The sequence below is a fragment of the Colletes latitarsis genome, chromosome 12, assembly GCF_051014445.1.
Source record: "Colletes latitarsis isolate SP2378_abdomen chromosome 12, iyColLati1, whole genome shotgun sequence".
Classification (NCBI taxonomy): domain Eukaryota; kingdom Metazoa; phylum Arthropoda; class Insecta; order Hymenoptera; family Colletidae; genus Colletes; species Colletes latitarsis.
In genome coordinates, this window is record NC_135145.1 from 26,491,153 (window position 1) to 26,701,733 (window position 210,581).

General features: G+C 35.9%; 2 protein-coding genes across 2 annotated transcripts; one reads left to right on the forward strand and one right to left on the reverse strand.

Annotated features, from left to right (window-relative positions):
- Window positions 1-1,961: 1,961 nt before the first annotated feature.
- On the forward strand, window positions 1,962-181,050 carry LOC143349076 (uncharacterized). The gene is made up of 48 exons (XM_076779997.1): window positions 1,962-2,115; window positions 8,206-8,347; window positions 28,003-28,303; window positions 36,998-37,178; window positions 41,224-41,474; window positions 41,599-41,743; window positions 42,215-42,427; window positions 46,144-46,326; window positions 46,613-46,810; window positions 48,128-48,264; window positions 48,619-48,955; window positions 53,873-54,157; window positions 59,022-78,064; window positions 78,104-82,198; window positions 82,263-82,614; window positions 91,259-91,507; window positions 91,576-91,722; window positions 91,783-92,112; window positions 95,685-95,857; window positions 95,971-96,091; window positions 99,657-99,820; window positions 104,239-104,460; window positions 108,508-108,761; window positions 113,032-113,195; window positions 116,822-117,092; window positions 123,464-123,715; window positions 127,371-127,503; window positions 149,441-149,609; window positions 149,671-149,716; window positions 149,803-149,935; window positions 151,302-151,458; window positions 152,194-152,322; window positions 152,385-152,732; window positions 153,500-153,671; window positions 155,496-155,649; window positions 156,131-156,257; window positions 156,318-156,518; window positions 157,027-157,196; window positions 157,266-158,114; window positions 158,249-158,411; window positions 158,469-158,810; window positions 174,707-175,001; window positions 175,086-175,227; window positions 175,519-175,718; window positions 175,791-175,943; window positions 176,031-176,154; window positions 176,486-177,638; window positions 180,746-181,050. The coding sequence occupies exons 1-48, from the start codon at window positions 2,103-2,105 to the stop codon at window positions 180,919-180,921; spliced, it is 33,759 nt and encodes an 11,252-aa protein (XP_076636112.1). The 5' UTR covers window positions 1,962-2,102; the 3' UTR covers window positions 180,922-181,050.
- LOC143349069 (esterase FE4-like) lies at window positions 181,016-205,874 on the reverse strand. Its single transcript, XM_076779991.1, has 9 exons — window positions 205,807-205,874; window positions 200,396-200,599; window positions 192,221-192,515; window positions 191,424-191,609; window positions 187,384-187,583; window positions 185,152-185,308; window positions 184,753-185,079; window positions 181,367-181,511; window positions 181,016-181,295 (listed from the first exon to the last, which is right to left on the reverse strand). Exons 2-9 carry the CDS (start codon window positions 200,528-200,530, stop codon window positions 181,160-181,162), a joined length of 1,581 nt encoding a protein of 526 aa, XP_076636106.1. The 5' UTR covers window positions 200,531-200,599; window positions 205,807-205,874; the 3' UTR covers window positions 181,016-181,159.
- Between the last annotated feature and the right edge of the window lie 4,707 nt (window positions 205,875-210,581).

Sequence of the window (210,581 nt, forward strand, 5' to 3'; positions counted from 1 at the left end):
TCAACTATTACAGCTGAGAAATTGTGGTTTTCTTTCTTTATTTATGAATTTCATACATAATTTTTGATACAAAGCATTCAGATGAGCAAAACAGACTGTCACCAAGGGTTTGGATACTAAATGTTCACATACTAACTAACTAAGTACATTAAACAGTGTATCAAGTAGTAAGAAATGAGTTATAGAGCATTAGAATGGTTAATTTCTGTAATTTTGATAATTAGAAATGGTTTCAAGGTTTATTGTGAAGGAATATCAACTCTGGGAATTGCACACCACTTGTAAGAGTGTTAGGAAACATAGATCTTGCTTTCTACTATTAGTTATCAACTATTACAGCTGAGAAATTGTGGTTTTCTTTCTTTATTTATGAATTTCATAGATAATTTTTGATACAAAGCATTCAGAAGAGCAAAACAGACTGTCACCAAGAGTTAGAGCAGCTTGTAAATGGAAAATTTAATAATAGATGAGTCAATATCGATATTGGTACCAAGATTTTGGCAACAATACAAGGCATGACCCATTTCTATCTCTGCACCTAACCTCGAAGATCATTCACTGCATCGTGGAGCCATTAGAAAGACATTTGCACCTTAAATATTGCAAGAATCTCTTACATGATGATTCTAAATTAATAAATACAGTTTTAGTCATTGAAATTAGTCAATATTAAATGATAATTGACGTATTGACCATCTTTTAAAAAGAATTTATCAGATATTATTCTAAACAAACAAGATAACTTCTTGAAAAATACAATTTGTCATTATTTATAGTGAGAACCTTCTAGCTCCTCAAAGCAGCCATTAACCTCTTCATTATTGGAATATATTTTACCAATCAGCCTTTTTTTCAAGTTTGAAAGAGAAAATAATCAGGGAATCCCAAAAAACTGCCATTAGCAAGAATTCTTGAAAATTGCCTTTATTTTCAGCAGTCACAGTGGTTCCCATCCTTAAGGGGGCATTCTCATGTTGGTAAACATGCACACCATTTTTTATTTAACGTCAAATGCGTCTCAATTACAAGGATCGTTCAACGAGTCCTTGGAAAAGGATAAACAAATTATTTTAGGTTAATTCTTCTGTTATTTTTCGACATAACCTCCTTGCTGGGAATGTTTCCCATGTTGACAAACGTGCACACCACTTTTTGAGTGTAACAGTTGAATAGTATGCAACGATTCGTGCAATGTTCAAATATAACCTAAAAATTACATGTGTCTTAGCCTCTATTAGGCTCCTTTTAGCTCTACACACATTTCCAAGCCTTTCTCCAGCTTTGTTAATCCACCCAAATAGTAAGATCCTCAAAATAGGCATTTGCTTGGGTGATGATCTCATTTGACCAGCCAGTTTTTCAAGTTTGGGAGTAAAAAACAGCCATAATCCAGTGAATATGGTGGATTTTGTAATAATTCGAATTGTAATTCCCTGATTTTCGAAACCTTCTTGCTTCCATCGACAATAAAAACGAAACCATGTAGGGGGTGTAACTGAGACTTTGACAGTTGTCTAGGTAGCCATAATGCCTGCTAAAAACAAACCATTTTCGATGCTACAAACGCCAAATATTGGACTCATTGACCCTCGTATCATCACTATAATATGTACCCTCAACGACTAATTGTGATTAGGATTGTAGGATCACAGAACTCCCCTTTTATTAAAAGCGTTCACCATGAGACCTGTGTCCAAACTGTGCAGTTCACCTAACCCACTAAACCACCCAATAAACACCCTAAGTACGAAGCTGTGGACCCACGCAGAGAGATTTTTGCATCGTCGTGAGACGAGTGGAAAGCGATCGTTCGGAGATAAAAAGACGCCGCCGCGTCGCCAGAGGGGAGAGGGGGTGGAGGAGCTCGCGGCGCATGCGCGCGTTTCGTTAAAACGACGACGCGGAGAGCACCGTGTCGAGACGATTTTAGACCGGAGCAGGGCCTCCTGCCGTCAGATCTCGCGGCGCAGGGTGTGCCACGGGTCAGTGGAGGAAGCAGTCGGCGGTCGAGGCTCCGTTGGACGCCTCTGCGACCGGAAGAACGTGGTCGAACACGCGAGTGATGTCCATTCGAGGAGGGCTGCGTCTACCTATCAGAGATGACCTTAACAGGTATGAAATAACCTCCCCCAATCACGTTAACCAAGCTCTTTTACCCCCCCCTGGCCTCGAGTCTCCCCAGTTGCAGACACTCGAAGTTACTTGTTTGGGGGGCCAAGCGATCTGAGCGTTGTTTTGGGGGATTGTCGATGCAGTTTGTGTTTAGTTTTTAAGCGCGCGCGTGCGCGAAACATTCCAAACGCGTCGATTGGCACGCATTCTGTACAACCGTTTGGAGAATGTCTCGTTTTATTTGCTTAAGCGGTTTCCCTCCGCCCGTGTTTTCCACGCACAGGTATCTATATTTATGCTACGGCCTTTGCATCCACGTACTACCGCCTCTCCGGCCGTTTCGGAGACCACGTGAGCAGGTACAAGTGTTCAGCGCGCACAATCGGTGTTTATAATCTTTAATTTTTTAATTGAAAGCGTTAAATTAATATTGCTTGAGTATTTGAGGCAATAATGTTTGAAGTAAGTTTTATGTTAAACTTTAACGATCTGTTTTAATGCTTGCACAGCATATTTTGTAAAATTTTGATTTTAGATGGTTGTAAAATGAGATAACCTAAAAATTGTTGCCTTATTTTTGTAACATTGTTAAAATTCGCAAATTTATTTCCCTCAATGTGTTAATTTGAGAATTACTTTTTGTAATATTCTGTAAAATTTTGATTATAGATCGTTGTAAAGTAGATAACCTAAAATTTGTTTCAGTATTTGTTTTTGTAACGTTATTAAAATTCATAAATTTATTTCCATCAATGAATTAATTTGAGAATTCATTTTTCTAATATTTTGTAAAAGTTTGATTTTAGATCGTTGTAAACTGAGATAACCTCAAAATTGATACATTATTTTTCTAACTTTGTTAAAATTTGCAAATTTATTTCTCTCAATGTGTTAATTTGAGAATTAATTTTTGTAATATTCTGTAAAAGTTTGATTTTAGATCGTTGCAGAGTAGATAACCTAAAATTTGATGCATTATTTTTGTAACCTTGTTAAAATTTGCAAATTTGTTACCTTCAATGTGTTAATTTGAGAATTACTTTTTGTAATATTTTGTAAAATTTTGATTTTAGATGGTTGTAAACTGAGATAACCTCAAAATTTGTTTCGGGACTTATTTTTGTAACGTTAAAATTCACAAATTGTAAAGTAGATAACCTAAAAATTGTTGCCTTATTTTTGTAACTTTGTTAAAGTTTGCAAATTTATTACCTTCAATGTGTTAATTTGACAAATTCATTTTTGTAATATTTTGTAAAATTTTGATTTTAGATGGTTGTAAACTGAGATAACCTCAAAATTTGTTTCGGGACTTATTTTTGTAACGTTAAAATTCATAAATTTATTTTCATCAATGTGTTAATTTGAGAATTCATTTTTCTAATATTCTGTAAAATTTTGATTTTAGATCGTTGTAAACTAAGATAACCTAACTTTTAGATAACCTAAAATTTTTCCCAGTACTTATTTTCGTAACTTTCGGAGACCACGTGAGCAGGTACAAGTGTTCAGCGCGCACAATCGGTGTTTATAATCTTTAATTTTTAAATTGAAAGCGTTAAATTAATATTGCTTGAGTATTTGAGGCAATAATGTGAAAAATAAGTATTATGTTAAACTTTAACGATCTGTTTTAATGCTTGCACAGTGTGCTTTTACACTTGTGGTTTATCTTTCAGCTCTGTTGGTCAGAAATTCTGCCCTTAAATATAATTTCTTCGAGTGTTCTGGCGGATTGGTTGTTGTGTATATGGTTTCTGTCAGGGAAGGCGGTCGTTTTGTAAAATTTTGATTTTAGATCGTTGTAGACTAGATAACCTAAAAATTGTTGCATTATTTTTCTAACATTGTTAAAATTTGCAAAATTAGTTTTTCTAATATTTTGTAAAATTTTGATTTTAGACCGTTGTAAACTAAGATAACCTAACTTTTAGATAACCTAAAATTTGTTTCGATACTTATTTTCGTAACTTTGTTAAAATTCATAAATTTATTTCCCTCAATGTGTTAATTTGAGAATTCATTTTCCTAATATTCTGTAAAATTTTGATTATAGATCGTTGTAAAGTAGATAACCTAAAATTTGTTTCAGTATTTGTTTTTGTAACGTTATTAAAATTCATAAATTTATTTCCCTCAATGTGTTAATTTGAGAATTAATTATTGTAATATTCTGTAAAATTTTGATTTTAGATGGTTGTAAACTGAGATAACCTAAAATTTGTTTCGAGATTTATTTTTGTAACGTTTAAATTCAAAAATTTATTTCCCTCAATGTGTTAATTTGAGAATTAATTATTGTAATATTCTGTAAAAGTTTGAGTTTGGATCGTTGTAAAGTAGATAACCTCAAAATTGTTGCCTTATTTTTGTAACCTTGTTAAAATTTGCAAATTTATTACCTTCAATGCTTTAATTTGAGAATTAATTTTTGTAATATTTTGTAAAATTTTAATTTTAGATCGTTGTAAAGTAGATAACCTCAAAATTTGTTTCGAGATTTATTTTTGTAACATTAAAATTCTCAAATTTATTTCCCTCTATGAATTAATTTGTGAATTAATTTTTGTAATATTCTGTAAACTTTTGATTTTAGATCGTTGTAAAGTAGATAACCTAAAAATTGTTGCCTTATTTTTGTAACTTTGTTAAAATTTGCAAATTTATTACCTTCAATGTGTTAATTTGAGAATTCATTTTTCTAATATTCTGTAAAATTTTGATTTTAGATCGTTGTAAAGTAGATAACCTAAAAATTGTTGCATTATTTTTGTAACTTTGTTAAAATTTACAAATTTATTACCTTCAATATGTTAATTTGAGAATTCATTTTTCTAATATTTTGTAAAAGTTTGATTTTAGATCGTTGTAAAGTAGATAACCTAAAATTTGTTACCTTATTTTTGTAACTTTGTTAAAATTCACAAATTTATTTCCCTCAATGTGTTAATTTGAGAATTCATTTTTGTAATATTTTGTAAAATTTTGATTTTAGATCGTTGTAAACTAAGATAACCTAAAATTTGTTTCAGTATTTGTTTTTGTAACGTTATTAAAATTCATAAATTTATTTTCATCAATGAATTAATTTGAGAATTAATTATTATAATATTCTGTAAAATTTTGAGTTTAGATCGTTGTAAAGTAGATAACCTCAAAATTTGTTTCGGGACTTATTTTTGTAACATTAAAATTCTCAAATTTATTTCCCTCTATGAATTAATTTGTGAATTAATTTTTGTAATATTCTGTAAAATTTTAATTTTAGATCGTTGTAAAGTAGATAACCTAAAATTTGTTGCCTTATTTTTGTAACTTTGTTAAAATTTGCAAATTTATTTTCCTCAATGTGTTAATTTATGAATTAGTTTTTCTAATATTTTGTAAAATTTTGATTTTAGACCATTGTAAACTAGATAACCTAAAATTTGTTGCCTTATTTTTGTAACTTTGTTAAAATTCGCAAATTTATTTCCCTCAATGTGTTAATTTGAGAATTCATTTTTGTAATATTTTGAAAAATTTTTGATTTTAGATGGTTGTAAACTGAGATAACCTAAAATTTGTTTCAGTATTTGTTTTTGTAACGTTATTAAAATTCATAAATTTATTTTCCTCAGCGTCTTAATTTGAGAATTCATTTCTCTAATATTCTCTAAAAGTTTGATTTTAGATCGTTATAGAGTAGATAACCTAAAATTTGTTTCGAGATTTGTTTTTGTAACGTTAAAATTCATAAATTTATTTTCATCAATGTTTTAATTTGAGAATTAGTTTTTCTAACATTCTGTAAAATTTTGATTTTAGATCGTTGTAAAGTAGATAACCTAAAATTTGTTGCCTTATTTTTGTAACCTTGTTAAAATTTGCAAATTTATTACCTTCAATGCTTTAATTTGAGAATTAATTTTTGTAATATTTTGTAAAATTTTGATTTTAGATCGTTGTAAAGTAGATAACCTCAAAATTTGTTTCGAGATTTATTTTTGTAACGTTAAAATTCTCAAATTTATTTCCCTCAATGAATTAATTTGAGAATTCATTTTTCTAATATTCTGTAAAATTTTGATTTTAGATCGTTGTAAAGTAGATAACCTAAAAATTGTTGCCTTATTTTTGTAACCTGGTTAAAATTCATAAATTTATTTTCATCAATGTTTTAATTTGAGAATTCATTTTTCTAATATTCTGTAAAAGTTTGATTTTAGATCGTTATAGAGTAGATAACCTCAAAATTTGTTTCGAGATTTATTTTTGTAACGTTAAAATTCATAAATTTATTTTCATCAATGTTTTAATTTGAGAATTAGTTTTTCTAATATTTTGTAAAATTTTAATTTTAGATCGTTGTAGACTAGATAACCTAAAATTTGTTGCATTATTTTTGTAACTTTGTTAAAATTTGCAAATTTATTACCTTCAATGTTTTAATTTGAGAATTAATTTTTGTAATATTTTGTAAAATTTTGATTTTAGACCATTGTAAACTAAGATAACCTAACTTTTAGATAACCTAAAATTTGTTTCGATACTTATTTTCGTAACTTTGTTAAAATTCATAAATTTATTTCCCCCAATGAATTAATTTGAGAATTAATTGTTCTAGTATTCTGTAAAATTTTAATTTTAGACCATTGTAAACTAGATAACCTAAAATTTGTTGCCTTATTTCTGTAACTTTGTTAAAATTCACAAATTTATTTCTCTCAACGTCTTAATTAGAGGATTAATTTTTCTAATATTCTGTAAAATTTTGATTTTAGATGGTTGTAAACTGAGATAACCTAAAATTTGTTGCATTATTTATTTTTGTAACGTTAAAATTCATAAATTTATTTCCCTCAATATCTTAATTTAAGAATTAATTTTTCTAATATTCTGTAAAATTTTAATTTTAGACCATTGTAAACTAGATAACCTAAAATTTGTTGCCTTATTTTTGTAACTTTGTTAAAATTCACAAATTTATTTCTCTCAACGTCTTAATTAGAGGATTAATTTTTCTAATATTCTGTAAAATTTTGATTTTAGATGGTTGTAAACTGAGATAACCTAAAATTTGTTGCATTATTTATTTTTGTAACGTTATCAAAATTCATAAATTTATTTTCCTCAATGTGTTAATTTGAGAATTAATTTTTCTAATATTTTGTAAAATTTTGATTTTAGATCGTTGAAACTAGATAACCTAAAAATTGTTGCCTTATTTTTGTAACTTTGTTAAAATTTACAAATCTATTTCCCTCAATGTGTTAATTTGAGAATTCATTTTTATAATATTCTGCAAAATTTTCATTTTTGACCATTGTAAACTAAGATAACCTAACTTTTAGATAACCTAAAATTTGTTTCGCTACTTATTTTCGTAACATTGTTAAAATTTACAAATTTATTTCCTTCTATGTCCTAACTTCAGACTTGATTTTTCTAATATTCTGCAAAATTTTGATTTTAGACCATTGTAAACTAAAATAACCTAACCCAGACCTAACCTAAACTTTGTTTCGCTACTTATATTCGTAACTTTGTTAAAATTCATAAATTTATTCCACTCAACGTATTATCCTGAGAATTAATTTTTCTAATATTCTGTAAAATTTTGATTTTAGATCATTGTAACCTAGATAACCTAAAATTTGTTCCAGTATTTATTTTCATAACCTTATTAAAATTCATAAATTTATTTCCCTCAGTATCTTAACTTGAAAATTAATATTTCTAATATTCTGTATTTTTTTTTTTTTTTAATTTTCGTACATTGAAAAACATTTTACCAGGCAGTAAACTATATTTCTTTATTGGTCACGTCAACACATAAAAATTGTCATTATAAACTTGCAATATAAAATAAATATGAATGAAACAATTGTAAATAAATAAAGTAAAAATATTATATACCGAATTTGAGGTTACTTTTAAGCACACAAGTAACATGAATCTACCTGTGTTTGATAGTATTTGAACATAAACAATGGTGGGTTGTGCAAATTCGACGTGTTTGGACTTCGAATTTTTGGCCAGGGGTTCTCAATTTCAGCAAAATTGCATTAATAATGACCCAAATTGATTGTGCAATGTCGGTGCTTGCAGATCACACAACGAAAGCCAAGGGACCGCCGCAATGGCTGGAACCGGACCAGGTCCTTTCGGTTCAAGGACGTCCTGGTGAAGACGTCGTCGTCGAACCAAAGCTACGATGGTCCGACGTCTTCGACGAGCTACGATTCGAACTGTGAGTTTCACTATCTCATCTATTTCCCACTATGACAACAGCCCCTTGCTGTGTTCCCCTAACCACAAGCTCACCACCCAAACTGACGTTTGGGGGAACACCGATAACCGAAGCCTGTTGCTCTGTTTGGTACACGAGAGGAGCAACCGTCTTGCGGAGGGTCTCGTCGAGTTCGTAAGGCTCGATCAGAAACGAATCAAATCCGAGAACTTAGCGCTGTCCTTAATCTAAGCTGGGCTTCCCCCAACGAGGTGACGAAAACGCGTGGCGTCAACCGGTGGGAGGATTGGTCGAGCCAATCCTCAGAGTCGTCGCCTTGGCAAGGCGTTTCCTACCCTTTGCAACATCCCCGCCCACCCTGCTGTCCAGTGTCCAGGTGCACCGTGCAAGAGTGGGCGGGAACGTTGCCCTTTTCATAAACATTTGGGGAACGCTAGAGCCCCCAAGACCCCGGGGGTCCGCAGATGAGCGCCCCCGCGGGTTTACGATACGTCGATCGCCGTTGAGGCGAGGAAGAGCTCCGAGGATTCCAAGTCCCGTGTGGAGTTTGGAGGTTCCTCGATGACCGCGTGGCGTCGCCCCACGCGCCCGCCGCCAGAGGGCTCGCGCTCTCACAAGCGCCCGACCGACCCCTCGGTTGCTATATATACTCCTCGAGCAACTGCCCAATATCCCCAGTCGCCTAAGGCGGGGCCTGCTAGGAAGCCTTCCTCTCCTTTTGCGCCCTCTAATCCTCAAAAATGGCGGAGAAGTCGCGTCCGTGTCATAAACCCCGCGATGTGAAGCTTAACATAGCAACAACGTCGTTAATAAGTGTTTTGTCCTTTGGATCAGGCATTGTATCAGTTTTTAGATGTAACAAATGATGAATGAGTATTATTAATGTTTAACAAGATATTTTTTTGTTTATTATTGACGTTTCCATTGAGATTTTTTTAACCTTCTTCGGAATAAATGTAATTTAACTTATAAATTTGTGATGAAGAAATGAGAGAAATAGTGAAAAGTATTAAATTTTTTTATTTATTGTTTTCGAACGATTGATTCGGAAAATTCAGTCTGGATCGAGTGTTTTTTCAGATGAGTAAATACTATGATTTCGATAATGATAATGTGCCTTTAAAAGGCTATAAAAAGTAATAAAATACATTATGTTTTTAAAAGAAAAATTCTAGAGGCCAAAATAAGACGAAAATCAAGAATACTAATTTATTGATGAAGGCTTCATTAAAAAGTTATTAACAATTGAATTCAAAAATTTCAAATCGTTCTGGAAAAATTATTTTTGGTTGCAGGGGTTAATTGTAAACATTTTTGGTGAATAGACATACCCCTGAAATATTACACATTTTCGAGAAAAAAATTCAAAAAGAAGGTCAAATTTTTCGGTAAAATTAAAAAATTAAGAACCGTTTTAAAAAAATTATTTTCGGTTGCAAGGGTTAATTGCAAGCATTTTTGGTCAATAGACATACCCCCGAAATCTTACGCATTTTCGAGAAAAAAATTCCTTAACAAAAATCTAATTTCAGGTCAGAAATCGTTCCCCGAAATTTCATGCGAATCTTTAAGACACCATAACTCCTGAACGGATGGAACGATTTTCATTTTCAAAAACGCAAACGACGCGTATTTAAATGAAGAATCTGTAGAAATTGCAAAAATATTGAAAAAGTTGATCTTTGACCCCGTAAACTGAGAAAAACACCATAAAAATGGTCCAATATTCAAACAGCCATAACTCCCAAAATAATGAATATATTTCAATGAAACTTTTTTTTGAAGTAGAGCTCAGGAGTACCTACAAAAAAGTATTACACAACTTTTCTGTAGCACGTCAAATAAAATTACTAAAAATCAAAAACGAATTTTCAAGAAAAATCGACAGGGGGTAGCTACTGAAATTTTTCCACGAAAAAAAAAATTTTAAATCGTTCTATAAAAAATATTTTTGGCTACAGGAGTCAGTTACAATCATTTTTGGTGAAGAGTCATATCCCCGAAATCCTAATCATTTCCTAAAAAAAAATTCAAGAAAGTATGAAATTCGACAAAAAATTTCAAATCGTTCCTGAAAAAATTATTTTCGATTGCAAGGGTTAATTGCAAGCATTTTTGGTCATTACACATACCCTCGAAATTCTACGCATTTTCGAGAAAAAAATTCTTTACTGAAAATCTAATTTCAGGCTAAAAATCGTTCCCCGAAATTTCATGCGAATCTTTAAGACACCATAACTCCTGAACGGATTGGACGATTTTCATTTTCAAAAACGCAAACGACGCGTATTGAGATGAAGAATATGTAGAAATTGCAAAAATATTGAAAAAGTTGATCCTTGACCCCGCAAAATGAAAAAAACACAAAAAAAATGGTCCAATTTTCAAACGACCATAACTCTTACAATAGTAAATATATTTCAATGAAATTTAGTATGGAAGTAGAGCTCATGGATACCTATAAAAAAGTACTAAACAAAATTTCCGTAGGACGTAAGACAAATTTATTAAAAATGAAAAACGTATTTTTAAGAACAATCGACAGGGGGTAGATGCTGAAATTTTTCGACAAAATTAAAAAATTTCAAATCGTTTTAAAAAAATTATTTTCGATTGCAGGGGTCAATTACATTCATTTTTGATCATTACACATACCCTCGAAATCCCACCCAATTTAGAGAAAAAAATTCAAGTACATACTGAAATTTTCAGTCGAAATTAAAAAATTTCAAATCATATTAAAAAAATTATAGATAGTTACAGGGATCAAATACAATCAATTTCGGTTATTATACATAGCCCCGAAATCCTACGCATTTTCGAGAAAAAAATTCAAGAAAGAATGAAATTCGACAAAAAATTTCAAATCGTTCCTGAAAAAATTATTGTCGGTTGCAAGGGTTAATTGCAAGCATTTTTGGTCATTATACATACCCCTGAAATCCTATCCACTTTCGAGAAAAAAATTCGAGAAATTCTGAAATTTTTCACCAAAAAAAAAAGAAAATTCAAATCGTTCTAAAAAAAATATTTTCGTCTGCAGGGGTCAATTACAATAATTTCTGGTGAATCCCCCAGTATCTGTGAACCCCCAGTATCTGTGAACAAGAATATATTTATTAACAAAAACAACCACACTACACAGAAGATACAGACAATCAAGAACCACTGATGTAAGAATACGATTTTTTTCTTTTTCCTTTTTCCTTTTCACTCGTCTTTGACTCACCTATGTTTGCATCCTGTCTCTGTCACTCCTCAATTCGACCTAACGTTTGGTCACTCATGCTCTTTTACAAATACAAACACTCGACCACAACTTACAAACGAAATTCACATGCTTATTGCTATAAAATCGACTCATTCTTCTCGTAGTACAATTCATGGCGCGCTGTCGTTCACAGATTATCGTTCATTCTAGACTGCTGGCCCTAATTTCGGGGAAAACCTTGAAACGTGCCAAGGATCATATGCAGTTTATTTCGAGCTGTCGCGCGCTTAATTTTCGCGGAGGACCAATTTACACTCGCGTCGCTTGTAATCTCGTTTAGGGTTTGGGTTTTTGCGGGTAATACGCGAGAATTGTCCAATGCCACGGCCAGTGGACGATACTCGAAGAAATACGGTCGATATTAGTACGATTGCACTATAGAAATTACTCTTTTTAGATGGTATGATGTCTTAGAAAAAAATGTCATGTGATTTTGGGCACTTTTGGTTTGGGTGAAAGTTTTAGGTTTTGGTAAATTGTGGGAATTCCCCGCTTTTTGAGAATGTTATTATTTAAATGTACTGGACAGATATTTAAGAATATTGTGAATTTTGTTGGAAAGAATTATCATTTTGAAATGAGTTTAAAAAATTGTTAAACTTTGGGAGACAATTGTCTCTTACAATTTCTACATGTTATTCATTTAAGTATTCTTAAGATTCAACTAGTTCCAAGTAATTCCACTGCTTAATTGATAAAAGAATAAAAATACTCATTGGAAGTCGTGAGTCATCCATAACTATTCCTAAGATTCAACTAGTACCAAGTAATTCCACCGATTAACTGATAAAACAATACAAATACTGATCCAAAGTCTTGAATCATCCATAACTATTCTTAAGATTCAACTAGTACCAGGTGGTTCCCCAGTTTAATTGACAAAACAATAAAAATACTGATCTAAAGTCCTGAATCATCCACAACTATTCTAAAGATTCAACTAATATTAGGTGGTTGCACAGGTTAACTGACAAAACAATAAAAATACTGATTCAAAGTGGTAGAACATTCATAACTATTCTTAATATTCAACTAGTACCAGGTGGTTCACAGGTTAATTAATAAAATAATAAAAATACTGATTGGAAGTCGTGAATCATCCATAACCATTCACAAAATTCAACTAGAACAAGGTAGTTCCACAGATTAATTGATAAAACAATACAAATACTGATTCAAAGTCATGAATCATCCCTAACTATTCTTAAAATTCAACTAGTACCAGGTGGTTTCAGAGGTTAACTGATAAAACAATAAAAATACTGTTCCAAAGTCGTGAATCATCCACAACTATTTTTAAAATTCAACTAATACCAGGTGGTTCCACTGTTTAATTGATAAAACAATAAAAATACTGATCCAAAGTCTTGAATCACCCATAACTATTCTTAAGATTCAATTAGTACCAAGTGAATCCACTAATTAATAGATAAAACAATAAAAATACTGGTCCAAAGTCGTGAATCACCCATAACTATTCTTAAGATTCAACTAGTACCAAGTGAATCCTCTAATTAATAGATAAAACAATAAAAATACTGATCCAAAGTCATGAATCATCCCTAACTATTCTTAAAATTCAACTAGTACCAGGTGGTTTCAGAGGTTAACTGATAAAACAATAAAAATACTGTTCCAAAGTCGTGAATCATCCATAACTATTCTTAAAATTCAACTACTACCAGGTGATTTCAGAGGTTAACTGATAAAACAATAAAAATACTGTTCCAAAGTCGTGAATCATCCATAACTATTCTTAAAATTCAACTAATACCAGGTGGTTGCACAGGTTAATTGACAAAACAATAAAAATACCCATCCAAAGGCTTGAATCATCCATAACTATTCTTAAGATTCAACTAGTACCAAGTGAATCCACTAATTAATAGATAAAACAATAAAAATACTGGTCCAAAGTCGTGAATCACTCATAACTATTCTTGAGATTCTAGTAGTATTAGGTAATTCCCCAGGTTAATTGAGAAAACAATAAGAATACTGGTCCAAAGTCATGAATCATCCCTAACTATTCTTAATATTCAACTAATACCAAGTAGTTCCACAGGTTAACTGACAAAACAATAAAAATACTGATCCAAAGTCTTGAATCACCCATAACTATTCTTAAGATTCAACTAGTACCAAGTGAATCCTCTAATTAATAGATAAAACAATAAAAATACTGATCCAAAGTCATGAATCATCCCTAACTATTCTTAAAATTCAACTAGTACCAGGTGGTTTCAGAGGTTAACTGATAAAACAATAAAAATACTGTTCCAAAGTCGTGAATCATCCATAACTATTCTTAAAATTCAACTAATACCAGGTGGTTCCACTGTTTAATTGATAAAACAATAAAAATACTGATCCAAAGTCTTGAATCACCCATAACTATTCTTAAGATTCAACTAGTACCAAGTGAATCCACTAATTAATAGATAAAACAATAAAAATACTGTTCCAAAGTCGTGAATCACCCATAACTATTCTTAAGATTCAACTAGTACCAAGTGAATCCACTAATTAATAGATAAAACAATAAAAATACTGGTCCAAAGTCGTGAATCACTCATAACTATTCTTAAGATTCAACTAGTACCAAGTGAATCCTCTAATTAATAGATAAAACAATAAAAATACTGATCCAAAGTCATGAATCATCCCTAACTATTCTTAAAATTCAACTAGTACCAGGTGGTTTCAGAGGTTAGCTGATAAAACAATAAAAATACTGTTCCAAAGTTGTGAATCATCCATAACTATTCTTAAAATTCAACTAATACCAGGTGGTTGCACAGGTTAATTGACAAAACAATAAAAATACTCATCCAAAGTCTTGAATCATCCATAACTATTCTTAAGATTCAACTAGTACCAAGTGCTTCCACTAATTAATTGATAAAACAATAAAAATACTGATCCAAAGTCTTGAATCATCCATAACTATTCTTAAGATTCAACTAGTACCAAGTGAATCCTCTAATTAATAGATAAAACAATAAAAATACTGATCCAAAGTCATGAATCATCCCTAACTATTCTTAAAATTCAACTAGTACCAGGTGGTTTCAGAGGTTAACTGATAAAACAATAAAAATACTGTTCCAAAGTCGTGAATCATCCATAACTATTCTTAAAATTCAACTAGTACCAAGTGATTCCACTGACTTAATTGATAAAACAATAAAAATACTGATCCAAAGTCTTGAATCACCCATAACTATTCTTAAGATTCAACTAGTACCAAGTGAATCCACTAATTAATAGATAAAACAATAAAAATACTGGTCCAAAGTCGTGAATCACCCATAACTATTCTTAAGATTCAACTAGTACCAAGTGAATCCTCTAATTAATAGATAAAACAATAAAAATACTGATCCAAAGTCGTGAATCATCCCTAATTATTCTTAAAATTCAACTAGTACCAAGTGATTCCACTGACTTAATTGACAAAACAATGAAAATACTGTTCCAAAGTCGTAGATCATCCATAACTATTCTCAATATTCAACTAGTACCAGGTGGTTTCACAGATTAACTGATAAAACAATAAAAATACTGTTCCAAAGTCGTGAGTCATTCATAACTATTCTTAAAATTCAACTAGTACCAAGTAATTCCCCTAGTTAACTGATAAAACAATAAAAATGCTGATTAAAAGTCGAGAATCACCCATAACTATTCTTAAGATTCAACTAGTTCCAAGTGGTTTTACAGGTTAACTGATAAAACAATACAAATACTGATCCAAAGTCGTGAATCATCCATAACCATCTTCAAAATTCAACTAGTACCAGGTGGTTCCACAGGTTAACTGACAAAACAATAAAAATATTGATTTGAAGTGGTGAATCACCCATAACTACTCCTAAGATTCAACTAGTACCAGGTGGTTCCACTGCTTAATTGACAAAACAATAAAAATACTGGTCCAAAGCCATGAATCATCCACAACAATTCCCTCCAACCCCGAAACCATTCACACTCAGCATCACACATCCACGACGGAAGCGTTTCTCTCGCGCGTTACGAAAATTCCGCCGTGCTTCGACGTCCCCCCCCCCCCCCCCCACTCAGCAAGCTAAATCCGACCGAGCTCGAAATTTTCGCGAAAAGACGAAAGAGGCGCTGCTCCTTGGGGCATTTGGCTCTAGGATGCTGGTTGCTTATAGTTTTCTTCGAACTATAGCCGCGGCGGTGGAGGTGGAAAATTAGGCGCGGACGATCCGCCGCCGACATTCCGCTGTCAGTCCACCGAGGGAGCGTCGAGGCGATCGTCGGAGCTGGCAAAAACTCGACTGGGGCCTCTCGAGCCGCTTCGAACCAGTCAACCAGGTCCGGAGTGGTCCGACAAACGCTGCTTCGAGTCCTGCTTCATCCACGAGCCTGGGTGGATCCTCGAAGTTGAGTTCGCGATGAAACCAGGGTGCCCAGAGTCCTCCGCGACCTCGTTCGAAGCCAAGTAAGAGGGTCAAATGCATCGGTTTGGATTCCATCCGCCCCTTCGACCGTCGTTCAACGCTACTGGAACATGCGTCGGGATGTTTGGTTCGACGAACTGGCCAGTGAGAGGCAGTGACTGATCTGGACATGGGGAGCGACTGCTGCAAGTGCGCCAATGGCAACAAACCCGCCATGGTATAATGTCTTAGAAAAAAATGTCATGTGATTTTGGGCACCTTTGGTTTGGGTGAAAGTTTTAGCATTTGGTAAATTGTGGGAATTCCCCGCTTTTTGGGAGTGTTATTAATCAAATGTAATGGACACAATTTTTAAGAATATTGTGAATTTTGTTGGAAAGAATTATCATTTTAGAATGAGTTTAAAAAATTGTTAAACTTTGGGAGACAATTGTCTCTTACAATTTCTACGTGTTATTCATTTAAGTATTCTTAAGATTCAACTAGTTCCAAGTAATTCCACTGCTTAATTGATAAAAGAATAAAAATACTGATTGGAAGTCGTGAGTCATCCATAACTATTCCTAAGATTCAACTAGTACCAAGTAATTCCACCGATTAACTGATAAAACAATACAAATACTGATCCAAAGTCTTGAATCATCCATAACTATTCTTAAGATTCAGTTAAGATTATGTTTTGCCAATTAAACTGGTTCCCCTAATAAAGATTCAACTAATATTAGGTGGTTGCACAGGTTAACTGACAAAACAATAAAAATACTGATTCAAAGTGATAGAACATTCATAACTATTCTTAATATTCAACTAGTACCAGGTGGTTCACAGGTTAATTAATAAAATAATAAAAATACTGATTGGAAGTCGTGAATCATCCATAACCATTCTCAAAATTGAACTAGTACCAGGTGGTTCCACAGGTTAACTGACAAAACAATAAAAATATTGATTTGTAGTGATGAATCATCCCTAACTATTCTTAAAATTCAACTAGTACCAGGTGGTTTCAGAGGTTAACTGATAAAACAATAAAAATACTGTTCCAAAGTTGTGAATCATCCATAACTATTCTTAAAATTCAACTAATACCAGGTGGTTGCACAGGTTAATTGACAAAACAATAAAAATACTCATCCAAAGTCTTGAATCATCCATAACTATTTTTAAAATTCAACTAATACCAGGTGGTTCCACTGTTTAATTGATAAAACAATAAAAATACTGATCCAAAGTCTTGAATCACCCATAACTATTCTTAAGATTCAACTAGTACCAAGTGAATCCACTAATTAATAGATAAAACAATAAAAATACTGGTCCAAAGTCGTGAATCACCCATAACTATTCTTAAGATTCAACTAGTACCAAGTGAATCCTCTAATTAATAGGTAAAACAATAAAAATACTGATCCAAAGTCATGAATCATCCCTAACTATTCTTAAAATTCAACTAGTACCAGGTGGTTTCAGAGGTTAACTGATAAAACAATAAAAATACTGTTCCAAAGTCGTGAATCACCCATAACTATTCTTGAGATTCTAGTAGTATTAGGTGATTTCCCAGGTCAATTGAGAAAACAATAAGAATACTAATCCAAAGTCATGAATCATCCCTAACTATTCTTAAAATTCAACTAATACCAAGTAGTTCCACAGGTTAACTGACAAAACAATAAAAATACTGATCCAAAGTCTTGAATCACCCATAACTATTCTTAAAATTCAACTATTACCAAATAGTTCCACAGGTTAACTGACAAAACAATAAAAATACTGATCCAAAGTGATAAATCATCCATAAATATTCTTAATATTCAACTAGTACCAGGTGGTTTCACAGGTTAACTGATAAAACAATGAAAAAACTGATCCAAAGTCTTAAATCATCCATAACTATTTTTAATATTCAACTAATACCAAGTAGTTCCACAGGTTAACAGACAAAACAATAAAAATACTGATCCAAAGTCTTGAATCATCCATAACTATTCTTAAGATTCAACTAATATTAGGTGATTCCACAGGTTAATAGATAAAACAATAAAAATACTGGTCCAAAGTCGTGAATCACCCATAACTATTCTTGAGATTCTAGTAGTATTAGGTGATTCTCCAGGTTAATTGAGAAAACAATAAGAATACTGATCCAAAGTCATGAATCATCCCTAACTATTCTTAAAATTCAACTAATACCAAGTAGTTCCACAGGTTAACTGACAAAACAATAAAAATACTGATCCAAAGTCGTGAATCATCCATAACTATTTTTAAAATTCAACTAATACCAGGTGGTTCCACTGTTTAATTGATAAAACAATAAAAATACTGATCCAAAGTCTTGAATCACCCATAACTATTCTTAAGATTCAACTAGTACCAAGTGAATCCACTAATTAATAGATAAAACAATAAAAATACTGGTCCAAAGTCGTGAATCACCCATAACTATTCTTAAGATTCAACTAGTACCAAGTGAATCCTCTAATTAATAGATAAAACAATAAAAATACTGATCCAAAGTCATGAATCATCCCTAACTATTCTTAAAATTCAACTAGTACCAGGTGGTTTCAGAGGTTAACTGATAAAACAATAAAAATACTGTTCCAAAGTCGTGAATCACCCATAACTATTCATAAGATTCTAGTAGTATTAGGTGATTCCCCAGGTTAATTGACAAAACAATAAAAATACTGATTAAAAGTCGTGAATCATTCATAACTATTCTCAATATCCAATTAGTACCAAGTGCTTCCACAGCTTAATTGACAAAACAATAAAAATTCTGGTCCAAAGCCATGAATCATCCACAACAATTCCCTCCAACCCCGAAACCATTCACACTCAGCATCACACATCCACGACGGAAGCGTTTCTCTCGCGCGTTACGAAAATTCCGCCGTGCTTCGTCGTCCCTCCCCCTCCCTCTCAGCAAGCTAAATCCGACCGAGCTCGAAATTTTCGCGAAAAGACGAAAGAGGCGCTGCTCCTTGGGGCATTTGGCTCTAGGATGCTGGTTGCTTATAGTTTTCTTCGAACTATAGCCACGGCGGTGGAGGTGGAAAATTAGGCGCGGACGATCCGCCGCCGACATTCCGCTGTCAGTCCACCGAGGGAGCGTCGAGGCGATCGTCGGAGCTGGCAAAAACTCGACTGGGGCCTCTCGAGCCGCTTCGAACCAGTCGACCAGGTCCGGAGTGGTCCGACAAACGCTGCTTCGAGTCCTGCTTCATCCACGAGCCTAGGTGGATCCTCGAAGTTGAGTTCGCGATGAAACCAGGGTGCCCAGAGTCCTCCGCGACCTCGTTCGAAGCCAAGTAAGAGGGTCAAATGCATCGGTTTGGATTCCATCCGCCCCTTCGACCGTCGTTCAACGCTACTGGAACATGCGTCGGGATGTTTGGTTCGACGAACTGGCCAGTGAGAGGCAGTGACTGATCTCGACATGGGGAGCGACTGCTGCAAGTGCGCCAATGGCAACAAACCCGCCATTGCCGGATCGCGACGGTAGGCTCATCGACCACCAATTACTGTCCCCAAACGAAAGAATCTAGCCGATAGAGTAGGCACACCCGGTGGCTCCCAAATAAGAATCGATTGCATAGTTCGTATTTCGGGCAAACGAACGATCTAGGGCGCCCTCGAGCACTTGGCATTGCTCTACTGCCCTACTTTCGTCGGTGAAGGAATCGCAGGATCGCGAGGATGAGCGGATTTCTCGAAGGCCGTCGATCGTTCGGATCATTCGGATATCTCGGGACGATCTAGAAATACCGTGGCCAGAGATCAGTTCGCGTAAGTTCGTCGGGAACGCTACGGTCACGAGACTCGCCACCCCCTCCTGGGCGCTTTTCTTCCTGCTTTCTACTTCCCTACGCGCCTCTTTCTATTTTATTCAGCTCGACACGTAACGCTGGGGGCTGTCAATCTTAAAATAACGAGACTTGTCGCCTGTGAGACCGTGTCGAATACCCATTTGCCTTCTCCAGATCGAACGATCGCATAGCAAACGTCCAACGTCGCCTTGACATACATTTTCGCAGAGTGGAACTACCAGAGGGGCCCAGTGCCAAATAATAGTTTTCTAACTATGAAAAGAAAATATCTGAAGTTCCTATTGCGAAACGGAATGTATCGTTACGAAAAGAAAGAGTTTCGTTTGAAGGAACGAGAAATTCTCAAGTGTTACATTCTACGGTCTCTCAGTTTGGGGTTTTAGGATTTTAATTGGAGGTTAGAGATTCTTGGGATTAGTTTTCTGTAATTGTAGCATGAAAGCTTCCTTTTATTTGTATTTATTTTGCTTTAAGATCGCAATTTTAATAATGAAGCATCTGCTGTGTTGATATACAACGTCTAGTGGCGCTATCTAGCGTTAAGAATGGGGACTATATCGATAGAAATTTGGCACTCCGCCATCAAGAGCGATGACCAAGATTATTAAAGAGCGACTGAATAAAATTTTATCTACTTTGGAGGGGAATAATAGACGCTGCAAAGAAATCACAAACACACAGAGTTTGAATTTTATATTAATAATTTGTTGTAATTTAAGATTACTTTTAAATGTTGTGGATGCAATACCTTGTGAGTGGTTAGGCGAATTAGTTATTTTGATTCATTAAATAATTGATTTGTTTTAATTTTTCTTTCAGTTGTATATTAAAAATTTGTAAACTAGAAAATTAGAGGTTAGTATTTACTTCCGTTGAGTGGAACGTTTACGATAAATAGCCTATCTTGATCTTTGATATATTTACAAAAATTAAGAATATTAATTTGTTGATGGAGGCTTCGTTAAAAAGTTATTAACATTTTAAATTTTGACAGGACTGAATTTTTTTCTCGAAAATGGGTAGGATTTCGGGGGTAGGTCTATTGACCAAAAATGATTGTAATTGACCCCCAAAACCGAAAGTATTTTTTTTTAGAACGATTTGAAATTTTTTGTCGAATTTCATATCTTCTCGAATTTTTTTCTCGAAAATGGGTAGGAATTTAGGGATATGAACCTTCACCAAAAATGATTGTAATTGACCTCCACGACCGAAAATATTTTTTCCAGGACGATTTGAAATTTTGTCGAAAAATTTCATACCTTCTCGAATTTTTTTCTCGAAAGTGTGTAGGATTTCGAGGATATGTCTATTGACCAAAAATGATTGTAATTGAGCTCTGCAGACGACAGTATTTTTTTCAAAATAATTTGAAATTTTTTTTTTCGTCGAAAAATTTCAGCACCTACCCTTTGGCGATTCTTCTTAAAAATTCGTTTCTGATTTTTAGTAATTTTATTTGACGCCCTACGGAAAAGTTGTGTAATACTTTTTTCTAGGTACTAATGAGCTCTACTTCAGAAAAAAGTTTCATTGAAATATATTCACTATCGTAGGAGTTATGGTCATTTGAAAATTGGACCATATTTATGGTGTTTTTCTCATTTTGCGGGGTCAAGGATCAACTTTTCGAATATTTTTACAATTTCTACATATTCTTCATCTAAATACGCGTCGTTTGCGTTTTTGAAAATTAAAATCGTCCAATCCGTTCAGGAGTTATGATGTCTTAAAGATTCGAATGAATACATTTCTGACCTGGAATTATATTTTCATTTAGGAATTTTTTTCTCGAAAATGCGTAGAATTTCAGGGTTATCTATAATGACCAAAAATGATTGTAATCGACCCCTGCAACTAAAAATAATTTTTTCAGAGCGATTTGAAACACGTGAAATTTGAGGGGAATCATTCATTCATGATCAGACATTATATTTTCAGTAAAGAATTTTTTACTAATAAATGATTAGGATTTCGGGGATATGACCCTTCACCAAAAATTATTGTAATTGACCCCTTAAGGCAAAAATATTTTTTCCAGAACGATTTGAAATTTTGTCGAAAAATTTCATACCTTCTCGAATTTTTTTCTAAGAAATGATTAGGATTTCGGGGATATGACCCTTCACCAAAAATGATTGTAATTGACCCCCACAACCGAAAATATTTTTTCCAGAACGATTTGAAATTTTTTCGAAAAATTTCATACCTTCTCGAATTTTTTTCTAAGAAATGATTAGGATTTCAGGGATATGACTCTTCACCAAAAATAATTGTAATTGAGCTCTGCAGACGACAGTATTTTTTTCAAAATAATTTGAAATTTTTTTTTCGTCGAAAAATTTCAGCATCTACCCTCTGTCGATTCTTCTCAAAAATTCGTTTTTGATTTTTAGTAATTTTATTTGACGCCCTACAGAAAAGTTGTGTAATACTTTTTTATAGGTACTAATGAGCTCTACTTTAGAAAAAAGTTTCATTGAAATATATTCACTATCGTAGGAGTTATGGTCGCTTGAAAATTGGACCATTTTTATTGGGTTTTTCTCATTTTGCAGACTCAAGTCATAACTTTTTGAATATTTTTGTAATTTCTACATATTCTTCATCTAAATACGCGTCGTTTGCGTTTTTGAAAATTAAAATCGCCCAATCCGTTCAGGAGATATGGCGTCTTAAAGATTCGAATGAATACATTTCTGGCATGGAATTATATTTTCATTTAGGAATTTTTTTCTCGAAAATGGGTAGAATTTCAGGGATATATATAATGACCAAAAATAATTGTAATTAACCCCTGTAACTAAATATAATTTTTTTAATATGATTTGAAATTTTTTAATTTTGTCGAAAAATTTCAGTACATTCTCGAATTTTTTTCTCGAAAGTGGGTAGGATTTCGAGGTTATGTCTAATGATCCAAAATAATTGTAATCGACCCCTGCAACTAAAAATAATTTTTTCAAAGCGATTTGAAACACGTGAAATTTCAGGGGAATCATTCATTCATGATCAGACATTATATTTTCGGTAACGAATTTTTTTCTCAAAATTGGGTAGGATTTCGGGGGTATGTGTAATGACAAAAAATGATTGTAATTGACCTCTGCAGACGAAGATATTTTTTTCAGAATGATTTGAAATTTTTTAATTTAATTTTTTAATAACTTTTTAACGAAGCCTCAGTCAAGAAATTGATATTCTTGATTTTCTTCTTGTTTTTTATATATTGTCCAAATTATATTCATTAAGAAATTGCAAAAAGAGAAAAAAAGTCGATTTTTGCAAAAGTTCACACTAAAACACCCCCTTTAGGGTGGATTCTAATGTAATATCTCTAAAAACAACTGATATTTATGAATTTTTCGAAAAAAAACTGCTCTTAATTTGGATTGAACTCCTTTAAAAAATAAGGAAACATCTATAAATTACAGAAAACAATTTTTTATATACTGTTCAAATTATATTTTTTAAAAAATGTCCAAAAAAAAAGAAAAGAAAATAATTTTTTCAATGATTCATACTAAAACACCCCCTTAAGGGTGGATTCTAATGTAATAGGTCTAAAAATAAGTAACAAAAATGAATTTCTTTGAACAAAGCTATTATTAATTTACATTGAACTCTTTTGACAATTAAGAAAACATCTATAAATTAAAGAAAACAATTTTTTATATATTATTCAAATTATATTCTTTAAAAAATTACAAAAAAAAAGAAAAGAAATTGATTTTTCCAATGATTCATACTAAAACACCCCTTTAAGGGTGGATTCTAATGTAATATCTCTAAAAGTAACTAACAAAAATGAATTTCTTTGAACAAAGCTATTATTAATTTACATTGAACTCTTTTGACAATTAAGAAAACATCTTCAAATTACAGAAAACAATTTTTTATATACTGTTCAAATTATATTCTCTAAAAAATTACAAAAAAAAAGAAAAGAAATTGATTTTTCCAATAATTCACACTAAAACACCTCCTTAAGGGTGGATTCTGATGTAATATCTCTAAAAGTAACTAAAGAAAATGAATTTCTTTGAACAAAGCTATTATTAATTTGGATTGAACTTTTTTGAAAAGTAAGAAAACATCTTCAAATTACAGAAAACTATTTTTTATATATTATTCAAATTATATTCTTTAAAAAATTACAAAAAAAAAGAAAAGAAATTGATTTTTCCAATGATTTACACTAAAACACCCCCTTAAGGGTGGATTCTAATGTAATATCTCTAAAAACAACTGATATTTATGAATTTTTCGAAAAAAAACTGCTCTTAATTTGGATTGAACTCTTTTAAAAAATAAGGAAACATCTTTAAATTACAGAAAACAATTTTTTATATACTGTTCAAATTATATTCTTTAAAAAATTACAAAAAAAAAGAAAAGAAATTGATTTTTCCAATGATTCACACTAAAACACCCCCTTAAGGGTGGATTCTAATGTAATATCTCTAAAAGTAACTAACAAAAATGAATTTCTTTGAACAAAGCTATTATTAATTTACATTGAACTCTTTTGACAATTAAGAAAACATCTATAAATTAAAGAAAACAATTTTTTATATACTGTTAAAATTATATTTTCTAAAAAATTACAAAAAAAGAAAAAAGAAATTAATTTTTCCAATGATTTACACTAAAACACCCCCTTAAGGGTGGATTCTGATGTAATATCTCTAAAAGTAACTAACAAAAATGAATTTCTTAGAACAAAGCTATTATTAATTTAGATTGAACTCCTTTTAAAAATAAGGAAACATCTTTAAATTACAGAAAACAATATTTTATATATTATTCAAATTATATTCTTTAAAAAATTACAAAAAAAAAGAAAAGAAATTGATTTTTCCAATGATTCACACTAAAACACCCCCTTAAGGGTGGATTCTAATGTAATATCTCTAAAAATAACTAAAAAAATGAATTTCTTTGAACAAAGCTATTATTAATTTGGATTGAACTTTTTTGAAAAGTAAGAAAACATCTTCAAATTACAGAAAACAATTTTTTATATACTGTTCAAATTATATTCTCTAAGAAATTACAAAAAAAGATAAAAGAAATTAATTTTTCCAATGATTCACACTAAAACACCCCCTTAAGGGTGGATTCTAATGTAATATCTCTAAAAATAACTAACAAAAATGAATTTCTTTGAACAAAGCTATTATTAATTTACATTGAACTCTTTTGACAATTAAGAAAACATCTATAAATTAAAGAAAACAATTTTTTATATATTATTCAAATTATATTCTTTAAAAAATTACAAAAAAAAAGAAAAGAAATTGATTTTTCCAATGATTCACCCCCTTAAGGGTGGATTCTAATGTAATATCTCTAAAAACAACTGATATTTATGAATTTTTCGAAAAAAAACTGCTCTTAATTTGGATTGAAACCCTTAGAAAAATAAGGAAACATCTTTGAATTACAGAAAACAATTTTTTATATACTGTTCAAATTATATTTTTTAAAAAATTTCCAAAAAAAAAAGAAATTAATTTTTTCAATGATTCACACTAAAACACCCCCTTAAGGGTGGATTCTAATGTAATACCTCTAAAACTCTGATATTTATGAATTTTTCGAAAAAAAACTGCTCTTAATTTGGATTGAAACCCTTAGAAAAATAAGAAAACATCTTCAAATTACAGAAAACAATTTTTTATATACTGTTGAAATTATATTTTTTAAAAAATTTCCCAAAAAAAAAGAAATTAATTTTTTCAATGATTCACACTAGAATACTTCATTGTAACTTCCTTGGAGGATACAGAAAATATGAAAAGCGAACGGGAAGAGAATTGGTCGCGGCTACGCAACGTCGAATTTATTTCTCTCGCCAGACAAAATAGACATTGCGTCACCGCGTACCGATCCGTTTGCTATGCCGGCGTTGCGTTGAGGAGGCGCCCATATGGCCACGTCGCGACGGTCGCGATCATCAAGGGTGCATTGCGCGGGCAGACGCGGCTATTGCGCAAACGCGATTTCGCGGACGACTGAATGAGTCCGCAATAATAGCAAATAGACGACTCGAAGAGAACCAAAAACTGAAATTTTGCGAATTGCAAAACATTTCGCGAAAAAAAAAAAATATCATCGTCTGCAGAGGTCAATTGCAATCATTTTTAGTCATTACACATACCCTCGAAATCCTAACCATTTTCGAGAAAAAAAATAGAGTACTGAAATTTTTAGATGAAATTAAAAAATTTCAAATCGTTCTGGAAAAATTATTTTCGGTTGTGAGGGACAATTGCAATCATTTTTGGTGAAGAGACATACCTTCGAAATCCTACCCATTTTGGAGAAAAAAAATCGAGAATGTACTGAAATTTTTCGTCAAAATTAAAAAATTTCAAATCATTCTGAAAAAAATATCTTCCTCTGCAGAGGTTAATTGCAATCATTTTTGGTCATTACACATACCCTCGAAATCCTACCCATTTTCGAGAAAAAAATTCGAGTACTGAAATTTTTAGACGAAATTAAAAAATTTCAAATCGTTCTGGAAAAATTATTTTCGGTTGTGAGGGACAATTGCAATCATTTTTGGTGAAGAGACATACCTTCGAAATCCTACCCAATTTCGAGAAAAAAATTCGAGAAGGTATGAAATTTTTTGACAAAATTTCAAATCGTCCTGGAAAAAATATTTTTGGCTATGAGGGTCAATTACAATCATTTTTGGTGAAGGGTCATATCCCCGAAATCCTAATCATTTATTAGAAAAAAATTCTTTACTGAAAATATGTCTGATCATGAATGAATGATTCCCCTGAAATTTCACGTGTTTCAAATCGCTTTGAAAAAATTATTTTTAGTTGCAGGGGTCGATTACAATTATTTTTGGTCATTATAGATAACCCTGAAGTTCTACGCATTTTCGAGAAAAAAATTCCTAAATGAAAATATAATTCCAGGCCAGAAATGTATTCATTCGAATCTTTAAGACGCCATATCTCCTGAACGGATTGGACGATTTTAATGTTTAAAAACGCAAACGACGCGTATTTTGGTGGAGAATATGTAGAAATTGCAAAAATATTAGAAAAGTTGATCCTTGACCCCAAAAAGTGAGAAAAACATCATAAATATGGTCCAATTTTCAAATGACCATAACTCCTACGATAGTAAATATATTTCAATGAAACTTTTTTCTAAAGTAGAGCTCATGAGTACCTACAAAAACGTATAAGACAACTTTTTTGTAGGGCGTCAAATAAAATTATTAAAAATTAAAAACGAATTTTTAAGGAAAATCGACAGGGGGTAGGTGCTGAAATTTTTCCACGAAAAAAAAAATTTCAAATTATTTTGAAAAAAATACTGTCGTCTGCAGAGCTCAATTACAATTATTTTCGGTCAATAGACATACCCTCGAAATCCTAATCATTTCTTAGAAAAAAATTCAAGAAGGTATGAAATTTTTCGACAAAACTTCAAATCATTCTGAAAAAAATATCTTCCTCTGCAGAGGTCAATTGCAATCATTTTTGGTCGTTACACATACCCTCGAAATCCTACCCAATTTCGAGAAAAAAATTCAAGTAGATACTGAAATTTTTAGACGAAATTAAAAAATTTCGAATCATATTAAAAAAATTATATTTGGTTGCAGGGGTCAATTGCAATAATTTTTGGTGAAGAGACATACCTTCGAAATCCTACCCAGTTTCGAGAAAAAAATTCGAGAATATGTGAAATTTCTCAAAGGAAAAAGAATCTTCAAATCGTTTTGGAAAAATTAGTTTATTTTTTTATTAAAAGAATGTATAAACACAACCGTCTCGTTTGACAGCTTATTTGTGCCTCTTCGGTTTCTAGAATCATGAATTTGTTAATGCAAAAGCTAAGAAACGCGATGTGATTCGAAGAATAAAAATCTCTATGTCTCCCAATTTAGGGAATTCCCCTTACAGCCTAGTGAGTTTGCGAAACTCCGCCGCCAGATGTCGCCACATGGCATTTGAAACCATAATTTATCAACTTTAAAGGAATTCTTTGCCCCTACTGTGATCAAATATCGCCCTAATCGAGGCCTAGCTGCATTTAAATAGCAATAATCACAAAAATTAATGAAAATGGTTTGTTTGATTGCAGAACACGCGGGGATGTACCGATCCAATCCGACCGATATCGGATTCAGATGAAAGGTAACGTCGTCCAGGTGACCCTGACGCAATCGCAGAAAGACGACAGTGGACATTATGCTTTGGTGGCGACGAGGGTGGGCCAAGGGTTCGACAAGGGATCCTCGAAGAGGATTCAGCTCAGCATCGACGAACCCATCTCCGAGGAAGGTGATCCCCCGGTTTTCCTGCGAAGATTAACCGATCTCGCGGTCAAGGTCGGCACCAGGACCAGGTTCCTCGTGGAAATCCGGAGTTCAACGACACCAAAGGTAGTCACACACTCGTTAAAAATAGTTACAATTTGAGAGGGTATTTTGGTATATTAAGGGGGGTTTCCAATCCTTCTTGAGGAATTTTTTGCAAATGAACTATACCTTTTAGAGACCCACCGCCATATTTAACTGGCTCTCTGAGATTTTTAATATCCAATTACATTTTTCCAATAACTAAATAACTAATTTACTGTCTGCTACTATAGTTTGTTGCATTTTAAGTCTCTTTTATTGACTTTGTTGGCAAACCAACGCATATAACAGTCAGAATGCTGCTAAATGAGCTAGATTCAATCATTAGTGAGCATTGTTACACAAACAGTTGGGGATTCACCGGATTTCCAATGTTACCAACTGTATAATTTTTAGTGGCAGCTAAGTTTCATACGTAACCGCAAATTTTATTTAATTTACTGAGTACTACTAGAGGTTTTTTTGTGTTGTTGTTATGTATCAAATGAAGAAACATTACACTATATACCTCTATACGAATTGCAATAATTTAGTGCAATTTTCAGGTTTATCATTGATACTTTTTGAATTATACCTTTTAAAATTGAATGTCTTCAATTTTCATTCCATTTATGACTGCAATGAGCTACTTGATTCGTTTTGGTCGCATTTTGAAGTTTGATATATGCATGAATTATTTGTTTCAAATGCCAGTGTCATTCTTTGAAAAGACCACCAAATTTTTTTGTAATACTATATTGTCACCTGCAATATTCATATGCAAAAAATCTTGAAAACTAAGTGAATTAGGAGCGTCTAAGAAAAATAATTGTAATATATGATATTTGCAACACGCAACGTTGAATGAACACACAACAAATACATCACTCTAACTGATTCAAAAGCACCCTGCTCGCTCTAGAAAATTTGGAAACAAATAACACAGAAATCCAAAACATTATTGAATTGAATGAAACCCTTAAGCGAGACAAAAGAGAAGTATTCCTGGATTCCCACCCATATTGGTATTGAAGGCAACGAGAAGGCCGATACAGCAGTGAAACTGGCTAGCTCCAGTATAACTATAATGAAATATGAGCAAGTAACTCATGAGGACCTCCAAAAGCATTGCACCGAGGCACTAATGGAAGTGTGGAATGAAGAATGGAGAAATAGCAGACCAATTAAGCTACGCAAAGTTTGGAACAATATATGTGACTTCAATCCAGCGTTACTACTGAATAGAAAAGATCAAATGAAAACAACCTGATTAAGAATAGGGCACTCGAGCTGGACACACTAACACCTTATCACAAAAACCGAACCAAATTCCTGCGACACCTGTAACGTACAGAATACTATTGAACACATCTTTGCCCTAAATACAATGTGAAGAGGATTCAACATAAGCTACAAGATTCACTAACAATCTTAAGAGAAATGCACTCCTGCAAGAAGGTTTTAAACTTCTTAAAAGACATCAAAGTATAGCAACTACTCTAAATATGAGGAGTTCCACTAGGTAACCCAATTGTGGTCACTGATAACCTACAAGGTGCATGTAAAAGGCTCAAAAAAACAGGGGAAAAAAGTTGAATGACACCTGCAATATGCATATGTGTAAAATCTTGAAGAACTAAGTGAATTAAGAGTGTCTAAGAAACGAATTGTAATATTTGATATCTGCAACAAGCAAAGTTGAACGAACACACAACAAATACATTAGTCTGACTGATTCAAAAGCACCCTGCTCGCTCCACAAAATTTGGAAACAAGTAACACAGTAACCCAAAACATTATTGAATTGAATGAAACCCTTAAGCAAGACAAAAGAGAAGTATTCCTGGATTCCCACTCATATTGGTATTGAAGGCAACGAGAAGGCCGATACAGCAGTGAAACTGGCTAGCTCCAGTATAACTATAATGAAATATGAGCAAGTAACTCATGAGGACCTCCAAAAGCATTGCACCGAGGCACTAATGGAAGTGTGGAATGAAGAATGGAGAAATAGCAGACCAACTAAGCTACGCAAAGTTTGGAACAATATATGTGACTTCAATCCAGCGTTACTACTGAATAGAAAAGATCAAATGAAAACAACCTGATTAAGAATAGGGCACTCAAGCTGGACACACTCACACCTTATCACAAAAACCGAACCAAATTCCTGCGACACCTGTAACGTACAGAATACTATTGAACACATCTTTGCCCTAAATACAATGTGAAGAGGATTCAACATAAGCTACAAGATTCACTAACAATCTTAAGAGAAATGCACTCCTGCAAGAAGGTTTTAAACTTCTTAAAAGACATCAAAGTATAGCAACTACTCTAAATATGAGGAGTTCCACTAGGTAACCCAATTGTGGTCACTGATAACCTACAAGGTGCATGTAAAAGGCTCAAAAAAACAGGGGAAAAAAGTTGAATGACACTTGCAATATGCATATGTGTAAAATCTTGAAAACTAAGTGAATTAGTAGTGTCTAAGAAACGAATTGTAATATTTGATATTTACAACAAGCAAAGTTGAATGAACACAAAACAAATACATCATTCTAACTGATTCAAAAGCACCCTGCTCGCTCTACAAAACTTGGAAACAAATAACACAGTAACCCAAAACATTATTGAATTGAATGAAACCCTTAAGCGAGACAAAAGAGAAGTATTCCTGGATTCCCACCCATATTGGTATTGAAGGCAATGAGAAGGCCGATACAGCAGGAAAACTGGCTAGCACCAGTATAACTATAATGAAATATGAGCAAGCAACTCATGAGGACCTCCAAAAGCATTGCACCGAGGCACTAATGGAAGTGTGGAATGAAGAATGGAGAAATAGCAGACCAACTAAACTACGCAAAGTTTGGAACAATATATGTGACTTCAATCCAGCGTTACTACTAAATAGAAAAGATCAAATGAAAACAACCTGATTAAGAATGGGGCACTCGAGCTGGACACACTAACACCTTATCACAAAAACCGAACCAAATTCCTGCGACACCTGTAACTTACAAACTACTATTGAACACATCTTTGCCCTAAATACAATATGAAGAGAATTCAACATAAGCTACAAGATTCACTAACAATCTTAGGAGATATGCACTCCTGCAAGAAGGTTTTAAACTTCTTAAAAGACATCAAAGTATAGCAACTACTCTAAATATGAGCAGGTCCACTAGGTAACCCAACTGTGGTCACTGATAACCTACAAGGTGCATGTAAAAGGCTCAAAAATACAGGGGAAAAAAGTTGAATGACACCTGCAATATGCATATGTGTAAAATCTTGAAAACTAAGTGAATTAGGAGTGTCTAAGAACCGAATTGTAATATTTGATATTTGCAACAAGCAAAGTTGAATGAACACACAACAAATACATTAGTCTGACTGATACAAAAGCACCCTGCTCGCTCTAGACAATTTGGAAACAAATAACACAGTAATTCAAAACATTATTGAATTGAATGAAACCCTTAAGCGAGACAAAAGAGAAGTATTCCTGGATTCCCACCCATATTGGTATTGAAGGCAACGAGAAGGCCGATACAGCAGCAAAACTGGCTAGCTCCTGTATAACTATAATGAAATATGAGCAAGCAACTCATGAGGACCTCCAAAAGCATTGCACCGAGGCACTAATGGAAGTGTGGAATGAAGAATGGAGAAATAGCAGACCAACTAAGCTACGCAAAGTTTGGAACAATATATGTGACTTCAATCCAGCGTTACTACTGAATAGAAAAGATCAAATGAAAACAACCTGATTAAGAATAGGGCACTCAAGCTGGACACACTCATACCTTATCACAAAAACTGAACCAAATTCCTGCGACACCTGTAACGTACAAACTACTATTGAACACATCTTTGCCCTAAATATAATATGAAGAGGATTCAACATAAGCTACAAGATTCACTAACAATCTTAGGAGAAATGCACTCCTGCAAAAAGGTTTTAAACTTCTTAAAAGACATCTAAGTATAGCAACTACTCTAAATATGAGCAGGTCCACTAGGTAACCCAACTGTGGTCACTGATAACCTACAAGGTGCATGTAAAAGGCTCAAAAAAACTGGGGAAAAAAGTTAAATGACACCTGCAATATGCATATGTGTAAAATCTTGAAAACTAAGTGAATTAGTAGTGTCTAAGAACCGAATTGTAATATTTGATATTTGCAACAAGCAAAGTTGAACGAACACACAATAAATACATTAGTCTGACTGATTCAAAAGCACCCTGCTCGCTCTAGACAATTTGGAAACAAATAACACAGTAATCGAAAACATTATTGAATTGAATGAAACCCTTAAGCGAGACAAAAGAGAAGTATTCCTGGATTCCCACCCATATTGGTATTGAAGGCAACAAGAAGGCCGATACAGCAGCAAAACTGGCTAGCTCCAGTATAACTATAATGAAATATGAGCAAGCAACTCATGGGGACCACCAAAAGCATTGCACCGAGGCACTAATGGAAGTGTGAAATGAAGAATGGAGAAATAGCAGACCAACTAAGCTACGCAAAGTTTGGAACAATATATGTGACTTCAATCCAGCGTTACTACTGAATAGAAAAGATCAAATGAAAACAACCTGATTAAGAATAGAGCACTCGAGCTGGACACACTCACACCTTATCACAAAAACCGAACCAAATTCCTGCGACACCTGTAACTTACAAACTACTATTGAACACATCTTTGCCTTAAATATAATATGAAGAGGATTCAACATAAGCTACAAGATTCACTAACAATCTTAGGAGAAATGCACTCCTGCAAGAAGGTTTTAAACTTCTTAAAAGACATCAAAGTATAGCAACTACTCTAAATATGAGCAGTTCCAGTAGGTAACCCAATTGTGGTCACTGATAACTTACAAGGTGCATGTAAAAGGCTCAAAAAAATTGTTGGATGACACTTGCAATATGCATATGCATAAAATCTTGAAAACTAAGTTAATTGGAAGTGACATTTACTCTATTTAGACCCTAAATAGCGTAATGTCGAGGAACGTGGAAGAACGTTGCGGTGTTGATATGTCGAGGAAGGCGAGGAATGGTTGCCAATTTCGGTGAATAACCCGGAAGGGTGAAACGAAATCAGTCCGTTGAGTTATAGCCAGGGATTTCTGTTGGTTCTTCTGTCCCTGTTGCGGACGAACGCGCTAAAGGGGACTCCCCGAGGTCCATGACCCGAGCTCGCGGCGGGAGATGAAAAGGAGCAAACGAAGATCGTTATGCGTCGTTTTACGACTATTATTACGCGCGCGCATGTACACTATGCCTGAAACTATGCCCTCCGATCGGCTAAATCCGCGGCTCGTAAGCCTCGAAATGGTCGTTTTCCACAGTAATCGGCCCCGACCAGCGTTGCGTAACGCTCGAGAGGGTAAAACCTGCAGCAAAAGGACGATGGAAACCCCCTAATTGCGCAGAAATTATACCACGGACAGGAGACTAGTCTTCCAATTGAATTCGGTCCAAATTAGGGGAAATAAGTTTTACTACTCTTTCATTTCAAGGCAATTATTAACTGAGAATTCGGGATTGTAAATGTATTAATTGAAATATGTGTTATTTTTCTAAATTGACGGACCTCAAATAAAAAAATTAAAAGATAGAATCGAAATCACGAATTTTACAGGTTTAAAATGTATTTATTTTTGTACTCTTTTTTAGAGAATATTTAAGACATTATTATTTATTTTTTTTATGAGGAATTTAATAATATATACACGGTGTTCAGCCACCTCTGGGAAAAATTTTAATGTGGGATTTTAGAGGCCAAAATAAGTTGCAATAAGTAAAAAGTTATTAACGTTTAAAGTTCAGACAGTACTGAATTTTTTTCTCGAAAATGGTTAGGATTTCGGGGGTAGGTCTATTCACCAAAAATGATTGTAATTGACTTCCAAAACCGAAAGTATTTTTTTTTAGAACGATTTGAAATTTTTTGTCGAATTTCATACTTTCTTGAATTTTTTTCTAAGAAATGGTTAGGATTTTGGGAGTATGACTCTTCACCAAAAATGATTGTAATTGACCCCTGCAGCCGAAAATATTTTTTCCAGAAGGATTTGAAATTTTGTCGAAAAATTTCATACCTTCTCGAATTTTTTTCTCGAAAGTGTGCAGGATTTCGAGGGTATGTCTATTGACCAAAAATGATTGTAATTGACCCCTTAAAGCAAAAATATTTTTTCCAGAACGATTCGAAATTTTGTCGAAAAATTTCATATCTTCTCGAATTTTTTTCTCGAAAGTGTGTAGGATTTCGAGGGTATGTCTATTGACCAAAAATGATTGTAATTGACCCCTGCAGACGATAGTATTTTTTTCAGAATGATTTGAAATTTTTTTTTTCGGTGAAAAATTTCATACCTTCTTGAATTTTTTTCTCGAAACTGGGCAGGATTTCGAGGATGTGTCTAATAACGAAAAATAATTATAATTGACCCCTGTAACTAAATATATTTTTTTTAGAATGATTTGAAATTTTTTTTTTCGGTGAAAAATTTCATACCTTCTTGAATTTTTTTCTCGAAACTGGGCAGGATTTCGAGGATGTGTCTAATAACGAAAAATTATTATAATTGACCCCTGTAACTAAATATATTTTTTTTAGAATGATTTGAAATTTTTTAATTTCGTCTAAAAATTTCAGTACCTACCCTCTGTCGATTCTTCTTAAAAATTCGTTTTTGATTTTTAGTAATTTTATTTGACGTCCTACGGAAAAGTTGTCTAATACTTTTTTGTGGGTACTCATGCGCTCTACTTCAGAAAAAAGTTTTATTGAAATATATGTACTATTGTAGGAGTTATGGTCGTTTGAAAATTGGACCATTTTTATAGGGTTTTTCTCATTTTAGGGGGTCAAGGGCCACCTTTTCGAAAATTTTTGTAATTTCTACATATTCTCCACCAAAATACGCGTAGTTTGCTTTTTTAAACATTAAAATCGTCCAATCCGGTCAGGAGTTATGATTTTTTAAAGATTCGAATGAAATTTCTGGGGTACATTTCTGGTCCGGAATTATATTTTCACTTAGGAATTTTTTTCTCGAAAGTGCGTAGGATTTCGGGGGTATATGTAATGACAAAAAATAATTGTGATCAACTCTTGCAAACGAAAAAATTTTTTCCAAAAAGTTTTGAAATTTTTTTTTGCGTCGAAAAAATTTCACACTTTCTCGAATTTTTTTCTCGAAAATGGTTAGGATTTCGAGAGTATGTCTATTGACCAAAAATGATTGTAATTGACCTCTTCAGACGAAAATATTTTTTTCAGAATGATTTGAAATTTTTTTTTTCGGTGAAAAATTTCAGCAGCTACCCCCTGTCGATTTTTCTTAAAAATTCGTTTTTGATTTTTAGTAATTTTATTTGACGTCCTACGGAAAAGTTGTGTAATACTTTTTTGTAGGTACTCATGAGCTCTACTTCAGAAAAAAGTTTCATTGAAATATATTCACTATCGTAGGAGTTATGGTCGTTTGAATATTGGACCATTTTTATGGTGTTTTTCTCGTTTTGCAGGGTCAAAGATCAACTTTTCGAGTATTTTTGCAATTCCTACATATTCTTCATCAAAATACGCGTCGTTTGCGTTTTTGAAAATTAAAATCGTCCACTCCGTTCAGGAGTTATGATGTCTTAAAGATTCGAATGAATACATTTCTGGCCTGGAATTATATTTTCATTTAGGAATTTTTTTCTCGAAAATGCGTAGAATTTCAGGGTTATCTATAATGACCAAAAATAATTGTAATCGACCCCTGCAACTAAAAATAATTTTTTCAGAACGATTTGAAAAATTTTTTTTTCTACCAAAAAATTTCAACCCCTTTCCGATTTTTTTTCTCGAAAGTGGGTAGGAATTCAGGGATATGTCTATTCACCAAAAATGATTGTAATTGACCCCTGCAGCCAAAAATATTTTTTTTAGAACGATTTGAAACTTTTTGAAATTTCAGTGGAATCGGAATTTCAGAGTCAGACATTGTAATTTCAATAAAGAATTTTTTTCTCGAAAATGGTTAGGATTTCAGGGATATGTCTATTCACCTAATGTACTTATAATTGACTCCTGCAACCAAAAATATTTTTTCCTGAACGATTTGAAATTTTTGAATTTAATTGTTAATAACTTTTTAACGAAATCTCTATTAACAAATTGGTATTTTTGATTTTCGTCATATTTTGGCCTCTAGAACCTCCCATTAAAATGTTTCCCAGGGATAGTCGAACACCCTGTATATAAGGACTAAATTTACTGTAAATCTAATCAAATTTACCAATTTAGGGTTGTTAAAAACCCTGTTTTTTGATCAAATAATTTCACTAAAATCTGTCTTAATTACAGATACATAATACTTTCCTTCCATTTGAATATAAAAACAGTAAATATTAATACTTGTTTCATTTAGTAATTTTACTTGGGTACATCCCCTCCTGCTAAAAAACAAAAGTCCCTATTACCTCTTCAATAAAGCGAGTGTATAAATACCTAAAATAGTAACTCACGTAAATTAATTATAGATTCGAATAACTTAGTCTCTTCTTTTTGAAAACTGAAGAGTGTAAAAAATGGGGAAGTCCCTAAATCTCTCTAGAATTGATTTTGTATTTTAACGCGTGATGTTTGACAAACTGGTGACATCAACGCCCAGCGTCGCTGCTTAAATCATTCGACAATGGCGTTGTTTGGTTCCAGATTACTTGGCAAAGAAATGCCGAAGCAGTCCTCGCCGGTTCGAGATTCTCCTTCGTCCACGAGGGGAATTTCTACTGTATCGACGTGGCCCCTGTCACGATCGAGGACGAAGGATACTGGACCTGCATGGCGGAGAACCGCGGCGGCAGATCCTCTTGCGCGTCCCGTCTGACGGTGATCGGTAAGGAAGAATCCTACATTATCATCCGAGCATTATCACTAGACTGCAGACGCAAATATTCCTAGGAAATAGATGAAAGAGTGAAACCTAAATAGAAGTTTCTTTCATCAATTTATTTTGCATACTTTGCATGTGACATATGCATAACGAACTGCTACCATTAATGATGCACTATGGGTAAACACTAGGTGTATAAATAGTTATGTTGTATATTTCTGCCACGATTATTGTATAGTTGAATTAGTAGATTGAAATAGATGTTTGGAAGCTCATATGAGATGTTGAATCATTCATAATCTTGTGGCCAAGTGGCGACATCTATGAGGTTGGAGATTGTGCAGGGATTCCCGGGACTTTTGAGTCGAGTCTGTTCGAGCCGCATGGTTGGTGCTAATGCAATTTATTTATGTTAATTCATGTAATATGTAAAGAATAATTAAAGTGGTTGCGTTGGATATTTAAATATTGTTCATGTATATTTATTTAATCAGTTCCTATGCAAGGGGACCTGATATTTTTCAGGGTAAGAATGTTGGATAAATATTTTTTTCGAGTATTTTACGGTAGTCATTGTGCAAATAGTGTTGGAATAAATGCATTCGCTACTTTCTGTCTTTATTATAATAGTATATTTACTATGACAATGATAAGAGTAACATATGAAGGTTTTACACGTGTTTCCTCGCAGGGGAATCTCTCTTAGGGGAGTCCCTGTCACGGGGAATCCCTCTCAGGGGGGATCCCTGTTAGGGGAATCCCTCTTAGGGAGACCTCTGTCAAGGGGAATCCCTCTCAGGGAGATCCCTGTCACGGGGAATCCCTCTCAGGAGGGATCCCTGTCACGGGGAATCCCTCTCAGGGGGGATCCCTGTTAGGGGAATCCCTCTTAGGGAGATCTCTGTCAAGGGGAATCCCTCTCAGGGAGATCCCTGTCACGGGGAATCCCTCTCAGGGGAATTCTTCTCAGGAGGGATCCCTGTCAGGGGGAATCACTCTCAGGGGAATCCCTCTCAGGGAGATCTCTGTCAGGGGAATTCCTCTTAGGGAGATCTCTGTCAAGGGGAATCCCTCTCAGGGGAATTCTTCTCAGGAGGGATCCCTGTCAGGGGGAATCCCTCTCAGGGAGATCTCTGTCAGGGGAATCCCTCTTAGGGAGATCTCTGTCAAGAGGAATCTCTCTCAGGGGAATCCCTCTCAGGGAGATCCGTGTCACGGGGAATCCCTCTCAGGGGAATCCCTCTCAGGGGGATTCTTCTCAGGAGGGATCCCTGTCACGGGGAATCCCTCTCAGGGGAGATCCCTGTCAGGGGAATCCCTTTTAGGGAGATCTCTGTCAGGGGAATCCCTCTTAGGGAGATCTCTGTCAAGGGGAATCCCTCTCAGGGAGATCCCTGTCACGGGGAATCCCTCTCAGGGGAATTCTTCTCAGTAGGGATCCTGTCAGGGGGAATCCCTCTCAGGGGAGTCCCTCGTAGGGGAATCTCTCGCAGGGGAATCCCTCTTAGGGGAATTCCTATTAGAAGAATCCCTCTCAAAGGAATCTCTCTCAGGGGAATCCCTATCAAGAGAATCCTTCTCAGGGGAATCTCTCTCAGGGGAATCTCTCTTAGGATCCCTATCTAAAGAATCCCTCTCAGGGGAATCCCTCGCTGGGAAATTCCTCTTAGAAGAATTCCTCTCAGGGGAATCCCTCTCAGGGGAATCTCTCTTAGGGGGATCCCTATCAGAAGAATCCTTCTCAGGGGACTCCCTCTCAGGAGAATCCCTCTCAGGGGACTCCCTCTCACGAGAATCCCTCTCAGTGGAGTCCCTCGTAGGGGAATCTCTTGCAGGGGAATCCCTCTCAGGGGAATTCCTATTAGAAGAATCCCTCTCAAAGGAATCTCTCTTAGGGGAATACCTATCAAGAGAAACCCTCTCAGGGGAATCTCTCTTAGGGGGATCCCTATCAGAAGAATCCCTCTCAGGGGAATCCCTCGCTGGGAAATTCCTCTTAGAAGAATCCCTCTCAGGAGGATCTCTCTCAGGGGAATCTCTCTTAGGGGGATCCCTATAAGAAGAATCCTTCTCAGGGGAATCTCTCTCAGGGGACTCCCTCTCAGGAGAATCCCTCTCAGTGGAGTCCCTCGTAGGGGAATCTCTCGCAGGGGAATCCTTCTCAGGGGAATTCCTATTAGAAGAATCCCTCTCAAAAGAATCTCTCTCAGGGGAATTCCTATCAAGAGAATCCCTCTCAGGGAAATCTCTCTTAGGGGGATCCCTATCAGATGAATCCTTCTCAGGGGAATCCTTCTCAGGGGAATCCCTCGCTGGGGAATCCCTATCAGGAGAATCCCTCTCAGGGGACTCCCTCTCAGGAGAATCCCTCTCAGTGGAGTCTCTCGTAGGGGAATCGCTCGCAGGGGAATCGCTCGCAGGGGAATACCTCGCTGGGAAATCCCTCTTAGAAGAATTCCTTTCAGCGGAATCCCTCTCGGGGGGATCTCTCTCAGGGGAATGTCTCTTAGGGGGATCCCTATAAGAAGAATCCTTCTCAGGAGAATCCCTCTCAGGGGAATCTCTCTCAGGGGAATCCCTTTCAGGCGGAATCTCTGTCAGAAGAATCCCTATCAAAAGAATCCCTCTCAGGGGAATCCCTCTCAGGGAAATCCCTCGCTGGGAAATCCTTCTTAGAAGAATTCCTTTCAGTGGAATCTCTCTTAGGGGGATTCCTATAAGAAGAATCCTTCTCAGGGGAATCTCTATCAGGAGAATCCCTCTCAGGGGGAATCTCTATCAGAAGAATCCCTTTCAAAAGTATCCCTCTCAGGGGAATCCTTCTCAGGGAAATCCCTCGCTGGGGAATCCCTCTTGGAAGAATTCCTCTCAGGGGAATCCCTTTCAAGGGGATCTCTCTCAGGGGAATCTCTCTTAGGAGGATCCCTATGAGGAAAATCCCTCTCAGGAGTATCCCTCTCCGGGGAATCCCTCTCATGGGGATCTCTCTCAGGGGAATCCCTATTAGAAGAATCCCTCTCAGAGGAATCTCTGTCAGGGGAATCCCTCTCAGGAGAATCCCTCTAAGGGAAATCCCTGTTAGAAGAATCCCTCTCAGGGGAATCTCTCTCAGGGGAATCCCTCTTAGAAGAATTCCTCTTAGGGGAATCCCTCTCAAGGGGATCTCTCTCAGGGGAATCTCTCTTAGGGGAATCCCTATCAGAAGAATCCTTCTCAGGGGAATCCCTATCAGGAGAATCACTCTCAGGGAACTCTCTCTCAGGAGAATCCCTCTCAGGGGAGTTCCTCGTAGGGGAATTGCTCGCAGGGAAATCCCTCTTAGAAGAATTCCTCTCAGGGGAATCCGTCTCAGGGGGATGTCTCTCAGGAGAATCTCTCTCAGAGAAAACCCTATCAGAAGAATCCTTCTCAGGGGATTCCCTATCCGGAGAATCCCTCTCAGGGGACTTCCTCTTAGGAGAATCCCTCTCAGGAGAATCCCTCTCAGGGGAATTCCTATTAGAAGAATCCCTCTCAGAGAAATCTCTCTCAGGGGAATCCCTATCAAGAGAATTCCTCTCAGGGGAATCCCTATTAGATGAATCCCTCTCAGAAGAATCCCTCTCAGGGGAATCCCTATCACAAGAATCCCTCTCAGGGGAGTCCCTCTCATACGAATCTCTTAGGAAATCGAACTAAGCGAGTGGCTAAGACGTTCCACGTGCGTTTTGTCAACGCATGGCCCCTCTCAAGGGACTTTTCCTTCACAGCAGGGGCGTCATAAAGAAACAAACGGTCCCCCTGGCGAAGTCATTCGCCTCAAACTAAAAAGATTCTTGTAGCGTCCATCGCCCTGGAACGGACGCAATAAAGGCCTAAGTTTTATTTTGAAATCGCCCACGTTACTCTTCCTGGCTCTTACAAATCCCTCTCAGGGGAATCCCCTATTTACCACGCCAAACATTCAATCGTTTATCGATCTTCCCACGAAACAATGCCAACCTCTTGAAGTCACTCGCCAATACTTAGTACCAACCATCATTCTCTAACTTTTCTCGTCGTCCCACAGTCCCGAAGGCCTACAAGCGGCCAGAGTTCGTCGAGGAGCTTCGTGCTCTGCTGACAGAGACCGGTACAGTGTCTCTGGAGTGCAAAGTGGTCGGTGTACCTACCCCAGTGTTGCGATGGTTCAAAGACGACAAGGAGATCAAGGCTGGCGACGTCTTCGCCCTCACTGCCAACCCTGACGACCCAACCTCCCTTGGCATTTATACGTGTGAGGCGGTTAATTGTATGGGTGTCGCCTATTCCTCTTCCAAAGTGAGTTAATACCTCCTTTTTAACATTTTTAATAAGTGTCTAACAAAAGTGGACTTACTCTTTACACCCTGCATTTTGAGAACACGAACTTAGGGTAACTATAATGAAATGTTTGACTTCGTAGGTGCATGTGGTTGGAAAGGGCAGTAGGGAAGGGTCTCTGAAGCCGGCGGATTCTTTGAAACCCTCTGGTCCTCTTCCTGTTTTCAAACGAATCCTGCAAGACGAATGCTGCAGAATCGGGGAAACCCTTCGACTTTCTTGCCAAGGTACTCCATTTTGAACCTTCACGTAAATTTAATGCCACCAAAATTGATTAGAATTATTGTAAAAATTCTTTGAGTTTCGAAATGTTGCTTAAGACTGATTTTTTCATTTCAATAATTGACAATATGCAATACATACAAATTGTGATAGTATTTAAATAAAATGGGGTGGGACAGAATTTTCAACCATAATTCACACAATTTAAAAACTATATTTTTTGGTTAATGTTTTGGAAGGCTGGGGGAGTGAAAGTATATTTATTCCTCATTTTTTAATTGTATTTTGTCATGCATCCCTTTGTTTCATTTTTTAAAATTTTTGAACCAAAAATTTGATATGTTTGAACAATTTAAAAGGGTGATATTGTAATATTTTTGTAATAATTCCTGAGAATGGGGTGGTCGAAATGACTTGGATGGAACGAAATTTTTGGATAAAAATTTGTTTATAATTTGAGAAATTTGTGGTAACAGTTCACGTGCCACCATGGCCGAAGGCGATCACGTGGTACAACAAAGAAGGACTCATCGAGCTCAGCGACAAGTACCACGTGATGGAAGATGGCCTCGGTAGATACTCCATTGAAGTACATCCGGTGGAAGCCATGGACGAGGGCGAATGGAAGTGCGTCGCGACCAGTGCAGAAGATATGAAGCAATTTAGTACTTGCTATGTTGCAATGTCCAGTGAGTTAAAAAACAAATTTATTTACGCATTAAAATGACGTGGACAACCCTTGAAAGATTAAAAAAATGAACTGAAACATCTGAAATTATACAGGGTGATCGACAATCATGGGAGAAATTTTAATGGGGGATTCTGGGGGACAAAATAAGACGAAAATGAAGAATACTAATTTGTTGATGGAGGCTTCGTTGAAAAGTTATTAACGTTCAAAGTTCATACGTAGCTGGTCGGAGCGCGCCGTTCCACAGGCGGAACTTTAAACGTTAATAACTTTTTAACGAAGCCTCAATCAACAAATTGCTATTCTTGATTTTCGTCTTATTTTGGTCCCTAGAATCCCCCATTAAAATTTCTCCCAAGGGTGAACTGGTTCCGCCAGTTTTGAATTTTTTTCTAGGAAATGGGTAGGATTTTGGGGGTAGGTCTATTCACCGAAAATGATTGTAATTGACCCCCAGAACCGAAAGTATTTTTTTTTAGAACGATTTGAAATTTTTTGTTGATTTTCATACTTTCTTGAATTTTTTTCTAGAAAATGGGTAGGATTTTGGGGGTATGACTTATCACCGAAAATGATTGTAATTGACCCCCAAAATCGAAAGTATTTTTTTTTAGAACGATTCGAAATTTTTTGTCGAATTTCATACCTTCTTGAATTTTTTTCTAGGAAATGAGTAGGATTTCGGGGGTATGACTCTTCACCGAAAATGATTGTAATTGACCCCCAAAACCGAAAGTATTTTTTTTTAGAACGATTTGAAATTTTTTGTTGATTTTCATACTTTCTTGAATTTTTTTCTAGAAAATGGGTAGGATTTTGGGGGTAGGTCTATTCACCAAAAATGATTGTAATTGACCCCCTAAACCGAAAGTATTTTTTTTTAGAACGATTTGTAATTTTTTGTCGAATTTCATACTTTCTTGAATTTTTTTCTAGGAAATTGAGTAGGATTTCGGGGGTATGACTCTTCACCAAAAATGATTGTAATTGACCTCCAAAACCGAAAGTATTTTTTTTTAGAACGATTTGAAATTTTTTGTCGAATTTCATACTTTCTTGAATTTTTTTCTAGAAAATGGGTAGAATTTTGGGGGTAGGTCTATTCACCGAAAATGATTGTAATTGACACCCAAAACCGAAAGTATTTTTTTTTAGATCGATTTGAAATTTTTTGTCGAATTTCATACCTTCTTGAATTTTTTTCTAGGAAATGAGTAGGATTTCGGGGTTATGACTTATCACCGAAAATGATTGTAATTGATCCCCAAAACCGAACGAATTTTTTTTTAGAACGATTTGAAATTTTTTGTCGAATTTCATATCTTCTTGAATTTTTTTCTAGAAATTGGGTAGGATTTTGGGGGTAGGTCTATTCACCGAAAATGACTGTAATTGACCCCCAAAACCGAAAGTATTTTTTTTTAGAACGATTTGAAATTTTTTGTCGAATTTCATATCTTCTTGAATTTTTTTCTAGAAATTGGGTAGGATTTTGGGGGTAGGTCGATTCACCGAAAATGATTGTAATTGACCCCCAAAACCGAAAGTAGTTTTTTTTAGAACGATTTGAAATTTTTTGTCGAATTTCATACTTTCTTGAATTTTTTTCTAGGAAATGAGTAGGATTTCTGGGGTATGATTCTTCACCGAAAATGATTGTAATTGACCCCCAAAACCGAAAGTATTTTTTTTTAGAACGATTCGAAATTTTTTGTCGAATTTCATACGTTTTTGAATTTTTTTCTAGAAAATGGGTAGGATTTTAAGGGTAGGTCTATTCACCGAAAATGATTGTAATTGACCCCCAAGACCGAAAGTATTTTTTTTTAGAGCGATTTGAAATTTTTTAATTTTGTCGAAAAATTTCAGCACCTTCTCGAATTTTTTTCTCGAAAGTGTGTAGGATTTCGGGGGTATGTCTATTGACCAAAAATAATTGTAATTGTGCTCTGCAGACGACAGTATTTTTTTCAAAATAATTTGAAATTTTTCTTTTCGTGGAAAAATTTCAGTAGCTATCCCCTGTCGATTTTTCTTAAAAATTCGTTTTTAATTTTTAATAATTTTATTTGACGCCCTACAAAAAAGTTGTCTAATACTGTTTTGTAGGTACTCATGAGCTCTACTTCAGAAAAAAGTTTCATTGAAAAATATTCACTATTGTAGGAGTTATAGTCGTTTCAAAATTGGACCATTTTTATGGGGTTTTTCTCATTTTGCGGGGTCAAGGACCAACTTTTCGAATATTTTTGCAATTCCTACATATTCTTCATCTAAATACGCGTCGTTTGCGTTTTTGAAAATTAAAATCGTCCAATCCGTTTAGAAGTTATGGCGTCTTAAAGATTCACATGAAATTTCAAGGTACCATTTTTGGCCAGAAATTAGATTTTTGGGAAGGAATTTTTTTCTCGAAAATGCGTAGGAATTCGGGGGTATTTGTAATGACCAAAAATGATTGTAATCGACTCTTGCAACCGAAAGTAATTTTTTTAGAATGATTTGAAAAATTTTTATTTTTGTCAAAAAATTTCAGCACCTTCTCGATTTTTTTTCTCAAAAATGGATTGGATTTCGAAGGTATTTGTAATGACCAAAAATAATTGTAATCGACTCTTTCAACCGAAAGTAATTTTTTTAGAATGATTTGAAAAATTTTTATTTTTGCCAAAAAATTTCAGCACCTTCTCGATTTTTTTTCTCAAAAATGGATAGGATTTCGAAGGTATTTGTAATAACCAAAAATGATTGTAATCGACTATTGCAACCGAAAGTAATTTTTTTAGAATGATTTGAAAAATTTTTATTTTTGCCAAAAAATTTCAGCACCTTCTCGATTTTTTTTCTCAAAAATGGATAGGATTTCGAAGGTATTTGTAATCACCAAAAATAATTGTAATCGACTCTTGCAACCGAAAGTAATTTTTTTAGAATGATTTGAAAAATTTTTATTTTTCTCAAAAAATTTCAGCACCTTCTCGATTTTTTTTCTCAAAAATGGATAGGATTTCGAAGGTATTTGTAATAACCAAAAATGATTATAATTAACCCCCGCAACCGAAAATAATTTTTTAAGAATGATTTGAAAATTTTTTTTTTCTCAAAAAATTCAGCATCTTTTCGATTTTTTTTCTCGAAAGTGAATAGAATTTCGAAGGTATATCTATTCACAAAAAATGCTTATAATTGACCCCTGCAACGAAAAATAATTTTTCCAGAAAGATTCGAAATTTTTGAATTCAATTGTTAATAACTTTTAACGAAGCCTCCATCAACAAATTGTTATTCATGATTGATTTAGTAATTTAAAAAGTAAAGTCGTACATAGGATACATTGAAATTGGAATAAAAAAAAAATTCGGATAAAAAAAATCAAAAATTCAAAGATATTAATATTTGAAAATTCCTGTCGAGCAAAAATAACGTTTTATTAATCAACAAATTTACTTACAAATTCACAGTCCCATACAAATTTCACAATAACTCAGTAAAATTAAAAAAATAAATATAAACAAAATAAATCAAAATTAATAAAAAACAGAAATCCAAAATTTTACATTAAAATCGTCCATAAATTTCTAACAAATGAAATTATTTCACGTTATTAAATTATAAGAAATTGTCACAATATTTAGATAAATTGAAAACCTAAAAATTCTCAAAAATTGAAATCGTACAATTTAACGTAAGTTGAATTCTGATTAATTGTTTCAGTTCCAAAGAATTACAGAAAACCACGTTTCATGGAGAGCTTGAAAGCTGTCCTGACGGAGGAAGGATTAGTGTCCTTCGAATGCAAGGTCGTGGGGTTCCCAACGCCATTGTTGAGGTGGTTCAAAGACGGCCAGGAATTGAAGCCAGGAGACGTTTATCAGTTAACCGGGACCAACTCCCTGGGTACCGTATCTCTCACAATTTTTAATTTTCTTTAGCGGTACCATTTTCCAAAAATGTGCAAATGCGTCATTTTTTAAAAAGTACAACAAAAAATTTATTCAGAGCCACATGGGTCATGATTTGGCATAATTTCTTCTACGATTTGTCGATTTTGAAGTGGTCAGTCTCGAAATCGTCTGAAACTCGAATTGCACCAAATTAGATTTTTATGATGGTTTTTGAGTTATGTTGACTTGAATATTTTGAATTTTTATGAATGTTCGATTATGTAAGTTTCTGTTGCTAGGTTCCTATTGCTGTATCGCGAGAAACTGCATGGGAGAAGCGAAAAGCACAGCCGAATTAACGATCGAAGATATTCAAAATCAACTGAACGAAGAAGAACGCCTGCAACTGTTGAGCACGAATCAGCCTCCTGTATTCGTCAAGGGCCTCAGGAGCTGCGAGGCGAGAATCAACGAAGATTTTCAATTTACTGTACAAGGTACGCCCCCATAAATATTTCATAAATTTCTACTCTTCCTCTGACCGTACTGCGATCGAAGAAAGAAAGTTTTGGAAGTTTCTCGACACTTTAGGGCCAACAAATATAAAAATACAACTTGCAATAAGAAGAAGCGCTGGAAAACAGAGAAATTAATATTTTCGTAGGGGGATATAAAACAATTCGATGAACTTCTTAAATGTGTATCTTATTTTATTGTTCGAATTAAGAATATTCTATTGTGTAGGAATTCTGAAACGTCTGAATGTTTGATGACACTTTTGTAATAGAAAGAAGTGGTTTGGAACCTGAAAACAGCAGAGAAATTAATATTTTTGCAAGGGATACAAAAATAAATTTCTTAAATGTGTACTTTATTTTGGAGTTTAAATTGAGAGAGGTCTATTGCGTGGGAATTTTGAAACGTTTGGAAGTTTCGTGACACTTTGGGACCGACAAATGTAGTACAGTCGACTGTCTAGGGTTCGATGCGGTGTTTGGCTTGCGTACTAACGGCGGACGATCACAAATCTCAACGCTTATAGGTTCGGTGGTGAGTGGTTGGTCGCTCGGCGGTAATGGCGCGGTGAGTGGTCAGTCACTCGGTGGTCGCGGCGCGCTGAGTGGTCAGTCACTCAGTGGTCACGGCGCAGCGAGTGGTCAGTCGCCTGGCGGTCGGCCACTCGGTGGCTCGCGGCGCAGCGAGTGGTCAGTCACTCAGTGGCTCGCGGCGCAGCGAGTGGTCAGTCACTCAGTGGCTCGCGGCGCAGCGAGTGGTCAGCCACTCAGTGGCTCGCGGCGCAGTGAGCAGAACAAAATGACCTACCAACGCTGCTACTAGGCTGCAATGGCGGTAGCGCCCGGGTAGGAAGTGTGGGAAAGCTTCCAATCCAGTATCTAGGATCACGGGAAGTTTTGTAGGTTTGTAGGATCCTGTCGAGGGAAGAGGGAGGGGGGTCAAGCAGGAGTCAAGAGCAGTAATGCAATGCCCTACCAACGCTGCTACTAGGCCACAATGGCGGTAAGGCTAGGATAGGAAATACAGAAAAGGGGTTTCGAGCCACTAATGAGAGCCAGAGTAGGAAATACATAATTTGATGAACATCAAGTGTATATTTTATCGTTTAAATTAAGAAAATTCTAATTCTAGAAAACTCATTGAGGCGATAGATTTATTTGAAAAACAGTATCTATGAATGAATTGTTTCAGAGACGTGTAATTGATAGTTGGATTCTTTCTTCTATTCGAAGACAAACAGCTAATTTTTAGAGGCAAGCTTGTACCTCCATAATTAATAAATAAATTAATTTTTGCAGTTAGTATTGCCCCAGAGCCAAGTCTCTCTTGGTACAGGGACGACGTACAGATGGAGGAGAATGAGAAATATCAAATTGCCAAGGAAAATCTTGGCACCTGTCATCTTGACGTGCGGAGACTCGAATTCGTCGATCAAGTAAGTACAAAAATCGTCTTTTTTAAGAAGATTTGACACTAGTCTCGATCAGAACCCCTGTTATAATCAAACTACAATGTTTTTAATAGGAACTGTACCTAAAATAAAGGCGGTTACACAATTATTTTCCCAAAATTTATACACCTTTCCCAGTCAATTAATTGGAGAACAAAAATACTAGTCAAAATGTCGATCTATTCTTTTTTTTATTTGATCGACAATTTTTGGAATATTTTTTTTTACAAATAGTGCAAAAGAAAGTGCTGATACTGTGACCCTCTTAGATGCTATAAGGAAACTATATGTATACTATTTTTATAAAATGCTAATTCGTCCAACATTCTGGTTATTTAGGCAGAATGGAAGTGCGTGGCTTCCAACGATTATGGCCACAGCGTCACCTCCTGTTTCCTTAAATTAATCATTCCCAAGCACTTCAAGAAACCGAAGTTCCTCGAAAGTCTGCGAGCTATACTGTCGGAGGAGGGGGCGGTGAACTTGGAGTGCAAAGTGATCGGTGTCCCGCAGCCGATCCTCAAGTGGTACAAGGACGGTGTTGAGCTGAAGCCCGGAGACATACACAGAATCATTTCAGGACAAGATGGCACTTGTTGCCTTGGGACGTACACCTGCGAGGCTACCAACTGCATGGGAACTGTCAGTAGTTCTGCGTCTCTTCTGGGCTTCGAAGGTAACCGAAAAAACTCTTAACGAACCTCGATTTGAAATTTTTTGGCGAATTTCATACTTTCTTGAATTTTTTTCTCGAAAATGCGTAGAATTTCAGGGGTATGTGTATTGACCAAAAATGATTGTAATTGACCCCTGCAACCGAGAATAATTTTTTCAGGAACGATTTGAAATTTTTTGGCGAATTTCATACTTTCTCGAATTTTTTTCTTGGAAATGAGTAGGATTTCGGGGATATGACTCCTCACCAGAAATTATTGTAATTGACCCCTGCAGGCAAACATATTTTTTTTAGAACGATTTGAATTTTTTTTTTTTTTTGGTGAAAAATTGCAGAATTTCTCGAATTTTTTTCTCTAAATTGGGTAGGATTTCAGGGGTATGTGTATTGACCAAAAATGATTGTAATTGACCCCTGCAACCGAGAATAATTTTTTCAGGAACGATTTGAAATTTTTTGGCGAATTTCATACTTTCTTGAATTTTTTTCTCGAAAATGAGTAGGATTTCGGGGATATGCCTCCTCACCAGAAATTATTGTAATTGACCCCTGCAGGCAAACATATTTTTTTTAGAACGATTTGAATTTTTTTTTTTTTTTGGTGAAAAATTGCAGAATTTCTCGAATTTTTTTCTCGAAAGTGGATAGGATTTCAGGGGTATGTGTATTGACCAAAAATGATTGTAATTAACCCTTACAACCGAGAATAATTTTTTCAGGAACGATTTGAAATTTTTTGGTGAATTTCATACTTTCTTGAATTTTTTTCTCGAAAATGCGTAGAATTTCGGGGGTATGTATAATGACCAAAAATGCTTGCAATTAACCCTTGCAACCGAGAATAATTTTTTCAGGAACGATTTGAAATTTTTTGGCGAATTTCATAATTTCTTGAATTTTTTTCTCGAAAATGCGTAGGATTTCGGGGGTATGTATAATGACCAAAAATGCTTGCAATTAACCCTTGCATCTGAAAATAATTTTTTCAGGAACGATTTCAAATTTTTTGGCGAATTTCATACTTTCTTGAATTTTTTTCTCGAAAATGAGTAGGATTTTGGGGATATGACTCCTCACCAGAAATTATTGTAATTGACCCCTGCAGGCAAACATATTTTTTTTAGAACGATTTGAATTTTTTTTTTTTTTGGGTGAAAAATTGCATAATTTCTCGAATTTTTTTCTCGAAAGTGGATAGGATTTCAGTGGTATATCTATTGACCAAAAATGATTGTAATTGACCCCTGCAACCGAGAATAATTTTTTCAGGAACGATTTGAAATTTTTTGGCGAATTTCATACTTTCTTGAATTTTTTTCTCGAAAATGCGTAGGATTTCGGGGGTATGTATAATGACCAAAAATGTTTGCAATTAACCCTTGCATCTGAAAATAATTTTTTCAGGAACGATTTGAAATTTTTTGGCGAATTTCATACTTTCTTGAATTTTTTTCTTGGAAATGAGTAGGATTTCGGGGATATGACTCTTCACCAGAAATTATTGTAATTGACCCCTGCAGGCAAACATATTTTTTTTAGAACGATTTGAATTTTTTTTTTTTTTGGGGAAAAATTGCAGAATTTCTCGAATTTTTTTCTCGAAAATGCGTAGGATTTCGGGGGTATGTATAATGACCAAAAATGCTTGCAATTGACCCCTGCAACCGAGAATAATTTTTTCAGGAACGATTTGAAATTTTTTGGCGAATTTCATACTTTCTTGAATTTTTTTCTCGAAAATGCGTAGAATTTCAGGGATATGACTCCTCACCAGAAATTATTGTAATTGACCCCTGCAGGCAAACATATTTTTTTTAGAACGATTTGAATTTTTTTTTTTTTTGGGTGAAAAATTGCAGAATTTCTTGAATTTTTTTCTCGAAAATGCGTAGAATTTCGGGGGTATGTATAATGACCAAAAATGCTTGCAATTAACCCTTACAACCGAAAATATTTTTCTCAGAAACGATCTGAAATTTTTTGGCGAATTTCATACTTTCTTGAATTTTTTTCTCGAAAATGAGTAGGATTTTGGGGATATGACTCCTCACCAGAAATTATTGTAATTGACCCCTGCTGGCAAACATATTTTTTTTAGAACGATTTGAATTTTTTTTTTTTTTTTGTGAAAAATTGCAGAATTTCTCGAATTTTTTTCTCGAAAGTGGATAGGATTTCAGGGGTATGTGTATTGACCAAAAATGATTGTAATTGACCCCTGCAACCGAGAATAATTTTTTCAGGAACGATTTGAAATTTTTTGGCGAATTTCATACTTTCTTGAATTTTTTTCTCGAAAATGCGTAGAATTTCAGGGGCTATGTATAATAACCAAAATTGATTGTATTTGATCCCTGTAACTATCTATAATTTTTTTAATATGATTTGAAATTTTTTAATTTCGTCTTAAAATTTCAGTATGTACTTGAATTTTTTTCTCTAAATTGGGTAGGATTTCGAGGGTATGTGTAATGATCAAAAATGAATGTAATTGACCCCTGCAATCGAAAATAATTTTTTTAAAACGATTTGAAATTTTTTATTTTGTCGAAAAATTTCAGCATCTACCCCCTGTCGATTTTTCTTAAAAATTCGTTTTTCATTTTTAATAAAATTGTCTTACGTCCTACGGAAATTTTGTTTAGTACTTTTTTATAAGTATCCATGAGCTCTACTTCCATACTAAATTTCATTGAAATATATTCACTATTGTAAGAGTTATGGTCGTTTGAAAATTGGACCGTTTTTTTGTGTTTTTTTCATTTTGCGGGGTCAAGGATCAACTTTTTCAATATTTTTGCAATTTCTACATATTCTTCATTTAAATACGCGTCGTTTGCGTTTTTGAAAATTAAAATCGTCCAATCCGTTCACGAGTTATGATGTCTTAAAGATTCGCATGAAATTACGGGAAACGATTTCTGGCCTGAAATTATATTTTCATTTAGGAATTTTTTTCTCGAAAATGCGTAGGATTTCGGGGGTATGTATAATGACCAAAAATACTTGCAATTAACCCTTGCAACCGAAAATAATTTTTTTGAAACGGTTTTTAATTTTTTAATTTTACCGAAAAATTTGACCTTCTTTTTGAATTTTTTTCTCGAAAATGTGTAATATTTCAGGGGTATGTCTATTCACCAAAAATGTTTATAATTAACCCCTGCAACCAAAAATAATTTTTCCAGAACGATTTGAAATTTTTGAATTTAATTGTTAATAACTTTTTAACGAAGCCTCCATCAATAAATTAGTATTCTTGATTTTCGTCTTATTTTGGCCTCTAGAATTTTTCTTTTAAAAACATAATGTATTTTATTACTTTTTATAGCCTTTTAAAAGCACATTATCATTATCGAAATCATAGTATTTACTCATCTGAAAAAACACTCGATCCAGACTGAATTTTCCGAATCAATCGTTCGAAAACAATAAATAAAAAAATTTAATACTTTTCACTATTTCTCTCATTTCTTCATCACAAATTTATAAGTTAAATTACATTTATTCCGAAGAAGGTCAAAAAAATCTCAATGGAAACGTCAATAATAACCAAAAAAATATCTTGTTAAACATTAATAATACTCATTCATCATTTGTTGTATCTAAAAACTGATACAATGCCTGATCCAAAGGACAGAACACTTATTAACGACGTTGTTGCTATGTTAAGCTTCACATCGCGGGGTTTATGACACGGACGCGACTCATCCGCCATTTTTGAGGATTAGAGGGCGCAAAAGGGGAGGAAGGCTTCCTAGCAGGCCCCGCCTTAGGCGACTGGGGATATTGGGCAGTTGCTCGAGGAGTATATATAGCAACCGAGGGGTCGGTCGGGCGCTTGTGAGAGCGCGAGCCCTCTGGCGGCGGGCGCGTGGGGCGACGCCACACGGTCATCGAGGAACCTCCAAACTCCACACGGGACTTGGAATCCTCGGAGCTCTTCCTCGCCTCAACGGCGATCGACGTATCGTAAACCCGCGGGGGGCGCTCATCTGCGGACCCCCGGGGTCTTGGGGGCTCTGGCGTTCCCCAAATGTTTATGAAAAGGGCAACGTTCTCGCTCACTCTTGCACGGTGCACCTGGACACTGGACAGCAGGGTGGGCGGGGATGTTGCAAAGGGTAGGAAACGCCCTGCCAAGGCGACGACTCTGAGGATTGGCTCGACCAATCCTCCCACCGGTTGACGCCACGCGTTTTCGTCACCTCGTTGGGGGAAGCCCAGCTTAGATTAAGGACAGCGCTAAGTTCTCGGATTTGATTCGTTTCTGATCGAGCCTTACGAACTCGACGAGACCCTCCGCAAGACGGTTGCTCCTCTCGCGTACCAAACAGAGCAACAGGCTTCGGTTATCGGTGTTCCCCCAAACGTCAGGTTGGGTGGTGAGCTTGTGGTTAGGGGAACACATCAAGGGGCTGTTGTCATAGTGTGAAACAGATGAGATAGTGAAACTCACAGTTCGAATCGTAGCTCGTCGAAGACGTCGGACCATCGTAGCTTTGGTTCGACGACGACGTCTTCACCAGGACGTCCTTGAACCGAAAGGACCTGGTCCGGTTCCAGCCATTGCGGCGGTCCCTTGGCTTTCGTCGTGTGATCTGCAAGCACCGACATTGCATAATCAATTAGGGTCATTATTAATGCAATTTTGCTGAAATTGAGAACCCCCGGCCAAAAATTCGAAGTCCAAACACGTCGAATTTGCACAACCCATCATTGTTTATGTTCAAATACTATCAAACAGAGGTAGATTCATGTTACTTGTGCGCTTAAAAGTAACCTCAAATTCAGTATGTAATATTTTTACTTTATTTATTTAGAATTGTTTCGTTCATATTTATGAAACAAGTGGTGAGCTTGTGGTTAGGGGAACACAGCAAGCTTGCGTGAAACTTGTTTGCGTTATCGTTTCAGACAAAATCCCCGTCCGCAAAGAAACGAAGGAAGTCCAGTCGCCAAACGGCCACGAGCTCGCGAGGAACTTGTCGCTTTCGACGATACACGAAGAAAGAACGTCCCAATTGTACGATACACCACAAACGGACCATTCCGTCACGTTGGACGATCGGGGAGAAGTGTCTTTCAGCTTTGATGGTAAAGAAGTTTCCGTCAGCCTCTACGAAACGCCCGATCTTACCGAGGAAGAAGCTCTTCAGATCGTCGAAATGTACGCCGATCAATTATCAGAACACGTGACAGGTACGTAGTAACCGTCCTCGAATTAATTATTGTCATCACTAACTGTGCAATCTCTTTTTACACGATTTTTGAACACCAATTTGTCCAGAAGATAGGATTTTTTAAACATAAGCTTGGTAGAGCAATTTTTTTCTCGAAAGTGCGTAGGATTTCGGGGGTGTGTCTATTCACCAAAAATGATTGTAAATGACCCCTGGAACTGAAAATAATTTTTCCAGAATGATTTGGAAATTTTTAATTTTTTCGAAAAATTTATGCACCTTCTCGAATTTTTTTCTAGGAAGAGGGCAGGATTTCGGGGGTGTGTCTATCCACCAAAAATTATTGCAATTGACCCCTGCAACCGAAAATAATTTTTTCAGAACGATTTGAATTTTTTTAATTTTTTCGAAAAATTTCATACCTTCTCGAATTTTTTTCTCGAAAATACGTAGGATTTCTGAGGTATGTCTAGTGACCAAAAATGATTGCAATTGACCCCCGTAAGAGAAAATAATTTTTCCAGGAAGATTTGAAATATTTTTTTCAATCGAAAAATTCAGGCCTGTTGATTTTGGTTAAAAACTAGTTTTCCATTTTTAATAAATTTGTTTGACGCTCTAGGGAAATTTTGTTTAATACTTTTTTGTAGGTACCCATGAGCTTTAGTTCAGAAAAAAATTTCAATGAAATCCATTCACTATGATAGGAGTTATGGTCATTTGAAAATTGGACCACTTTTAGGGGATTTTTCTCAATTTATGGGGGTTAAAAACGAACTTTTCTAAATTTTTTAGAATTTCTATATATTCTTCATTAAATTACGCGTCGATTGCTTTTTTTAACTTTAAAATCCCCCAATCCGTTCCAAAGTTATGTCGTTTTGAAAATTCGCATTTTTTCGAGCAACATTTCTGAGGCCATAAATTACATTTTCGATTAGGAATTTTTTTCTCGAAAGTGCGTAGGATTTCGGGGGTGTGTCTATTCACCAAAAATTATTGTAATTGACCCCTGCAACCGAAAATAATTTTTCCAGAATGATTTGGAAATTTTTTAATTTTTTTGAAATATTTATGCACCTTCTCGAATTTTTTTCTAGAAAGAGGGTAGGATTTCGGGGGTGTGTCTATTTACCAAAAATTATTGCAATTGACCCCTGCAAACGAAAATAATTTTTTCAGAACGATTTGAATTTTTTTAATTTTTTCGAAAAATTTCATACCTTCTCGAATTTTTTTCTCGAAAATACGTAGGATTTCTGAGGTATGTCTAGTGACCAAAAATGATTGCAATTGACCCCCGCAAGAGAAAATAATTTTTCCAGGAAGATTTGAAATTTTTTTTTCTATCGAAAAATTCAGGCCTGTTGATTTTGGTTAAAAACTAGTTTTCCATTTTTAATAAATTTGTTTGACGCTCTAGGGAAATTTTGTTTAATACTTTTTTGTAGGTACCCATGAGCTTTAGTTCAGAAAAAAATTTCAATGAAATCCATTCACTATGATAGGAGTTATGGTCATTTGAAAATTGGACCACTTTTAGGGGATTTTTCTCAATTTATGGGGGTTAAAAACGAACTTTTCTAAATTTTTTAGAAATTCTATATATTCTTCATTAAAATACGCGTCGATTGCTTTTTTAAACTTTAAAATCCCCCAATCCGTTCCAAAGTTATGATATTTTGAAAATTCGCAATTTTTCGAGCAACATTTCTGGGGCCATAAATTACATTTTCGATTAGGAATTTTTTTCTCGAAAGTGCGTAGGATTTCGGGGGTGTGTCTATTCACCAAAAATTATTGTAATTGACCCCTGCAACCGAAAATAATTTTTCCAGAATGATTTGGAAATTTTTTAATTTTTTTGAAAAATTTATGCACCTTCTCGAATTTTTTTCTAGAAAGTGGGCAGGATTTCGGGGGTGTGTCTATCCACCAAAAATTATTGCAATTGACCCCTGCAACCGAAAATAATTTTTTCAGAACGATTTGAATTTTTTCGAAAAATTTCATACCTTCTCGAATTTTTTTCTAGAAAATACGTAGGATTTCTGAGGTATGTCTAATGACCAAAAATGATTGCAATTGACCCCCGTAAGAGAAAATAATTTTTCCAGGAAGATTTGAAATTTTTTTTTCAATCGAAAAATTCAGGCCTGTTGATTTTGGTTAAAAACTAGTTTTCCATTTTTAATAAATTTGTTTGACGCTCTAGGGAAATTTTGTTTAACACTTTTTTGTAGGTACCCATGAGCTTTAGTTCAGAAAAAAATTTCAATGAAATCCATTCACTATGATAGGAGTTATGGTCATTTGAAAATTGGACCACTTTTAGGGGATTTTTCTCAATTTATGGGGGTTAAAAACGAACTTTTCTAAATTTTTTTGAATTTCTACATATTCTTCATTAAAATACGCATCGATTGCTTTTTTAAACTTTAAAATCCCCCAATCCGTTCCAAAGTTATGACATTTTGAAAATTCGCATTTTTTTCGAGCAACATTTCTGGGGCCATAAATTATATTTTCGATTAGGAATTTTTTTCTCGAAACTGGGTAGGATTTCGGGGGTGTGTCTATTCACCAAAAATGATTGCAATTGACCCTTGCAACCAAAAATAATTTTTCCAGAACGATTTGAAATTTTTTAATTTTTTTGAAAAATTTCGCCACCTTCTCGAATTTTTTTCTTGAATATGCGTAATATTTCGTAGATATGTCTATTCACCAAAAATGATTGTAAATGACCCCTTCAACCAAAAATAATTTTTCCAAAACGATTTGAAATTTTTTAATTTTTTCGAAAAATTTCTCCACCTACTCGAATTTTTTTCTCAAAAGTTCGAAGGAATTCGGGGTGTGTCTATTTACCAAAAATGATTGTAAATGACCCCTGCAACTGAAAATAATTTTTCCAAAACAATTTAAAATTTTTTTTTTTTCGACACAAAATTTCACATCTTTTCGAATTTTTTTCCAGAAAGAGGGCAAGATTTCGGGGGTGTGTCTATTCACAAAAAATGATTATAATTGACCCCTGCAACCAAAAATAATTTTTCCAGAACGACTTGAAATTTTTTAATTTTTTTGAAAAATTTCGCCACCTTCACGAATTTTTTTCTCGAAAGTGCGTAGGATTTCGTAGATATGTCTATTCACCAAAAATGATTGTAAATAACCCTTTTAACCAAAAATAATTTTTCCAAAACGATTTGAAATTTTTGTTTTCCAACCCAAAATTTTACACCTTCTCGAATTTTTTTCTCGAAAGTGCGTAGGATTTCGTAGATATGTCTATTCATCAAAACTGATTGTAAATGCCCCCTGCAACCAAAAATAATTTTTCCAGAACGATTGGAAATTTTTTAATTTTTTTGAAAAAATCCACCTACTCAAATTTTTTTTTTCTCGAATGTGCGTAAGATTTCGGGTGTGTGTCTATTCACCAAAAATAATTGTAATTAACCTTCACAACCAAAAATAATTTTTCCAGGATAATTTGGAATTTTTTAATTTTTTCGAAAAATTTATCCACCTACTCGAATTTTTTTCTCGAAAATGCGTAGGATTTCGTAGATATGTCTATTCACCAAAACCGATTGCAATTGACCCTTGCAACTGAAAATAATTTTTCCAAAATGATTTGAAATTTTTTTGAAAATTTCACACCTTCTCGAATTTTTTTCTCGAAAGTGCGTAAAATTTCGTATATATATCTATTCACCAAAAATGATTGCAAATGCCCCCTTCAACCAAAAATAATTTTTCCAAAACGATTTGAAATTTTTTTTTTTCGACACAAAATTTCACATCTTTTCGAATTTTTTTTTAGAAAGAGGGTAGGATTTCGGGGGTGTGTCTATTCACCAAAAATGATTATAATTGATCCGTGTAACCAAAAATAATTTTTCCAGGACGATTTGAAATTTTTTAATTTTTTCGAAAAATTTCTTCACCTACTCGAATTTTTTTCTCGAAAGTGCGTAGGATTTCGTATATATATCTATTCACCAAAACCGATTGCAAATGACCCCTTTAACCAAAAATAATTTTTCCAAAACGATTTGAAATTTTTTTTTTTTCGACACAAAATTTCACATCTTTTCGAATTTTTTTTTAGAAAGAGGGTAGGATTTCGGGGGTGTGTCTATTCACCAAAAATAATTGTAATTAACCTTCACAACCAAAAATAATTTTTCCAGGATAATTTGAAATTTTTTAATTTTTTTGAAAATTTCACACCTACTCGAATTTTTTTCTCGAAAATGCGTAGGATTTCGTAGATATGTCTATTCACCAAAAATGATTGCAAATGCCCCCTTCAACCAAAAATAATTTTTCCAAAACGATTTGAAATTTTTTTTCCCCGTCGCAAAATTTCACACCTTCTCGAATTTTTTTCTCGAAAATGCGTAGGATTTCGTAGATATGTCTATTCACCAAAAATGATTGCAATTGCCCCCTTCAACCAAAAATAATTTTTCCAGAACAATTTGAAATTTTTTAATTTTTTCGAAAAATTTCTCCACCTACTCGAATTTTTTTCTCAAAAGTTCGAAGGAATTCGGGGTGTGTCTATTCACCAAAAATGATTGCAATTGACCCTTGCAACTTTAAATAATTTTTCCAAAACGATTTGAAAATTTTTTGAAAATTTCACACCTTCTCGAATTTTTTTCTCAAAAATGCATAGGATTTCATATACATATCTATTCACCAAAACCGATTGCAAATGCCCCCTTCAACCAAAAATAATTTTTCCAGAACAATTAGAAATTTTTTAATTTTGTCAACAAATTATATTTTTCCAATTTTTAAATTTCGGTCTATAATTACTCGACCACCCGGTAGAAGCAAATATTAAAACTGAAACGTTTCCATAGAGCACAACGTGATCGAGCTGCCGCCAATGAGATTCGTCAAGGAGACGTCCACCTCTGGTAACCTGCTGATGGAAGCAGTGGTGATAGACGTGTCCCCGGATTACTTCGTCAGCGCGGAGGACGGCGACGATCTGCGCACCGAGGCCGACTTCGAGGACGTCTCGATAATGGACGACATCACTCGGGTATTCTCCTCGCCCGAACAAGACTCTCGTAGTTCCCTGAAGAGGTCAGCCATGTACAGTCTGGACGATGACGAGAAGCCACCGGTCAGACCCCCCAGGAAGAAGTCTAGCTCCTCGTCGAAGAGCGAGGAGAAGAGTCTGAAGATGGAGTCTGAGAGCTTCCACAGCGCTCAGAAGGACGAGAGATCCTCCCCAATGTCGCCGATGTCTCCAGTCTCGTCGCTGAAGCAGGACGACAGCGACACGTTCGCAGACGCGTTGTCCTCCGCGAGGCTGTCCATGTCGGAGAACCAAGTGCACAAGCTGTACGAGGACGTTCAAGAGAGGAAACGCAGCCTGAGCGGTGAGAAGACGACCGGTTCGAGCATCGACGACGGGATTGGCGGGGACTCCTCGTTCGATTCCGTGACGGGAGCCCCGAAGAGGAAGAGGCATCGAAGGAAGAAGCACAAGAAAGAGAAGGGTAGCTCGGAGGAGTCGTCCATTGGCAGCGCCAAAACTGAGATGCACCAACGCATAGAGTCGATAAACAAAACTGAGGAACCATACATCGAGGATGTGGCGGAGAAATCGTCGGAGAAGTCGATATCTAAAAGCACCAAGGAAAGGCTCTTGGACAACACGAGGAACCTGAAGAGCCCCGTGCTGACTGTTCGAGACACTTTGGTGGACCTGGACAGCCTGAGCTCCAAGCTGACCGCTCAGAGCGAAGAGGAGTGCAAGACTATGATCACTGAGAACATTATTAAACCGATCCAAGCTCTCTGTGAAGAGGTGTCCTCCATAGAGTCGAGGGCTCTGAGGAGCGCTGGCGACCGATCGCTGCTTCAGACGGTTCGAGTCAGCTTGCTGGAGACCATCGGAGGCCCTACGGAGGAGCTCCTGCGCGGGATGGAACTGATAGAGCGCCAGGAAAGCGTCAAAGCGAGCAAGACGGACCTAATCGCCATCTTGGAGAGCCTCACGGACCCGGTCGACGAGATACTCGTGGGGGTCGCCAAAGTAGAGCACGAACTTACCGGCCGAGCGAAGGGGGAGAAACCGATCGTCCTGATCAGGATGATGTCCGCGGTCTCGAGGCTCGAGGAGCTGGTCAGGGACGTGTTCGCGACTGATGAGACAGCCTCGCGACTGGTTTCGAGCTTCGAGGAGATCCTCGCCACGCTGGACTTCTTCTTGAACGACATCTCGGTGGATCCAGCCAAGGGAACCATAGAGACTGTGGACACCGTGGTGGTCGAGTCCCTCTCGAAGTCTGTCGAGGACATGGCGAGGGCAGAGACCGTAGAGAACATGCTGCCCCCCACGCGCGAGCTGAAGGCGAAGTTGGACACCCTGAAGACCGCTCTGGAGACGTACAAGTCGAAAGGCATCCTGTCTGAGCATCGTACCAAGTTGATCGAGTCTCTGCAAGAGTCGGTGGGGCGAGCCGTGGAAGAGATTCGAGGGATGAAAGAGTCCAAACCGGACATTTTGCGGGAGGCGAGGCTGACTCTGGAGGAGACGCTGAAATCGTACGAGAATATCTCTGGGACTCTCGACCCTCGACTGTCCAGCATCTTCGATCGAGTCGACGAGATGTACCGCCGGCTGAGAACCTCCCAGAAGAAGGAAGTCTGCGTCGAGTCGTTGGCAAGCCTGGAAGGTCCCCTCTACTCCCTCCAGTGCGCTCTGAGCTCAGTTTCTATAGCGGAGACTTCGAAGACGGCGTTGCAGCTCTTGGAACCGTCCATCTCTCAGCTGAAATCGACCATCCTGAGCCTGGACGAGAGCTCCTTGCGACCTGTGCTGGAGACTTTGCGCAGCATCGAGAAGACTGTTAGGGGAACTGTGGATGAGTATGAGCAAGAGGAGCCTCAGAGCTTGATAGACAGGATCCTGGACCCTCTGATAGACGTCCAGTCGGCTCTGAGCTCCGCGCTGGAGGACGCAGAGGACGCTGACTCTGTCCCTCGAAAGCTGCTCGCGACCTCGGAGGTGACTGGTTGCCTCGTGGAGCTGAGACAGTGCGTGTCTGACGTCGCTCGAATAGCGATGACGCTCAGAGAGGACGAAACGTTGAACAGTTTGGTAGACTTGAAGGAGCCGTTGGTGGATTTGCAGCTGGCTCTGGCGTCCGAGGGACGAGTGGTCGTCGAGCTGCCAGTGATACGGAAAATATACCTCCCGGTGGAGAAAATGAAGGCGCTGGTGTCCAAAGTGCTCCGCCAGTGTCCATCGGAGGAAACGGAGGCGGTGAAGGACGTGTGGAGGACCTTGGAAGACATCGAGGACCAACTGCCGAAGACTGTGGTTCGTCTGGTGGCGATCGACGAGGCGCAGAAGCACTTCTTGGAGAGCCTGAACGTCGACCAGGACCTCAGCAACGTCCATTTTGCTCTGTCCTCGGCGCTCGAGCGGCACGAGAAGAGCTTCCCCTCGTACGCGTCGGACTTGACGAGCTGCGTCGAGGAGCTGAGGCAGAGCATCGGTTCCTCCGCAGTGGCCATCGCAAACTTGCGGAATCCAGAGGACCAGGAGATCGTGGACCAGGTCTGTCGGCTGAAGGAGACCCTGCTGAGCCTGCAGAGGATCCTGCTGACCCAGGAACACGAGCCTGAAGAGGAGCAGATCCTGAAGGACTTGATCAGCCCCATCGAGAGTCTCAAGTCTCTGGTGCAGAGCATCGTCGACAGCGGCGCTGCGGCGAACGCGACGCTTCCGGTGCTCGAGTTGCTGGAGGAAATAGAGAAGGACACGCCGCTGATCGCCAAGGAGGCCTCCAAGATGAAGGTCAGACGGGACACGAAGACAAAGAAGGAAACGAGGAGGCAAAGGCTGGCCTCGTTCGCTCTGGCGGATCGAATCAGTCGATCTCTAGACCCCATGAAGCACTGGCTCTCGACCACGTCCGAAGACAGCCTCAAAGACGAGGAGGAGTCCGGGCTGAGCTCCACCGTCGACGACTTGAAGAGAGACGTGAACAAACTCGCCATCGAGACCTCGTATTCCGAGCCCCCCAGCGACGAGAACCTGATAGAAGCCTTGGTGGACCTTCGAGAGCCGCTGACCAGGCTCAGGAACGCCATGTCGCTCTACCATGAACCGTCTGACCTCTCCACCTTGGAAGGTCTCGGTAGACCCATGAAGTATCTTCTGAAGACCATCATGGACGTTCTGAGAGATCACGCTGAGGAGGAGGAGCTGAGACCGATCATAGACATCGTCGAGGAGATCGAGAATCAAATACCCATCTCTATCAAAGAAGCTCTCTACAGGAAGGAGCTCAAGGAAGTGGTGAAATCGCTGTCCCTCGAGGAGAAGGAGCTCCTGGCCTCTCAGGAGACTGTCCAGGACGAGAGTATTCCTCGAGATGGGAAAGAGGAGACCACCGAGCAAACGACCGTCGAAGAGAGCTCGCAGAGGACCGACCAGATCACGCAAATAGAGGAACTGCAGAGGAAGAAAGGAAGAGCTAAGACCAAGGAAGACGCTATTGAGGTGGTCGTTTCTCTGGCAAGGACCCTAGAAACCGTAGAGATCGATGTCACTGGGATTCTGGAGGACTTCGAAGAGCCCACAGCTGGGAACACAATGCTGCCAACCTCGATACTAGCCAATTCACTCGAACAACTTGGAAGAACAGTCTCCTCTTTGCGTGTGACGATCACAGGTTATGGGAAGTCGGTGGACACTTACGAAGAGATGGTTTCTCGAGTCTCTTCTCAGCTGGGGAGCCTCCTGGAGCCCCTAACCAACCTGCAAGAAGCTCTTCTGGAGACGCACCAACACGGTGCTCGAGAGCTCTTGATCCTGAATCACCTAACGCAGCCGCTGAACGCGATCGAGAAGGAACTCAGCTCCGAGGCTGTTCTTCGCGTCATTGCCAACATCAAAGACAGGATTCCAGCGGTCGTGAAGGACATACATGCGAGGCAAGAGGTTCTGGGGTGTCTTCGTGAGATCTTCAAGCCTTTGGAGCAGATCCAAGAGCGCATGAGGATCATCCAAGCCCAGCCCGAGGACACTCTCGAAGCTGACGTGGCTAGGATCCTGGTGGACCCTCTGGACACTCTGTCCAACACGATCAACCTCGCTTCCCACGATCTCCAACTCCTGGATCGACGAAGAGCTACCATCGTGGAGGTTCGAACTCTCGTGGAACCGTTGGTGGAGTTCCTCAGCTGCCTGTCGGTGGTGCAGAGCAGTCGACGGAGCCTGGTTCCCGAGGCAGCGTTGCTGGACGAGAGGAGAAGCGTCATCTTGAGGGCGGTCGAAGGCCTCCAGAGACAAACTGGCGCCATTCTCGAGAGAATTTCGAACCTAGAGGGGGCGTCCATGTTCGAAGAACCGCTGGGTTCGCTGAGGAACGCGATCGTCTCTGTTCAGAAGCAGATTGGCAAAACGGACTACTCGCGTAGACCCAGCACAGGGGACCTAGCTTTTCACTATGAACTCTCGTCGTCGTTGGAGCACCTGAAGAGCAGCATCAAGCGTTTGGAAGAGAACTTGGACGGGACGGTGCACGAAACGATTTCGAAGTCGCTGGGCGCGTTGCAGAAGCAAATATCGCTCTCGCGAACGCACTTCATCGAAACGAACGACCAATCCGTGGACGAAGAGGCCATCGTCGAAGGTTTCCTCTATCCGACCAATCAGCTTCGGTCAGCGCTGAATTCGATCAAAGAGAAACTGGATCGAAAAGTAATAAGTAAGGTGTCGATTGAAACGGTGGCGCTTCTTCGGTCTCTGGCTGGATCCACCGCCCAATTGGCTTCCTCCTTCTCCGCGCGAAGGATGCACCTGATTCGCGAAGGCGCCTCGGAGGGCTCGTCGTTCGTGGAGACGCTATCCGCCGTTGTGGACGTTCTCCAGAGCGTCAAGGATTCCATTACGGAGATAGAGGAGATCGTAGGAGAGAAATCGGAAGGAATGATGAAGGATCTACCGATCACCATCACGCAGATCGAAACTATCGTTGATGAGGTCGTCGAAGTGTCCAAGGAAGAGATGGAGAGTCTGCTTATTATTGAAGAAATTCAGGGTAAAAGAGGGGATGGAAAGTCTATGGAGAAGGTGGAGGATGGTGTTGAAGAAATTGAGACAGGAATGTTTAAGGTAGAAGAGAATGGAAAAGTTTCGGAGACTCTGAAAGAAGAAATAGGAGAAACTGTAGAACGAGGAGAAAGTGTAATTTTGTCTGAAAGGTTGGAAGATTCAGGAAAGAAGAAAGTAGAAGGTCAATCTGAAAAAACGGATGAAGTGGAGCAAGAAGAGACAATTCAGACTCTGAAAGAAGAAATAAACGAAACTGTAGAACGAGGAGAAAGTGTAATTTTGTCTGAAAGGTTGGAAGATTCAGGATCGAAGAAAGTAGAAGGTCAATCTGAAAAAACGGACGAAGTGGAGCAAGAAGAGACAATTCAGACTCTGAAAGAAGAAATAAACAAAACTGTAGAACGAGGAGAAAGTGTAGTTTTGTCTGAAAGGTTGCAAGATTCAGGAAGGAAGAAAGAAGTAGAAGGTCAGTTTGGAAAGGCAGACGAAGTAATGAAGCAAGAAGAGACAATTCAGACTCTGAAAGAAGAAATAAACAAAACTGTAGAACGAGACGAAAGTGTAGTTTTGTCGGAAGATTCAGGAACGAAGAAAGAAGTAGAAGGTCAGTTTGGAAAGTCAGAAGAAGTAATGAAAAAAGAAGAAAAAATTGGGACTCTGAAAGAAGAAATAGGAAAAACAGTAGAACGAGAAGAAAGTGTAATTTCGTCTGAAATGTTGGAAGATTCAGAAAGAAAGAAAGAAGTAGAAGGTCAATTTGCAGAGGCAAAAGAAGTAATGAAGCAAGAAGAGAAAATTCAGACTCTGAAAGAAGAAATAGACAAAACAGTAGGACGAGAAGAAAGTGTAGTTTTGTCTGAAGATTCAGGAACAAAAACAGAAGTAGAAGGTCAGTCTGGAAAGTCAGACGAAGTAATGAAGAAAGAAGAGAAAATTCAGACTCTGAAAGAAGAAATAGACAAAACAGTAGGACGAGAAGAAAGTGTAGTTTTGTCTGAAGATTCAGAAACAAAGAAAGAAGTAGGAGCTCAATCTGAAAAGTCAGAAGAAGTAATGAAGCAAGAAGAGACAATTCAGACTCTGAAAGAAGAAATAAACCAAACTGTAGAACGAGAAAAAAGTGTAATTTTGTCTGAAAAGTCAGAAGATTCAGGAAGAAAGAAAGAAGTAACAACTCAATCTGAAAAAACAGACGAAGTAATGAAGCAAGAAGAAAAAATCGACACTCTGAAAGAAGAAACCGGAAAAATAGTAGAACGAGAAGAAAGTGTAATTTTGTCTGAAAAGTCAGAAGATTCAGGAAGAAAGAAAGAAGTAACAACTCAATCTGAAAAAACAGACGAAGTAATGAAGCAAGAAGAAAAAATCGACACTCTGAAAGAAGAAATAGAAAAAACAGAAGAACGAGAAGAAAGTGTAGTTTTGTCTGAAAGATCGAAAGATTCAGGAACAAAGGAAGAAGTAACAACTCAATCTGAAAAAACAGACGAAGTAATGAAGCAAGAAGTGAAAATCGACACTCTGAAAGAAGAAATACAAGAAACAGTTGAACGAAAAGAAAGTGTAATTTTGTCAGAAGATTCAGGAAGAAAGGAAGAAGTAGAAGCTCAATCTGGAAAGTCAGAAGAAGTAATGAAGAAAGAAGAGAAAATTCAGACTCTGAAAGAAGAAATAGAAGAAACAGTAAAACGAGAAGAAAGTGTAGCTTTGTCTGAAGATTCAGGAACAAAGAAAGAAGTAGAAGCTCAATCTGGAAAGTCAGAAGAAGTAATGAAGAAAGAAGAGAAAATTCAGACTCTGAAAGAAGAAATAGAAGAAACAGTTGAACGAAAAAACAGTGTACCTTTGTCTGAAGAATCAGGAACAAAGAAAGAAGTAAAAGCTCAGTCTGAAACAGACGAAGCAATGAAGCAAGAAGAGAAAATCGACACTCTGAAAGAAGAAACAATAAAACGAGAAGAAAGTGTAGCTTTGTCTGAAGATTCAGGAACAAAGAAAGAAGTAAAAGCTCAGTCAGAAACAGACGAAGTAATGAAGCAAGAAGAGAAAATCGACACTCTGAAAGAAGAAACAATAAAACGAGAAGAAAGTGTAGCTTTGTCTGAAGATTCAGGAACAAAGAAAGAAGTAAAAGCTCAGTCTGAAACAGACGAAGTAATGAAGCAAGAAGAGAAAATCGACACTCTGAAAGAAGAAACAGTAAAACGAGAAGAAAGTGTAGCTTTGTCTGAAGATTCAGGAACAAAGAAAGAAGTAAAAGCTCAGTCTGAAACACACGAAGTAATGAAGCAACAAGAAAAAATCGACACTCTGAAAGAAGAAATAGAACGAGAAGAAACAGTAAAAGTTTCATCAGAAAGAGAAGAAGAAACTATAGAAAAAGAGCCATCCAAAGGAACGAGTCAAACTGAAATCTCTAAGAAGACAGAATCGTTAAAAGAAGAAGAAAGTGACAATCTTGAAGAACTATTAACACAACAAAAGAAAGTGTTGGAGCAAGAATCAAAGAGAAGAGAAGAAGAAGAGTCAGCAAAACGCAGAAAAATGGAAGAAGAAAGAAGTAAAGAGCTCAAAATTAGGAAAATAGTCTCCTCCGTTGATACGATACAACAGCCCCTCAAAGAGTTAACCAATCTGATGTATCTGGCCCTGGAGCAGCCTCTGGCCTCCAAATCCGAAGAAGAGAAACGAAAACTTCGCGAAGTGACTGCCCTGATACAAATACTTAACGACTTGAGAGCCACCAGTGCGTCGATTCGGAACGCTGTGCAGCCTTCGTCGATCCCAGAACTTGAAGAGCAATTCCTCCGCGTGATAGACACCTTGATAAACATCGAACAGGCTACGGAAATGCTTCTGTCTTTGACTCAAAAGGAACTGACTCCATCGCAGAAGGAAAACGTAATGGTTTCTGTGCAAATTCTGTTAGCGCCTTTGGAAATGCTGCAACATGATTTCTTCGTCGTTCAAAGGTCCGCTGAGGCCACCACTGAGTTCTATTTGCTCTCAGAGAACATGCTTCACTTCACTCAAACGATATCCGAGCTCATAAGCGTGATACGCAGAACAGCGGAGCTGAAGCAAATGAGGATGGCTGAAGAGATGAAGGTCAAGACGAAGGAAGAAAGTCAGGACATCGAAGAAACCACAGCGAAGCCTCTGGAGGAACTCATAGAAGCTATAATGGTGTCTCAAGAGCACGTGAAGAGGGATGACGCGTCTCCTTTCGGCTCGATCTCGCCTGCTGAGCTGACAGAGCAACAGAAATTGATCAACGAAGAGGAGATCAAGCTGCAAACGAACCTGGTGGAGAAGATGGTGAGCCCCATTCAGAATCTGCGGGAGCTGGTCGCGAAGATCGAGCTGCAGGAAGTGGAGGAGACCGAGGCGGTGGATCTGCCAACGAGGAAGACAGCTGCTGTCATCCTGAACACCATCATCCACCCTCTGGAGGAACTGGAGCAGTCGTTGAACATCTCAGCCGAGCAGCAAGTTGACGAAACTCGAGAAATACTTGAGGAGACCAGCAGGAACATTTCGCCATTGCAGTCGCTGCCAGTGAGAACTATTCTGGAGGAATTGAGGAGGTCCATTGCCACTATTCAGGAAGAGGTGATACTCGAAGCGATAGAGAAGACGCCACAGTCGCAGGCTAGAGCGTTGATCGCGAAAGAGGTACAAAAGTCGCTGGAAGACCTCAAGTTCTCGGTCGGAGCCATGCAGAAGATCGCTGCCCTGGAGACTGAGCGTGCAGAGGAGCTTTCTGACGCGGAGAGGACCTCGGTGATTGAGACGTTTGTCAAATCGGTGAACGAACTGGGAGCTAAATGCTTCGCCATTGCCAGCCCCCCGCCAGAGATTGAAATGGGACCAGCCTCGATTCATAAACAACAATTCGAAGAGGTGATTCAAATACTGCATGCTACAACGTCAGAAATTGCAATGCAGGAGGCTGAGGATAGTCAAGCATCTGACCAAACAGCTAAAGACCTGGTTGAGACTTTGAAGCCTCTAGTCCATCCTCTGGAAGAGCTTCAACAATTGTTGTCCTCAACGGTTCAAGCAGCCAGCGAAGCAAGTGAAGAGACGAAAGTATCCAGCCCATCGGAAGAAAAATTGACTCTCACTCCTGTTTTAGAGAAATTGCAGAAGTCAATTGCAGTAATCGAAGAGCAGGTAGCTTTGCAACCAAGGAAGGCTGAGGTCTCCAGTGTGAAAGCTGAAGCTTCTGTAGCTCAAGCAATTGACCACCCATTAGAGGAATTGAAATCTTCGATAGCAACTTTGCAAAGATTAGAAACAGAGGAAGTAGCTAGCACAGAGAAGACCATAGCCTTGAAAGCTGTTGCTAAGTCTGTGGAAGAAATAGGAAAAGTGTGCTCAGCAATAACAACTCAACAGAAGGTTGAAGTGAGTGTTGCTCCTCGAGCTCAAGTTGCTGAGCTCAAGGAAGTGCTTGAAATAATTTCCAGTCCAATTCAAGTCTTACGTGAGACAGTATCAGAGATTGAACAACAGGGTACTGAAGAAGCTAGAGTTTTAGACTCTACAGCTCAAAATGTGGTTGAAACTTTGAAGCCTCTTGTCCATCCTCTGGAAGAACTTCAACAATTATTGTACACAACAGTTGAGCAAATCAGTGAAGCCAAGATAGAAACAACTGATGAAATGAAAGCTTCTGTTCTGTCCAAAGAAAAATTGACTCTCACACCAATCCTAGAAAAACTGCAAACATCAATTGCAGTAATGGAGGGACAGGTGTCTTTGCAACTGAAGAAAGCAGAAACGTCAAGTGCAGAAGCTGAACCAGTCTTTGCTGACGCTATTGAAGGTCCACTAGCTGAGTTAAAATCTTCAATAGCAACTTTGCAAAGATTAGAAACAGAGGAAGTAGCTAGCTCAGAGAAGACTATAGCCTTGAAAGCTGTTGCTAAGTCTGTGGAAGAAATAGGAAAAGTGTGCTCAGCAATAGCAACTCAACAGAAGGTTGAAGTGAGTGTTGCTCCTCGAGCTCAAGTTGCTGAGCTCAGGGAAGTGCTTGAAACAATTTCCAGTCCAATTCAAGTCTTACGTGAGACAGTATCAGAGATTGAACAACAGGGAACTGAAGAAGCTAGAGTTTTAGACTCTACAGCTCAAAATGTGGTTGAAACTTTGAAGCCTCTAGTCCATCCTCTGGAAGAGCTTCAACAATTATTGTCCTCAACGGTTCAAGCAGCCAGCGAAGCAAGTGAAGAGATGAAAGTATCCAGCCCATCGGAAGAAAAATTGACTCTTACTCCTGTTTTAGAGAAATTGCAGAAGTCAATTGCAGTGATCGAAGAGCAGGTAGCTTTGCAACCAAGGAAGGCTGAGGTCTCCAGTGTGAAAGCTGAAGCTTCTGTAGCTCAAGCAATTGACCACCCATTAGAGGAATTGAAATCTTCGATAGCAACTTTGCAAAGATTAGAAACAGAGGAAGTAGCTAGCTCAGAGAAGACCATAGCCTTGAAAGCTGTTGCTAAGTCTGTGGAAGAAATAGGAAAAGTGTGCTCAGCAATAGCAACTCAACAGAAGGTTGAAGTGAGTGTTGCTCCTCGAGCTCAAGTTGCTGAGCTCAAGGAAGTGCTTGAAACAATTTCCAGTCCAATTCAAGTCTTACGTGAGACAGTATCAGAGATTGAACAACAGGGTACTCAAGAAGCTAGAGTTTTAGACTCTACAGCTCAAAATGTGGTTGAAACTTTGAAGCCTCTTGTCCATCCTCTGGAAGAGCTTCAACAATTATTGTACACAACAGTTGAGCAAATCAGTGAAGCCAAGATAGAAACAACTGAAGAAATGAAAGCTTCTGTTCTGTCCAAAGAAAAATTGACTCTCACACCAATCCTAGAAAAACTGCAAACATCAATTGCAGTAATCGAGGGACAGGTGACTTTGCAACTGAAGAAAGCAGAAACGTCAAGTGCAGAAGCTGAACCAGTCTTTGCTGACGCTATTGAAGGTCCACTAGCTGAGTTAAAATCTTCAATAGCAACTTTGCAAAGATTAGAAACAGAGGAAGTAGCTAGCACAGAGAAGACCATAGCCTTGAAAGCTGTTGCTAAGTCTGTGGAAGAAATAGGAAAAGTGTGCTCAGCAATAGCAACTCAACAGAAGGTTGAAGTGAGTGTTGCTCCTCGAGCTCAAGTTGCTGAGCTCAAGGAAGTGCTTGAAACAATTTCCAGTCCAATTCAAGTCTTACGTGAGACAGTATCAGAGATTGAACAACAGGGAACTGAAGAAGCTAAAGTTTTAGACTCTACAGCTCAAAATGTGGTTGAAACTTTGAAGCCTCTAGTCCATCCTCTGGAAGAGCTTCAACAATTATTGTCCTCAACGGTTCAAGCAGCCAGCGAAGCAAGTGAAGAGATGAAAGTATCCAGCCCATCGGAAGAAAAATTGACTCTAACTCCTGTTTTAGAGAAATTGCAGAAGTCAATTGCAGTGATCGAAGAGCAGGTAGCTTTGCAACCAAGGAAGGCTGAGGTCTCCAGTGTGAAAGCTGAAGCTTCTGTAGCTCAAGCAATTGACCACCCATTAGAGGAATTGAAATCTTCGATAGCAACTTTGCAAAGATTAGAAACAGAGGAAGTAGCTAGCAAAGAGAAGACCATAGCCTTGAAAGCTGTTGCTAAGTCTGTGGAAGAAATAGGAAAAGTGTGCTCAGCAATAGCAACTCAACAGAAGGTTGAAGTGAGTGTTGCTCCTCAAGCTCAAGTTGCTGAGCTCAAGGAAGTGCTTGAAACAATTTCCAGTCCAATTCAAGTCTTACGTGAGACAATATCAGAGATTGAACAACAGGGAACTGAAGAAGCTGGAGTTTTAGACTCTACAGCTCAAAATGTGGTTGAAACTTTGAAGCCTCTTGTCCATCCTCTGGAAGAGCTTCAACAATTATTGTACACAACAGTTGAGCAAATCAGTGAAGCCAAGATAGAAACAACTGAAGAAATGAAAGCTTCTGTTCTGTCCAAAGAAAAATTGACTCTCACACCAATCCTAGAAAAACTGCAAACATCAATTGCAGTAATGGAGGGACAGGTGTCGTTGCAACTGAAGAAAGCAGAAACGTCAAGTGCAGAAGCTGAACCAGTCTTTGCTGACGCTATTGAAGGTCCACTAGCTGAGTTAAAATCTTCAATAGCAACTTTGCAAAGATTAGAAACAGAGGAAGTAGCTAGCACAGAGAAGACCATAGCCTTGAAAGCTGTTGCTAAGTCTGTGGAAGAAATAGGAAAAGTGTGCTCAGCAATAGCAACTCAACAGAAGGTTGAAGTGAGTGTTGCTCCTCAAGCTCAAGTTGCTGAGCTCAAGGAAGTTCTTGAAACAATTTCCAGTCCAATTCAAGTCTTACGTGAGACAGTATCAGAGATTGAACAACAGGGAACTGAAGAAGCTAAAGTTTTAGACTCTACAGCTCAAAATGTGGTTGAAACTTTGAAGCCTCTAGTCCATCCTCTGGAAGAGCTTCAACAATTATTGTCCTCAACGGTTCAAGCAGCCAGCGAAGCAAGTGAAGAGATGAAAGTATCCAGCCCATCGGAAGAACAATTGACTCTCACTCCTGTTTTAGAAAAATTGCAGAAGTCAATTGCAGTGATCGAAGAGCAGGTAGCTTTGCAACCAAGGAAGGCTGAGGTCTCCAGTGTGAAAGCTGAAGCTTCTGTAGCTCAAGCAATTGACCACCCATTAGAAGAATTGAAATCTTCGATAGCAACTTTGCAAAGATTAGAAACAGAGGAAGTAGCTAGCTCAGAGAAGACCATAGCCTTGAAAGCTGTTGCTAAGTCTGTGGAAGAAATAGGAAAAGTGTGCTCAGCAATAGCAACTCAACAGAAGGTTGAAGTGAGTGTTGCTCCTCGAGCTCAAGTTGCTGAGCTCAAGGAAGTGCTTGAAACAATTTCCAGTCCAATTCAAGTCTTACGTGAGACAGTATCAGAGATTGAACAACAGGGAACTGAAGAAGCTAGAGTTTTAGACTCTACAGCTCAAAATGTGGTTGAAACTTTGAAGCCTCTAGTCCATCCTCTGGAAGAGCTTCAACAATTATTGTCCTCAACGGTTCAAGCAGCCAGCGAAGCAAGTGAAGAGATGAAAGTATCCAGCCCATCGGAAGAACAATTGACTCTTACTCCTGTTTTAGAGAAATTGCAGAAGTCAATTGCAGTGATCGAAGAGCAGGTAGCTTTGCAACCAAGGAAGGCTGAGGTCTCCAGTGTGAAAGCTGAAGCTTCTGTAGCTCAAGCAATTGACCACCCATTAGAGGAATTGAAATCTTCGATAGCAACTTTGCAAAGATTAGAAACAGAGGAAGTAGCTAGCACAGAGAAGACCATAGCCTTGAAAGCTGTTGCTAAGTCTGTGGAAGAAATAGGAAAAGTGTGCTCAGCAATAGCAACTCAACAGAAGGTTGAAGTGAGTGTTGCTCCTCGAGCTCAAGTTGCTGAGCTCAGGGAAGTGCTTGAAACAATTTCCAGTCCAATTCAAGTCTTACGTGAGACAGTATCAGAGATTGAACAACAGGGAACTGAAGAAGCTAGAGTTTTAGACTCTACAGCTCAAAATGTGGTTGAAACTTTGAAGCCTCTAGTCCATCCTCTGGAAGAGCTTCAACAATTATTGTACACAACAGTTGAGCAAATCAGTGAAGCCAAGATAGAAACCACTGAAGAAATGAAAGCTTCTGTTCTGTCCAAAGAAAAATTGACTCTCACACCAATCCTAGAAAAACTGCAAACATCAATTGCAGTAATGGAGGGACAGGTGTCTTTGCAACTGAAGAAAGCAGAAACGTCAAGTGCAGAAGCTGAACCAGTCTTTGCTGACGCTATTGAAGGTCCACTAGCTGAGTTAAAATCTTCAGTAGCAACTTTGCAAAGATTAGAAACAGAGGAAGTAGCTAGCTCAGAGAAGACCATAGCCTTGAAAGCTGTTGCTAAGTCTGTGGAAGAAATAGGAAAAGTGTGCTCAGCAATAGCGACTCAACAGAAGGTTGAAGTGAGTGTTGCTCCTCAAGCTCAAGTTGCTGAGCTCAAGGAAGTGCTTGAAACAATTTCCAGTCCAATTCAAGTCTTACGCGAGACAGTATCAGAGATTGAACAACAGGGAACTGAAGAAGCTAAAGTTTTAGACTCTACAGCTCAAAATGTGGTTGAAACTTTGAAGCCTCTAGTCCATCCTCTGGAAGAGCTTCAACAATTATTGTCCTCAACTGTTCAAGCAGCCAGCGAAGCAAGTGAAGAGATGAAAGTATCCAGCCCATCGGAAGAAAAATTGACTCTTACTCCTGTTTTAGAGAAATTGCAGAAGTCAATTGCAGTGATCGAAGAGCAGGTAGCTTTGCAACCAAGGAAGGCTGAGGTCTCCAGTGTGAAAGCTGAAGCTTCTGTAGCTGAAGCAATTGACCACCCATTAGAAGAATTGAAATCTTCGATAGCAACTTTGCAAAGATTAGAAACAGAGGAAGTAGCTAGCTCAGAGAAGACCATAGCCTTGAAAGCTGTTGCTAAGTCTGTGGAAGAAATAGGAAAAGTGTGCTCAGCAATAGCAACTCAACAGAAGGTTGAAGTGAGTGTTGCTCCTCGAGCTCAAGTTGCTGAGCTCAAGGAAGTGCTTGAAATAATTTCCAGTCCAGTTCAAATATTACGCGAGACTGTGTCTAAAATCGAAGACCAAACAATGCAAGAAGCTGAAAGTTTAGGTTCCCCTGAAGCAATGGAAATTACAACTATACTAAACACCTTGGTTCAGCCTCTGGAACAATTAGAAAGATCTTTATCTGTGGCTGTTGAGCAAACCAGCACTGATAAAGAAGAATCCTTCGCTGACATGAAAGACGTTCAAGCTTTTGCGAAACTGAACGTCGAGCCTATTCTTCAGGAATTGCAAAAATCGGTGGCAGTGATTCGAGAACAAGTGTCCCTGGAACCAACGAGTGAAAAATCAAGCTCCAAAGTGGAAGGTTCTGTAGCAAACGCCTTGGAGGAGCCATTAGAGCAGCTGAAGTCCTCGATAGCAGCTGTCCAGGAAGTAATGTGTGTCGAATCCGCTGAAATCAGGGACAAACCTGATTCAGAAAAGGTCTCCATCCTAAAAGCGTTTGCAAAGTCCGTGGAAGAAGTTGGTGAACGATGTTTGATGGTAGCTACTCAACAGAAGGCTGAGACGAAGGTTCAAGAGGATGAACTTGACGCTGAGGTTCTGAAGACTATAGTTGCACCTGTTCAGGCGTTGTGCAAAACTATTATGAAAACTCAAGAAGAACTAAAACTGACTCAGCTGATACATCCTCTAGAAGAATTGGAGAGATCTTTGGCAACTGCTGGGGAAGTAAAAGTCCTGCAGCCAGTTTTGGAAGAACTTAAAGAAACCATCATCACTGTCCAGGAGCAATTAGCCTCAGGGAACGTCAAATCGGAAGCTATTCAGATGATTCTGGAAGCATTCGAGCAGTCAAAGTCAGCAGTCAAAGCAGTTACACCTGTCTACCAAACTGAAGAAACGAAGGCTGAGAAGATCTCAGCGTTGAAGGCTTTTGCAAGATCGATGGAGCTGTTGGAAGAACGTTGTTCAGCCTTGGAAGAAGCTGGAAGAGACCTGTTTGATCAGAAGAAACCAACCGAAGACTTTGCAAGATCGATAAATGAGCTGCAAGCAACCATTCTAGAAATGCCAGTTTTCTCCAGTATGGTGCAACCGTTGCACCAGTTGGAGGAGACGTTCCTGTCAGCTGAGCAGGCTTCCTCGACCTGTCCAACGTTGCAGAAGCTACCGATCAAGTCCGCGTTGCAAGAACTCAACGACCAAGTGACAAGGATTCAGGAGCACCTAGGTTTGGCTAAACAAACAGTGAGTTTGACGGGGAGCACTGAGGATCTGAATGCTGTGAAGAACGTTGAAAGGTCCCTAGGTGATCTGCGGACGTCTCTAGCAGTGGTGCAGCAACTGACAGCGATAGAAGCGCCTGGACAGCAAGTGGTGGACATCGAGAACGCGTCCGCGTTGCAAGCCTTTGGCAAAGCCATAGACGAGTTCAAGAAGCACTGCTCCGTCATCGTCTCCAACCCCAAAGCGGTTGCAGCGATCGCTGGCGAGTCAGACGCCATCGTCATCCCCAGAGAACTCTTGCAGGGAGCGATCTCCACGATAGAGGAGTTCAAGCTTCAGGAAACAGAGGTTCTCGAGACAGCTGGGAGGCGGAGTCCCGTGAGTCCCATACTGACAGTGCTGATGCCGCCTCTGGAGCAGCTGGAGCGATCTCTGGTCGCAGCGGTGCAGGGCGGTGAGCACGTGATCGAGGAGCACCTGGACCAGAACCTGGTGTCTTTCGAGAGGAACAATCTGAGACCCATCCTAGAGGAGTTCCAGAGATCGATCGCCACGATCCACGAGCACACGATGCTCGATGAAGGTGTGCAGAGCCTGTCAGAGGCAACGGACGCCTCTCAGCTGAGGACAGTGGCGCAGACGCTGGCGGACCTGAGGACCTCCGTGGCGGCTGTCCAGCAGATCGTCGAGAGCCCAGCCCAGGTCGCCAAGCTCCAACCTGACGTGTCCGCGTTCGAGACGTTCGCGAAGTCGCTTCAGGACTTGGTGGAGCGCCTGGCGACCATCGATCATCAGCAAGTAGCGATGGAGCCAGCGGCTGACACCATCTCCGAGGACGCCTCGTCGCTGAGAACCTGGGCAGACGTCCTGGACGAGCCAAACGTGAGGATTACTGAGCCTTTGATAGTCGACCAGGGCACCATAGAGTCGCCCACTGAACTCGCTGTGTCCATTTCTGAGGAAGAAGCTCAGATGTTGAGGGGATTGGCCAAGCCTCTCAGCGAGCTGCGCGAGTGCTTGGCTCTGGTCGTCGAGGAGCGAAGAACCATGGACGCAAATGAGGTGGCGGTCGCGTTGTCCGAGAGGGAGGACCTCTCCATGCTGAGAGCAATGGCTGAACCGCTGCTGGAGCTGAAGAACGCAGCTGCGTCCGTCATTCTCGAGCAAACCGCCTTCGAGTCCGCCAAGGAGAGGACGTTTGGCGCCGAGGAGAAGGTCGAGACCTCCTTGAACCCGTTAATCGAGTCTCTGGAGGAACTCTGCAGGTCCATCGCGCTGATCCAGGACCACATGGTCGTCGAATCCGCGGAGGACCGACCGACTGACCAGGTCTCCTTGCTGACAGCTCTCGCGGAACCCTTGGTGACGCTTCAGAGGAGCATCTCTGTTCTCGAGGAGCGAGTCATGTCTCCAGATGTTGAACCACTGCCTGAAGAGTCGACCAATTGGATCACGGAATGCTTGGCGATCCCGTTGCAGGAAATTGAGACGTCCATCGCGGAGATTCGCGAATGCGTCGTGATGGAGGCTGCAGCTGAGGAGCTGAGGATCGACACGCCGGACTGGTCGGTGATCGAGAAACTGGTGGAGCCAGTGCAGCTCATAAAGTCGACCATCGCTCGCATGGAGCAAGCAACAGTCAGAACTTTGCTGCAGCCTCTTGCAGACGTGCACGAGAGCTTCCTGGCGCTCAAAGACAAGACAGACTTGAGCATAGACGAGGAGGAAGCTAGCATCGACGCCATTGTGGACTCCTTGTCGAATCTCGAGAAGTGTATAACCGGTATCGCTGACGGGGCAAGTTCCAGCTCGGATGCAGCTATCGACGCGTTAGCCGAGCCTCTGATGCAGCTGAAAGAGTCCATTATGACCGTGGAAGAATCCTCCACCGTGTATTTGGAGAACCTGGAGCTGCCTCTGAGGAATCTGCAGTCTACTTTGGAGAGTATCGCTGGTCAACGTGGACAGGAATCTACTGTACCGACGGAGGAAGTTCTCAGACTCTCGACAAGGGTTCTGGGCTCTATCAGAGAAATAAATGATTCCATCGAGTCTGTTGACCGCAAGATAGGCAGCTACAGAGACCTGTTGGGTGTCGAGATTCAAATTGAAAACGAAGCTTTGAAAACACTGACGTCACCGCTGAGGGGACTCGAGCGAGAAATTGGGTTTTTAGTGGAAAATGGCATGTTCGAGGGATCGATGAATTCTCTAGGGAGACTACGACGGGCTATCGCTACCATTTGTCACCAATCGGATGACAAACCGTCCGCGGAGCCAGCGTATTCAAACACTGTTGACATGGTGTGTGTACTGAGAAGATTGCTGCCTAGTTTGCACGAATTGGAAGCGTCTGTTGAGACAGTCGAGGCACTGTGGAGCAAGAATCTTAGTGGAGAAGGATTGCAGCGGTTGGAAAAGCCTGTGTTGAATTTGATGAATGTGATCAACGTGTTACGTGATGAGATATCGAGGATGGATGTGGTGTGGATAATGGACGAAGATAGGAGGATGAAGGATGAGAAAGTTAGGAAGGAAGAAGAGGAAAGGTCGAAGAAGGAAGAAGAAGAAGCTGAGAAGCTGAAAGAAGAAGAAGAAGAAGAGAAACGCAAAAAAGAGGCTAAGAAGCTGAAGCTGGAAGAGGATGAGCGTAAGAAAAGGGAGGAAGAAGAAGAAGCTAAAAAACTGAAAGAAGAAGAAGACCGAAAGGAGAAGGAGGAGCAAGAGCGCAAGAAGAAGGAGGAAACGCTTAAACAGGAGGAGGAGTTACGTAGAAAGGAGGATGAGGCTAGGAAACTGAAAGAAGAAGAGGATCGAAGACAGAAAGAGGAAGCTGAGAAGCTGAAAGCAGAGGAGGAGCGCAAGAAGAAAGAAGAAGAGGCTAGGAAACTGAAAGAAGAAGAAGAACAAAGGCAAAAAGAGGAGTCTGAGAAGCTAAAAGCAGAGGAGGAGCGCAAGAAGAAGGAAGAAGAAGTCAAACTGGAAGAAGAAAAACGCAAGAAAGAAGAAGAGGCTAGGAAACTGAGAGAAGAAGAAGAACAGAGGCAAAAAGAGGAGTCTGAGAAGCTGAAAGCAGAGGAGGAGCGCAAGAAGATAGAAGAAGAGGCTAGGAAACTGAAAGAAGAAGAAGATCGAAAGCAAAAAGAGGAGTCTGAGAAGCTAAAAGCAGAGGAGGAGCGCAAGAAGAAGGAAGAAGAGGCTAGAAAGCTGAAAGAACAAAGGCAAAAAGAGGAGTTAGAAGCAGAAGAGTCGCGTAAGAAAGAAGATGAGGCTAGAAAGCTGAAGCAAGAACAAGAAACACGCAAGAAAGAAGAAGACAAGAAAGAAAAGGACCGAAAGCAAAAAGAGGAAGCTCAGAAATTGATAGAAGAAGAAGCTCGTTTGAAGAAAGAGGAAGAGGAGAAGCTGAAGCTGGAAGAAGAAGCACGAAGAAAGGAGGAAGAGGCTAGGAAACAAAAAGAAGAAGAAGAAGAACTGAAACGTAAAAAGGAAGAGGCTGAAATGCTGAAGCAGGAAGAAGAAGCACGCAAGAAGGAGGAAGAAGCTAGGAAATTGAAGGAAGAAGAAGATCGAAAGCAGAAGGAACAGGCTGAGAAGTTGAAAGAAGATCGCAAGAAGAAGAAAGAAGAAGAAGAAATACACAGAAAAGAAGAAGAGGCTAGAAAACAAAAAGAAGAAGAAGATCGAATGCAAAAGGAGGAAGCTGAGAAGTTGAAACGGGAAGAAGAAGTACGCAAGAAGGAGGAAGAAGCTAGGAAACTGAAGGAAGAAGAAGATCGAAAGCAGAAGGAACAGGCTGAGAAGTTGAAAGAAGATCGCAAGAAGAAGGAAGAAGAAGAAGAAATACACAGAAAAGAAGAAGAGGCTAGAAAACAAAAAGAAGAAGAAGATCGAAAGCAAAAGGAGGAAGCTGAGAAGTTGAAACGGGAAGAAGAAGCACGTAAGAAGGACGAAGAGGCGAAGAAACAACGGGAAGAGCAAGAACGCAAGAAGAAAGAGGAAGACAAGAGGAAACAAGAAGAAGAAACACGTAAAAAGGAAGAAGAGACTAAAAAACTAAAAGAAGAAGAGGATCGAAAGCGAAGAGAAGAAGAGGAACGCAAGAAGAGAGAGGAAGACAAGAAGAAACAAGAAGAAGAAGCACGCAAACAGGAGGAAGTAGCTAAAAAGCAGAGAGAAGAAGAAGATCGAAAGCAGAAAGAAGAAGAAGAACGCAAGAAGAAGGAGGAAGCTGATAAACTGAGACTGGAAGAAGAAGCGGCTAAAAAGCAAAAAGAAGAAGAAGAACGAAAGAAGAAACAAGAAGAAGAAATTAAGAAGAAAGAAGAAGCTGAGAAGAAGCTTGAAGAAGCTCGTAAAAAGGAAGAAGAGATTAAAAAACAGAAAGAAGAAGAGGAACGCAAGAAGAAAGAGGAGGCTGAGAAACTGAAACTGGAGGAAGAAGCACGCAAAAAGGAAGAAGAGGCTAAAAAACAGAAAGAAGAAGAAGAAATCAAGAAAAAAGAAGAAGATCGAAAGCAGAAAGAAGAAGAAATCAAGAAAAAAGAAGAAGATGATCGAAAGCAGAAAGAAGAAGAAAAAATCAAGAAAAAAGAAGAAGAAATCAAGAAAAAAGAAGAAGAAGATCAAAAGCAGAAAGAAGAAGAAATCAAGAAAAAAGAAGAAGAAGATCGAAAGCAGAAAGAAGAAGTAATCAAGAAAAAAGAAGAAGATGATCGAAAGCAGAAAGAAGAAGAAGAAATCAAGAAAAAAGACGAAGAAATCAAGAAAAAAGAAGAAGAAGATCGAAAGCAAAAAGAAGAAGAAGATCGAAAGCAGAAAGAAGAAGATCGAAAGCAGAAAAAAGAAGATCGAAAGCAGAAAAAAGAAGAAGAAATCAAGAAAAAAGAAGAAGAAATCAAGAAAAAGGAAGAAGAAGAAATCAAGAAAAAAGAAGAAGAAGATCGAAAGCACAAAGAAGAAGAAGAAATCAAGAAAAAAGAAGAAGAAGAAGATCGAAAGCAGAAAGAAGAAGAAGAAATCAAGAAAAAAGAAGAAGAAGATCGAAAGCAGAAAAAAGAAGAAGAAATCAAGAAAAAAGAAGACGAAATCAAGAAAAAAGAAGAAGAAGAAATCAAGAAAAAAGAGGAAGAAATCAAGAAAAAGGAAGAAGCTGAGAAAGTAAAACAAGAAGAAGCACACAAAAAAGAAGAAGAGACCAAAAAACAAAAAGAAGAAGAAGAAATCAAGAAAAAAGAAGAAGCTGAGAAACATAAGCTTGAAGAAGCACGCAAAAAGGAAGAAGAGACCAAGAAACAAAAAGAAGAAGAAGAACGTAAGAAGAAAGAAGAAGAAATCAAGAAAAAAGAAGAAGAAATCAAGAAAAAAGAAGAAGAAATCAAGAAAAAAGAAGAATCTGAAAAACATAAGCTTGAAGAAGCTCACAAAAAGGAAGAAGAGACCAAAAAACAAAAAGAAGAAGAACGCAAGAAGAAAGAAGAAGAACTCAAGAAAAAAGAAGAAGCAGAGAAAGTAAAACAAGAAGAAGAACGCAAGAAGAAAGAAGAAGCTGAAAAACTGAAACTGAAAGAAGAAGAACTCAAGAAGAAAGAAGAAGAAGCACGCAAGAAAGAGGAGGAGGCCAAAAAACTAAAAGAAGAACAAGATCGAAAGAAGAAGCAAGAGCTTACTAAAAAGGAGGCTGATGCAAAGCAAAAGCAAGAAGAAGAAACGCGTAAGAAGGAAGAAGAGTCCAGAAAATCAAGAGAAGAAGAACGCAAGAAAGCAGAAGAAGAAAAGCTGAGAGAGAAATTGCAGAAAGCTGAGTCGGACACCTTGAAGCAGAAGGCAGAGGAATTGCAGAAGAGGAAAGACAAACGAAAGTTGCAACAAGAGGAAGAGGAGCGCAAGGAGAGGGAGGAGAATGAGAAACGGAAGCAAGACCAAGAGCAAAGGAAGAAAGAAAGAGAGGAGCGCGCGAAGAAAGAGGAAGAAGAGCGAACAAAACGAGAGGAAGAGGAACGAAAACGGAGGGAAGAGAGAGCAAGGTTGAGGAAGGAAGAAGAGGACCGCAGGAGGGCTGAGAACGAAGAGAGGCTGAGGAAGGAGCAGGAGAAAGAGGAGCAAAGACGAGAGGAGAGCAAGCGTCGCAGAGTGGAGCAGGAGAGGCAGATCAGACAGGAAGCTGAGAAGATCAGAAGAGCTGAAGAGGAGCGATTGAAGAACGAGGAGGAAGCTCGGGAACTCAGAAGGAAAGAACGAGAGTTGAGGAGGCGAGAGGAGGAAGAGAAAATGCTGAGGGAGGAAGCGGAGAGGACAAAGTGGGAGGAGGAGCGCAGGAGGAGGAGGAACGAAGCTGAACGACAGTGGAGGGAAGACGAAGAGGCCATCAGAAGAAAGGAGACTGAACGTCTGGAGAGGAGGCGGGCCAAGGATCGTCGGAACAAGGAGGAGACGGAACGTTTGAGGAGAGAGGATGAAGAGAGGAGGCACCAGAGAGACGTGGACAGGCAAACGAGGAGGGAGGAGGCGGCCAGAGCGTTGAAAGAGGAAGAGGAACGCTTGAGGAGGCGTCAGGAGGATGAGACCTTCAGACTCCGCAAGCGCAGGCAGGAGCAACTCAGGGACGACAGTTGGTCTCGAATGCGGCAGACAGAGTCTGATCAACTGCTGAGGAAGATGGCGGACGACACGCTCAGGGTTGGACGACCCACCTCCTCAGGCCTCTCTTCCGACGTGGAGTTTTGGAGGGACAGGCGCGACAAGTCTCACCGATACGACTCCGGTTTCGAGTCTGCTCTGTCGAGCACTTCCAGGTCGTACAGTTGGAGAGACTCATTGACCTCTTTGACCAAAAGGAGGGTCGACGACTTCCTCGATTACAAACTGAAGGACACTTCGATCGACAGATACTACTTCGACACTGGCTCGTACTACCGAAGAAGAAGGAAGAGGGACGACCGAATCACTCGAGCTAGGTCGATCAGTTTGCTGAAGTATGACGATTACTCGACTGGCGACAGCGACACGACTATTACAGCTGCCAGTTCTTCGAGGCCATCGCGGTTCAGTAGACCGCAAACGTCTCGAACCGACCTCGATTTCTATTTACCCCCCATCAAAACCGAGGTAACGTCTCATGTAGCAGTTACCCTCTTCAGGAACACGTCAAAATGGCGTATTGTGTTTGCAGGTGCCGCGCGAGAAGGGCAAGAAACCGTCGTTCTGCACCAGGCTGACCAACAGAACCGTAGGGGTCGGGATGAGGACCAGGTTGACCTGCACGGTACTTGGACACCCGGAGCCGCGAGTTTGCTGGACCAAAGATGGCGAGAGGCTCGACATAACCTCGAACCGATATCGAACTCGGTTCGACAACGGTATGGCTTACTTCGAACTGCATGAAGCCCTCCCTGAAGACTCCGGACTGTACACCTGTGTGGCCGAGAATGTTCACGGGATTGCAACCACCGAATCCGCGTTAAAAATTTACCCCGATTTCCAACCGACACTCTCACCCCCCACCTTTACGAGATCTATTAAAGGTAAGTACTCGAAGACTCCAACAACCAGAAAACAAATTAACAAATTATTTAACACACTTTGGTTCTATGAGTTTTGGTCAAGTTGGTAGAGCGGTTGGCTAGGAATCCGGAGGTAGCACGTTCGAATCCCCGGTTTTTATTTTTTTTTTTTTTTAATGCAACTGCTTTTTATGTTATTTTTATGCGACATAAATGTCAATTGTAAAACGACAAACATAAATTTTTGATATACAGTATGGGATCGCCATTAATAACGATGACTTATGAGTCTTATCGAGTGTTTATATAGCAACTGAGGGGCCGTCGAGCGCTTGTGAGAGCGCGTGGCCCTCTGGTGGCGAGTGCTGGGAAGTGTCACTAGGAACCCCACGCGCAAACGAGGCGAAAAAATTCAGCACCTACCCCCTGTCGACTTTTCTTGAAAATTAGTTTTTGATTTTTAGTAATTTTGTTTGACGTCTTACAAAAAAGTTGTTTAATACTTTTTTGTGGGTACCTATGGGCTCTACTTCAGAAAAAAGTTTCATTGAAATATATTCACTATTATAGGAGTTATGGCCGTTTGAAAATTGGACCATTTTTATGGGGTTTTTCTCATTTTGCGGAGTCAAAGAATAATTTTTCGAATATTTTTGTAATTTCTATGTATTATTCATCTAAATACGCGTCGTTTGCGTTTTTGAAAATTAAAATCGTCCAAACCGTTCAGAAGTTATGGTCTTTTAAAGATTCGCATGAAATTTCTGGCCTGAAATTATATTTTCGGTAAGGAATTTTTTTCTCGAAAATGGTTAGGATTTCGAGAGTATGTCTATTCACCAAAAATGATTGTAATTGACCTCTTCAGACGAAAATATTTTTTTCAGAATGATTTGAAATTTTTTTTTTCGGCGAAAAATTTCAGCACCTACCTACTGTCGATTTTTCTTGAAAATTAGTTTTTGATTTTTAGTAATTTTGTTTGACGTCTTACAAAAAAGTTGTTTAATACTTTTTTGTAGGTACCTATGGGCTCTACTTCAGAAAAAAGTTTCATTGAAATATATTCACTATTATAGAAGTTATGGTCGTTTGAAAATTGGACCATTTTTATGGGGTTTTTCTCATTTTGCGGAGTCAAAGAATAATTCTTCGAATATTTTTGCAATTTCTACTTATTCTTGATCTAAATACGCGTCGTTTGCGTTTTTGAAAATTAAAATCGACCAATCCGTTCAGGAGTTATGGCGTCTTAAAGATTCGCATGAATGGTTTCTGGCCTGAAATTATATTTTCGGTGAGGAATTTTTTTCTCGAAAGTGGATAGGAATTTGGTATTATGTCTGCTGACCAAAAATGATTATAATTGGTCTCTGCAACAGAAAATAATTTTTTCAGAACGATTTGACAAATTTTTTTTCGCCGAAAAAGGGGACTTCCCCCTGTCGATTTTTCTTGAAAATTAGTTTTTGATTTTTAGTAATTTTGTTTGACGTCTTACAAAAAAGTTGTCTAATACTTTTGTGTAGGTACCCATGAGCTCTACTTCAGAAAAAAGTTTCATTTAAATATATTCACTATTATAGGAGTTATGGTCGTTTGAAAATTGCACCATTTTTGTAGAGTTTTTCTCATTTTGCGGAGTCAAAGAATAATTTTTCGAATATTTTTGCAATTTCTATGTATTCTTCATCTAAATATGCGGCGTTTGGCTTTTTGAACATTAATATCGTCCAATCCGTTCAGAAGTTATGGCGTCTTAAAGATTCGCATGAAATTTCTGGCCTGAAATTATATTTTCGGTAAGGAATTTTTTTCTCGCAAATGCATAGGATTTCGGGGGTATATGTAATGACCAAAAATAATTGCGATCGACTCCTGCAAACGAAAAAAATTTTTCCAAAAAGATTTGAAATTTTTTTTTTGCGTCGAAAAATTTCACACATTCTCGAATTTTTTTCTCGAAAATGGTTAGGATTTCGAGGGTATATCAATTGACCAAAAATAATTATAATCGACCCCCGCAACCGAAAATAATTTTTCCAGAACGATTTGAAATTTTTTAATTTAATTGTTAATAACTTTTCAACGAAGCCTCCCTCAACAACTTAGTATTCTTAATTTTCCTCTTATTTTGGCCTCTAGAATCCCCCATTAAAATCTCCCCCAGGGTTGGCCAAACACCCTGTATAATAAACTTGAAAATCATGCGGGGATTCCCCTAGCTCTTGTCCAAGCTACAAAATTAGCATCACTGCAATTTATTTTACATTAAACTCTCTAATATCTAAAGAATAATCAAAGTAGATGAATTTAATACTTAAATACTGTCTATATACACATTTATTCAATCATTTCCCATGCAAAAGGACCTATGCAAAAGGGAAATCATTTATACCCAATCATTTTTATTTAACAACCCCTCAGAAAAAGACTAAACCTGACTGTCTGGTCCTCCTAAACACCTACAGCTACTATTTTCCAAAGAACCACTCTACTAGCATTCATCAAAAGCACATTAAAATCTGAAGATGATTCCGCCACACAGCGTCATCTCTCGGTGAACGTCCCTAAACACATCTAGGGTTTTTAGTACAGTGTTGACCATCTTGTAAACTATATTACATAATTTTAACTTCGTTACTAATAATAAAGGGTCGTGTGAAATGAAACACTGGCGTACAATACCAAACATTTATTAACAAAATGGAAGTCTATTCCTCAGACACCTATCGCCATTCGGACAACGAACTGATCTTGGAGTGTCGAGTTCGTGGCCACCCTACACCGATTATCTCTTGGCTGAAGGATGGTCTGGTCCTCCAAGGCGATCGTTACAAAATGATTAGAATCGACCCCTGCAACAGAAAATAATTTTTTCAGAACGATTTGACAAATTTTTTTTTCGCCGAAAAAGGGGACTACCCCCCATCGATTTTTCTTAAAAATTCGTTTTCGATTTTTAGTAATTCCGTTTGACGTCCTACAGAAAAGTTGTTTAATACTTTTCTGTAGGTGTCCATGAGCTCTACTTCAGAAAAAAGTTTCATTTAAATATATTCACTATTATAGGAGTTATGGCTGCTTGAAAATTGGACCATTTTTATGGGGTTTTTCTCAGTTTACGGTGTCAAGGATCAACTTTTCAAATATTTTTGCAATTTCTACATATTCTACACTAAAATACGCGGCGTTTGGCTTTTTGAAAATTAAAATCGTCCAATCCGTTCAGGAGTTATGGCGTCTTAAAGATTCGCATGAATGTTTTCTGGCCTGAAATTATATTTTCGGTAAGGAATTTTTTTCTCGAAAATGGTTAGGATTTCGAGGACATGTGTAATGACCAAAAATGATTTGAATCGACCCCTGCAACAGAAAATAATTTTTCCAAAAAGATTTGAAATTTTTTTTTTGCGTCGCACAATTTCACACTTTCTGGAATTTTTTTCTCGAAAATGGTTAGGATTTCGAGGGTATGTCAATTGACCAAAAATGATCATAATTGACCCCTGCAACAGAAAATAATTTTTTTAGAACGATTTGAAAATTTTTTTTTCGCCGAAAAAGGGGACTACCCCCCATCGATTTTCCTTAAAAATTCGTTTTCGATTTTTAGTAATTTCGTTTGACGTTCTACAGAAAAGTTGTTTAATACTTTTTTGTAGGTACCTATGGACTCCACTTCAGAAAAAAGTTTCATTAAAATATATTCACTATTATTGGAGTTATGGTCGTTTGAAAATTGGACCATTTTTATGGGGTTTTTCTCAGTTTACGGTGTCAAGGATCAACTTTTCAAATATTTTTGCAATTTCTACATATTCTACACTAAAATACGCGTCATTTGGCTTTTTGAAAATTAAAATCGTCCAATCCGTTCAGGAGTTATGGCGTCTTAAAGATTCGCATGAAATTTCTGGCCTGAAATTATATTTTCGGTAAGGAATTTTTTTCTCGAAAGTGCGTAAGATTTCGGGGGTATGTGTAATGACCAAAAATAATTGCGATCGACTCCTGCAAACGAAAAAAATTTTTCCAAAAAAATTTGAAATTTTTTTTTTTGCGTCGCAAAATTTCACACTTTCTCGAATTTTTTTCTCGAAAATGGTTAGGATTTCGAGAGTATGTCTATTCACCAAAAATGATTGTAATTGATCTCTTCAGACGAAAATATTTTTTTCAGAATGATTTGAAATTTTTTTTTTCGGCGAAAAATTTCAGCACCTACCTACTGTCGATTTTTCTTAAAAATTCGTTTTCGATTTTTAGTAATTTCGTTTGACGTCTTACAGAAAAGTTGTTTAATACTTTTTTGTAGGTACCTATGGGCTCTACTTCAAAAAAAAGTTTCATTGAAATATATTCACTAGTATAGGCGTTATGGTCGTTTGAAAATTGGACCCTTTTTATGGGGTTTTTCTCATTTTGCTGAGTCAAAGAATAATTTTTCGAATATTTTTGCAATTTCCATGTATTCTTCATCTAAATACGCGGCGTTTGGCTTTTTGAAAATTAAAATCGTCCAATCCGTTCAGGAGTTATGGCGTCTTAAAGATTCGCATGAATGTTTTCTGGCCTGAAATTATATTTTCGGTAAGGAATTTTTTTCTCGAAAATGCGTAGGATTTCGAAGACATGTGTAATGGCCAAAAATGATTAAAATCGACCCCTGCAACAGAAAATAATTTTTTCAGAACGATTTGACAAATTTTTTTTTCGCCGAGAAAGGGGACTTCCCCCGTCGATTTTTCCTAAAAATTAGTTTTTGATTTTTAGTAATTTTGTTTGATATCCTACAGAAAAGTTGTTTAATACTTTTTTGTAGGTACCTATGGGCTCCACTTCAGAAAAAAGTTTCATTGAAATATATTCACTATTATAGGAGTTATGGCCGTTTGAAAATTGGACCATTTTTATGGGGTTTTTCTCATTTTGCGGAGTCAAAGAATAATTTTTCGAATATTTTTGCAATTTCTACATATTCTACACTAAAATACGCGTCGTTTGGCTTTTTGAAAATTAGAATCGTCCAATCCGTTCAAGAGTTATGGTCTTTTAAAGATTCGCATGAAATTTCTGGCCTGAAATTATATTTTCGGTAAGGAATTTTTTTCTCGAAAGTGCGTAGGATTTCGGGGGTATGTGTAATGACCAAAAATAATTGCGATCGACTCCTACAAACGAAAAAAATTTTTCCAAAAAGATTTGAAATTTTTTTTTTTGCGTCGAAAAATTTCACACATTCTCGAATTTTTTTCTCGAAAATGGTTAGGATTTCGAGGATATGTCTATTCACCAAAAATGATTATAATCAACCCCCGCAACCGAAAATAATTTTTCCAGAACGATTTGAAATTTTTTAATTTAATTGTTAATAACTTTTCAACGAAGCCTCCATCAACAAATTGGTATTCTTAATTTTCGTCTTATTTTGGCTTCTAGAATCCCCCATTACAATTTCCGTGAGAGTTGGCCAAACACCCTGTATAATAAACTTGAAAATCATGCGGGGATTCCCCTAGCTCTTGTCCAAGCTACAAAATTGGCATCACTGCAATTTATTTTACAGTAAACTCTCTAATATCTAAAGAATAATCAAAGTAGATGAATTTAATACTTAAATACTGTCAATATACACATTTATTCAATCATTTCCCATGCAAAAGGACCTATGCAAAAGGGAAATCATACCTAATCATTTTTATTTAACAACCCCTCAGAAAAAGACTAAACCTGACTGTCTGGTCCTCCTAAACACCTACAGCTACTATTTCCCAAAGAACCACTCTACTACCATTCATCAGAAGCACATTAAAATCTGAAGATGATTCCGCCACACAGCGTCATCTCTCGGTGAACGTCCCTAAACACATCTAGGGTTTTTAGTACGGGGTTGGCCATCTTGTAAACTATATTACATAATTTTAACTCTATTACTAATAATAAAGGGTCGTGTGAAATGAAACACTGGCCTACAATACCAAACATTTATTAACAAAATGGAAGTCTATTCCTCAGACACCTATCGCCATTCGGACAACGAACTGATCTTGGAGTGTCGAGTTCGTGGCCACCCTACACCGATTATCTCTTGGCTGAAGGATGGTCTGGTCCTCCAAGGCGATCGTTACAAAATGATTAGAATCGACCCCTGCAACAGAAAATAATTTTTTCAGAACGATTTGACAAATTTTTTTTTCGCCGAAAAAGGGGACTACCCCCCATCGATTTTTCTTAAAAATTCGTTTTCGATTTTTAGTAATTCCGTTTGACGTCCTACAGAAAAGTTGTTTAATACTTTTCTGTAGGTGTCCATGAGCTCTACTTCAGAAAAAAGTTTCATAGAAATATTTTCACTATTATAGGAGTTATGGCTGCTTGAAAATTGGACCATTTTTATGGGGTTTTTCTCATTTTGCGGAGTCAAGGATCAACTTTTCAAATATTTTTGCAATTTCTACATATTCTACACTAAAATACGCGTCGTTTGGCTTTTCGAAAATTAAAATCGTCCAATCCGTTCAGGAGTTATGGCGTCTTACAGATTCGCATGAATGGTTTCTGGCCTGAAATTATATTTTCGGTGAGGAATTTATTTCTCGAAAGTGGATAGGAATTTGGTATTATGTCTGCTGACCAAAAATGATTATAATTGGCCTCTGCAACAGAAAATAATTTTTTCAGAACGATTTGACAAATTTTTTTTCGCCGAAAAAGGGGACTTCCCCCTGTCGATTTTTCTTGAAAATTCGTTTTCGATTTTTAGTAATTTCGTTTGACGTTCTACGGAAAAGTTGTTTAATACTTTTTTGTAGGTACCTATGGACTCCACTTCAGAAAAAAGTTTCATTAAAATATATTCACTATTATTGGAGTTATGGTCGTTTGAAAATTGGACCATTTTTATGGGGTTTTTCTCAGTTTACGGTGTCAAGTATCAACTTTTCAAATATTTTTGCAATTTCTACATATTCTACACTAAAATACGCGTCATTTGGCTTTTTGAAAATTAAAATCGTCCAATCCGTTCAGGAGTTATGGCGTCTTAAAGATTCGCATGAAATTTCTGGCCTGAAATTATATTTTCGGTAAGGAATTTTTTTCTCGAAAGTGCGTAAGATTTCGGGGGTATGTGTAATGACCAAAAATAATTACGATCGACTCCTGCAAACGAAAAAAATTTTTCCAAAAAAATTTGAAATTTTTTTTTTTGCGTCGCAAAATTTCACACTTTCTCGAATTTTTTTCTCGAAAATGGTTAGGATTTCGAGAGTATGTCTATTCACCAAAAATGATTGTAATTGACCTCTTCAGACGAAAATATTTTTTTCAGAATGATTTGAAATTTTTTTTTTCGGCGAAAAATTTCAGCACCTACCTACTGTCGATTTTTCTTGAAAATTCGTTTTCGATTTTTAGTAATTTCGTTTGACGTCTTACAAAAAAGTTGTTTAATACTTTTTTGTAGGTACCTATGGGCTCTACTTCAAAAAAAAGTTTCATTGAAATATATTCACTAGTATAGGCGTTATGGTCGTTTGAAAATTGGACCATTTTTATAGGGTTTTTCTCATTTTGCGGAGTCAAAGAATAATTTTTCGAATATTTTTGCAATTTCTATGTATTCTTCATCTAAATACGCGTCGTTTGCGTTTTTGAAAATAAAAATCGTCCAATCCGTTCAGGAGTTATGGCGTCTTAAAGATTCGCATGAAATTTCTGGCCTGAAATTATATTTTCGGTGAGGAATTTTTTTCTCGAAAATGCGTAGGATTTCGGGAGTATGTGTAATGACCAAAAATAATTGTGATCGACTCCTGCAAACGAAAAAAATTTTTCCAAAAAGATTTGAAATTTTTTTTTTTGCGTCGAAAAATTTCACACTTTCTCGAATTTTTTTCTCGAAAATGGTTAGGATTTCGAGGGTATATCAATTGACCAAAAATAATTATAATCAACCCCCGCAACCGAAAATAATTTTTCCAGAACGATTTGAAATTTTTGCATTTAATTGTTAATAACTTTTCAACGAAGCCTCCATCAACAAATTAGTATTCTTAATTTTCCTCTTATTTTGGCCTCTAGAATCCCCCATTAAAATTTCCCCCAGGGTTGGCCAAACACCCTGTATAATAAACTTGAAAATCATGCGGGGATTCCCCTAGCTCTTGTCCAAGCTACAAAATTAGCATTACTGCAATTTATTTTACATTAAACTCTCTAATATCTAAAGAATAGTCAAAGTAGATGAATTTAATACTTAAATACTGTCTTTATACACATTTATTCAATCATTTCCCATGCAAGAGGACCTCTGCAAAGGGGAAATCATTTATACCCAATCATTTTTATTTAACAACCCCTTAAAAAAAGACTAAACCTGACTGTCTGGTCCTCCTAAACACCTACAGCTACTATTTCCCAAAGAACCACTCTACTACCATTCATCAAAAGCACATAAAAATCTGAAGATGATTCCGCCACACAGCGTCATCTCTCGGTGAACGTCCCTAAACACATCTAGGGTTTTTAGTACGGGGTTGGCCATCTTGTAAACTATATTACATAATTTTAACTTCGTTACTAACAATAAAGGGTCGTGTGAAATGAAACACTGGCCTACAATACCAAACATTTATTAACAAAATGGAAGTCTATTCCTCAGACACCTATCGCCATTCGGACAACGAACTGATCTTGGAGTGTCGAGTTCGTGGCCACCCTACACCGATTATCTCTTGGCTGAAGGATGGTCTGGTCCTCCAAGGCGATCGTTACAAGCACAGCTACCTGGACGATGGGATCCACCGCTTGGAAATCGCTGCACCCAACTCCTCAGACAGCGGTCGCTACGCGTGCAGAGCCATGAACGACATGCGCACTGAGGAGATCGCCCACGTCGTTCAATTTGACGGTAACAATTTCGACCAGTCGTAAAACATTCCTAAAATACTCGAGTTCCCATCAAATCACACTCCACAGAACGGACTCGACGGATGGCTGGGAAACGCGACAAAATATTCGACTACATCAGCCCCGAGGCTTCCGGGAGGCCCCGTTTCTCCAGTTTCCTGAACGACTACAGAGTGCCGACAGGTGGCACTGTCGCTCTCCAAGTCGAAGTAAAAGGTACTAAACAACTTGTACGACTGATTTGCAAGTTAAAATCGGGATTTGAAATGGCCGCAGGCATGCCAGCGCCGGAAGTGAGGTGGTTCCGCGGCGAAAGGAGGGAGCCAGTCGCCATCCCCAAGGCGAAGACCTTCGCGGAGTCCGGCGTCCACACGCTGGTCGTGCCAGAAGTCACGGAATCCGAGAGGGGCACTTACATTTGCAGGGCGATCAACGCTTATGGCCACGTGGACAGCATGGCCACGATCGACGTCATACCGCCGAGCGCCATCGACGATGGCAGGCCAGCCATGTTCGCCTCGAGACCCGCCGAAAAATCGATGACCGTCGTCGCTGGCGAGGACGTCAGCGTGTCGTTTAGGTTCTCGGGGCTTCCCAAACCTCGAGGTGAGACACTTACGGGTCTTCAAAGATGGTTAACAGCGAATTTTTAAGGATACGGCTCTTTCACGACTCACTGGGCTCCAAGAAGAATCCCTCCGAACTGGAAATCACGTTTTATGCTCATTTTCAGGAAGCAGTAGCGCCATCTATCGTGTGTAATGGGAATACTGTGGGGGGGATACCCAGCAACAGCGCCATCTGTCGTCACATGATGTGTGTAGCGCGTGGGGAGGGGTTAACCTAACCGTTACATCTGTGCAAACGACAAGCACTATTCTTAACTTACTATTTACACCTCCATAGATATGGGAATCCCCAACAAGTAATAACTAGAATATTTTTGAGAATATCTGTCTAGGGATTTCGCTAACTTTCCCACATTTTCCACTGGGATTCCCCTAAATTGAAAGGGACAGATTCCATCTACGAATGGCGTCTGGTGCTCGTTTTGAGAATCAAGTAAAGTAGTATTGGGGATCCCAGCACCAGCGCCATCTGTCGATCATAATGTGTATACCTCGTGGAGGGGTTCCCCACTCATTGCGTTGGGCTAACCTAACCGTTACATTTGTGCAAACGACAAGAGCAGCATTTATTATACACTATTCTTAACTTACTATTTACACCTCCATAAATATGGGAATCCCCAACAAGTAGTAACTAGAATATTTTTGAGAATATCTGTCTAGGGATTTCGCTAACTTTCCCCACATTTCCCACTGGGATTCCCCCAAATTTGAAGAGATAAAAACGTTCCATCTACGAATGGCGTCTCGTGCTCGTTTTGAGAATCAAGTAAAGTAGTATTGGGGATCCCCAGCACCAGCGCCATCTATCGACACATGTCTATACCTCGTGGGGGGTTCCCAGTCATGGCGTTGAGCTAATCTACCATACAGTGTGTCCTAAACTCACCATTTACACCTCCACAAATATGGGAATCCCCAACAATTAGTAACTAGAATATTTTTAAGAATATCTGTCTAGGGATTTCGCTAATTTCCCCACATTTTCCACTGGGATTCCCCCAAATTTGAAGAGATAAAAACGTTCCATCTATGAATGGCGTCTGGTGCTCGTTTTGAGAATCAAATAAAGTAGTATTGGGGATCCCCAGCAACAGCGCCATCTATCGTCAGATGTCTATACCTCGTGGGGGGTTCCCAGTCATGGCGTTGAGCTAATCTACCATACACTGTGTCCTAAACTCACCATTTACACCTCCACAAATATGGGAATCCCCAACAATTAGTAACTAGAATATTCTTAAGACTATCTGTCTAGGGATTTCGCTAACTTTCCCCACATTTTCCACTGGGATTCCCCCAAATTTGAAGAGATAAAAACGTTCCATCTACGAATGGCGTCTGGTGCTCGTTTTGAGAATCAAGTAAAGTAGTATTGGGGATCCCCAGCACCAGCGCCATCTATCGTCACATGTCTATACCTCGTGGGGGGTTCCCAGTCATGGCGTTGGGCTAATCTACCATACACTGTGTCCTAAACTCACCATTTACACCTCCACAAATATGGGAATCCCCAAGAAATAGTAACTAGAATATTTTTAAGAATATCTGTCTAGGGATTTCGCTAACTTTCCCACATTTTCCACTGGGATTCCCCTAAATTGAAAGGGACAGATTCCGTCTACGAATGGCGTCTCGTGCTCGTTTTGAGAATCAAGTAAAGTAGTATTGGGGATCCCCAGCACCAGCGCCATCTATCGATCATAATGTGTATACCTCGTGGAGGGGTTCCCCACTCATTGCGTTGGGCTAACCTAACCGTTACATCTGTGCAAACGACAAGAACAGCATTTATTATACACTATTCTTAACTTACTATTTACACCTCCATAAATATGGGAATCCCCAACAATTAGTAACTAGAATATTTTTGGGAATATCTGTCTAGGGATTTCGCTAACTTTCCCACATTTTCCACTGGGATTCCCCCAAATTTGAAGAGATAAAAACGTTCCATCTACGAATGGCGTCTGGTGCTCGTTTTGAGAACCAAGTAAAGTAGTATTGGGGGTTCCCCAGCACCAGCGCCATCTATCGTCACATGTCTATACCTCGTGGGGGGTTCCCAGTCATGGCGTTGGGCTAGTCTACCATACACTGTGTCCTAAACTCACCATTTACACCTCCACAAATATGGGAATCCCCAACAATTAGTAACTAGAATATTCTTAAGAATATCTGTCTAGGGATTTCGCTAATTTTCCCACATTTTCCACTGGGATTCCCCCAAATTTGAAGAGATAAAAACGTTCCATCTACGAATGGCGTCTGGTGCTCGTTTTGAGAATCAAGTAAAGTAGTATTGGGGATCCCCAGCACCAGCGCCATCTATCGTCACATGTCTATACCTCGTGGGGGGTTCCCAGTCATGGCGTTGAGCTAATCTACCACACACTGTGTCCTAAACTCACCATTTAAACCTCCACAAATATGGGAATCCCCAACAATTAGTAACTAGAATATTCTTAAGAATATCTGTCTAGGGATTTCGCTAATTTCCCCACATTTTCCACTGGGATTCCCCCAAATTTGAAGAGATAAAAACGTTCCATCTACGAATGGCGTCTGGTGCTCGTTTTGAGAACCAAGTAAAGTAGTATTGGGGGTTCCCCAGCACCAGCGCCATCTATCGTCACATGTCTATACCTCGTGGGGGGTTCCCAGTCATGGCGTTGGGCTAGTCTACCATACACTGTGTCCTAAACTCACCATTTACACCTCCACAAATATGGGAATCCCCAACAATTAGTAACTAGAATATTCTTAAGAATATCTGTCTAGGGATTTCGCTAATTTTCCCACATTTTCCACTGGGATTCCCCCAAATTGAAAGGGACAGATTCCATCTACGAATGGCGTCTCGTGCTCGTTTTGAGAACCAAGTAAAGTAGTATTGGGGGTTCCCAACACCAGCGCCATCTATCGTCACATGTCTATACCTCGTGGGGGGTTCCCAGTCATGGCGTTGAGCTAATCTACCACACACTGTGTCCTAAACTCACCATTTAAACCTCCACAAATATGGGAATCCCCAACAATTAGTAACTAGAATATTCTTAAGAATATCTGTCTAGGGATTTCGCTAATTTCCCCACATTTTCCACTGGGATTCCCCCAAATTTGAAGAGATAAAAACGTTCCATCTACGAATGGCGTCTGGTGCTCGTTTTGAGAATCAAGTAAAGTAGTATTGGGGATCCCCAGCACCAGCGCCATCTATCGTCACATGTCTATACCTCGTGGGGGGTTCCCAGTCATGGCGTTGAGCTAATCTACCATACACTGTGTCCTAAACTCACCATTTACACCTCCACAAATATGGGAATCCCCAACAATTAGTAACTAGAATATTCTTAAGAATATCTGTCTAGGGATTTCGCTAATTTCCCCACATTTTCCACTGGGATTCCCCCAAATTTGAAGAGATAAAAACGTTCCATCTACGAATGGCGTCTGGTGCTCGTTTTAGGAACCTATTTCTCTGCAAAGTAACTTAATTCTTTGCCTTTCCTTGTCTCATCCTCATCCAAATTCTAACCTCTTTTCCAGTGACCTGGATGAAGGGTTTGAGAGACATCACCAACGGACCCAGATCCCACAAAGAAGTCATCGACGATTACGTTCGCCTGACTTTGAAAAGAGTCGTACCTGATGATGAGGGCACCTATTGCATACTTGTCAAAAACAGACATGGCTGCGACAGAAGTTTCTTCTCTATCAAGGTGAATCTCTTGACTCTTTTGAGGGGATTCCCTGAATAATTGAATTTCCAGGTTGTTGTCAACTGGATTCTGTTCTGTTTACTCTGTTTGCAAACGATTGTTTGGGTTTCCAGGTGAAACAACGCGCCAGGTCACTGACCCCTGACTGGAGTACCTTGAGCAACCGCACTGAAACAGGAAGTCTTCTGGGTCTGTCCAGTGAAAGTCGCGACGACGAACTGTCCTACGTGAAGAGTAAGTACACATTTAATTTAGAAACACTTGTGACAAAATTGCGTGATTGATGTGTCCGTTGAAGTGGACAATGGAGCTTCGCGAATGGACCTTTTCACCTTTTTGGTCAGAGAAGGTGAGGAGGCTAATTGAGTGAACTATCAAACGATTATAATTAGACATCAGAGTTTGGCGACATCGTACACTTGGCCCAGCTTTTAATGGCAGAAATCCAAATAAACCCTGGACTCAAACGACGCTTGAAGTGACGTCAATATTTCGACTGATCAGCATACCTAACATTTCTCGAGTATCCCCAAACAAAAGTCATTATTTTTCAAATTATTTTTCACGATATATTAGATTTTATCTTCGTGGAGTGTCCAACCATGTTGGTTTTCTGATTAAGTACTCCTGTTGAGGAAATATAATATTCTTTTTGGGAAATTCTTTTTTTTTCGGTGAAAAATTTAGACACTCGAATTTTTTTCTGGAAAGTGGGGAGGATTTTGGGGGTAGGTCTATTGACCAAAAATGATTGTAATTGACCCCCGCAACAGAGAATAATTTTTTCAAAAAGATTTGAAATTTTTTTTTTCCGTCGAAAAATTTCACGAATTTTTTTCTAGAAAGTGCGTGGGATTTCGGGGGTATGTGTAATGACCAAGAATGATTGTAATTGACCCCCGCAACAGAGAATAATTTTTTCAAAAAGATTTGAAATTTTTTTTTTCCGTCGAAATATTTCACGAATTTTTTTCTAGAAAGTGCGTAGGATTTCGGGGGTATGTATAATGACCAAGAATGATTGTAATTGACCCCTGCGACCGGAAATAATTTTTCCAAAAAGATTTGAAATTTTTTAATTTTGTCGAAAAATTTCATACCTTCTCGAATTTTTTTCTAAGAAATGATTAGGATTTCGGGGATATGACTCTTCACCAAAAATGATTGTAATTTACCCCTGCAGCCAAAAATATTTTTTTTAGAACGATTTGAAATTTTTTTTTTCGTCGAAAAATGTAGGCACCTACCCCCTGTCGATTTTTCTTAAAAATTCGTTTTCGATTTTTAGTAATTTCGTTCGACGTCCTACAGAAAAGTTGTTTAATACTTTTTTGTAGGTACCTATGGGCTCTACTTCAGAAAAAAGTTTCATTGAAATATATTCACTATTATAGGAGTTATGGCCGTTTGAAAATTGGACCATTTTTATGGGGTTTTTCTCATTTTGCGGGGTCAAGGATCAACTTTTCGAATATTTTTATAATTTCTACATATTCTACGCTAAAATACGCGTCGTTTGGCTTTTTGAACATTAAAATCGTCCAATCCGTTCAAGAGTTATGATTTTTTAAAAATTCATATGAAATTTTGGGGGAACCATTTCAGGCCTCAGATTATATTTTCGGTAAAGAATTTTTTTCTCGAAAATGGTTAGGATTTCGAGGGTATGTCTATTCACCAAAAATGATTGTAATTGATCCTCACAACCGAATTAATTTTTCCAAAAAGATTGGATAATTTTTTTTTTCCGTCAAAAAATTTCATACCTTCTCGAATTTTTTTCTCGAAAATGGTTAAGATTTCGAGGGTATGTCAAATCACCAAAAATGATTGTAATTGACCCCAGCAACCGAAAATAATTTTTCCAAAAAGATTTGAAATTTCTTTTTTTGGTCAAAAAATTTCACAACTTCCCGAATTTTTTTCTCGAAAATGGTTAGGATTTCGGGGGTATGTCAAATCACCAAAAATAATTATAATTGACCTTCTCAACCAAAAATAATTTTTCCAGAACGATTTGAAATTTTTGAATTTAATTATTAATTAATGTCAGTATTTAACAATTCATTCAATATTCAAAAAATTAAAAAAATTCATATAAAATCTCGAATAAACATACCTCAAACTATAGTAATGAGGTCAAATAAATATGATTAATAAATTTACAAAATTTCCATAAAAAGCAACAAATTTAAATTCTCATCACAAAACTCAATATTCAATAAAATTCTAAAAAAAATTCATAAAAAATCTCGAATAAACATACCTCAAACTACAGCAATGAGGTCAAATAAATATGATAATTTTCATAAAAATCGACAAATTGAAATTCTGATCACAATTCATTCGATATTCAATAAAATTCTAAAAAAAATTCACACAAAATCTCGAATAAAAGCAACTCAAATGATAGCAATGAAGTCAAATAAATATAATTAATATATTTACAAAATTTTCATAAAAATCAACAAATTGAAATTCCGATCACAATTCATTCAATATTCAATAAAATTCTAAAAAAAATTCATATAAAATCTCGAATAAAAGCAACTCAAATGATAGTAATGATGTCAAAGAAATATAATTAATAAATTTACAAAATTTCCATAAAAATCAACAAATTGAAATTCTCATCACAATTCACTCAATATCCAAAAAATTAAAAAAAAATTCACATAAAATCTCGAATAAACATACCTCAAACGACAGCAATAAAGTCAAATAAATATGATTAATAAATTTACAAAATTTTCATAAAAATCGACAAATTGAAATTCTCATCACAATTAACTCAATATCCAAAAAATTCCAAAAAAAATTCGCACAAAATCTCGAATAAACTCGAACGATAGTACCGCCATTCCGTCAACTAAAATGGCGGACTTGTGCGTGTCCAGTTTACTGAATTCGAACCTGAATCAGTGCCAAATGTGACAGTTCCTTGACCAGGCGCTTTAAAATATCAAAATATAACAGCTTCGAGCGAAACAAACACAATCTATCACACATACACGGAAAGAAGGGAGCACCGTGACACGATTAGCCGTCCACAGCGAGCAAGATGGCGGGCGTTGGAAGGGCATCGAGGCTCTAAAATTAGCACCAAAGGTCCCTCGACCTGTTGCGAATTAATCACGCGCTGTCGCTTGAACTTGAGCATTGCGCAAATCTCTACAATAGAAATAAACAGAAACTGTGAAACACGTGGCGCCATCTAAGTAGGCCAAACGATGAATAGCCTCGCTCGTGGCACGGAATTCGTAATTTTAGAGCCCCCTAAGCTTCGAAACGCTCAGTATCAAACAGAATGGTGGCTAGTAATGCCAAGAGGTGCCCATAGATGGCGACAGCGGCGTGACAAATGCGGAATTGTGCCCCATTGACCAGCGCAAGTAGGTGACACGATTAAACAAGGTGGTTCCCCGCGGATGAGCCTGAAACAGCGCCACCTACGTGCGCCACACGGTTCGTGGAACACCTCTTAGGTTATTTTCGTTCGCCTCGTCCCATCCGTTCAGCAAATTCGAAATTCAGTCGGCGTCCGGACGCCAGTCATTTCGCGTGCCCTACTTTTCTCGAGCGAAAGAAACACTCGAGGAACGAGAAGATGGCGCTGGAATCACGGGATTCCCCCGGGAAATGACTGGAAATGAAGCAACTCTGTCGTCTGACGCGCTCGTGGTCCGACGAGGACCGTTTGATCATCGGCTTTCTAGAGTATCTCTACGGGCACAGAGGTTGGAATGGTGGAATTTGATGGTTGATGGAAATGAGGAACCAGCGTTCTTTTTCCCCCCAGATGTGCCAGGACCAATCAGCAGCGAACCGGTTGTGGTCGATGGGGGGAGGAATTGGCTGTCCCTGAGTTGGGGCAAGGCGGAACGAAGAGGACCTGCGCCTGTCATCGCCTACAGAGTCGACGCCTGGCTGATGGGCAGCGACGGTGGTGCACGATGGGTCGAGGTAACAGTTTAATTATTTACCCTGTGAGTAGTTTATATCCATTCTATGCTCGATCTTGTTTTCTTCAAACTTCTGTTTACGTAACAAGTGTATATACCGAGCATAGTTTTTGATGGAAGTAGAAAATACTAATGTAGTTTGAAGAGTGTGTAAAAACAAGTCGAAAATGTCTGATGAAACTTTTTTGAACGATCTTTCGTTGTCGAAGAAAATGAATTTGAAAATCTGTAGAATGCGGGGCACGTGACTGATGATAGTTTTTAAAGAAAACACAAATATAGTTTGAAGAGTGTGTAAAAACAAGTCGAAATTGTCTGATGAAACTTTTTTATACGATCCTTCGTTATCGAAGAAAATGAATTTGAAAATCTGTAGAATGCGGGGCACGTGACTGATCATTTTTAAAGAAAACTCAAATATAGTTTGAAGAGTGTGTAAAAACAAGTCGAAAATGTCTGATGAAACTTTTTTGAACGATCTTTCGTTATCGAAGAAAATTGAATTTGAAAATTTGTAGATTTCGGGGCACGTGACTGATCATTTTTAAAGAAAACTCAAATATAGTTTGAAGAGTGTGTAAAAACAAGTCGAAAATGTCTGATGAAACTTTTTCCTACGATCCTCCGTTATCGAAGAAAATGAATTTGAAAATCTGTAGAATGCGGTGCACGTGACTGATGATAGTTTTTAAAGAAAACACAAATATAGTTTGAAGAGTGTGTAAAAACAAGTCGAAAATGTCTGATGAAACTTTTTTGAACGATCTTTCGTTATCGAAGAAAATGAATTTGAAAATCTGTAGAATGCGGGGCACGTGACTGATGATAGTTTTTAAAGAAAACACAAATATAGTTTGAAGAGTGTGTAAACACAAGTCGAAAATGTCTGATGAAACTTTTTCGTACGAGCCTCCGTTGTCGAAGAAAATGAATTTGAAAATCTGTAGAATGCGGGGCACGTGACTGATGATAGTTTTTAAAGAAAACACAAATATAGTTTGAAGAGTGTGTAAAAACAAGTCGAAAATGTCTGATGAAACTTTTTTGAACGATCCCCCGTTATCGAAGAAAATGAATTTGAAAATCTGTAGAATACGGGGCACGTGACTGATGATAGTTTTTAAAGAAAACACAAATATAGTTTGAAGAGTGTGTAAAAACAAGAAGAAAATGTCTGATGAAACTTTTTTGAACGATCTTTCGTTATCGAAGAAAATGAATTTGAAAATCTGTAGAATGCGGGGCACGTGACTGATGATAGTTTTTAAAGAAAACACAAATATAGTTTGAAGAGTGTGTAAAAACAAGTCGAAAATGTCTGATGAAATTTTTTTGAACGATCTTTCGTTATCGAAGAAAATGAATTTGAAAATCTGTAGAATGCGGGGCACGTGACTGATCATTTTTAAAGAAAACTCAAATATAGTTTGAAGAGTGTGTAAAAACAAGTCGAAATTGTCTGATGAAACTTTTTGCTACGATCTTCTGTTATCGAAGAAAATGAATTTGAAAATCTGTAGAATACGGGGCACGTGACTGATCATTTTTAAAGAAAACTCAAATATAGTTTGAAGAGTGTTTAAAAACAAGTCGAAAATGTCTGATGAAACTTTTTTGAACGATCTTTCGTTATCGAAGAAAATGAATTTGAAAATCTGTAGAATGCGGGGCACGTGACTGATCATTTTTAAAGAAAACTCAAATATAGTTTGAAGAGTGTGTAAAAACAAGTCGAAAATGTCTGATGAAACTTTTTTGAACGATCCTTCGTTATCGAAGAAAATGAATTTGAAAATCTGAGGAATGCGGGGCACGTGACTGATGATAGTTTTCAAAGAAAACACAAATATAGTTTGAAGAGTGTGTAAAAACAAGTCGAAAATGTCTGATGAAACTTTTTTGAACGATCCTTCGTTATCGAAGAAAATGAATTTGAAAATCTGTAGAATGCGGGGCACGTGACTGATCATTTTTAAAGAAAACTCAAATATAGTTTGAAGAGTGTGTAAAAACAAGTCGAAATTGTCTGATGAAACTTTTTTGAACGAGCCTCCGTTATCGAAGAAAATGAATTTGAAAATCTGTAGAATGCGGGGCACGTGACTGATCATTTTTAAAGAAAACTCAAATATAGTTTGAAGAGTGTGTAAAAACAAGTCGAAAATGTCTGATGAAACTTTTTTATACAACCCTCCGTTGTCGAAGAAAATGAATTTGAAAATCTGTAGAATGCGGGGCACGTGACTGGTCGTAATTTAAAAAAAAACACACAAATATAGTTTGAAGAGTGTGTAAAAACAAGTCGAAATTGTCTGATGAAACTTTTTCGTACGATCTTTCGTTATCGAAGAAAATGAATTTGAAAATCTGTAGAGTGCGGGGCACGTGACTGGTGATAGTTTTTAAAGAAAACACAAATATAGTTTGAAGAGTGTGTAAAAACAAGTCGAAATTGTCTGATGAAACTTTTTGCTACGATCTTCTGTTATCGAAGAAAATGAATTTGAAAATCTGTAGAATGCGGGGCACGTGACTGATCATTTTTAAAGAAAACTCAAATATAGTTTGAAGAGTGTGTAAAAACAAGTCGAAAATGTCTGATGAAACTTTTTTGAACGATCTTTCGTTATCGAAGAAAATGAATTTGAAAATCTGTAGAATGCGGGGCACGTGACTAATCATTTTTAAAGAAAACTCAAATATAGTTTGAAGAGTGTTTAAAAACAAGTCAAAAATGTCTGATGAAACTTTTTTGAACGATCCTCCGTTATCGAAGAAAATTGAATTTGAAAATTTGTAGATTTCGGGGCACGTGACTGATCATTTTTAAAGAAAACTCAAATATAGTTTGAAGAGTGTGTAAAAACAAGTCGAAAATGTCTGATGAAACTTTTTTGAACGAGCCTCCGTTGTCGAAGAAAATGAATTTGAAAATCTGTAAAATGCGGTGCACGTGATTATTTTTGAAGTTGGTCATCTTGATGGCGGGATTTCATGTGACTTTTGAATGGAAAATCATCTACTATTCCGATTGTAATAAAATTACTAGGATTTCCCATTAAAATGAATTAAAATAAATCGAACACATGCCCCAAACAACTTGAAAATCAATTTCTTCCGAAATGGAGCATCGTACGAAAAATTTTTATTCCACATTTTCGATTCATTTTTAAACGTAAAATCGCCCTGTATGAAAATTAAACTTCTATCATACTATATATTTTATAGTTATTTTAATATAATTATTAATATATAATAATTATAGGTTTATCATACTATATAAAATACGCTACTAACATTAATTTTCTCATAATCTGCCAATTTTTTGAGGAACCAAGTAAGGAATATTAAATTTTTTAATCTACTAATAGAAATTTCGTCCAATTCTAAGCTTTTTCTAATTCCTACTTTTTTGTTTTTTAGTCTTCAAATTTCTGTATTATTAGCTGTGATATAGTTTGTTAAATATTATAGTTTTTTAGGCCTTTTTAATTTCAATTCATCCTAAAATTGCAATTTCGTTCCAACAATGCCATTATTTTCAATTTTTTTCTAATGTTGATATGTAAATTTTGTAATAGAGGATATATAAATATGCACAAAAGATCAAGAGGCAAATAATAGTATTCATTCTCGAATAAAATTGCTTAATAATTAGGTTAGGTATAGGTTAGGTATAGGTTAGGTATAGGTTAGGTATATTCTAGTTTGTTGAGTAGTTCCAAGTCTCTCAAATTTAATTTTCTTTCCAATCCTGACTTAGTTTCCTTCAATCTCGAATGAAATTGCTTAAAAATTAGGTTAAGTATAGGTTAGGTATAGGTTAGGTATATTCTAGTTTGTTGAGTAGTTCCAAGCCCCTCAAATTTAATTTTATTTCCAATCCTGACTTCTTTTCCTTCAATCTCGAATGAAATTGCTTAAAAATTAGGTTAAGTATAGGTTAGGTATAGGTTAGGTATAGGTTAGGTATATCCTAGTTCGTTAAATAGTTCCAAGCCCCTCTAATTTAATTTTCTTTCTAATCCTGACTTAGTTTCCTTCAACCTCGAATAAAATTGCTTAAAAATTAGGTTAAGTATAGGTTAGGTATAGGTTAGGTATAGGTTAGGTATATCCTAGTTCGTTAAATAGTTCCAAGCCCCTCTAATTTAATTTTCTTTCCAATCCTGACTTCTTTTCCTTCAATCTCGAATAAAATTGCTTAAAAATTAGGTTAGGTATAGGTTAGGTACATCCTAGTTTGTTAAATAGTTCCAAGCCCCTCTAATTTCATTTTCTTTCTATTCCTAACTCCATTGTCTTCATCCTCGAATAGAATTTCTTAATAATTTACGTTATTCAATCATCTGTGTATGGCATAGTTAGGTAGGTTCTTCCCCCAAACACATAATTTCTAAATTTCCCTTTCTTGTTCAGCTGGGTATGACACCTATCAACGCCTACGACGCATTCAACCTGAAACCAGGTGGCGAGTACAAGTTCCAAGTGACTCCGCGAAATCGCTATGGATGGGGGGAATCCACGACAATGACAAACACTGTAAAAGTCAGCGAGACTGGTGACCTGCCGGAGTTCGTAAAAATCTTGCCAGGTCAACTCAAAGTCCTCGAGGGGAGTACGGTGAAACTGGAATGCCAGGCGAGTGCACTATTATCAAGTTGTTATTGTCTGTTTTGCCATTTGACATGCTGTAATTCCAAGTTCGTTGAGTGAAAGCATTCCCCCATCATTTGGATGGGGAAACCCCCAATGGAAACTTGTACGCCAACAATGTAGTTGTAATGGGTAGTTAGTCGTGCTTCTAACTCTTGTGCAGAGAAAACAAGGTTATTAGGATGCTTCTAATTCAATGGGAGTGGGAGTTTTTGATGTTTAGTTGAGTTTTGGTGCGTTTTTCTCTATGGGAACTGTGCTTTCGCTTCTTTGCAAGCATCTACGTGTTATTACTGGCCTATTTGTACTTGTAAGACAATAATACAGTTATATTGGGGATTCACTCGTTCTTGTAACTCTGATGCAATGAAAATAAATGCATTACGATGCTTCCAATACAATAGAGGTGACAGTATTTGGTGTTCATTTGAGTTTTATTACATTTCTGTGTGAAACAACTGTGTTTTTGCTCCACTGCTCCATTAGAATGCTTCCAATACAATAGAGGTGACAGTTTTTGATGTTTATCTGAGTTTTATTATATTTCTCTGTAATACAACTGTGTTTTTGCTAGTTTGCAAGCATCTTAACCTTATTATTGGCTTGTTGGATTCACCATTGCACTTTTAAGACAATAATACAGTTATATTGGGGATTCACTCGTTCTTGTAACTCTAATGCAATGAAAATAAATGCATTACGATGCTTCCAATACAATAGAGGTGACAGTATTTGGTGTTCATTTGAGTTTTATTACATTTCTGTGTGAAACAACTGTGTTTTTGCTCCTTTGCTCCATTAGAATGCTTCCAATACAATAGAGGTGACAGTTTTTGATGTTTATCTGAGTTTTATTACATTTCTCTGTAAAACAACTGTGTTTTTGCTAGTTTGCAAGCATCTTAACCTTATTATTGACTTGTTGGATTCGACATTGCACTTGTAAGACAATAATACAGTTACATTGAGGATCCACAGGTCTTTTAACTGTAATGCAATGAAAATAAATGCATTACGATGCTTCCAATACAATAGAGGTGACAGTATTTGGTGTTCATCTGAGTTTTATTACATTTCTGTGTGAAACAACTGTGTTTTTGCTCCTTTGCTCCATTAGGATGCTTCCAATACAATAGAAGTGACAGTATTTGGTGTTTATCTGAGTTTTATTACATTTCTCTGTAAAACAACTGTGTTTTTGCTAGTTTGCAAGCATCTTAACCTTATTATGGACTTGTTGGATTCGCCATTGCACTTGTAAGACAATAATACAGTTATATTGGGGATTCACTCGTTCTTGTAACTCTGATGCAATGAAAATAAATGCATTACGATGCTTCCAATACAATAGAGGTGACAGTATTTGGTGTTCATTTGAGTTTTATTACATTTCTGTGTGAAACAACTGTGTTTTTGCTCCTTTGCTCCATTAGAATGCTTCCAATACAATAGAGGTGACAGTTTTTGATGTTTATCTGAGTTTTATTACATTTCTCTGTAAAACAACTGTGTTTTTGCTAGTTTGCAAGCATCTTAACCTTATTATTGACTTGTTGGATTCGACATTGCACTTGTAAGACAATAATACAGTTACATTGAGGATCCACAGGTCTTTTAACTGTAATGCAATGAAAATAAATGCATTACGATGCTTCCAATACAATAGAGGTGACAGTATTTGGTGTTCATCTGAGTTTTATTACATTTCTGTGTGAAACAACTGTGTTTTTGCTCCTTTGCTCCATTAGGATGCTTCCAATACAATAGAAGTGACAGTATTTGGTGTTTATCTGAGTTTTATTACATTTCTCTGTAAAACAACTGTGTTTTTGCTAGTTTGCAAGCATCTTAACCTTATTATGGACTTGTTGGATTCGCCATTGCACTTGTAAGACAATAATACAGTTATATTGGGGATTCACTCGTTCTTGTAACTCTGATGCAATGAAAATAAATGCATTACGATGCTTCCAATATAATAGAGGTGACAGTATTTGGTGTTCATCTGAGTTTTATTACATTTCTGTGTGAAACAACTGTGTTTTTGCTCCTTTGCACCATTAGAATGCTTCCAATACAATAGAGGTGACAGTTTTTGATGCTTATCTGAGTTTTATTAGATTTCTCTGTAAAACAACTGTGTTTTTGCAAGTTTGCAAGCATCTAAACCTTATTATTGGCTTGTTGGATTCACCATTGCACTTTTAAGACAATAATACAGTTATATTGGAGATTCACTCGTTCTTGTAACTCTGATGCAATGAAAATAAATGCATTACGATGCTTCCAATACAATAGAGGTGACAGTATTTGGTGTTCATCTGAGTTTTATTACATTTCTCTGTAAAACAACTGTGTTTTTGCTAGTTTGCAAGCATCTGAACCTTATTATTGACTTGTTTCTTCATACTTTTACCAAATGATGGATTCACCATTGCATTTGTACAACAATAATACAGTTACATTGAGGATCCACTTGTTCTTCTAACCCTAATGCAATGAATACAAATGCATTCCGTTGCTTCTAATTCAATAAGAGTGGGACTCTTTGAAGGTTAGCTGAGTTTTATTACATTTCTCTGTAAAACAACTGTGTTTTTTGGTTAGTTTGCAAGCATCTTAACCTTATTATTGACTTGTTGGATTCGACATTGCACTTGTAAGACAATAATACACTTACATTGGGGATCCACTGGTCTTTTAACTCTAATACAATGAAAATAAATGCATTAGTATGCTCCCAATACAATAGAGATGACAGGATTTGAAGTTTATCTGACTTTTATTACATTTCTCTGTAAAACAACTGTGTTTTTGCTCCTTTGCTCCATTAGAATGCTTCCAATACAATAGAGGTGACAGTATTTGATGTTTATCTGACTTTTATTACATTTCTCTGTAAAACAATTGTGTTTTTGGCTAGTTTGCAAGCATCTTAACCTTATTATTGACTTGTTGGATTCGCCATTGCACTTGTAAAACAATAATACACTTACATTGGGGATCCACTGGTCTTTTAACTCTAATACAATGAAAATAAATACATTAGACTGCTCCTAATGTAGTAGAAGTGACAGTGTTTGATTTTCAGCTGAGTTTTATTAAGTTTCCCTCTACGACAACTGTGTTTTTGCTCTTTTACATTCTCTGAACATTATTATTGGCTTATTTCTACGTTCTTTAACCAAATAATGGGTCTGTTATTGCACTTGTACGCCAACAATACAGATATAAAGTGTATTTAATCATGCTTCTAACTCTTACACAGTGAAAACAAATGTTTCTAATTCCTATTTGACTACCTGGCGTACGAGTGCCATTTTCTCTCTTTCTTGAACTTCAACAAGTGCATTGAATATTTATTGGCCAAACAAATACAACAAACTTTCAACCTAAGTATATATATAATAGCTTTTCTTTTAATACAATACGTTGTGGGTAAACAAACTGAACTGGGTTTCACCATAAATAGAGATGATACTTATTAAACTATAATTAAACTATCTTTACATTATTTACAGATTTCTATAAATAGAGAAACGTCATTTGCAGCTTATTCTTCCCTATCTTTCCTTCTCATACTAATTAATAACTTTTCTGTCTCGAATTCTCACTTATCTCGTAACTAATCAAACTTCAAATGAGTCAAGTAGTATCTCTACTACTTTATATGCACATAATTAATATAATTTCACAAAACTCAAATACTATTCTTAACTTCTCACTTTCTGCTATCTAAGCTTCCCAAAAAGCAAAAACTAAATGAGAATTCAATAAACAACTATTCCCCTCAGTCAGTATTAACCTTTCCAAACAAAACAACTGCACCAATGGATACAAATTATCATTAAAAATACTTGCATGCAATGCTCATTCTCACCAAAGTGAAAGCTACTCTTCTAGACTTTGAATCACATACAAAATTCAATGCTTCCTAACTTGAAAAACCAAAATATATCTACTATTAGATGTATTGAGCATCAATGAAGACTCTGAACGAATCCTGAAGTTTACAAATTGATACATTTGCAGGTTCGTGGTGACTCGAAAGTGGACGTAAAATGGTACCGCGAGTCCACCGACATAGATCCAAACAACGATCCCAGATGCTTGATCTCTTTTAATGGGAACAAGTGCTCTCTGACGATTGAAAAGGTCCAGGACATCGACTCTGGAAGATACATTTGCGAGGCAAGCAACATGGTTGGGAAGGTTTCATCGTTTGCCAGAGTGCTCGTCGTCAATGATCCCAAAATCATTGAAGCTGATGCTAAACTTAGGTCAAGGTACGGATAATTGATAAAAATCAACAATTCATTGATCATGTGTGTATAAAAACTTAATTTAAACACAATTTAAAGGTGCATTCTAGAGTTTAATTTCCTTAATCTTTTTAAGAATCTTTTCTTTTTAAATTTTTGATTTTGAAATTTTGCATACTTATTTATTTATGTTTTTTGAATGAACGAGGTTCCTTTGAAACAGAGTGATCTTATCTGAAATGAAAGAATCAAAAGGATTCTTGATTAGTTTGTGATTATGTTGTGAAATTAAGAAACTGTTTTTTATAAAAAAAAATGAAATTCTAGGTTGAAATACTCCTTTGAATTAAAATAACTGCCTATAGTTTCTTCCATTCAAAGCTCTTTCATGTGCAACAGGAAAATTCAACATAGAAAACAGATGAGAATGTTATTTTGTTAAAAATTCAACAGGTGTAATTATTTGTAATCAATAATAGCAGATTCTAGGTTAGAATACCCCTTTGAATTAAAATAACTGCCTACAGTTTCTTCCATTCAAAGCTCTTTCATGTGCAACAGGAAAATTCAACATAGAAAACAGATAAGAATGTTATTTTGATAAAAATTCAACAGGTGTAATTATTTGTAATCAATAATAGCAGATTCTAGGTTAGAATACTCCTTTGAATTAAAATAACTGCCTATAGTTTCTTCCATTCAAAGTTCTTTCATATGCAACAGGAAAATTCAACATAGAAAACAGATAAGAATGTTATTTTGATAAAAATTCAACAGGTGTAATTATTTGTAATCAATAATAGCAGATTCTAGGTTAGAATACCCCTTTGAATTAAAATAACTGCCTATAGTTTCTTCCATTCAAAGTTCTTTCATGTGCAACAGGAAAATTCAACATAGAAAACAGATAAGAATGTTATTTTGTTAAATATTCAACAGGTGTAATTATTTGTAATCAATAATAGCAGATTCTAGGTTAGAATACCTCTTTGAATTAAAATAACTGCCTATAGTTTCTTCCATTCAAAGTTCTTTCATATGCAACAGGAAAATTCAACATAGAAAACAGATAAGAATGTTATTTTGTTAAAAATTCAACAAGTGTAATTATTTGTAATCAATAATAGCAGATTCTAGGTTAGAATACCCCTTTGAATTAAAATAACTGCCTATAGTTTCTTCCATTCAAAGTTCTTTCATGTGCAACAGGAAAATTCAACATAGAAAACAGATAAGAATGTTATTTTGTTAAATATTCAACAGGTGTAATTATTTGTAATCAATAATAGCAGATTCTAGGTTAGAATACCCCTTTGAATTAAAATAACTGCCTATAGTTTCTTCCATTCAAAGCTCTTTCATGTGCAACAGGAAAATTCAACATAGAAAACAGATAAGAATGTTATTTTGATAAAAATTCAACAGGTGTAATTATTTGTAATCAATAATAGCAGATTCTAGGTTAGAATACTCCTTTGAATTAAAATAACTGCCTATAGTTTCTTCCATTCAAAGTTCTTTCATGTGCAACAGGAAAATTCAACATAGAAAACAAATAAGAATGTTATTTTGTTAAAAATTCAACAGGTGTAATTATTTGTAATCAATAATAGCAGATTCTAGGTTAGAATACTCCTTTGAATTAAAATAACTGCCTATAGTTTCTTCCATTCAAAGTTCTTTCATGTGCAACAGGAAAATTCAACATAGAAAACAGATAAGAATGTTATTTTGATAAAAATTCAACAGGTGTAATTATTTGTAATCAATAATAGCAGATTCTAGGTTAGAATACTCCTTTGAATTAAAATAACTGCCTATAGTTTCTTCCATTCAAAGTTCTTTCATGTGCAACAAGAAAATTCAACATAGAAAACAGATAAGAATGTTATTTTGTTAAAAATTCAACAGGTGTAATTATTTGTAATCAATAATAGCAGATTCTAGGTTAGAATACCCCTTTGAATTAAAATAACTGCCTATAGTTTCTTTCATTCAAAGTTCTTTCATGTGCAACAGGAAAATTCAACATAGAAAACAGATAAGAATGTTATTTTGATAAAAATTCAACAAGTGTAATTATTTGTAATCAATAATAGCAGATTCTAGGTTAGAATACCCCTTTGAATTAAAATAACTGCCTATAGTTTCTTCCATTCAAAGTTCTTTCATGTGCAACAGGAAAATTCAACATAGAAAACAGATAAGAATGTTATTTTGTTAAAAATTCAACAGGTGTAATTATTTGTAATCAATAATAGCAGATTCTAGGTTAGAATACTCCTTTGAATTAAAATAACTGCCTATAGTTTCTTCCATTCAAAGTTCTTTCATGTGCAACAGGAAAATTCAACATAGAAAACAGATAAGAATGTTATTTTGATAAAAATTCAACAGGTGTAATTATTTGTAATCAATAATAGCAGATTCTAGGTTAGAATACCCCTTTGAATTAAAATAACTGCCTATAGTTTCTTCCATTCAAAGTTCTTTCATGTGCAACAGGAAAATTCAACATAGAAAACAGATAAGAATGTTATTTTGATAAAAATTCAACAGGTGTAATTATTTGTAATCAATAATAGCAGATTCTAGGTTAGAATACTCCTTTGAATTAAAATAACTGCCTATAGTTTCTTCCATTCAAAGTTCTTTCATGTGCAACAGGAAAATTCAACATAGAAAACAGATAAGAATGTTATTTTGATAAAAATTCAACAGGTGTAATTATTTGTAATCAATAATAGCAGATTCTAGGTTAGAATACTCCTTTGAATTAAAATAACTGCCTATAGTTTCTTCCATTCAAAGTTCTTTCATGTGCAACAGGAAAATTCAACATAGAAAACAGATAAGAATGTTATTTTGTTAAAAATTCAACAGGTGTAATTATTTGTAATCAATAATAGCAGATTCTAGGTTAGAATACCCCTTTGAATTAAAATAACTGCCTATAGTTTCTTCCATTCAAAGTTCTTTCATGTGCAACAGGAAAATTCAACATAGAAAACAGATAAGAATGTTATTTTGATAAAAATTCAACAAGTGTAATTATTTGTAATCAATAATAGCAGATAGTCGTTCAATTATTTAATTAATCGACATTTTGGCGCCCAAAATACCCTGTACCACTCATTTCAGGTGTTTACATATAAATAAAACAGATTCAAAGTGAATATAAACTTTGAAACATTCACAATAATTGTTTAAAAGTAAAATTTCTTGAGTTCATACATCCAACGCACATCTTAGTTGTCGAAAAGTCGATTAAAAATACAGGGTGTTCAGTCAACCCTGGAAAAAATTTGGACAAAAGATTCTGGAGACCAAAATAAGACGAAAATGAAGAATACTAATTTGTTAATTGAGGCTTCGTTAAGAAGTTATTAACAGTTGCGTCTGTGGAGCGCCAATTTGCAAACAGTCTCACAATTTGAACTTTGAACGTTAATAACTTTTTAACGAAGCCTCAATCAACAAATTGTCACTCTTTATTTTCGACTTATTTTAGCCTCTAGAATCACCCTGTAACTCGAGTTAATTAGGTTATGATGTAACAGACACCTAATTTATTTTTTTAAAATCATGTATTTGTAATTATTTTTTCAGTGATCAACTGTTTTGGCGTCGTACTAGGGATTAGGTGTATTAATAGCAGCATATCGCTGAATCTGGCCTTTTGCACTGCAAATAAACGTGTTATTCTTTAATAAAAGTTGTTATTCGAACAGAATAGAAACCTTGTATCTGCATATGATAATAAAGACATGTTATTTTTATTATTGTATTTCTAATATTTGAATATTCTGGTGAAGAAGAGATGGACGTTGCAATATCCCCAGGTATTTCTGAAAAATTGTGACGTGTTGTGTTCGTACATATCATACTATATAAATAATGTGTACACTAACTCTAATTATTTATTTCTGTCGAATGTTTCATAGAAAAATCCCAATTTTTCAGTCTACCATTCATTTTTTATAACAACCAGTTAACTTGAGTGAGGAATTAGAAGTAGACACACTGAAAAGCTACTAAATCCATCTTTAGTTATGAAGATCTATTGTTTAACAGGATCTTTAGACAAATTTTAAACGATTAATCAAATGGTCGAACGATAATCTGCTGTTTCATACATTTAATACCACCTTTCACTAGAAAAAGTAATTTGTAGTTTTGCATTGCATTGGTGAAAAGAATCAGACAACGCAATAAGGAAAATTATGAAAGAATTAACATTGTCAGTTTCTTTGAGTGAAATGAGTTATATTTGAGAATGTATTTTGATTCTCAGAGCTTTGGAAGACGACTTGGAAGACAGACCACCACAATTCACTATGAGGATTCGAGACAGAAGGGTCCAGGCCACGTATCCTGTGAGATTGACTTGCCAGGTGATAGGAAACCCTACTCCAGAGGTCACGTGGTTCAAAAATGGCGCTGAGATTCACCAAGATGGTAAAGAATCTTCAATACGTTGACACTAACTGGAAAATTCCCCCAAATTCGCATAACTATTCCATTTCAGTGTTTGGTAAAACGCAATTGCAATTAATTTATTATGAATTGATGCTGTGAATTGCAGTTAATCAATTGTAGTTTTGTACCATTGTAGTTGCAGAATTAGACTTGGAAATTACATTTTACTAAAAGAGCCTATTTTCTTGGGATTATTATGAATTGTTCCTGTGAAATGCAGTTAATCAATTGTAGTTTTGTACCATTGTAGTTGTAGAATTAAACTTGGAAATTACATTTGCCTGAAAGAGACCATTATACTGGGATTTTGATGAATTGTTCCTGTGAATTGCAGTTAATCAATTGTAGTTTTGTACCATTGTAGTTGCAAAATTAGACTTGGAAATTACATTTGCCTAAAAGAGACTATTTTCTTGGGATTATTATGAATTGCTCCTGTGAATTGCAGTTAATCAATTGTAGTTTTGTACCATTGTAGTTGTAGAATTAAACTTGGAAATTACATTTGCCTGAAAGAGACCATTATACTGGGATTTTGATGAATTGTTCCTGTGAATTGCAGTTAATCAATTGTAGTTTTGTACCATTGTAGTTGCAAAATTAGACTTGGAAATTACATTTTACTAAAAGAGACTATTTTCTTGGGATTTTTATGAATTGCTCCTGTGAATTGCAGTTAATCAATTGTAGTTTTGTACCATTGTAGTTGCAGAATTAGACTTGGAAATTACACTTTACTAAAAGAGCCTATTATCCTGGGATTATTATGAATTGCTGTCGTGAATTGCAGTTAGTCAATTGTAGTTTTGTACCATTGTAGTTGCAGAATTAAACTTGGAAATTACATTTTACTAAAAGAGACTATTTTCTTGGGATTATTATGAATTGCTCTCATGAATTGCAGTTAATCAATTGTAGTTTTGAACCATTGTAGTTGCAGAATTAAACTTGGAAATTACACTTTCCTAAAAGAGCCTATTTTCTTGGGATTTTTATGAATTGTTCCTGTGAATTGCAGTTAATCAATTGTAGTTTTGTACCATTGTAGTTACAGAATTAAACTTAGAAATTACACTTTCCTAAAAGAGCCTATTTTCTTGGGATTATTATGAATTGTTCCTGTGAAATGCAGTTAATCAATTGTAGTTTTGGACCATTGTAGTTGCAGAATTAGACTTGGAAATTAAATTTTCCTAAAAGAGCCATTTATTCTAGGATTTTTAACACGTAAAACATTAACTACAGTTTTTGTTTGGGAGACGTTGGTCCCTGGGGATCAACAGTATTTAAAAAATACTACTTTAGAGTTTGTGTAATGCTAAAAAATATGTTTACACTTTTTTAATGGACTAAAATTGTTTTTGAGGGAATTATTGAGTAGTTTAACGAGACTTTTACAGCTCATGTTGAGAAATTTCTGTCCTTTATTGGCATAGGAGGTTTGTTACCTTGATTTACAAAATGGTGGAATTGGATTATGGTTTCAAGTAACGTCAAATGAATATATTATGATCTATAGAATTATTTATAATCTTGTGTATAATTCACGTGATATTTTAATTTTGAAATATATTATATTGAATTTTTTCAGTAAAAAAGACGTTATTCTTCTTTAAAAAGTCGCCATTTTCTTATTTTCTCTTTTTATATGAAATAATGTGTGCAAACAAGAATATTTTCTGCCAGCCAATAGGGTAGTACCAAACATTGCACCAGAAACCATATAATTCTACCATTTTGTAAGTTAAGTTGAGATAATTAACTTTGTATTACCTTATAATTCTACCATTTTGTAAATTAAGCTAATTAACTTTGTATTACTTTATAATTCCACCATTTTGTAAGTCAAGATAATACAAATTACCTTAAAATGGTAGAATTTTACAGGGTGTTCAGCCACCCCTGGAAAAAATTTTAATGGGGGATTCTAGAGACCAAAATAAGACGAAAATCAAGAATACCATTCCTTAAAAAGTTATTAAAAATTAAATTCAAAAATTTCAAATCGTTCTGGAAAAATTATTGTCGGTTGCAGGGGTCAATTACAATCATTTTTCGTCATTACACATATCTCCGAAATCCTATCCACTTTCTAGAAAAAAATTCGAGAAGATGCTGAAATTTTTTGGCGAAAATCAAATTTTTCAAATCGTTTTCAAGAAATTATTTTCCGTTGGGAGGGGCAATTCCAATCATTTTTGGTCATTACAAATACCCCCGAAATCCTACGCACTTTCGAGAAAAAAATTCCTTACCAAAAATATAATCTGAGGCCTGAAATGGTACCCTCAAAATTTCATGCGAGTCTTTAACACACCATAACTTCTGAACGGATTGGACAATTTTAATGTTCAAAAAGCCAAACGCCGCGTATTTTAGTGTAGAATATGTAGAAAGTGCAAAAATATTCGAAAAGTTGATCCTTGACCCCGTAAACTGAGAAAAACCCCATAAAAGTGGTTCAATTTTCAAACGACCATAACTCCTATAATATTGAATATATTTCAATGAAATTTTTTTCTGAAGTAGAGCTCATGGGTACCTACAAAAAAGTATTAGACAACTTTTCTGTAGGGCGTCAAACAAAATTACTAAAAATCGAAAACGAATTTTTAAGGAAAATCGACAAGGGGGTAGTCCCCTTTTTCGGCGAAAAAAAAATTTCTCAAATCGTTCTGAAAAAATTATTTTCCGTTGCGGGGGCCAATTACAATCATTTTTGGTGAACTGACATAACCCCAAAATCTTGCGTATTTTCGAGAAAAAAATTCAATTCTGGCGGAACTTTAAATGTTAATAACTTTTTAACGAAGCCTCAATCAACAAATTAGTATTCTTAATTTTCGTCTTATTTTGGACTCTAGAATCTCCCATTAAATTTTTCCCCAAGAAAAATAAGAAAATGGCGACTTTTTGAGGAAGAATAACATTTTTTCTACTGAAAAAATTCAACTTTAAATCGTTATAATATTTTTTAAAATTAAAATATCACAAAAATTGTATGCTACATTATAGATTATTCTATAGATTATAAATTATTCATTTGACGTTGGTATGAATACTTTCTGAGATCTATATACTACCAAATAAGTGAGTTAAAACCATAATACAATTCCACCATTTTGTAAATTAAGATAATAAAGTTTACACAAGAAGAAAAACGATAAACTGAACAAATCTCGTATACTACTCAATAATTACCTCAGAAAACAGCCTCAGAAATTTAAAAATTCCCTGTTTTTACATGCATGACACGATTTTCCACTAAAAAAATAAAAAAAAAAATTCTCAAGAGTACATATTAAAAAGAATAAATCTAAATTGAACTCTTGAGTTTTAAAGAACCTGTAAAAATAAATTCTTTGACAAATTGTGAATAGTTTTCAATTGTCTGAAAGCAAAGTTTCGTTTTCGTGGACAATTTGAGGCGTGTGATTGACACTGAAAATGTTAAAAATCTGACTATTTCTCAAGTTCCAGTTTGATATCGTCCAGAATAGAGTAATTTAAAGTACAATTACGTTCAAAAAACTTAAAAAAATAAATTTATTTGTAAGATTTTCGTAGTCCACTTGACACTTACGGGGATTCCCGTCTTTTTGAAGATCGCCACGTGTTCTGGAACAACGATTCCAGCTTCTATACCTTGGAAATCACTCACTCCAGCCTGGAGGATTCTGGATGTTACATGGTGACAGCGAGGAACGTGAATGGTTCGGTGTCCTGTCGATGCATCCTCGTCGTAGACAAAGGAATTCGTGCTTACATAGCTCCAGAGTTCCTGTGTGGCCTCGACGCTGCATACACGGTTAAATTGGGTGGCGATCTACGAATGGCAGCTCAGATAGAGGCTTACCCCAGCGTCGGTGTCGTATGGTAATGTTATCTACTTAATAATTGAATATTGTGAATCTCTAAATCATCTTTTGGGAAGTTTGACGACCCCAGGTTGCAGGATTGAGAGCAACACTGTACCAAAGAGACCTGTAGGTTCATTAGATCGTTATGGCAGGTTCCTCACGTTGGTACAAACTTTAGAGATCTGGGGGGGCCGAAAAAGGGGATTACCCACTGTCGATTTTTCTTAAAAATTCGTTTTTGATTTTTAGTAATTTTGTTTGAGGCTGTACAGAAAAGTTGTTTAATACTTTTTTGTAGGTATCTATGAGCTCCACTTCAGAAAAAAGTTTCATTGAAATATAGTCACTATTGTAGGAGTTATGGTCGTTTGAAAATTGGACCATTTTTATGGTGTTTTTCTCATTTTACGGGGTCAAGGATCAACTTTTCGAATATTTTTGCAATTTCTACATATTCTACACTAAAATACGCGGCGTTTGGCTTTTTGAACGTTAAAATCGTCCAATCCGTTCAGGAGTTATGATTTTTTAAAGTTTCAGGGAAGCATTTCTGACCTCACATTAGATTTTCGATAAAGAATTTTTTTCTTGAAAGTACGTAGGATTTATGGGGTATCTGTAATAACCAAAAATGATTGTAATTGACCTCTGTAGAGGATAATATTTTTTTCAGAATGATTTGAAATTTTTTTTTCGCCGAAAAAGGGGACTACCCACTGTCGATTTTTCTTAAAAATTCGTTTTTGATTTTTAGTAATTTCGTTTGACGTCCTACAGAAAAGTTGTCTAATACTTTTTTGTAAGTATCTATAAGCTCTACCTCAGAAAAAAGTTTCATTGAAATACATTCACTATTGTTGGAGTTATGGTCGTTTGAAAATTAAGCCATTTTTATGAGGTTTTTCTCATTTTCTAGGGTTAAGGAACAAGTTTTCGAATATTTTTGCAATTTCTACATATTCTTCATCTAAATACACGTCGTTTGCATTTTTGAAAATTAAAATCATCCAATCCGTTCAGAAGTTATGATTTTTTAAAGATTCTCATGAAATTTCAGGGAAGCATTTCTTGGCCACACAGTATATTTTTGATAAAGAATTTTTTTCTCGAAAATGGTTAGAATTTCGAGGGTATGTCTATTGACCAAAAATGCTTGCAATTAACCCTTGCAACTAAATATAATTTTTTTAATATGATTCGAATTTTTTTAATTTCGTCTAAAAATTTCATACCTTCTCGAATTTTTTTCTAAGTAATGATTAGGATTTCGAGGATATGACTCTTCACCAAAAATGATTGTAATTGACCCCTGCAACCGAAAATAATTTTTTTAGAATTAATTAAAAATTTTTTTTCGTTGAAAAATTTAGGCACCTACCCCCTGTCGATTTTTCCTAAAAATTCGTTTTTGATTTTTAGTAATTTTGTTTGACATCCTACAGAAAAGTTGTCTAATACTTTTTTGTAAGTATCTATAAGCTCCACTTCAGAAAAAAGTTTCATTGAAATATAGTCACTATTGTAGGAGTTATGATCGTTTGAAAATTGGACCAGTTTTATGGTGTTTTTCTCATTTTCTAGGGTTAAGGAACAAGTTTTCGAATATTTTTGCAATTTCTACATATTCTACACTAAAATACGCGGCGTTTGGCTTTTTGAACGTTAAAATCGTCCAATCCGTTCAGGAGTTATGATTTTTTAAAGTTTCAGGGAAGCATTTCTGACCTCACATTAGATTTTCGATAAAGAATTTTTTTCTCGAAAATGGTTAGGATTTCGAGGGTATGTCTATTGAGCAAAAATGATTGTAATTAACCTTTGCAACCGTAAATAATTTTTTGCTTGGGGGACAGGATGAGTGAGGTACAGGAGGCTAGAGAGGCTGGAAGTTTGAGGTTATTGTTGGACCCCAGGTTGCAGGATTGAGAGCAACACTGTACCAAAGGGGCCTGTAGGTTCATTAGATCGTTATGGCAGGTTCCTCACGTTGGTACAAACTTTAGAGATCTGGGGGGGCCGAAAAAGGGGATTACCCACTGTCGATTTTTCTTAAAAATTCGTTTTTGATTTTTAGTAGTTTTGTTTGAGGCTGTACAGAAAAGTTGTTTAATACTTTTTTGTAGGTATCTATGAGCTCCACTTCAGAAAAAAGTTTCATTGAAATATAGTCACTATTGTAGGAGTTATGGTCGTTTGAAAATTGGACCATTTTTATGGTGTTTTTCTCATTTTACGGGGTCAAGGATCAACTTTTCGAATATTTTTGCAATTTCTACATATTCTACACTAAAATACGCGGCGTTTGGCTTTTTGAACGTTAAAATCGTCCAATCCGTTCAGGAGTTATGATTTTTTAAAGTTTCAGGGAAGCATTTCTGACCTCACATTAGATTTTCGATAAAGAATTTTTTTCTTGAAAGTACGTAGGATTTATGGGGTATCTGTAATAACCAAAAATGATTGTAATTGACCTCTGTAGAGGATAATATTTTTTTCAGAATGATTTGAAATTTTTTTTTCGCCGAAAAAGGGGACTACCCACTGTCGATTTTTCTTAAAAATTTGTTTTTGATTTTTAGTAATTTCGTTTGACGTCCTACAGAAAAGTTGTCTAATACTTTTTTGTAAGTATCTATAAGCTCTACCTCAGAAAAAAGTTTCATTGAAATACATTCACTATTGTTGGAGTTATGGTCGTTTGAAAATTAAGCCATTTTTATGAGGTTTTTCTCATTTTCTAGGGTTAAGGAACAAGTTTTCGAATATTTTTGCAATTTCTACATATTCTTCATCTAAATACACGTCGTTTGCATTTTTGAGAATTAAAATCATCCAATCCGTTCAGAAGTTATGATTTTTTAAAGATTCTCATGAAATTTCAGGGAAGCACTTCTTGGCCACACAGTATATTTTCGATAAAGAATTTTTTTCTCGAAAATGGTTAGAATTTCGAGGGTATGTCTATTGACCAAAAATGCTTGCAATTAACCCTTGCAACTAAATATAATTTTTTTAATATGATTCGAATTTTTTTAATTTCGTCTAAAAATTTCATACCTTCTCGAATTTTTTTCTAAGTAATGATTAGGATTTCGAGGATATGACTCTTCACCAAAAATGATTGTAATTGACCCCTGCAACCGAAAATAATTTTTTTAGAATTAATTAAAAATTTTTTTTCGTTGAAAAATTTAGGCACCTACCCCCTGTCGATTTTTCCTAAAAATTCGTTTTTGATTTTTAGTAATTTTGTTTGACATCCTACAGAAAAGTTGTCTAATACTTTTTTGTAAGTATCTATAAGCCCCACTTCAGAAAAAAGTTTCATTGAAATATAGTCACTATTGTAGGAGTTATGGTCGTTTGAAAATTGGACCAGTTTTATGGTGTTTTTCTCATTTTCTAGGGTTAAGGAACAAGTTTTCGAATATTTTTGCAATTTCTACATATTCTACACTAAAATACGCGGCGTTTGGCTTTTTGAACGTTAAAATCGTCCAATCCGTTCAAGAGTTATGATTTTTTAAAGTTTCAGGGAAGCATTTCTGACCTCACATTAGATTTTCGATAAAGAATTTTTTTCTCGAAAATGGTTAGGATTTCGAGGGTATGTCTATTGAGCAAAAATGATTGTAATTAACCTTTGCAACCGTAAATAATTTTTTGCTTGGGGGACAGGATGAGTGAGGTACAGGAGGCTAGAGAGGCTGGAAGTTTGAGGTTATTGTTGGACCCCAGGTTGCAGGATTGAGAGCAACACTGTACCAAAGAGACCTGTAGGTTCATTAGATCGTTATGGCAGGTTCCTCACGTTGGTACAAACTTTAGAGATCTGATCTGAGTCCAACAATGCGAGTTGTGTATATGTCTGAGGGGTGAGAGGTAGTGCTATGCTTGGGGGACAGGGTGAGTGAGGTACAGGAGGCTAGAGAGGCTGGAAGTTTGAGGTTATCGTTGGACCCCAGGTTGCAGGATTGAGAACAACACTGTACCAAAGAGGCCTGTAGGTTCATTAGATCGTTATGGCAGGTTCCTCACGTTGGTACAAACTTTAGAGATCTGGGGGGGGTCGAAAAAGGGGATTACCCACTGTCGATTTTTCTTAAAAATTCGTTTTTGATTTTTAGTAATTTTGTTTGAGGCTGTACAGAAAAGTTGTTTAATACTTTTTTGTAGGTATCTATGAGCTCCACTTCAGAAAAAAGTTTCATTGAAATATAGTCACTATTGTAGGAGTTATGGTCGTTTGAAAATTGGACCATTTTTATGGTGTTTTTCTCATTTTACGGGGTCAAGGATCAACTTTTCGAATATTTTTGCAATTTCTACATATTCTACACTAAAATACGCGACGTTTGGCTTTTTGAACGTTAAAATCGTCCAATCCGTTCAGGAGTTATGATTTTTTAAAGTTTCAGGGAAGCATTTCTGACCTCACATTAGATTTTCGATAAAGAATTTTTTTCTCGAAAGTACGTAGGATTTATGGGGTATCTGTAATAACCAAAAATGATTGTAATTGACCTCTGTAGAGGATAATATTTTTTTCAGAATGATTTGAAATTTTTTTTTCGCCGAAAAAGGGGACTACCCACTGTCGATTTTTCTTAAAAATTTGTTTTTGATTTTTAGTAATTTCGTTTGACGTCCTACAGAAAAGTTGTCTAATACTTTTTTGTAAGTATCTATAAGCTCTACCTCAGAAAAAAGTTTCATTGAAATACATTCACTATTGTTGGAGTTATGGTCGTTTGAAAATTAAGCCATTTTTATGAGGTTTTTCTCATTTTCTAGGGTTAAGGAACAAGTTTTCGAATATTTTTGCAATTTCTACATATTCTTCATCTAAATGCACGTCGTTTGCATTTTTGAAAATTAAAATCATCCAATCCGTTCAGAAGTTATGATTTTTTAAAGATTCTCATGAAATTTCAGGGAAGCACTTCTTGGCCACACAGTATATTTTCGATAAAGAATTTTTTTCTCGAAAATGGTTAGAATTTCGAGGGTATGTCTATTGACCAAAAATGCTTGCAATTAACCCTTGCAACTAAATATAATTTTTTTAATATGATTCGAATTTTTTTAATTTCAGCTAAAAAATTCATACCTTCTCGAATTTTTTTCTAAGTAATGATTAGGATTTCGAGGATATGACTCTTCACCAAAAATGATTGTAATTGACCCCTGCAACCGAAAATAATTTTTTTAGAATTAATTAAAAATTTTTTTTCGTTGAAAAATTTAGGCACCTACCCCCTGTCGATTTTTCCTACAAATTCGTTTTTGATTTTTAGTAATTTTGTTTGACATCCTACAGAAAAGTTGTCTAATACTTTTTTGTAAGTATCTATAAGCTCCACTTCAGAAAAAAGTTTCATTGAAATATAGTCACTATTGTAGGAGTTATGATCGTTTGAAAATTGGACCAGTTTTATGGTGTTTTTCTCATTTTCTAGGGTTAAGGAACAAGTTTTCGAATATTTTTGCAATTTTTACTTATTCTACACTAAAATACGCGGCGTTTGGCTTTTTGAACATTAAAATCGTCCAATCCGTTCAAGAGTTATGATTTTTTAAAGTTTCAGGGAAGCATTTCTGACCTCACATTAGATTTTCGATAAAGAATTTTTTTCTCGAAAATGGTTAGGATTTCGAGGGTATGTCTATTGGGCAAAAATGATTGTAATTAACCTTTGCAACCGTAAATAATTTTTTGCTTGGGGGACAGGATGAATGAGGTACAGGGGGCTAGAGAGGCTGGAAGTTTGAGGTTATTGTTGGACCCCAGGTTGCAGGATTGAGAACAACACTGTACCAAAGAGGCCTGTAGGTTCATTAGGTCGTTATGGCAGGTTCCTCACGTTGGTACAAACTTTAGAGATCTGATCTGAGTCCAAAAATGCGAGTTGTGTATATGTCTGAGGGGTGAGAGGTAGTGCAATGCTTGGGGGACAGGATGAGTGAGGTACAAGAGGCTAGAGAGGCTGGAATTTGGAAGCTGTGACCAGGATGTTTGTGTAAGGATGATTCTAATGCAGTGTGTATGAGTTAGTCATACAACATTATCAGAGAAAGCAACAATAGGCAAAGACAAACTACAAAATAGCTCATATTTGATCAATTTAAGGTGCTCAATAGCCACAAGATGACTTTCAAATAAACCTATTGCAACTCTTTTCTCTGAACTGAGCACCTCAAAATGGGTTGATCTGCTCATCGAGACTAGTTTGCTCCTGAATTAGTGAAAGTTAAGCAATAAATTTCATCCTACGAGCCTCGTTCCTAATAGTAAATCAGAGTAATTATGTGTACAACTTTACCATGACTTTAGGCTAAGTTGTAGGTGGGGAATGAGCCTAGAATACCTGTGTGTTGATTGTTCAGGCATCGAGATGGCATCCGCCTTCGTCCAAGCAGGAGAACAGTGATGACCTTGAACCACGATGGCGCCGTTGAACTGTCCCTAGCCAAGGTCACTGAAAGGGATAGTGGCCTTTATACTTGCACAGCTACGAACGAGGTTGGCCATGCTGAAACGTCCACGAGGGTAGCAGTGGTTGGTACCTCGATCCAGGACGACCAAGTGCCATCTGTTGAAGGAGTACCAACTGTAACAGTCGCAACGTCAGACATACCGTAAGTTAAATAACCAGCAATCAAATTCGTCGACTAAAATTAGATGAACTCTATTTGTTCGTCTTGTGGACCTAATGGTCAGGATGAGTGGCTAAAACACTTTGGTAGTCGATTTGAAGGATTAAATAAGTACTGAATTTGTTGTAATTTTTGGAAATTTTTGAAATGCTTATGACAAACCTCAGAGACCTACATTTATTTTTTTATTGAGCCTCTTATTCATCAATTTTTGGCAAACTCTGCTTTAGACACAGTGATATTCGATTGTTGAAGAGGGTGTTCAGTCAGATCTGGGAGAAATTTTAATGGGGGATTCTAGAGACCAAAATAAGACGAAAATGAAGAATACTAATTTGTTGATTGAGGCTTCGTTAAAAAGTTATTAACAGTTGCGTCTGCGGAGCGACGATCGGCGAGCAGCTGCGCGCGCGCGAGAGTCGCGTCTCAGAATCTGAACTTTGAACGTTAATAACTTTTTAACGAAGCCTCAATCAACAAATTGGTATTCTTGATTTTCGACTTATTTTGGCCTCTAGAATCGCCCTGTATATGTAACTCGAGTTAATTGGGTTTTTATGTGATATAGAAGAATATCTGAAAATATTAGAGACCTAATTTATTTAGGAGAAACTCTTCGACGAATCGACAGCCTGACTGAGAACCATAGATGAGATATAAAAGTAGAAATTCTCATCCAAAGTATTTTATCTGTCCATTTTTCTGTGGCTCTAGAGCCTCATTAATATCCATTGATTGCATTTTGGAACGTTCGATCAGTTCAGAAGTTATGGTTGTTTAAACGTACGCATGAAATTTCGGGGAAACTTTTCTAGCCAGATATTATATTTTCAGTAAAGAATTTTTTTCTCGAAAGTGCGTAGGATTTCAGAGGTATCTGTAATAACCAAAAATGATTGTAGTTGACTTCTGTAGAGGATAATATTTTTTTCAGAACGATTTGAAAAATTTTTTTTCGCCGAAAAAGGGGATTACCCACTTTCGATTTTTCTTAACAATTCGTTTTTGATTTTTAGTAATTTTATTTGACGCCCTACAGAAGAGTTGTTTAATACTTTTTTGTAGGTATCTATGAGCTCCACTTCAGAAAAAAGTTTCATTGAAATAGAGTTCCTATTGTAAGAGTTATGGTCGTTTGAATATTGGACCATTTTTATGGGGTTTTTCTCATTTTCTAGGGTCAAGGATCAACTTTTCGAATATTTTTGCAATTTCTACATATTCTACACTAAAATACGCGGCGTTTGGCTTTTTGAAAATTAAAATCGTCCAATGCGTTCAGGAGTTATGATTTTTTAAAGTTTCAGGGAAGCATTTCTGACCTCACATTAGATTTTCGATAAAGAATTTTTTTTCTCGAAAGTGCGTAGGATTTCAGAGGTATCTGTAATAACCAAAAATGATTGTAATTGACCTCTGTAAAGGATAATATTTTTTTCAGAATGATTTGAAATTTTTTTTTTCGCCGAAAAAGGGGATTACCCACTTTCGATTTTTCTTAAAAATTAGTTTTCGATTTTTAGTAATTTTATTTGACGCTGTACAGAAAAGTTGTTTAATACTTTTTTATAGGTACCCATGAGCTCTACTTCAGAAAAAAGTTTCATTGAAATATATTCACTATTGTAGGAGTTATGATCGTTTGAAAATTGGACCATTTTTATGGTGTTTTTCTCATTTTGCGGGGTCAAGGATCAACTTTTCGAATATTTTTGCAATTTCTACATATTCTACACTAAAATACGCGGCGTTTGGCTTTTTGAACATTAAAATCGTCCAATCCGTTCAGGAGTTATGATTTTTTAAAGTTTCAGGGAAGCATTTCTGACCTCACATTAGATTTTCGATAAAGAATTTTTTTTCTCGAAAGTGCGTAGGATTTCAGAGGTATCTGTAATAACCAAAAATGATTGTAATTGACCTCTGTAAAGGATAATATTTTTTTCAGAACGATTTGAAATTTTTTAATTTTGTCGAAAAATTTGTCCACCTACTCGAATTTTTTTCTCGAAATTGGGTAGGATTTTGGAGGTATATATAATGACCAAAAATGATTGTAATTGACCCCCTCAACCGAAAATAATTTTTCCAACGCAATTTGAAATTTTTTTTTTTTCATCGAACAATTTTAGCACCTTTCTGAATTTTTTTCTCAAAACTGCACAGGATTTCGAGGGTATGTCTATTCATGAAAAATGATTGCAATTGGCCCCTGCAACTAAAATTAATTTTTCCGGAATGATTCGAAAATTTTTTTTTTGTTGAAAAATATAGGCACCTACCCCCTGTCAATTTTTCTTAAAAATTCGTTTTTGATTTTTAGTAATTTTGTTTGACGTCCTACAGAAGAGTTTTGTAATACTTTTTTGTAAGTATCTATAAGCTCTACCTCAGAAAAAAGTTTCATTGAAATATATTCACTATTGTAGGAGTTATGGTCGTTTGAAAATTGGACCATTTTTATGGTGTTTTTTCAATTTTGCGGGGTCAAGGATCAACTTTTCTTAAATTTTTGCAATTTCTACATATTTTACACTAAAATACGCGGCGTTTGGCTTTTTGAACATTAAAATCGTCCAATCCGTTCAAGAGTTATGATTTTTTAAAATTTCAGGGAAGCATTTTTGACCTCACATTAGATTGTCGGTAAAGAATTTTTTTCTCGAAAATGGTTAGGATTTCGAGGGTATGTCTATTGACCAAATATGATTGTAATTAACCTCTGCAACCGTAAATAATTTTTTCAAAACGATTCCAAATTTTTTTTTTCCATCGAAAAATTTCACACCTTCTCGAATTTTTTTCTCGAAAATGCGTAAAATTTCGAGGGTATGCTTATTCACCAAAAATAATCGTAATTAACCCCCGCAACCAAAAATATTTTTTCCAGAATGATTTAAAATTTTTTAATTTAATTTTTTAATAACTTTTTAACAAAGCCTCAATCTACAAATTAATATTCTTATTGTAGCCTTTAAAATCTCTCATTGAAATTTTTCCCAGGAATGACCGAACACCCTGTATGTATAGAAACAGAAAATCAGCCAAGCACTTGCGAGAAAGCCCTCTGGTGGCCAGTGCAAGAAGTATCACCACATAATAAACAAAAACGTGGTTACCACAGTTGCATATTTAAAACTGTAATTTCGAGACAGATGGCCATGAATAAAAATAACGATCTTGAAAAGAAAAATAAATTCCATGTTTAAACAATATTAAGAAATAATAAGCCTACAAATAAATTGTTTTAAAAAATCAAAGAATATAAAAAATCCATAGAATTAAACAAAAAATTAGCAGGAAATTTCATGTTTCAGAAACAAAATGAATACACAGTTACCTAGAACGAACCTCGTTTATTTATTAACCTATAATCAGATTAACCAACAATTTAAAACAAAAAATTCATTCCAAATCGTTATGCAAATTCCCATTATTTAAACTCTAATACACTTTGAAATAGTAAAGAAAGGAACCCTTTTAAACAAATTTTCAACGTTGCTGATAACCTCAAATTTTGTAAACTTTTGTAAAATTTTGCAAAATGAACTTGTTCTATGTGCAAATGAATAAATTTCACTCTTAACTAAGTTCAAAGAATGTAAGATAAGTGTCTATTTTGTGTAAAAATTTTCAGGTATTCGAAAGAGCCGCTCTTCGTAACGAAACCTTTATCCACCGAGGCGCTAGAGGGCGACACTGTCATCATCTCCTGCGAGGTGGTCGGGGATCCCAAACCGGAAGTAATGTGGCTGCGCGACTTCCTCAAGGTAACTATCCATCACTGATAATTAAAATAACTTATTAGAATCTATTAGAAACAATTTATTAATATATTTATTACTCCAACGATTCGTACAGTTTTAAGATTAACTCAGAATCGAAAAGTAGTGTCTAAGGACCAAGTTGCAGTTATTTACTTTAATTAAGAAGCATAATGGAAACTATATTTCAGTAAAGATTTTGCAAATATTTTTGAGAAATTGTTTAGAGTTATTTATAATACATGTATCAGTGAGGAGGCCATTATTCCGAATAATTACCAATTTTTAACTGATTATTGACTGATGAGTACTTGTGAGAGCGCGTGGCCCTCTGGTGGCGAGTGCTGTAAGTAAACACTTCGATCTGTTTACCGACTGTCGATAATTCACTGTCGGTAATTCACTGTCGGTAATTGACTGTCGGTAACTAACTGTCGGTAACTAACTGTCGGTAACTAACTGTCGGTAATTCACTGTCGGTAACTAACTGTCGGTAATTTACCGACGTTGGACTCGCGAAACGAAATGGGGACGATCGTGTGAGCCAGAAACGAAGTCTCTTCGATCGTGTGGTGGTTGATCGCGGGAGGAGCAAGAAAAAGAAAGGAAATGCTGCGCAATCGGTGAAATGACGTGTCCCTAATGCCGTTCTGATCCATGATGCGGGTCAAGGTGACCGCGAGAAAGAAATGACAACGTAACATGCCGGATTATGCCCGTAAATGGGCCACGCGTTATATGCGTCGGGGAAACGGCATTGATATTGGACGGCTCTTTAAAAGGTAGCAGTAAGTTACGTGAGGTTAGACACCCGGAGCAAGGAGAAAGAGAAATTTATTGCTCGAGCGGGAGGCAGCTCCGCCAATGGGGCCAAACGGATACGATTACTAGACTTCCAATTCATTCGTTTCGTTCATTCGTGTCATTTGGGCTCCGTCGCGATAATAACAGGCCTCATGCAAGTTTAGTGTTGGAAAAAGGAAGCACCAGCGCCATCTATCGGGCATAATGTGTATACCAGCGCCATCTATCGTCATGTAATGAATATACCAGCGCCATCTATCGTCACAATGTGTATATCGCGTGGGGGTTTCCAGCATCAGCGCCATCTATCGTCACATAATGAATGTACCAGCGCCATCTATCGTCACATAACGAATATACCAGCGCCATCTATCGTCACATAATGAATGTACATATAGATAATTGTTATTTAATGTTCTGTAAGGGAAATAATATGAATAACAAAGCCATTAATATAATTTCTTCCAATTATTATTTCAATTTCGTAAGAACCATTTTCAATGAAATTTTAAAAATAGAATTTATACAGTTTCTAAACCAAATTGCACGTGTTTGGAATTTTTGTCTGTTCAATCAGGATATAGGGTGTCCAATTAATTTTTTTTTCGTCTCTCAACACGAACGAAGCTACAATTGTTTTTTGAAGCGTTTAAAAATTTTTATTTGATCGAAATAGTTATATGTTTTGTAACATACATTTTTAATAATTGTTACGGGAGATGTACAGTATTTGTTTTGAGAATATTTTTGCGAGATTCTATTCCATTCACGTTTGCATTGATACTCATACCTATTCGAGTTTATTCCGACGGTGCCACACGCAAAACAGTGTGCCCTGAATACTAATCAGTGGCAATTTTAAGCATGTTGACGTCATGGATGGATCTCAATGTGTCCATTCGACGTTAAAAAAAACCGTAGAGCTTTTAAAAAATTGTTTAACTATATAAAGTTTTTTTTAAATTGTATCTCAGGATAATAGAGATCATTTAAAAACATAACATTTTCTTTTACAATTATTTTCTATCCCCATTTGGAACAGAACTATTATTTATTATTATTGTTTATTAAATTGTTGTTATTATATTACTATTACTATTCAGTTTATAAGACGAGAATCAAGGATACTAATTTGTTCATTGAAGTTTCGTTAAAAAGTTAAAAAAAAAAGTTAAAAGTTAAAAGTTAATTTTCTCGAATTTCATACTTTCTTGAATTTTTTTCTCGAAAATGGTTAGGATTTCAAGGTTATGTGTAATGACCAAAAATGATTGTTATTGACCCCTGCAACCGAGAATAATTTTTTCAGAATGATTTGAAACTCTCAATTTTCAGGGGAATCATTCATTCATCATCAGCCAGTATATTTTAAGTAACGAATTTTTTTCTCGAAAATGGTCAAGATTTCGAGGATATGTGTAATGAGCAAAAATGATTGTAATGATCCCTTGCAACCGACAGTAATTTTTTCAGAACGATTTGAAATTTTTTTTTAGGGTAATCAGACAATTATGTGTCAGACATTATATTTTTAGTAAAGAATTTTTTTCTCGATAGTGTGTAGGATTTTGAGGGTATGTCTAATGACCAAAAATGATTGTAATGATCCCCTGCAACCGAGAATATTTTTTTCAGAATGATTTGAAACTCTCAATTTTCAGGGGAATCATTCATTCATGATCAGCCAGTATATTTTAAGTAACGAATTTTTTTCTCGAAAATGGTCAGGATTTCGAGGGTATGTGTAATGAGCAAAAATGATTGTAATGATCCCTTGCAACCGACAGTAATTTTTTCAGAACGATTTGAAATTTTTTTTTAGGGTAATCAGACAATTATGTGTCAGACATTATATTTTTAGTAAAGAATTTTTTTCTCGATAGTGTGTAGGATTTTGAGGGTATGTCTAATGACCAAAAATGATTGTAATGATCCCCTGCAACCGAGAATAATTTTTTCAGAATGATTTGAAACTCTCAATTTTCAGGGGAATCATTCATTCATCATCAGCCAGTATATTTTAAGTAACGAATTTTTTTCTCGAAAATGGTCAAGATTTCGAGGATATGTGTAATGAGCAAAAATGATTGTAATGATCCCTTGCAACCGACAGTAATTTTTTCAGAACGATTTGAAATTTTTTTTTAGGGTAATCAGACAATTATGTGTCAGACATTATATTTTTAGTAAAGAATTTTTTTCTCGATAGTGTGTAGGATTTTGGGGGTATGTCTAATGACCAAAAATGATTGTAATGATCCCCTGCAACCGAGAATAATTTTTTCAGAATGATTTGAAACTCTCAATTTTCAGGGGAATCATTCATTCATCATCAGCCAGTATATTTTAAGTAACGAATTTTTTTCTCGAAAATGGTCAGGATTTCGAGGGTATGTGTAATGAGCAAAAATGATTGTAATGATCCCTTGCAACCGACAGTAATTTTTTCAGAACGATTTGAAATTTTTTTTTAGGGTAATCAGACAATTATGTGTCAGACATTATATTTTTAGTAAAGAATTTTTTTCTCGATAGTGTGTAGGATTTTGGTGGTATGTCTAATGACCAAAAATGATTGTAATGATCCCCTGCAACCGAGAATAATTTTTTCAGAATGATTTGAAACTCTCAATTTTCAGGGGAATCATTCATTCATCATCAGCCAGTATATTTTAAGTAACGAATTTTTTTCTCGAAAATGGTCAGGATTTCGAGGGTATTTGTAATGACCAAAAATGATCGTTATTAACCCCCACAACCGAAAATAATTTTTCCAAAACGATCTAAATTTTTTTAATTCAATTTTTTAATAACTCTTTAACGAAGCCTCCAAAAACAAATTGGGATTCTTCATTTTCGTCTTATTTTAGCCTCTAAAACCGATCACCCTTTACAGAATGACCCTTTAACCCTTCAAATTTATCTCTAGAGACGTATTTGAAACACATGAAACTTCAGGGGAATCATTCATTCATGATCAGCCAGTATATTTTAAGTAACGAATTTTTTTCTCGAAAATGGTCAAGATTTCGAGGGTATGTCTAATGAGCAAAAATGATTGTTATTAACCCCTGCAACCGAGAATAATTTTTTCAGAATGATTTGAAACTCTCAATTTTCAGGGGAATCATTCATTCATATCAGCCAGTATATTTTAAGTAACGAATTTTTTTCTCGAAAATGGTCAGGATTTCGAGGGTATGTGTAATGACCAAAAATGATTGTTATTAACCCCTGCAACCGAGAATAATTTTTTCAGAATGATTTGAAACTCTCAATTTTCAGGGGAATCATTCATTCATGATCAGCCAGTATATTTTAAGTAATGAATTTTTTTCTCGAAAATGGTCAGGATTTCGAGGGTATGTCTAATGAGCAAAAATGATTGTTATTAACCCCTGCAACCGAGAATAATTTTTTCAGAATGATTTGAAACTCTCAATTTTCAGGGGAATCATTCATTCATGATCAGCCAGTATATTTTAAGTAATGAATTTTTTTCTCGAAAATGGTCAGGATTTCGAGGGTATATGTAATGACCAAAAATGATTGCTATTGCCCTCTATAACCGAAAATAATTTTTCCAGAATGATTTGAAACTCTCAATTTTCAGGATAATAGACAGTCATGGTCAGACATTATATTTTCAGTAATGAATTTTCTTCTCGAAAATGGTCAAGATTTCGAGGGTATGTCTAATGAGCAAAAATGATTGTTATTAACCCCTGCAACCGAGAATAATTTTTTCAGAATGATTTGAAACTCTCAATTTTCAGGGGAATCATTCATTCATGATCAGCCAGTATATTTTAAGTAACGAATTTTTTTCTCGAAAATGGTCAGGATTTCGAGGCTATATATAATAACCAAAAATGATTGCTATTGCCCCCTATAACCGAAAATAATTTTTCCAGAATAATTAGAAACTTTTTAATTCAATTTTTTAATAACTCTTTAACGAAGCCTCCAAAAACAAATTGGTATTCTTCATTTTCGTCTTATTTTAGCCTCCAGAACCGATCACCCTTTACAGAATGACCCTTTAACCCTCCAAATTTATCTCTAGAGACGTATTTGAAACACATGAAACTTCAGGGGAATCATTCATTCATGATCAGCCAGTATATTTTAAGTAACGAATTTTTTTCTCGAAAATGGTCAGGATTTCGAGGGTACGTCTATCGACCAAAAATGATTGTTATTAACCCCTGCAACCGAGAATAATTTTTTCAGAATGATTTGAAACTCTCAATTTTCAGGGGAATCATTCATTCATCATCAGCCAGTATATTTTAAGTAATGAATTTTTTTCTCGAAAATGGTCAGGATTTCGAGGGTATGTCTATCGACCAAAAATGATTGTTATTAACCCCTGCAACTGAAAATAATTTTTTCAGAACGATTTGAAACACATGAAACCTCAGGGGAATCATTCATTCACGATCAGCCAGTATATTTTAAGTAACGAATTTTTTTCTCGTAAATGGTCAGGATTTCGAGGGTATGTCTAATGAGCAAAAATGATCGTTATTAGCCCCCACAACCGAAAATAATTTTTCCAGAATTATTAGAAACTTTTTAATTCAATTTTTTAATAACTCTTTAACGAAGCCTCCAACAACAACTTGGTATTCTTCATTTTCGTTTTATTTTAGCCTCTAAAACCGATCACCCTGTATAGAATGACCTTTTAACCCTTCTAATTTATCTCTAGAGACGTATTTGAAACACATGAAACTTCAGGGGAATCATTCATTCATGATCAGCCAGTATATTTTAAGTAACGAATTTTTTTCTCGAAAATGGTCAGGATTTCGAGGGTATTTGTAATGACCAAAAATGATCGTTATTAACCTCCACAAAGGAAAATAATTTTTTCTGAACGATTTGAAACACATGAAACTTCAGGGGAATCATTCATTCATGATCAGCCAGTATATTTTAAGTAAGGAATTTTTTTCTCGAAAATGGTCAAGATTTCGAGGGTATGTCTAATGAGCAAAAATGATTGTTATTAACCCCTGCAACCGGGAATAATTTTTTCAGAATGATTTGAAACTCTCAATTTTCAGGGGAATCATTCATTCATGATCAGCCAGTATATTTTAAGTAACGAATTTTTTTCTCGAAAATGGTCAGGATTTCGAGGATATGTGTAATGACCAAAAATGATTGTTATTAACCCCTGCAACCGAGAATAATTTTTTCAGAATGATTTGAAACTCTCAATTTTCAGGGGAATTATTCATTCATCATCAGCCAGTATATTTTAAGTAACGAATTTTTTTCTCGAAAATGGTCAAGATTTCGAGGGTATGTCTAATGAGCAAAAATGATCGTTATTAACCCCCACAACCGAAAATAATTTTTCCAAAACGATCTAAATTTTTTTAATTCAATTTTTTAATAACTCTTTAACGAAGCCTCCAAAAACAAATTGGGATTCTTCATTTTCGTCTTATTTTAGCCTCTAAAACCGATCACCCTTTACAGAATGACCCTTTAACCCTTCAAATTTATCTCTAGAGACGTATTTGAAACACATGAAACTTCAGGGGAATCATTCATTCATGATCAGCCAGTATATTTTAAGTAAGGAATTTTTTTCTCGAAAATGGTCAAGATTTCGAGGGTATGTCTAATGAGCAAAAATGATCGTTATTAACCCCCACAAAGGAAACTAATTTTTTCTGAACGATTTGAAACACATGAAACCTCAGGGGAATCATTCATTCATGATCAGCCAGTATATTTTAAGTAACGAATTTTTTTCTCGAAAATGGTCAAGATTTCGAGGGTATGTCTAATGAGCAAAAATGATTGTTATTAACCCCTGCAACCGAGACTAATTTTTTCAGAATGATTTGAAACTCTCAATTTTCAGGGGAATCATTCATTCATGATCAGCCAGTATATTTTAAGTAACGAATTTTTTTCTCGAAAATGGTCAGGATTTCGAGGCTATATATAATGACCAAAAATGATTGCTATTGCCCTCTATAACCGAAAATAATTTTTCCAGAATAATTAGAAACTTTTTACTTCAATTTTTTAATAACTCTTTAACGAAGCCTCCAAAAACAAATTGGTATTCTTCATTTTCGTCTTATTTTAGCCTCTAAAACCGATCACCCTTTACAGAATGACCTTTTAACCCTTCTAATTTATCTCTAGAGACGTATTTGAAACACATGAAACTTCAGGGGAATCATTCATTCATGATCAGCCAGTATATTTTAAGTAACGAATTTTTTTCTCGAAAATGGTCAGGATTTCGAGGGTATATGTAATGACCAAAAATGATCGTTATTAACCCCCACAAAGGAAAATAATTTTTTCTGAACGATTCGAAACACATGAAACTTCAGGGGAATCATTCATTCATGATCAGCCAGTATATTTTAAGTAACGAATTTTTTTCTCGAAAATGGTCAGGATTTCGAGGGTATGTCTAATGAGCAAAAATGATTGTTATTAACCCCTGCAACCGAGAATAATTTTTTCAGAATGATTTGAAACTCTCAATTTTCAGGGGAATCATTCATTCATGATCAGCCAGTATATTTTAAGTAACGAATTTTTTTCTCGAAAATGGTCAAGATTTCCAGGGTACGTCTAATGAGCAAAAATGATTGTTATTAACCCCTGCAACCGACAGTAATTTTTTCAGAACGATTTGAAATTTTTTTTTAGGGTAATCAGACAATTATGTGTCAGACATTATATTTTAAGTAAAGAATTTTTTTCTCGAAAATGGTCAAGATTTCGAGGGTATGTCTAATGAGCAAAAATGATTGCAATGATCCCTTGCAACCGACAGTAATTTTTTCAGAACGATTTAAAATTTTTTAATTCAATTTTTCAATAACTCTTTAACGAAGCCTCCAAAAACAAATTGGTATTCTTCATTTTCGTTTTATTTTAGCCTCTAAAACCGATCACCCTTTACAGAATGACCCTTTAACCCTCCAAATTTATCTCTAGAGACGTATTAATGTCGTAAAGAGAACCGGAAGTAATCGGTGACCGGAAAAACGCGCGTATTTGGTATCCGCGTCACTCGCGAGGATATCTGCATTATCGAAAAGAGTAGACAGTTCAAGCTACTCCCCACTTCTCTCGAACAAGTCGCCTTTCTTCGATGCAAAAGGACGGCTAAACAGTCGTCGCGTGCCTTTGGCGAACGAACTGCCTCTCCGTCCTCCGAGCGACCTCCTTCACGTCAGTTTTCACAGTCGGACAGTAACATGGATATTTCCTATTCCGGGCAATACGAATATTCATTGGAAACCTCTTGATTAAACCAGTGATTTATTTTTGTTATCGAATCGCTAACTTTTCTATTCGCCAAGTGGATTTATATTCGATGTTGGATCTCGAAATGTAAGCAAAACAATTTTTACGTTTCCCCCTGGAATTCTATTAAATTGTTTCTATCAAACTTTTCTCAATATTTTTACTAAGTATCGTTATTTTTGCAGTGAACCGTAACAGTAAGGCTTTAAAATTTTAATTGAATGGAAATATTTAAAAATAAAATTACTCGGTATTTGTAGCTCGAAAAATAAATCTTATCGAATCTAATTAATAATAAATTGTTAACGCTTAAATACCTCGTAAGAGCTCGATAAGATAATCCATTCGTATCCCACATATAATGAACAACACTAATGCTAGTAAATTATTACAAAATTATTTTCATCGTGAAAACCCTGAAATTTTATTTTTTTATTAATGCAATTTGAATTTCAAGAAGGAACCTCGAAACTTGCTCGTCCATTTGCACTAATTATTTTTAAATGTCTCTTGCACATTTAAAAATAATTATTTAGATCAGATTGTTAAAATAATAATTTGTTTTCATACTTCCCTGGAATTTAATAATAGTTTACTATTGTTGAGCCTCTATAATTATTTTTTATTTCTGAATAAAGTTTTACAATGTTCATGAATAATAATATGAAAAATAATTAGTAATTTTGTTTGACGCCCTACAGAAAAGTTGTCTAATACTTTTTTGTAGGTATCCCTGTTCTCTACTTTAGAAAAAAGTTTCATTCAAGTATATTCACTATTGTAGGAGTTATGGCTGTTTGAAAATTGGACCATTTTTATGGGGTTTTTCTAATTTTGTGGGGTCAAACACCAACTTTTTGAATATTTTTGCAATTTCTACTTATTCTTCATCTAAATACGCGTCGTTTGTGTTTTTGAAAATTAAAATCGTCCAATCCGTTCAGAAGTTATGACGTTTTAAAGATTCGAATGCCAGGATACATTTCTGGCCTGGAATTATATTTTCATTTAGGAATTTTTTTCTCAAAAGTGCCTAGGAATTCGAAGGTATGTGTAATGACCAAAAATGATTGTAATCAACCCCTATAGCCATAAGTATTTTTTTTAGAACTATTTGAAATTTTTTTTTTCGCCGAAAAATTTAGATACTCTATCCCCTGTCGATTTTTCTTAAAACTTCGTTTTTTATTTTTAGTAATTTCGTTTGACGCTGTACAGAAAAGTTGTCTAATACTTTTTTGTAGGTATCCAAGAGCTCTACTTCGGAAAAAAGTTTCATTGAAATATATTCACTATTCTAGGAGTTATGGCTGTTTGAAAATTGGACCATTTTTATGGGGTTTTTCTAATTTTGTGGGGTCAAAGATCAACTTTTTGAATATTTTTGCAATTTCTACTTATTCTTCATCTAAATACGTGTCTTTTGCGTTTTTGAAAATTAAAATCGTCCAATCCGTTCAGGAGTTATGGCGTCTTAAAGATTCGCATGAATGTTTTCTGACCTGAAATTATATTTTCGGTAAGGAATTTTTTTCTCGAAAGTGGGTAGGAATTCGGTGTTATGTCTGCTGACCAAAAATGATTGTAATTGACCCCTGCAACCGACAATAATTTTTCCAAAACCATTTGAAATTTTTTTTTTTCCATCGAAAAATTTCACACCTTCTCGAATTTTTTTCGAAGAAATGATTAGGATTTCGGCGATATGACTCTTCACCAAAAATGATTGTAATTGCCCCCTGCAGCCAAAATTATTTTTTTTAGAACGATTTGAAATTTCTTTTTTCGTCGAAAAATTTCAGCACCTACCCCCTGTCGATTTTTCTTGAAAATTCGTTTTCGATTTTTAGTAATTTTATTTGACGCCCTACAGAAAAGTTGTTTAATACTTTTTTGTAGGTATCCATGAGCTCTACTTCAGAAAAAAGTTTCATTGAAATATATTCATTATTCTAGGAGTTATGGCTGTTTGAAAATTTGACCATTTTTATGGGGTTTTTCTCATTTTACGGGGTCAAGGATCAACTTTTCGAATATTTTTATAATTTCTACATATTCTACACTAAAATACGCGTCGTTTGCATTTTTGAAAATTAAAATCGACCAATCCGTTCAGGAGTTATGACTTTTTAAACATACCCATGAAAAAGGGGATTAGGCCTGAAATTTCATTCATGATCAGACATTCCATTTTCAGTAAAGAATTTTTTTCTCGAAAGTGCGTAGGAATTCGGGGGTATGTCTATTCACCAAAAATGATTGCAATTAACCCTCGCAACTAAATATAATTTTTTTAATACAATTCGAAATTTGTTAATTTCGTCTAGAAATTTCAATACCTTCTCGAATTTTTTTCTCGAAAATGGGTAGGAATTCGGGGGTATGTCTATTCACCAAAAATACTTGCAATTAACCCTCGCAACTAACTATAATTTTTTTAATATGATTCGAAATTTTTTAATTTCATCTAAAAATTTCAATACCTTCTCGAATTTTTTTCTCGAAAATGGGTAGGATTTCGGGGATATGTCTATCGACCAAAAATGATTGTTATTAACCCCTGCAACTGAAAATAATTTTTTCTGAACGATTTGAAACACATGAAACTTAAGGGGAATCATTCATTCATGATCAGCCAGTATATTTTAAGTAATGAATTTTTTTCTCGAAAATGGTCAGGATTTCAAGGGTATGTGTAATGACCAAAAATGATTGCAATTGACCCCCGCAACCGAAAATAATTTTTCCAGAACGATTTGAAATTAAAAAATTTAATTGTTAATAACTTTTTAACGAAGCCTCCACCAACAAATTGGTATTCTTCATTTTCGTCTTATTTTGGCCTCTAGAATCCCCCATTAAAATTTTCCCAGGGTTGGCCCAACACCCTGTATGCACGTAGAGTACGAAAAAAGGCAGGAGAGTTTAGTTTTTACACCATGCTATATCGTGGCCCGAACTATACACGAAAATCACACAGATGGCGCCACCGACATCTCTGATATCTAATATAGCGAATGTCTTACAAATTTAAGCGTGGCAAGGGTTCCATGATCCATAATAAATTTTTTAAGGATACATTCATGATCAGCCAGTATATTTTAAGTAACGAATTTTTTTCTCGAAAATGGGTAGGAATTCGGGTGTATGTCTATTCACCAAAAATACTTGCAATTAACCCTCGCAACTAACTATAATTTTTTTAATATGATTCGAAATTTTTTAATTTCATCTAAAAATTTCAATACCTTCTCGAATTTTTTTCTCGAAAATGGGTAGGATTTCGGGGATATGTCTATCGACCAAAAATGATTGTTATTAACCCCTGCAACTGAAAATAATTTTTTCTGAACGATTTGAAACACATGAAACTTCAGGGGAATCATGCATTCATGATCAGCCAGTATATTTTAAGTAATGAATTTTTTTCTCGAAAATGGTCAGGATTTCAAGGGTATGTGTAATGACCAAAAATGATTGCAATTGACCCCCGCAACCGAAAATAATTTTTCCAGAACGATTTGAAATTAAAAAATTTAATTGTTAATAACTTTTTAACGAAGCCTCCACCAACAAATTGGTATTCTTCATTTTCGACTTATTTTGGCCTCTAGAATCCCCCATTAAAATTTTCCCAGGGTTGGCCCAACACCCTGTATGCACGTAGAGTACGAAAAAAGGCAGGAGAGTTTAGTTTTTACACCATGCTATATCGTGGCCCGAACTATACACGAAAATCACACAGATGGCGCCACCGTCATCTCTGATATCTAATATAGCGAATGTCTTACAAATTTAAGCGTGGCAAGGGTTCCATGATCCATAATAAATTTTTTAAGGATTCATTCATGATCAGCCAGTATATTTTAAGTAACGAATTTTTTTCTCGAAAATGGGTAGGAATTCGGGGGTATGTCTATTCACCAAAAATACTTGCAATTAACCCTCGCAACTAACTATAATTTTTTTAATATGATTCGAAATTTTTTAATTTCATCTAAAAATTTCAATACCTTCTCGAATTTTTTTCTCGAAAATGGGTAGGATTTCGGGGATATGTCTATCGACCAAAAATGATTGTTATTAACCCCTGCAACTGAAAATAATTTTTTCTGAACGATTTGAAACACATGAAACTTCAGGGGAATCATGCATTCATGATCAGCCAGTATATTTTAAGTAATGAATTTTTTTCTCGAAAATGGTCATAATTTCGAGGGTATGTGTAATGACCAAAAATGATTGCAATTGACCCCCGCAACCGAAAATAATTTTTCCAGAACGATTTGAAATTTAAAAATTTAATTGTTAATAACTTTTTAACGAAGCCTCCACCAACAAATTGGTATTCTTCATTTTCGTCTTATTTTGGCCTCTAGAATCCCCGATTAAAATTTTCCCAGGGTTGGCCCAACACCCTGTATGCACGCAGAGTACGAAAAAAGGCAGGAGAGTTTAGTTTTTACACCATGCTATATCGTGGCCCGAACTATACACAAAAATCACACAGATGGCGCCACCGACATCTCTGATATCTAATATAGCGAATGTCTTACAAATTTAAGCGTGGCAAGGGTTCCATGATCCATAATAAATTTTTTAAGGATTCCAAAAGGGTAAAAGCTTGATGAACCCTGATCCAAACGATAAAGATTTTTCGATCGGCGATTTCGAACGTATCCAGCGTGAAATCAGTGCGCATTTTCCCTGATTTAGCGGTCGCAGCTGCGCTGGAAACGAACTTGTACGTATTTGGCAGGCTGTCGCGACTCGTCGTGTCTGTTTCGAAGGGGAAGAAGGGGAAAGGCGACTCTGACTCGGCCAACATTACGACGAACTGGTGTTGACATTAACGCGTAACTATCGACCGGTTCGAGCTGCGTCAGATCGTCGATCATGCTATCTCAAATGTCGACTCGTGTCGATGATTTAGTAGACCCAATTTATAATAGCAGAAACACATTTAATATTTGAAATGATAATAATAGGGTTGAAAAATTAGATTATATAAAAATTAAATTAAATTGTTATTATTTGTGAAATAGTACTGTTTTAAATAAACAAACATTTATTCAAACGTAATTATACGCATAAATAATATTGAAAATAATAATAATAGAGTTGAAAAATTAGATTATATAAAAATTAAATTAAATTGTTATTATTTGTGAAATAGTACTGTTTTAAATAAACAAACATTTATTTAAACGTAATTATACGCATAAATAATATTGAAAATAATAATAATAGAGTTGAAAAATTAGATTATATAAAAATTAAATTAAATTGTTATTATTTGTGAAATAGTACTGTTTTAAATAAATAAACATTTATTTAAACGTAATTATATGCATAAATAATATTGAAAATAATAATAATAGAGTTGAAAAATTAGATTATATAAAAATTAAATTAAATTGTTATTATTTGTGAAATAGTACTGTTATAAATAAATAAACATTTATTTAAACGCAATTATATGCATAAATAATATTGAAAATAATAATAATAGAGTTGAAAAATTAGATTATATAAAAATTAAATTAAATTGTTATTATTTGTGAAATAGTACTGTTTTAAATAAATAAACATTTATTTAAACGTAATTATATGCATAAATAATATTGAAAATAATAATAATAGAGTTGAAAAATTAGATTATATAAAAATTAAATTAAATTATTATTATTTGTGAAATAGTACTGTTTTAAATAAATAAACATTTATTCAAACGTAATTATACGCATGAATAATATTGAAAATATAGTAACCAATTTATAAAGAATAATTATTGAATATAGTAACCAATCTACAAAGAATAATTATAAAAAATAGTAACCAATTGATCAGTAATAATTATAGAATACAGTTACCAATTGATCAATAATAATTATAAAATGTAGTAACCAATTTTTAAAGAATAATTACAAAATATAGTAACCAATTTATAAAGAATAATTATCGAATATAGTAACCAATATACAAAGAATAATTATAAAATATAGTAACCAATTGATCAATAATAATTATAGAATATAGTTACCAATTGATCAATAATAATTATAAAATGTAGTAACCAATTTTGAAAGAATAATTACGAAATATAGTAACCAATTTGCAAAGAATAACTATAAAATATAGTAACCAATTTCTAAAGAATAATTACAAAATATAGTAACCAATTTATAAAGAATAATTGTTCAATATAGTAACCAATTTATAAAGAATAATTACAAAATATAGTTACCAATTTATAAAGAATATTTATAGAATATAGTAACCAATATATAAAGAATATTTATAAAATATAGCAACCAATTTACAAAGAATAACTATAAAATATAGTAACCAATTTCTATAGAATAATTACAAAATATAGTAACCAATTTATAAAGAATAATTGTTCAATATAGTAACCAATTTATAAAGAATAATTACAAAATATAGTAACCAATTTATAAAGAATAACTACAAAACATAGTAACCAATTTATAAAGAATAATTATCGAATATAGTAACCAATCTACAAAGAATAATTATAAAATATAGTAACCAATTGATCAATAATAATTATAGAATATAGTTACCAATTGATCAATAATAATTATAATATGTAGTAACCAATTTTTAAAGAATAATTACGAAATATAGTAACCAATTTATAAAGAATAATTGTCGAATATAGAAACCAATTTACAAAGAATAATTACAAAATATAGTAACCAATTGATCAATAATAATTATAAAATGTAGTAACCAATTTTTAAAGAATAATTACGAAATATAGTAACCAATTGATCAATAAGAATTATAGCATATAGTTACCAATTGATCAATAATAATTATAAAATGTAGTAACCAATTTTTATAGAATAATTACGAAATATAGTAACCAATTTATAAAGAATAATTGTAGAATATAGTAACCACTTTACAAAGAATAATTATAAAATATAGTAACCAATTGATCAATAATAATTATAAAATGTAGTAACCAATTTTTAAAGAATAATTATAAAATATAGTAACCAATTGATCAATAATAATTATAAACTGTAGTAACCAATTTTTAAAGAATAATTACGAAATATAGTAACCAATTTATACAGAATAATTGTAGAATATAGTAACCAATTTACAAAGAATAACTATAAAATATAGTAACCAATTCACAAAGAAAAATTACAAACTATAGTAACCAATTTACAAAGAAAAATTACAAACTATAGTAACCAATTTACAAAGAATAATTACAAAATATAGTAGCCAATTTATAAACAATAACTACAAAATATAGCAACCAATATATTTATTATCTAAATTGATCACATACAATACTAATATTTATCACTTTTCCACAATTCTTATCGATCAATGAACCACCCAATTGATCCAAATTTTCCTGTAATCATCTAATAACAGTCAATTATCAATTGTCAAATCCGTTCCAAAAGCGTATAAAAATATAAAAATACTCCGCGAAACGCGTAGTTGCTCGACTGGTTGCGTTGGAAGGAGTCTTTTCTCGTGTTCGACGCGGGTAAATATAGATCGATATACGATGACATTGCGAAAAGTCCTTGCCTGAGCCAGGTTTGCTTCGGTTTGTCGCGCCTCTCTTCCGTAACGGGAAGTGTCGTCCGCATAAATTTCATCGTAGGCGAACAGTTCTGCGACAGGTGAAAGATGGATGGGTCTCGGAAGGTCCATTATGTCACGATTCGACTTTGAGCGTTGGAGATCGTGAAAACTTCATTCACTGCGACAAATTGAATCTTTATCAGAGTTTGCACAAACTACCAGTGTTGGATTATTTTTTTTAGGTATCCACGAGCTCTACTTCAGAAAAAAGTTTCATTGAAAAATATTCACTATTGCAGGAGTTATGATCGTTTGAAAATTGGACCATTTTTATGGGGTTTTTCTAATTTTGCGGTGTCAAGCACCAACTTTTTGAATATTTTTACAATTTCTACGTATTCTTCATCTAAATACGCGTCATTTGCGTGTTTGAAAATTAAAATCGTCCGATCCGTTCAGGAGTTATGAATTTTTAAACATACGCTTGAAAAAGGGGATTAGGCCTGAAATTTCATTCATGGTCAGACATTGTATTTTCGGTTAAGAATTTTTTTCTCGAAAATGGTTAGGATTTAGAGGGTATGTCTATTGACCAGAAATGATTACAATTGACCTCTGCAACCGAAAATAATTTTTACAAAACGATTTGAAATTTTGTCGAAAAATTTTACACCTTCTCGAATTTTTTTCTCGAAAGTGAGTAAGATTTCAGAGATATGACTCTTTATCAAAAATGATTGTAATTGACCCTTACAGACAAAAATATTTTTTTTAGAACGATTTGAAATTTTTTTTTTTCGGCGAAATATTTCAACACCTATACCCCAGTCGATTTTTATTGAAAATTCATTTTTTATTTTTAGTAATTTTGTTTGACGCCCTACAGAAAAGTTGTCTAATACTTTTTTGTAGGTATCCACGAGCTCTATATTAGAAAAAAGTTCCATTGAAAAATATTCACTACTGTAGGAGTTATGATCATTTGAAAATTGGACCATTTTTATGGAGTTTTTCTAATTTTGCGGTGTCAAGCATCAACTTTTTGAATATTTTTACAATTTCTACGTATTCTTCGTCTAAATACGCGTCGTTTGCGTGTTTGCAAATTAAAATCGTCCAATCCGTTCAGGAGTTATGAATTTTTAAACATGCGCATGAAAAAGGGGATTAGGCCTGAAATTTCATTCATGGTCAGACATTGTATTTTCGGTAAAGAATTTTTTTCTCGAAAATGGTTAGGATTTAGAGGGTATGTGTAATGACCAAAAATGATTACAATTGACCTCTGCAACCGAAAATAATTTTTTCAAAACGATTTGAAATTTTGTCGAAAAATTTTACACCTTCTCGAATTTTTTTCTCGAAATTGAGTAAGATTTCAGAGATATGACTCTTTATCAAAAGTGATTGTAATTGACCCCTACAGACAAAAATATTTTTTTTAGAACGATTTGAAATTTTTTTTTTCGGCGAAATATTTCAGCACCTATACCCCAGTCGATTTTTATTGAAATTACATTTTTGATTTTTAGTAATTTTATTTGACGCCCTACAGAAAAGTTGTCTAATACTTTTTTGTAGGTATCCACGAGCTCTATATTAGAAAAAAGTTCCATTGAAAAATATTCACTACTGTAGGAGTTATGATCATTTGAAAATTGGACCATTTTTATGGAGTTTTTCTAATTTTGCGGTGTCAAGCATCAACTTTTTGAATATTTTTACAATTTCTACGTATTCTTCATCTAAATACACGTCGTTTGCGTGTTTGAAAATTAAAATCGTCCAATCCGTTCAGGAGTTATGAATTTTTAAACATACGCATGAAATAGGGGATTAGGCCTGAAATTTCATTCATGGTCAGACATTGTATTTTCGGTAAAGAATTTTTTTCTCGAAAATGGTTAGGATTTAGAGGTTATGTGTAATGACCAAAAATGATTATAATTGACCTCTGCAACCGAAAATAATTTTTTCAAAACGATTTGAAATTTTGTCGAAAAATTTTACACCTTCTCGAATTTTTTTCTCGAAAGTGAGTAAGATTTCAGAGATACGACTCTTTATCAAAAATGATTGTAATTGACCCCTACAGACAAAAATACTTTTTTTAGAACGATTTGAAATTTTTTTTTTTCGGCGAAATATTTCAGCACCTATACCCCAGTCGATTTTTCTTGGAAATTCATTTTTGATTTTTAGTAATTTTGTTTGACGCTATACAGAAAAGTTGTCTAATACATTTTTGTAGGTATCCACGAGCTCTATATTAGAAAAAAGTTCCATTGAAAAATATTCACTATTGCAGGAGTTATAATCGTTTGAAAATTGTACCATTTTTTTGGGGTTTTTCTAATTTTGCGGTGTCAAGCACCAACTTTTTGAATATTTTTACAATTTCTACATATTCTTCATCTAAATACGCGACGTTTGCGTGTTTGAAAATTAAAATCGTCCAATCCGTTCAGGAGTTATGACTTTTTAAACATACGCATGAAAAAGGGGATTAGGCCTGAAATTTCATTTATGGTCAGACATTGTATTTTCGGTTAAGAATTTTTTTCTCGAAAGTGCGTAGGATTTCTGGGGTATGTCTATTCACCAAAAATGCTTGCAATTAACCCTTGCAACTAAATGTAATTTTTTTAATATGATTCGAAATTTTTTAATTTCGTCTAAAAATTTCAGTAAATTCTCGAATTTTTTTCTCGAAAGTGCGTAGGATTTCGGAGGTATGTTTATTCACCAAAAATGCTTGCAATTAACCCTTGCAACTAAATATAATTTTTTTAATATGATTCGAAATTTTTTAATTTCGTCTAAAAATTTCAGTACATTCTCGAATTTTTTTCTCGAAAATGGTTAGGATTTAGAGGGTATGTGTAATGACCAAAAATGATTATAATTGACCCCCACAACCGAAAATAATTTTTCCAGAACGATTTGAAATTTTTGAATTTAATTGTAATCAATTTCCATATTTCTTGAAGCTGACTAAGTGATAATTATATAATTATGATACTGAATTATTATTTTCGAATCCACAAAAAACCATTGTTTTCGTTGTTTTGAAAGAGAACACCCAAAGTAAAGCATAAGAATGTCAATTGAAATAAATTTCACTCATTTAAATAAAAAAAGTGCAACAAAAACAATATTTTTGTCAGCTGTTTCCAAAATTTTGTCTCATCAACAGTAATTATCAAAAAAGAAACAATTCCTTCGAGCATTGAAAATCATTACATCCAATTAAACACATTTTAATCGAACAAATAATTATTTTCTTACGATAAATTCTCGACAAAACTATAGAATACACTTATTCTGCAAAAATGTAAAAGATACTCAAAGTAAAATTGTTATATTTAAGTTCTGATTTAATTAATTCTATTCTAAAAATACGAGGTGCATAGAGATCAGCTGTTATCAAAGCGCGTCAGCCATCTTTTATCCCAGTAATACGTAACCCAAACGCGTTAAAAGCGAATGGAGATCTGTTTGCACGCGGAAGAAAAGAGAAACGCTGCAAAAATACCAAATCGTTCACTCTGTTAACCGGAGGTGTTCTCCAAGCTCGACCTCGACCTGAATACCATCACTTCCGCGACTCTCACGCCCACATTGAGGTTATGGCGCGCAGTTCGACAGTCCTCGCAAATATACTTCGCAATTACAATCGAAAAACCGATATTTCGCGATTAAAATCATTTTTTATAACCCCCTTTTGAGAGCTTTTCTCTTTTTATTTAACGACCATGATAAAATGTATAGTATTTGGTGAAATAAGTAATGTCTCGAGATTTTTATTTGAGATATTATTTTACGAACTTGAAAGTGACCTTGAATATTTCAAATGAGAATACTTTTTTATTTTCTGTGAAAAAATATATGGCATTCCATTTGAAAAATTGAAAATTTACGAAATTAATCGTAAAAATTATAAAATATATTCTTCTCTCATTTCTGTTAATAGTTTTCGAAAAATTTGCCAGTTAGTAATAATGTGGACACCCTGTATGAGGTTCAAGGTTTTTATTTATTTAAAAATTGTAATATTTTTCTGTACAATTTGTTCCAGCAAATTTAATCGATGATCGGTGTTTTTGAAGTGGTCATAGGCGTTCTAGAGAGAGAGAGAGAGAGAGAGAGAGTGATAAAAGTGAGATGAGAAACGTCTTCGTCCGGACTGTAGTCCATATAGGGAGCGAAAGTTGAACAGATCGCCTGAGACTGATCTCGTTGTTCGTATGACACGAGTGCCAACGCATATTACCGTTTTTCATTACTTAATTGCACGTCCCTCCGCCAGACATGACTTCGTTATATTCTTGAGAATTAAGGTCGCTGGGAAGAAAGGCAAGTTTGTGCAAACTCGATCAAACAGGATGGCTCATGACGATATTAATTGAATACTAAACAATTAGTCACCTGTTTCGAATGTTATTTTTGATTTTTTAAAATTCATCTTTGAAGTTTGTGCAAACTTGATCAAACAGGACAGTTCGAGAGGATCTTAATTGAATAGTAAACAATTAGTCACCTGTTTCGAATGTTATTTTTGATTTTTTAAAATTCATCTTTGTAGTTTGTGCAAACTTGATCAAACAGGATGGTTCATGACGATTCTAATTGAATAGTAAACAATTCCTTAGTCACCCGTTTCGAATGTTATTATCGATTTTTAAAATTAATCCTTGTAGTTTGTGCAAACTTGATCAAACAGGACAGTTCAAGAGGATCTTAATTGCACATTAGAACTCTCTAGTCAGTCGTTTCGAACGTTGTTAATTTTGGAAAATAATTCTTATAGTTTGTGCAAACTTGATCAAACAGAACAGTTCACGACGATACTAATTGAATAGTAAACGATTCCTTAGTCACCCGTTTCGAATGTTATTATCGATTTTTAAAATTAATCCTCCTAGTTTGTGCAAACTTGATCAAACAGGACAGTTCAAGAGGATCTTAATTGCACAGTAGAACTCTAGTCAGTTGTTTCGAACGTTGTTAATTTTGGAAAATAATTCTTATAGTTTGTGCAAACTTGATCCAACAGGACAGTTCATGACGATTCTAATTGCATAGTTTGAACAATAAAAATATAATTTGAGGCCAGAGATGTTACCCCCAAATTTCGTGCGAATCTTTAAAAAGTCATAACTCCTGAACGAATTGGTCGATTTTAATTTTCAAAAACGCAAACGACGCGTATTTAGATGAAGAATAAGTAGAAATTGCAAAAATATTCAAAAACTTATTCCTTAACCCCGTAAAATGAGAAAGACCCCATAAAGATGGTCCAATTTTCAGACGACCATAACTCCTACAATAGTGAATATATTTCAATGAAACTTTTTCCCGAAGTAGACCTCATGGGTACCTACAAAAAAGTATTACGCAACTTTTCTGTAGGGCGTCAAATAAAATTACTAAAAATAAAAAACGAATTTTTAAGAAAAATCGACGGAGGGTAGTCCCCTTTTTCGCCGAAAAAAAAAGTTTCAAATCATTCTGAAAAAAATATTTTCCTCTGCAGAGGTCAACTGCAATCATTTTTGGTCAATAGACATACCCTCGAAATCCTAACCATTTTCGAGAAAAAAATTCGAGTAAATATTAAAATTTTTAAACGAAATTAAGAAATTTCGAATCATACTAAAAAAATTATATTTAGTTGCAAGGGTTAATTGCAAGCATTTTTGGTGAACAGACCTACCCCTGAAATCCTAACCATTTTCGAGAAAAAAATTCGAGTAGATATTAAAATTTTTAAACGAAATTAAAAAATTTCGAATCATACTAAAAAAATTATATTTAGTTGCAAGGGTTAATTGCAAGCATTTTTGGTGAACAGACATACCCCCGAAATCTTACCCACTTTCTAGAAAAAAATTAAAACATTTGAACTTGAAACATTAATAATAATAAAACAAATTGGTTTTCCTGATTTTCGTCTCATTTTGGCCTCTAGAATCCCCTAGAATCCCCTAGAATCCCCTAGAATCCCCTAACGATAGATGGGCAGGTATTACAATAGCCACATGTTCAGAAACAAAACAAAATTCCCATGTTTAATAAACAGAAATAGTTTATTAGAACACTACAAATAATGAAGTACCAAGATATTGGTATTAGATTGAAATAAGTATTAAAATATGACAAATACTTTGGGTTGCTTCAGCCAGGTTTGTGTTATCATCAACAATGCATACTTTATCACAGGATTAATCACTGTTTGATGTTAAATATTTGTGGTGTGCAGCCTGATTACTACCGGGACGCAGCCCACTTCAGGCTGGTCGGCCAAGGACCTCAGTATCGGCTGGAAATCCCCTACGCAAAACTCGATTTTACGGGAACGTACTCCGTGATAGCGCGCAACTGCCATGGGGAGGCTAAGGCCGTGATTTCTTTACAGATCTACGCTAAAGGTAATGCTTGTCGTCGAAAAGAAACGAGTTTGATTGAACGAAGGAACGATTATGCTTCCAGGTCAAGGCAAAGAGGAGAAGATGAAGAAATCAGGGTTCACGCAAGGGTAAGTGGTATCTGGATTACTGAGCTCGATAAAGCATCTCTGTTTGACAAGTTTGAACGGTTGTTATTTGGAATTTTTATTTACAGGAAGGTGCTCACTTTACCGGAGATTGTTAGAGAGCTGCGAGACCTGAGATGCTGCGACGGAGATGCTGTCACCCTTGAGTGCAAAGTCCGTGCCACGGAGGCGCCTTTGGTGCGCTGGGAACGTGGAGGAAAGGTAGAAACTAGACCAAAACGCTAGATGTGCGTTGATTGGTGACATGGGGCGTCACCTCCCAAGTGTTCGACCAACTTTCCACTGTCCAAATCATCCTCAACCAACTCAAAAGTCACCCTACAGAGAGCAACACTCCAATTTCGGAACAATTGGGCTTTTGGGCCAACCACTCCACTGTCCGCCAAGCCCTCAGACTGCGGGAAGACATTGCACTAGAAGTGAACAAGCACAGATCGGTGGCTCTGGTCCTGCTGGACCTGCAAAAGGCCTTCGACACTCCTGCTCAAACTACATCGTATCAACCTACCTAAACACCTGATCAAAATAACACACAGCTTCCTGTCAATCCACTCCCTGAACACTTCACATCGGAGTCCCCCATACTCTTCGACATCTACATTCCCAAAAATCCCAATACCAAGCTAGATGACACTGCAATCTACTCCTCAAGGGCTCCACAACCTAGCAATCAAGTATGCACAAGCTCACTTAAACCACATCCTCCAATTCACACAGACCCGGAAACTGACCATAAACCCAACAAAAACTGAGGCAATCTTCATCCACAAACGTCACGATAGACCACCACTCCATCCCCTGGTCCAAAAAGGTGAAACACTTGGGAATCTGGTTCGACACAAAATTGAAATGGCAGCATAACATCCAAGACGGAGCCTGCGAAAGTGTTGGTGTCCTGCGTACACTGTATCCCCTCATCTTCACAAACAATTCACTCTTCACCTCTCTCAAACTCCGCCTATGCAAATCTGTGTCCACCCAATTATCACATACGGAGCAGAAATCTGGTGCACAGTAGCAAAAATACACATTTCCAGAATCTAGGTTATCCAAAATAAGTACCTCCACATAATAACAAACTAAACAAACCCAGATATCACATAATCACTGTATGGGGAAGCAAAACTAGAATACATTCACGAGCATGTTATGAATTAGCTGTCATAGCTCAACTTTCCAACGCCCAACACTGAAATCCTCTGGTAATGCTGGGGAACTTCGATCTTGACAACATTCTGCGAAGGATACAGATTAAAACTCTCAGATTAATCATGAACTAACCAACCCCAACACCATACTGCATGATGTATGTAAACGAGGCATTTGAACATTTTCCTTCGAGCTCTAACGCAAGGAAACCCACAATTACTAACATAAACATTACGAGATACTAACTTCCACTTTGAATGCAGGTCACAGAGCTCCTGCCCAGGGTACTGTAACAACTCAGGAGAATAATAATAAAAAATAGTCTCAATATCCAGTCGTCTAAGGCAGGACTCGCTAGAAAGCCTTACGTAGTAAGAATTACTGGAAACAAATATTTTCTACTTGCTTTTGATTGCAGATTCTTTCAATGGGCGAGGATTTTTCTGCAGAATTTGATGGAGAAACTGCTCGCTTGATCATCCAGCACGTGTATCCAGAAGATGAGGGCGAATATACCTGTGTGGCTTACAACGACCTTGGAAAAGCATTCACGTCAGCCTGTTTAATAGTGGATGGTAAGCTCCCATGTAAATTATAGCTGCCTCAATGAGTCTTATACAAAAAAAACAACTTTCTAAGTACTTAAAATCTTCGTTTCGATTCTTTCTTTCAATACAATTGTATTTTTGGCAAAAAGGTATTGTTAATTGTGGCACACCAAATAATATTACACTTTATTAATTTGAACATAAAACTTATTTTACATTTAAATACGTGCAACTCTAGTCCAACATAACCTCACAAACGTTTCGTAGCAGAACACTCGAGAAAAAGGGGGATCCCCACCAGGGGTACCAACTGCTGAACTTGCAACTAGGAGTCTATTCACCAAAAATGATTTCTGTCGAAAAATTTCATTTTCTCGAATTTTTTTCTCGAAAGTGGGTAGGATTTCAAGGTTATGTCTAATGACAAAAAATGATTACAATTGACCTCTGCAACAGAAAATATTTTTTTCAAAACGATTGGAGACTTTTCAATTTCGCTGGAAAAGGGGATTACCCCCTGTCGATTTTTCTTGAAATTCGTTTTTGATTTTTAGTAATTTTATTTGACGTTCTACAGAAAAGTTGTGTAATACTTTTTTGTAGGTACCCATGAGCTCTACTTCAGAAAAAAATTTTATTGAGATACACTCACTAGTGTAGGAGTTATGGTCGTTTGAAAATAGCCAACTCACCCCATGAGAAGGGGACGCTAAAATGAGCTCCCAATTTCTCATGTACCAACAGTTATCTGTCTACTTTCAGTACCTGAAGGGAAAGAGAACCTTTTGAGCCAAAGATTGTCGAGGCCTCTGGGTCTACTGTCAGCAGGATCGACGCCAAGATCGACGCCTCGCTCGACGCCGATTAGGAGCTTATCTCCGGCAGTTTCGCGTAAGTAAAACAGTCATTTGAGTGGATTAAGTGTTAATAAACTAACAACAAACGTTTCACAGATGGTCGAGAACTGCGGTCTCCGCAGCTTCTGCCGCGAAGTAGGTCGATGTTGAGACGACCAAAGATTAGTCCGCCAAAGTTTTACGCGGTTCCACACAATCGAGTGGTCGAGGAGGGCGAAACCGTGCGTTTCCAATGCGCTGTGGTTGGCCACCCTGCACCGTGGGTGAAGTGGGACAAAAATGGCGCTGCCGCCACGCCAACCGCGAGGATCTCCATCAAGGAAAGGGACGACGTGAAGATATTGGAAATCGTCGAAGTCACTCAAGAAGATGCAGGGTTGTACAGGGTGACCGTGGAGAACGACTATGGTCGCATCGAGGCCAGTGCTCGTCTGGAAATAATAAGTACGGCAATATTTCATAAAATCTAATGGTACTTTATATATTGTTAGCAATAAAAACACCATCAGAAGCTGTTCTCAATTTTTAATTGCATTTGGTGTTATTGAAACTGTCTCAACAGCTGATAACATGTGAATTGATGGAAGAAATACTTGTGATAGTTACAATGCTGTGGATTAGTGCAAATAATGAGCCTCTAAAGTTTGGTACCAATTTGAACGAACACCTTGTACGCAGTTGTTCCAAAATATGCTTTAAGTGTAATTTATTACTGTGTTTCGAGGGAGTCGTCTTACGAATTGAAAGATAACTGTGCTCGTAGCTTCAAATGGACCAGTCTGTATATGCAAAGCTAGTGAAAGTAGCATTAAGTACTATTGGGGGTCCAAATGTTGACACGCTACATGACGCAAGGGGCAAAGGGGATTCCCTCCACTGTTTAGGCTCGTGATGGACTAATCCAATAGTAATCAAGAACCCAACAAATGGAGGGATTTGCATGAATCTTTCAATTCGAATCGACTCACCTCTTGTGTCGTTTAATTTATAGCTAGTGTGCCATCGTCTTGCCTCCCCATAGCGTAGACCAAGTTAATAGATCAATTTATTACTGTGTTTCAAGGGAGTCATCTTACGAATTGAAAGATAACTGTGCTCACACATTCTCAGAAAGATAACTCAAACATTCTGTGTGATATCAATTTAATTTAAAAACTGACAACTACTAAAGCTGAGTTATCATAATTCTTGATATGATTTCACGTCAAAAGATCACCAACTGCTTGGACCAGTGTCTCGAACCATCAGAACCCGAAGTGCATCGCCTAGAACCTACCCATCTTTCGGTCGAAGTCTTCTGGATACAACCACCAGAGTAAATGGACGATTGCAACTTGCTTGCGGCATTAGGGGAACGCCCAGCCCAACGCCAACTTGGTTCAGGTAAAATACAAACAAAAATCCACGAGTGTTTCAACATTTCAATATCTAATTCGACTTCTTATCTTCTCAGAATGTTTTTTATTTTTTTCTAGAAAGTGGGTAGGATTTCGGGGATACGACTCTCCACCAAAAATGTTGCAATTGACCCCTCCAGCCACGAATAATTTTTTTGGAACGGTTTGAAAAATTTTTTTCCCGCCGAAAAAGGGGATCCCCCTGTCGATTTTTCTTAAAACTTCGTTTTTGATTTTTAGTAATTTTATTTGACGTCCTACAGAAAAGTTGTGTAATACTTTTTTGTAGGTACTCATGAGCTCTACTTCAGAAAAAAGTTTCATTCAAATATATTCACTATTGCAGGAGTTATGGCTGTTTCAAAATTGGACCATTTTTATTGGGTTTTTCTCAGTTTACGGGGTCAAGAACCAACTTTTCGAAGATTTTTACGATTTGTACATATTGTATACTAAAATGCACGTATTTTGGTTTTTTAAACATTAAAATCGCCCAATCCGTTCAGGAGTTATGGCGTCTTAAAGATTCGCATGAATATTTTCTGGCCTGAAATTAGAATTTCGGAAAGGAATTTTTTTCTCGAAAATGCGTAGGATTTCGGGGGTATGTGTAACGACCAAAAATGATTGCGATCGACTCTTGCAAACGAAAGAAATTTTTTTAAAACGATTTGAAAAATTTTTTTTTCGCCGAAAAAGGGGACTACCCTCTATCGATTTTTCTTAAAACTTCGTTTTTGATTTTTAGTAATTTTATTTGACGCCCTACAAAAAAGTTGTGTAATACTTTTTTGTAGGTACTCATGAGCTCTACATCAAAAAAAAGTTTCATTGAAATATATTCACTATTGTAGGAGTTATGACTGTTTGAAAATTGAACCATTTTTATTGGGTTTTTCTCAGTTTACGGGGTCAAGAACCAACTTTTCGAAGATTTTTACGATTTGTACATATTGTATACTAAAATGCACGTATTTTGGTTTTTTAAACATTAAAATCCTCCAATCCGTTCAGGAGTTATGGCGTCTTAAAGATTCGCATGAATATTTTCTGGCCTGAAATTAGATTTTCGGAAAGGAATTTTTTTCTCGAAAATGCGTAGGATTTCGGGGGTATGCGTAACGACCAAAAATGACTGCAGTCGACTCTCGCAAACGAAAGAAATTTTTTTAGAATGATTTGAAAAATTTTTTTTTCGCCGAAAAAGGGGACTACCCTGTCGATTTTTCTTAAAAATTCGTTTTTGATTTTTAGTAATTTTATTTGACGCCCTACAGAAAAGTTGTGTAATACTTTTTTGTAGGCACTCATGAGCTCTACTTCAGAAAAAAGTTTCATTAAAATATATTCACTATTGTAGGAGTTATGGCTGTTTCAAAATTGGACCATTTTTATGAGGGTTTTCTCGTTGGGCTGAGTCGAGGAGAAACTTTTCGAATATTTTTATAATTTCTACATATTCTACACTAAAATACGCGTCGTTTGCTTTTTTAAACATCAAAATCGTCCAATCCGTTCAGGAGTTATGGCGTCTTAAAGATTCGCATGAATGTTTTCTGGCCTGAAATTAGATTTTCGGTCAAAAATTTTTTTCTCAAAAATGCGTAGGAATTCAGGGGTATGTGTAATGACCAAAAATGATTGCAATCGACTCTCGCAAACGATAAAATTTTTTTTAAAACGATTTGAAAAATTCTTTTTTCTGCCAAAAAATTTCACCTTTTTTTTCTCGAAAGTGTACAGAAAATACAAAAAAGAAACGAATCAATGTTTTCAATGGTTCACTAGAATGCCCCCTGCAATTTTTCAGAAATGGCCGCCCGTTGGAACGATCGAGCCGGATAAAAAGGTACTTCGATGGCAAAATAGCGAAAATAGAAATTTCAAAAGTGAAAACGAGCGACTCTGGCGAATACAGCTGCGTGGCGACGAACGTGCTTGGCGCTACAAAGAATACATGTCGGGTAAACACCCTATAAACCTGGTTAACGAGACCTGGCAGCAAACATAAACATTCAAACCCCTACATTGGTAAAAAAGAAGCTAATTCTGTATACAAAAGAACATTCTTGTAGTCCAATAGCATATAAAATGCAATTTAATCAGCTCTAATACACCATAAAGCAAAATTACAGACATAGTGAAGAGGAAATGCTTTGTAACACCGTTTCGAATAGTAAAAATCACGGGAATTCCCCGCGAGCGCCTGGAGAGCTTCACTTGGGATTCCCCTAGGGTCGATCAGCGCCAATATTAATACTATTACATAATAACGTAAATAAAAAGGGAAATGAGGGTACAAATTAAGATATGGAAGACTACATTTCAATATTTACTGTCGTAGCGTCGATCACGTGAACTTTTCGTTTGTATTTCCCGCCAATTCTCGTTGAACTGGGTCACCTGTTTGTCCCTTTTTTTCGTTTAATTACTTCTTTATCGCAGGTGACCGTTCTCGACTCTCGTGACCCGTCTACGAGCGACAGGGATCCCCCTAGGTTCCTGCAGCCACTTCCTGGAGAGTCGATTGTCATGGAAGGGCACTGTTACGAGCTCCAAACGAGACTGACAGGTACCCTGGAGGCAAAAATCACTTTTGGAAATGAAATCTAATGCAAATTATATCTTTTAGGCGCTCCGCCCTTCGCGATCATTTGGTTGAAAGACGGTCGTGAAGTGACTGACAACCACTGCTACAACTATGTCATATATGGCGATGGTGGAGTCGCTCTCAGGCTGTCCAACGTTTCCCCGCAAGATGCTGGGGAGTACACTTGTTTTATTCGAAATAATTTCGGAGAAGCGTCCTGCAGTGGTCTCTTTGCTGTGCAAGGTACTCATTTCCCCAAAGAAATGATTCTTAAAATGAAAATAGCTTTGAGGTTAGGTTGTTCATTTCGTTGGAATTGTAGTTAGTTCAGGTTGGTAATTCTGAACACATTTATTTGTAATTTTAACGATGAACGTTCCCTCAGAACGCCATTGCACATTGGGTGCTCTATTCCTAGGGAATTCCCCTCATATCTCCGTTCCAGCGCTACCAACTGCGACCAGTAAAAGTAACTAGACATTCCACGTTTGGTGGAAGTGAAATTCGACGCCTTGGCGGTGTCACTGAACCTCAAAGTCTTTCAGGCTTCCCTGGACTGTGAGGGGAATCCCCAAAGTTGGAATTTTTAATTCTACGAATCACATTCTCGTTTTAAGAATCTGAAACTGAACATTGCAAGAAAATACCTTATATTAGAAGTGTAAACTATGATTTTTATGAACCTTAACACAATTAAAAATACTAAAAGTATTCCACGCGTATCGAATTGATAATTTTACTCTGAAAACAGATTACAAAGGCGTTCCAAAGCTGGCGCCGCAGTTCACCAAGACTCCTCTGTCCGTTGTCACGTCGAAAGGTGAAACTGCGTGCTTCTGCGCCCGAGTGCAGTGCGGGAGACCCGTGGAAATCGCGTGGACCATCAATGGAAAGGACGTCAGAGAAAATCCTAGGTGTAAGGTACGTTAAACGGTTTAAATAAAGCTCCTTTTACCAACTCATGAAACGATAATCTGTATCTCACGACAGGTCGAAAAGGATGACAACGTCAGCATCCTGAAGGTGCAAAACGTGTCATCGCGGGACGTTGGTGAAGTTCGATGCACAGCGTCTGTGGTCGGTAAGGGTCTGTCGATCAGCTGTACGGCGGAGTTGCGATTGAGTCGATCGTTACGCGATGAGGATACCGAAATTCGAAACGAAATGAACGCCAATTCGGTGAGGAGGTCAGGGAGAGACGTTCCCTCGCCACGTGACGAACGATACGAGTCGCCTGTGCGCATCAGAGCGTCCTCGTTGCCCCTGAAGAGCACACGAAGTGCTAAACAATCGTCCCCCATGACGTCAAGAAGACTGGTCCCACAGAGTCCCTTGCTCAACGCGAGAAAACCAGTCGAAAGTAAAACGAGTAGAAGGAGAGACCTGGGTGGCAAAATGGCGAACCGTAGCGTGGCTTCTGGCGAGGAAGGGACTAACCGTACTCCTGGACGAGTGTCTGCTAAGGTGTCGAACGAAACGAGCCCGAAATTAACGATAAATAGAGAGGGATCTGCGGAGAGTCCTGCATCGGTGAATCCTGATCTCCGCGAGGCTAAAAACGATACGAAACGAACTCAGGCTAGCTCTAACGAGCACGATGACGTGCCTATAATGAGCGCAGAGTATGACCCCGTCACGGAACAGCTAGATGAGTCCACTTTGAAGAGGAGCGGCCAAGCTGAAACGAAAGAGGAGAATGTTAAAGATGCGTCGGAGGAATTTGTGCCAGCCGCCATTTTGAAGGTCCCGGATGACGTCACAGTGTTCAGAGGAAACAGAGTGGTGCTCAGGGCGACGTATCGAGGTGATCCTGAGCCACGTGTCAAATGGCTTCGCGCGGTATGTATTCTTCATGCAAGACCAGACAATAATACCTTGCTTGGGTCACTAGTCTTTTTCTGAGCGGTGGTGTTAAGGAGATGATTTAATCAATAAAATGTACCCAACAAAACTAACTGAAGATTCTACCAAAGGGTCGGGAGCTCGCTGCAAACAAGAAGACTGCGATCACCTATGGCGGTGGTATGTCCTGTTTGATATCGGACGATGTCACTGCTGATAACGCTGGAAAGTACGAAGTTTCGGTGGACAACGAATTCGGGAAAGACCGACGGTGCTTCAGCGTTGCTGTCGAAGGTACGTCAGAAAATACTACTGAGTAATCATAGGAATTTAATTGACCTCGTTGACCAGGTCCACCTGACCCGCCAGCGGGGGTCCCCAGCGTGTGCTGCTCGACTGAAGCGATCACCATCAATTGGAGATCGTCGCCCTACGACGGAGGCTGTGCAGTCACTGGCTACACCGTTGAAATGAACCGTCTGGGCGAAAGTTCCTGGACAACGGTCGCGGAGTCCTGTCACTCGCTGAGTCACACGGTACCAGCTTCTGGAGCGCACACCGTGCTACCCGATCAGAGATACCGATTTCGCGTTCGAGCGGAGAACATCCACGGGGTCAGCGAACCGGGAAACGAGTCGGAGCACGTCAGAATACCCGAGGCAGGCGCGACGCTACTCGACGATGCCGACGAAGGTGAGTGGCGAGAGCCAATGGGTGACCCACGCGCTCAAAACCAACACGATACCATTTTTAACGTTATTTGGATAGATTTCGAGCCACCTTTCGAAGCCAGAGTGGTGGAGATGGAGGACAGACGACTGTTCGACGATCGGTACGACGTCCTCGAGGATCTTGGGAAGGGTCAATACGGTACGGTGAGGAGGGTCCTCGAGAAGTCCTCGGGAATCAGCTTCGCCGCCAAGTTTGTCAGGACTATCAAGGCAAAGGACCGCGAGCAAGTGCGGGAAGAGATCCGTATTATGAACATGCTGCGACACCCAAAGCTTCTTCTCCTGGCTGCTGCTTTCGAGAGTCCTCGGGAGATCGTCATGGTCACGGAATAGTGAGCAATCATATGAGCTACATGTTTCGGTACCAATGTTCCAACAGTCCGTTGTTTACAGTTTGTTGCGGTTCGCTGTTTCAGTATCTCCGGCGACGAGCTGTTCGAGAGGGTCGTTGCTGATGATTTTACGCTCACCGAGAGGGACAGCATACTCTTCATGAGGCAGATTTGCGAAGGTGTCGAGTACATGCACCAAAACAACGTGGTCCACCTGGATTTGAAGGTGAAAATTAAAACACGCTTCGAGATTCGATTCAACTCCTGCATCATGATGGGCCAGCTACTCATGAGGAAGCTTAATCCTGACGTCTGAGTCAAAGCCTCCCAAGATGCATTACTGACGAGTCCACTAGCAGGACCAGGACTAAACGCCCCTCTCTCTTCCCATTCCTCAATCTAGCAAGCTCACCACAATCTTTTATTATCCACATTTGCCTCTCTAAGCTTCTAAACGTTACATCAACTGTGTCGGCATAGTGTAGCTCTGTTAATTGGCGCCTCGTTGGTCTTTCAGCCGGAAAATATAATGTGCAGGACACGAACTTCCCACCAGATCAAGCTAATCGACTTTGGCCTGGCTCAGGTCCTGAAACCGGGCACTCCAGTTAGGGTCCTGTTAGGTACACCAGAGTTCATCCCGCCTGAGATCATAAGCTACGAACCGATCGGCACCGAATCAGACATGTGGAGCGTCGGTGTGATTTGCTACGTCCTGTAGGTATATCAAACGCTCGATTTCGTTCGAGGAAGACTTACTTATCGGTTAATGTGGTCTCAAATGTCCAGGTTGACCGGTTTGTCACCATTTATGGGCGACAGCAACGTCGAAACTTACGCAAACATCATTCGAGTCGATTACGACTTGGAAGACGAGGCTTTCGACGCGATATCGAACGACGCTAAGGATTTCATTAGCGGTTTACTCATCAAACGAAAGGAGTACGTGTACGAACCACTGATATAAAGATAACTTAGATTACTTGCGCTAGTGTACCTTAGTCAATTAGGGCGTTTACTGTTTCATAGATTGCGAATGTCCGCGAGGCAGTGTTTGGAACATCCCTGGATGGCTCAACACGCTGAAGCTATGAGTAGGGTAGCTTTACCTACAGAGAAATTAAAGAAATTCATCGTACGAAGAAAATGGCAGGTAAGAATCCGTCAAATTTCGTTTTTGCGTTGGGCTGACTTTATTTGTGAGTGTTCCTTTGTTATATTCATTCAGATATGTTACATTATACCTATAGTGTTCAACAAAATTGAAACTATAAATATTTACTCACAATTTACAAAAGCTAAGGGTACTCAAATGTAGCAATTTTTGAAAGATGCTCTCATAAAAAGAAAGAAGACAAGAGTTAACACGAATGTCTCACTTTCATCGCAAGTAGAAAGCCTGATAGTTCTCAATTACACTATAATGTTAAAAGCATGGTTTTTGATCGTGTTGCGTGTGCATGTGCTTTCGTTTGTCGTAACAGAAAACAGGAAACGCCATTCGTGCAGTGGGTAGGATGGCCATCCTTTCAGCGAACAGCAGACGAAGTAGTCCAACAGCATCGATTGAATCATCCACCTCAGAACCCTCGTCGAATCTCCAAACACCATTGATTCTAGAATCTAGATGAAAGTACCATTGTGATAATCATCGCCATCGCTAGGAGGGGTGTATTAGTAGATTCCGTTGCTTGGGATCATGGTGGAATTAAGCAAACCAACCTCCAGATACACCAAAGCGTCAAGAGACTATTGTCAATAGTGTACAAACTAAGGAAAAATAGAACATGGACACTGAAGAGTCTCGAATCCTCCAACGAACGAGATCTTTGAATTAATAGCCATTTGTCATACTCGCTAAGCCAACGTTGCACCATTACTTTCCCATTCAATAATAGTTATTGCTAGCTACAGATAGTTCATCGACATTAAACTATCGATTACTATTGATAGGTCAAAATACACGTTACAGCAGAAGAACTCCACAATTTGGTGCATAATTATCGACTATTTCTGTTAGTTCAAATCCTGAGACTTGTTCATGTAAACAGAAGTGACTGGAATTAATTATTGCAAATAATTTATTTTAAGTGTTATAGCTTTGAGATGTAAAAAGGTAACATATGTATTTGCAGGGAAAAATATAGTTTCAGTTGGTAGTTTTCATCTATGAACTGCCAGGTTAAAGTCACATTATGATCAAACTGTCTGTGATGTCCATCTGTTGTTAGTTCCACACACTAGGCAGAGTAGACTCTAGGCACACTAGAATCTGAAGGTCGAAGAAGAACGTGTCAATGAAGAAAAAGTGACGTTTCGAGTAAAAGAAAAGGAATCGAAAGACAGATTGAACCAAGAAACGAGTGCAAATTCGCAGAAGTCTCGACGTGTCTTCAGAGGCCACTCGGAGGACTCTGGAGTCGACCATTGCATCACGAACTTATCAATCTCTTCGCAGCAAGTGAACGAACTCGGTATATCGACGATCATAGATGAAGAAGACAGTCAGAACAATAACGGAAATGTTAGGGAAATGCTTCGAAGGACGAAAGGATTCGAATACCGCGAAACTTCGGAGAAAATGGCCGACGAGCCGGGGAACGCACAGAAGTCGGCGAACGAAGCTACTTTCAGTGGTGCGACTAAACATTCGCGTGCAAGTAATCGGCACGAAGGTGTGTTCATTGCACAATTTGCTTCAATAATATTTCAAGTTGATCTCCATAGATAATATGCATGAAAAGCTTTTATTGTTAGGGGGGTTCTGACAAGGAAACTTGCCAGGTAAATTGCAAAGCATTAATGGGGTTTGTTGCAGTGATAGAGCATGGGATACTAAAACCAACGATTACGGTTTGGTAGGTGTTGGAAATTTACGTTTATCTTCTTAAATACAAACAGATGTTCCAAGTAAGCATTTACTAACGTTCAATTGGGGCAAATCTTAATTTTCTGGATATTTAATGTTAATTCTTTGACGACCAGTATCTCCTAATTAATCACTAAGAAGTCAGAGGAATTGGTAAAAAGATTTACCTATATTATTTTGGTTTAAAAATGATATCATTTGTATTCAAGTGAAAAGATTTGTTATTAATTCTGTTTTTGGTTATTTTTTCATGGTCAAATAATTGAATTTATATAGTATTGCTAGGTTAAAATGTTGATATTCGAGCAAGTGAAATAGGTTGAACGATTTGGCTGATTAGGTTCGTCAGAAGCTTCACAAATATTAAAATGGCGATGTATTTCGCATTCCCGCCGACAGAGGGACTGCTCTCTCGCAAGCACTCGACCGACATCCTATTCTTATATACAGGGTGTTCGAACAGTCTTGGGAAAAATTTTAATGGGAGATTATAGAGGCCAAAATAAAACGAAAATCGAGAATATCAATTTTTTGAATGGGGGTTCGTTAAAAAGTTATTAAAATATTTGAAATCATTCTGAAAAAATTATTTTTGGTTAGGGAGGTCAATTAAAATCATTTTTGGTGAATACATATACCCTCGAAATCCTATTCCTATTCGAGAAAAAAATTCGAAAAGGTATGAAATTTTTCTACGAAAAAAAAAATTTCGAATCGTTCTATAAAAATTATTTTTTATTGCAATGGTTAATTACAATCATTTTTGGTCATTAGACATACCCTCGAAATCCTACCCACTTTCGAGAAAAAAATTCGAGAAGGTGTAAAATTTTTAGAGAAAATTAAAAAAATTTCAAATCGTTTTGAAAAAATTATTTTCAATTGCAGAGGTCAATTGCAATCATTTTTGGTCAATAGATATACCCTCGAAATCCTACGCAATTTCGAGAAAAAAATTCCTTATCGAAAATCTAATTTCAGGCCTGAAATGGTACCCCAAAATTTCATGCGAATCTTTAAGACGCCATAACTCCTGAACGGATTGGACGATTTTAATTTTCAAAAACGCAAACGACGCGTATTTAGATGAGGAATATGTAGGAATTGCAAAAATATTCGAAAAGTTATGACTTGAGTCCGCAAAATGAGAAAAACCCAATAAAAATTGTCCAATTTTCAAACGGCCATAACTCCTGCAATAGTGAATATATTTCAATGAAACAATTTTCTAGAGTAGAGCCCATTGGCATTTACAAAAAAGTATTACACAACTTTTCCATAGAACGTCAAACAAAATTACTAAAAATCAAAAACGAATTTCCAAGAAAAATCGACAGGGGGCAGGTGCCTTTGGCCAAAATTAAAAAATTTCGAATCATTCTAAAAAAATTATTTTTGATTGCAGAGGTCAATTGCAATCATTTTTGGTCAATAGAGATACCCTCGAAATCCTACGCAATATCGAGAAAAAAATTCCTTATCGAAAATCTAATTTCAGGCCTGAAATAGTACCCCAAAATTTCATGCGAATCTTTAAGACGCCATAACTCCTGAACGGATTGGACGATTTTAATTTTCAAAAACACAAACGACGCGTATTTAGATGAGGAATATGTAGGAATTGCAAAAATATTCGAAAAGTTGGTCCTTAACACCGTAAAATGAGAAAAACCCCATAAAAATGGCCCAATTTTCAAACAGCCATAACTCCTGCAATAGTGAATATATTTCAATGAAACTTTTTTCTAGAGTAGAGCCCATTGGCATTTACAAAAAAGTATTACACAACTTTTCCATAGAACGTCAAACAAAATTACTAAAAATCAAAAACGAATTTCCAAGAAAAATCGACAGGGGGCAGGTGGCTTTGGCCAAAATTAAAAAATTTCGAATCATTCTAAAAAAATTATTTTTGATTGCAGTGATCGATTATAATCATTTTTGGTCAATAGAGATACCCTCGAAATCCTACGCAATTTCGAGAAAAAAATTCCTTATCGAAAATTTAATTTCAGGCCTGAGAAATGGTGCCCCAAAATTTCATGCGAATCTTTAAGAAGCCATAACTCTTAAACGGATTGGACGATTTTAATTTTCAAAAACGCAAACGACGCGTATTTAGATGAGGAATATGTAGGAATTGCAAAAATATTCGAAAAGTTGGTCCTTAACCCCGCAAAATGAGAAAAACCCAATAAAAATGGTCCAATTTTGAAACAGCCATAACTCCTGCAATAGTGAATATATTTCAATGAAACTTTTTTGTGAAGTAGAGCTCATGGGTACCTACAAAAAAGTATTAAACAACTCTTCTGTAGAGCGTCAAACAAAATTATTAAAAATAAAAAACAAATTTTTAAGGAAAATCGACAGGGAGTAGGTGCCCAAATTGTTTGACAAAAAAAAATTTCCGAATAATTCTGGAAAAATTATTTTTAGTTGTAGGGGCCAATTGCAATTATTTTTGGTGAATAGACGTACCCCCGAAATCCTACCCAGTTTTGAGAAAAAAATTCAGAAAGGTGCCCAAATTGTTTGACAAAAAACAAAATTTTCGAATCATTCTGGAAAAATTATTTTTAGTTGCAGGGGCCAATTGCAATTATTTTTGGTCAATAGACATACCCCCGAAATTCTGCGCACTTTCGAGAAAAAAATTCAAAAAGGTGCCTAAATTGTTCAATGAAAAAAAAAAATTTCGAATCATTCTGGAAAAATTAATTTTAGTTGCAGGGGCCAATTGCAATTATTTTTGGTCAATATACATAACCCCGAAATTCTGCGTAGTTTTGAGAAAAAAATTCAAAAAGGTGCCTAAATTGTTCGATGAAAAAAAAAATTTTCGAATAATTCTGGAAAAATTATTTTTAGTTACGGGGGCCAATTGCAATTATTTTTGGTCAATAGACATACCCCCGAAATCCTGCGCAGTTTTGAGAAAAAAATTCAGAAAGATGCCCAAATTGTTTGACAAAAAAAAAAATTTTCGAGTCATTCTTGAAAAATTATTTTTAGTTGCAGGGGCCAATTGCAATTATTTTTGGTCAATAGACATACCCCCGAAATCCTAACCACTTTCGAGAAAAAAATTCATTAGTGGCGGAACTGTATACATTAATAACTTTTTAACGAAGCTTCCATCAACAAATTGGTATTCTTAATTTTCGACTTATTTTGGCCTCTAGAATCTTCGAATCTTCATTTTAGATGCTTCGATTCTCCAGATAATCAATTTTAAGAATTAATTGAGTACCCATATTACAATAAAGTGCAACTTTGAATACCAATATAAGTAAAAGCAGTGAATAACGAACAGCCATGCCAAATAAAAATCGTATTCAATCCCACGCGTATCCCACAACTTTTCAAATTCAATTATCTCGGAAACGAAGCATTACATAAATATATAATTCCCAGTTTCGCTAGGTCGAACCGACATTCGGAGTTTTAAGTTCCCAAAAGCACCGCTAGGTGAAGTGCAATGACCTCAAACCGGGCCCAAGCTTGCATTATTTACTTTCAGTAAATTCGAGGTAACTTAATAACACATAAGCGCGTCATAGAATTAACGAGGTTGAAAGAGTGGACACATACGAACCCGTAAGTATTAATTCAATCGAGTCAATGGTTCACTAACGAAATAACGAAACTAGGATGGTTCAAACCCACGTATCGTTATCGTTAGTCTCCATGTCCGAGATCCCATCGCAGTGGAAAATATCCTATCATACAATCAGCATAATTCTTAGGAACCTTTCCCCACTGATCGTACGACGTCGTCCAGCATAATACTTATTCTAATATTTTTCTTTGCAGTTGCCAGCGAAGTTGAGGACCCAAGGTTATTAATCGGTCTCGTTCGAAGTAAATTCGTCCCAACCGGAAACGTGAGTCGTACAGCGAAATTATTTCAGAAGGAGGCGACCACCACAGTGGCGACAAAGCCGAAGAACGAGAGGATACAAAAAGCTTTTGCAATCTGGAACAAGTAATCCGTACCAAGAATTCAACGAAGTTTCAAAGTCAATCACCGTCTCCACGAAATACCAGAATACTCAACCATTCGAATTTGCCGCGGGAATCTAAAAATACACTTGTTACCAAGTGGCCATCGCGACTGTGAGATGTTGAGCGATAGAATAAGCAATCATGGTTATTAAAAACACGTATTTATGTAATCTAAATCGCATGTAGTCCAAAACGAACGTTTATGGCGACGAGTCTACTGTAAAATATCGTACCTTCGCGTTGGGATAACTTTTTCTATATTTTAATCGAAATTCAGCACCGAGCTTTGCCACGCGAAGCAGTCGAAGGCGGACAGAGCTCGATTTTTAACGTTTACTTTCTGTATAGATGCCATTTGTCTTTTCGATGCGTGTAAATAGCTGTCAGTAACATTTATAAGGGTAGCGAAATAATAAACAGTTAATTTAATTTCTTTTGCACCTTTTATTCTTTCTGGGGGCGTAAAAGATCGATTATATGTATTATTATAATTGTAAGTAATACGTGAGCAATAACGAAAGAAAATAAAGAAATGTGTAACCTCGAAGGTTGTCATATTGCATATTTCGTTCCTGCGAGAAATTTTAATGGGGGATTCTGGAGGCCAAAATAAGACGAAAATCAAGAATACTAATTTGTTGATGGAGGCTTCGTTAAAAAGTTATTAACGTTTAAAGTTCAGATTGTGAGACGGCGACTCTCGCGCGTGCGCAGCTGTTCGCAGATTGTCGCTCTACAGACGCAATTGTTAATAACTTTTTAACGAAGCCTCCATCGACAAATTGGTATTCTTCATTTTCGACTTATTTTGGTCTCTAGAATCTACCATTAAAATTTTTCCCAGGGGTGGCTGAACACCCTGTATATTTGAATTCAATTTTCTGGAAAACGAACCCTTCTATGTGAATTCGTTATTCTTAAATATTATCTTGTTTCGATAGAATCTACCTAACCTACTTTTTACCGTGGATTATATAATTCTATGGATATATTAGTATGAATTTTTTCTTTTAAATGTTACGTTGGAAGGTAAGTAAAAAAAAAACATTTTAATTTTGAAAAACGATGGTGATCTTCGTATTTTTTTCAGCCTTATTTAACGATTTGAAATTTCTTATAGCTTCTCGAATTTTTTTCTCGAAAGTGGGTAGGATTTCGAGGGTATGTCTAATGACCAAAAATGATTACAATTGACCTCTGCAACCGGAAATATTTTTTTCAAATCGATTTGAAATTTTGTTGAAAAATTTTACACCTTCTCGAATTTTTTTCTCGAAAGTGGGTAAGAATTCAGGGATATGACTCTTCATCAAAAATGATTGTAATTGACCCCTACAGACAAAAATATTTTTTTTAGAACGATTTGAAATTTTTTTTTTCGCTGAAAAATTTGGACACCTCCCTAACGATTTTTCTTAAAAATTAGTTTTTGATTTTTAGTAATTTTGTTTGACACCCTATAGAAAAGTTGTCTAATACTTTTTTGTAGGTACTCATGAGCTCTACTTCGAAAAAAAGTTTCATTGAAATATATTCACAATTGTAGGAGTTATGGTTATTTGAAATTTTTTAATTTCATCTAAAAATGTCATTACCTTCTCGAATTTTTTTCTCGAAAGTGCTTTGGATTTTGGGGGTATGTCTATTCATGAAAAATGATTGTAATTGACCCCTACAGACAAAAATATTTTTTTTAGACCGATTTGAAATTTTTTTTCGCTGAAAAATTTGAACACCCTATCCCCTATCGATTTTTCTTAAAAATTTGTTTTTGATTTTTAGTAATTTTGTTTGACACCCTATAGAAAAGTTGTCTAATACTTTTTTATAGCTACAGATGAGCTCTACTTTCAAACTAAATTTCAATGAAATCCATTGACTATTGTAAGAATTATGGCTGTTTCAAGATTGGACCATTTTTATGGGGTTTTTCGCATTTTACGGGGTCAAGGAGCAACTTTTCCAATATTTTTAGAATTTCTACATATTCTTCACTAAAATACGCGTAGTTTGCTTTTTTAAACATTAAAATCCTCCAATCTATTCAGGAGTTATGATATTTTAAAAATTCGCATGAAATTTGGGGGAACCATTTTTGGCCTCACATTAGATTTTCAGTAAAGAATTTTTTTCTCGAAAGTGGTTAGGATTTCGAGGGTCTATCTAATGACCAAAAACAATTATAATTATCCCCTGTAACTAAATATAATTTTTTTAGTATGATTTGAAATTTTTTAGTTTCATCTAAAAATTTCAGCACCTTCACGAATTTTTTTCTCAAAATTGGGTAGGATTTCAAGTGTCTATCTTATGACCAAAAATAATTGTAATTGCCCCCTGCAACTAAAAATAATTTTTTCAGAACTATTTGAAACACATGAAACTTCAGGGGAATCATTCATTCATGATCAGACATTATATTTTCAGTAAAGAATTTTTTTCTCGAAAGTGGTTAGGATTTCGAGGGTATGTCTATTGACCAAAAACGATTGTAATTGCCCCCTGTAACTAAATATAATTTTTTTAGTATGATTTGAAATTTTTTAATTTCGTCTAAAAATTTCAGCACCTTCTCGAATTTTTTTCTCAAAATTGGGTAGTATTTCGAGTGTATATCTAATGACCAAAAATAATTGTAATTGCCCCCTGTAGCTAAAAATAATTTTTCCAGAACGATTTGAAATTTTCGAATTTAATTGTTAATAACTTTTTAACAAAGCCTCCATCAACAAATTAATACACTTGATTATCGTCGTATTTTGGCCTCTAGAATCCCCCATTAAAATTTTTCCCTCCATTAGCCTAACACCCAGTATATAAATTCTAATAATTTAATACCAATTCCATATTTTACAAAAAAATAGTCAGTCAATCTGCTTCAATGTCGCTTACAATTCTCAGTTACAGTCGCCATACATCGAAATCAGCTCGTCATAGTTTGTTTTGACTAACGTTATACCTATCTTCTCATAATATTGTAATGTGATGCAAACATGTGATAACTGTTTCATCAGTATTCGAAATACAATATGATTAAACAGAAAACAAGCAAAAGAAAGCTTGTGATGCACAGAAGACAGTATTTCAAAAGACACTACACTCTAATTATAAATTACAAATATTACAAAACATATTTTTGCAAATTATTGCTTCAATTATACTTCATCTCCAACTATAAATTAAACTTCAATTTTCAAATATCTCAAAAAATACCATATATTAATTATAAATATATAAATAATGCAAAACATATTTTTCTTAAATTATTGCTTCAATTATACTTCATCTCCAACTATAAATTAAACTTCAATTTTCAATATTTCAAAGAATACCATATATTAATAATAAATACATAAATAATGCAAAACATATTTTTCTTAAATTATTGCTTCAATTATACTTCATCTCCAACTATAAATTAAACTTCAATTTACAATATCTCAAAAAATACCATATGCTAATTATAAATACATAAATAATGCAAAACATATTTTTCTTAAATTATTGCTCCAATTATACTTCATCTCCAACTATAAATTAAACTTCAATTTACAATATTTCCAAAAATACCATATGCTAATTATGAATATATAAATAATGCAAAACATATTTTTCTTAAATTATTGCTTCAATTATACTTCATCTCCAACTATAAATTAAACTTCAATTTTCAATATCTCAAAAAATACCATATGCTAATTATGAATATATAAATAATGCAAAACATATTTTTCTTAAATTATTGCTTCAATTATACTTCATCTCTAACTATAAATTAAACTTCAATTTTCAATATTTCAAAAAATACCATATGCTAATTATGAATATATAAATAATGCAAAACATATTTCTCAAAATTATTGCTTCAAATATACTTCATCTCCAACTATAAACTAAACTTCAATTCACAATATCTCAAAAAATACCATATATTAATTATAAATATATAAATAATGCAAAGCATATTTTTCTTAAATGATTGCTCCAATTATACTTCATCTCCAACTATAAATTAAACTTCAATTTTCAATATCTCAAAAAATACCATATGCTAATTATGAATATATAAATAATGCAAAACATATTTTTCTTAAATGATTGCTTAAATTATACTTCATCTCTAACTATAAATTAAACTTCAATTTACAATATCTCAAAAAATACCATATATTAATTATAAATACATAAATAATGCAAAACATATTTTTCTTAAATTATTGCTTCAATTATACTTCATCTCCAACTATAAATTAAACTTCAATTTTCAATATCTCAGAAAATACCATATGCTAATTATGAATACATAAATAATGCAAAACATATTTTTCTTAAATTATTGCTTAAATTATACTTCATCTCTAACTATAAATTAAACTTCAATTTACAATATTTCCAAAAATACCATATGCTAATTATGAATATATAAATAATGCAAAACATATTTTTCTTAAATTATTGCTGCAATTATACTTCATCTCCAACTATAAATTAAACTTCAATTTTCAATATCTCAAAAAATACCATATGCTAATTATGAATATATAAATAATGCAAAACATATTTTTCTAAATTATTGCTTCAATTATACTTCATCTCTAACTATAAATTAAACTTCAATTTTCAATATCTCAAAAAATACCATATGCTAATTATGAATATATAAATAATGCAAAACATATTTTTCCTAAATTATTGCTTCAATTATACTTCATCTCCAACTATAAATTAAACTTCAATTTTCAATATCTCAAAAAATACCATATATTAATTATAAATACATAAATAATGCAAAACATATTTTTCTTAAATTATTGCTTCAATTATACTTCATCTCCAACTATAAATTAAACTTCAATTTACAATATTTCCAAAAATACCATATATTAATTATAAATACATAAATAATGCAAAACATATTTCCCTAAATGATTGCTCAAATTATATTTAATATTTCAAGAAATACCACATGTTAATATATAAATAATGCAAAACACATTTTTGCAAATTATTCCTGCAATTTTACATTTCATTTATAAAATCAGGTTTTGTTAATTAGGTTTTAATTATCAAAATACACAAGTATGCAGCAGTGCCATCTGTTGGAACGAAGTTTAAACAACGTTTTAGACCATAAAAGGTTATTCATGTTTCAAAATAAGCGTCTATATATAGGTATAGATGATGTAAGAAGTAGAAACGAGGCGTTTGTTTAAACAATCTGCATAGATATAGGCCACTGGGAAACGATTAATGTTTACAGAGCTCCGAAACAAGCGGTCTTACATCACTCGTTTAGACTCTTATGTACACGTGGCTTAACATGGAACATTTATGCTTCTTTGAGCAAAATGTATGAAAGTGAAGATTCACTGTAATATTATAAACACTCTTCATCCATTTTCTCGTGAATTTACTGGGATACAGAAGCATTTGTTTAAACCAATACTTGGTAAAAAGTTTGTGTGTCCAACCTTTTCAACAAGTACAGACAAACTCTGCTCAATAAAGAATTGCACATATTCGAATTTTTTTCTCAAAACTGAGTAGGAATTTGGGGGTATGTCTAATGACCAAATATTATTGCAATTGGTCCCTGCAACCAAAAATAATTTTTTTAGAATGATTTGAAATTTTTTTTTCGACGAAAATTTAGGTACCCTGTCGATTTTTCTTGGAAATTCGTTTTTGATTTTTAGTAATTTTGTTTGACGTTCTATGGAAAAGTTGAGTAATACTTTTTTGTAAATGCCAATGGGCTCTACTCTAGAAAAAAGTTTCATTGAAATATATTCACTATTGTAGGAGTTATGGCCGTTTGAAAATTGGACAATTTTTATTGTGTTTTTCTCATTTTGCGGACTCAAGTCATAACTTTTCGAATATTTTTGCAATTCCTACATATTCCTCATCTAAATACGCGTCGTTTGCGTTTTTGAAAATTAAAATCGTCCCATCCGTTCAGGAGTTATGGCGTCTTAAAGATTCGCATGAAATTTTGGGGCACCATTTCTCAGGCCTGAAATTAGATTTTCGATTAGGAATTTTTTTCTCGAAATTGCGTGGGATTTCAGGGGTATGTGTAATGACCAAAAATGATTGCAATCGACTTTTGCAAAAGAAAAAATTTTTTTTTAAACGATTTGAAAAATTTTTATTTCTGCCAAAAAATTTCAACACCTTTTCGAATTTTTTTCTCAAAAATGCGTAGGAATTCGGGGGTATGTCTAATGACCAAAAATGATTGCAATTGATCCCTGCAACCAAAAATAATTTTTTCAGAAAGATTTGAAATTCTTTAATTTCGCCGAATAATTTAGGCACCTGAACCCTGTCGATTTTTGTTTAAATTTCTTTCTTGATTTTTAGTAATTTTGTTTGACGCTCTACAGAAAAGTTTTCTAATACTTTTTTATAGCTATCGATGAGCTCTACTTCCAAACTAAATTTCAATGGAATTCATCGACTATTGTAGGAGTTATGGCTGTTTCAAAATTGGATCATTTTTATGGGGTTTTTTGCATTTTACGGGGTCAAGGACCAACTTTTTCAATATTTTTAGAATTTTTACATATTCTTCACTAAAATACGCGTTGATTGCTTTTTTAAACATAAAAATCCTTCAACCCGTTCAAAAGTTATGATACTTTAAACATACGCAAGCAGGGCAACGTTTCTAACCTCAAATTATATTTTCGGAAAAGATTTTTTTTCCCGAAAGTGAGTAAGATATCGAGGGTATGTGTAATGACCAAAAATGATTGTAATCGACCCCTGCAACCAAAATAATTTTTTCAGAAAGATTTGAAACTTTTTAATTTTTTCTCGAAATTTCATACCTTCTCGAATTTTTTTCTCGAAATTTCGTAAAATTTCGGGGGTATGTCTAATGACCAAAAATGATTGCAATTGGTCCCTGCAACCAAAGTAATTTTTTCAGAAAGATTTGAAACTTTTTAATTTTTTCTCGAAATTTCATACCTTCTCGAATTTTTTTCTCGAAATTTCGTAAAATTTCGGGGATAGCTCTATTCACCAAAAATGATGATAATCGACCCCCACAACTAAAAATAATTTTTTCAGAACGATTTGAAAACTTAAATAATATAATTCGTGCATCAGCTTTGATTTGCCTCTTATTTGCTGTACTCTAAACAAAAGACGAGGTTTATTTGAAACTTTTCCTTCATATCATGAATTCACATGTGAATTACTACTAAATTTTACCCTAATTTAAACACTGAAAAATAAACAATACAAGATAACATAATATAGAGGGTGACTCAACGTTGCAAAAATAAGTCAAAGAAAAGAATCAACATTTTTGAGGCTCCATTCACGAGAAAATCGAGTTAAATTATTCCAAGCTTACACGTAGCATGATCATTCTCAATTACACTCTCATACTCGTCCCCTCTGTTTACATTCCGTCTTCAGTAACAGAACTACCAGCTACATTTATCGTTTGTTTGTATCAGTCGAACCATGTGAATGTATTTCAAACATACACATTATAGCTTGAATTTCGCTGAGATAACGATCGTTAATCTCCCGTTTAAATCATCAAGCAATTAGCAAAGCATTAAGAGGCTCAATTAGTATCGAATTTACAAGAAATGCAGACACAGGTCGACAGTAATATTTTTCGACCGCATCAAATCAACAATTAATTCCTCTCACGCGTCTTCTCATGCCCGCGAACGAGATTCGGAACGAGACACCCATTGTTCCACGCGCGTGAGCGTCCGTCTCACGGTCCAGTTCCTCTTCTTATGCGCAAGGCGGACGAGAGTCTCGCGTGACGCGCGTCGCAATAGTCCCTGCGCCCCGCGCGCCCTCTACGCTGGCCCCCACCGCTCGCGACAGTTCCCCGAGCGAACCAGTGCCGCAGGAGCGCGCGTGGGGACCGGTGGCTCCTGCTCATCTAGAATGAGGATCAGTGCTGTCGAAACTCCCGTGTTTTCACATTCCGCGCTCGTTTGACTTCCACGAGTTTCCAGTGCTTCGTCCAGCGACTGCAAAGAGGACACGATCGAAACACAGAAAAATGGGTGATTCATTATCTATTCTCGCTAATTGCTGTTGACAAAACTGATTCGTCGAAAGGACGAGACACTTTGTTGACACGACGTAAATCACGTGCGACGATCTTTTAAAAGACAACATTGCTTATTGATGTTTTTTATATTACGTCCTGAGAGTAATCGTAGGAGTTTAATTGACCTTGTTGACCAGGTCCACCTGACCCGCCAGCGGGGGTCCCCAGCGTGTGCTGCTCGACTGAAGCGATCACCATCAATTGGAGATCGTCGCCCTACGATGGAGGCTGTGCAGTCACTGGCTACACCGTTGAAATGAACCGTCTGGGCGAAAGTTCCTGGACAACGGTCGCGGAGTCCTGTCACTCGCTGAGTCACACGGTACCAGCTTCTGGAGCGCACACCGTGCTACCCGATCAGAGATACCGATTTCGCGTTCGAGCGGAGAACATCCACGGGGTCAGCGAACCGGGAAACGAGTCGGAGCACGTCAGAATACCCGAGGCAGGCGCGACGCTACTCGACGATGCCGACGAAGGTGAGTGGCGAGAGCCAATGGGTGACCCACGCGCTCAAAACCAACACGATACCATTTTTAACGTTACTTGGATAGATTTCGAGCCACCTTTCGAAGCCAGAGTGGTGGAGATGGAGGACAGACGACTGTTCGACGATCGGTACGACGTCCTCGAGGATCTTGGGAAGGGTCAATACGGTACGGTGAGGAGGGTCGTCGAGAAGTCCTCGGGAATCAGCTTCGCCGCCAAGTTTGTCAGGACTATCAAGGCAAAGGACCGCGAGCAAGTGCGGGAAGAGATCCGTATTATGAACATGCTGCGACACCCAAAGCTTCTTCTCCTAGCTGCTGCTTTCGAGAGTCCTCGGGAGATCGTCATGGTCACGGAATAGTGAGCAATCATATGAGCTACATGTTTCGGTACCAATGTTCAAACAGTCCGTTGTTTACAGTTTGTTGCGGTTCGCTGTTTCAGCATCTCCGGCGACGAGCTGTTCGAGAGGGTCGTTGCTGATGATTTTACGCTCACCGAGAGGGACAGCATACTCTTCATGAGGCAGATTTGCGAAGGTGTCGAGTACATGCACCAAAACAACGTGGTCCACCTGGATTTGAAGGTGAAAATTAAAATACGCTTCGAGATTCGATTCAACTCCTGCATCATGATGGGCCAGCTACTCGTGAGGAAGCTTAATCCTGACGTCTGAGTCAAAGCCTCCCAAGATGCATTACTGACGAGTCCACCAGCAGGTCCAGGACTAAACACTCCTCTCTCTTACCATTCCCCAATCTAGCAAGCTCACCACAATCTTTTATTATCCACATTTGCCTCTCTAAGCTTCTAAACGTTACATCAACTGTGTCGGCATAGTGTAGCTCTGTTAATTGGCGCCTCGTTGGTTTTTCAGCCGGAAAATATAATGTGCAGAACACGAACTTCCCACCAGATCAAGCTAATCGACTTTGGCCTGGCTCAGGTCCTGAAACCGGGCACTCCAGTCAGGGTCCTGTTAGGTACACCAGAGTTCATCCCGCCTGAGATCATAAGCTACGAACCGATCGGCACCGAATCAGACATGTGGAGCGTCGGTGTGATTTGCTACGTCCTGTAGGTATATCAAACGCTTGATTTCGTTCGAGGAAGACTTACTTATCGGTTAATGTGGTCTCAAATGTCCAGATTGACCGGTTTGTCACCATTTATGGGCGACAGCAACGTCGAAACTTACGCAAACATCATTCGAGTCGATTACGACTTGGAAGACGAGGCTTTCGACGCGATATCGAACGACGCTAAGGATTTCATTAGCGGTTTACTCATCAAACGAAAGGAGTACGTGTATAAACCACTGATATAAAGATAACTTACATTACTTGCGCTAATGTACCTTAGTCAATTAGGTCGTTTACTGTTTCATAGATTGCGAATGTCCGCGAGGCAGTGTTTGGAACATCCCTGGATGGCTCAACACGCTGAAGCTATGAGCAGGGTAGCTTTACCTACAGAGAAATTAAAGAAATTCATCGTACGAAGAAAATGGCAGGTAAGAATCCGTCAAATTTCGTTTTTGCGTTGGGCTGACTTTATTTGAGAGTGTTCCTTTGTTGTATTCATTCAGATATGTTACATTATACCTATAGTGTTCAACAAAATTGAAACTATAAATATTTACTCACAATTTACAAAAGCTAAGGGTACTCAAATGTACCAATTTTTGAAAGATGCTCTCATAAAAAGAAAGAAGACAAGAGTTAACACGAATGTCTCACTTTCATCGCAAGTAGAAAGCCTGATAGTTCTCAATTACACTATAATGTTAAAAGCATGCTTTTTGATCGTGTTGCGTGTGCATGTGCTTTCGTTTGCCGTAACAGAAAACAGGAAACGCCATTCGTGCAGTGGGCAGGATGGCCATCCTTTCAGCGAACAGCAGACGCAGTCCAACGACGTCAGCTGAATCCTCACCCACCTCAGAACCCTCGTCGAACCCAATCGAATACCCAAGATCCACCGATTCTGACGCACCAGTCGACGATCAGAGCAGTTGCAACCTTGGTCTGGCGTCGAACAAAGACGAGAGTAGTCCAATCGAGACGGACACCCGCGGAAGAAACATGTATTCCTTCTGTTACAAGACAGAAGTGGTAATCTTTCCGGATGAAAGATTAGACTCCTCCTTAAAAAGAGACGCTCTGGCGCCATCAAGCCTTGACGAAGCGTCCCTGAAAAGCGAACTCCCAAGGTACGTCACGCGATCGTGTTCTCAAAGAGATGTAACCCAAGAGATTCAAGAAACAGACACTGCAGAGGATCTGTCAACCGTGAAAACTGGGGACCAAAGTGATGGTTACTTGGACAGGCCAGTTGCTTCGAGGGAACTCGAGGAAGAAATCGAGACTATGACGCAGATGCTGACTGAACAGCCTACACTGACAAGTGACGAGGCATCCATTATGAAAAACACAAATTCCAAGGCGAGGGATCTGAGCAACACGTTTGGAGATACTGTCAAGTCACAATGTGGCAACGATGAGACTCTGTCCACGGTTTACGAAGAAGTGTTCTCACGATCGACGAGCGATGAAGAGACTAAAATATCGGAATCGTACGAAATACACTCGACGCTGAAGGTCGAAGAAGAACGCGTCAATGAAGAAAAAGTGACGTTTCGAGTAAAAGAAAAGGAATCGAAAGACAGATTGAACCAAGAAACGAGTGCAAATTCGCAGAAGTCTCGACGTGTCTTCAGAGGCCACTCGGAGGACTCTGGAGTCGACCATTGCATCACGAACTCATCAACCTCTTCGCAGCAAGCGAACGAACTCGGTATATCGTCGATCATAGATGAAGAAGACAGTCAGAACAATAACGGAAATGTTAGGGAGATGCTTCGAAGGACGAAAGGATTCGAATACCGCGAAACTTCGGAGAAAATGGCCGACGCGCCGGGGAACGCACAGAAGTCGGCGAACGAAGCTACTTTCAGTGGTGTGACTAAACAATCGCGTGCAAGTAATCGGCACGAAGGTGTGTTCATTGCACAATTTGCTTCAATAATATTTCAAGTTGATCTCCATAGATAATATGCATGAAAAGCTTTTATTGGTAGGGGGGGTTCTGACAAGGAAACTTGCCAGGTAAATTGCGACGTATTGAATTTTTTTCTCGAAAGTGACTAGGATTTCGAGGGTATGTCTATTGACCAAAAATGGTTGTAATTGACCCCTCCAACTAAAAATAATTTTTCCAGAACGATTTGAAATTTTTTAATTTTATCGAAAAATTTGTCAATCTAACCGAATTTTTTTCTCGAAAGTGGGTAGGATTTCGGGGGTATGTGTATTGACCAAAAATGATTGCAATTGACACCTGCAACCAAAAATAATTTTTCCAGAATTATTCGAAAATTTCTTTTTATCGAAAAATTTAGGCACCTGTCGATTTTTCTTAAAAATTGGTTTTTTATTTTTAATAAATTTTGTTGACGTTGTACAGAAATTTTGTCTAATAGTTTTTTGTAGATATCCATGAGCTCTACTTTAGAAAAAATTTTCATTGAAATATATTCAGTATTGTAGGAGTTATAGTCGTTTGAAAATTGGACCATTTTTATAGGGTTTTTTTCAATTTACGGGGTCAAGGAACAACTTTTTCAATATTGTTAGAATTTCTACATATTCTTCACTAAAATACGCGTTATTTGCCGTTTCAAACGTTAAAATTCTTCAATTCGTTCAAAAGTTATGATTTTTCAAAGATTTGAATGAAATTTCGAGGTACCATTTCTATGGCCTTACATTAGATCTACGATAAGGAATTTTTTTTCTCGAAAATGGTTAGGATTTCGAGGGTATGTCTAATGACGAAAAATTATTGTAATTGACCCTCGTACCGAAAATAATTTTTTCAAAACGATTTGAAGTTTTTGTTTTTCGTCGAAAAATTTCATACTTTCTCGAATTTTTTTCTCGAAAACGAGTAGGATTTCGAGGGTATGTCTAATCACCAAACATGATCGTAATTGACCCCTCTAGCTAAAAATAATTTTTCCAGAACGATTTGAAATTTTTATTTTAGCCAAATAATTCAGGCACCTACTCCCTGTCGATTTTTCTAAAAAATTCGTTTTTTATTTTTAATAAATTTGGTGGGCGCTGTATGGAAAAATTGTTTAGTACTTTTTTGTAGGTATCCATGAGCTCTACTTTAGAAAAAATTTTCATTGAAATATATTCAGTAGTGTAGGAGTTATAGTCGTTTGAAAATTGGACCATTTTTATGGGGTTTTTCTCACTTTTTGAGGTCAAGGAACAACTTTTTCAATATTGTTAGAATTTCTACACATTCTTCACTAAAATACGCGTTATTTGCCGTTTCAAACATTAAAATTCTTCAATCCGTTCAAAAGTTATGATTTTTCAAAGATTCGCATGAAATTTTGGGGAACCATTTTAGGTCTTAGATTATATTTTCAGAAAGGAATTTTTTTCTCGAAAATGGTTAGGAATCCAGTGTTATGTGTGTTGATAAAAAATGATTGTAATCAACCCCTGCAACTAAAAATAATTTTTTCAAAACGATTTGAAATTTTTTAATTTTGTCGAAAAATTTTACACCTTCTCGAATTTTTTTCTCGAAAATTGGTAGGATTTCGAGTGTACCTCTAATGACCAAAAATGATTGTAATTGACCCCTGTAACCGAAAATAATTTTTCTAGATCGGTTTAAAATTTTTTCTTTCGTCAATAAATTTACACACTTACCCCCCGTCGATTTTTCTTAAAAATTGGTTTTTTATTTTTAATAAATTCGGTTGGCTCTGTATGGAAAAATTGTTTAGTACTTTTTTGTAGGTATCCATGAGCTCTACTTCAGAAAAAAATTTCATTGAAATATATTCATTATCGTAGGAGTTATGGCTGTTTGAAAATTGGACCATTTTTATGGGGGTTTTCTAATATTACGGTGTCAAGGAACAACTTTTCGAATATTTTTATTATTGCTACATATTCTACACTAAAATACGCGGCGTTTGGCTTTTTGAACATTAAAATCGTTCAATCCATTCAGAAGTTATGGTGTTTTAAAAATTCACATGAAAAGGGGATGCATTTCAGGTCCCAAAGTAGATTTTCGTTAAGGAATTTTTTTCTCAAAAATGGTTAGGATTTCAAGGGTATGTTTATTCACCAAAAATGATTGTAATTGACCCCAGCAACTAAAAATAATTTTTCCAAAACGATTTGAAGCACATGAAATTTGAGGGGAATCATTCATTCATAATCAGACATTATATTTTCGGTAAAGAATTTTTTTCTCGAAACTGGCTAGGATTTCGAGGGTACCTCTAATGACCAAAAATGATTGTAATCGACTCCCGCAACCGAAAATAATTTTTCCAGAACGATTTGCAATTTTTTAATTTAATTGTTAACAACTTTTTAACGAAGCTCCCATCAACAAATTGGTATTCTTAATTTTCGACTTATTTTGGCCTCTAGAATCTTCGAATCTTCATTTTAGGTGCTTCGATTCTCGAGATAATCAATTTTAAGAATTAATTGAGTACTCATATTACAATAAAGTGCAACTTTGAATACCAATATAAGTAGAAGCAGTGAATAATGAACAGAGCCATGCCAGATAAAAATCGTATTCAATCCCACACGTATCCCACAACTTTTCAAATTCAATTATCTCGGAAACGAGGCATTACATAAATATATAATTCCCAGTTTCGCAAGGTCGAACCGACATTCGGAGTTTTAAGTTCCCAAAAGCACCGCTAGGTGAAGTGCAATGACCTCAAACGGGACCCAAGCTTGCATTATTTACTTTCAGTAAATTCAAGGTAACTTAATAACACATAAGCGCGTCATAGAATTAACGAGGTTGAAAGAGTGGACACATACGAACCCGTAAGTATTAATTCAATCGAGTCAATGGTTCACTAACGAAATAACGAAACTAGGATGGTTCAAACCCACGTATCGTTATCGTTAGTCTCCATGTCTGAGATCCCATCGCAGTGGAAAATATCCTATCATAAAATCAGCATTATTCTTAGGAACCTTTCCCCACTGATCGTACGACATCGTCCAGCATAATACTTATTCTAATATTTTTCTTTGCAGTTGCCAGCGAAGTTGAGGACCCAAGGTTATTAATCGGTCGCGTTCGAAGTAAATTCGTCCCAACCGGAAACGTGAGTCGCACAGCGAAATTATTTCAGAAGGAGGCGACCCCCACAGTGGCGACAAAGCCGAAGAACGAGAGGATACAAAAAGCTTTTGCATTCTGGAACAAGTAATCCGTACCAAGAATTCAATGAAGTTTCAAAGTTAATCACCGTCTCCATGAAATACCAGAATACTTAACCATTCGATTGAACCCAACGGGTTTGATCCAAATATTGTTCCTGTTAGTCTTTTAGAGCGTAATAAACAAAATGCATGCAATAAGAAATCTATTGCATGCAGTATTATTGTTATTATAATGTTTCATATAACTATTTATTTTAGTTTTTATTGTACAATGGCCTAAATAGGTCATTTTGAACTCAACACATGCGGTTCCATGGTTAACAGTTCAGACTCATCACCGATATCTAAATAATTGAATTTGTCCTTCGTCACTGGTTTCCAAGTGGTCTTGATGACATCGTCTTGACATGGTGTAGGGTCCCTAGGTTAAAAATATTCATCAGATTGGCATTGAAATTGAATTGTAAGCTTTGAACATCATTCTTGACGTACCCTGTTTTAGCAAAGTTGGTCCACATTGTGGTTAAACGCTCCATTATAAGTCTGTCCTTCGTGCAGACTGCTGGTGGTTTTGGGTCTTTGAGTTTTAAATATGGCGAGTAAAACAGATACGACAGCTCGTCGACGTGTGAGGCTCCTGAAATGTTTTTGTTAATGCAAATAGGGGCTTTTAACACTAGGTTTGCATTCAGATTCTAAACTTAAGGTTATGGGACTCATAAATATTATTTGTTAGCAATTTATGTTGAAGTGATGTATACTCTAATTAAAAGAAAAACTGCATTTCAATGCAACTGTCAACGTAGAGAATTATAATAAAAATATGAGCAACGAGTGTTAATATCAGAGCTGGGTAAAATATTTCTTTATTAAATAAACAGTAATTTAACTGATATTAAACTTCCTTTTATGTGTTTGATTCCTTAATATAAGAAATGTTACCTTCTGTGAATTTTTCATGCACTCCATTTTGTGAAAATAATAGAATTGAAATTGTGAATTTAATATTTCTTTCAAATTGCTATTTTAAAGCATGTAATACTGTTTCTATATATGTATAGAAGAGTTCAATTGTATTATTTTCCCAAATGCAGTGCATGAAACAATTCACAGACGATAATATTTTCTATATTCTATATTGATTTGAATATATGTATAATTACGTATATTCTTGTTTAAGTTTTTTAAAATTTATCGTAGAACTGATGTGTAATGAAAATATATTAAAATAAATATTTCGAAAAATAACGCCAGATTACTTTGAGTATTCGAATAAAATGTTATTTTAAAAGCATATATATAACGAATAAAGTAAACTGTTACAACCCTGGGAAAAATTTTAATGGTAGATTCTAGAGACCAAAATAAGACGAAAATGAAGAATACTAATTTTTTGATTGAGGCTTCGTTAAAAAGTTATTAACGTTTAAAGTCACTATGGTGCAACGAGAATCTGCAAACAGCTGCGCGCGCACGATTCTAACTCTTATCACAGACAAGATAAGCGAGTAGACCTTAAATTCAATGTATTTTGTCGTTATTTGAATTTTGAATCACTAAAATCCTCCAATCCATTCAGGAGTTATGATATTTTTAAAATTCGCATGAAATTTTGGGGCACCATTTTTGGCCACGTATTATAATTTCAGTAATGAATTTTTTTCTCGGAAGTGTGTAGGATTTCGAGGGTATGTGTATTGACCAAAAATGATTGTGATTGACCCTTGCAACCAAAAATAATTTTTTTGGAACGATTTGAAATTTTTGGTTTTCGTCGAAAAATTTCAGCAACTTCTCGAATTTTTTTCTCGAAAGTGGGTAGGATTTTGGGGGTATGTCTATTCACCAAAAATGATTGCAATTGACCCCCGCAAATGAATATAATTTTTTTAGAACGATTTGAAATTTTTGGTTTTCGTTGAAAAATTTCAGCAACTTCTAGAATTTTTTTGTCGAAAGTGCATAAGATTTTGGGGGTATGTCTATTCACCAAAAATGATTGCAATTGACCCCCGCAAATGAATATAATTTTTTTGGAACGATTCGAAATTTTTGTTTTTCGTCGAAAAATTTCAGCAACTTCTCGAATTTTTTTCTCAAGAATGCGTAAGATTTTGGGGATATGTCTATTCAACAAAAATTATTGCAATTGACCCCCGCAAATGAATATAATTTTTTTGGAACGATTTAAAATTTTTGGTTTTCATTGAAAAATTTCAGCACATTTTCGAATTTTTTTCTCGAAAGTGCTTTGGATTTTGGGGGTATGTCTATTCATGAAAAATGATTGTAATTGAGCCCTACAGACAAAAATATTTTTTTTAGAACGATTTGAAATTTTTTTTTTTGCTGAAAAATTTGAACACCTCCCTATCGATTTTTCTTAAAAATTCGTTTTTGAATTAAATAATTTTGTTTGACGCCCTACAAAAAAGTTGTCTAATACTTTTTTATAGCTACAGATGAGCTCTACTTCCAAACTAAATTTCAATGAAATCCATTGACTATTGTAAGAATTATGGCTGTTTCAAAATTGGACCATTTTTATGGTGTTTTTCGCATTTTACGGGGTCAAGGAGCAACTTTTCCAATATTTTTAGAATTTCTACATATTCTTCACTAAAATACGCGTAGTTTGCTTTTTTAAACATTAAAATCCTCCAATCCATTCAGGAGTTATGATATTTTAAAAATTTGCATGAAATTTGGGGGAACAATTTTTGGCCTCATGTTAAATTTTCAGAAAAGAATTTTTTTCTCGAAACTGAGTAGAATTTCGGGAGTATGTCTATTCACCAAAAATAATTGCAATTGACCCCCGCAACCAAAAATAATTTTTCCAAACCAATTTGAAATTTTTGACTTTTGTCGAGAAATTTCATAACTTCTCGAATTTTTTTCTCGAAACTGAGTAGGATTTCGGAAATATGTCTAATCACAAAAATTGATTGCAATTGACCCCAGCAACCGAAAATAATTTTTCCAGACCAATTTGAAATTTTTGACTTTCGTCGAGAAATTTCATATCTTCTCGAATTTTTTTCTCGAAACTGAATAGGATTTCGAGGTTATGTCTAGTGACCAAAAATGATTGCAATTGACCCCCGCAATAGAAAATAATTTTTCCAGAACAATTTGAAATTTTTTACTTTTGTCGAGAAATTTCATACCTTCTCGAATTTTTTTCTCGAAACTGAGTAGGATTTCGGAAATATGTCTAATCACAAAAATTGATTGCAATTGACCTCCGCAACAGAAAATAATTTTTCCAGAAGAATTTATAATTTTTTACTCTTGTCGAGAAATTTCATATCTTCTCGAATTTTTTTCTCGAAACTGAGTAGGATTTCGAGGTTATGTCTATTCATAAAAAATGATTGAAATTGACCCCCGCAACAGAAAATAATTTTTCCAAACCAATTTGAAATTTTTGACTTTCGTCGAGAAATTTCATAACTTCTCGAATTTTTTTCTCGAAACTGGGTAGGATTTCGAGGTTATGTGTAATGACCAAAAATGATTGCAATTGACCCCCGCAACAGAAAATAATTTTTCCAGAAAGATTTGAAACTTTAATTTAATTTTGTAATAACTTTTCAACGAAAAATTAATATTCTTGATTTTCGTCTTATTTTGGCCTCCAGAATCCCCCATTAAAATTTCTCCCAAGTATGGCCGAACACCCTATATATTCACAGTGCTCCAAAAAATCTCAGTCATCAAAAACGAGGTTTTAAACTCGATTTGAAAATCTATTAAAATAAATAAACATTCGAAAGTGACCCTATTTTCAATACTCTTCAAATAAATTAAACTATTCACTATTCCAGCTACTATTTTACCCAGCTCTGTTTGATTTGTAGCAACGTATCATTTACCAGGTACAATTCGTTTCAGCAAGAGATCCGTGTGCGTTTCTTGTTCACCAACATAAGAAAACTTGTAGAAATAACTGGGCGAGGATGTCCCCTTCACTCGACTTTCTACATACAATTTGGCTGGAATACCAAAGTTAAGATCACCCATGAACCGTATAAATTCTTGTATCTTGTCTGGAGTTATCGGTTGTCCCTCGAAATAGCAATCTTTAATAGTTTTCAACAATTCCTCGGTCTCTGCTGACCCTAACTTCTTCAACATCGCCAAGATTTTCACGTATAACGGCAGATTCTCATCATGAGCTTTCATCGTACCCTCACATTTATCTGGAACGAACAGAAATTTTACAAATATTACACTTGTGAAGTTATAACGGTATATTTTACAATTTATGTTACCTTTAATAAACATAAGGTATTCGTGTGATGTATACCCAATCATAATAGGAATGTCAACGACATTCGAGATTAATTGGTCCATTGGGTTTGGTAAAACAGAGTATTCTGCAAAATTGTCGGTATTCAGTCCAAAAGGAAGACAGCAACTGTTCACCTCCTGTAAAAATAGTAAAAAGCATTGAAAATTAGTTTTTCATTTTTTATAATTTTATTTGACGCCCTATAGAAAAGTTGTCTAATACTTTTTTGTAGACACCTATGAGCTCTACTTCAGAAAAAAGTTTCATTGAAATATGTTCACTATTGTAGGAGTTATGGCTGTTTGAAAATTGGACCATTTTTATGGGGGTTTTCTCGTTGGGCTGAGTCGAGGAGAAAGTTTTCGAATATTTTTATAATTTCTACATATTCTGCAATAAAATACGCGTCGTTTGGCTTTTTGAACATCAAAATCGTCCAATCCGTTCGGAAGTTATGGTGTTTTAAAGAATGGTCGGTCGAGCGCTTGTGGGAGCGCGGCCCTCTGGCGGCGACGCCACAGACTACAACCGTCGCTGCTGGGCGGCCATTGCGGTCCTCATCTTTCAACTCGAAATTGCCATATACAATAGATGGTGACTCTAATAGATGGCGACACTGATAGATGGCGACACTGATAGATGGCGACACTGATAGATGGCGACGCTGATAGATGAAGACACTAATAGATGGCGGCAGTAGTAGATGTCGACACTAACAGATGGCGACACTGATAGATGGCGACGCTGATAGATGGAGACACTGATAGATGACGACACTAGTAGACGGCGACCCTATTAGATAACGACACTAATAGATGGCGACACTAGTAGATGTCGACACTAATAGATGGCGACACTAATAGATGACGACACTGATAGATGGCGACACTAGTAGTTGACGACACTGATAGATGGCGACGCTGATAGATGAAGACCCTAATAGATGGCGGCAGTAGTAGATGTCGACACTAATAGATGGCGACACTGATAGATGGCGACACTAGTAGATGACGACACTAATACATGGCGACACTGATAGATGGCGACCCTGATAGATGAAGACACTAATAGATGGCCACAGTAGTAGATGTGGACACTAGTAGATGACGAGACTAATAGATGGCGACACTAATGGATGACGAAACTAATAGATGGCGACACTAGTAGATAACGACACTGATAGATGGCGACACTGATAGATGGCGACACTAGTAGACGGCGACCCTATTAGATAACGACACTAATAGATGGCGACACTAGTAGATGTCGACACTAATAGATGGCGACACTAGTAGATGACGAGACTAATAGATGACGACACTAATAGATGGCGACACTAATAGATGACGACACTGATAGATGACGACACTGATAGACGGCGACACTAGTAGATAACGACACTGACAGATGAAGACACTAATAGATGGCGACACTAGTAGATGTCGACACTAATAGATGGCGACACTAGTAGATGACGAGACTAATAGATGGCGACACTAATAGATGACGACACTGATAGATGGCGACACTAGTAGATGACGACATTAATACATTGCGACATTGATAGATGGAGAAACTAATAGATGACGACACTGATAGATGACGACACTGATAGACGGCGACACTAGTAGATGACGAGACTAATAGATGGCAACACTAGTAGAAGTCGACACTAATAGATGGCGACACTAGTAGATGACGAGACTAATAGATGGCGACACTAATAGATGACGACACTGATAGATGGCGACACTAGTAGATGACGACATTAATACATTGCGACATTGATAGATGGAGAAACTAATAGATGGCGACACTAGTAGATGGCGACACTAATAGATGACGAGACTAATAGATGGCGACACTAGTAGATAATGACACTGATAGATGGCGACACTAATAGATGGCGACACTAGTAGATGACGAGACTAATAGATGGCGACACTGATAGATGGCGACACTAGTAGATGACGACACTAATACATAGCGACACTGATAGATGAAGACACTAACAGATGGCGACACTAGTAGATGTCGACACTAATAGATGGCGACACTAATGGATGACGAAACTAATAGATGGCGACACTACTAGATAACGACACTGATAGATGGCGACACTAATAGATGACGAGACTAATAGAGGGCGACACCCTAGTATCTTCTGGGATAACTTGACACATCCAACAAGGAAAATTAAAAACTTCTTTACCTCCTGCGTGAGAATAGTAGAATGAGCCTTGACAATATCTCTGGCGTCGATCGTTCGTAGAAACTCGACAACTTCCACGGGATCGGTGGACTCTTTCCCAAGAAACGTTGCAAGCTTGAAACCGCGACTTGGATGACTTTGATTGTAAGCCCAAGGGCAAGTCAGTAGCCCACTTTGCATAATCGCTTTGTGGAACAACCCTAGAGTAAACAAACACGATATTAACAAGTTTCCGAAACAGTCAACAAATAGTGACATTTCTCAGTTTCCATATATGGGTAATTCCCCTAGTGTTGGACAATTAGGTTTCTTCTTTATCATTAAAAAAACTTAATATTTCATGCCTTCTATACTGTTTTATTTGTAATTTAACAGTATTAGAATATGAATGTGAAGCAACAAAACGAATAATAAATAGTTAATTGAAAATTTGGTTAAATTTTGGTATAGAATTTGAACAGATCATTAGGTGTCCCTTAGTACCGACGATCGGTAACATAGTTATCTGCACATTGAAAGATATCGACCCATTTTTAAGATTCTAAGAAATTTAATTTAATATAGTTTTATTTTTGTTGTTAAATCTTTTCTATATTGTTAACTAAAGTAATACAAAAATAAATTGGGAAGAAAAATTGAAGACAAATGAGCTTTCTGGAAAATGCGAAATTTTTATTAACTTTTATGTTAAAATAAGACGAAAATCAAAAATACCAATTTGTTGATGAATTTATTGAATTTTTTTCTCAAAAGTGGGTAGGATTTCGAGGGTATGTGTAATGACCAAAAATGATTGTAATTGACCCCCAAAACCGACAATAATTTTTCCAAAACGATTTGAATTTTTTTTTTTCCCATCGAAAATTATGACAATTTCTCGAATTTTTTTCTAAGAAATGAGTAGGAATTCGGGGGTTTGTTACTTCATCGAAACTTATTGCAATTGACCCCCAAAACCGACAATAATTTTTCCAAAACGATTTGAATTTTTTTTTTTCCATCGATAATTTTGAATCTTTCTCGAATTTTTTTCTAGGAAATGAGTAGGAATTCGGGGGTTTGTCATTTCATCGAAAATTATTGCAATTGACCCCCAAAACCGACAATAATTTTTCCAGAAAGATTTGAAATTTTTTTTTTCCATAGACAATTTTGACACTTTCTCGAATTTTTTTCTAAGAAATGAGTAGGAATTCGGGGGTTTGTCACTTCATCGAAAATTATTGCAATTGACCCCCGCAGCCAACAGTATTTTTTTTAGAACGATTTGAAATTTTTTAATTTTTTCGAAAATTTTTACACCTTCTCGAATTTTTTTCTAGGAAATGAGTAGGATTTCGGGGGTTTGTCACTTCATCGAAACTTATTGCAATTGACCCCCAAAACCGACAATAATTTTTCCAAAACGATTTGAATTTTTTTTTTCCATCGAAAATTTTCACACTTTCTCGAATTTTTTTCTAGGAAATGAGTAGGATTTCGGGGGTTTGTCACTTCATCGAAAATTATTGCAATTGACCCTCAAAACCGACAATAATTTTTCCAGAAAGATTTGAAATTTTTTTTTTCCATAGACAATTTTGACACTTTCTCGAATTTTTTTCTAAGAAATGAGTAGGAATTCGGGGGTTTGTCACTTCATCGAAAATTATTGCAATTGGCCCCCGCAGCCAACAGTATTTTTTTTAGAACGATTTGAAATTTTTTAATTTTTTCGAAAATTTTTACACCTTCTCGAATTTTTTTCTAGGAAATGAGTAGGAATTCGGGGGTTTGTCATTTCATCGAAAATTATTGCAATTGACCCCCAAAACCGACAATAATTTTTCCAGAAAGATTTGAAATTTTTTTTTTCCATAGACAATTTTGACACTTCCTCGAATTTTTTTCTAGGAAATGAGTAGGATTTCGGGGGTTTGTCACTTCATCGAAAATTATTGCAATTGACCCCCGCAGCCAACAGTATTTTTTTTAGAACGATTTGAAATTTTTTAATTTTTTCGAAAATTTTTACACCTTCTCGAATTTTTTTCTGGGAAATGAGTAGGATTTCGGGGGTTTATCACTTCATCGAAAATTATTGCAATTGACCCCCAAAACCGACAATAATTTTTCCAAAACGATTTGAATTTTTTTTTTTCCCATCGAAAATTTTGACACTTTCTCGAATTTTTTTCTAGGAAATGAGTAGGAATTCGTGGATATGTCTATTCACCAAAAATTATTGTAATTGACCCCTGCAACCAACAGTATTTTTTTTAGAACGATTTGAAATTTTTTAATTTTATCGAAAAATTTCACATCTTCCTGAATTTTTTTCTAGGAAATGAGTAGGATTTTGGGGATAGGTCTAATCACCAAAAATTATTGTAATTGACCTCTGCAGCCAACAGTATTTTTTTTAGAACGATTTGAAATTTTTTAATTTTGTCGAAAATTTTCACACCTTCTCGAATTTTTTTCTCGAAATTGGATAGGAAATCAGGGGTATGTGTTTTCACCGAAAATGTTTCCAATTGACCTCTGTAATGAAATATAATTTTTCCAGAATGATTTGATATTTCTTTTTCCGCCGAAAAATTTAAATACCCTACCCCCTGTCGATTGTTCTTAAAAATTCCTTTTTCATTTTTAGTAATTTTGTTTGACGCCTCACAGAAAAGTTGTCTAATACTTTTTGATAGGTTCCCATGAGCTCTACTTCACAAAAAAATTTCATTGAAATATACTCACTATTGTAGGAGTTATGGCTGTTTGAAAATTGCACCATTTTTATGGGGTTTTTCTCATTTTGCGGGGTCAAGGACCAGCTTTTCCAATATTTTTGCGATTTGTACATATTCTCCACCAAAATACGCGTAGTTTGCTTTTTTAAACATTAAAATCCTCCAATCCATTCAGGAGTTATGATATTTTAAAAATTCGCATGAGATTTCAGGGGAATCATTCATTCATGATCAGACATTATATTTTCAGTTAAGAATTTTTTTCTCGTAAATGCGTAGGAATTTGGGGGTATGTCTAATGACCAAAAATGATTGTAATTAACCCTTGCAACCGAAAATAATTTTTCCAGAAAGATTTGAAATTTTGTATTTTCCGTCGAAAAATTTCATATTTTCTCGAATTTTTTTCTCGAAAGTGGATAGGATTTCGAAGTTATGTCTAATGACCAAAAATGATTGCAATTTACTACCACAACCGAAAATAATTTTTTCAGAACGATTCGAAACACATGAAGTCTCAGGGGAATCATTCATTCATGATCAGACATTATATTTTCAGTAAAGAATTTTTTTCTCGAAATTGGGTAGGATTTCGAGGTTATGTCCAATGACCAAAAATAATTGCAATCGACTCTTGCAACCGAAAATAATTTTTCCAGAAAGATTTGAAATTTTTTTTTTCCCGTCGAAAAATTTCATATATTCTCGAATTTTTTTCTCGAAAGTGGGTAAAATTTCGAAGTTACGTCTAATGACCAAAAATGATTACAATTTACCACCACAACCGAAAATAATTTTTTCAGAACGATTTGAAACACATGAAATCTCAGGGGAATCATTCATTCATGATCAGACATCATATTTTCAGTAAAGAATTTTTTTCTCGAAAGTGGCTAGGATTTCGAGGTTATATCTAATGACCAAAAATAATTGCAATTAATCCTTGCAACCGAAAATAATTTTTCCAGAAAGATTTGAAATTTTTTTTTTCCCCGTCGAAAAATTTCATATTTTCTCGAATTTTTTTCTCGAAAACGAGTAGGATTTCGAGGGTATGTCTAATCACCAAAAATGATCGTAATTGACCCCTCTAGCTAAAAATAATTTTTCCAGAACGATTTGAAATTTTTAATTTAATTGTTAATAACTTTTTAAGCCTCCATCAACAAATTGATATTCTTGATTTTCGTCTTATTTTGACTGTGACTCGAATAGGAATATTTAGAGCAACGAGCTTCGCAAGATATGCAAGCCTGTAATTATCTTATCAATGGCAGTCAAATAGTGACATTGCGTTTGAACGATAAGTGTTACCTTGTGCACACGGCGATAGAGTTAAAGCGTGAACTAGTACGCCACCAGCGCTAGCACCAAAAATCGTGACATTATTAGGATCTCCCCCAAAAGCAGCAATATTCTCCTTGACCCACTCCAAAGCTGCGATCAAATCTTTCAAGCCTTGATTGCCTGGCGCAGCCGCGTGTCCCAAATTTAAAAAACCTGCAAATTGATTTGTTGTTCATAAAAATTGTCAATTTGAATATATATGATTTCTTCTATACTCTTCATTCTTGCGTATTTCGACGTGCTGATTACGAGTATAATAGCAAAAATTGAATTGAAACCATGAAAAAATCATAAAAATCATAATTTTGTTATTTATTTCGGTAAATAATAGGAATTTTGAAAAATGCTTCAAATAAAAGTTGTAGCCCTCATCAAAATACACATTTTATGTCCTATTGATTTTCATCGTAAAGTTGATACTTCCCGAGGAAAATGATGTCAAACTCTGCAGAGTGCAAAGAACTCGATGGTAGCTCCGCATAAGTGAATTACCCATCATTTTCCTTAGAAAATATTAACTTTACGACAAAAATCAATAGGACATAAAATGTGTATTTTAATGAGCTCTACAACTTTTATCTGAACTATTTTTCAAAATTCCGATTATTTAAGGAAGTAAACAAAAAAAATTTGATTTTCATGGTTCCTCACTATCATACTCGTAATCAGCACATCAAAATACGCAAGAATCCAGAGTATAACCAAAATTGGAGGTATGCAATTTTGATTTTTCAGCGAATGTGCTGAATGATGAGTGTACTAACCGAGTGCACCCAATCTGTAGTTAGTCAAAACAATGACAATGTCCTTCGCGACTAAGTAATCGGGCCTCTTGGTGTTGTAACTTCCGTTTCCTATCAGGAATGCACCGCCATGAATCCAGAACATGACTGGTTTACGCGTACAGTCAGAAATGGAGTTGGTGTAAACGTTCAGGTAAAGGCAATCCTCGTCGCCGACGACGTCGTAAGGTGAACGTTCTTCTATCTGTGGACAAGCCTTCCCAACATACTTCGACACGTCCTTGACACCCGTCCACGGAGCAGGTGGTTCCGGATCCTGTATCAAGAAACGAAATTTGAAATTTTAATTGAACTTTTGGTAACAAAGTATAAACAAAGTGTAAACAATGAGACTTGGATTGATTTTGGAACATTGTTACTTAATAATAATAATAAATTTATAGTAACCTTGACAGATTTGGTTTTTACTATTTTAATTTTATGTTGATCAATTGGAAACTACAAACAATTATAATTTTCTATTTGATTTTTTTTTTAGTTTATTATATATAAATTGTGAATTTTTTTTTAGTATACTGGGAAAAATTTTAATGGGGGATTCTAGAGACCAAAATAAGACGAAAATGAAGAATACTAATTTTTTGATTGAGGCTTCGTTAAAAAGTTATTAACAATTAAATTTAAAAATTTCAAATCGTCATGGAAAAATTATTTTTAGCTAGAGAGTTCAATTACAATTATTTTTGGTCAATACATATACCTTCAAAATCCTACGTATTTTCGAGAAAAAAATTCGAGAAAGTATGAAATTTTTCGACGGGAAAAAAAAAATTTCAAATCATTCTGGAAAAATTATTTTTGGTTACGGGGGTTAATTATAAGCATTTTTGGTCAATACATATACCCCCAAAATCCCACCAACTTTCGAGAAAAAAATTCGAGAAAATATGAAATTTTTTGACGGGGAAAAAAAAAATTTCAAATCTTTCTGGAAAAATTATTTTTGGTTGCGGGGGTTAATTATAAGCATTTTTGGTCAATACATATACCCCCAAAATCCCACCAACTTTCGAGAAAAAAATTCGAGAAAATATGAAATTTTTTGACGGGGAAAAAAAAAATTTCAAATCTTTCTGAAAAAATTATTTTTGGTTGCAGGGTTCAATTACAATCATTTTTGGTCAATACACATACCCTCGAAATCTCACTCACTTTCGGGGAAAAAATTCTTTACTGGAAATATAATACGTAGTCAGAAATGTTACCCAGATGCAAATGTTTAAAAAATCATAACTCCTGACCGGATTGGAGGATTTTAATTTTCAAAAACGCAAACGACGCGTATTTAGACGAAGAATATGTAAAAATTACAAAAATGCTCGAAAATTTGTTCCTTAACCCCATAAAATGAGAAAAACCCCATAAAAATGGTCCAATTTTCAAACGGCCATAACTCCTACAATAGTGAATATATTTCAATGAAATTTTTTTCTAAAGTAGTGCTCATATGCAGCTACAAAAAAGTATTAAACAAGATTTCCGTACAGCGTCAAACAAATTTATTAAAAATGAAAAACGAATTTTAAAGAAAAATTGACAAGGGGCAGGTGTTTAAATTTTTCAACGAAATTAAAGAGTTTCAAATCTTTCTGAAAAAATTATTTTTGGTTGCAGGGATTAATTGCAATTATTTTTGGTCAATACATATACCCCCAAAATCCTACGCATTTTCGAGAAAAAAATTCGAGAAAATATGAAATTTTTCGACGGAAACAAAAAATTTCAAATCATTCTAAACAAATTATTTTCAGTTGCAGGGTTCAATTACAATTATTTTTGGTCATTAGAGATACCCTCGAAATCCTACCAACTTTCGAGAAAAAAATTCGAGAAAATATGAAATTTTTCGACGGGAAAAAAAAAATTTCAAATCTTTCTGAAAAAATTATTTCCAGTTGCAGGGTTCAATTACAATTATTTTTAGTGAATAGACATACCCTCGAAATCCTACCCACTTCCGAGAAAAAAATTCAAGAAAATATGAAATTTTTCGACGGGAAAAAAAAAATTTCAAATCTTTCTAAAAAAATTATTTTTGGCTGAAAGGATCAATTACGATCATTTTTGAACTTTTGCTAATAAAGTATAAACAAAGTGTAAACAATGAGACTTGGATTGATTTTGGAACATTGTTACTTAATAATAATAATAAATTTATAGTAACCTTGACAGATTTGGTTTTTACTATTTTAATTTTATGTTGGTCAATTGGAAACTAATCAAAATTATAAATTTCTATTTGATTTTTTTTTTAATTTCTTATATATAAATTGTGAATTTTTTTTTAGTATACTGGGAAAAATTTTAATGGGGGATTCTAGAGACCAAAATAAGACGAAAATGAAGAATACTAATTTTTTGATTGAGGCTTCGTTAAAAAGTTATTAACGTTTAAAGTCACTATTGTGCAACGAGAATCTGCAAACAGCTGCGCGCGCACGATTCTAGCTCTTATCACAGACAAGATAAGCGAGTTGACCTTAAATTCAATGCATTTTGTCATTATTTGAATTTTGAATCACTAAAATCCTCCAATCCATTCAGGAGTTATGATATTTTTAAAATTCGCATGAAATTTTGGGGCACCATTTTTGGCCACGTATTATAATTTCGGTAATGAATTTTTTTCTCGGAAGTGCGTAGGATTTCGAGGGTATGTGTATTGACCAAAAATGATTGTAATTGACCCTTGCAACCAAAAATAATTTTTTTGGAACGATTTGAAATTTTTGGTTTTCGTCGAAAAATTTCAGCGACTTCTCGAATTTTTTTCTCGAAAGTGGGTAGGATTTCGAGGGTATGTGTATTAACCAAAAATGATTGTAATTGACCCTTGTAACCAAAAATAATTTTTTTGGAACGATTTGAAATTATGGTTTTCGTCGAAAAATTTCAGCGACTTCTCGAATTTTTTTCTCGAAAATGCGTTGGATTTTGGGGATATGTCTATTCACTAAAAATGATTGCAATTGACCCCCGTAAATGAATATAATTTTTTTGGACGACGGAGCAGGTGGTTCCGGATCCTGTATCAAGAAACGAAATTTGAAATTTTAATTGAACTTTTGGTAACAAAGTATGAACAAAGTGTAAACAATGAGACTTGGATTAATAATGGAAAACTATTGATTTTGGAACTTTGTTACTTAATAATAATAACAAATTTATAGTAACCTTGACAGATTTGGTTTTTACTATTTTAATTTTATATTGGTCAATTGGAAGCTAATCAAAATTATTATTTTCTATTTGATTTTTTTTTTAATTTCTTATATATAAATTGTAAATTTTTTTTTAGTATACTGGGAAAAATTTTAATGGAGGATTCTAGAGACCAAAATAAGACGAAAATGAAAAATACAAATTTGTTGATTGAGGCTTCGTTAAAAAGTTATTAACAATTAAATTAAAAAATTTCAAATCGTTCTGGAAAAATTATTTTTGGTTGCAGGGTTCAATTACAATTATTTTTGGTCATTAGAGGTACCCTCGAAATCCTACCAACTTTCGAGAAAAAAATTCGAGAAAATATGAAATTTTTAGACGGGAAAAAAAAAATTTCATATCTTTCTGAAAAAATTATTTTTGGTTACAGGGATCAATTGCAATTATTTTTGGTCAATACGTATACCCTTAAAATCCCACCAACTTTCGAGAAAAAAATTCGAGAAAATATGAAATTTTTTGAGGGGGAAAAAAAAAATTTCAAATCGTACTGAAAAAATTATGTTTGGTTGTAGGGTTCAATTACAATCATTTTTGGTGAATAGACATACCTCCAAAATCCTACGCATTTTCGAAAAAAAAATTCATTAGTAAACATATAATACGTAGTCAGAAATGTTACCCCGATTCAAATGTTTAAAAAATCATAACTCCTGAACGGATTGGACGATTTTAATTTTCAAAAACGCAAACGACGCGTATTTAGACGAAGAATATGTAAAAATTACAAAAATGTTCGAAAATTTGTTCCTTAACCCCATAAAATGAGAAAAACCCCATAAAAATGGTCCAATTTTCAAACGGCCATAACTCCTACAATAGTGAATATATTATAATGAAATTTTTTTCTGAAGTAGAGCTCATAGGTACCTACAAAAAAGTATTAAACAAGATTTCCGTACAGCGTCAAACAAATTTATTAAAAATGAAAAACGAATTTTAAAGAAAAATCGACAAGGGGGTAAGTGCCTAAATTATTTGGCAAAAATAGAAATTTCAAATCGTTCTGGAAAAATTATTTTTAGCTAGAGGGGTCAATTACGATCATTTTTGGTGATTAGACATACCCTCAAAATCCTACTCACTTCCGAGAAAAAAATTCGAGAAAATATGAAATTTTTCGACGGGAAAAAAAAAACGTCAAATTGTTCTGAAAAAATTATTTTTGGTTGCAAGGATCAATTACAATCATTTTTGGTCATTAAACATACCCTCGAAATCACACTCACTTTCGAGAAAAAAATTCATTACCGAAAATATAATACGTAGTCAGAAATGTTACCCCGATGCAAATGTTTAAAAAATCATAACTCCTGAACGGATTGGACGATTTTAATTTTCAAAAACGCAAACGACGCGTATTTAGATAAAGAATACGTAGAAATTCCAAAAATATTCGAAAACTAATTCCTTAACCCCGTAAAATGAGTAAACCCCCATAAAAATGGTCAAATTTTCAAATGGCCATAACTCCTGCAATAGTGAATATATTTCAATGAAATTTTTTTCTAAAGTAGTGCTCATATGCAGCTACAAAAAAGTATTAAACAAGATTTCCGTACAGCGTGAAACAAATTTATTAAAAATGAAAAACGAATTTTAAAGAAAAATTGACAAGGGGCAGGTGCCTAAATTATTTGGCAAAAACAGAAATTTCAAATCGTTCTGGAAAAATTATTTTTAGCTAGAGGGGTCAATTACGATCATTTTTGGTGATTAGACATACCCTCAAAATCCTACGCATTTTCGAAAAAAAAATTCGAGAAAATATGAAATTTTTGGACGGGGAAAAAAAAAATTTCAAATCTTTCTGAAAAAATTATTTTTGGTTGTAGGGTTCAATTACAATCATTTTTGGTCATTATACATACCCTCAAAATCCTACGCACTTCCGAGAAAAAAATTCATTACCGAAAATATAATACGTGACCAGAAATGTTACTCCGATTCAAATATTTAAAAAATCATAACTCCTGAATGGATTGGTCGATTTTAATTTTCAAAAACGCAAACGACACGTATTTAGATGAAGAATACGTAGAAATTCAAAAAATATTCGAAAACTAGTTCCTTAACCCCGTAAAATGAGAAAAACCCCATAAAAATCGTCCAATTTTCAAACGGCCATAACTCCTGCAATAGTGAATATATTTCAATGAAAATTTTTTCTAAATTAGTTCTCATATGTAGCTACAAAAAAGTATTAAACAAGATTTCCGTACAGCGTCAAACAAATTTATTAAAAATGAAAAACGAATTTTAAAGAAAAATCGACAAGGGGCAGGTGTCTAAATTATTTGGCAAAAATAAAAATTTCAAATCGTTCTGGAAAAATTATTTTTAGCTAGAGGGGTCAATTACGATCATTTTTGGTGATTAGAGGTACCCTCGAAATCCTACCAACTTTCGAGAAAAAAATTCGAGAAAATATGAAATTTTTCGACGGGAAAAAAAAAATTTCAAATCTTTCTGAAAAAATTATTTTTGGTTGTAGGGTTCAATTACAATCATTTTTGGTCATTACATATACCCGCAAAATCCTACGCATTTTCGAGAAAAAAATTCGAGAAAATATGAAATTTTTGGACGGGGAAAAAAAAAATTTCAAATCTTTCTGAAAAAATTATTTTTGGTTGTAGGGTTCAATTACAATCATTTTTGGTCATTATACATACCCTCAAAATCCTACGCACTTCCGAGAAAAAAATTCATTACCGAAAATATAATACGTGACCAGAAATGTTACCCCGATTCAAATATTTAAAAAATCATAACTCCTGAATGGATTGGTCGATATTAATTTTCAAAAACGCAAACGACACGTATTTAGATGAAGAATACGTAGAAATTCAAAAAATATTCGAAAACTAGTTCCTTAACCCCGTAAAATGAGAAAACCCCCATAAAAATCGTCCAATTTTCAAATGGCCATAACTCCTACAATAGTGAATATATTTCAATGAAATTCTTTTCTAAATTAGTTCTCATATGTAGCTACAAAAAAGTATTAAACAAGATTTCCGTACAGCGTCAAACAAATTTATTAAAAATGAAAAACGAATTTTTAAGAAAAATTGATAGGGGGCAGGTGCTGAAATTTTTTGACGAAATTAAAGAGTTTCAAATCGTTCTGAAAAAATTATTTTTGGTTGCAGGGTTCAATTACAATTATTTTTGGTCATTAGAGGTACCCTCGAAATCCCACCAACTTTCGAGAAAAAAATTCAAGAAAATATGAAATTTTTCGACGGGAAAAAAAAAATTTCAAATCTTTCTAAAAAAATTATTTTTGGCTGCAAGGATCAATTACGATCATTTTTGGTCAATACACATACCCTCGAAATCTCACTCACTTTCGGGGAAAAAATTCTTTACTGGAAATATAATACGTAGTCAGAAATGTTACCCCGATTCAAATGTTTAAAAAATCATAACTCCTGAACGGATTGGACGATTTTAATTTTCAAAAACGCAAACGACGCGTATTTAGACGAAGAATATGTAAAAATTACAAAAATGTTCGAAAACTAGTTCCTTAACCCCGTAAAATGAGAAAACCCCCATAAAAATGGTCAAATTTTCAAATGGCCATAACTCCTGCAATAGTGAATATATTTCAATGAAACTTTTTTCTAAATTAGTTCTCATATGTAGCTACAAAAAAGTATTAAACAAGATTTCCGTACAACATCAAACAAATTTATTAAAAATGAAAAACGAATTTTAAAGAAAAATTGACAAGGGGTAGTGCCTAAATTATTTGGCAAAAATAGAAATTTCAAATCGTTCTGGAAAAATTATTTTTAGGTAGAGGGGTCAATTACGATCATTTTTGGTGATTAGACATACCCTCGAAATCCTACCCACTTCCGAGAAAAAAATTCAAGAAAATATGAAATTTTTCGACGGGGAAAAAAAAATTTCAAATCTTTCTGAAAAAATTATTTTTGGCTGCAAGGATCAATTACGATCATTTTTGGTCAATACACATACCCTCGAAATCTCACTCACTTTCGAGAAAAAAATTCTTTACTAAAAATATCAAAAATCAAAAATACCAAAACGTTCACACAAAGTCATAAAACACAAAAGACAACCATCAAAAAATTAATATTACAATAATATTCTTAAAAATACATATTTCATACATATAAAATTAGCCTAACTCGTTGACTATTCGAATATTTTTATCTCAAATTCCAGTATTATATATTTACTTCGTTATATAAAAAACTATATGCATTAAACAAATGAAATTTACATTTTTAATGACTATAGTAAGTGTCACAATTAGTTCAATAACTTTATTTTATAAACAAATATTAATTTAAGTCACAAAAAGTCATCCAGAGAGTAGCAATTTAAAGTATTCTGTAGAAAAATGAATTATTTAAATGTTTTTATTTTATTTTATGGTAATTCTAGCTGTACACAACAATGTTTGGATAACTTTGAGTCATTTTCCATTGGATAATTGAACAATAGTCATCTCTACTACTGCCAATGAGAGAAAACTGACACACAGTAAAGCTCAACGTCGCCATCTAGCGGACAAGCCCGTACTAACACAGTACACAAACCTAAAACTTTGTTATTTTCCTTCATTTTCAAATAAAACTTTTCCCACCGTATTGGTGAGAGTTCCCCGATCAAAATGAGACCAAACACACTATAATTACTATTTAACCTACTTCAAATACAGCACAAAACCGTATTAAATATGCAAATATCGTGTTTAGTCAGAAAAACTTCGCAAACACATTGATAAAGGTCCCATTGACAAAAATAAATAAGTTTCAGACTGTATTATTGTTATTTATCCCCAATACAGTGTCAATTTGACTTTTCAAGAACTGGAAATTAACCTTACTTTAATAAATAAGAGACTTTGGTCAATTGTTTGTCGATTACCTTGAATCTGAGGCCTCCAATGGGAGGAGCAGCGAAAGGAATCTCGTGGAAAGCGACGTAGCAAGGGCCCAGGGCGCCCTGGACGAGAGTTCCCCGCAATTTGCCTTGCTTCACTGTCACTATTGGCTCGTTCATCGTCGTGCACGGTCTTGTTTTGACGATACTCCGTTGCACTCTACGCAGAGACTGCAAGCTTGTCGCGAGCTGCTTCCGTAACACAATCATAGGTTTATTTCGCATATAAAAATCCCGATATCTGAAGTTTACGTCCCGAGATAAGATAGTATTTAACAATTCCAGTATCCTTATTATTCAATGGCTGCATTGCAACGAGTACGCGTAATTATGCAATGCATCGTTTGCACATTTGCAGTGTTGCAAATCGAGGCACACTGGCGTGTCAAAAGCTACAGAATGAACGATATCACTGAATTTCGAGAAATAATGCACAATCGAAATTCGACTTTCCAATCGTTCCCTGCTAAATTCATTTGTCAAGGAACGCGGCCATGTTTACAGCGATAACGTTAAATCGATCGCTGTAATTATCGGTAACGAGAAAATAGTAATTTCGCGACGAATATATTTGAATTCCAAAAACAGAATTATTGAAACTCTTACCATAAATTTCACGGAATAATCGAGTAAGAAATAAATAAATTCTGACTTCATGTGGACTTTAAACGTTAAATGCCACCTACAAGGACATGATTTGTCATTAGGGAGCTAAAGAAATTAATTTTTAAAATTAAAGAAAATAATGGGACTCTTGAAGGATGTAAGAATAAGTTTTATGATAAATTATGTGTGTATTAGTTTTCAAAGTTTCGTTTTTTTGGGCAATAAAAATGCAATAGAAAAGGAAAGTATTCATAGGCGACATCTATCGACTAATGAGAACTAAAATCTTGGGGGAATTCCGGCCATCTTTAATTTCTATTTCTTCTGTTTCATAATATTTTGTGAACGAAATTTTCAAAAGATCGTGCATCAAATTGTAGGAGGATCTTCGTAATAGTTTTGATGGGTCGATGATCAACAATGACTAGCTTATGGTCACTGGTGGTCAACGGTGAGGTTGACATAATGGTCAGTGGTGTAGTTAAGGTCTCGCGGGCCACAGTCAGGCCATTCGTGGACCGCTGACCACTGGAGTGACCACTACTGACCACTGCTGTCCACTACTGGCCACTACCGAGCAGTGTAGCCCCGACTACTGGCCACTACTGACCACTACTGATCACTGTTAACCACTACTGACCACTACTGACCAGTGTATCCCCGACTACTGACCACTACTGACCATTACTGACCACTGCTGGAAACTACTGACCACTGCTGACCGCTTCTGGCCACTACTGACCACTGCTAACCACTACTGATCACTACTGGCAACTACTGGCCACTACTGACCAGTGTAGCCCCGACTACTGACCACTACTGACCATTGCTAACCACTACTGGCCACTACTGACCAGTGTAACCCCGACTACTGACCACCACTGACCACTGCTAACCACTACTGATCACTACTGACCACTACTGACCATTGCTAACCACTACTGACCAGTGTAACCCCGACTACTGACCACTGCTAACCACTACTGACCATTACTGACCACTGCTGGCCACTACTGACTACTGCTAACCACTGCTGGCCACTACTGACTACTGCTAACCACTGCTGGCCACTACTGATCACTACTGACCAGTGTAGCCCCGACTACTGACCACTACTTACCACTGCTAACCACTGCTAACCACTACTGGCCACTACTGACCAGTGTAGCCCCGACTACTGACCACTACTGACCACTGCTAACCACTACTGACCATTACTGACCACAGCTGGCTACTACTGGCCACTACTGACCACTAGTGACCACTGGTAAGAACTATTTAAAATTGCTCTCCCCACTTCTAATTTATCATTTGATACCAATTCAACGTCACGAAACTGTCCCATGCTTCTGCTAAATTACGAATCTTATGTTACAGCTGGACCACTGCTTCCTTGGTAATGGTAACTAATGGTCAACAAGTAGTAAGCCCACTTTACTTACCCATATTATCATCACAAAATTGACCAGTTTATTTTATTTGTTCGGTCTTAATTCAACGTTCTTCGACTGTTTTACCCGATTATTAAGTTATCCTCTATTTCTACTACTGCCTCATTTTTTGAATTGCCATGTGTCGAACCATGTACCATTTTTGTTTGCATATTATTTTATATTCTTTTATAATAATATTATGTTCTTTTTCGCCCCATTTTTATGGGGTCTCGAACCCCCGTTACCATTTTCGTGTCACTCGCGACGTTACCAACAGATTCAGAAATGAATTTCAATCCCTTCCATAGTCAACTCACATATATTTACTCAAACACTACAACTGTTTGCCTATCAATACTAATTCAGTGAGTAGTTCCTCAACTGACCGTCATCCATGAGAAGAGGGCGCTAAAATCACCCCTGAATTTTCTGGTCGGTATGGCAGTCAGATTGGGCCACGAAAGTCCATAAGATGCAAGGTCTATTCGTATGTCTGTGGTGATATCTCACGTTCTGTATTGTTTACAGTCGATAAAACAGGATATTAAATACAGGATAAATTTCGTGAAATTGATCTTATATTGAAATTTACTTTATTAGAAGGGCTTCGTATGAGAACACAAAGTTTCACCACAGACAAGATACAGAACAGACGATTTTGAGGCTCTAGAACCCTTTTACCATTCCCGTGTCACTCCCTACATTACCGACTCAGTATGGTTTGACCCCTCAATGCTCATATTTCTCGTATCAGTTTTCTTTGTTGGATTTGTTCCTAAAAATGCATGAAGAAGGTTTGTACTAAATTTGCATTTACGAATGAATCTCTGTCGATAAGGAAGAGCAGGGTAAAACTTCGTTTTACCATAATGCAATCTTACGACTTTTGAAAGAACATATACTAGACAAAATTATTATTAAAAGGTAAATTTTATCTGAAAACTTTGTTTCTATATGTTACGTTTATTACAAACTTGTGAAATGTAAGAATTCCAAACTCATACATTTTCCTATATTTGTGTAAACTCATGAAATTCACGAAAGAAAGAACATTTTCTTTCCCAAAATATATCAGTAAAATTTAGCTGCCAAAATTTCGAAAACGAAACAACAAAATGCAAATAATAAAGGACTTTTCGAATTTGATCTGCTCATATTTTCGAAACGAACTGTAGATTCGAAAGTTGCTGAAGCGTGACCTTATGGCTGAATGCAAATGACCACATTATGGAGAATAGCAAACGAGATTACATAAATATTCATACTGGCGAATCAAACAAGATTCGAAAGTTGCTTTTGGATGTATAACCTTGAAAATAAACCTCAAACTCAATGGCTAATTCCACAATATACATATAAAAGACGTTCCATTATTTGTAATATTTTTTTTATTTTTTATATTGATTCCTCGTGATAAAATAAGTAGAAAATGTAAAATAAAAATTTCTTTTCTGATACTTCGTTTTCGAGATAATGACGTTTGAAGATGAGGAATGCAGTGTCGCCATCTATTAGACTTCGAACTGTGGCGTCGCCTCCCGCGCTCGCCGCCAGAGGGCCGCGCTCTCACAAGCGCTCGACCGACCGTTCTTTAAAACGTCATAACTTCCGAACGGATTGGACGATTTTAATATTTAAAAAACCAAACGACGCGTATTTTAGTCTAGAATATATAGAAATTATAAAAATATTGGAAAACTTTCTCCTCGACTCAGCCCAACGAGAAAACCCTCATAAAGATGGTCCAATTTTCAAACAGCCATAACTCCTACGATAGTGAACATATTTCAATGAAACTTTTTTCTGAAGTAGAGCCAATAGGTATCTATAAAAAAGTATTAGACAACTTTTCCGTAGGACGTCAAACAAAATTATTAAAAATGAAAAACTAATTTTCAAGAAAAATCGAATACTGGAAAAAAAGGGAGAAACTTATGGGACCTAATACTAACAACTTGGAACACATCAATACAAAAACTTACTCTAACGTGAAGTATACTCAATTTTCAAAGATTTTTTAAGAAATTAAAAATTCATTTTTACCTACAATTTATACTAAAACAATAATTGTCAAGGTAAGTAAATATTGTCAATTTGATATGAACAGAAAAACAAATGTAACTGTCGTTTATAAAAACTTGAAGAACGTATAAGAAAAGTGTGCTTCTTTATAAATTTTAAAAGTTTGTAACAAATGCTCGAAAAGTTATGAAAACGTGTAAATTCGACAATTTTCTAAATTTTCTCGCGACACCAACTCCCGCAAGGTGAAAAGTCAATGGCTAATTCCACAATATACATATAAAAGACGTTCCATTATTTGTAATATTTTTTTTATTTTTTATATTGATTCCTCGTGATAAAATAAGTAGAAAATGTAAAATAAAAATTTCTTTTCTGATACTTCGTTTTCGAGATAATTGCGTTTGAAGATGAGGAATGCAGTGTCGCCATCTATTAGACTTCGAACTGTGGCGTCGCCTCCCGCGCTCGCCGCCAGAGGGCCGCGCTCTCACAAGCGCTCGACCGACCGTTCTTTAAAACGTCATAACTTCCGAACGGATTGGACGATTTTAATGTTTAAAAAACCAAACGACGCGTATTTTAGTCTAGAATATGTAGAAATTATAAAAATATTCGAAAAGTTTCTCCCCGACTCAGCCCAACGAGAAAACCCTCATAAAGATGGTCCAATTTTCAAACAGCCATAACTCCTACGATAGTGAACACATTTCAATGAAACTTTTTTCTGAAGTAGAGCCAATAGGTATCTATAAAAAAGTATTAGACAACTTTTCTGTAGGTTGTCAAACAAAATTACTAAAAATGAAAAACTAATTTTCAAGGAAAATCGAATACTGGAAAAAAAGGGAGAAACTAATACTAACAACTTGGAACACATCAATACAAAAACTTACTCTAACGTGAAGTATACTCAATTTTCAAAGATTTTTTAAGAAATTAAAAATTCATTTTTACCTACAATTTATATTAAAACAATAATTGTCAAGGTAAGTAAATATTGTCAATTTAATATGAACAGAAAAACAAATGTAACTGTCGTTTATAAAAACTTGAAGAACGTATAAGAAAAGTGTGCTTCTTTATAAATTTTAAAAGTTTATAACAAATGCTCGAAAAGTTATGAAAACGTGTAAATTCGACAATTTTCTAAATTTTCTCGCGACACCAACTCCCCGCAAGGTGAAAAGTCTATCACACACCTTGTCTGTGGTTCCAACTTTGTTCTCAAAGTTTCAAATACACTTTACCCTTCTTCAGGAATTTTAGTTTTCCCGATGTGGATAGAACGTGTCAATTTTTCGCCTAATTTTACAATAAAGTTTGAATACTTACAGTTGGATGAGCGTAGAAGAAACTATTAACTACGACTAGATGCAAGTAAAATGATTGGTGACGCAGAATCCGAGAGGACTGTTATATACCAAGCCACACACACACATGAAACACGTACACACACTAGTTGGTAGTGATTCAATCCGTGAGAGGGAAAGTCACTAGTTCCAACGATGACCGATAGATGGGGTAGTTGGTAGTTCTAGTGACTTTCTCATTCCCCAGAGGTGCATGTGGCGCCGCGGTGTGGGTCTCGTGAGAATCACAGGAGGCCAGAAAAGGAAAGGAGGGGGCGCCACAGGGGAGTCATCAGCGAGGCTTCGTTGCAGTCGCTGCCTCAGACGACTGGGATACTGGGAAGCTCGAGGAGTGTTTATATAGCAACTGAGGGGTCGTCCAACGCTTGTGAGAGCGCCAGCCCTCTGGTGGCGAGCATGGGAAGTGTACAATCTATGATTCATGTTGTGACGATTGCAGAATACGGATCAGAATGACCCACTTCCACCAGCAGACTGTTAATGAACTCTATAACATCCTGTATACAGGGTGTACGAAAATAATTTTTCCAGAACGATTTGAAATTTCTTTTTTTTCGGCGAAAAATTGAGGCACCTAATTAGATTTTCAATGAGGAATTTTTTTCTCGAAAATGCGTAGGATTTTGGAGGTATGTGTGATGACCAAAATTGATTGTAATTGATCCTTGCAACTGAAAATAATTTTTCCAAAACGATTTAAAATTTTTTTTTCCCCGTCGAAAAATTTCACACCTTCTCGAATTTTTTTCTAGGAAATGAGTAGGATTTCGAGGGTATGTGTGATGACCAAAATTGATTGTAATTGACCCCCGCAACTGAAAATAATTTTTTTAGAATGATTTGAAATTTTTTAATTTCGCCAAAAAATTTAGACTTCTACTCGAATTTTTTTCTCGAAAGCCAGTAGGATTTCGAGGGTATGCGTATTCACCAAAAATGATCGTAATCGACCCTTCTAGCTAAAAATAATTTTTCCACAACGATTTGAAATTTTTGAATTTTGTCGACAAATTTCACACCTTTTCGAATTTTTTTCTAGGAAATGAGTAGGATTTCGGGGGTTTGACACTTCGTCAAAAATTATTGTAATTGACCCCCAAAACCGACAATAATTTTTCCAAAACGATTTGAATTTTTTTTTTTCCCCATCGAAAATTTTGACACATTCTCGAATTTTTTTCTAGGAAATGAGTAGGATTTCGGGGGTAGGTCTATTCACCAAAAATTATTGTAATTGACCCCTGCAGCCAACAGTATTTTTTTTAGAATGATTTGAAATTTTTTAATTTTGTCGAAAAATTTCACACCTTCTCGAATTTTTTTCTCGAAATTGGATAGGAAATCAAAGGTATGTGTTTTCACCAAAAATTATTGTAATTGACCCCTGCAGCCAACAGTATTTTTTTTAGAACGATTTGAAATTTTTTAATTTTGTCGAAAAATTTCACATGTTCCTGAATTTTTTTCTAGGAAATGAGTAGGATTTTGGGGGTAGGTCTATTCACCAAAAATTATTGTAATTGACCCCTGCAGCCAACGGTATTTTTTTTAGAACGATTTGAAATTTTTTAATTTTGTCGAAAATTTTCACACCTTCTCGAATTTTTTTCTCGAAATTGGATAGGATTTCGAGGGTATGTGTAATCACCAAAAATTATTGTAATTGACCCCCAAAACCGACAATAATTTTTCCAAAACGATTTGAATTTTTTTTTTTCCCATCGAAAATTTTGACACTTTCTCGAATTTTTTTCTAGGAAATGAGTAGGATTTCGGGGGTAGGTCTATTCACCAAAAATTATTGTAATTGACCCCTGCAGCCAACAGTATTTTTTTTAGAACGATTTGAAATTTTTTAATTTTGTCGACAAATTTCACATCTTCCTGAATTTTTTTCTAGGAAATGAGTAGGATTTCGGGGGTAGGTCTAATCATCAAAAATTATTGTAATTGACCCCTGCAGCCAACAGTATTTTTTTTAGAACGATTTAGAATTTTTTAATTTTGTCGAAAATTTTCGCACCTTCTCGAATTTTTTTCTCGATATTGAATAGGAAATCAAAGGTATGTGTTTTCACCAAAAATTATTGTAATTGACCCCTGCAACCAACAGTATTTTTTTTAGAATGATTTGAAATTTTTTAATTTTGTCGAAAATTTTCACACATTCTCGAATTTTTTTCTCGAAATTGGATAGGAAATCAAAGGTATGTGTTTTCACCAAAAATTATTGTAATTAACCCCTGCAGCCAACAGTATTTTTTTTAGAACGATTTGAAATTTTTTTATTTTGTCGAAAAATTTCACATCTTCCTGAATTTTTTTCTAGGAAATGAGTAGGATTTTGGGGGTAGGTCTCATCATCAAAAATTATTGTAATTGACCCCTGAAGCCAACAGTATTTTTTTTAGAACGATTTGAAATTTTTTAATTTTGTCGAAAATTTTCACACCTTCTCGAATTTTTTTCTCGAAATTGGATAGGAAATCAAAGGTATGTGTTTTCACCAAAAATTATTGTAATTGACCCCTGCAGCCAACAGTATTTTTTTTAGAACGATTTGAAATTTTTTTATTTTGTCGAAAATTTTGACACTTTCTCGAATTTTTTTCTAGGAAATGAGTAGGAATTCGTGGGTGTGTCTATTCACCAAAAATTATTGTAATTGACCCCTGCAGCCAACAGTATTTTTTTTAAAACGATTTGAAATTTTTTAATTTTGTCGAAAATTTTCACACATTCTCGAATTTTTTTCTCGAAATTGGATAGGAAATCAAAGGTATGTGTTTTCACCAAAAATTATTGTAATTGACCCCTGCAGCCAACGGTATTTTTTTTAGAACGATTTGAAATTTTTTAATTTTGTCGACAAATTTTCACACCTTCTCGAATTTTTTTCTCGAAATTGGATAGGAAATCAAAGGTATGTGTTTTCACCAAAAATTATTGTAATTGACCCCTGCAGCCAACAGTATTTTTTTTAGAACGATTTGAAATTTTTTAATTTTGTCGACAAATTTTCACACCTTCTCGAATTTTTTTCTCGAAATTGGATAGGAAATCAGGGGTATGTGTCTTCACCAAAAATGCTTCCAATTGACCTCTGTAATTAAATATAATTTTTCCAGAACGATTTGAAATTTCTTTTTCCTCCGAAAAATTTAGGCACCTACCCCCTGTCGATTTTTCTTGAAAATACGTTTTTGATTTTTAGTAATTTTGTTTGACAACCTACAGAAAAGTTGTCTAATACTTTTTTGTAGGTACCCATGAACTCTACTTTACAAAAAAGTTTCATTGAAATATATTCACTATTGTAGGAGTTATGGCTGTTTGAAAATTGGACCATTATTATGGGGTTTTTCTCATTTTGCAGGGTCAAGAACCAACTTTTTGAATATTTTTGCAATTTCTACATATTCTTCATCTAAATACGCGTCGTTTGCGTTTTTGAAAATTAAAATCGCCCAATCCGTTCAGAAGTTATGACGTTTTAAAGATTCGAATTCCAGGATACATTTCTGGCTTGGAATTATATTTTCATTTAGGAATTTTTTTCTCGAAATTGGGTAGGATTTCGAGGGTATGTGTAATGACCAAAAATGATTGAAATCGACCCCTACAACTAAAAATAATTTTTCCAGAACGATTTGAAATTTTTCAATTTAATAGTTAATAACTTTTTAACGGAGCCTCTATCAACAAATTAGTATTCTTAATTTTCGTCTTATTTTGGCCTCTAGAATCTTCCATTAAAATTTCATTCCCAGGAGTAGTCAAACACCCTATATATAGCAACTAAGTGATCGAGCGCTTGTGAGAACGCGATCCCTCTGGTGGCGAGCATGGGAAGCGCCACCACAATATCATATAGACATCGATACTCACAAATACCCAACGCAAGTAGAAATAATGAGTAATGGACAGACACGATAGACACATCGTACTCAATTACACGCATACCTAATCAACCTAATTAATTATATCAATTACAAAGATTTGTATGAAAACACTAGATTCTCTATTTTCGATTCATTGTCTCGCTTATAATTACTATATAGCCACCAGCTAAAGAGCACCCAGTATACAAGGGCAAATATATTAATTCATTTTACACTTATAAAAAAAAAATAATTGACTCATTAAAAAAAATTTAAAATAATGCAAAACAAGGTTCAAAATTTTAATGGGAGATTCTAGGGACCAAAATAAGACGAAAATGAAGAATACCAATTTGTTGATGGAGGCTTCGTTAAAAAGTTATTAACGTTTAAAGTTCATTTGTAGCTGGTCGACGCTTCCCGTTCTACAAACGGAACTTTAAACGTTAATAACTTTTCAACGAAGCCTCAATCAACAAATTGTTATTCTTCATTTTCGTCTTATTTTGGCCCCCAGAATCTCCCATTAAAATTTCATTCCCAGGAGTAGCCAAACACCCTATATATAACACACTTCACCCCCGTGAATATATTAATTATTTATAAAAATTCTTAAAAATGTTTTAAACAGAACGAAATTTCACTAAATTAACTAAACTTTTTCTCTGTCTTCTTCGATAATGAAAAAACATTAATAACGTCCATCATAAATTACTATATTCATGAAAATATTCTTTTTAATAGCGGCTATTTAAACAATTTCAACAAACTATTCAAACTCACGATCATAAAAAATGATAAACAATTCTTACATTATAATAGATGCTTTAACACTAATTCAAGTCGATTTGAATCG

What these genes read in the sequence shown, in the direction of transcription:
- LOC143349069 (XM_076779991.1), bottom strand. Translation starts at nt 200,530, where the DNA reads ATGAACGAGCCAATAGTGACAGTGAAGCAAGGCAAATTGCGGGGAACT. An exon ending in CTACAGATTGGGTGCACTCG is followed by an intron (nt 191,610 to 192,220) that starts GTTAGTACACTC and finishes ATCAATTTGCAG; the next exon opens with GTTTTTTAAATTTGGGACAC. An exon ending in ACCAACTTTGCTAAAACAGG is followed by an intron (nt 181,296 to 181,366) that starts GTACGTCAAGAA and finishes TTTTTAACCTAG; the next exon opens with GGACCCTACACCATGTCAAG.
- LOC143349076 (XM_076779997.1), top strand. An exon ending in CCACGTCGTTCAATTTGACG is followed by an intron (nt 91,508 to 91,575) that starts GTAACAATTTCG and finishes CACACTCCACAG; the next exon opens with AACGGACTCGACGGATGGCT. An exon ending in CCCAGCGTCGGTGTCGTATG is followed by an intron (nt 117,093 to 123,463) that starts GTAATGTTATCT and finishes TTGATTGTTCAG; the next exon opens with GCATCGAGATGGCATCCGCC.